A 288358-nucleotide genomic window follows, 5' to 3' on the forward strand; every position below is an offset into this window, starting at 1 on the left:
CAATTAGTTTATTATCGTGTCTGTCTAAGCTGTTCGAAAAATGCCTTCTAACTCGCATAACACCATATCTAGGAGCACACAATGTTATCCCTGCTCATCAATTTGGATTTCGTCAAAACCATGGAACTATCGAACAAGTTAACAGAATAAGATCAGAAATACGCACAGCCTTTGAGCATCGGGAATACTGCAGCGCAATATTCCTCGATGTATCTCAAGCCTTCGATCGAGTATGGCTAGATGGCCTCATGCACAAAATCAAAACACACTTGCCTGATTACACTCACAAGCTTCTTGAGTCGTATCTATACAACAGGACCTTCGCAGTAAGGTGCAATACAACAACATCCGACGACTACATTATCAAAGCCGGAGTCCCGCAAGGAAGCGCGCTAGGGCCTACTCTGTTCCTCCTATACACAGCGGATATTCCTACGAACGAGCAGCTAACAACATCTACGTTCGCTGACGACACCGCAATTTTAAGTCGCTCGAGGTGCCCAGGCCGAGCCACAACACAGCTAGCAAACCACCTCCTCGTAGTAGAGAGGTGGCTATCTGATTGGCGGATTAAAATAAATGAACAAAAATGTAAACACATAACGTTTACTCTCAACAGGCAAACATGCCCTCCACTATTATTGAATAATACGCAGATTCCCCAAGTCAACGATGTAACGTATCTCGGCGTCCACCTTGACAGACGACTAACCTGGAGAAGACACATCGAACGCAAGAAAGTACATCTAAAACTAAAGGCCAGCAGCTTCCACTGGATTCTTAACACTCGTTCGCCCCTGCGTCTAGACTACAAGGTTTTGCTCTACAACTCCACTCTCAAGCCTATCTGGACATACGGCTCCCAGCTATGGGGAAACGCTAGCAGAAGCAACATAGACATTATACAGCGCGTTCAATCGAAAATCCTGCGAACTATCACTGGGGCACCATGGTATATTCGCAACCAAAACATCCACAGGGACCTAAGCATTCCTACCGTAAAAGATTAAATAGACAAACAAAAAGCGTCCTACAACGAAAAACTCTCTGTGCACCCCAATCGCCTCGCAAGAGGCTTGACTTGGGTTTCCAGCCGATCCCGTCTACAACGCAACGACCTGCCAAGCCAGCTATAACTTTCGGGCCCCTTTAGCACAACAGCAGTCATATGACTGAGAGATAGATTAAGTAGTCTAAGATTTGATACACTTATTGTTAGTATCCAAAGGGAGAAGATTCAATAAATAAATAGCAAAGCATTAAAAAAAAAAAAAAAAAAATATATATATCGCGTAGAAATTACTTCCAAGTCACTTCTGGACGATAGAAAGGCGATAGTACACATTTTACAAAAACAAAAAGGGTCGGGATCGCGAAGAAGTAACTTCTGAGACACTTCTGCGCGATAGAAAGGCGATCGTACAGATTTTACAAAAACAAAATATACATGTATCGCGAAGAAGTAACTTCTGAGTCACTTCTGGACGATAGAAAGACGATAGTAAACATTTTACAAAAGCAAAATTAGTGGAAAAAACACGAGATAAAAAGAGGTCGCAGTTATTTTCCGTTACCCCTTTTTTTCTGAAAATTTTTTGGGTCTTCCTTTTAACCCACGCCGTTATTTTTCGCCCGAGCGTCATTTCGTTGCGTGATTTGTCTGTGGACAGTGCGGTTTTGTATCAAATTTGTGCGTTTTAAAAATATAGCTTTGTTTTTTTCTAAATGTGTTTAATTGCTTAACATATTTAAATGTACCCCCAACAAAGCGTGCGAAATTACGTGCTTATCGTGAGCTGTGCGATTATTCAAACCTTTTTACGGACAAGCTAGCTGTGGACATTACTTGGTGTGCAACTGCGGAGAAACCCAGCATCCAACGATTCTCAACATATTTCATTGTAAAAGGTAATGTATTCTACTTTATTTTTGCTTTGACTGTACAAAAAACAATTTTTGTTTCTGTTTCTTTTAGAAATGGTTATTAATAAATTTCTTATGTCGACGGAGCTGGACCTAAATAACATTGTTCAGCAACATTTCCTACATGCCATGGACCGTGTATACAAGCGGACAAAGCACGTATACAAAAAATAAATGCAAAATATTAAAAGTAAAAAAAATATGTTTTTATTCAAGATTTTCCAATTGGGAAAGACTCTTCTAGGTATCTTCTACAAGCATATGTAAAGTCACTTTTGAGTGACTTCCATAAGTGACTTCGGCGACACTTCCAGAAGTGACTTCGGCGATATCGCATTCGGATCGCGGGAGTGACTCCCGTCGGGAAGAAATGTGCCACTTCGGCGACACTTCTAGGAGTCACTTCGGCGACACTTCCAGAAGTGACTTCGGCTATATCGCATTCGGATCGCGGAAGTGACTCCCGTCGGGAAGAAATGTGCCACTTCGGCGACACTTCTAGGAGTGACTTTGGCGACACTTCCAGAAGTAACGCAGAAGTGACTTCGAGAAGTGTCGCCGAAGTGGCACATTTCTTCCCGACGGGAGTCACTTCAGCGATCCGAATGCGATATCGCGGACGATCGTTTTCATCTTCTAGAAGTCACTTAATAGTGCCTTCCGCGATAGAAAATGCTTGCAGGGGACCTGCGAACTATTCACACATACATATGCATCAATTTATTGCGTCTTAACTTGGTGGTTTTTAGGGTAATTATACCCGTTACTCGTAGAGTAAAAGGGTATACTAGATTCGTCGGAAAGTATGTAACAGGCAGAAGGAAGCGTTTCCGACCCCATAAAGTATATATATTCTTGATCGGGATCACTAGCCGAGTCGATCTAGCCATGTCCGTCTGTCCGTCTGTCCGTCTGTCCGTCTGTCCGTCTGTCTGTGCGTCCGGATGAACGCTGAGATCTTGGAAACTATAAGAGCTAGGCTATTGAGATTAGGCGTGCAGATTCCTGAGCTTCTTACGCAGCGCAAGTTTGTTTCAGCAGAGTGCCACGCCCACTCTAACGCCCACAAACCGCCCAAAACTGAGGCTCCTACAGTTTTCATGCTAGAATAAAAATTTTAATTGAAATGTATTGTTCTCATCAATACCTATCGATTGACCCAAAAAAAAGTTTACCACGCCCACTTGAACGCCCACAAACCGCCCACAAACTTCAAAAAATCGTAAATATGAACGCAGATATCTCGGAAAATATCAAAGATAGAAAAATGGGAATTCAGATTTAGATTCCGTAGGCTTGAGCGCAGCGCAAGTTTGTCACGCGAATATGCCACGCCCACTCTAACGCCCAGAAACCGCCCAAGCCTGTGGCGCCCACAATTTTTATGCTAGATAAAAAATTTTAACTGAAATGTATTGGTCTTGTCAATACCTATCGATTGATCCAAAAAAAACTTTGCCACGCCCACTCTAACGCCCACAACGCTTAAATCTGTCTACCGCCGGTAGGTGGCGCATTTCAACCTCGCTTTGCTGCATATCTCTATTTTCCTTTGGTCATTTTAGCTGAGTAACGGGTATCTGATAGTCGAGGTACTCGACTATAGCGTTCTTCCTTGTTTTTCTTAAATTCAGAAAATTGTTTGTGTATTTTTGTTCTACTTTTTAGGGCGATTTCGCCCTTAAAGTTAGAAAATACTTTCAGCGTCGACTCGGAAAAAATCGCCCTATATAATAGAAAAATTTGGCATTTTAGAAAAACCAACCCTAAAAATTATTTTCTATGGCGATTTTCCCCATATTTGGGGCTAGCCTTTCTTGAAATATGAAAATTTTTCTAAATTCAAGGGCGATTTCAGTTTTAGGGCGATTTTTCTAGTATTTAGAAAAAACATTTTATGAGTGTATAATCTGCCTGCACTCCGTTCGCAGAGAAAAATTTCGGCCGGTCCGATTTTTTTTCGTCTTGTTCAGCTAGCATTTCGGCGGAAAAATTTTCGTGGAGCAGCGACATGTGAATGCCCTAATATTTTAGGAACTTTATTTTATTTCGAAAAAAACAACTAATATTGTTTTATATAGTAAATTATTTGATTATAGGGGTGAACTTTCGTTTGCTACAACGCCCGATTTCGTTCAAACTTTCAATATCCACGTTATTTGGGGTCCTGATTACGGGAAAAGTAGTCAAAGTTGGCGCAAATAACGGCGTCATGGAAAATACGAGAAAAACAATTTTTCGTAAATATCTTCGAATATATTAACCTAATCAAAAAGTTTGCCAAGGAGAAGTGAAAGCTATTACAGAAATGAGTAATTTATGTTTTACACATTTTTTCTGTAAAACTAGTAGTTTTCGTTAAAAACGCTAAATATGATTACATTTTCACTATGTTTGAAAGAAAAAAACCGTTGGAGCACACTTGCGTCATTTTGCCCGGTATATCGCACGAAAGCTTGTTGTTATATCGGCGTGTCGATATTGATATCGATGTAACTCGATGTTTTAGTGATGGTACGACCAAGACACGAGAACGGCATTAAAATTTTTAGGAACACGAAATTAAAATAAAAAAGTTTAAATGAAAAGTAAAAGCAAAATAGAAATGTTGGAAAGAGAATTTCAGTTGCCGTAGTTAAAAATAAGGTAAGAAAAAAAATCAAATTCAAATTATAAAACGGAAATTAAATGTATTAACCAAAAAAAAATATAAAAAGCATTTCCAATGTCGCAGGCAAACATATTTGGTAACATAAATCGCCCCGATTTTTGTTAAAAAAAATTTTAGCCGGCGGCGCTTTACTTCCTCGGCTCCTTGCACTTCAGAATGTTTGGGTGTACCTGACTTTTCTTTCGCTTTTTATAAATTTTTTTTTTTTTTTGACATATTGTAAATTTTGTTTTTTTTTTGGCGTTTTTTCATTTTTAAATAGCAAAACAATTATATTAGTAATGATAACGGGTCAAGCTTATTGATTTATGATCTAACAAAATCATGCTCTGCTTATGTTTATGGCAATAGCTTTCTTTGGGTACTAACCCGACATCCCGCAGCCATTGCAAAGTACTCTCCCGGGTGCTCAGAATGGGGACCAATTTGAACAAATTAAGTTAAGTTAAGGTCTTCTCAGTTCAAGCTCTGAATGCATAGTGATTGTATAATTCGCTATATGGGAAAAAGAAACATGAGTACGATATATCGTACAAAAAATTCGAAAATGGTCCATCACCTAAAATGCTGTTATCGATTAATCGTAACTCTCTGACCCCATTTTTATGGCGGGATAATGCAATATTTTTAAATGTTCACCTCCTATTTAAAATATTTCTTTTCCGTTTTTTTCGAAAACCATTAAGTTTTCGGAAAAAATTATTATAACAAAAAATATCTGTTTTATAAATATCTTTTGTTTTTGTCTGAGACATTTTTTTGATTTTCCTTATACTTTCGGAAAAAACAGCAAAAAACAAAAAAAATTTACGGTTTTTACAGTTATTTTCCAAGATCCCGTTATTTGCGCCAACTTTGACTATTTTTCTCGTAATCAGGACCCAAAACACGTTGATATGGAAAGCTTGAAAAAAATCGGGCGTTGGAGATAACCGGAAGTTTATCCGCAAGCCATTTCAAAGGCGTGTTTAATGGGGTGCCGTCAGCGAAAGTGGATGATAAAATGTTTTGTGCCAAAAAAAATCCCGCAAAGGGTTATACACAGCTCTAAAAGGTAAATATACAAATGAGCTAGTAAAACGTATTTTTAAACATGCACATACACATTTTCAGGTGCGTTGGCCAAGGACTCCAAGAACCCAGACAAATGTTTAAGTAAGGCGATGACCAACGTCAAAAACAAATTATCAAAACAGAAAATTGGCTCACTAAAAGTAATTGTCCCTTAACGAAAAACTTTAATAACACAATTTAATTAAAATGAACTTAAAAGTAAATAAAAATGTATGTATTTTAAATTCTATATATTCTTAAGTGAAAATTCATGGGAAATATTCTGAATTTCACAAGTGATTTCACGTGGGACGTGTCACTTGCTGGTGATTTCATAAGTAAAAGCTCATTGGAAATATTCTGAATTTCACAAGTGATTTCATGTGGGACGTACCACCTGCAGGTGACAGGATACGACAAATGAGTATAAGAGACAAGTGACGTCCCAAGTGACTTCGAAAAGTTTTGATTAGAATTTTCACTTGTGAAAAAGCGTACATCCCATACAATTGTCTATATTTATAATTTTGAAAGTGGACAGAAATAGTGATGCGTAAAAATGTTGTGTGACTAAACATACACCATTAGCTAGTCAGAGCTATCGAAAGATACCCAACAGTCTATTGAATGTGGCCATGAGTAAAATAATATTATTATTTAAAAAATACTAATAATTTCAGTTCGAAAACAAATAAAGGGACAGATTTCCAGACAGGGGATGTTTTAATTTTTTCCCGCTGAGGCAGCTTAAAAAGGTCAGAACGGCAGCACTGATGTGGGTGCAGACAGACTTTAGCGTTATAGGCGTTTCTGGGCGTTACAGAGGGACATGGCGATATCGACTCGGCTAGTGATCCTAATAAGAATATATATACTTTAAAGGGTTGAAAACCCTTTCTTCTCCTTTGACGAATAAGCCCCGTTTACTCTACGGGTATTGGGTACAATAAAATTCATAAAATCATGGTGGATTTGTATTAATTGACCAAAATGGAGCTCATTGGTGCCTAGAGTTTTTGTAAGACTTATCAAAAAAAAATCATTTTTTGTCAGGAAAATCTAAAATAATCTATATTTTCGGCCCCTGGTTGCGTACGTTCGGAAACAAGTGACATAAATATTAAAGTAAAAGGTATCAATGACCATTTCAGTTAAACTTTGGTTTTGGGAAAAGAATAGTTTAGCTATTAATACGTCGTAAAAAAAATTTGGTTCTCAAAACTGTGACGTGATGGCAAGGTTCCAAGTGTTAATTCTTAAGAATTTTTCGATTTGACACCTCCGGACACGACGAAAAGTTCAAAACAACTGTATAGAAATGCAAAAAAAAAAAAATGCGAAAACCGAAACATTTTCTCCACAAAAAAATTATCCAAAGAAAACATTGTTTAATTCCTTTTAATGATCTAGCGGTCATAGTCTACCAGGTGTGTTTTCAAAAAAATTCGTTTTGAGTGGATAAAATAAATTATTACTTGTGGTATCTAAACAATCTATTTTCTTAAGAAACTCAATTAGGGTGTTCAATTGCGTTGCAAACGTTTGAAAAGTGTAAAAGTGTAAGCAGTTCCAAAAACAATTTCCATACAAAATAGTTTTCAAGGCCTACAACACCCCAGCCTATGTATACAAATCTGTTGTACTTGTGTAGAAATAGGGGGTTAATAATGGGTAGGAATTTTATCTAAAATACTACAAATATACTGAAAAGTTGGGTTTAAATCCATGATAATGACAGTGAAAGGAAAGAATCAAATTTGAATTTTAAATGCAAAAGACAAAAATTTGTCTTCTATAAAACAAAATCATGGAAGAACAATTTCAATGGAAGAAAAACCCTCAAGAAAGCTAGCCAGGGAGGTCGAAACTAAGCGATGCTCTGAGAGCGAGGTTAATAAAGTCCTAGATTATATGTATGTTGGAGCAATACAAAAATTTAAAAGTTATCTTTCTTTTGTACGTCAATTTCCTGCAACGATGTTTTAAAATAGAGGGCGTTCACAATTCTCGTCTGGCAATCTTACAAAGTTTACACTTTTGCAACGCAATTGAATACCCTAAATGTAATCAGTTTTGATAAAGCTTTTTTGCAGAAAGTCCTTGCAGAGAAGCTGGTATAAGCACAACTATAGCGGAACTCTTCTGTCGTCTGAAATACAAATAGAGGATGTTAGAGAAGTAACACACTATTGTTTTGTTAAAGCTTCCTCGAATTCAGTGTGGTTCTCTTAAAAGCTCCAAAATCAATTTAACTTTTCTACATCTCTTGGAAAGCATTCGTTGTGCCGACGAGTGGAGTGCCGTTAGTCAGTCCAGCTTCTTACGGTTCTCTTTGAAGAGCTCATATTCAGTCCCCGGCTGCTCTCTGCTCGCTCTCTTTTCGGAGAGCAGTCTTGCATCTCCCTTTTTTACTGACACTTACGGTGGCTTACGTTTTGCGACACTTACGTTCCAGCAGCCCGAGCCAAAGGTTCTGAGTTCTGAAAAAGTGAAGTGAAACTTAAGCTGAGAAATTGTGTCGAGCGACTTATTCGATTTTAGATGAAAAGCATTTAACATTTAAATCACGGTTATCTTACTTATCAATCAAAACCACGATTAATAATCATTTTCAAAAGAAATGACCAGCAAAATCGTACTAATTGCAAAAGTGCATTAGCAAAAATATAACAGTGTGGTGAAAAAATAAAGCGTGTAAGAGCAATAAATGCTTTCGATTAAAAACATAAAATGGTTATCAAGCTTGGTAAAATCAAGCCAAGCTTTGGTGTCAATAACACTTTAATGAAAGCACATAACAATTTTCTTTTAGAAACAGTGATGGCTTAAGATAATTATTTGCCAAAGATAAGTTTACAAGTAAATAAAAATATTGATCGAAAATCGGATTCTGATACTACCAAGGGATTTCAAAATCGCGCTATTCCACCAACTGTGAATAATAAAAACCTATTTTTACGGGCATAAATCAATCTTAAAAGGTAATTAACTGTTCTTTAAAAATCAATTTATTAAAGTCCAGTGAAAATCAGCCAATTGATTTTTTTTACTAATATATCGCTCAGGGTATACGGATACTGATACAACCAAGAGATTTAAAATTCGTCGTAATCCACCAACTGTAAATGGCAGTGAACACATAGCCAAGTATTAAATTGGATTTGGATATAATAAACCAATCTTAATAGGTACTTAATTATTCTTAAAGAAATAGCATTAAATCCATATGTAGTTAAATCAGCAATACATTTTTGCTCAAGATTTTCGATCTCATTAAAAGCGAAAAAATATCTAATTAACACGATTTTTAGGGGATACAGAATAATTTACTTTAAATTGAAAAACAATTAAAATAAAAAAAACAAAATCACTTTAGCACCATTAAAAAATATTTTACCCAGGAAAATATTTTGGTGGTAGCGTGTTTATGCGCATTAGAGTGGTGCTTGCACTTATTGTTTTAAAGAGCACTGCGTTCAACGGACAGACTGATAGGCGAACAGCCAGACAGAAGGACAGGTCTATATGAAACGCTTCCTTGTTTTTGATTTTTAAACGAACACAAAATATTTTGTAAGTTTATAAAGAATAATCAATCAATCAATCAGCATTAGAATGGTGCAAGTACTATAAATATTTTAAAAATATATATTTGTGTAAACCTTTAAAAAAAGTTATAGTTTTTGGTGAATTAAAAACCGTTAGGGTGTTACTTAGGTATTTGCGTATATAGCCTCGGCACACATCTGCTTAAAGTCGCTGTTGCAATTTCGAGCGGATTCTTGCTGAAGTATGATCGGAGTAATTAAACTGTATCCGAAGCGAGACGACGTGCAAATTGAGTTTTTCTGAAAAAATTGGAAACAACGAAAATTAAATACAACTTGGATGCTAGCAAGTGGAACCGTTTGGACCGTTTTAAGAATTTATAACATCTTCCTCGGATGCATTTCTTTGACAATTTCAATTTTTTAAGCAACAATTTTGGGAGATGAATGCTCCTTTAAACCCCTTTTTTTTGCCAGGTCTTGAAAAGAAGGACTTAAGCTGGAATTTGGCCATCTCTTTAAAAAGAAGCATAGCAATATGTCTTTTCACGATAAAATCATAGGAGAGAAAATTTGAAAGTTAATTTATCGCTTGAAGCGTTTTCGTTACAAGAAATGATGTCAGAACTGTATGTTGAAGGTGCGCGTCTCTAATTATAACAGTTATTCGTCTGAAAGTGTGTACGTAAAGTGTATACATTTTTGATCAGGATCACTAGCCAAGTCGATCTAGCCAAGTCTGTCTGTCCGCATGAACGCAGAGTTCTCGGAAACTGCAAGAGCTAGAATGTTGGGACTTGGCATATTAGTCTCGTCAATACCTATCGATTGACCCAAAAAAAGTTTGCAACGCCCACTCTAACGCCCATAACGCTTAAATCTGTCTGCCGCCCACATAACCATATATTGAGATCGCGGGTAGGTGGCGCATTACAATCTCGGTTTGCTGATATTCGATAGTCGAGGTACTCGATTATATTGTTCTTCCTTGTTCAAAAATGTGTTTAGGCATTTTAGTTGCATTTGTGCATACCTATGTAACTTGGAAGTGCAATCGGTGTAAGAGATATGGCAATATAAATAAAATTTGTCTTCTAAGTTTAAGTCGATAGAAAAGACCCAAACGCGATATAAGCCAGAGAAACCTTAATGGGCTTCGGCTTATTTTCTGTGCTTACCGCTCGTAAAGTCCAAATTATGGTTACATTTCAATACCCAAAACATTTTTCACAGTATTATTTGGTGTTATTTTAATTCTTCTATTGTTCTAAAAAATGTATAATCTTCTGCAAACCTGAGGAGTTATTTGCTCTGAACTAAGTTCTAGGTTTTGACGCCCAATAACTTATAATCTTATACTTATAAATAAATAAACCTGTATTTTCTCGATAATGTGTAATACGTCGAAAGATGAGGAATCTCAAGAGTTTGAAAGTTCAGAGAGTGTTTTTAAAATCGACTGTCTAGTTTTAAAGAAAATACCGAAGAACCTGAACTCAAAAATTTAACTTAGCTATAATTTTGCAGGGACTTAAGTTGGAACAGTTATGACATACAACTATCTAATGACATATAAATCATGTCTTTAGCACAAGGCGTCTATGAGCCTTTTGAATTTTAGCAAAATCTATCTTTTGTCCCGCTAAACTAGCAAGTTTTTTAAAAAGTTGTAGAACAAATGTCTTTGAGGTCAATCGTATCAAATAATAACAATCTTAACGAGGTAATAATCTAGTGACTACCGCACCTTCAAAACACAAAAGTTCGAATGTCAAATTTTGTGACGAAAATGTATTAAACGATCAACTAAACTTTCCAAATTTTTCTCATTCGATGCGCTTTGTCAAAATCGTACAGCTAAACACAGGCATATTGAATTGGAGTGTGCCGATATATACCATTTACTCAGCTAAGTGTACTGAGTGCAATCAGGAAAGAGGCTATAAAGATATATAAGTAGCAAGGCGCCTGTTCCTAAGAAAAATGTTTGGCATATAGTTGAATATTGAATTTCAAAACAAAATCTCAAAAATATTCAAAAATGTGGGTGCTAGAAGGGTTTTAGCGTTATGGGCGTTTGTGGGCGTTAGAGTGCGCGTGGCACTCTATTTTCTCTGCGCAAGAACCTCAAGAGTTTACAAACCAAATTCCAACTTTCTAGCTTTTATAGTTTTCGAGATCTCCGCGGCCAGTCGGACTGACAGGCATGGCTAGTTCGACTCGGCTAGTAATCCTGATCAAGAATATACATACTTTATAGGATCGGAAACGCTTCCTTCTACCCTTTTACTCTACGAACAATGGGAATAATTAAACTGTGACGACAAAATCGCAACCATTTTGGGACTTTGAACACCACCTTTATTGTTCAGAAATATGTATTTTTTTCGAGAACATATGTATAAGCATAGGTTTGCTTTTCGTGGCTGAATCAACCGGCTCTCATATGGGCCGTCCTTTTACAAAACAAACGGAATTCACCAAAAATAATTTTTCACACGCCTAATATTAAAACTTTATATCCAGCTGTAGCAATTCGATTGAGTTATTTTCTTTTATATATATTTCTCTAAAACCTTTTTTTCAAAAATTTTTAAATACAATATTTAAATAACAATTAAATAACCTTTAAAAATGTTTGGCGTGCACTCCGATAAAACAAATTTGCGCTGCGCAGGAATGCCAAGAATGCTTAATCCCAACATTCTAGCTTTTTAAGGGTTTATCTCAGCTTTCATACGGACAGACGGATATGGCTACATCTGTGTTCATTAAAATAGCAGTGCAACAGAAGCGAAACTATATAACGGTATACGGTTAGTTAATCGCTAGTACACTTTTTTTGTAGAATGGATCATAGATATACAAAACAAGCTAAACCCCCATTAGATTTGGTCTGTTTGTGGGTTATTTTCTTATTTTTGCACATGGGCACAACATTTTGGCTGTTCACTGAAATAGCAGTTTTTGATTTTCTTCCAGGAAAAGTCCCGAAAATGTTTGTTATTTGGTGAGAATTGGGTTTAATGAAGACCATTATTATAAATTGAACCATAATACACTATAACTATTGAAAAAAATTAGCTTTAGTGGGTAGAGGACCTCATTGCATCAAGGGAAAAAGGAAAAAATGATTGAGTGTCCCCTAAAATGTCTAGCCAATATGGTTTACAATGACATAAATTATGAACCGAAGCCCGAAAAACGTTATGCGATACGGAAAACCACAACTGTAGAGGACGTACGCAACGTGCGCTTCAGCAAAGCTTATCCTTTTGCATCCTGTAGGACTATAAAAGCGGATCTGAGCTTGGGAATCTGTGATGGCACTATTCTCCGAGGTCTGTAAGATGAAAATTTGAATGCAAGAAGTCCACGAAATTAGCCATTACTTGGTAAAAGACACCCCAATGATAGGTTGAAGTTTGCCAAGAGCCACTTGAACTAGCCACTTTCAAAAGGTCGATTTATCCTTTGGGCAGATGAGTCTTAGCTGGTGTTTTTTGGTGGAACAGGTTCAAAATAGTATTTTCGTCGACCACCAAACACCGAGTACCACCCAAACCTTACGCTCAAGACCTTTAGGCAGGTGGCCTTAAAATCATGGTATGGGCATGTTTCTCATACAGCGGTGTGGGCCCCGTAGGTTATTTGGATGGATCATGAACCAACATGATTACGTAAATATACTGAGAAACGTCATTCTGTCATATACTAATGATGAAATGTCCTTAATATGGACATTTTAGCAGGACAATGATCCTAAACACACCCGCAAATTGGCCAAGGAGTGGTTCAGTTACAAACAAATTTTTCGTAATGCCGTGTCCAGCACAGTCCCCGGATTTAAATCCGATTGAGAACTTATTGGGGGACATAAGCGTTATGTTGCCAAGAAATCCGCGACTTCTAAGCCGCAGCTTTGGTAAGTTGTGCAGGAGGGATGGGGTCAGATTTCCCGCAAAAGTTGCGAGGACTTGGTGGACTCCATGCCACGTAGGTGTTAGCCTGTAATAGCCAATAAAGGCTGTACAACAAAATATTAGGTCGTAATCAAATCGATTTTTAGTAGGATTAAGTTATTTATGAGCCATATTGAATTTTATCATATTTTTCTTTTAAGACTGCTATTTCAATGAACACCATAATTCAGTCTTTATTTTTTGTTATTATCCATATTTGCTAAAATATTAAAGTACCCAACAGGAAAAAACAGCTAAATTATTTTAAAATGAATAATTAAAACTGTTGTATCTAAGTTTTGTCTCAATGTTGCGTTTATATTAGTGTTTTTCCATTTTACACGTGCTGGTCGTATGCACTGCTATTTCAATGAACACAGCTGTATATCGACTGGGCTTGTGATCCTGATCAAGAAAATGTGTATTATAAGTCTTTTTACTCTGCGGGATCGACTTGTCGAGTGATGCTAATCAAAAATACAAATAGGGTCGAAAAAGTTGCAATCTTCTGACTGAAATCATTATACTGCCTGCACGGGTATGTCTAACCGTTGTCCTATTGGGTGTTAGTCCGTACTGTAAAAATTATCTAGTTAGATCAAACGATTAGAAAGATGTTTTTTCGATGTAACAAAATGTGGGAACTCAGAAGGGTATTATAATGATGACTAGTCTAACGAACTATTCGACTTGGATATGTATTATAGCGAGTGCAAAGTCCAACATATTTAATACCATACAATGTCTTTAAGATGGACAGCAACCAACAAATGTTGACTTGCAATGAAGTAATAGCGAATGTAAAAATTATACTGTCATACAGCACAGACAAAAGCCAAAACATTTTGGGACAGCCGAATCAAACAAATTTCGGCAAGCCGAAGCTAACTTCCTTTCTTGATTTTATATATTTATTTCTACATAACATGTTTTTTCAAAATTTTTTAAATACAATATTTAAATAACATTAAAATAACCTTTAAAAATGTGGGCGCTACAAATGTTTTAGCGTTATGGGCGTTAGAGTTGGCGTTAGATTGGGCGTGCAGTCCGATAAAACAAATTTGCGCTGCGCAGGAATGCCAAGAATGCTTAGTCCCAACATTCTAGCTTTTTAAGGTTTTATCTCAGCGTTCATACGGACAGACGGATATGGCTATATCGACTGGGCTTGTGATCCTGATCAAGAAAATGTATATTATAAGTCTTTTTACTCTGCGGGATCGACTTGTGGAGTGATGCTGATCAAAAATACAAATAGGGTCGTAAGAGTTGCAATCTTCTGACTGAAATAATTATTCTGCCTGCAAGGGTATGTCTAACCGTTAGCCTATTGGGTGTTAGTCTGTACTGTAAAAATTATCTAGTTAGAGCGAACGATTAGAAAGATGTTTTTTCGATGTAACAAAATGTGGGATTTCAGAAGGGTATTACAATGATGACTAGTCTAACGAACTATTCGACTTGGATTTGTATTATAGCGAGGGCAAAGTCCAACATATTTAATATCATACAATGCCTGTAAGATGGACAGCAACCAACAAATGTTGACTTGCAATGAAGTACTAGCGAATGTAAAAATTATACTGTCATATAGCACAGACAAAAACCCAAACATCTTGGGACTCGAAACAGTTATACAACACGAACTAAGGCACAGCCGAATCGAACAAATTTCATATCCAACTGTCTAAAGCATGGACTGCAACCAAGAAATGTAATAACTTCAAATAAACTGTACTTCAGGACCAACAAAAACCAAGGGCTGCGGTCTGACATTCAAATTATCAACAACAAACCCTACGAAGCTAGTATCGGCATCATACAAACGCGAATAAAAAATAGTTTTTTTTAAGGAAAAGATCATAGCAGACACTAAATCCTAATAAAAATTGTAAGCAGAACCAGAGAAAACGCACCTAGCCTATAGCCCCACCTAGCCTATAGCTCGAGCTTGAGAATCGGCAAGCCAAATCCCAAAATTTGAGCTCTTTCAGTTTCATTAGGAAAGGCGGACAAACGGGCATGGCTGGATCGACTCGGCTAGTGAACCCGATCAACAAAATATATACTTAATAGGTCGTAAGCGCTGGCTTTTACCTGTTACATACTTTTTGATGATTCTAGTATTCCCTTCTACTCTACGAGTAACGGGTATAAAAATAGGGGTTTCAAACTCTGTAATAACAAGAAAGGAAGTTAGCTTCGGCAAGCCGAAGCTTATATACCCTTGCAGCTATAATTATTAAATTTAAAAACACAAAAAATGATATTCCCAATAGTATAAGATAATATGTCAAAAAACACCGAAGCTATAATTTGGTTCATATTATTTTCGTATCAATTTTCCGATCGTTCCTATGGCAGCTATATGATATAGTCGTCCGATTTTGATAAAATTAAATTTGAAATTCAGAACTAATTAAAAAATGTTATTTCCAAGCGTAGGAGGTTATATGTTAAAAAACACCGAAGCTATAATTTGTTTCATATTATTTTCCTACCAATTTTGCGATCGTTCCTATGGCAGCTATATGACATAGTCGTCCGATTTTGATAAAATTTAATTCGAAATTCAGAACTAATTAAAAAATGTTATTTCCAAGCGTTGGAGGTTATATGTTGAAAAACACCGAAGCTATAATTTTTTCATATTATTTTTCCACAAATTTTCCGATCGTTCCTATGGCAGCTATATGATATAGTCGTCCGATTTCGATAAAATTTAATTCAAAATTCAAAATTATTTAAAAATTGTTATTTCCAAGCTTAGGAGTTTTTATGCTAAAAAACACCAAAGATATAATTTTTTTTCATTTTTTTGTCCGATTATTCCTATGGGAGCTATAAGATATAGTTGTCCGATCCGGCTGGTTCCGACTTATATACTACCTGCAAAAGATATAAGACTTTTGGGAAAGTTTCAGCCCGATAGCTTTAAAACTGAGAGACTAGTTTGCGTAGAAACGGACGGACAGACGGACAGACGGACAGACGGACATGGCTAGATCGACTCGTCTAGTCATGCTGATCAAGAATATATATACTTTATGGGGTCGGAAACGTCTCCTTCACTGCGTTGCAAACTTCTGACTGAAATCAATATACCCTCTGCAAGGGTATAAAAATGTGCAGGCTATTATGATAATTTTCTCCCCAAAAAACGGTGGACATTAGAGTGGGCGTGACACATTGGCGTGACAATCTTGCGCTGCGTACGAAGCTTTGGAATCTAAATCTGAAATCTCTACTCTCTAGCCTTTTTAGTTTCCGAGATCACGGCGTTCACACGGGCTGACGGACATGGAGGTCAATTTTTCCAGTTTGTTTATTTATAAATATTTACTGTACCACTTTAAATCCTTTTTAATTTCCATAAGAGGAATCATCGTTCTGCTCTCCTCGATAACTGTCATGGCACTCTCCCTATGTTTTTCAGTATGCCGTCCAGACACACTATTTAACAGCTGTAAGCATCGTTCAGTTCCTTGACTGCGGTACAATATTTTTGGACTTTTCAGAGGATCCTTTCCGTTTCAGAATTCCTTGAAGTCTAGAAAGTCGTATGGAATATGACTGGTTAGCGGTGGCTCTGCACAATTGCTTAAGATCTATCATTGTGGTATAGCTGATGCAATAGAAATTGAGCACTAAACATTTATGAATAAACAGACTTGACAAAGTGACCTTTCAAAAAAATAAAATAGGGTGTTTTAAATTCAGTAATATAAATGTGTTTACTACTCTGAAATTTTTCCCGAAAAAAAAGTATTTTTCTTTCGCGTTTTGGGGGTCAATCACCATTTTAGACTATAAGATCGTTCCGCAATATTGCTTAGAGCCCTTTAAAGATTACGTTCCCCCATGCGATTTGTCACTGTTTTCGGCCATTTACAATTCGTCCCAGCCTAATATGTATATATACCTTATGGGGTCGGGAACACTTCCGTCTATCTGTTACATACTTTTCCCCGAATACATTATACCCTTTTACTTTATGAGTAAGGGGAATAATAAGTTTTGATTTTTAAAAAAATAGTTAAGTTCTGTTTTATTAAGGAACAAAGTTTCGTTAAACTAAATTAACTTTCGAATCGCAATCAAACATTTTTTCTGTTTATAAACACACACAAACACTCACGCAAATTTGTTGGCGACGCCGATAGCAACAAGTAACCAAATTCTTATTGCTCTTAACAGGTAGTTTCCCCACTCAGCGACAATAGAAATTAGTTTCAGTGTTTTATTTCAACGATTGTCGTTTATGAAATGCTAACGGTTTCAGCAGACGTCTTAAAATCAGTCACCCTTCTGGCAACTCTATCAGCTGAGAATAATTAAATGCATAAATTCCAGGGACCGTAATCATTATAAGTTTTATACAGAAAACTCGCCTTCGCACACTCTCCAAGTGAGCGTTCGACACTGCGTAGACTGCCGTTCACAGTGATAACTGATTTGTATTTTTGTGTTCAAAAATAATGATTATTTTTTAAGTCAGACAATAATCGTTATCAATAAGTAGAAAAAATAAAAATTACTATCTATGATTATTCGTGAGGCTTATTTCATAAAACTCAAAATAAAACTTAAAACGCGAGAGCGGCCATTGTAAAAGAATTTTAACAATATTTAATATAGTTTTTGTTGGTATGGCCATGTTGTTTGAATATATATGATACAAAAGTTTATAAAATGGATTAAAGGTAATGGGTAATTTTATAGGGGCTATTGAGGCTTTTTTATTCGTGGTAAGGGTACTTTTTTTTTTAGAAGTTTTTAACTCTCGATAGAGATGCGAAAGTTCAAAAGCTAAATCCTAAAACCAAATGAACCCAAAAAAAACGTTGGTCTAGGTGGAAAATATGTTGAGGTTTTTATGGGTAGAAGGGGAGAGTGGGGTAAGGATAGTCAAAAGGCAAGGATAGTTTGTGGCCCTAGCAAGTAAACGTCTTGTATAAAGTGTGCGCCATATTTAAAGAATATACCTTAGAGCACTAGAGAAGGATACCAAAAATGTAAGCTTTAAACGCCATCGACAATGTCAGATTTGATAAAATATTTTCATTCTGTTCGAGACAGTTTATTGGACATTGGTCGCTCGTGAGATTTTTTAATGTAGTGTTTTTTCTACCGTACCTGATTTTCATTTTGTTGTGCTCTTTATTCTTGGTGTTATTAGGCAACAACTCAAAACACTAATATTTGATAATACGGATTGTTTTTAAGTAAATATATAGTTCTCATGGTGCCAGTAATGCTGCCAGTAGTGGTCAAAGTGGTGATTGCACCTGTCAACGAGAGCCCGATGACCCAAGATATAGTAATTCTAAACCATGCGGTCCAAAACCGTTGAGCCGTTGGGGTGACGTTGTTGAAGGCGCCCTCTATGTCTAAAAACGCTGCCAGAGAGTATTCCTTATTGCGGCAACCTCTCTCTATACTAAATACTAGAGAGTGAAGGGCGGTATCTGTTGATCAGCCTTTACGGTACGCGTGTTGTGCGTCGGAGAGTAGGCTTGGGTTGATGGTTAGCCTGATATGGATGTCAATTAGCCTTTCCAGGTTCTTCACCAAGAAGGAAGAGATACTTATCGGGCGGAAATCGTTTGGGTTGGTGTGGGAGGGTTTGCCGGCTTTCGGTATAAAAATTACTTTGAGGTCGAGCCACCTTGTTGGAATGTGGTTTAGAACAAGGCAGCCGTGGAAGATGGCTGTCAGCCAGGGTAGGGACATATCTAGTGTCCGTTGTAGCTGGGCCGCGAAAAACCCATCTGGGCCGGGTGATTTGAAGGGCTTAAAAGAGTTAACAGGCCACTGAATGCGGCCGCGGTTCGAAATGTTGTCAATACTCTGGTCGTCTAATTTCTCCTCTATGCAGAGGTCCTCCACTACATGGGTGTTCTTAGGGAAGTGGGTGTCTAACAGTAGTTCAAGGGTTTCCTGACTGTTTTCCGTCCAGCTGTCAGCATTAGTTTTTAGATAGCCAATGGTTGCTGAAGCTTTAGCTAGAATTCTTCTATGTCTGGATGCCTCCGCAGTAGATTCTATGCTACTGCAGAAGTTAGCCCAAGCTCTTCGTTTTGATATTCTAATTTCCTTTTTGTATAGGCTTAGTTTTGTATGATATAAATTCCAGGAGGATTCGCTATTGTTGTATTTAGCTTTATTGAAGTAAGTTCTACACTCTCTTTTAAGGTTCGCCAGGGTTGTGGCGGTTTGTGCTTTTCCTTGACTGTTCTGCTTGGGCAAGCTCTTTTTATGGCCTCACCGCAGATGTCAGTGAAAGTATTAACTAGGTTTGCTAATTCTTGACCGTTGAGTACGTGCGTCGGTGGAGCGCATCAGTTTCTATTGAGGATATTTTTGTAGTATCCCCAGTTGGTTAATTTTAGATTAGTAATGTTCTCGGCGGGAGGGCAGTCTAGAGTTATTGTAAATTCTATGTATCGGTGGTCTGAGAATGAGTGCTCGCTCCCCACCTTGCACGCTTGTAGCTGGTTGAGTAGGAGCTCAGATATTAGTGTAATGTCTAAGACTTCCCTCCTATGTCTAGTCATGAAAGTTGGATCATTACCTTTGTTGCAAATGAATAGATTTGATTGAAGGAGATAGTAGTAGAGTAACTCACCCCAGGCAGATGAGGAGGGCAGCGGATGCTGCCTTGCTGTGGTGCATATTCATCTGCAGGAACTGCACCATCTTTAGGACCGTGGTCGGGCTGGGTACCCTCCGCTTCTTCCGCTATGTCTTGGAGAACAGTGCTCCCTGGTCGGGCTGTGTCCTGAGTGCACAGCTGCTTCAGGCTTTCGGTTAGCTCTGAGTCGGTTGACACGTACCCTGTATGGGTGGCCTCCTCGTGCTCCATTTTGTCGTCACTCGGGGGCTCATACGACGCACAGGCAGCCAGGTTGTCTGCCGCTAGCTTGTCAGTGTCGTAGATGCGAAGTAACACCTTGTCGAACCCGTAATTCAACCGATTCTGTTGCGCTGCGAGGGGTTCCATGCAGGCCTGATTCAGGAGGATTATCACGTTCATGGTGACGCGCTCGTTTTTCTCCACCTTAACCACCTTCCAGCCATTTGTCGGAAGCTTCGGGTTGAACCTAGTCAGCAGGCTGAGGATAGCCCCTGGCTCCGAGGGTTCAGACGGCAGCCACACCCTCGCTTTCGGTAGAGACGGGATGTCTGCAGCCTCGCAAACTGCCAGCTTGGCCCCGGGTAGACCTCGCCGACCTTGTTGATGGCAGCCTTGTAAAGTGCTGCCGATCTTTCGTCCTCATAGGCGATCAACTTTACGTTGCCCTGGTACCACCCTGCATCTGTGCAATCAGGTGGCAGACCTGTGTTCTCGTCCAGCACTTTTAAGCCCACTGACGCAACGGCCCGTCTAACCAGACCCCATTGGTTCCTAGGGATCCTACCGCCTTCTTCGCTCTGATCGATGACGCCAATGATCTTCCGATCCTTTACTACTTCCGCAAAGGATCTCGACCATGTGCCGCTGTTGGTTGTCTTGGGCCTCTTGCTCGCTGGTTGCGCTGCTTCCATCGACCTCCCTCGCTTGTTGCTGTTGCTGGTGGTCATAGCGATGCCAACGTCTGGGATTACCGCCTTTGCCCTGGCTATGTCTTCTTGAATTTTTTGGTAATCCAATTTCGACGTTTGATCCTCACGTATGGGGTTGGTGGGCAGCCGTTTGAGGATACGGAATGCTATCTTGCGTTCCAGAGGTCCTGCCTGGTTAGGTGGTGTCCTCTTGAACTCCTTGGCCCTGGTGCTCACCGCAAGACCGGCTTTGGCGCTCCCCTCAGGTTGGAGGAGCTGGTTAGCCACTCCTACGCTGGTGGGAGGCTTGGGCTGGTCTTTTTGGTGTATTGGGCTTATAGTTGAAGTCACATGGACTTGGGCCTTCGGAGCAGTGTTCTTGCTCGTCTTATCGTCGCTGGTTGCGACTTCCGACTTTTTAAGAGTGTAGGGCTCTTGTTTGGTGTTGTGGTTGGTTTTCTTTTTAAATTTATCCATACTTAAATCCCACGAGCTGCGGAGAAGGGACAGGTCCACCCGGGCAGAGATCCGCTGTACCCGGGTAAGGCTGACTTAGAACAGGCGGTCGCCACTTGCATGAGATAACCGTTTGAGACTGAGTTATTTGTTGACTCGGGCTCCCAACCAGATTGACTCTCGGCACGGTACGAGTAACACCTTAGTCCAGCCCATGGTGAGATGAGTGTTGTGCGGGTAGGGAAGAGGTAGGATTAAACGTGTGGGAAGGTGAGCTATTTGTCGGAGGCGGCAGCACAAGCGCGACGTTAATACTGCTACGGCACAGATACCCGGGGCAAGGATAGTTAAAAAAGTAAAATAAAAGAAGTATAAATTTCAGGATCGTAACACAAACAAGGGAGAACGGTATAGTCGATGCCATTGACTATCAGATACCTGTTACTCAGCTAAGCATACTAGGAGCACTCAGGGAATGCGGGGGAAATAGAGATGTACAAGTAGCAAAGCGTATGTTCCCAAGATTGCACACTTTATTTGCTTATGACTTTTTAAGGACCAAATTTAACATTTTTTGGCATGTAGTTGGACTTTGATAGTCAAAACAAAATCTTTTGAAAATATTAAAAACAAGAAAGGAAGTTAACTTCTTCAAGGCGAAGTTTGTATACCCTTGCAGTTATAATCCGTCCGTTTCGACGCAAAATAGTCTCTTAGAGCTAGTCTTTTAAAGCTATCGGGCTGAAACTTTCCCAAAAGCCTTCTTTCTTTTGCAGGTATTATATAAGTCGGAACCAGCCGTATCGGACAACTAGATCTTATAGCTCCCATAGGAATAATCAGTAAAAAAAAATTCTAAATGATATCTTTGGTGTTTTTTAACATATAGGAGGCTTGAAAATTACATTTTTTAATTAGTTCTGAATTTCGAATTTAATTTTAACAAAATCGGACGACTATAACATATAGCTGCCATAGAAACGGTCAAAACATTGGTAGGAAAATAATATGAAACAAATTATAGCTTCGGTGTTTTTTGACATATTATCTTATACTATTGGGAATATCATATTTTGTATATTTAAGAATTTCGAATTAAATTTAATAATTTAACTGCAAGGGTATACAAACTTCGGCTTGCCGAAGTTAACTTCCTTTCTTGTTTTTTATATTTATTTCTCTAAAACCTTTTTTTTCAACATTTTTTAAATACAATATTTAAATAACATTAAAATAGCCTTTAAAAATGTGGGCGCTAGAAAGGTTTTAGCGTTATGGGCGTTTATGGGCGTTAGAATGGGCGTGCACTCCGATAAAACAAACTCAGAAGGGTATTACAATGATGACTAGTCTAACGAACTATTCGACTTGGATTTGTATTACAGCGAGTGCAAGGTCGAACATATTTAATATCATACAATGTCTTTAAGATGGACAGCAACCAACAAAAGTTGACATGCGATGAAGTACTAGCGAATGTAAAAATTATACTGTCATACAGCACAGACAAAAGCCAAAACATTTTGGGACTCGAAACAGTTATACAAAACAAACTATGGCACAGCCGAATCGAACAAATTTCGACAAGCCGAAGCTAACTTCCTTTCTTGATTTTATATATATTTATTTCTCCATAACATGTTTTTTCAAAATTTTTTAAATACAATATTTAAATAACATTAAAATAACCTTTAAAAATGTGGGCGCTAGAAATGTTTTAGCGTTATGGGCGTTAGAGTTGGCGTTAGATTGGGCGTGCAGTCCGATAAAACAAATTTGCGCTGCGCAGGAATGCCAAGAATGCTTAGTCTCAACATTCTAGCTTTTTAAGGTTTTATCTCAGCGTTCATACGGACAGACGGATATGGCTATATCGACTGGGCTTGTGATCCTGATCAAGAAAATGTATATTATAAGTCTTTTTACTCTGCGGGATCGACTTGTGGAGTGATGCTGATCAAAAATACAAATAGGGTCGTAAGAGTTGCAATCTTCTGACTGAAATCATTATTCTGCCTGCAAGGGTATGTCTAACCGTTAGCCTATTGGGTGTTAGTCTGTACTGTAAAAATTATCTAGTTAGAGCGAACGATTAGAAAGATGTTTTTTCGATGTAACAAAATGTGGGATTTCAGAAGGGTATTACAATGATGACTAGTCTAACGAACTATTCGACTTGGATTTGTATTATAGCGAGGGCAAAGTCCAACATATTTAATATCATACAATGCCTGTAAGATGGACAGCAACCAACAAATGTTGACTTGCAATGAAGTACTAGCGAATGTAAAAATTATACTGTCATATAGCACAGACAAAAACCCAAACATCTTGGGACTCGAAACAGTTATACAACACGAACTAAGGCACAGCCGAATCGAACAAATTTCATATCCAACTGTCTAAAGCATGGACTGCAACCAAGAAATGTAATAACTTCAAATAAACTGTACTTCAGGACCAACAAAAACCAAGGGCTGCGGTCTGACATTCAAATTATCAACAACAAACCCTACGAAGCTAGTATCGGCATCATACAAACGCGAATAAAAAATAGTTTTTTTTAAGGAAAAGATCATAGCAGACACTAAATCCTAATAAAAATTGTAAGCAGAACCAGAGAAAACGCACCTAGCCTATAGCCCCACCTAGCCTATAGCTCGAGCTTGAGAATCGGCAAGCCAAATCCCAAAATTTGAGCTCTTTCAGTTTCATTCGGAAAGGCGGACAAACGGGCATGGCTGGATCGACTCGGCTAGTGAACCCGATCAACAAAATATATACTTAATAGGTCGTAAGCGCTGGCTTTTACCTGTTACATACTTTCTTATGATTCTAGTTTTCCCTTCTACTCTACGAGTAACGGGTATAAAAATAGGGGTTTCAAACTCTGTAATAAAAATGTGCAGGCTATTATGATAATTTTCTCCCCAAAAAACGGTGGACATTAGAGTGGGCGTGACAAACTTGCGCTGCGTACGAAGCTTTGGAATCTAAATCTGAAATCTCTACTCTCTAGCCTTTTTAGTTTCCGAGACCACGGCGTTCACACGGGCTGACGGACATGGAGGTCAATTTTTCCAGTTTGTTTATTTATAAATATTTACTGTACCACTTTAAATCCTTTTTAATTTCCATAAGAGGAATCATCGTTCTGCTCTCCTCGATAACTGTCATGGCACTCTCCCTATGTTTTTCAGTATGCTGTCCAGACACACTATTTAACAGCTGTAAGCATCGTTCAGTTCCTTGACTGCGGTACAATATTTTTGGACTTTTCAGAGGATCCTTTCCGTTTCAGAATTCCTTGAAGTCTAGAAAGTCGTATGGAATATGACTGGTTAGCGGTGGCTCTGCACAATTGCTTAAGATCTATCATTGTGGTATAGCTGATGCAATTGAAATTGAACACTAAACATTTATGAATAAACAGACTTGACAAAGTGACCTTTCAACAAACAAAATAGGGTGTTTTAAATTCAGTAATATAAATGTGTTTACTACTCTGAAATTATTCCCGAAAAAAAAGTATTTTTCTTTCGCGTTTTGGGGGTCAATCACCATTTCGGGTCGGAAACGCTTCCGTCTATCTGTTACATACTTTTCCCCGAATACATTATACCCTTTTACTTTATGAGTAAGGGGAATAATAAGTTTTGATTTTTAAAAAAATAGTTAAGTTCTGTTTTATTAACGAACAAAGTTTCGTTAAACTAAATTAACTTTCGAATCGCAATCAAACATTTTTTCTGTTTATAAACACACACAAACACTCACGCAAATTTGTTGGCGACGCCGATAGCAACAAGTAACCAAATTCTTATTGCTCTTAACAGGTAGTTTCCCCACTCAGCGACAATAGAAATTAGTTTCAGTGTTTTATTTCAACGACTGTCGTTTATGAAATGCTAACGGTTTCAGCAGACGTCTTAAAATCAGTCACCCTTCTGGCAACTCTATCAGCTGAGAATAATTAAATGCATAAATTCCAGGGACCGTAATCATTATAAGTTTTATACATAAAACTCGCCTTCGCACACTCTCCAAGTGAGCGTTCGACACTGCGTAGACAGCCGTTCACAGTGATAACTGATTTGTATTTTTGTGTTAAAAAATAATGATTATTTTTTAAGTCAGACAATAATCGTTATCAATAAGTAGAAAAAATAAAAATTACTATTTATGATTATTCGTGAGGCTTATTTCATAAAACTCAAAATAAAACTTAAAACGCGAGAGCGGCCATTGTAAAAGAATTTTAACAATATTTAATATAGTTTTTGTTGGTATGGCCATGTTGTTTGAATATATATGATACAAAAGTTTATAAAATGGATTAAAGGTAATGGGTAATTTTATAGGGGCTATTGGGGCTAGGCTTTTTTATTCGTGGTAAGGGTACTTTTTTTTAGAAGTTTTTAACTCTCGATAGAGATGCGAAAGTTCAAAAGCTAAATCCTAAAACCAAATGAACCCAAAAAAAACGTTGGTCTAGGTGGAAAATATGTTGAGGTTTATATGGGTAGAAGGGGAGAGTGGGGTAAGGATAGTTAAAAGGCAAGGATAGTTTGTGGCCCTAGCAAGTAAACGTCTTGTATAAAGTGTGGGCCATATTTAAAGAATATACCTTAGAGCACTAGAGAAGGATACCAAAAATGTAAGCTTTAAACGCCATCGACAATGTCAGATTTGATAAAATATTTTCATTCTGTTCGAGACAGTTTATTGGACATTGGTCGCTCGTGAGATTTTTTAATGTAGTGTTTTTTCTACCGTACCTGTTTTTCATTTTGTTGTGCTCTTTATTCTTGGTGTTATTAGGCAAGAACTCAAAACACTAATATTTGATAATACGGATTGTTTTTAAGTAAATATATAGTTCTCATGGTGCCAGTAATGCTGCCAGTAGTGGTCAAAGTGGTGATTGCACCTGTCAACGAGAGCCCGATGACCCAAGATATAGTAATTCTAAACCATGCGGTCCAAAACCGTTCAGCCGTTGGGGTGACGTTGTTGATGGCGCCCTCTATGTCTAAAAACGCTGCCAGAGAGTATTCCTTATTGCGGCAACCTCTCTCTATACTAAATACTAGAGAGTGGAGGGCGGTATCTGTTGATCAGCCTTTACGGTACGCGTGTTGTGCGTCGGAGAGTAGGCTTGGGTTGATGGTTAGCCTGATATGGATGTCAATTAGCCTTTCCAGGTTCTTCACCAAGAAGGAAGAGATACTTATCGGGCGGAAGTCGTTTGGGTTGGTGTGGGAGGGTTTGCCGGCTTTCGGTATAAAAATTACTTTGACGTCGAGCCACCTTGTTGGAATGTGGTTTAGAACAAGGCAGCCGTGGAAGATGGCTGTCAGCCAGGGTAGGGACATATCTAGTGTCCGTTGTAGCTGGGCCGCGAAAAACCCATCTGGGCCGGGTGATTTGAAGGGCTTAAAAGAGTTGACAGGCCACTGAATGCGGCCGCGGTTCGAAATGTTGTCAATACTCTGGTCGTCTAATTTCTCCTCTATGTAGAGGTCCTCCACTACATGGGTGTTCTTAGGGAAGTGGGTGTCTAACAGTAGTTCAAGGGTTTCCTGACTGTTTTCCGTCCAGCTGTCAGCATTAGTTTTTAGATAGCCAATGGTTGCTGGAGCTTTAGCTAGAATTCTTCTATGTCTGGATGCCTCCGCAGTAGATTCTATGCTACTGCAGAAGTTAGCCCAAGCTCTTCGTTTTGATATTCTAATTTCCTTTTTGTATAGGCTTAGTTTTGTATGATATAAATTCCAGGAGGATTCGCTATTGTTGTATTTAGCTTTATTGAAGTAAGTTCTACACTCTCTTTTAAGGTTCGCCAGGGTTGTGTTCCACCATGGCGGTTTGTGCTTTTCCTTGACTGTTCTGCTTGGGCAAGCTCTTTTTATGGCCTCACCGCAGATGTCAGTGAAAGTATTAACTAGGTTTGCTAATTCTTGACCGTTGAGTACGTGCGTCGGTGGAGCGCATAAGTTTCTATTGAGGAGATTTTTGTAGTATCCCCAGTTGGTTAATTTTAGATTAGTAATGTTCTCGGCGGGAGGGCAGTCTAGAGTTATTGTAAATTCTATGTATCGGTGGTCTGAGAATAGGTGCTCGCTCCCCACCTTGCACGCTTGTAGCTGGTTGAGTAGGAGCTCAGATATTAGTGTAATGTCTAAGACTTCCCTCCTATGTCTAGTCATGAAAGTTGGATCATTACCTTTGTTGCAAATGAATAGATTTGATTGAAGGAGATAGTAGTAGAGTAACTCATCCCAGGCAGATGAGGAGGGCAGCGGATGCTGCCTTGCTGTGGTGCATATTCATCTGCAGGAACTGCACCATCTTTAGGACCGTGGTCGGGCTGGGTACCCTCCGCTTCTTCCGCTATGTCTTGGAGAACAGTGCTCCCTGGTCGGGCTGTGTCCTGAGTGCACAGCTGCTTCAGGCTTTCGGTTAGCTCTGAGTCGGTTGACACGTACCCTGTATGGGTGGCCTCCTCGTGCTCCATTTTGTCGTCACTCGGGGGCTCATACGACGCACAGGCAGCCAGGTTGTCTGCCGCTAGCTTGTCAGTGTCGTAGATGCGAAGTAACACCTTGTCGAACCCGTAATTCAACCGATTCTGTTGCGCTGCGAGGGGTTCCATGCAGGCCTGATTCAGGAGGATTATCACGTTCATGGTGACGCGCTCGATTTTCTCCACCTTAACCACCTTCCAGCCATTTGTCGGAAGCTTCGGGTTGAACCTAGTCAGCAGGCTGAGGATAGCCCCTGGCTCCGAGGGTTCAGACGGCAGCCACACCCTCGCTTTCGGTAGAGACGGGATGTCTGCAGCCTCGCAAACTGCCAGCTTGGCCCCGGGTAGACCTCGCCGACCTTGTTGATGGCAGCCTTGTAAAGTGCTGCCGATCTTTCGTCCTCATAGGCGATCAACTTTACGTTGCCCTGGTACCACCCTGCATCTGTGCAATCAGGTGGCAGTCCTGGGTTCTCGTCCAGCACTTTTAAGCCCACTGACGCAAGGGCCCGTCTAACCAGACCCCATTGGTTCCTAGGGATCCTACCGCCTTCTTCGCTCTGATCGATGACGCCAATGATCTTCCGATCCTTTACTACTTCCGCAAAGGATCTCGACCATGTGCCGCTGTTGGTTGTCTTGGGCCTCTTGCTCGCTGGTTGCGCTGCTTCCATCGACCTCCCTCGCTTGTTGCTGTTGCTGGTGGTCATAGCGATGCCAACGTCTGGGATTACCGCCTTTGCCCTGGCTATGTCTTCTTGAATTTTTTGGTAATCCAATTTCGACGTTTGATCCTCACGTATGGGGTTGGTGGGCAGCCGTTTGAGGATACGGAATGCTATCTTGCGTTCCAGAGGTCCTGCCTGGTTAGGTGGTGTCCTCTTGAACTCCTTGGCCCTGGTGCTCACCGCAAGACCGGCTTTGGCGCTGGTCTTTTTGGTGTATTGGGCTTATAGTTGAAGTCACATGGACTTGGGCCTTCGGAGCAGTGTTCTTGCTCGTCTTATCGTCGCTGGTTGCGACTTCCGACTTTTTAAGAGTGTAGGGCTCTTGTTTGGTGTTGTGGTTGGTTTTCTTTTTAAATTTATCCATACTTAAATCCCACGAGCTGCGGAGAAGGGACAGGTCCACCCGGGCAGAGATCCGCTGTACCCGGGTAAGGCTGACTTAGAACAGGCGGTCGCCACTTGCATGAGATAACCGTTTGAGACTGAGTTATTTGTTGACTCGGGCTCCCAACCAGATTGACTCTCGGCACGGTACGAGTAACACCTTAGTCCAGCCCATGGTGAGATGAGTGTTGTGCGGGTAGGGAAGAGGTAGGATTAAACGTGTGGGAAGGTGAGCTATTTGTCGGAGGCGGCAGCACAAGCGCGACGTTAATACTGCTACGGCACAGATACCCGGGGCAAGGATAGTTAAAAAAGTAAAATAAAAGAAGTATAAATTTCAGGATCGTAACACAAACAAGGGAGAACGCTATAGTCGATGCCATTGACTATCAGATACCTGTTACTCAGCTAAGCATACTAGGAGCACTCAGGGAATGCGGGGGAAATAGAGATGTACAAGTAGCAAAGCGTATGTTCCCAAGATTGCACACTTTATTTGCTTATGACTTTTTAAGGACCAAATTTAACATTTTTTGGCATGTAGTTGGACTTTGATAGTCAAAACAAAATCTTTTGAAAATATTAAAAACAAGAAAGGAAGTTAACTTCTTCAAGGCGAAGTTTGTATACCCTTGCAGTTATAATCCGTCCGTTTCGACGCAAAATAGTCTCTTAGAGCTAGTCTTTTAAAGCTATCGGGCTGAAACTTTCCCAAAAGCCTTCTTTCTTTTGCAGGTATTATATAAGTCGGAACCAGCCGTATCGGACAACTAGATCTTATAGCTCCCATAGGAATAATCAGTAAAAAAAAATTCTAAATGATATCTTTGGTGTTTTTTAACATATAGGAGGCTTGAAAATTACATTTTTTAATTAGTTCTGAATTTCGAATTTAATTTTAACAAAATCGGACGACTATAACATATAGCTGCCATAGAAACGGTCAAAACATTGGTAGGAAAACAATATTAAACAAATTATAGCTTCGGTGTTTTTTGACATATTATCTTATACTATTGGGAATATCATATTTTGTATATTTAAGAATTTCGAATTAAATTTCATAATTTAACTGCAAGGGTATACAAACTTCGGCTTGCCGAAGTTAACTTCCTTTCTTGTTTTTTATATTTATTTCTCTAAAACCTTTTTTTTCAATATTTTTTATATACAATATTTAAATAACATTAAAATAGCCTTTAAAAATGTGGGCGCTAGAAAGGTTTTAGCGTTATGGGCGTTAGAATGGGCGTGCACTCCGATAAAACAAACTCAGAAGGGTATTACAATGATGACTAGTCTAACGAACTATTCGACTTGGATTTGTATTACAGCGAGTGCAAGGTCGAACATATTTAATATCATACAATGTCTTTAAGATGGACAGCAACCAACAAAAGTTGACATGCGATGAAGTACTAGCGAATGTAAAAATTATACTGTCATACAGCACAGACGAAAGCCCAAACATTTTGGGACTCGAAACAGTTATACAAAACAAACTAAGGCACAGCCGAAGCGAACAAATTTCGGCAGGCCAAAGTTAACTTCCTTGCTTGTTTTTTATATTTATTTCTTTAAAACCTTTTTTTTCAAAATTTTTTAGATACAATATTTAAATAACATTAAAATAACCTTTAAAAATGTGGGCGCTAGAAATGTTATAGCGTTATGGGCGTTTATGGGCGTTAGAGTTGGCGTTAGAGTGGGCACTCCGATAAATCAAATTGGCGCTGCGCAGGAACGCCAAGAATGCTTAGTCCCAACATTCTAGCTTTTTAAGGTTTTATCTCAGCGTTCATACGGACAGACGGATATGGCTATATCGACTGGGCTTGTGATCCTGATCAAGAAAATGTATATTATAAGTCTTTTTACTCTGCGGGATCGACTTGTGGAGTGATGCTGATCAAAAATACAAATAGGGTCGTAAGAGTTGCAATCTTCTGACTGAAATCATTATACTGCCTGCAAGGGTACGTCTAACCGTTAGCCTATTGGGTGTTAGTCTGTACTGTAAAAATTATCTAGTTAGAGCGAACGATTAGAAAGATGTTTTTTCGATGTAACAAAATGTGGGAACTCAGAAGTGTATTACAATGATGACTAGTCTAACGAACTATTCGACTTGGATTTGTATTATAGCGAGGGCAAAGTCCAACATATTTAATATCATACAATGTCTGTAAGATGGACAGCAACCAACAAATGTTGACTTGCAATGAAGTACTAGCGAATGTAAAAATTATACTGTCATACAGCACAGACAAAAACCCAAACATCTTGGGACTCGAAACAGTTATACAAAACGAACTAAGGCACAGCCGAATCGAACAAATTTCATATCCAACTGTCTAAAGCATGGACTGCAACCAAGAAATGTAATAACTTCAAATAAAATGTACTTCAGGACCAACAAAAACCAAGGGCTGCGGTCTGACATTCAAATTATCAACAACAAACCCTACGAAGCTAGTATCGGCATCATACAAACGCGAATAAAAAATAGTTTTTTTTAAGGAAAAGATCATAGCAGACACTAAATCCTAATAAAAATTGTAAGCAGAACCAGAGAAAACGCACCTAGCCTATAGCCCCACCTAGCCTATAGCTCGAGCTTGAGAATCGGCAAGCCAAATCCCAAAATTTGAGCTCTTTCAGTTTCATTCGGAAAGGCGGACAAACGGGCATGGCTGGATCGACTCGGTTAGTGAACCCGATCAACAAAATATATACTTAATGGGTCGTAAGCGCTGGCTTTTACCTGTTACACACTTTTTGATGATTCTAGTATTCCCTTCTACTCTACGAGTAACGGGTATAAAAATAGGGGTTTCAAACTCTGTAATAAAAATGTGCAGGCTATTATGATAATTTTCTCCCCAAAAAACGGCGGACATTAGAGTGGGCGTGACACATTGGCGTGACAAACTTGCGCTGCGTACGAAGCTTTGGAATCTAAATCTGAAATCTCTACTCTCTAGCCTTTTTAGTTTCCGAGATCACGGCGTTCACACGGGCTGACGGACATGGAGGTCAATTTTTCCAGTTTGTTTATTTATAAATATTTACCGTACCACTTTAAATCCTTTTTAATTTCCATAAGAGGAATCATCGTTCTGCTCTCCTCGATAACTGTCATGGCACTCTCCCTATGTTTTTCAGTATGCCGTCCAGACACACTATTTAACAGCTGTAAGCATCGTTCAGTTCCTTGACTGCGGTACAATATTTTTGGACTTTTCAGAGGATCCTTTCCGTTTCAGAATTCCTTGAAGTCTAGAAAGTCGTATGGAATATGACTGGTTAGCGGTGGCTCTGCACAATTGCTTAAGATCTATCATTGTGGTATAGCTGATGCAATAGAAATTGAACACTAAACATTTATGAATAAACAGACATGACAAAGTGACCTTTCAACAAAAAAAATAGGGTGTTTTAAATTCAGTAATATAAATGTGTTTACTACTCTGAAATTTTTCCCGAAAAAAAAGTATTTTTCTTTCGCGTTTTGGGGGTCAATCACCATTTTAGACTATAAGATCGTTCCGCAATATTGCTTAGAGCCCTTTAAAGATTACGTTCCCCCATGCGATTTGTCACTGTTTTCGGCCCCTTACAATTCGTCCCAGCCTAATATGTATATATACCTTATGGGGTCGGGAACACTTCCGTCTATCTGTTACATACTTTTCCCCGAATACATTATACCCTTTTACTTTATGAGTAAGGGGAATAATAAGTTTTGATTTTTAAAAAAATAGTTAAGTTCTGTTTTATTAAGGAACAAAGTTTCGTTAAACTAAATTAACTTTCGAATCGCAATAAAACATTTTTTCTGTTTATAAACACACACAAACACTCACGCAAATTTGTTGGCGACGCCGATAGCAACAAGTAACCAAATTCTTATTGCTCTTAACAGGTAGTTTCCCCACTCAGCGACAATAGAAATTAGTTTCAGTGTTTTATTTCAACGATTGTCGTTTATGAAATGCTAATGGTTTCAGCAGACGTCTTAAAATCAGTCACCCTTCTGGCAACTCTATCAGCTGAGAATAATTAAATGCATAAATTCCAGGGACCGTAATCATTATAAGTTTTATACATAAAACTCGCCTTCGCACACTCTCCAAGTGAGCGTTCGACACTGCGTAGACTGCCGTTCACAGTGATAACTGATTTGTATTTTTGTGTTAAAAAATAATGATTATTTTTTAAGTCAGACAATAATCGTTATCAATAAGTAGAAAAAATAAAAATTACTATTTATGATTATTCGTGAGGCTTATTTCATAAAACTCAAAATAAAACGCGAGAGCGGCCATTGTAAAAGAATTTTAACAATATTTAATATAGTTTTTGTTGGTATGGCCATGTTTTTTGAATATATATGATACAAAAGTTTATAAAATGGATTAAAGGTAATGGGTAATTTTATAGGGGCTATTGGGGCTAGGCTTTTTTATTCGTGGTAAGGGTACTTTTTTTTTAGAAGTTTTTAACTCTCGATAGAGATGCGAAAGTTCAAAAGCTAAATCCTAAAACCAAATGAACCCAAAAAAAACGTTGGTCTAGGTGGAAAATATGTTGAGGTTTTTATGGGTAGAAGGGGAGAGTGGGGTAAGGATAGTTAAAAGGCAAGGATAGTTTGTGGCCCTAGCAAGTAAACGTCTTGTATAAAATGTGCGCCGTATTTAAAGAATATACCTTAGAGCACTAGAGGGGGATACCAAAAATGTACGCTATAAAAAATTTGATAAGATATTTTCATTCTGTTCGAGTGAGTTTATTGCTTATTTTCTAAATCGAAATTTTGTGCCAAACGCGTGCGGTTTTTATTTTTATTTGCCCTTCGTTCTTGGTGCTATTAATAAAAAGCACTCCATGTGAGGCAAGGATAGTTAAAGGTAATGTTTGATAATACGGATTGTGTTGAAGTAAATATATAGTTCTCATGGTGCCAGTAATTCTGCCAGTAATACTGTCAACGAGAGATCGATGACCAAATATGCGGTCTGGGATGGCCAAAAAAAATGTTGACACTGTAGAATTTACAGGGAATAATCATATTCAATAAAGAAATCAATTAAATTTACATAAATGGGCTCCCTTCAGTTCCAAAAAAAAGTTTCACTTGTGAATCACCTTGGGAATCACCTGGGACATGTCCTCGTGCACAAGTGAAGAACAAGTGACGCTCCCCTTCAGTTCTGCAGTAGGGACGCGGTGACATGGCTCAAGGCAAAAAGCTTTTTTGTTTTTTTGTGCCTTAAACGCTGTGCCGCTGTTGACGTCAGCAGAGCAGTCGGCGCAGCTTAGAAGACTGCCCACGAAAACGATCGTGCAACAAAGAGAGGCAGATATTCGGATATTTCCCTCTCTTTCTTGTCTTATAATCTGCCTGCACTCCGCGCTCGCAGAGACAAATTTCGGCCGGTCCGTTATTATACCCGTTACTCGTAGAGTAAAAGGGTATACTAGATTCGTCGGAAAGTATGTAACAGGCAGAAGGAAGCGTTTCCGACCCCATAAAGTATATATATTCTTGATCAGGATCACTAGCCGAGTCGATCTAGCCATGTCCGTCTGTCCGTCTGTCCGTCTGTCCGTCTGTCCGTCTGTCTGTCCGTCCGGATGAACGCTGAGATCTTGGAAACTATAAGAGCTAGGCTATTGAGATTAGGCGTGCAGATTCCTGAGCTTCTTACGCAGCGCAAGTTTGTTTCAGCAGAGTGCCACGCCCACTATAACGCCCACAAACCGCCCAAAACTGTGGCTCCTTCAGTTTTCATGCTAGAATAAAAATTTAAACTGAAATGTATTGTTCTCATCAATACCTATCGATTGACCCAAAAAAAGTTTGCCACGCCCACTTGAACGCCCACAAACCGCCCACAAACTTCAAAAAATCGTAAATATGAACGCAGATATCTCGGAAAATATCAAAGATAGAGAAATGGGATTTCAGATTTAGATTCCGTAGGCTTGAGCGCAGCGCAAGTTTGTCACGCGAATATGCCACGCCCACTCTAACGCCCACAAACCGCCCAAGCCTGTGGCGCCCACAATATTCATGCTAGATAAAAAATTTTAACTGAAATGTATTGGTCTTGTCAATACCTATCGATTGATCCAAAAAAAACTTTGCCACGCCCATTCTAACGCCCACAACGCTTAAATCTGTCTACCGCCGGTAGGTGGCGCATTTCAACCTCGCTTTGCTGCATATCTCCATTTTCCTTTGGTCCTTTTAGCTGAGTAACGGGTATCTGATAGTCGAGGTACTCGACTATAGCGTTCTTCCTTGTTTTTTTTTTGCGTCTCTCCGTTATGTTCGGCTAGCGACTAATATTTCGGCGAAAAAATGTTCGTAGAGCAGCGACATGTGAATGCCGTAATATTTTAGGAGCATTATTGTGTATCGAAAATATACAACTTATATTGTTTTATAAAAGTAAATTATTTGATTATAGTAAAATTAAGTAATTTGGATTTACTTATAATGTTATGTTTACTTATTATACATTTTTATTGCAATATATTTTTTTTGGTGTAAATATAGAAAATTAGTCCCTTAAAATTGATTTCAATAATTAAAACATTAGTAGTATTAGTATTAACATTTTTTAAAAATTCGTATTGTATTTCTTACTCAAGAAGTACAAATTATATAGTCGGATATATTTCGCCTTAGAAAGGGTATAAGTGCAGTGGCACGCGCCAACAGCGAAGAGAAAACAAAAGAAATCAAGTAAAGGGGTGAGAAGACATGGTGCATTCTGTTTGAGTGATTGAAAGGGAAGCATCCATTTTAATGGTGCGCAGCAGAGTTACTTTAATCGTTTAGTTAATATAATAAAGTCAGGTAAGTGCTACATTAAGTTTAAGATGTTGTGCATTGATCTTAGTTTAAAGTACGTAAATTTTGAAGGTATTCGATGGGTTCCGTTAGCCGAAAGTGGATGACGAAATGTTTTGGGCCAATAAAAATCCTGCAAAGTAACCCTTTGCACACAGCTATAAAAGGTAAATATACAATTAAACAAATAAAACGCATTTTTTAAACATATGTTTTTTCAGGAGCGTTGGCCAAGGATTCAGAGGACCCGGACAAAGGTTTAAGAACGGCGATGACTAACGTTAAAAATAAGCTTACGAAGCAAAAAAACAGAAACAATAATTGTACAATTTTTGAAAATCTAAATAATACCGTATAATTAAATATGTATGTATTTTAAATTCTTTATTTTTATAATTGAAAACTCAAGGAAAAATTTTGATTTTCACAAGTGATTCACTTGGGACGTGTCCCTTGAAGTGATTTCACAAGTGAAAACTCAAGGAAAATTTCTGATTTTCCCAAGTGATTCACTTGGGACGAGTCACCGGCACGTGTCAGGCCATACGAAAAATGAGTATAAGGAACAAGTGAAATCCGTCACTTGTTCTTCACTTGTGCACGAGGACATGTCCCAGGTGATTCCCAAGGTGATTCACAAGTGAAACTTTTTTTTGGAACTGAAGGGTCCCCTTCAGTTCTGCAGTAGGGAGGCGGTGACATGGCTCAAGGCAAAAAGCTTTTTTGTTTTTTTTGTGCCAAAAACGCTGTGCCGCTGTTGACGTTAGCAGAGCAGTCGGTGCAGCGTAAAAGACTGCCTACGAAAACGATAGTGCAACAAAGAGAGACAGATATTCGGAAGTTCCCTCTCTTTCTTTGTCTTATAATCTGCCTGCACTCGGCACTCTCAGGAACAAATTTCGTTCGTTATTTTCTCTGCGTCCCTCCATTATGTTCGGCCAGCGAATAATATTTCGGCGGAAAAATTTTGTGGAGCAGCGAGATGTGAATGCCCTAATATATTAGAAGCATTATTGTATATCGAAAAAAAACAACTAATATTGTTTTATAATAGTAAACTATTTGGTTATAGTAAAATTTAGTAAATTGAATTTACTTATAATGTTATGTTTACTTATTATACATTTTTATTACAATATAAGTTTTTAGTTAAGTTATAGAAATTTAGTCCGTTAAAATTGATTTAAATACTTAAAACATTTTAGTATTAACATTTTAAAAAAAATCGTATTGTATTTTTTACTCAAGAAGTAAAAAATAGTCGGATATTTTCGCTTTAAAAAGGGTATAGGTGCAGTGGCACGCGCCAACAGCGAAGAGAAACAGAAGAGAAACAAAAGAAAGAAGAAGACTTGGTGCATTCTGTTTGAGTGATTGAAAAGGAAGCATCCATTTTAATTGTGCGCAGCAGGGTTACTTTAATCGTTTAGTTAATATAATAAAGTCAGGTAAGTGCTACATTAAGTTTAATATGTTGTGCATTGATCTTAGTTTAAAGTAGCCGAAAGTTAGCCGAAAGTGGATGATGAAATGTTTTGTGCCAAAAAAAAGCGTTGGCCAAGGACTCCGAGGACCCGGACACATGTTTGAGAAAGGCGATGACGATCGTGAAAAACAAACTAACAAAACAAAAAACAGAAATACTAACAATAATTGTCCCGTAATTGAAAATCTGAATAATACGATGTAATTAAAATGAATTTAAATGTAATTAAAAATTTATGTATTTAAAATTCTATATTTTCATAAGTGAAAACTCATGGGAAAAATTCTGAATTTCACAAGTGATTTCACTTGGGACGTGTCACATGCAAGTGATTTCATAAGTGAAAACTCATTGGAAAAATTCTGATCTTAACAAGTGATTTCACTTGGGACGTGTCACCGGCACGTGACAGGCCATACGAAAAATGAGTATAAGGAACAAGTGAAGTCCCGTGGGACTTCGAAAAACTTTTGTTCGTACCCAAAGGTACTCAACATGACCACACCCAACAAATCAAGCAGTAGCCAAATTGGGAACAGTACCAGGCGCTCAGTAGCACTCACTGCAGATGAGAATTGCTGGTCAGCATATTATATCATATGTCTCACTAACTCACCATCTCACCGTCACAACAATACGCTGACCCGCCAATGCAGTCAGCACATTTGCGGTGTCAGCCGAGCCAACTACGCAACTGCTACCGTAATCATAATTCCCTGACCTACTTTAGAATATAGCTTCTTTCACTAACCATTACACTAAGCTTCCGTTATCTAAGTAGAATATAAGCAGGTATCAAATGAAGAATAAATCAGTTATCAACACACCTCATAACTCCGCGGTTCTACTTCCTACCTCTGGGAATAGGGCTCGTAATACACTATCTCAACTAGCAGCTAACCACGTTAGCTCACCCTCAGCGCAGTTCAGCATCGCCTGTGGTCCGGCATTGCAGTAACCATAGTTACCATTGCTGCGACGCGATCGTCCTGCAGGTGTCTACTTCGGTTAGGCACAAACAACTTTCATTTGAATTTTCACTTGTGAAAATGCGGACATCCCATACAATTTTCTATATGGAGCGTATCTTGTTCTTCACTTGTGCAAGAGGACATGTCCCACGGGATTCACAAGGTGATTCACAAGTGGAACTTTTTTTTTTGGAACTGAAGGGTCCATATAGAAAATTGTATGGGATGTCCGCATTTTCACAAGTGAAAATTCAAATGAAAATTTTCCAAAGTCCTGCGGGATTTCACTTGTTCCTTATACTCATTTTTCGTATGGCCTGTCACGTGCCAGTGACTCGTCCCAAGTGAATCACTTGGGAAAATCAGAATTTTTCCTTGAGTTTTCACTTGTGAAATCACTTGCAAGGGACACGTCCCAAGTGAATCACTTGGGAAAATCATAATTTTTCCTTGAGTTTTCACTTGTGAAATCACTTGCAAGAGACACGTCCCAAGTTAATCACTTGTGAAAATCAAAATTTTTCCTTGAGTTTTCAATTATAAAAATATAGAATTTAAAATACATACATATTTAATTTCATTTTAATTCATTTTAATATATGGTATTATTTAGATTTTCAAAAATTGTACGATTATTGTTTCTGTTTTTTTGCTTCGTAAGCTTATTTTTAACGTTGGTCATCGCCGTTCTTAAACCTTTGTCCGGGTCCTCTGAGTCCTTGGCCAACGCTCCTGAAAAAACATATGTTTAAAAAATGCGTTTTATTTGTTTAATTGTATATTTACCTTTTATAGGTTTGTTTAACCCTTTACAGGATTTTTATTGGCACAAAACATTTCGTCATCCACTTTCGGCTAACGGAACCCATTGAATACCTTCAAAATTTACGTACTTTAGACTAAGATCAATGCCAACATCTTAAACTTAATGTAGCACTTACCTGACTTTATTATATTAACTTAAAGAAACAATTAAAGTAACTCTGCTGCGCACAATTAAAATTGATGCTTCCCTTTCAATCACTCAAAAAGAATGCACCAAGTCTTCTTCTCACCCCTTTACTAGATTTCTTTTGTTTTTTCTTCGCTGTTGGCGCGTGCCACTGCACTTATACCCTCTCTAAGGCGAAATATATCCGACTATATAATTTGTACTTCTTAAGTAAAAAATACAATACGAATTTTTTAAAAATGTTAATACTAATACTATTAATGTTTTAAATATTGAAATCAATTTTAACGGAATAATTTTCTATAATTACACTAAAAACAAGGAAGAACGCTATAGTCGAGTACCTCGACTATCAGATACCCGTTACTCAGCTAAAGGGACCAAAGGAAAATGGAGATATGCAAGCAGCAAATGCGCCACCTACCGGCGGTAGACAGATTTAAGCGTTGTGGGCGTTAGAGTGAGCGTGGCAAAGTTTTTTTTAAATCAATCGATAGGTATTGACAAGACCAATACATTTCAGTTAAAATTTTTTATCTAGCATGAAAATTGTGGGCGCCACAGGCTTGGGCGGTTTGTGGGCGTTAGAGTGGGCGTGGCATATTCGCGTGACAAATTTGCGCTGCGCTCAAGCCTACGGAATCTAAATCTGAAATCCCATTTCTCTATCTTTGATATTTTCCGAGATATCCGCGATCATATTTACGATTTTTTGAAGTTTGTGGGCGGTTTGTGGGCGTTCAAGTGGGCGTGGCAACAGGAACTTCTCGTTCCACTGGTAGGCATCAACCACTTTGTTGACACGATCGATGAACTGGTTGACTGAAATGGCTTTATCGGCGCTGGGATCAAATTCTGGCAAGGTGTTGGCAATTTCCTTGACCGAAGCTTGCCTCACGTTGTTAGTAGCCTGTACAGGAATGCTCTCGTTGTTGATTTCGTTGATATCCAAATCAATTATTTGGTGCTGTTGCTGATTTCCTGCAAGTGCTGGTGCTGCGTTTCCCATTTGAACGGTAACTAATTGAGCTAGCATGTCCATTAGTTCCTTCATCTCGTTTTGCAATTGTGAAATTGCTGCTGACTGTGCTGACATCGTTTCTTCTTGCTGCATGGTGATCCCCACTGCTGCTGGCAGTTCTACGTCACCGATTGTTCAAACTCTATGAGTCTTTGAATCAATTCGGCTCTGGTGCCCGAAACTGACACGTTTCTAGATCTCAGCAGGAATCTTAACAAGTCGCCTTTAAGTTTTGCTATCTTCGACATTTTTCACAATTCTTGGAGTGTTGTTTTTGACTACTAGGTTGGTAGTCCTCTTTTCGATCGAGACAACTACATATATGTACCTCACAAAGTTATGCATCTGCTTTCTCACTTGACCAATACACACAAGCTCCTTGTATGCATGTATGTGTTCTAGAGAATTCTGACTTGCATCGACTTGTGAAATTCACCAATACTCAAAACCGCTTTGTGTGTATGTGCTTTGGCTCCTCTTGAGACTTCTGCTGCTCCTTAGACTTCTGCGGCCACAGGCTCACTAAGAATCCTGATCTTACTGGTATGCTTGACTCCACGGGTTCACTAAGACTCCCGATCTGTTTTGCTTGAATCTCATCTCATTGCAAAATGTTAAAATACGTTTTTAACTATCCTTGCCCCAGTATAGGAGTAAAAGTAGTTATAAATATATCTTTTTTACTCTTTGGACACCAATCTTTTCATGTCAAATGGAATACGTTATTTTTTTAAACCCTTCTTTTTGATATAAAATTGGGGCTATAGCTTTTTGACGCTTAGTAGCCCTTCAGTTCTGCAGTAGGGACGCGGTGACATGGCTCAAGGCAAAAAGCTTTTTTTGTGCCTAAAACGCTGTGCCGCTGTTGACGTCAGCAGAGCAGTCGGCGCAGCCGTAGAAGACTGCCGACGAAAACGATCGTGCAACAAGGATAGGCAGATATTCGGATATTTCCCTCTCTTTCTTGTGTTATAATCTGCCTGCACTCCGCGCTCGCAGAGACAAATTTCGGCCGGTCCGCTATTTTTTTTTTGCGTCTCTCCGTTATGTTCGGCTAGCGACTAATTTTCGGCGGAAAAATTTTCGTGGAGCAGCGACATGTAAATGCCCTAATATTTTAGGAGCATTATTGTGAATCGAAAATATACAACTTATATTGTTTTATAAAAGTAAATTATTTGATTATAGTAAAATAAAGTAATTTGGATTTACTTATAATGTTATGTTTACATATTATACATTTTTATTGCAATATATTTATACCCGTTACTCGTAGAGTAAAAGGGTATACTAGATTCGTCGGAAAGTATGTAACAGGCAGAAGGAAGCGTTTCCGACCCCATAAAGTATATATATTCTTGATCAGGATCACTAGCCGAGTCGATCTAGCCATGTCCGTCTGTCCGTCTGTCCGTCTGTTCGTCTGTCCGTCTGTCTGTCCGTCCGGATGAACGCTGAGATCTTGGAAACTATAAGAGCTAGGCTACTGAGATTTGGCGTGCAGATTCCTGAGCTTCTTACGCAGCGCAAGTTTGTTTCAGCAGAGTGCCACGCCCACTTTAACGCCCACAAACCGCCCAAAACGGTGGCTCCTACAGTTTTCATGCTAGAATAAAAATTTTAACTGAAATGTATTGTTCTTATCAATACCTATCGATTGACCCAAAAAAAAGTTCCAGCCAAGATGTGACTAGATTCATCACCCATTTTACACACAACGTGGAAAAACTTCGAGTTCGGAGCAAATCCAGACGAAGCAGAAGTGCATTTCAACATGGCCAATGCAACCAGGCGATCAAAGGGGACGGTAAAGGAGTACTGTTTCAGGATGTCAGCCCTTGGGGTGCGCTACAAGCTCAGCGAGGCAGCGATCATCAGATATGTTCGCTCAGATCTACAGCATCGATAATTTCAAAATTATTTATTATTATTATTAATATTAGTATTGCAGCAATTCATTTCGCCACAATGAAACACCTTCGTGATGCAGCCGAATCGTATTTCGTTAATCGAGGTTGGTCAAGTACAAGCAAGGAAGAGTATTTACCGAAACCCAGCCACTTCGAGCAGAAGCAGGACATCGGTGTTAAACCATCAAGGTCAAAAGAATCCGAAATACGTTACATCTGCGGAGAGAGGGGAAACTTTGCTAATTCGTGTCAAAAGGAGAAGAAAAAGTTACGCTGTACCAAATGCAACAAGTTCCACGAGCCAAATGGAAGTTGTCAAGCCACGAATGTCATGCGTTTAGGAGCCGCAAATCAGGACAAACAAAATCTGCGTACTCTCGCACGACTACAGCGCCTTAATCGACACAGCTAGTCAAGCCAGTCTCATCCGACAATCAGTTGCCGAGCAAATTAACGCCAAGCGCCACAAGTGCCCTATGAAGATTAGAGGCATTTGCGGAGGTTCATGTATCCTCACAGAAGCGATGACTGTGGATATAGAAATCGATGGGAAGACGATTACAGCGAAAGTGTATATAGCAGACAACGATCTATCGCAGGAGGACTTTCTGTTGGGACTGGACGTCATCATCTCTGCTCATCTCGAGCTCAACTTTGAGTCAGGCGATTTTAAAATCAAGCGACCAATCCATCAGCCGACAACCCCTGTAGGCACCAATATCGCAAAGCTCCTGCAAAATTTTCAGAGCGACAAAGAACGTAAGCAAATGCGCAGCTTACTGGAGAAGTTCGCCCATGTTTTCTCGACAGGATTGGAAGGCATAGGAAAGACAAGCGTGGTCAAAGCAGATATCACGGTCGAAAGCAGTCAGGTAGTAGCACAAGCCCCGTACCGAGTTTCCGAGCCAAAGAAGGAAATTGTTAGCAGAATGGTCGACGAGCTGCTAAAGCAGAACATCATCACGTTGTCAACATCAGAGTGTGCCAGCCCGCCCAAATAAGCTGATCAAGAAGGAGAATCTTCCAGTGCCGAACATCGAAGAACTTCTGCAGCAGGCAAAAAGATTTAAGTACTTCTCATCCCTCGACCTGAACAGTGGATACTGTCAGATAGAGATAGCCCCAGAGAGCCGAAAATTTACTGCATTCATCACCACAGATGGATTATACGAATTCATGCGACTTCCGTTCGGATTGAAAAACGCACCTGCGATTTTCAATCGACTCATGGAGTTACAAAAGAGAGTACAGAAGGCGACATGATACACTACATGGACGACATCCTTATTGACAGTCAAAAATTTGATGAGATGTACGAGAAGCTTGAGAGGAACCTGAAAATTTTAAAGGAGTGCGGATTAACGTAAACCTGGACAAATGTAAGTTATATAAGCAATCAATAACGTTCCTTGGTCACCAGATACACGCAGAAGGAATTGGTCCTGGAGAAATTAAAACGAACGCCATCAGAATAAAAGTTATCACAGACTGCAATGCCTTAAAGACGTCGATGGAGAAACGAGAAATGATACCCCGGATTGCAAGATTTTGGTTCCGCATTCAAGAATTCGACATAGACATCGTTCATCGAGCAGGAACACAGATGAACCACGTAGACGCACTCTTCTCTACACTCGAGAGATGGATACCGCAAGTCTGAGAATATCAAAAACCATAGTCGACGAAGAGGATTGGCTATTTTCTATACAGCTACAGGACGAGAAAATACAGAAAATTGTCGCAGACATGAAATTGAAAAAGAAATCTGAGACCGACGAGTATGTGATTGAGGAAGATCGCTTGTTTCGAAAACATGACAACAATTTGTTATGGGTTGTGCTAAAGCAGTTGAGATTCCACATTTTACATGAATGTCACGATAAGGCCGGACATATGAGCACGGATAAGACTATGGCACGGATTCTAAACTTATTTTGGTTTCCCCGATTGCGAAACTATGTCAAAAGCTACATCAAATCCTGTGTGGGCTGTGCGTTTTATAAAACACCAGGTGGACGTCAGAAAGGTCAGTACCACTACGATGACATCAAGCCGATTCCCTTTTCCACGATACACATGGACCACCTGGGGCCATTTCCAAAGAGTTCCAAGAAAAACGAGCATGTTCTGGTAATAATCGATTCATTCACCAAATTCACCATTGTACGAGCGGTGAAAAGAACAGCAACTAAACACGTCCTGGATGTCCTGCAAGATGTAACCAGCTACCTGGGAATGACAGATCGAATTGTAACAGATCGTGGTACAGCATTTACATCAAAAGATTTCGAAAAGTACTGCAAGTCAAACAATGTAAAGCACATTTTAAATGCTGTAAGAACACCCAGAGCCAATGGTCACGCAGAGCGGACAAATCGAATCATTTTGTCAATGTTGTTGCCTTCCATTGCCATCGATAAGCGTTGGGATGACAAAATCCGATCAATCCAGTGGAGCATTAATACCATGGTAAATAGTGCTACTAAATGCTCCCCATTTCAGCTCCTGTATGAGTATGAACCTCGAGATATCCTGAAGAACGCGATAACTAACAACATTCAAAGTCAGGACCAAAAGATGCTAACCGATGCGGAATTGGATCAACTTAGAGCAGATGCTGCGACAACTGTCAACGATCACCGAGCTGCTGCCAAGAAACGCTACGGTGCCAAACATGCGAAGCCAACTGTTTACCGGCTTGGAGACCTTGTGTTGGTCGAGAATGAGCAATTCAGCACGGGCACATTACTCAAATTGGAGCCTCGCTACAAAGGTCCTTTTATAATAAACAAGGTCCTGCCAAACGACAGATATCTTGTAGAAGATATCCCTCAAGCACAACGAAAGCAGAGACACTACAAGTCGGTGTATTCGTCCGACAAGATGAAACGCTGGTGTGAGCTGCCACCGGAGGAGCCCGATGAAGATGACGATTTGGAAGATGATCCACACCATGAATCCTGCGAGGACGCAGAGATTTGTCAGGAAAGGCCGACTGTGGACAGCGCCTAATGTAGTGTATACCAAATCTTCCTATATTAGTGTAGAATAATTCCCTTTTAATAATGTTACCAGAGTCTGAAAATGTGAAGTAGTCGAGGTATAGTCGTTCTCCAGAGCAGAACATATGCAGAACACTTTTAGTTATAATTTCTATATGTAACCATGTATCCAACACAACTATCCTGAATAAAACCTACACCAATCAAAGCTACCCTTCTCAATACTATAAATAAATAAATTTTATAGCTGCTATGTCCAACCAAACTTTTCTTATTATCCTTACCCCACTCTCCTCTAAATCAAACTTCAGTACTAGCACTTGAGAAGACTTTTGGCTTAAGATTTAAATTTGTTTAAGACCTTTTTACACAAGCAATCCGCAAATTCTGTAGGTCAAATAGTGCATACCACTAATCATAACTTTAACCAAGAACTGATTTAATTATGTCTCGAATCGCGAAATTGGTCAAGTAACTGAAACAGTGCTTGATACTAAAGTTGGTTTTGATTATCACCATGATACGTTGTTATTATAATTTTACCCAAGAAGGGAACAAATTCAATACAATTCTTCTGGTTTAACCTGGTATTGCGAAACGACTTCTAAGATGTCGCAACGCCATTAAAAGCTATCAGATCCATAAAAAAAAACGATTTTTCCTTCTTACACAAAAAAGTTGTAAGTAATTGCACATTTTTCACATAAAATCCTTATAGAAAATAGCTTTATGTAAAAATAAACCTTTTTTAATTCATTAATATACTTAAACTACATGGACAAACAAAAAAGAACCAATTTAAATCATATTACATTCCTAGTGCAATGGTGCGTTGCGTGTTGAGTTTTTTTTTTCTTTTTTGTCATTGATTTATAAAAATAAAACTCACAAAATAAAAACCATGGTGAATTTGCATACATTGGCCAATTTGGAGCTCATTGGTGTTCTTTCTTAGTGAATGTTTTTAGTCAGTAAAATCTGAAAAAATGATTGTTTTCGGTTCCTGATAAATGGAATTTCGAGCTTATACATATAAGTTCATTAAAATTTTTGGTAGTTTTTTGAATTTTTATAACAAATAACTTATTCAGTTTCACAAAAAAATCACCGTGGACGACACCACGTAGTGACGAAGAGCACCAGAAGAGTGTGCGAAAGCGACTTCTATATATACACGGAGAAATTAAAATCTACTGTGATCGTCTGATCGAAAGGTTTCGCAAAAACTAAAACGGTTGCATTTAATATAAAAATATCATCTCTTGGGGCCGTTGGAGATAAATGCACAAGATCATTAGTCTATTTGTATTCACCTCAAGTATGCGTCGAATGACACCTCACTCATTAAAATCCGATTCTCCGATCAAAAGTTATACGCAAAATAAAAATTTTAATTTCTCTGTTAGTTTGTCACAAAACGTAATTTTAGGCTCCTAAAAAATTATAATCGATGTTAAACAGGTTAATATAAGAAACTTTAAGAAAACAGGTATAAATAGCTAAATTACGTACACCCGTTACTTGTGAACTACTAAAGGAGACTTGTGCTATATGTAGTTAGAAAGGTATTTTAAACAAGGAAGAACGCTATAGTCGAGTACCTCGACTATCAGATACCCGTTACTCAGCAAAAGGGACCCAAGGAAAATGGAGATATGCAAGCAGCAAAGCGAGATTGAAATGCGCTACCTACCGGCGGTAGACAGATTTAAGCGTTGTGGGCGTTAGAGAGGGCGTGGCGTTTTTAGATCAATCGATAGGTATTGACGACACTATAACATTTCAATTAAAATTATGCGGATTCCTGAGCTTCTTACGCAGCGCAAGTTAGTTTCAGCAGCGTGCCACGCCCACTCTAACGCCCACAACCCGCCCAAAACGGTGGCTCCTACAGTTTTGATGCTAGAATAAAAATTTTAACTGAAATGAATTTTTCCCATCAATACCTATCGATTGACCCAAAACGCCCACAAACCGCCCACAAACTTAAAAAAATCGTAAATATGAAGATTTAGATTCCGTAGCCTTGAGCGCAGCGCAAATATGCCACTCCCACTCTAGATAAAACATTTTAACTGAAATGTATTAAGCCTAGTACTCACATTGACGAAAACCGCGAGCTAACCATAGGAGTGAGCGAGAGGCAAATAGGCGGCTAAAGGTTTTCGTCGGGTCTGTTTTTCAGCGCGGTACTCAGATGAGCTAAGGAAATACCAGAAAAAATACCAGGTTTCGCGAGTGAATTTCCGATGTACGCCGTTAGCCGCGGCCCAAAGAATAAGAAATTTGATCTTTGGCGGTGTTCGTGCAGAAGCGGTGGGGAATTTAAAAATTAAAAATTGACGAAAAACGGCTAAAGGAGGTCAGTGCAGATAAAAAAGGACGCCTGAACCAAGCCGTTGCCCATTATGTTGGACTTGACCGACAGGAAGCAATACCACAACGGGGCAAATCAGCAGAATAGTTGAAGCGCTGGAGAAGATCCACTAGAGAATCCCAGTGGGAAGGAACATGGGACATCGCTCGATCTCCGACGAGCTCTCCATTGAGAACTCCTCCTTCACCAGCTACTTGGCAGCTGGTGATGGAGGCGGAGATAGAGGATGCGCCGGCTTCTATAGTGAGGAGGAAATAAGGTCGCCCGCTAAGGGACAGCTGGAGGAGCCATTACCAGCCATTATTGGCCAGCTCGGAGCTGGACTACAGATGGCGCGGGAAAGATGGCGTGGGGCGAGAAGGAAGCCTAAAGCTTCTAATTTACCTAAATAAAAACATTCGTTGAAAATTTCATTTATTTTAATTTTAATTTCTTTGTGCACCAGCAGACTCTTCTTTTTTAAATTGCTCCAATTGATTTGTATTCCGTTTGTCAACAAACCCAGCTGCTTGACAGTAAGACCATGCCACATGCATGGCGGGTGAACTTTGAAAACTTCGGTCACACTAGAAAGAATAAGATTTTTCGACTAGTGAAACTCTTAGCCGATCTGAGTACTAGGCTTTAGTCTGAAATGAATTTTTCTCATCAATACCTATCGATTGACCCCAAAAACATGTTTGCCACGCTCACTCTTACGCCCATAACGCTGAAATCTGTCTATTGCCCACATAACCATATATTGAGGTCAGGGGTAGGTGGCGCATTTCAGTATCGCTTTGCTGTTTGCATATCTCCATTTCCCTTTTGTCCCTTTAGCTGAGTAACGGGTATCTGATAGTCGAGGTACTCGACTATAGCGTTCTTCCTTGTTTCAAATGAGTTCGAGGTGAAACGATACGAACTAAGGTATTTCGTAAGCGCTGTTTTTACTGAATAACCGTCCTTTATGTTTTTGCCGACAGAAGTTTTAAAAGTTTGGACGAAGCCCTTAGCACGTTTATTTAATGCTGGGTGAAAAGGAGCTGTTGTTAGGTGGTTAATTCCAAGTTGAAGGCAAAATTCCTTAAAGGTTTCTGCAGTGAGTTGCGGTCCATTATCACTGACAATTGTTTTGGGGTAACCCTCAATTGCAAATATAGCTGTGAGCGCTGATATAGTATTTGCAGTTGTAGTCGACGACATTTGGGTTATGAACGGGAACTGAGAATAAGCATCGACGCATATTAACCACAGTGAGTCAAATGTGATGAAGTATAAGAATTTTACTTCGAAGCTTCCGAGGAATAATAATTCTGTTGAAATCAGAATGGAGACATAGCACCTTGTTGTTAATCGTCGAGGCAAATCTGCGGCTGAAGTAAGGTTGTATTTCGGGATCATCCTGTTGTTCTGGCCAACCAGTTGATACGAAGTTCTATACTCTCTGCAAAATGTTATCGATTCTCAGACTTTCATTGATGATTTCGGCATTTATTGGACATGATGTATCGACGATGTTATAGCATTCCTCTTCCTTATCGAAAAGGAAGCTTATAGGAAGTCGTGAGAGTGCGTCTGCGTTTCCATGAGCTGTGGTTGAGCGAGATTTAATATCAAAATTGTAAGCCATTAATATTATAGCTGGAGTCTGTTTGAAGTCATTGTTGACAAATGCTTGCTAGGATTAAAGATTGTGACCAACGGCTTGTGATCAGTTATAAGAATAAATTTCCTGCCATATAAATACTAATGAAACTTCTTTACCCCAAATATGATTGAAAGGGATTCCAACTTGGTGAACGTCAAGGGGTTTCAATGCGAAGGCTATTGGCTTTTCCTTGCCATCTGGATGTATGTGTGACAATTTAACACCAATGCCGAATGAGGATGCATCTGTGGCTAAAACAAGCGGAAGATTCTCGTTGAAATGTGCAAGCTCAGTAGCGTCGAGGATATGCTTCTTCAAAGCTGAGAAAGCTTGCTGTTGCTCTGATCCAAACTTGAAGGGTGTGTTCTTTCTACGCAATTGATTTAGGGGTGAAGCTAACTGGGAGTTATTTGAAATGGAATTGCAGTAATAGTTCAGTTTTCTCATTAACGCATCTAGCTGTTGTAGATTACAGGACGGCTTTGATTCCTTAACGGCTTCTAGTCCTGACGAATCCGGAAGGATGCCCTTAACACTGACCCTTCTCACAAGGTACTCAATTTTATCCCTTAGAAAGAAACATTTCTCTTTCTTAAATTTATGCCATTCGCCTGTAAAATGCATAAAATTTGTTCAAGTCTGGCTATGTGTTGATCCACTGTAGAAGCCGAAATAATTATGTCGTCAAGATAATTTCCACAACCTATTTCGCTTAGAAGTTGCTCAAGGTGACGCTGGAATACAGCTGGTGCGCTAGCTATTCCATACGACAAACGTTGGTACTGAAAGAGACCCGACGGCATGTTGAAAACCATAATTTCTTTCGCGTAAGTAAGCGTCTTAGAGGTCAATTTTGGAGAATTGCGTGCCGTGACGAGTTTTGTGTAACAAAAACTCACGTGTCGGCAATGGATATTGCTTGATGTCCAATTGACGCCTTGCTTGAAATCGCCGCATACTCGTAGTGCTCCACCTGGTTTCGGTGCTAGTACTATTGGCGATGCCCAGTTGCTAAATCTTATGGGTTTCCAAATACCTGCTTGTATGAGACGCTTCGCTTCTTCCTTGAACTGATCCAATTGGCAAACGGAATATGCCTGCTTTTGTAGAACTTTGGTACGGAACTCGATTTAAGGTAAATGCATGCATTAAATTTTTTTACCGTACCAATAGCCGGCTCAAATACCTCCTTATACCTGTGGCAAATATCTGTCATTTGAGTCCCCTGCTTTTCAGTGACGTTTGCGTTATGCTGAATTTCAAAATTGAATTGTATTAAACAAATCCAAGCCGAACAGATTATTGGAGTTCTCAACATTAGCCACAATTATAGCCACATTTGCCAAATTGTTGCCACACTTTGCTACAGTGTGTATCTCACCCAGTACAGGAATTTGTTGTTGGCCAAATGCGTGCAAGATTCGATTGCACTTCTGCAGTCTCGGGCTGTTTAGCTTTTTGTATGTATTGACATTCAATACTGATACCGTTGCACCAGAATCCTTTTGGAAGGACACGATTGTATTGAAGAGCTCCACTTCAATCACAGTTTTGTTTCCTTCAAACTTGACCAAGGTGGATAAGTTGTAAATTGTTTGAATTCTCTGCGTTTTTTTTCGGTTTTTTTGTTGATCGGTGTCTTCTTTGTCTTTGCACTGCTTGGATAAGCAAACGACAGCTATGTGTCTCTTCCTGGCACATTAGTGGCAAATTGCCTCCCGAAATTTGCAATTTTCGAGAGAATGAGAGTGACCGCAGCCAAAGCACGATTTTAAAGCAGTCGTGTCTTTACTATAAGAAATATTGCGTTTTTGCTGATTTGCCTTTTGTTTGTATACTGCGTTTGTATCAAGAGCTCTCTTCTAACTCTCTTTGATTACTGCCACTGTCTTTGTTGTTGCCTCGTAAGCTTCGTCAATTGATAGAACGTCTTCGAGCGACGGCTGCAACTTCTGGAAAGCGGCTTCCCACGATAGAAAACACACTTTTTTTTCTATCTGCTGATTGCACCGAGTAGGCGGAAAAGTGCTGTGTTAATTGTTGGACATACGTTTTCCAATTTTCATTGTCTTTATTAAAGTTTGGAATCTGGATCTGGATATGTTAACAAAACTTTTTGTGAAAGTATGGATTCCATCTATTTTTGTTGTTGTTGCATCAACTTTTGCGCAAATTCTTGCTGATAAGCCAATAATGTTGGATGTAATTTTGCGTTCGATCACTATTGTTTTAGTCCACCGACTCTTTTTCTCTTTTTTCACTTGTCGCCAGAAAATGTTGTGTTCCGATTGAAAGGTGACGACAGATCGAGATGAGATTAAATGTCCAACTGACTTTATACGGCTCTGTATAGCTGTGATATTTTTGGTACACCCAAAAAAAAAACCAAAAGTACACACTTAATAAGCGTTGTGTTAAAAGTATACTAAAGTTAGTATAAAAATGTAAGTACTAACTCAACACTAATTAGTTTCAACTGTATACTTTGTAGTGTAAGTGCTCTACCAAAGAGTATAAAGCGTAAACCTATAGTGTTATTTTTAAACTAGTCATATTTGACTACTTAGTTTATTATTTATACTTTTGGTTTCAACAAAAACTTGATGTAGTATAAAGAAAATGTAGTTTCAAGTTATTACAAAATAGTTTCATGCCAACACTTTATAGTATTAAGCTTATACTAATTATTATGTGAGTGAGACTCAGTAGCATACATAGTATACTGAACATAAAATAGTTTTTCATGGTGTGAAACTAGGACAATAGCGATTATTCGAACATATATTTTGGTTTGAAACCAGGAGAATAGCGAGTATACGAACACAGAAAATGCTACTGGATTTTGAGTTTTTTGACGCGTTAATGATTATTGTGACGATTTATCTCGGTGAGTTTGGTCCCGCATTTTTGTGAAATTTGTGCCGAGTCAACATGTAAGTAAAATATTTGTTCTAAAATTAAAAAAAATCAATATTATATTGTCCCTGTTGGTAAATATTGTGTGTATTGTGTATTTTCAGATGCAAGTGCTTTACGCACGCGTACAGATGCATACCGCGAAGGAGCTAACGAGCTCGACGTACCGCCTTTGTGCTGTCAGAACAGCGAGTGCCTTTCGGACGATCTCGGACGACGAAGCGCTCGTCATTGCAGGCCAAGTTCCCCTATGTGAACTGGTGCGGGAGGCCAAGGACTTACAAGCGGCTCTAGCAGGCGAACAGGCGGGCCACAGAACCAAGACCGAGGTGAAGAGGAGAGCCAGGATGCAGAGCGTCGACAACTGGCAGGCAGCCTGGGACAACTCCAGCAAGGGACGCTGGACGCAAGGGTAAATAGGAAGCACGGCCAGGTAGAATTCTACCTCACGCAGGCGCTGAGTGCACTGGTTGCTTCCGAAGCTTCCTTAAGCGCTTCGGACACGACACGGAGAACGGTTGTCCAGAGTGCGGCAGTGGGATTGTTGAGGACGATCAGCATGTCCTATTTTAATGTCGCCGCTTCGGGTCTGATCGCCAAATGCTGATGAAGACCACCGGGGCAAGAGTTCGGCCAGCGACGGCAGCCTACGCAGCGAGTGTCCTGCGAACGCTGCGTCGCATCGAGAAGGAGAGGAGAGAAGCTACAGCCTAGGTGGCTACCATTGCGCTAAGCAATACCTTGCGGTGATACCGCGGAATCACGGCCTTCTGTTGTTGCTTGTACTTATTTTAGTCTGTATATACGTGTTAGGTAAAGGAATATAAAAAAAAACACGAAGGAGCTAAAAACATGTTATGTGTGTTGCGCAAAGTATGAATATTTATGACATAATATATGAAATAGTAATAAAAGAAAAACAACATACAACGTGATTATTGGATTTGGGATTATTGGGATACCACGAAAAACAAAATAATATAAATTTTATACTACAGGCAACAGGGAAATCGTATAAGTCTTATACGAAATAGTATAAAATGTATACTAACGATTTCGATAAATAGCTTAAAAAGTATACTACGGCTCTCTAGATTAGTATAATATGTATGCGAAATAGTATAAAACGGAGACTACATAGCATAGTTATACCCGTTACTCGTAGAGTAAAAGGGTATACTAGATTCGTCGGAAAGTATGTAACAGGCAGAAGGAAGCGTTTCCGACCCCATAAAGTATATATATTCTTGATCAGGATCACTAGCCGAGTCGATCTAGCCATGTCCGTCTGTCCGTCTGTCCGTCTGTCTGTCCGTCCGGATGAACGCTGAGATCTTGGAAACTATAAGAGCTAGGCTATTGAGATTAGGCGTGCAGATTCCTGAGCTTCTTACGCAGCGCAAGTTTGTTTCAGCAGAGTGCCACGCCCACTCTAACGCCCACAAACCGCCCAAAACTGTGGCTCCTTCAGTTTTCATGCTAGAATAAAAATTTAAACTGAAATGTATTGTTCTCATCAATACCTATCGATTGACCCAAAAAAAGTTTGCCACGCCCACTTGAACGCCCACAAACCGCCCACAAACTTCAAAAAATCGTAAATATGAACGCAGATATCTCGGAAAATATCAAAGATAGAGAAATGGGATTTCAGATTTAGATTCCGTAGGCTTGAGCGCAGCGCAAGTTTGTCACGCGAATATGCCACGCCCACTCTAACGCCCACAAACCGCCCAAGCCTGTGGCGCCCACAATATTCATGCTAGATAAAAAATTTTAACTGAAATGTATTGGTCTTGTCAATACCTATCGATTGATCCAAAAAAAACTTTGCCACGCCCATTCTAACGCCCACAACGCTTAAATCTGTCTACCGCCGGTAGGTGGCGCATTTCAACCTCGCTTTGCTGCATATCTCCAATTTCCTTTGGTCCTTTTAGCTGAGTAACGGGTATCTGATAGTCGAGGTACTCGACTATAGCGTTCTTCCTTGTTTTTATACTAAATAGTATAAAAAGTAAACTATCAGCAAACATTTCAGTACACGGAGTGAGTATAAATTTTATACTCGTTAGTTTAACTTTGATAACTTCGAAAGTTTCAGTTTAATACTTTCGGTGTCATAAGGTTAATACGCATCTTATCAAGATATTTTTGACACTCAATAGTTTAGTTTTAATGTACGAATAGTTTTGTTTCTATGATCATTTTTTTTTTTGGGTGTATGTTAGAGTGCACATAATAACAAAGAATATCGATAAAGTAAACGGTTCTGGCCAAGATTTCGTGATTATGATACATATCACTCACAATAGAAGCATAAGTAAAACAAGGGACAACGCTATAGTCGAGTACCTCGACTATCAGATACCCGTTACACAGCTTAAGGAACCAAAGGGAAATGGAGATATGCAAGCAGCAAATCGAGATTTAAATGCGCCACCTACCGGCGGAAGACAGATTTAAGCGTTGTGGGCGTTAGGGTAGGTGCTTTTTTCTTTGCCGCTAAGTTCGGCCGGCAACTATTTACATACACACACATACACGCGTAAAAACATTTCGCATTGTCTGGCTCTGACGTCATGGCTTTTTTTCTTGGGAGGTTTGTGGGCGTTAGAGTGGGCGTAGCAAAATTTTTTAAGTCAATCTATAGGTATTGACAAGACTAATACATTTCAGTTAAAATTTTCTATCTAGCATCAAAACTGTAGGAGCCACAGTTTTGGGCGGTTTGTGGGCATTAGAGTGGGCGTGGCAGTTTACTGAAACAAACTTGCGCTGCGTAAGAAGCTCAGGAATCTGCACGCCAAACAGACGGACAGACGGACATGGCTAGATCGACTCGGCTAGTAATCCTGATCAAGAATATATATACTTTATGGGGTCGGAAACGCTTCCTTCTGCCTGTTACATACTTTCCGACGAATCTAGTATACCCTTTTACTCTACGAGTAACGGGTATAACAAATCAAAACCGTCACTTCCTTTTCTAGACAGTGGCATCACTACAGCAAAAACCGAAGTCAAATCCGATTCGTGTTTGGTTGTTATCGCTCTCGCTTTCTTAACTTCTATATTGGATCAAAGCGCGACGCAATAACGCATAAAAACGAAATAAAAATCAAAGCAAGAGAGAACGTGTCTCGACTATCAAAAAACCGTTACTTAGCTCTAACCAATTTGAAAATAAATACTGCTCAGGGCAAATAGTGCATTTTTTCGTAAAATAAAAAAACCTTTTTTTAATCTTCTAAATCAATATCATCCCCCTTAAAGTAATGCCCTCCCGATCAAATACACCATTGATTTTTCCGATCCTCGAAACATGCCAAATAGTCCCTTTTCCCATCAGCGCCTTCTTTGACTTTATTTATCTTCTCAATCGACTTAAAAAGCGTTCCCCGAAGTGGTCTCTTGAGATTTGGGAATGGGTAGAAGTCACTCGGAACCAAATCAGGCGAATACGATGGTTGCGGAACGATATGCGTCGAATTTTCGCAGTAATGGTTACGAAGAACGAGTAAAGTGAGCCGGTGCATTATCGTTATTCAAAAACCAAGAGTTGTTGTTGCCCATAGTTCTGAATTTTTTAGTCAAATTGCTTCATGCAAACGACGCATAACTCTTAAATAGTATTCATTATTAACAGTTTGGCCGGGTGGACGGAATTCATAGTGCACCACACCACGAAAAAAGAAACAAACAAATTCACCTCACTTTATCTACCTTACATTTTGCACTTTTCATTATTATCTACTCGCTGTGGTGCCATTGACGATGTTCTTGCTAAATACGGCGTAAGATTATTACTTATTTACTAATGGACTGAATCTAACAATTTCGGGCGTGGTACGTAGACGAGCGACAAAAATAAAATGTATTTTGAATTGTTATATTTGAAAGTGTGGGCGCCACATTTAACATGCTTAATACCCAATTTCTAGCTTTAATAGTTTCCGATTTGGGCGGTTCGTGGTTTGTTCAGGTATTGACGGAAGCACTTCATTTTAGAATTTAAATAACTATTTGAACAAATTCATAGAATAACATACTCATTCTTCCTTACAGATATCACCTTCGGAATATTTTAAAACATGGATTTTTAAAATTCAAAATTCACACATATATTGGATTTGGAATTAAGAAGGTTCTCTCTCAAGAATTCCGACTTATCGAATTTACCTTAATATATGTTGAATTCCGAATAGAACGTTTGCTGCTGTGGACTAATATTTCGTAGCCGGAAGTAAAAAAACTTTTTGCTAAGAAGCATGGAGTAATACATGACTCTTAGGGGAAGTTCGCAGCAAAAGCGGCTACTGCTTAATGTGCAGACAGACTAAAAAATCGGTGAATCCCAGTAACAACATAGATTAATACAAAATTTGTAAATAAACGAGTGAATTAATACAATTTATACCTGCGAATTTATGATGGAGTCTCGCCCGGAGTGGAGGATACACCGCTTTAACTACCGACACCTTCATCTTCGTGTGGTTTTCTTTGGCTGGGCCTTAATATGGACCCAGTACATCAACTGTGTCTTCTGTGGTGAAAAATTGGGTAAGGTGCTATAATAATCTTTTATTTTCAGCTCGACTTCATCACACTATTTACCCTTATAATTACAAAGGTCGACATAATACACAGCTATACCTAAAAGGCATTCAGCTGTATATTACCAAACAAGGCTTGGAAGCTTTGCCTCACGTCACAGCTTTAACAAAATAGTTGTCAAATTCCAAATTTTCAATTTGTATGCACTTATTACGAACTAATAACAGCAAAATCATTCGAAGCCTAGATGAACTCGAAGTGGTAGGGAAGTGTAGGACATAGCGTAGAACGATTCGTTCGGAATGTCACTTGTAGCGTGTTGCATGATGATGTTGAAAGACAACGAGTCGACAATTTTGGGACAATCAGCGGCAGCGGGACCCTTAAAACGGTAGCTCATTCTGGGTGGGGTAGGTTCTTGCTGATGCCTAAACTCGACACTACGAATTTTATTACATAGAGTCCCTTAAACCAACAAAACCTTCTTTAAGGTGAAATGCCAAGGCAAAAATCAAACTAATTAGTTTATAGATACGATCTTCAAAGTATTGCAAGGGGGTAGCGTTGATGCTAGCGGCCACAGGTTTTCTTAACCCACCCGACCATGTTTCTCTCGGAAAAATAAGAGCAAACCCAAATGTTAATGTCCCCTTTTATTATCGTTTATACCCCCATGTCTAATAAAAACTTAGAAATTCATCGTGATATGCATCTCTGTATAATTCTTAATATAAATTGTAAAAGGAATTGACTGATATTACTTTAAGGGCTGTTTCCAGTAATTTCTGGTAGTTACATAAGTTGTAGAGTTCTTTTAAACTGGGGAATTAGGTATTCATATTTGTATAAGTATTTCTATTTAAGTGTTTTTCATTACTTTTTGGATTCTGTTTTAATTTAACTTTACTTTGCGTTCAAATAACAATAAAAATCATTTTCCCACAACAATACCAGTTGGAACAAATTAGGGTTAGCTTAAAATATTTGAGAAAAACAATTTGCAAAATCAATAGTCGTTATCAGCCAAACGAAAGGTAACCCGGTGCAGAAAGATCATGAGAATCAAAACAAAAAACCAAATACAATAGCTGTACAGGTTGTCAGGCAATACCCGTAGGCAGTCTGGCGATCTAAGATTACATTTACGTATCTCCTTTATCTATCTGCATGGTTTCGGAAACGTCACAATGAATATTATTGTTATGGTTCTATTACTTTTTATGTCAGTACACCCAGAAAAATTGAGAACGGAAAAAAACGAGATCGGTTCTTCTCGGTTTTAGTATTGTGTTAGTAATATATATAATTACAGAATATATTTTCCGCAACAACATTGTTGTTCAAACCGCAGATTTTTCGAAGTTGTTCCCCGAGATTATAAGCATTTTCTTTGCGAAGCGCAAGGCCGGGTAATACTTAAACCACAATCAAAAACGATTTTAATTTTATTTTTAAACATTCTGCTTTTATCTTAACGATTATTATATTATTCCTCGGGGAAAAAAACATAGAAACCTCAGTGGAAAATTATATTCTAAGTATAAGAACAGACGTCGCAAAGTTTTATCTAGTAAAGAAGATGATGAAAATATTCCACACGATTTTGATGACTACGACAAGGGACTATCACTGTCATTAAAATTGCATTTGAAGAGAGACTCATCGGATTGGAGCGAAGTCTGTAGACTCTGGGAAAAAACATGTAAAATTCGCCAAGAAGATGTAAAATCGCTATGCAATTTAGAATTCATGCAAGACTGGCCAAAATTAGGACATTCTAAAGTTTCTTCTTTGGAAATATTACATACAAAAGGAAGAGGAAGAACAAACAAATTTATGTTTTGAAGCCCATAGCATACAATCAATAAAAATCCATTAAGAAACTACATTTTTAATTTGACAGACTTTGTAACGCCCCCCTCCATGTATATACCCTTAATAATGACATTAAAGCGGTAAGGCTAAAATATATATAAATTTAAAAAATTTAGCATTTTTATTGAGAATGGGTTCTGGAAGCGAGATCGATGCGATGTTGAAACCGAGAACGGTTCTTCTGGAAAACGAGATCGATTCGATGTTGAAACCGAGAACGGTTATTCTCGAAATCGAGGTCGATTCGATGTTGAAACCGAGAACGGTTATTCTCGAAATCGAGGTCGATTCGATGTTGAAATCGGGAACGATTCATACTGAAATCAAGATCGACCATTCTCAAAGGCGAGAACGCTGAGAACGTTTTTTTCCCTGAGTGTATTTAATTTTTAATTTGCTGTTGCTTCCGTTGGCTTTTATTTAAACGAAGTTTTTTGGAGAAAAGCTTACCCACTTAATGAAGGCCTTCATGTTGCTGCAGAGTTGATGTTGTGATTGGTGGGTGCTTAGGGAGTTGTAAGTAACATTATTGTTTTGTCCATTGATCTCTATTCAATAACCCATCGGCTGGCTTGTTGTTATGGGAAGTGTTTTGTTTTAATTAAATTTACAGTTGTAACTTGTTCAAGGCTCTGAATTGCTTGTTAAACTTTGTTTGTTGGTTTTTAAACTTTTACATGGTTGTATTTATGGTTTTATTTTTATGGTTTTATATCCCTCGGTGTAAATTTGATCTACATGTCTGCCAACGATATGAGCCTCTGATTTTTTACGAGTTTAGCGGGATCACTATGTTTTACACTTCGCCTTTTGCCTTTTTGTGGGGAGAGTACTGCTTGCCCTTAGGCAGAATTTTAGATGGGGAGAAGAGGAGAATTTTAGATGGCTCAACCAATAAACGGGACAGTTAGAGGTCACTGGGGCCCACCACGTGTCTGTGAGGTTAAAACCTGGCTGCCAAGTTGAGGTCTTTTAGCAAAAGCAGAACTCCGGGGGTATATTGACGGGGCTTGCGATTCACTAATTAAAGAGGGTAGTGTCAACGTCATATGTGCAGGTTACGTTATGCAACTACTTACGATATTCTTGGTCGGCCTCGACTCTCAATATGATGTAGGGGTGCTTTTTGAAGAACCACTATTTATCATTCACAGGGGGTTGTCGAAAAATGTGAATATCTGGTACTCCTGTGGCGGGCTCTATCTAGTTAAAATAAGTTAAATAAATAAATAGTTTTAAAAGAATTACTTGACCAATAACATTTTTCTTTCCAAAACAATAGTATGGGAATGAAAACTACTTCTTGCCAAACAAGACGACCATTACACTCTTTCCCAAAAAAAAAATTTTTTTTTGTTCAAATGGAGAGATTTTTTGACATCTTATCTCAAAAGTTGTAGGTGACTACAAAACAAATAGAAGTATAAAAAATTTTTTTTTTTAATTTCTTCGCAAATATTTTCTATGATTTTTTGAAAATGTTTAATAAAAATTACTAGAGCCACATTTTTTACACCCGTTACTCGTAGAGTAAAAGGGTATACTAGATTCGTCGGAAAGTATGTAACAGGCAGAAGGAAGCGTTTCCGACCCCATAAAGTATATATATTCTTGATCAGGATCACTAGCCGAGTCGATCTAGCCATGTCCGTCTGTCCGTCTGTCCGTCTGTCCGTCTGTCTGTCCGTCCGGATGAACGCTGAGATCTTGGAAACTATAAGAGCTAGGCTATTGAGATTAGGCGTGCAGATTCCTGAGCTTCTTACGCAGCGCAAGTTTGTTTCAGCAGAGTGCCACGCCCACTCCAACGCCTACAAACCGCCCAAAACTGTGGCTCCTTCAGTTTTCATGCTAGAATAAAAATTTAAACTGAAATGTATTGTTCTTATCAATACCTATCGATTGACCCAAAAAAAGTTTGCCACGCCCACTTGAACGCCCACAAACCGCCCACAAACTTCAAAAAATCGTAAATATGAACGCAGATATCTCGGAAAATATCAAAGATAGAGAAATGGGATTTCAGATTTAGATTCCGTAGGCTTGAGCGCAGCGCAAGTTTGTCACGCGAATATGCCACGCCCACTCTAACGCCCACAAACCGCCCAAGCCTGTGGCGCCCACAATATTCATGCTAGATAAAAAATTTTAACTGAAATGTATTGGTCTTGTCAATACCTATCGATTGATCCAAAAAAAACTTTGCCACGCCCATTCTAACGCCCACAACGCTTAAATCTGTCTACCGCCGGTAGGTGGCGCATTTCAACCTCGCTTTGCTGCATATCTCCATTTTCCTTTGGTCCTTTTAGCTGAGTAACGGGTATCTGATAGTCGAGGTACTCGACTATAGCGTTCTTCCTTGTTTTTGACTGAGATCGTCCCATTTAAAAACAATAAAAAAATACAAAAAATGCGAATTTTAAAAATTATTTTTGCAGCTACTATAAATTTTGTTTCGGAATACTAATAACACCTGTTTACAAAAAAAAATTGATGAAATACGCCTTCAAGGAAACCTTTGTTTTCCGGTAAGGTACATCTCCCTGATTAAGAAACAAAACATTTTTTTTTTCAGCCGAGGAACAAAGTTCAAAAAGTAGACTTTTTCAAAAATTCGACATTCTTAATAAGTGCTAAATGGGTTAAGAAAAGTTTTGTATCATTTGCTAAAGTGTACATAAAGTAAATTGTATATTAAGTTTTAGGTATATATTTCTTTTGATTCGTCTAAATACTTATGCTGACTAGTGTAAATAACTAGTAGTAGGAAGCTTTTTGAACCCCATAACGAATATATATTGATAAGGATCAATAGCCGAGTCGATCCATGTCTGTCCATTCGTACGCTGTGATCTAGGAAACTAAAAAAACTAGAATTGGATAGTGCCTCGACTGTTAGATACCCGTTACCCAGCTAACCAAACACAGCCGTAAGGTGTGACAGCATACTTTGTTTAACCATTTTTCAATACTGGTAATGGTTGCTTTTTATTGAACAAAGAAAATGTGCGAATAAATCGAAGCCAGGTGGAAAACTAATGAAAATAATAATACGGATAACAAGATATCCGTGTGTGTGTGTTGATATGCATTTGTAGCTGACGGGGGAATTGAGATTCGTTTAAAAACAACATCTTTATAATACCTGCTGACACCTTTAACACATTTTTTTCAACGGGCAAAACTATTTTCAAATTACAAGCTAATTGTGTTATTCTCGAGTTGAAATTGCTTTTTTATATTTACGCCAATACATATAAATGTTTTATACAAATAGATTCACGGCCTTCCCTCACACCATTCCGCTAAATTATCTATACTACGTTTATATAAGGACCCCTAAAAAAATGGAATTTAGCTCCTGAAGCAAAAACCGCATGACATAAAAATAAAAAAAAATATAAATTCGGATGTAACTTGAAGACGCATGCTAAGTATAAATTGGTACAGTAGGCGACCACGAACTGCCCCAAAAGTCAATTAGTTTTTTTAAAAAATTTTTCTTTTTCCTTTTCTCTGTTATAAATTTTGACAAAGTGGTTTTAAAATGTGCTGTTTGTTTAACCATTTTTCAATACTGGTAATGGTTGCTTTTTATTTAAGTAAGTGTAATAAATGGAAAATTTAAAAGGTGTTTCATTGAACCTAGAAAATGTGCGATTAAATCAAAATCCGAATCTATTTCTAATGAAAATAAGAAAAATGAAAAAAAGATATGCGTGCATCTGTGTGTGTATACGTGCACTTATAGCTGACGCACAGTGGGCCCAAAGAGTTAAAATCTTGCCTTAAATCAGCGGAGCCTTATGGCGACAATTTTTTGATTGGATATTGTTAAAGGCAATAAAAAATGTAAAATAACATAATTAGGTAATTAGTGTAGTTTTTCATTCAATTAATAAAAAAAAAGGTTTTTATATAAAACAAGAAAGGAAGTTAACTTCGGCAAGCCGAAGCTTATATACCCTTGCAGCTATAATTATTAAATTTAAAAACACAAAAAATGATATTCCCAATAGTATAAGATAATATGTCAAAAAACACCGAAGCTATAATTTGTATTGCGAATTTCATTTTATCAAAATCGGACGACTATATCATATAGCTGCCATAGGAACGATCGGAAAATTAGTAGGAAAATACTATGAAACAAATTATAGCTTCGGTGTTTTTTATCATATAACCTCCTATGCTTGAAAATAAAATTTTTTAATTAATTCTGAATTTCGATTTAAATTTTATCAAAATCGAACGACTATATCATATGGCTGCCATAGGAACGATCGGCTTGCCGAAGTTAACTTCCTTTCTTGTTTTAAATTGATTTAAAAAAAAAAATTAATATCATCAAATTATCATCATCATCATTCATCTTCATCACAACTGTCAGATCATTAAAAAAAATTTTGAATACACCCTCTGAGAATTAGGTGTACTTTTTAAAAATTTTAAATTTGGCATTTGTTGTATTTTTTGAGGAGTTTTGAAATTGGTAGAAATCAAAGGATCCGAGCTGATAAGCAATACATAAAAGACATCCTGATTCATTTCGCGACTGGATTTTCTGGAGTTGTGTTCTTGAAAATGCTTCAAGTCCTTATTTATTTCATCCATTGCTTCCTCGGATAATTGACCAATAGGTAGCAATGCATGAATAAAAAACTTGTACAGAGTTAGTGGCAAATTATACCACGGATAAAGCGTCACAAAACGACAAGCCGTTTTGAAGCGTATTCTATTTCCATTTATACCCGTTACTCGTAGAGTAAAAAGTTATACTTCATTCGTCAGAAATTATGTAACAGGTAGAAGGAAGCGCTTCCGACCCTGTTCACGTCAAAAGGGCGTTTAATTTCAGGAGGCAGTGTCGAGCGGCAGTTTTATCCAGATGTCTACATCTCGCGCGCTCGCACTGCCGGCCGCTCTCCCTCTCCATCTCTCCCCTAAGTCTCCGCTCTGCTCTGGAGCGCTTAAGTTAAGTTAGGCTTAGGCAGTTCATGTTTCAAAGTGTACTAATAAACACCTACGCTCGTCGCGAAAAAACCCCAAAAGTACTCCCGTGTTTTTTGGGTACCATTCAGTCTTGGGGCTTCAACTATTTCCATCGATCAAGCCGCACCGCCCCAACAGACCCTATGAAGTACATACGTTCCTGAACAGGATCACTAGCCGAGTCGATCTAACCGTGTCGGTCTAGCCATGTCCGTCTGTCCGTCTGTCCGGATGAACGCTGAGATCTTGGAACCTATGAGAGCTACGCTATTGAGATTTGGCGTGCAGATTCCTGAGCTTCTTACGCAGCGCAAGTTTGTTTCAGTAGAGTGCCACGCCCACTTTTACGCCCACAAACCGCCCAAAACTGTGGCTCCTACAGTTTTGGTGCTAGAATAAAAATTTTAACTGAAATGTATTGTTCTCATCAATACCTATCAATTGACCCAAAAAGTTTGCCACGCCCACTTTTACGCCCACAAGCCGCCCCCAAACTTCAAAAAATCGTAAATATGAACGTGGATATCTCGGAAACTATAAAAGATAGAGAATCGGGATCTCAGACTTAGATTCCGTAGCTTTGTACGCAGCGCAATTTTGTCACGCGAATATGCCACGCCCACTATAACGCCTACAAACCGCCCAAGCCTGTGGCGCCCACAATTTTCATGCTAGATAAAAATTTTTAACTGAAATGAATTGGTCTCGTCAATACCTATCGATTGATACAAAAAAAATTTGCCACGCCTACCCTAACGCCCACAACGCTTAAATCTGTCTTCCGCCGGTAGGTGGCGCATTTAAATCTCGCTTTGCTGCTTGCATATCTCCATTTCCCTTTGGTCCCTTAAGCTGAGTAACGGGTATCTGATAGTCGAGGTACTCGACTATAGCGTTCTCCCTTGTTTTAAATTTAATAATTATAGCTGCAAGGGTATACAAACTTCGGCTTGGCGAAGTTAACCTCCTTTCTTGTTTTATAATATTTATATTTTTGTGTATTTGTTTTGCTTACAAATTTTTGTTGTGTGTTATTTAATTTTTTATTTATTTATTTTTTTTAATTTTTTTGCTATTGTTTTTTCCTCCTGGCTTATATTAGTTTTTAGTGTGTTTATAATATAAGGGGAAATATGTGTATCGTTTTTTAAAAACAAAAAATGTAAATTATAAGTTAGTGGTAGTGGTAAAATTGTTCCCTCAATTATTATACCCGTTACTCGTAGAGTAAAAGGGTATACTAGATTCGTCGGAAAGTATGTAACAGGCAGAAGGAAGCGTTTCCGACCCCATAAAGTATATATATTCTTGATCAGGATCACTAGCCGAGTCGATCTAGCCATGTCCGTCTGTCCGTCTGTCCGTCTGTCCGTCTGTCTGTCCGTCCGGATGAACGCTGAGATCTTGGAAACTATAAGAGCTAGGCTATTGAGATTAGGCGTGCAGATTCCTGAGCTTCTTACGCAGCGGAAGTTTGTTTCAGCAGAGTGCCACGCCCACTCCAACGCCCACAAACCGCCCAAAACTGTGGCTCCTTCAGTTTTCATGCTAGAATAAAAATTTAAACTGAAATGTATTGTTCTCATCAATACCTATGGATTGACCCAAAAAAAGTTTGCCACGCCCACTTGAACGCCCACAAACCGCCCACAAACTTCAAAAAATCGTAAATATGAACGCAGATATCTCGGAAAATATCAAAGATAGAGAAATGGGATTTCAGATTTAGATTCCGTAGGCTTGAGCGCAGCGCAAACCGCCCAAGCCTGTGGCGCCCACAATATTAATGCTAGATAAAAAATTTTAACTGAAATGTATTGGTCTTGTCAATACCTATCGATTGATCCAAAAAAAACTTTGCCACGCCCATTCTAACGCCCACAACGCTTAAATCTGTCTACCGCCGGTAGGTGGCGCATTTCAACCTCGTTTTGCTGCATATCTCCAATTTCCTTTGGTCCTTTTAGCTGAGTAACGGGTATCTGATAGTCGAGGTACTCGACTATAGCGTTCTTCCTTGTTTTTAATTTTATTTTACTATTGCTCCATTTTTAAGGCCCCAAATCCAGTGCTTTCTAAGTAGCTCTAACAAAAGAAAATCAAGAATTTTATTCTATGATCTGCACAGTCCTTAGCGAAGTACTCTGGCGTAGACCTTTTACATGCTTCTGTTATGTCTTTATTTGTATACTCTCCGGCTAACTCTCTAAAATGTTAAGAAGTTAGGTATAAAAAAATGTTCCCTCAATTATTTTTAATTTTATTTTACTATTGCTCAATTTTTAAGGCCCCAAGTACAGTGCTTTCTAAGCAGCTCTAACAAAAGAAAATCAAGAATTTTATTCTATGATCTGCACAGTCCTTAGCGAAGTACTCTGGCGTAGACCTTTTACATGCTTCTGTTATGTCTTTATTTGTATACTCTCCGGCTAACTCTCTAAAATGTTATAGAAGATAGATATGTGCTTCGAAAGGCTTACATAAAAACTTGCAATGGAGTAGCTTCATAGCTTCCAAAACCGGTATCGGAGTGAAAGTTTTTTTAAAAAAAAAAATTCACTTTGAGCTATGACAATATGATTTCAATAAACTTTTTTTTTACAATCCAATAGAGGAAGTATTTTTAATGCAAACATATCCTATAAAATATCTTTCTGATACTAATTGCAAAATAAAAGTACAAGAATTAAAAAATCTTCTGCCATAGTATTAATATCCCTTTTTCACAAATTAGAGCTTTTTCTTCTGAGGCTTTTTATATCATTTCCCCCTTCAAGGTCCTAATTCGATAGAGTCACTCACCGAGTAGGATCGAAAATTTCAGTAGCTTCGCAGTTGAAAATTAGCTAGATTTAATAATTTTACAAGTCATTATTCTTGCTATCGTCAGCTTAAGCACTTAAGTCTACAAACTTGACATTTTTGAGAAAACTAAGAAAATACTTGAGAAAGGGAAATTGTTTGCTGTTAAGCTGTATAGCAGAGCGATTGTTGCTTTGCCTAATAAATTAAGTTGCATACTTAACCCTCAATTTTTCAAAAGAATTTGGAAAAATGTGTTTTCTTTCTAGTTTTGGACACATTTTTGTTTCTTATGTTTTTTTCCCATGCGCGTCACCGCGCGAATGCTCGAAGAGCATTGGAGCGGCATTTCCGCGAGTTGCCGCGCCGACATTTTCTATTCTCGGAATCTTTCGGCTGTTATCGACAATCGTCGGAGCATCGGCGGCTTTCTTATCAATATACATAGGTATGTATAGTGCATCGTTATTTTATAAGAACAATCCTCATAAAATGGAAAAAAGCTAGAGGAGAATATCATTCTAGTGAACGTAACTGTTTGTTACTGTAATTGAAAACTTAAACGAATTCCACTTATAGTGCGTGTATTTTCCAACTAAGAAATAAGAATTTAATAATAATAATAATTTATCTAAGACCGGAGGACTTCGCTTGAGTGTGCGTTCCTCATGCCGCAGAGCGCCGCCCTGCCGCAGTGTGCCCACACCTTAATTGTTTTCGAAGAGCCATTTCATCCTTTAAAGTAACCACATCTGTGTCATTATACCCGTTACTCGTAGAGTCAGTCTCCATCATGGTTTCGTGGAGTGCAGATGCGTTTTTTCATTGCTGCGAAATTCTTTGTGAAGATTCTATGGACAAGTCCACCTTCGTGGCAAATCAATTTGTTTTTGTAAATCCGGCAGCTAAAGCTGCAGTGACAGTGCTCAGACTCTCCGTTAGCTCTGGTGAATCGCGAAAACAAGTGAAACAGAGATCAAAAGGCAACAGTTGCAATTTGTTGATCTGGCAAATCACCGCTATTTCGAATTCAAATTCGAATTCAAATTTAATCATAAACTTAATTAAATAAATTTTTAAAAAATACAGGCATCCGTTCCCCGTATTGAACCCGGTGCCTCCCGGCTGCAAGGTGCTCACCTTGATCACTTGGCTACGACTGCTTTCGTGGAACCTACTCTAAGTGTGTACTGGAAGTCGGTAAAGCAGTACAAAGTAGTGCACAGCTTCCAATATGCCTACAATGTGGGACTCCGAATCCGAATTCGACATCCATTCAAAGGTGGTTAAAGCGCAACAGACTATGACTAATACTCTAAATTCCTCATAACAAAGATTTAGCAGCATTTATAAAGCCAGTTCCATCAACGCCCAGCCTTTACCATCTCATGTTATTGAACCCGAGCTAGAAGCCATAGCCGGCGACGATGAAGACTGGTGGACCCCAAGGAACAACAAACGCCGTCCAGAATCCAGATCTCCCAATTCTGCTAATAAAGTGCACTGAAATTCCACTAGTCCCAAAACATCTGAATCCGCCAACCGATTTGCTGAGCTTTCGGACATGGACACAACCGAAGAATATTTACAATCCTACCAAACAGTCAGCCAGTTGGTTAACAACCCTGATCAGGCCAGTACCAGCACAGGCTTAAGCCACGGCAGCTCCGGTAACAACGACAACGTCGAACGCAACAGATGTCAATCCAACAACAACAGTATTGACAGTGCTACTAAAAAACACCCACCCAATCACAAGCCACCGCCGATTGTAATCAATAACTGCGAGAATCTGAACGGGCTTATTCGATCCATAGATAAAATCGTACATCCGTCTAAATACTCCGTAAAATGTCATTCCAACAATTCCGTATCGATCCTTTCTGCAGATTCAGACGCGTATAGAGCAATCAGTAAATATTTGATTGCAAAAAAGGTCCCGTTCCAATCCTGGCAGCTTAAAGAGGACAGATCTTATCGCGTGGTTATCCGAGGTGTTCATCACCCCACTCCGGACGAACGGATCAAAGAAAGCCTTACCTTGCTTGGCCATAATGTTCCTTTCATCAATAGACCAAAAAGCCGTTTCGACAAAACAAAGTTCATCAACCTAGTGTTTGTTGAACTAGAGCCATCTCCAATCAACAAGGAAATCCACGAAGTTAAGACTCTATGTCGCCAGCGTGCTCAAGTGGAATTACCATACAAAAAGGATGATGTCGTACAATGCCATCGTTGCCAGGACTTCCACCATACAAAAAACAACTGCTTTCTGGATCATAACTGTGTGAGATGTGGTCAGAAACATGGTATAGAGGCCTGCGAACGTGATATTCATCCTGTTAAATGTGTTAATTGTGGTGAAAATCACACAGCAAACTGCAAGGGCTGTGTTATCTACCAGCAGACAGTAAGACGCCAAAAAAATACTTTCATCCCAGGTTAACGCTCTTCCCCAAAAAACCTCCACAAAAAGGACGACTGTTCGATCTGATGTCGTGGGAGCTCTGTCGTACGCAAATGTCACCAATGGTCATTCTCGTCACCAAAACCAACAGGGTGGCCGATCCCAGTTGCAGCAACCTGCGAACCTGCACCAGAACCAATTCCCTCCACTGGGAACCAGCAATAGGAGGCCTAACCAGCAACATAAACCAAATGACCCCCCTCGGTTACGGACACACACCATACAGACGACAGACCAACAACAATACCCAGAGACCCGCCATTAGCAGCAGCAGTCCTTCCAGCAACAACATCAACGAAATCGCGAGCAATTCCAAAACGATCAGCAATGGAAACGACAAGAGCAAATGTACCTACGATCTGAAGAACAACTGTCTGACCTTGTTGCTCGGTTTGACAAAATGCTTCAGATGATGATGTCAATGATGTCCCTTATCACCAACCTCTTACCCCAAATAGCGCCAGGATCTGCTCAAGCAGCCGCTGGTCTCCACTCTACATTTACAGCCCAACTATGAGTCAAATTGGACTCAAAATCGGTGTGTGGAACGCCGACTGCTTGACCAACAAGTCACTCGAGATGGAGCTTTTTGTAAAACAACATCATATCGACGTTATGTTGGTCAGCGAAACTCATTTCTGCTCTAGATCATACTACCAGCTAAGGGGATATGACGTACATGTTTCAAACCATCCTGCTGATCGCCATCGCGGAGGATCCGGAATTATCATCAAATCGTGCCTTAAATACTACCAATTTTTATGTATAGAACACCAAACGGCTCAGTGTGTTGCGATCTAAGTCAAAACTGACCAAGGGGAAATAGTCATTGCATCTATATATTGTCCTCCAAATTCGCCTCTCACAGCTAACCACTACGAAGAGCTTCTTAGTGAGCTTGGGCCATATTTTATAATTGCAGGGGACTGGAATGCGCATCATCGTCTCTGGGGATCACGTAACTCTACAATTCGGGGCAGAACTCTAGCGGATATTATACTCGCATCTCATATGCAGGTTCTTGCTACCGGAGGGCCTACACATTACTCGTACAGCCAATGCATGCCATCAGCCATAGACTTTGCCATTTACAAAGGAATTCGTTCTGATTTACTAAGCATCTCTGAAATTTTTGAACTAAGTTCGGACCACATCCCATTAATAATACACTACAGAGTTTCCGGTTGTAAGCTTTCCCGCAAGACCTGCGTCCTGCCCCAGAATGCAAATATCCCACAGTTTCAGGAAGCGATTAACGGTTTAGTTAACCTTAACAGGCAGCTGAACACTCCTGATGACATTGATGATGCAACTGAACTGTTTGTGCGAAATATTCACATCGCTGCCGAATCATCAACCTGCGGCCAAAGACCAAACAGCCCATCTGATCCACCTCATGCCCTTTTAAAACCTGAGGTCCTGGATTTGGTGAGGCTTAAAAGGACGTTGCGTCGCAGATTTATGCATTCTCGAGACCCTGCTGACAAAAGGGAGTATCGTCGTGCTGAGGACGATCTTAAGAAACTTTTGCTTAGAACGACGAGTGAATACTTTGCTGACATGCTCCGCAATGCTGATCCCACAAAGCCGTATGGATTCAATCTCTGGAGGGCAACAAGGAATATTAAACGACAGCCCCCTCGCCGAATTCCAATAAAGCGTGCCGACAACACGTGGAGCAGATCAGACAGCGATATTTCGATGGCCTTTGCTGAGGAATTGGAAGGGCGCTTTCAGCCATTCAATCTTGCTAGGCCTGAAGACGTGGATAATACCCTAGCATTCCTAAATGCCCCCTCCTCGGCGATCGAACCTATCCCACATGTGAGTCCGGAAGAGGTTTGCCTTCAAATTCGCAAGCTACAACGCAGTAAGGCTCCCGGTTTCGACGGGATCGACAGCAGAATTGCCAAGGCGTTACCTAGGAAGGGTATACTTTTTCTAGTTCTCCTTTTCAACTCCATGCTACGTATCCACCATTTTCCCACACAGTGGAAGTGTGCTGTGATATCGATGATACCCTACCGACCAATAAGTCTACTGCCCACCTTCTCTAAAATATTCGAAAGAATATTCCTAAGTATAATGATGGCAGTTAGAAGTGTGCAGGACGCCATTCCAGACCACCAGTTCGGCTTTAGAAGTCACCATGGAACCCCAGAGCAAGCACATCGGGTAACGCAGCACATCCTTGGAGCGTTCGAGAACAAGCAGTACAGTTCAGCAGTCTCTCTTGACGTCAAAGAAGCTTTTGACTGCGTTTGGCACGATGGCTTGCTGTTTAAGCTAAAAACTCTCCTGCCTACTGCCCAATATCTTCTCCTGGAATCGTATCTCTTAGAACGAAATTTTATGGTAGATGTGAGAGGCGAAAGATCGTCTATCAGATGCATTCGAGCTGGCGTACCTCAGGGTAGCGTTCTTGGTCGGGTTCTATACACTCTGTTTACCGCTGACCTGCCATACCCTAGAGAACTGGGTACCCTCCTGGCTACATATGCTGATGACACAGCCTTTATTGCCAAATCCACGTGTCGAATTGAAGCAACTCAAATCACAGAAAACTTTTTGGATTTGTATGGCGAATGGACGAATCGATGCAATATCTCGATAAACGGAAATAAGTCTCAGCACTGCAATTTCTCTCTTACAAGTAAAATTCTCCCCAGAGTGAAATTCCAGGACACAGTCATACCGCAATCAGCCCAGGCTCAGTACTTGGGCTTGATTTTGGACAAACGTCTTACGTGGGGCAGCACATAACGAAAATTACAGCAACATGTCGCGCTAAACTTCGGAAACTAAATTGGATGCTTAAAGGTACAAGTGAGCTCAGCCTTAGCAACAAGATGTTGCTGTACAGGTCGATAGTGGTTCCCTTATTCACTTATTGCATTCAAATATGGGGTACCGCTTCTGACTCAAATGTCATGAGGGTCCAAAGAAAGAAAAATCGGGCGCTACGTACGATTGCGGATGCGCCTTGGTACGTAAGGAACGATGTCCTAGCCTGCGATCTTCACATCCCCATGGTGCGAGAGCAGATAAACATGCACTCAAGCCGTTACAACGACCGTCTACTAGCCCACACCAACCATCTAGCAGCATCCCTGGCAAACCCAACTACAACGAGAAGAAGACTGAAGCGTCGGCACCCTGGCTATCTCTGGGCACGAGGACGTCATCGTACCCGTGTCCTAGAACAATAATGTTGAACTGACACTGTTATAAATTTCTTAACTTCCTTATTTCTGTTATGTTTCATGTTATTATACCCGTTACTCGTAGAGTAAAAGGGTATACTAGATTCGTCGGAAAGTATGTAACAGGCAGAAGGAAGCGTTTCCGACCCCATAAAGTATATATATTCTTGATCAGGATCACTAGCCGAGTCGATCTAGCCATGTCCGTCTGTCCGTCTGTCCGGATGAACGCTGAGATCTCGGAAACTATAAGAGCTAGGCTATTGAGATTTGGCGTGCAGATTCCTGAGCTTCTAACGCAGCGCAAGTTTGTTTCAGTAGACTGCCACGCCCACTCTAACGCCCACAAACCGCCCAAAACTGTGGCTCCTACAGTTTTGATGCTAGAATAAAAATTTTAACTGAAATGCATTGTTCTCATCAATACCTATCGATTGACCCAAAAAAAAGTTTGCCACGCCCACTTTAACGCCCAAAAACTGCCCACAAACTTCAAAAAATCGTTAATATGAACGTGGACATCTCGGAAACTATCAAAGATAGAGAATCGGAATATCAGATTTAGATTCCGTAGCTTTGTATAACGCCCACAAACCGCCCAAATCTGTGGCGCCCACAATTTTTATGCTAGATGAAAAATTCTAACTGAAATGTATTGGTCTCGTCAATACCTATCGATCCAAGAAAAAAATTGAAACGCCCACTCTAACGCCCATAACGCTTAAATATGTCTACCGCCGGTAGGTGGCGCATTTAAATCTCGCTTTGCTGCTTGCATATCTCCATTTCCCTTTGGTCCCTTAAGCTGAGTAACGGGTATCTGATAGTCGAGGTACTCGACTATAGCGTTCTCCCTTGTTTTTCCTTTTTTATTTCAATGCGTTTTATAGCCATTAGGTTGGCTGATCAACGCTTGAATAAATATTAGCACAAAAAAAAACTCGTAGAGTAAAAGGGTATATTAGACTCATCGGAAAGTATGTAAAGACAGAAGGAAGCGTTTCCGACCCCATAAAGTATATATATTCTTGATCAGGATCACTAGCCGAGTCGATCTAGCCATGTCCGTCTGTCCGTATGAAAGCTGAGATCTCGGAAACTTTAAGAGCTACAATACTGGGATTGGGAATGCAGATTCCTGAGATTCCTGCGCAGCGCAAGTTTGTTTCAACAGAGTGCCACGCCCACTCTAACAACAGCCCACAAACCGCCCAAAAATGTGGCTCCTACAGTTTTGATGCTAGAATAAAATTGTAATCTGAAATGTATTATTCTCATCAATACCTATCGATTGACCTAAAAAAAGTTTGCCACGCCCACTTTAACGCCCACAAACCGCCCACAAACTTCAAAAAAACGTAGATATGAACGAGGATATCTCGGAAAGTATCAAAGATAGAGAATTGGGATCTCAGATTTATATTCCGTTGTCTTGAGCGCAGCGTAAGTTTTTTACGCGAATATGCCACGCCCACTCTAACGTCCACAAGCCGCCCAAGAAAGTGGCGCCGAAAATTTTTATTATAGATAAAAAAGTTTAACTGAAATGCATTAGTTTCGTCAGTACCTGTCGATTGATTAAAAAAAAGTTTGCCACGCCTACTCTAACGCCCACAAACCGCCCAAACCTGTGGCGCCCACAATTTTCATGCTAGAAACAAATTTTTAACTGAAATGTATTAGTCTCGTCAATACCTTTCGATTGACCCAATAAAAAAGTTTGCCACGCCCACTCTAACACCCATAACGCTAAAATCTGTCTACCGCCCAACCATATATTGTGATCAGCGGTAGGTGGCGCATTTCAGTCTCGTTTTGCTGCTTGCATGTCTCCATTTCCCTTTTGTCCCTTTAGCTGAGTAAAGGGTATCTGATAGTCGAGGTACTCGACTATAGCGTTCTTCCTTGTTTTTGCTTTTTAGATCTAAGCACATTTTTTTGTTAACTCATAAGAGATATTTTTCCATCCAGACTTAGGAAACTTTAGTGAAACCCATCGATTCACGATTTCAATATGAGGTAAATGTTATTTTAATTTTTTAACATTTTACATCGGCGGTATATTAACATATAAGAAATTTGCTAAAGGTTTTTAATCGTTACTTAAGTTTTTAACCACGTTAATGGCATCAACCAATAGCTTATGGTCTTTTACACTAAAGTTTTGATTTAAGAAAATGTACTTTTCTTAGCATCATAGAGTACCTTTTCTGATTAAAAGTTTTTTATGGCCGTTACTCCTAGAGTAAAAAGGTATACTAGATTCGTCGGAAAGTATGTAACAGGCAGAAGGAAGCGTTTTCTTGATCAGGATTACTAGCCGAGTCTACCTAGCCATGTCCGTCTGTCCATCTATCCGTCCGTCCGTCCGTCCGGTTGAACGCTGAGATCTCTATACGAGCTAGGCTATTGGGAGTTGGCATGCAGATTCCTGAGCTTCTTGTGCAGCGCAAGTATGTTTCAGCAGGGTGCCACGCCCACTCTAACGCCCACTAACCGCCCAAAACTGTGGCTCCTACAGTTTTAATGCTAGAATAAACATTTTAACTGAAATGTATTTTTCTCATCAATACCTATCGATTGACCCAAAAAAGTTTTCCACCCCCACTTTAACGCCCACAAACTTGAAAAAAACGTACATATGAACGCGGATATCTCAGAAACTATTAAAGACAGAGAGAGTAGAGTATTTCAGAACTAGATTCCGTAGCCTTGTACGCAGTGCAAGTTTGCTACGCGAATATGCCACGCCCACTCTAATGCCCACAAACCGCCCAAACCTGTAGGGCCCACAATTTTCATGCTAGAAAAAAAATTAAACTGAAATGTGTTAGTCTCGTCAATACCAATCGATTGACCCTCAAAAATTTTTGCCACGCCCACTATAACGCCCAGAAGCCGCATAAACCTGTGGTGCCCACAATTTTCATACTTGAGAAAAATTTTAACTGAAAGGTATTAGTCTCGTCAAAACTTATCGCCTTGGGAATCACGTGGGACATGTCCTCTTGCACAAGTGAAGAACAAGTGACGCTCCATATAGAAAATTGTATGGGATGTCCGCATTTTCACAAGTGAAAATTCAAATGAAAATGTTTCAAAGTCCCACCGGACTTCACTTGTTCCTTATACTCATTTTTCGTATGGCTTGTCACGTGCCGGTGACACGTCCCAAGTGAAATCACTTGTGAAAATCAGAATTTTTACCATGAGTTTTCACTTATGAAAATATAGAATTTTTAATACATACAATTTTAATTACATTTTAATTCATTTTAATAGAATCGTATTATTCAGATTTTCATCAAGGGGACAATTAGTGTTAGTATTTTTGTTTTTTTTGTTTTGTTAGTTTATTTTTCACGTTCGTCATCGCCTTTCTCAAACATGTGTCCGGGTTCTCTGAGTCCTTGGCCAACGCTCCGGAAAAAATGTATGGGCATATGATTAAAACATGCGTTTTACTTTTCAATTTGTATATTTACCTTTTAGAGATGTGTATAAACCCTTTGCGGGATATTTTTTGCCACAAAACATTTCGTCATCCACTTTCGGCTAACGGAACCTATTGAATACCTTCAAAATTTACGTACTTTAAACTAAGATCAATGCACAACATCTTAAACTTAACGTAGCACTTACCTGACTTTATTATATTAACTTAAAGAAACAATTAAAGTAACTCTGCTGCGCACAATTAAAATTGATGCTTCCCTTTCAATCACTCAAACAGAATGCACCAAGTCTTCTTTTCACCCCTTTACTTGATTTCTTTTGTTTTCTCTTCGTTGTTGGCGCGTGCTACTGCACCTATACCCTTTCTAAAGCGAAAATATCCGACCAAATAATTTTTACTTCTTGAGTAAAAACACAATATGAAATTTTTTTTAAAATGTTAATTTTAAAATGTTTTAAACATTTAAATCATTTTATCGGACTAAATTTCTATAACTAAACTAAAAAATTATATTGTAATAAAAATGTATAATAAATGAACATAACATTATAAGTAAATTCAATTTACTTAATTTTACTATAATCAAATAATTTACTTTTATAAAACAATGATGTTGTTTATTTTTGATAATGGTAATAATGCTCATAAAATATTATGGCATTCACATGTCTCTGCTCTACGAAAATTTTTTCCCCGAAATATTAGTCGCTAGCCGAACACAAAGGAGAGACGCAAAAAAAAATAACGGACCGGCCGAAATTTGTCTCTGCGAGCGCGGAGTGCGGGCAGACTATAAGACAAGAAAGAGAGGGAAATCTCCGAATATCTGCCTCTCTTTGTTGCACGATCGTTTTCGTAGGCAGTCTTCTACGCTGCGCCGACTGCTCTGCTGACGTCAACAGCGGAACAGCGTTTTAGGCACAAAAAAAAACGAAAAAGCTTTTTGCCTTGAGCCATGTCACCGCGTCCCTACTGCAGAACTGAAGGGTTTGCATATATGTGCTTTCTACATATGGAATTTCTAATTTGTGGTTCATCCAGGGGTTCATTAAAATGTTAAGGTTCATCTTGTGGTAAATCTTCTAATTTTATGGTTATAAAAGGTTATTTTTTTAAGTGTTTCCCAATAAAGTAGATAAACAAATGGTTTTCGAAAAGTCTTTAGGCCTTGTCGTTATTCGCATGCCTAATATCACATATCCTCCTTATCTGTCCCAAAATAAATTCAGAAGGGGGAAATTAAAAAAAAAAATTTGGAGCGAAATGACTCCTAGATTTTATCCACTTGATAGTGCAACATTGTATGCCGCATTTGGACAAATCCTTTCTTACTGAGCACTAATTATAATAGAAATATATGTATTCCATTTTAGTGTTACCAGTTTTTCTTCGATATATGATACTAAATTTAGTGAATGAATTATCGATCTACAAAACAAGAGAGAACTCTATAGTCGATGCCATCAACCATCTAATACTTGGGGATGCTGAAACCAAGATTTCGCACTTTATTTGCTTATAACCCATGCCAAATCCCAACTTCTCAGCTTTAATAGTTTCCGAGATCTCAGCGTTCATACGGACAGAGAGCCAGACGGACATAGCTAGACCGACTCGGCTAGTGATCCTGGTCAAGAATATAAATACTTTATAGGGTCGGAAACGCTTCCTTCTAACTGTTACATACACAGAGAAAATATGATTTATACTAAGATTTCTATATATGTCTTTTAAAAATGTCATTGTACAACAACAACTTTTAAAAAAATAATTAGACATACTGTTTGTGCCTAACCGAAGTAGACACCTGCAGGACGATCGCGTCGCGGCAATGGTAACGATGGTTACTGCAATGCCGGACCACAGGCGATGCTGAACTGCGCTGAGGTTGAGCTAACGTGGTTAGCTGCTAGTTGAGATAGTGTATTACGAGCCCTATTCCTAGAGGTAGGAAGTAGAACCGCGGAGTTATGAGGTGTGTTGATAACTGATTTATTCTTCATTTGATACCTGCTTATATTCTACTTAGAACACGGAAGCTTAGTGTAATGGTTAGTGAAAGAAGCTATATTCTAAAGTAGGTCAGGGAATTATGATTACGGTAGCAGTTGCGTAGTTGGCTCGGCTGACACCGCAAATGTGCTGACTGCATTGGCGGGTCAGCGTATCGTTGTGACGGTGAGATGGTGAGATGGTGAGATGGTGAGTTAGTGAGACATATAATATGCTGACCAGCAATTCTCATCTGCAGTGAGTGCTACTGAGCGCCTGGTACTGTTCCTAACTTGGCTACTGCTTGATTTGTTTGGGTGTGGTCATGTTGAGTACCTTTGGGTACGAACATTCTCCCCCCCATCGAGGGGTACCCTCAATTAAAGGCGTGATGTCGGTCAGCCCTTGGCCGCATTGTATAGAAAGTACCTAACAAATCATTGACCACGGGGGATCTTTCCTTCAACTGCGGCGGTTCCTGTTTGTGATTCAGGTCCTTCACATCTTCTTGATGCTGCTGAACACTCCCCTTTGCGATAAAATTTACATTACCGTGGGGACTAAAATTGTGCCCTCGTAGAATTTGATCATTTGGCACGTCTATGGTATGTGGACGTTCTGCAACAAAACTAAGATCTTTCCTGGTTAAGTTTAGAAATGTTGAACCAAAGTCAGCCTTCTTGTAGGTTTTGAATTGATGAGACGTCGGTTCTATATTCATCGGATTTTTATCTTTCGTTGGCTCATAAGCAGCGTTCGGTCCTGCAAAATCATCTCTGTTTTCTAATAGATTGGGGTTGATTTCCGTATCAGAAAAGGTTTCTTTATTGAGATAACCTGTGATTACATAACCAAGCCTTGTGCCTTGTGCCAAAGGTTTATTAGGTCCTAGTTCAAGAAGTTCACCGGTAATTACACGAGAAAATACTTCAACACCTAAAGTTAGGTCAATGGGTCCTGGTTGCCGAAAGTCAGGATCTGCTAACGGCAGTCCCTCGGGAATATTAAGATCGGTTGTAATCGGTACTGACGGTTGGTCTGTAATGACTGTGGGCATAATAAATACCTCTAATAGTTTTTCAAACCCTGATGTACAGGATGAGAGCTTTAGTGTTGATCTAATTGCTGTTGATATCTTTCCTCCGATTCCAGATATTTCAATCGGTGACCTTTGTTTAAGAGATAGCAGATCTGCCATTCTCCTTGAAATAAGATTCACCTGTGATCCACCATCTATTACCGCGCGACATGTTTGTAATTGACCGTTTGGCCCTTGTAATGAGACCTTGGCGGTCGCGAGCAAAGTATATCCTCCTACATGGTCGTAGCCTGCAACGGTTACGGCGCCGGCCACTGGATTGCTAGTCGGTCCTTGGTGTAACAGTGAATGATGCCGTTGCTGGCAGACTCGACAAGTGGTCGGTGATCCACAGTTTTCAACCTTATGAGCTGTAGACAAACAATTTGTGCATGCTCCTACTTGAATAATGGCTTGGCGCCGTGCTTTGGGGTCCATTTGCTGGATACGGCTACATGCTCTGAGATTATGTTGTCCTAGGTGACAAATCTTACAGCTTTCTTCGTTGTGAACTGACTGATGGCGGAGTGTTGCTGTAGGTTGAGCGCTTATTGTCTCCAGCATGCAAGCGCGCCGCTCAATAAACGTCAGTACACTCCATAACGTTGGAATTTCCGTTGGTGCATCCGCTGAATTTTCGAGAGCAGCTAGAGACTGCTGGTCTAGTTTTCTTCTGATAAGAAAACACAGGATTGGATCCCAGGATTTTGTGCTGATATCAAGGTTTTTAAGAGTACTCATTGAATTTTTTATAGTGTCATGCAAGGCCCTTAGTTGGCGCGAGGAGCCGTCTATAGGCTTATGGTCAATAATTTTTGCAATGGCGGCGAATACTAGTATTTTTCCGTTCTGGTACCTGGCCTTTAAACGCAACCAGGTGTCGTCATAGCCACCCTGTGAGAAAGCTGTGTCTGTCAAGACGTTTCTCGCTTCACCACGAAGCGAACTCTGTAGAATATGTAGTTTTTGACTGGCCGAATATGGTTTGTTATGTACCAATTCCACAAAGAGATCATGGAACCGTGGCCAGTCTAGATACTCGCCGTTGAACTCCGGAATGCTAATTGGCGGAAGTGCCAAGCTTAGGCTCATTGGCGCGTCGTTTTCTCGTAGCAGGTTCATTTCGTATTCCTCGTATAATGTGTGGAATTGGGCTAGCTCTGCTTCTGCCAGAGCTGCGGCCCCAGGTGTGCTATCCAATTCGTCGTGGGCTTGCCTTAGTAACGCCCAATGGAGATCCAGGTGCCTTTGTAGGGCTGGGGTGACAGTTGGGGCGTTCGAGGCTAATGTTAATGATGACTCCAATTCGTTGCATCTTCTCTGCAACTGTCGGATCACCGTGTCAATTGTGGAATCTCCTTTGACTTGATCTCTTGTTGCGAGCTTGATGTTGGTCGAAGTTCGTCTGGGGGCCTTCGGAAGCTCGCTTCCAGTCGGCATGTTGTCCAGAAAGATATTCTGATATTTTTCGACCAGCTCTTTAAGTGCTACTAGTCGTGAAGAGTACTCACTTCCAGTGGGTAGTGCCGCTTGCTGGACTTCTTCATCTAGGTCGCAAAACTGCTGCCAGAGATCGTTTAACTGAGTTAGCTTACCGGAATAATAGCCGTCTCGGTGGCGTCGGTCGGCAGAATCCTTGCCATAATTCTTAATGAGCTGTTGGATTTTCCCTTGCAGCTCGTTTTGGGTGTCTAGTAATCGATTGTGTAAATCGATTCTTGTGTGACTTGTTTCCTCAATGAATGAAGTAGACATATTGTGTGTCTTGGAAACAAAGAATCTTGTGAAGCTGGATGAAGCTGAGTATCCTGTGAAGCTGGATGAAGCTGAGTATCCTGTTAAGCTGGATGAAGCTGAAGTTCCTGTGACGCTGGAAGAAGAAGCGAATCCTGTGAAGCTGGATTAAGCTGAAGTTCCTGTGACGCTGGAAGAAGAAGCGTATCCTGTGAAGCTGGATGAAGCTGAAGTTCCTGTGACGCTGGAAGAAGAAGCGAATCCTGTGAAGCTGGATTAAGCTGAAGTTCCTGTGACGCTGGAAGAAGAAGCGTATCCTGTGAAGCTGGATGAAGCTGAAGTTCCTGTGACGCTGGAAGACGAAGCGTATCCTGTGAAGCTGGATTAAGCTGAAGTTCCTGTGACGCTGGAAGAAGAAGCGTATCCTGTGAAGCTGGATTAAGCTGAAGTTCCTGTGACGCTGGAAGAAGAAGCGAATCCTGTGAAGCTGGATTAAACTGAAGTTCCTGTGACGCTGGAAGACGAAGCGTATCCTGTGAAGCTGGATGAAGCTGAAGTTCCTTTAGTGGGAAGGGGGTTGCTTGAGTGTGATCCTTTGTTGTTAAAGGATCACGTCGGGGTCACCAATGTTTGTGCCTAACCGAAGTAGACACCTGCAGGACGATCGCGTCGCGGCAATGGTAACGATGGTTACTGCAATGCCGGACCACAGGCGATGCTGAACTGCGCTGAGGTTGAGCTAACGTGGTTAGCTGCTAGTTGAGATAGTGTATTACGAGCCCTATTCCTAGAGGTAGGAAGTAGAACCGCGGAGTTATGAGGTGTGTTGATAACTGATTTATTCTTCATTTGATACCTGCTTATATTCTACTTAGAACACGGAAGCTTAGTGTAATGGTTAGTGAAAGAAGCTATATTCTAAAGTAGGTCAGGGAATTATGATTACGGTAGCAGTTGCGTAGTTGGCTCGGCTGACACCGCAAATGTGCTGACTGCATTGGCGGGTCAGCGTATCGTTGTGACGGTGAGATGGTGAGTTAGTGAGACATATAATATGCTGACCAGCAATTCTCATCTGCAGTGAGTGCTACTGAGCGCCTGGTACAGTTCCTAACTTGGCTACTGCTTGATTTGTTTGGGTGTGGTCATGTTGAGTACCTTTGGGTACGAACACATACAAATTTTAAAACGTGGAATTTTGATATTTTATGTGTATACAAAGGTTTTACAGAATTGAGCAATAATTTTAAAATGCCTAGAAACAATGCTAAAGCTTTAAAATATTGTGGGTAATTTAACATTAAAAAACAAGGAAGAACGCTATAGTCAAGTACATCAACTATCAGATACCCGTTACTCAATGGGCGTGGCAAACTTTTTTTTGGGTCAATCGATAGGTATTGACGAGACTAATAGGTTAGGTTAGGTTAACCCGGTCAGCCCTCACGGCACCACGCATAGGCCAATATGGCCATTAGTTGTCCGGTTGATTTGTATGAACCCTGAGATGAGTTAAGAGGTTTTTATGTCCACAAGGATCGAGGTGTTTTTGGCGAAGGCAAGAAGTTGGCCTGGTTTTCTGCTGGAGGCGTCTCCTAGTGATGCCAGTACTGGGGCACCGAGGTATCTTCTTCTTGCTCGTGAGAGTGCCGGGAAATTGCAGATAAGGTGTTCCAGGGTTGCGTGTGATGCGGCCAGAAAGTGGCCTGTGAGGATTCCCACTAACAGTCTGCAGTCTTTCCGTGGTAGATGCAGTACATAGTGGCTGAGTTTATCGTTGCGCACTTTGCACATAATTCTTGAGATTCGGCAAGTCTTGGTATTCCTCCACTTGCTATTTGCTCGCGTGTCCGCCTGTTTTTCCAGGGCGCTTTGTAGCGTTCGAAGGGAGATAAGCACGTTCTCTGTTCTGTCGATCGTCAACTCTACGCCCTCCTTTGTTTTGATAGTTTCCGAGATATCCGCGTTCATACTTGCGATTTTTTGAAGTTTGTGGGCGGTTTGTGGGCGTTATAGAGAGCGTGTCAAACTTTTTCAATCAATAGGTACTGATGAGAACAATGCATTTCAGTTAAAATTTTTATTCTAGCATCAAAACTGTAGGAGCCACAGTTTTGGGCGGTTAGTTGGCGTTAGAGTGGGCGTGGCACCCTGCTGAAACATACTTGCGCTGCACAAGAAGCTCAGGAATCTGCTTGCCAAATCCCAACAGCCTAGCTCTTATAGTTTCCGAGATCTCAGCGTTCATCCGGACGGTCGGACAGACGGACATGGCTAGATCGACTCGGCTAGTGATCCTGATCAAGAATATATATACTTTATGGGGTCGGAAATGCTTCCTTCTGCCTGTTACATACTTTCCGACGAATCTTTTGTACCTTTTTACTCTACGAGTAACGGGTATATAATGTATATTGAAAATAAGATTGGAAACAACACATTGCTAACGGTCACTTAAGAAGGACGATATGAGTTTGATAGGGGTGTCTGAAAATTGCACAGGATATCACGGTTAACTGTGTCGTAAGCTTTGCTAAAATCAAGGAGTGTCAGTAATGTAGTCTGGTTGTTGTTGATTTCTTTATGTCCTCGGATGTTTTAATTATTGCCGTTGAACAGCTTCCGAAAGGACGAGACCCGGATTGATAATTAAACATCAAATTGTTATCAAGAACGAATTGTTTTATCTGAAATGCCATTATTTGTTCCAGGGCTTTCGAAAGGAATGGAAGTATGGCTGTAGGCCTGTATTCGTCGTTGCCCTTGGTTATATGTAGGTTTTAATGTCGTTTAGGCCAGTCGCGTTTGATTTTACTTTTAGGATAGCTTAAAGGACATTACATTGGCTTACACACATGAAACTAAATCTATTATCACAGCTAAACAACGGAATTGTATTTAGGTACGAAATTGAGACTATTTCGGATACTGGAACATTAACGAAGATATTCCTGAGGTAATCAACATCAAGGTGTAATTGCTGTTGAGACTATTTACCTATTCCTAGGGTTTTTAAAACTGACCAAGTCTGCTTTGAGTTAATGACATTGTCAAATTTTTTACGGTAGTATAAGCCTTTGGCTTGAGATATTGATCTGTGGCCATTCCTTCGCAGCTTTCTAAATTTTTCTTACAAGTCATTCGTCTTATATCTTTGCCATTTTTTGTACGCCAGATTTCTCAAGCTCTTTAATCCTTATGTCAAACCATGGTTGTTGACTTGTTTTAATGACTTTTTGCATAAGGGGACTATATTGATGTACATCAGAAAAATACTGGATTGAAATTTATCAAGCTGAGAGTCAACTGACGTCATTGAATAAATGGAGTCCCATTTGTAATGTTGGTGTATGCTTAGGTTTTTGAAGTCTCCATATTCTACGGTGATTTTGTTAAACTATGAAGTATGTTGCATTGTCTCGGACGTTTTCAAGTTTTACGAGGATTACAGGATCTACCAATGAATCTTGAATTTGGTTTTAACTCTAAATATGGGCTTGGTTCTCAGGGCTGGCGTGATACCGAGTGAGAATCAAAGCGCGTTTAGAACGGTTTTCAGATTCTAAAGCCTAATACTCACATCGACGAAAACCGCGATCTAACCATAGGAGTAAGCGAGAGGCAAACAGGCGGCTAAAGCTTTTCGTCGGGTCTGTTTTTCAGCGCGGTACTCAGATGAGCTTAGGAAATACCAGAAAAAATACCAGATTTCGGGAGTGAATTTTTGATGAACGCCGTTAGCCGCGGCCCAAAGAATAAGAAATTTAATCTTTGGCGGTGTTTGTACAGAGGCGGTGGGGAATTTAAAAATTTTAAATGGAAGAAAAACCCCAAAAACGGTTAAAGGAGGTCAGTGCAGATGAAAAAGGACGCCTAATCCAAGCTTTTGCCCTTTATTGTGGGACTTGACCGACAGGAAGCAATACCACAACAGAGGCAAATCCGCAGAATAGTTGAAGTGCTGGAGGAGATCCTCTAGAGAATACCAGTGGGAAGGAACATGCCGAGTTGGACTTCGCTCTCTACATGGACATCTGCCAAGCGTGTCCTCGCAAAGAAAGTAAGATCTGGCCAAAATAATTTGGTTGCGTTGTACTAATAGAAGGATCTTTTTAGCAGAACCACCAGTAATATGATCTCCGAAGTCCTCTCCATTAGGACTCCGTAACCTCCATAACCACCAGCTCCTTGGCAGCTTAAGCGGAGCTGGAGGACGCGCTGCCTTCTACAGGGAGGAGGAAAATAGGGCGCCCGCTAAGGAACAGTTGGAGGAGCCATGTCCAGCCACTGCCAGGATGCTGGGCGACTTCCTGCAGCATCAGCGGATCAACCCCGTTCCCAATCCGGCTCCCACTTCCTCAAGGTCCAATATGCCCATGGGGACTCGGAGCTGGACTGCGGTGGCGCGGGAAAGATGGCGAAGCATTCGTGGGACGTTAAGGAAGCTTTAAACTACAAGTTTACATAAATAAATACATTCGTTGAACATTCCATTTATTTTTATTTTACTTTCTTTGTGTACCAGCAGACTCCTCCTTTTTAAATTTCTCCAATTGATTTGTTTTCCGTTTGGCAAAAAGCCCAGCCGCTTGACAGTAAGACCATGCTACATGCATTGCGGGTGAACTTTGAAAACTTCGGTCACACTACAAAGAATACGATTTTTCGACTAGTGAAACTCTTAGCCGATCTGAGTACTAGGCTTAAGTCTGTACGAATGGGACGCCATGCATCCGCAGATAGCTCGCTTTATATCATTATTGGTCGGCACCTCTAGACTGTTTGTTACCTTATTTGACATTTTTTTTTTAGTGGAGTTCCTTAGATGACTTCTACTCTATGTACTCACTTTCTATTCTCATCCTATCCTATTCTTATAGAATTTGACATTTAGATGGGTATTTTTCAGAGCGAGAAGCATACACACAGTATTCACTAAGAACGGCAACTGTAAAAAGGCCCTTCAGTTTTGGCGTTACGTGGGGTGATATGTCTTCATGCAAAAACACTCTGCCGCTGTCGACGTCAGCAGAGAAGTGGTCGCAGCTTCGAAGACTACTAACGAAAACGGTCGGTAACGAAAAAGAAGCATGTATTTTGTAGATTTTCCTCTCTTTCATTGTCTTGAAATCCAGTGCTTTTTGCCTTTAATCGGCGCTTGAAAAATCGGAATTCGGTGTTTCCGCTATTCTCTCTTCTTGCTTATACGCCTCGGAAAAAAAAACTGCATCTCATTCTTTCGGCGTTAGTCGACAAGCGTTTTTTATCAGTGCGTCGGCAATTTTAAGTTTACAAGAGCGTTGACAAGATTAAGATAGGTGATAATTAATTAAAAGCAATTAAGTTATGTACATTTAAAAATTATATTTATTTTCAGTATTGTGTATTGACAGCCCGAACGACCCTGAACATTGTTTTTCATTAGAAAATAAATAAGTTATAAAAAACCCAAAAAAATAAATAAATTTTTTAAAAATGTATACAAATAAAAAATGAATTTTATTTTAAAAATCTATTTTTAACAATTATTATCAATGACCTTTTATATAATTTCACTTAAGAAATGCCCAAGGACATGTCAAGGTGTGAAATCGCGATTGACTTCGAAAAAATTTACTATGAAGCTGATATGTTGTGAAGAAGCGGACTTCCTGAACAAATGTCTATATGGCCCGTCTACGGGAGGGTCGATTTGCATAGGGCCGAACAAAAAGTGTTTTGAGCGGCTTATGGGTGTTAGTAGTAATGGCGAATTCAATATATTTCGGTTTAAACTTGTATCTCAGAACTTTAACTGAATGAACCACAGTTTGGGCGGATTGTGGGCGTTAGAGTGGGCGTGACACATAAGGGCAACAAACTTGCGATACACACGAAGCTAATGAATCTAAAGCCTAGTACTCACATCGACGAAAACCGCGAGCTAAACATAGGAGTGAGCGACAGGCAAACATGCGGATAACGCTTTTCGTCGGGTCTGTTTTTCAGCGCGATACTCAGATGAGCTAAGGAAATACCATAAAAAATACCAGATCTAACGAGTGAATTTCGATGAACGCCGTTAGCCGCGGCCCAATAAATAAGAAATTTAATCTTTGGCGCTTTGTGCAAAAGCGGGGGGGAATTTAGAAATTAACAAGGAAGAACGATATAGTCGAGTACCTCGACTATCAGACACCCGTTACTTAGCTAAAGGGCCAAAGGGAAATGGAGATATGCAAGCAGCAAAGCGACCACCTACCACCTACCGGCGGTAGACAGATTTAAGCGTTATGGGCGTTAGAGTGGGCGTGGCAAATTTTTTTTTGGATCAATCGATAGTTATTGACGAGACCAATACACTTTAGTTAAAATTTTGTATCTAGCATGAAAATTGTGGGCGCCACAGTCTTAGGCGGTTTGTGGGCGTGGCATATTCGCGTAACAAACTTTCGCTGCGCTCAAGACTACGGAATCTTAATCTGAAATCCCCATTCTCTATCTTTTTTGAAGTTTGTGGGCGTTAAAGTGAGCGTGGCAAACTTTTTGGAGTCAATCGATAGGTATTGATAAGAACAATACATTTCAGTTAAAATTTGTATTCTATCATCAAAACTGTAGGAGCCAGTTTTGGGCGGCTTGTGGGCGTTACAGTGGGCGTGGCACTCTGCTGAAACAAACTTGCGCTGCGTAAGAAGCTCAGGAATCTGCACGCCAAATCTCAATAGCCTAGCTCTAATAGTTTCCGGGATCTCAGCGTTCATCCGGACGGACAGACGGACATGGCTAGATCGACTCGACTCCATGCAGGACTCCAGATACTTGGTAGCTAAAGCGGAGATGTAAGACGCGCCGGCTTCTATAGGAAGAGGAAAATAAGGTCGGCCGCTAAGGGACAGCTGTAGTAGCCATTACCAGTCATTGCCAGGATTCTGGGCGACTTCCCGCAGCATTAGGCGAATCAACCCCGTTCTCGATCGGCTTCCACTTCCCCAAGGTCCAATATACCTATTGGGATACGGAGCGGGCCTACAGAAGGCGCAGGGAAGATCGAAGCAGCCGTGGGACGAGAACAAAGCTTTAAGCTACTAATTCACATAAATAAAAGCATTCATTGAACATTCTTTTTATTTGTATTTTAATTTTTTTGTGCACCAGAACTCTTCTTTTTTAAATTGCTCCAATTGATTTGTTTTCCGTTGGACAACAAGCCCAGCTGCTTGACCATGCTCATGCACCATTCCTCATGCACCGCGGGTGAACTTTGAAAACTTCGGTCACACTACAACGAATAAGATTTTTCGACTAGTAAAACTCTTAGCCGATTTGAGTACTAGGCTTAAATCTGAAATCTCAACTCTCTAGCTCTTATAGTTTTCGAGATCACAGCGTTCACACGGACAGACGGACACGGTTAGATCAACTCGTCTAGTGATTCTTATCAAGAATATATATTTTGTGATCGAAAAAGTTTCCTTATACCTGATACATACTTTTTCCAGAATACGATATACCCTTTTACTCTACGAGTAACGGGTATAATTAGTTTTGTCCTTTTAAGGAAACTTTCAATTTTGTTTTAATAACGAAATTAACTTTCGAATTTAATGAATCATTTTTTTCGATTGAATAGCGGCATTAGAAATTAGTAGGCTTTTACATTGGATCAAAATGCAACACAATAACGCACAAAAACGAAGTAAAAATCAAAGATAGAGAGAACGTGTCTCGACTATCAAAAACCCGTTACTCAGCCTCTAACCAATTTCAATTTATTCTTTTAAATAAATATCATCCCCTCTAAAGTAATCCCCCCGATAAAATACACCTTTTCCAACGTTTTTATACCCGTTACTCGTAGAGTAAAAGGGTGTACTAGATTCGTCGGAAGGTATGTAACAGGCAGAAAGAAGTTTCCGATCACTAGCCGAGTCGATCTAGCCATGTCCGTCCGTCCGCCCGTGTGAACGCTGAGATCTCGGAAACTACAAAAGCTAGAAAGTTGGGACTTGGTAAATAGATTTCTCAGCTCCTTGCGCAGCGCAAGTTTGTTTCAGCAGGGTGCCATGCCCACCCTAACGCCCACAAACCGACCAAGTCACTGGCGCCCACAAGTTTCATGATAGAAAACAAATGTTAGCTGAAATGTATGTCTCGTCAATACCTATAGATTGACCCACAATTTTGATGCTAGAAAAAAAATGTTAACTAATGTATTAGTCTCGTCAATACCTATCGATTGACCCAAAAAAAGTTTTCCACTCCCACTATAACGCCCACAACGCTTAAATCTGTCAGCCGCCCACATAATTAACATTGCATAATTACGCATTACAATCTCGCTTTGCTGCTTGCATATCTCCATTTCCCTATGGTCCCTTTAGCTAAGTTACGGGTATATGATAGTCTAGGTACTCCACTATAGCGTGGCGGTACTCCACTATAACCAAATAGTTCCTTTTCGGTATAGCCATCAGCGCCATCTTGGACTTTTTTTATCTTCTCAATCATTCCCCGGAGTGGTCTCTTTAGATTTGGGGATGGCAATAAGTCACACGGAACCAAATCAGGGGAAAACCAAGAGTTGTTGTAGCCCATAATTCTGATCTTTTTAGTCGAATTGCTTCATGCAAACGACGCATAACTCTCAAATAATATTCCTTATTAACAGTTTGGCCGGGTGGAAGAAATTCATAGTGCAACAAGCCACGAAAAAAGAAACAAACAAATTCACCTTACTTTTTAAAGTATAACTTCAAGTAGAAGCGAAGAAATGCTAACATTTTTATCTAGCAGTCCGGTAAGTACTTAGCCTCACCGCCCGATGGCATCACTATCGCAAGAGAAATTTACTATCGTGTAGTACATTCTCGTAGACGGCTACTGTCGAAATTTCAGCCGAATCGGACTCGTAGTTTTGTTTTAACTGCGTGTGGAATCGGACGTGTCCGCGGATTTTAGAAAAATGGAGAAAAAGCAATATCGGTCTGTCATTTCATTTTTTTTTTGGAAAGGAAATCGCGCAGCGATGTGTACGGTGACTCTTTTCCTTCGATGGCGACCGTCAAAAATTGGTTTAACGAGTTTCAACGTGGTCGCACGTCGGTTTTTGATGAGCCACGCCCAGGTGCCCCGAAAACGGCTACCACGGAGGATAACGTGACAAAAATCCACGATCTCGTATTTTCAGACCGCCGATTGAAGATAAGCAAGATAGCTGAGACAGTAGGCATGTCAAAAGACCGCGTGGGTCATATCCTGCATGAAATTTTATGCATGAAAAAGCTGTCGGCGCGATGGGTGCCGCGTTTGCTCACTCCGGACAACAAACGCAACCGTGAGACCACTTCAGAGCAGTGTTTAACGCTGTTTTAAGCGCAATCCGAAACATGGATCCACTGGTACACACCAGAAGAAGGCTAAGACTGTCTCATCGGCTGGAAAGGTGATGGCCACCGTTTTTTGGGATTCACGAGGCGTGGCAAACTTTTCTTTAACTATGGATAGGCATTGACGAGACTAATACATTTCAGTTACATTTTTTTTTCTAGCATGAAAATTGTGATCGCCACAGGTTATTTGCGTAGCAAACTTGCGCTGCACACAAAACCACGGAATCTAAATCTGAAATCCCAATTCTATATCTTTTTTAAGTTTCCGAGATATCCGCGTTCATACTTACGATTTTTTAAAGTTTGTAAGCGGTTTGTAGGCGATAAGGTGGACGTGGAACACTGACGAAACAAACTTGCGCTGCGCAGGAATCTGCATGCCTAATCTTAGTATGGCACCTTTAACAGTTTCCGAGATCACAGCGTTCATACGGACAGACGGACATGGCTAGATCGACTAGGCTTGTGATCCTGATCAAGAATATATTTACTTTATAAGGTCGGAAACGCTACCTTCTACCTGTTAGATACTTTCCGACGAATCTAGTATACCCTTTTACTACACGAGTAACGGTTATAACAAGAACATTGCCTAACAGGTGAGCTGTCGTGACGGACGCACCTGCAACATACAAAAGATCTGATATCGGACATTGTAATGAAAAATGTATCTTTACAAAATTGGTACACTTCTTTAAAATCATCGGTACGCTTCAAGCATTTGGCCTATAAAGCACTTCCAACATACAAAAGTTCTAATACTACATTTATTGGATAAATAAATTCACTTTAATAAATTCTAAATAAAAAAAATAAATAATTTGCGCCTCTATTTTCATTCAAACTTAGCGTTGTTATCGGCTACTTTGCGCACATATCAGAAAGCGGCTTGTGATTCGGATCAGGTGGTTATAGGCTGCCCCCGCGGTACCAGCATTTCAATCGAGTTTGCTCAATACAACAACTTCGTGGCAAAGGGTAAGTTAACAATGCACTCACATTTTTAGCTGTCGATGCTTATTTACATCTACATGTAATTTTTCGGATTTGTTTTTAAAGATGGCTTCAGCATCGAAGAACTATGCCCTGGGTCTGGGAAAGCAAAACCTGAAATACGGAGTAGGACAAAGCACTTGCTTCGTGGGTCCATCTTTGGCACACCCTCACTCAAGATACCATCTAACAGATATATAAACGTTGGCTACGGCCTAGACATTCCAGCACAACCAGTCGCTGAAGATAGCAGCACCAGTGTTACTGGCTCTGAATCGGTATTTGGCACAACTCGCTCTGTTGACAAAGTAGAAAATACGGATTACAACAGTGAAAATGCTCTGGAAAACTGCATGTGGCCAAATGCATTACAGGTAAGAAAGTCAAAGTCAACTAAATGCTGGTTGTTTAAAACGTTAGGCCTGCCACTTTGCTTGACAATTTTTTTAAAAGGTAGAAGGAACCTATATTGTATATGTTGCAACAAAATTTGTCAGACCGAAAGCCACTTTTCCTAAATGCTTTCGATGTGTGGCCAAGTGACCACGATATAGGCTGCGCAACTTTTTCTACAACATTGGCTAGATCGACTCGTCTAGTCATGCTGATCAAGAATATATTTACTTTATGGGGTCGGAAACGTCTCCTTCACTGCGTTGCAAACTTCTGACTGAAATCAATATACCCTCTGCAAGGGTATAAAAATACAGAAATGTTGCGCCTCTTATTTTTGATCGAATTTGTTGCTTAACACCCATATTAGGTTCTGCACACACTCTTTTGTAACCATTTTGGTTGCACGCATTCAGTTGTTCTTTATGTCCAGCACGTTTTTTGAGGTTCTACCATCCTTTCGTAAATTGCGGTTAACTATTATCCAATATCTTTTAATTGGGCGAAGTTCAGGGCAATTTGGTGGGTTTTCCTCTTTTAATGTAATATTTATGCCTTTTGACTCAAGCAACGCTGTGGTGGAACTAGCATTGTTTTGTATGGAAATTGTTGTTGGAACTGCTTACACTTTTACACTTTTCAAACGTTTGCAACGCAATTGAATACCCCAATTATCTTTCTTATAAAATGATATCTGACGTTTTTTTAGGCACTCTCGTATAAACATCATTGTTCCTTTTGTGAAGAAAGAGCTGGTTCTTCAACCACAGGTGCAATTGGCCTGCCATATAGCCCTTTCTCGCCAAATTTTTCACGGTGTTTTTCGGATACCAAGTCGTTAACAGTCCCACCTTTAACTTTTGAGTAAAATTGTGGTACTCGTAATGTTTTTGAGTCCATTTTGACATAAGTTTCATTGTCCATAATAATTTGCACTGCATCAGTGAGCAACCGATCATAAAGCTTTCTCGCTCTCTTTTTGCCGACTTCCATTTGTCGCAGACTTTTTTTTGGAACTTTTTGTTTTTTATATGTTCTAAAGTTAATGCCGCCGCTTTATTCTTTGTATCATACTTATTCTTGTTTTGTGCTTTTTTGCCAAATCTCGAGCAGACATTTCATTATGTTTGTGGATTAAGGCCAATACTTTTTTATCAAGACTTTTAACTTTAGGACCCTTTTTTCGTCCAGCTTTTGGAAAATCATTAATAGAACACGTCTCCCCAAATTTTATTATAATGTTTTTAACACTTTTAACACTAACTTTATAGCGTTTACCTAATTGTCTGTACGACACACCTTTTCCGGTTCAGTAATTATGCGCAATTTTTTTGCGAACTTGCTCTTCGATTCGAGGCATTGTCGAAACTAAAGGATAGATAGTGAAAATAGAATATGTAAACAACGCAGAATTTATGAAGCTTTCAACGGTACTTTTCCCAGCACGATCGAAAGCTTGCTCTTCGGGAAATTGGAGCTAAAAAGTGTGCAGTTTCTTTTCGGTATATTCCTTACATGTATACGCCAACAAATTAAATGTATGAGCAAATATTTTTGTTTGGAAAGATCAGAGTTAAGTTTAAATGTTAACAGAATCCACAGCAATACATGAATGTAGTATTTTTACGCGTTTCGGTATTTCTGTAAACAAGAAAAGCTCTAACGCGTTTGCTTAAGTTTCCTCTCTCTTGCCTTCTACGATTCTACGCGAAACGAATCTGGAGGAAGAAACAGTTGAAGTCAGCAAATAAACATTATAACGTTTAAGAAATCCCGCAATTATTACTAATTGAGCTGGGCTTGAAGAACATAAATTTTAAGCTGCATATGAACGCAAAATTTGGTAACCGTGACAGGACCCACACATCAGTAAAGTTCGCGGTTAGTTAGCGGATATACATTTATTTCATAAAAGCCGGGGAACAATCCGACATTGGCCAGCCTGCAACCGCAGCATATTCAGTGTGATCGTCGTTGGAGTCATCATCAAGGCACCCACTAGGTTCCCGCAAATCAAAAGGTGCAACATCGTTAGTGGATAGGAACGACGCAGATCGCAATCTCTTGGAAAATCTCTACGGGCGGGATTACTACGGCCAAGACGATTCCCTCCCTCTACCCGACCAGTGAGATTTGCCGCAAAATAACCTGCAACATTCGCACATAACAACAAGCCACGCGGTAAATATAACATTGCGTGTCACGCACACAATAATCTGTGAGTATACTTGCAAATACATACAAACATAAATTTATTGCTGGTTGTGTGATCACTTTGCTGAAGGTGGTAATTTACGGACATAAACAAACCGTTGCCTTACGCATACCAACACGTGCTGATTTTGTGTCTGCTTTTTGCTCAAAAACATAACGCCGGGCTACACACGTGGTACAGTTTCGCCTTGAGGTTAGCTTTTCGTCTTTTCGTTGAACCGTAGTCCCTCAGCTCTCTACTCTGCCGCACTTTCCCACGACGGTTCAACATGAGCAATGGAAGCCAACATCGAAAACTTAGCTGCCAGAGTGGACAGGAAGTCCGATGCAACCGAGCTCACCCTCGAAGAGTGTGATTGTCACTTACAAATCTTAGAGTCTAACTTTCGCCAGTTGTGTCAATCGCAAAGAAAAATTGAAGAGCTGATTTATGCCGACGTCGGTGGAAACCCTGTTCATTACAGCCAAAAGCAAAACAAAATCTCTGATGAGTGTATGCAACCATTCAGCAGACGTCAGTATTTTGAATGCCTCTCATTCTTCCCGATTGCCAATCTTGAAGTTGCCGCACTTCGATGGTAAATATTCAGACTGCAAGCGATTTGAAGTTGATTTTACAAATCGCGTGCACAGTGACTCTGGAATCTCAGCTATCGACAGATTTATTTATCTGTTAAGTTGTCTATCAGGCGCAGTCTTGGAAGTAGTTCAAGCATTCCAGGTCACTTAGGAAAATTATTCAAAGCCATTCAACTTGCAATCCATATCCGATTCAGACGCTACGAGTTGCAACGCCTTGTGGACACATCATCAGCGATCCGAAGATCATTATTATCTTAATCAACGACGTCATGAACGCTATCATAAAAAACTTGCTCCTATCTGAGGTCGATGCCGAAACAAGGTTTAACTACGATGAGAAGCAATCATTTGAAAAGCTACATGACTTGGACGAGTGCTGCTAGTTTCTGACACACCGCTGTCAATATTTGGAAGGCCGATCATGCGCCATCACCAAAGGTCGAGCCATCGACACACAGCAACGGCAGAAGACAAACCAAATACATTTGTCCAAATCGTTCATCACAACAAATTCCAGTTGAACATACTGTGACTAGGGCAGTCACTACATCACACATTGCAAGTCGTTCTCTGCGCTTCAACTCACGCATCGGAAAGACTTCGTAAGAAATCACATGTTATTACTGATTTTCCAACCAAATCTCAGTGCAAGGTTTGTCAGGGCGCTCATCACACTCTTTTGCATGCGTATAGCCCAAGTCCAACTAAGGCAGATTCGATGACAAGCCAACCACAACAGAGCCTGGTTTCAGAACACGCTGATTATAACCAGCACAGCAGACCTACGGTATTTCTAATATCGCGCGCGGCCAAAAGAGACATCATACCTACAGCACTAGTGCAGATCAAGGATGGATATGGAGACTTCCAATTTGTTTTTTTTGCGTTTCTCAGGCCATAAGTGGGGCTTCTAACACTACTCAAAGTTTCTTAAGTTTCGACGTGATCAAAAGGATTGGCAACAACCAGCCCAGCTAACCAATTGACATCTTACAATGGGACATTCCGAATGGCTTAGTTTTAGTTTATCCAAACGTTGATCAATCCAACAAGGTCGACGTGCTCATCGGAATAGAAGGATTCTTCGAGGCCATCCGCAGCGGCAATTGCCATTTTGGCCCAGGAATGCCCGCATTCATCAACACAGCATTTGGCTGGATTTTCGATGGAAACGCATCACACTTCGTAAATCCATCAACCTACAAGTGCAATATCGTTCAGGAAAGGATGTGAAGGAATACAAAACCGCACCTCAGAGACTCAGTGAAGAGGAACAGCTTTGCGAGAAACATTATTACGACCGGGTAGCTCTCAGAAATGACGGCCGTAAGTAGGTGCGGCTCCCCTTTAAAATCGATCAAGAAAGGTTAGGGCAAGCGTATGATAGTGCATTCAAACGACTCATAATGCTGGAGCGCAGACTCAATCGCAATCCATCACCGAAGGAAGCCTATTTCCAATTCATGAGAGAATATATGGAGCTTGGACACATGTCTCGCACTGACACAGTGGACATAAGAAGGACACATTTATATATTCCCCCTCACTGCGTTTTGCTGACGGAGAGCCTAACAACCCCTCTTAGGGTTGTCTTCGACGCAAGCGCTAAAACGACGTATGGCCTAGCTCTCAACGAACTTTTAATGGTAGACCCAACCATACAACAGGATCTTATCACGACTCTTCTTTCATTTCGATTAAATCGGTATGCACTTTCTAGCGACATATCAAAAATGTATAGACAATTTTTAATGGATGAAAGAGATCGGCGATATCAACTCATTTTGTGGAGAGAGTCACACCTTGCACACTTACCAGTTGAACACTGTGACATACGGTGTATCAGCTGCTTCGTTTTTGCAATTCGCAGTCTTTTCCAAAACGATAATCTGTATGAACTTGGAACCTTTTAAAACTAGACCTTAAAAACATTTCGCAAATACAAGTTCCGCGCTTCGTATTCACATAACCCACAACAAAGGAAAAATTCACAAATATGGTGGATATGGGTGTTGTTTATACTTGCGCACAGAAGTCGACGGAGTTATCAGAATCCACTTTCTATTCGGCAAATCAAAGGTAGCACCCATCAAAACTCTGTCCATCCCGAAATTAGAACTCTGTGCAGCAGCTCTACTTAGTCGCACTTACCACAAGTTTCAACTGCAGCAGTACATATCAAAGGTGTACTTTTGGACTTACGCAAAGACTGTACTGCAATGGCTTCGCAAACACTCATCAGTTTTGCCAAACTTTGAATCCCATCGAGTTTCTGAACGTCAGCAACTAGACCAAAACATCGAGTGGCGTTATGTGCCCACTACCAAGAATCCCGCAGACATAGTGTCTCGTGGCTGTGGCGGTTCGGAGATACAAGGAAACATGTGGTTCGCCGGTCCAAACTTTCTCAATCTTTCAGAAGAGGACTGGCCGATTCTCAAGGAGTCTGCTGCTTCATGACAAGAGACAGATCCTCATTCAACGTTCAGCTAAGAACCTCGTTCATCAGCAATATTGATGTGAGCATCATTGATCAAGTGATCAATAATTCACCGTCTTACATGAAATCTTTGCGAACCCTTTCTTTTATCAATCGCGTTTTCAATAAAGCTTCACCAGCTTATAAACCGATTACTCAAGACCTTGTTCATGTGCCAACAACCGAGCTCACTGACACGTGTTTAACACTTAGAAATAGGTTTGTTACGCAAAAATAAAGTTCTTCAGCCAAGCATGCAGGCTCTGGCACCCTTTCTTCATGAAGTCAAGGCAAGAAATGCAACACTGGTCGTGGTTCGAGTCGGCGGAAGATTTGCAAATGCACACATGCCGTTTGACGCAAAGCACCCACCGATTCTACCTAAGGATCACAAATTCACAACACTTTTCGTAGAGTTTCTTCACAGGTCAAACTTGCACGCCAGACCAAAGGTGTTGCTATCCTTGCTGCGTGGAAAAATGTGGGTTATCAACGCTCGTGGCCTAACGAGGAAGGTGCCTGTACACGTTGTTTTCACTACCGGTCGCGTCATGGGAAGCCTCCCATCTGACCGTCTACTCGGAAAACGTCCATTCTTAGTCACCGGAGTTGACGTCCTACGACGACGTCCTTTCATGACGTCCTACAAAATAAGAAGCAAATCACCGTACAAGACATATGCGTCAATCTTCGTCTGCTTTGCCTCTAAAGCAATCCACATTAAGCTTGTGACTGACTCGACAACTAACTCATTTCTATCTTGTATCCGAAGGATCATCGCACGCCGTGGACTTCGCAGACGCATTGTATACGACAAATTTCGTCGGGGCAGCTACTAAACTAATGGAGTTCAAACGTGCAGTCTTGAGTTAGGAGAGCATCAGCTTGCTGGAATCCTACAGCGCCTGCAAGGGCTTCGAATTCAGCTTCGTACCTCCCCATGCGCCCCATTTTGGCGGCCTCTGGGAAACCGCAGCTAAGTCTGCCAAAACTCTCCTGGTCAAGAACGTCGCGGAAGCTCACCTGACCTATGAAGATCTTGTAACGTTGTTGACAGAGATCGAAGCGATCTTAAATTCGCGACCTATCGCTCCTCTGTCTGACGACCCGAACGATGCTTTCGCCTAACTCCAGCTCACCTACTCATTGGTGGTCCACTTCTATCAGCACCGGATGAGCACCTTCAAGTTTCATCTGCTAAGGACGACGCATCTTAACTCAGCTCTCTGACACGATGGCAACGAATAACATTCCTGGAGCAGCAATTCCGGCGCAAATGGCAGCGCGACTACATTCATACCCTGCAGAAACGAACTAAGTGGACTCAACCCCACATCAAAGATGGCCAGCTAGTGATCATTCACGAGGACACAGTGCCTCCACAGCACTTAGCACGAGTTACGGCTTTAATTTCTGGAAAGGACGACCGGGTTAGAGTCGTTGATCTTAAAACTAACAAAGACACTGTGCGAAGGCCAATACAAAAAATCGCCGCCTTGCCTTGATCAGAATAAAGTTTTAGTGTTAACAGAATCTGCAGCCAGGTATGAATGTAGTATTTTTGCTCGCTTCGGTATTTCTGTAAACGAGAGAAGCTCTAAAGCGTTCGCTAAAGTTTCTCGTGTGTTTTACCCTCTCTCTTTCGGCCAAAGAGCTAGTGGGATGGCTCGGAGGGCGCCGAGCTGAAGGCTACCGATCGGGTCGCTGGTTGCGGATAGCGAGCGCCCTGGTTCTCCAGGGTAGCTACGAATAAGCGTGGAAGTTGGACACGGCCCGGCTACCGCCAAGCCCCCAACACGAAGCGTAAATAAGTAGCCCCGGGCAGTACCGACGTCGCGCTTGTGCTGCCGCCTCCGACAAATAGCTCACACATACCCCCTTCCCACACTCTTAAAACCTACCTCTTCCCTACCCCACACAACTCATCTCACCCCGGGCTGGACTAAGGTGTCACTCGTACCGTGCCGAGAGTCAATCTGGCCGGGAGCCCGAGTTGTCAAAAAACCCAGTCTCAAACGGTGAGCTCAGGCAAGTGGCGACCGCCTGTTCTAAGTCAGCCTTAATCGGGTACAGCGGATCTCTGCCCGGGTGGACCTGTCCCTTCTCCGCAGCTCGTGGGAATAAATATGGAGAAATTAATAAGCAACGGCAACAAAAAAGATATTGACAACAAAAAAGAGCCCGACACTCTTAAAAAGTCGGAAGTCGCAACCAACGACGATAAGAAGAGCAAGACCATGGCACCGACAACTCCAGTCCATGTGACGTCTACCCCTGCCAAGGCCAGCGAACAACGCAGCCGGCTAAGCCCAACTCGCCACAGCGACAAGCACAAGCTTCCCACCAGCGTAGGTGTGGCTAACCAGCCACTCCAACCTGAGGGGAGCGCAAAAGCCGGTCTCGTGGTGAATACCAGGGCAAAGGAGTTCAAGAGGATACCACCTAATCAGGCAGGACCTCTTGAACGAAAGAAAGCTTTTCGGATCCTCAAATGGCTGGCCACCAATCCGATACGTGAGGATCAGACGTCAAAATTGGATTACCTAAAAATCCAAGAGGACATAGCCTGGGCAAAGGCGGTAATCCCAGACATCGACATCGCAATGACTACCAGCAACAACAACAAGCGAGAGAGGTCGATGGAGACAGCTCAACCAGCGAGCAAGAAGGCCAAAGTGATCAACCGCGGACCATGGTCGAGATCCTTTGCGGAAGTGGTAAAGGATCGGAAGATCATTGGTGTCATCGAGCGATGAAGGCGGTAGGATCCCGAGAAACCAATGGGGTCTGGTTAGACGGGCCCTTGCGTCAGTGGCCTTGAAAGTGCTGGACGAAAACCCAGGCCCGCCACCCGATTGCACAGATGCAGGGTGGTACCAGGGCAATGTAAAGTTGATCGCCTGCGAAGACGAGAGATCGGCAGCACTCTACAAGGCTGCAATTACCAAAGTTGGCAAGGTCTACCCCGGGGCAAAGCTGGCAGTTTGTGAGGCTGCAGACATCCCGTCTCGACCGAGAGCGAGGGTGTGGCTGCCATGGGAACCATCGGAACCAGAGGCTATACTCAGCCTGCTGACCAGGTTCAACCCGAAGCTTCCAACAGACGGTTGGAAGGTGGTCAAGGTGGAGAAAACCGAGCGCGTCACCATAAACGTGGTTATCCTCCTGAGCCTGGCCTGCTTGGAACCCCTCGCAGCCCAACAATACCAGGTGAGCTACGGGTTCGATAAGGTGCAGCTACGCATCTATGACACGGATAAGTTAGCGGCAGACAACCTGGCTGCCTGTGCGTCGTACGAACCCCCGAGCGACGACGAATTAGAACATGAGGAGGCCACCCTCACCGGCTACGTGTCAACCGACTCGGAGCTGACAGAGAGCCTTAAGCAGCTGTGCACTCAGGACATAACCCGACCAGGGCGCACTGTTCTCCAGGACATAGCGGAGAAGGCGGAGGGTACCCAGCCCGACCTCGGTCCCAAAGATGGTGCAGTTTCTGCAGATTAACCTGCACCACAGCAAGGCAGCATCCGCTGCCCTCCTCACCCGCCTGGCAACAGGCAACATAGACGTAGTCCTCATTCAAGAGCCATGGATTGTTGGTAACAACATCTGTGGCTTATCCACCCCTCTATACAAGCTATTTCACACCAAGGATAAGGGTAAAACCAGAACCTGCATTCTTACAAAGACACACTTTAACACATTTCCTATTCCACAGTTTAGCGAAGGCGACCTCACCACGGTCAGACTGGAGCTAAACGAACACACTCATCACACCATAGCATCATTCTATCTGGCTCACGACTACGAAGGACCACTACCAAACACCACTACACAACAACTCATACATACTCACTCATCTAAGGAACTCATCCTGGGTGGGGCCGCTAACTTACACCACACACAATGTGGAAGTACAAATACTAACGAAAGGGGTGAATTACTCTATGACTATCTCCTTCAATCAAATTTATTTATCTGCAACAAAGGTAATGACCAAACTTTCATCACTAGAAATAGGAGGGATGTACTAGACATTACACTAATATCTGATCCCCTACTTAACCAGCTAGAAGCGTGGAAGGTGGGGATCGAACACTCATTCTCAGACCACCGATACATAGAATTTACAATAACTCTAGACTGTCCTCCCACCGGGAACATCACTAATCTAAGATTAACCAACTGGGGATATTACAAAAATCTCCTCAACAGGAACCTACACGCTCCACCGACACACATACGCAACCGTCAAGAATAAGGTAACCTAGTTAACACTTTTACTGATATCTGCGGTGAGGCCTTAAAAAGGGCTTGCCCTAGCAGAACAGTCAAAGCAAAACGCAAACCCCCCTGGTGGAACGCAACCCTGTCGAACCTTAAAAGAGAGTGTAGAACTTACTTTAATAGAGCTAAATACAACAATAGCGAATCTTCCTGGAATTTATATGTACCATACAAAACTAAGCCTATACAAAAAGGAAATTAGAATATCAAAACGAAGAGCTTGGGCTAACTTCTGCAGTAGCATAGAATCTACTGCGGAGGCATCCAGACCCAGAAGAATTCTAGCAAAAGCTCCAGCAACCATTGCACAGTGGTTGGACCTGTATGGGAGCCGCGGCCAAAAATACTTCTAGTTGTTATATCGTTTCGAAATTTTCCTCAAAATTCTATAAAAATATTTTAATTATAGCATAAAAATATTGGACATATCGCCCGACTATATCCTATAGCTACCATACATCGGACCAAATTTCAAACGCGTTGCTATTTTCAGTTTCAAACTTTTTTATTTAAGTTTTATTACGTTTAAATAATATTTTAAGAGGAAGAGGCGTGGTTTATTATCCGCCCACCAATATTAATCCGTTAGTTTGGATTATTATGTGTAAGTAACATGAAAAAACAAGAAAGGAAGTTAGCTTCGGCAAGCCGATGCTTATATACCCTTGCAGCTATAATTATTATATTAAAAAAACACAAAAAATGATATTCCCAATAGTATAAGATAATATGTCAAAAAACACCGATGCTATAATTTGTTTCATATTATTTTCCTACCAATTTTCCGATCGTTCCTATGGCAGCTATATGATATAGTCGTCCGATTTTGATAAAATTAAATTCAAAATTCAGAACTAATTAAAAAATGTTATTTCCAAGCCTAGGAGGTTATATGTTAAAAAACACCGAAGCTATAATTTGTTTCATATTATTTTCCTACCAATTTTCCGATCGTTCCTATGGCAGCTATATGATATATTCGTCCGATTTTGATAAAATTAAGTTTGAAATTCAGAACTAATTAAAAAATGTTATTTCCAAGCGTTGGAGGTTATATGTTGAAAAACACCGAAGCTATAATTTATTTCATATTATTTTTCCACAAATTTTCCGATCGTTCCTATGGCAGCTATATGATATAGTCGTCCGATTTCGATAAAATTTAATTCAAAATTCAAAACTAATTAAAAAATGTTAGTTCCAAGCTTAGGAGGTTATATGCTAAAAAACACCAAAGATATACTTTTTTTAAATTTTTTTGTCCGATTATTCCTATGGGAGCTATAAGATATAGTTGTCCGATCCGGCTGGTTCCGACTTATATACTACCTGCAAAAGATATACGACTTTTGGGAAAGTTTCAGCCCGATAGCTTTAAAACTGAGAGACTAGTTTGCGTAGAAACGGACGGACAGACGGACAGACGGCCAGACGGACAGACGGACATGGCTAGATCGACTCGTCTAGTCATGCTGATCAAGAATATATATACTTTATGGGGTCGGAAACGTCTCCTTCACTGCGTTGCAAACTTCTGACTGAAATCAATATACCCTCTGCAAGGGTATAATAACAATAACAATAAACGAAAATACAAATTATAGCAAAAGAAAACAAAATTATAAAAAATAAATGATAACAGGATATATTTAATTTAAGTCATCGAGTAGTTCAAGTGCTGATGGTGATAAAACTGACTTTTTTGAATGTGGAAGGTTTCTTTGGCCAGTAACATAAGGATCTGAGCGATAGGACTTCATCGATGTTAGTATTGCTACACATTGCATTTGATTGAAAGTTGCACGATCGTAAGTCACAAGCTGCAAATTCATTAGTTATTAAAAGCTCAGCAATTCTTCGTCTCTTAGTTCTTTTTGATGACTCACTAAAGTCTACTTTCGGACGTCCACGTCTAGCAGTTTCGATCATTTCTTGAGGCTTACTTGGAGTGCGTTTCATTAAAATTGTTTCCTTTTCGTTAAGCACATTCGATTGGAATCCAGGAACTGATGCCATTTTGCGATTGTATTGTGTCCAAAACGAAGCAATTCTTTTTTGCATATGTATCCAATACATTTCATTAACACGCTCATCTCGGACACGTAGCCAATGTTTTCAATATTGCTGTTCACATGTTCGATCGCCATCCGTAATTTTTCTGCATTGGTGCCGATTACTGTACACCCATAATTGATTATGTACAAGCGAGTGAAGACACAATAAGAAGAGTCGCCTACCAAAATTAAATTAATAAAGAAAATAATAATATAAAAATTAAAATTTGAACCTAAAAAAACATAAAACACTAAAGACGAACACAAAGACACAGCACAACTACAATGCAAAACAGCTGCTTTGACCTTGAAGAAAAAAGAGACGATGTTAGTATATGGTTGATTATGCACATATCTGCAAATATCTGCAGTTAGCTTTAACTTTTTTTATACCTTAAGATATTGACAAATACACTGAATAAAAAATGAATCGGGGCATCTTGGGGGATCACAGCTAACACTTTTAGTAAACATAAAAAACACGAGTACAAAAGATACTAAAAATATAATAAAGTAAAGAATTAATTTCAAAGTAACGACTACACAAGAAAGCTTTTATTAATATTGAAACTTAAAAATAATACCTTTAACTTCAAAATCCATTTTATACAATTTAAATTGGGCAGCGTAATTAGTTGACTGAACACTTTCAAGCTCGCTTTTGTTGCTAAATATTCGCGATGCGTGCAGCTGCACTTTGCAAATGAACACGTGTTCACAGCTTCAATATCTAGAAAGAACCGGTTTGCTATGAAGAAGTTTGGTCAATTTAGAGGCAATTTGGTTACTTCTCGCAAATTTTTGTTGTTATGTTTTTTTGAGTTTTGTCCTATGGGCACAACCACTGTGCATCGTGCTCCGCTATCCTGCAGCGCACGATTGTGAGCATCTTGCCAACTGCGACCATTTTGGTGTGGTCCGATGAGAAGCGGTTTGACGTTAGAGCTTTGGTGGATCCTTGCTGCCCCTTGAGTCGCATTCACGCATCCTTGGCAAAGGCCCTCAACCTTTCCGTCACCCGCGTGGGCGAAGAACGGGTTTGCATCACCGAGATCCGCTCAAAGGCGTCAAATATGACCCGACAACTGCTAATGCTGGTTGATGACCAGATGCAGACCCAAAGTCCATCCAAGTCCCTGGATCCGTAGGTCCGGGATGGCTTTCCAGACATCACCCTGGCTGATGATAGGTGGTTCCACCCTTCATCAGTGTCGGCTGTTTTAGGAGCTGACATATACGCAGAGTTAATTCTGCCGGGTATCCGCCCGAATTAAAACGGATTGCCCATGGCGCAAAGCTCAGCCTTGGGGTGGCTCCTTTCGGGCACTTGCTCCCTCTCCTGATACGCCACTCTCCCCATTGCGAGGGGGGGGGGAAGAGTGCATAATCGCTATGTTGGCATCACTGGTCAATGTTTCCGAACCGGTTAAAGACCGCTCTATCTATTCCTAGTATACCCGATAGACTAAGCTCACGCCATGTTCGTTCAGTCGAGAATATAAAGTGAAATATTAAGCAAGTCAACGCAATCGCTCTGTTATGTTTCTTGGGGAAAAACTTGGTCGATTCTTAGCACGGACCCGCCCCAACAATCGCTCATACCCGGAATTAAGCCGTTCAGTGGACAATAGATACAAATAAAAATAAAAATTACTTCCACTCAACATATATTTATTTAAGTGCGGTTTTCCATCAGAAAAATTGTGCAAGACTAAGGAATTTCAACATTGTTGTCGAATTCCAAGGGCATGACCAATGGTTAAAGATAGCACTATTTTGTTTATCAATGCCGTTATTTATTTTACCCGTTACTAGTAGAGTATAAGGGTATACTAGATTCGTCGGAAAGTATGTAAGGAAGTAGGAAGATGGAAGCCACGCCCACTCTAACGCCCACAAACGACTATAACACTTAAGCCCGTCTAACGCCCACATATTTTAATCTGACCATTAATTAAAAAGATATAACCAAATAATAATAAATATTTTGCAATTCAATTGAGATTGCACACCACATGCAGCAAATAAGCTGTTTTCAATAATACGCCACCAAGCCGCTAGGGGGGCTAGTTGGCGCTGAAGGCCAAGAGGCACTATAGAAGAAGATAGGTAGCTCTAATGGCTAGGTGTGTTAGTAAAAAGCAGAGCTGCTTTAAGCATATCCCTTTCTCTTGCACTCCCTTAAACTGGGTAACGGGTATCTAATATTCGAGGCCATCGTCTATAACGTTTTCTCTGGTTGAGAATTGTATTTAGAGAAAATGTTTAAGATACGATCAATTATGTGGGTCACTTAATTCAATATGTCGGCAAACATTGTTTTTTTGTATTCTAATCTATATCGCGGAACCTGTTGGTGAAAGAAAATAAGTTTGTATGGGATTTTTACTCAGAAGCACCCAAATATCATGGAAAACTAGAAGTTTTTAGTTGAAATTTCACAAAGTTCTATTTTGTGTATCTGTGTAATTGATTGATCCAAAAAACACAATGATGAGAGATGAGGCAGGCACCGACAGAAGGATCAAGTTAAAACAAGGAAGAACGCTATAGTCGAGTACCTCGACTATCAGATACCCGTTACTCAGCTAAAGGGACAAAAGGGAAATGGAGATATGCAAGCAACAAAGCGAGACTTAAATGCGCCACCTACCCCTGATCTCAATATATGGTTATGTGGGCGGTAAACAGATTTAAACGTAATGAGCGTTAGAGTGGGCATGGCAAACTTTTTTTTGAATCAATCGATAGGTATTGGCGGGACTAGTACATTTCAGTTAAATTTTTTTATCTAGCATGAAATCTCTGGTCTGGTGTGCGGTTTGTGGGCGTTAGAGTGGGCGTGGCACATTGGCGTAACAAACATGCGCTGCGCTCAAGGCTACGGAATCTAAATCTGAAATCTCAGTTCTCTATCTTTGATAGTTTCCGAGATATCCGCGTTCATATTAACGATTTTTTGAAGCTTGTGGGCGTTAAAGTGGGCGTGGCAAACTTTTTTTGGGTCAATCGATAGGTATTGAGAAGAAAAATTCATTTCAGTTAAAATTTTTATTCTAGCATCAAAACTGTAGGAGCCACAGTTTAGGGCGGTTGCGGGCGTTAAAGTGGGCGTGGCACGCTGCTGAAACTAACTTGCGCTGCGTAAGAAGCTCAGGAATCTGCATGCCAAATCCTAATAGCCTAGCTTTTATAGTTTCCGAGATCTCAGCGTTCATCCGGACGGACAGACGGACATGGCTAGATCGACTCGGCTAGTGATCGTGATCAAGAATATATATACTTTATGGGGTCGGAAACGCTCCTTCTGCCTGTTACATACTTTCCGACGAATCTAGTATACCCTTTTACTCTACGAGTAACGGGTATAATCAACTGCCTCAAGGAAAAATGTTTCCAATAATTAAGGAGGATGTGCTACAGCTATACAATCTGATAAATTAAGAAGAAACGGTAATGAGGGAAAATGCAAGAGATCGCTATAGTCGCTATAGTCAGCTAAAGGAAGTGCAAGGGAGATAGAGATATGCTGTGGCAACCTTATATGGCAGCAGCGCCAACAGAAGCTTGCCATATGACTAAAAAGAATGGTGTGGCAACACTCGGAGATTTATCGGAAGAATCAGCGAGCGACACACGTGTCTTGATAATATTAATAAACTCTGTAGTTCTTAATCTCAATAAAACTTTAATGGCAAACATACTTCGCCATAGTGGTGACCCCGGAAAGTAAAATCATAGTAAAAGTTACTTATTGCACGAAATTGACACACACGTTCACAATTAAGAATTTGCGCACTGAATGAACAGACGCCAATACGATTTGCGAAAAATAAAAGGAAGGCGGCTAAATTTCGACGAAGAAAGCGATCGCTCCGATTTTCTATTCATCATGCCGGATTCAAATCCTGATTTAACTGCTCAAGTCCGAGATCTGCAGCAGCAACTCGAGGCACTTCGGACAAATGCACCTGGCAACCGGGATGAGACTACTCGCACACATACACGTGCGACTGTCCACTTGCCAAAATTCGCACATAGCAACCCTCAACTATGGTTTGCGCAAGTGGAGCGGTCATTTCGATTGCACCAGATTATCGACGACACCGACAAGTTCGACCTTGTGACCCTTCACCTGGAGGAGGATGTAGTTTTGGCAGTGGAAGACTTAGTCATTCGACCACCCAACGAAAACAAGTACGTAGCAATTAAAAATCGATTACTACAAAAATTTGCGGAATCTCCAGAGTCGAAACTGCGCCGACTTTTGCAGGGTGGAGGTACATCTGGTCTAAAACCATCTGAGATCCTGGCCAACATGCGACGACTAGCTCCGGACCCGGGCACCGAGAACATCATTCTAACTCTTTTCCTGGCAGAGATGCCGGCGTCAATTCGCCCCACTCTTACAGTCTGGGAAGAGACGGACTTGGATAAGCTCGCTAAGATCGCAGATAAGATGCTCGAAGCGGTAAACCACAACGCCACTTTTGCGATCAGCATGAATACCTCGACTGCAGCGGACCCACCTGTTTGCGCAACTTCCACCGAATACCCCTGGAAAAAGATCAACGACAACTTGCGTTCGCTATCACAGAAGTTTGACGTATTGCAAAAGGATGTCAAACGTCTCCAATTCCAGGGACGCTCACGCAGTTCATCGCGTGGCCACGTACAAACTAGAAATTCGAATCAACAGGCATCTGGGCCTCAAGAGAAGCTTTGCTTCTACCACGATCGATTTGGGGAAAACGCTCAAAAGTGCCGCCCTCCAAGTTCCCGCTCCTCGTCGTTAAACTAAAGGAGCTGTCGCCCGACACGCTGGTCGGCGGCAGCACGAATATAACCAGCGAGCCCACAGTTCAGCCAGCTGTTCCACAGGAGCAGCGCCTACACGTCACCGATCGCACATCTCACATCCGCTTCCTCGTTGATTCTGGATCTGTGGTTTCCGTCATACCACGAACGCTGGTTAGACAAAAAACTACTCTGAGCGATTTGACACTGTACGCAGCGAACCAGACAGTCATTCATACTTATGGAAAGTACGTCACTCAGCTGAACTTGGATCTTCGCCGAAACTTTACATGGCCGTTCATTATCGCTGACGTGCACACAGCTATTATTGGGGAAGACTTTTTAAGCAAATTCCAATTGCTTATTGATCTTAAAAACCAACGCTCGATCGACTCAGTTACTGGACTATCGACACCAGCATGTCTTGCACAAGCGAAACACATATCAGTTTCCACAGTGCAGTGTATGTCCAAATTTCAAAAACTCCTAAGTGAATTTGTCGACGTGACAAAGCCATCGATAAAAGCAGCTACGCAACACGACGTGCGTCGGTGGCTGGCGGGCATGTGGAGATTATCGAAAACTAAATTCAATTACCATACCAGATCGCTACCCAATCGCCCATATACACGACTTCACGGAGCAACTGCAAGGAAAGAAGATTTTTTCAACCCTCGATTTGGTTAAAGCATACTACCAAATTCCCATGGCAGAAAACGATATCCAAAAAACAGCGGTGTGCACTCCTTTTGGACTCATTGAGTTTCAATACATGCCGTTTGGGTTAAAAAACGCGACTCAAACATTTCAACGCTTTATGGACAACATCTTTCGCGGCATGGACTTCGTTTATTGCTACATAGACGACATACTTATAACGTCGCATTCCATCGCTGAACACGAAGAACATCTTCGGGCTGTCTTGCAAGTACTTCAGAAACATGGCCTAAGCATCAATCTGACCAAATGCCAGTTTGCGCAATCTCAAGTAAACTTTCTCAGCTATACCAGAATTAAACCACCCACCGAACGCATAGATGCCATTCTTAATTATGCAAGTCCTGAAACCATAAGCCAACTTGGTCGTTTCTTGGGCGTTATAAATTACTATCGCAGATGTTTGGCTCGATCATCGGTACTGTCTGACGATGATTGATAGACTTACGCGATGGCCAGAAGCTGTACCTCTCTCAAATATTACTGCTGAGACAATAGCTACGGCGTTCTGGACTCACTGGATATCTCGATTTGGTTCTCCAAAAACGATAACTACGGACCAAGGAACACAATTTGAGTCAGCAGTTTTCAAACACGACGGCCTACCATCCTCAGTCAAACGGACTCATAGAGAGGTGGCACAGATCCTTTAAGTCATCTTTGATGTGCAACAGAGGTACTCCTTGGCCGGAGTTACTGCCAACAGTTTTTCTTGGACTTCGTACCTGTTTCAAGGAGGACATCAAATCTTCAGCCTCAGAAATGGTATACGGAACACCTATTCGACTGCCAAATGAGTTTTTTACCGACTTGGACGATACGGTTGACCCCACCTCTTTTTTGAGTATCTTTCGAGAGCACATGCAAAAAGTGCGACCGACATCAACAGCACATCATATCAAGCAGAAGATGTTCGTATTGAAAGGGATCGATAAATGTACGCATGTATTTCTTCGCACTGACGCCGTAAAACAGCCTCTGGAAGCCCCTTACACTGGTCCTCATGAGATTGTCAGACGCGAAAGCGATCGTGTTTTCACTATCAGACTCAATGGCCATGAGACCGCAGTATCAGTTGATCGCCTCAAACCAGCATTTTTAGTAAAGGACGACCGCCAGTTGGATACAGAAGAAGTTACCCCTAGACCGACCAGGACATATGAGATAATTCATGGAGTTAAATTTTCAAACCAGGACTCGTGACGCATTCACTGGAGGGGGAGTAATGTTGCAACCTAATATGGCAGCAGCGCCAACAGAAGCTTGCCAGATGACTAAAAAGAATGGTGTGGCAACACTCGGAGATTTATCGGCAAGAATCAGCGAGCGACACACGTGTCTTGATATTATTAATAAACTTTGTAGTTCTTAATCTGAATAAAACTTTAATGGCAAACATACTTCGCCATAATGCCAACAGCAAGCGACACCTAGCGACGGCAGCCTTTAGGGCTCTTCAATTTTTAATGAATGGTCCGATGTGAACAATTCTTTTGGCGCGAGACCAGTTTTAGGGTTGTGTGGCCTGCAAAGGTGATGGTTTTTAATCTTTAGGTCTACACCTATAATAATCTTGAAGACATGAACATAAATTTTTTTAAATATGGACGCTGGACAGACTTTAGCGTTCTAAGCGTTTTTTGGCGTTAGAGTGGGCGAGAGAAGTGGGATGAAAAGATAACGGATCTTAATCAAAAATCACAACCCTCTTGATCTTATAATTTCCTAAGTCACAGCGTACAGTGAACGAATTACTTTGGTTATTTTTTCGATCATTTTTGTGGGATCAATAGGATATAGTTATCCGACCTGGTTCGGTACGACTAATATGCCTTTTTCAAAAGAATTCAAGATTCAAATGTTTTCACTTAGTTGCTTTAAAACTGATGGATTAGTTTGCGTGGAAACGGACAGACAAACTTGGACAGATTGAATCGGTGTTGATGCTGATCAATAATATATAAACAACAAGAGAAAACGCTATAGTCGATGACCTCGACTATTAGATACCCGTTACTCAGCGTTACAGCAAACTTGCTGCATATGGTGTGCAATTTCGATTGAATTGCAAAATATTGATTATTATTTGGCCATAACTTTTTAATGAATGGTCCGACAATCATTATTGGCATGTAGGTATTGATAATAAGAACAAACTCGCATTTAAATTTTGTGTGCTAGACGGGTGGGCGTTAGAGTGGGCGTGGCACCCTGCTAAATCAAACCTGAGCTGCGCAAGGAGCCCAGGAATCTGCATGCCTATTCCAAGCGTTCACTCTTATAGTTTAGTTTACATTTCTTTTTATATTTTTTCTTTTATTTTTATAAATGACATTTTTCTAGCTTCCTTCTTTATCCGGATGACCAAATAATCTATAGGACTGTCAATACCGTAAATGATTCGATATTGCTTCAATCTGACCTAGATAGTATCGGTAGTTGGTGTTCCAAGAATAGTTTGCCTTTAAACCTTAACAAATGCCACAACGTTCGTTATGCGAACGTTCTGTAACCATTCCATCCACTTAACACATCAATAACCACTCTCTCTCTGTTTTGAATGAAATAGTTCATCTGGGGGTATTATTTGATGACAAATTGTATGTTTAATGAGCACCTGAATTTTATATAACCAAAGGCTTATGCAATGTTCGGCTTTGTTAAGCGAAACTCTTTGTTATTCAAAGATCCGTATTCCAGATTGTCTGTATACTCTGCCTTTGTCCGTTCTAGTGTTGAATATGGTTCCTTTATTTGGAATCCCTCGGGAAGTGTCCAGATCAATAGGATTGAGAGGTTGCAGAAAAAGTTTTTGAAGCTTGCATTGCAATCCTTGCATTTTACTGAACCGGCTTCGCTCTATGGTAGTCAGTGTTCCTTGCTTCACACTTGTTCCTTCTCTTTCTGAATGATCTGCTAGTAGGAAATATTGATTGTTCTTGCCTGTTGGGATGCATAAATTTTAATGTTCCTGCCAAGAATCTCCGTACCATGGTTCCATTCCTGGACCGTGCTGTCAGGACTAATTATGCTCGCAATGAGCCACTACTAAGGGCTCTTAGAATGTGTAGATTCAGCTGGGGGACCGAGAAAGATATGCTAAGGCAAAACCTTAGGGAATATTTTTTAATTAATTTTCAATAATAGATTTAAGGTAATCATATGTAGCCAGATAAGGATTTATCCGTTGGCGATAAGTAAATAAATAAATAAATAAATACATTTTTTACCAGGTGGCAACCCTACAAAAATGTACCCAAAAGAAATAAAACACTGTGGACGGCAGTCCACGTAGTGACCAAGCGCACCAGGAGAGTGTGAAAAAATGAAAATCTACTGTGATAGTACGATTAGTAACGAGTGATATATCAATCGAAAGGTATCGCAAAAACTTAAAACATACCAAGACTTCAAAATACACCGATAAATACGACTTGAAATACGCGTCGAATGACACCTAATTTGTAAAAATACGATATATATTTGTAAAAATACGATATATTTATATAAGAATCTTTAGTTCCACCACTTGTTTGACGGGAAAACATCAATAAAAAGCTAAATTTCGTACGCCCGCGACTTGTGAATTTCTAAAGCTACATGCTTGTGCTGGAAAGGCGTCCTTGGAAAGGTGTTTTAAAATACTGTGTACGCCTTCCGACATGATTTGCCTTATTACCATCAACTAAAAATTATGGGCAAGCGTTTTTTTTCGATATTTGAGCTTTATTTTATTTCTGATAAACGATTTCGGTTATAACTTAAAACTGTATAACCTTTGAGGTTTCTCAACTTTTGACAACATTAAATTTTGTATGTGCGTATCCAAACGCTTTTTTAGGGTAATGGATTCATTTAAATTGCTATAAACAGTTCCATATAAGAAACTAGAATTCAACGGTTTTTGAGAAATTAGATGAATTATATAATTGACGTTTAAAACAAAAACTTCTGATATCAAACAAAAACCACTTTTAACGAGGTAAAAATGTAGTGATGAACTTTTCGTCATAAAAGTTCTGATATGAACTTTTGTGACGAAAATGTATTATACGATCTACTAAATAAAGACATTTTTACAGTTTTCTCATTCGAACCGCTTTATCAAAAGCGTACAGCTAAACACAAAACAAAAATTTATAAAGTGTGTTAATTTTCTTTACACTTTCACCGCTCTTTCTAACAAACTTATTGATTGTTTTAAGTCTTGTTATGCAATCCTTTTAGTTTTTACGATACCTTCCGATTGATGTATCACTCGTTACGATCAGACTATCACAGTGATACAAGTATATTCTTGATCAGGAGCACTAGCCAAGTCGATCTGTCTGTCCGTCCGTATGAACGCTGAGATCTCGGAAACTATAAAACCAAGAAAGTTGGGATTTGACACTCTAGAAATAATGATTATTGAATGAGTTTTACTTTCCGCTTGACCAAAACCGCTTACCCTTTATACCCGTTACTCGTAGAGTATATGGGAATTTTAGATTCGTCGCAAAGTATGTAACATGTATAGGAAAGTGTTTTCGATCCTGTAAAGTATATTTATTCTTTGTCAGGGTCACTACTCGAGTCGATCTAGCCATATCCGTCTGTCCGTATGAACGCTGAGGTCTCGCAATCTATAAGAGCTAGACAATTGGTGTTAAGCATGCAGATTCTTGGACTTCCTGCGCAGCGCAAGTTTGTATCAGCAGGGTGCCACGCACACTCATCATTTAAATGAGTTTTTGTTCTTAGTATCAATACCACTCTACATGCCAAAATCGAACAATAATTAGCAAATTCAATAAAGTGCGAGACTAATGGAGATATATTCTTGCAGCAAATCGGCTGCCTACGAGATTTTACTAACATGCCATCTTGTAAACAGCCGATAGGAATAAATGCTAGGTTCGTCGTTTTTGTGTGGTGTGCAATCTCGCTCTCCCTTTAGCTGAGTAAAGGCCGTCGACTATAGCGTTTTCTCTTGCTTGAAATATTAAATTCTACTTTTGTAAATATCATTCATTAAATACTTCAGAATAAAAGTCGGATGATTATACCCGTTACTCGTAGAGTAAAAGGGTATACTAGATTCGTCGAAAAGTATGTAACAGGCAGAAGGAAGCGTTTCCGACCCCATAAAGTATATATATTCTTGATCAGGATCACTAGCCGAGTCGATCTAGCCATGTCCGTCTGTCCGTCTGTCCGTCTGTCCGTATGAACGCTGAGATCTCGAAAACTATAAGAGCTACAATAGTGGGATTAGGCATGTAGATTCCTGAGATTCCTGCGCAGCGCAAGTTTGTTTCAGAAGAGTGCCACGCCCACTCTAACGCCCACAAACCGCCCAAGACTGTGGCTCCTACAGTTTTGATGCTAGAACAAAAATTTTAACTGAAATGTGTTGTTCTCATCAATACCTACCGATTGACCTAAAAAAAAGTTTGCCACGCCCACTTTAACGCCCACAAACAAACAAAATGTTGTCCTTACTGAACTTTGACTGCAAGTTGTAATAACTGCTATATAGCAGTCCACCTGGTTTCTTTCCATGGATTTTCATAAAATACGTTTGCATCAAAATATTTAAAGTTAGTTTTTAAAGTGTATACCGTTTAGTACTTTCCCACCTTGATTTCCTTGTCGAAAAGTAAAACTAGTTCCTCTGCTAAATCGGAAAATAAGTTCTGTTTCGGTGGAATTCCATTTAGGACTACGTATTCACAAACAATGGTGCTTAATATCCTTCTATATTTTTGGTTTAGTTCTTTATTTTCTTGTAAAAGCTTAAAACCACTTTCGACTTTTGGCATTCAGCTAATACTAATCTAATTATGTATAAAAAACAATTACATTAAAATGATCTTCATCTTTCTTCTCACCTCGGATTGATCCTTCTCTTCAGAAGCAGAACCCAATTGCTAATTTAAAATGATTAAAATGAATGAACCCCTCTTTAACTAAAAGGATCTCACTCGTACAATTGCGTTCTTGCGGATTCATGTCGGAATACTGTAGACAAACACAAACACACGCATACTAACTTGGATTTTCCACTTCTGCAAATTCGAGTAAAAAACAAGGAAGAACGCTATAGTCGAGTACCTCGACTATCAGATACCCGTTACTCAGGTAAAGGGACAAAAGGAAAATGGAGATATGCAAGCAGCAAATGCGCCACCTACCGGCGGTAGACAAATTTAAGCGTTGTGGGCGTTAGAGTGGGCGTGGCAAAGTTTTTTTAAATCAATTGATAGGTATTGACGAGACCAATACATTTAAGTTAAAATTTTTTATCTAGCACGAAAATTGTGGGCGCCACAGGCTTGGGCGGTTTGTGGGCGTTAGAGTGGGCGTGGCAAACTTCGTGGCATATTCGCGTAACAAACTTGCGCTGCGCTCAAGCCTACGGAATCTAAATCTGAAGTCCCGTTTCTCTATCTTTGATATTTTCCGAGATATCCGCGTTCATATTTACGAATTTTTGAAGTTTGTGGGCGGTTTGTGGGCGTTAAAGTGGGCGTGGCAAACTTTTTTTTAGGTCAATCGGTAGGTATTGATGAGAACAACACATTTCAGTTAAAATTTTTGTTCTAGCATCAAAACTGTAGGAGCCACAGTTTTGGGCGGTTTGTGGGCGTTAGAGTGGGCGTGGCACTCTTCTGAAACAAACTTGCGCTGCGCAGGAATCTCAGGGATCTACATGCCTACTCCCAGTATTGTAGCTCTTATAGTTTCCGAGATCTCAGCGTTCATACGGACAGACGGACAGACGGACATGGCTAGATCGACTCGGCTAGTGATCCTGATCAAGAATATATATACTTTATGGGGTCGGAAACGCTTCCTTCTGCCTGTTACATACTTTTCGACGAATCTAGTATACCCTTTTACTCTACGAGTAACGGGTATAACAATCCCTACTCCAAGCAGCTCCTTCGGAATTTCGGTTCAAGGTTTGTTCCCATGTTAGGTGCAACAAAGTAATTTGATCAAATTGTAAGTCTACATCAGTGGTCGGCACACACATACCATCACAAGTTTGCCTTGCATTAGTGTGAGTGTAAAAAACACGAAGTTGGCGCGCAGCGCTCTGACGCCTGACGTTTCTCTGTTTTGCACTGAAATTCTCTGCCGCAGCAGCAAAAAAGCGCGCCGAAGCTGAGAAAAAAAAGACCTGAAGACCCATGCCGAAGTCATACGAACATCTACGTTATACGTGAGCGAGCAGAGGATGGGCAGAACACTTCTCTATGCTCACTAGATAGGCCGCTGCCGACCCCTGGTCTACATAAATAAATGACCATTTAAGGCAAACAGTCACACAATTAACAAAGCATGTTATAATAAAACATACACACAATCATACATACATAGTCGTTTACTTTTTCTTTAACAAAAGAAGAAGACAAAGCTGATTAAATAAAATTGGTCCAGCTTCTTACGGGTATTTTCTAAGTACTATTACAACATGCTAACAGGAAATTTAATAGTTAATAACTTACCATTATAAAGTTGAACAAACTGCTGACCCTCCAATTAGCTATAGTGTGTCCATTTTGTTAAAACGTTAACTCACACAAACTTCACAAGAATTTTGCACGAATTTTACGGGAATTTCTCGAGAAATGAATGCAGGCGACGACTGTGTGGCCAGATTCTAACACATTGTATACACCGAAAACGACCTAATTTTATGGGTTGTATGGCGTTTCTCAAAAAAGGTATGGCACACGACATTTATCCTATTTTTTCCTAAAATTTAGGGTAAAAATTTGTAAGCTCACATTCTTATAGCACCTTTTTTCTAAAAGTCAAAGAAAATGTTCTGAAAAATATACAGAAAAAGAAGACCGAATTATCAGGGTAAAAATGTCTTATTTTAAGACAAATATTTCTGATAAATAGAAATTTTTTCTGAATTGTTACGCAATTTTCAAAGTATGGCGATTTTTTTTCTGAGTGTAGAAAACAAATTTTAACAGAAATGTATTGTTTATGTCAATACCCATAGATTGTCCCAAAAAAAATTTGTCACGCCCACTCTAACACCCACAAGCCGCCCACAAATTTCAAAAAATCGTCCATATGAACGCTGATATCTCGGAAACTATCAAAGATAAGTTGTTGGTACTTAAGGCTTAAATTCCTTAGCTTCGTACGCAGTGCAAGTTTCTTACGCTGATGTGCCACGCCCACAAGCGACTACATCTCTAAAACGCGTTATCTTTCTATTTCCAGTATTCCTTACTGCAAACTGTGGTCGAGGCCTGCCAAAAGAAGAAGCACTGCAAGTTTCACGGATCCCTGCAGTTCTACGGTCAGGGCGCCAGCGGTGTGGGCGATTCATCTGGAACAAGCAGTTATTACAGCAGCACGGCCAGCTCCAATGCAATAAACAGCGACCCGTGTCCCAAGCGCAGGAAAATTGTCGAAGTCGCCTACAAATGTCGTCCATGTAAGTCAATTTAACTTTAAAATTATATACTCAGATATCAATAATAGCTTCAGCTTTAATGGAAACTTAAATTGTTTCTGCTTAAAGGTTATATTGTATTTGCTTAAATGTATGTAGCATAGAGGAGGGTGTAGAGGAAAGAATGTATGTCTGCCTGTTTGACTTAATGCACTTTGGCGCACTTTCTTAAAAATTTGGCCTCTACCTCAACATTTATTAACCCCGTATTTTTGTTTGTTGCGATGCACACTGGGCCAGCCGATCCGGATTTTGGCCAAAAATACGTTTTTTTTTTTAAGAAAATGACCAGACCGAGTATGGAGTCCTTATTATAATACATTAAACTAATTTATGCCAAAGTTTCAAAGAATTCGGGCAAGTAGTTTTCTTTTATTGTATTTTTAAAGTAAACAATTCATCAAATATTGATGGAAATTAAAACAAATTTAGAAGTCAAAGATGCTGATGTAGCTGTTCGACTTTTTTACAAAACATTTAGAAGTCATTATATTCAGCAAGTAAAAAATTTTAAATAGCTCGTATGCCTTACTTGTTTTGTAAAAGAAGCTTTTTCGTTGATCTTTACTGCTTTTTTTAGCAAATGAGTTCTTTGCTTTTCGAGTGCTTTTGAGTGCCATCCCCAAATGGAGTCATTACATCAAAAATCAATTCTTTGATTAATTTACTAAAATCGCTCATCGCCGATTCGATGCGGTTTTGCCTTAGTTTTCAGTCATTTTAATTTTAATTGATGGCTTAATTTGAAGTCTAACCATTTTGATGAGCTTTACTAAGAATGCCCAAAAGTATGCCGTATTTTTCTTCTTCAGGTTTTAATGTACGTTTTGCGCACCAATATTTGATTATAGATTGCCTAACATCTAAAATCAACTTTTTTCATTCATTCCCGCTTATTTTATTTCTGAAACCAAACAATCGAATGAAATAACGATATTTCGAAAAGAGAAATATCAACTTTTTGGCTCGTCTCTAAAAAATGTTCACAATTTCTGTCATTCATAAGGGAGGACTTAAGTATGCATGAAGGTATGCTGCATTTCTTGCACTTCCGTCGTATGAAAACAAAAATATATTATACAAATATAAATGTAGCTTTAATAAATACGTAGTCGAAGGCCTCGTAGCTAGCACTACACCCCCTATGTTAGTATTGGTTTTGTAAACTTTACTGTGATGTTAAATAAATAAATAAATAACTGAAGCATACTTTTGTGTGACTTCAGAATATGTCAAATTAACGTTAAACAAACTAAAAAACAATATTTTACGAACATTTTTTTTTTATAATAAGAATCTAATGAGATAACAAGAAGAAAAAAACAAAAAATATTGTTAGGTTGATTATTAAATAAACGTTGAAGTGGGAGCCTCCGAAAGTATCAATTTTTAACGGTTCATAAATCTTTAACGACATAATATTTTATGGTGGTGGTAATTTTTTTTAATTGGTTTTCTCTCATACCTTATAGTGTATGAAAATGGATTGAGTGCGTCTTCTAGTTATTTTTTAAAAAATAAGAAACCGAAAAGTATGTAAAATTTTCCGATTTTGGCTTGGATTATCTATACCATATAAAATTCCCATAAAAATTACTTTTAGTTCGTTGAAAATGTCAGTCTTTTCAGAGAAAAAAGCAAAAAAATGCATTCTTCTAACTATCCCAGTAAAGAAATTACAGATTTTTGGCCAAAAAATTAACTTTCTGGCCCAGTGTGCGATGCAACCTTTGAAAACCCGTATGCAAATATCTTTAATTTACCCGATACTCGTAGAGTAAAAGGGTATACTAGATTCGTCGGAAAGTATGTAACAGGCAGAAGGAAGCGTTTCCGACTCCATAAAGTATATATATTCTTGATCAGGAATACTAGCCGAGTAGATCTAGCCATGTCCGTCTGTCCGGATACACGCTGAGATCTCGGAAACTATAAGAGCTAGGCTATTGAGATTTGGCGTGCAAGTTACAGTTTTGGTGCTAGAATAAAAATTTGAACTGAAATATATTGCTCTCGTCAATACCTATCGATTGCCATGCCCACTTTAACGCCCACAAACCGCCCACAAACTTCAAAAAATCGTAAATATGAACGTTGATATCTCGGAAACTATCAAAGATAGAGAATTGAATTCTCAGATTTAGATTCCGTAGCCTTGTACGCAGTGCAAGCTTTTTACGGGAATATGCCACGCCCACTCTAACGCCCACAAACCGACCAAGCCTGTGGCGCCCACAATTTTCATGCTAGATAAAAAATTTTAACTGAAATGTATTGGTCTCGTCAATACCTATCGATTGATTTAAAAAAAAAAACGGACACGCCCACTCTTACGTCCATAGCGCTTAAATCTGTCTACCACCGGTAGGTGGCGCATTTCAATCTCGCTTTGCTGCTTGCATATCTCCATTTCCCTTTGGTCCCTTAAGCTGAGTAACGGGTATCTGATAGTTGAGGTACTCGACTATAGCGTTCTTCCTTGTTTTTAAGTATTAATTGTTGAAAAATTATGTTACATGATCATTTCATTTACTTACCATTGTCAAAAAGGTTTATAATATTTTTGTCAGAAATTACAATAGTAATTAAAAACAAGAAAAAACGCTATAGTCGATGGCCTCGACTATTAGATACCCGTTACTCAGCTTAAGGGAGTGCGAGAGGGAGATATGCTTAAAACAACTCTTTTTTTTCACTAACACACCTAGCCTATAGCGCCACCTAGTGCCTTCTATGTTCTTGTTCTATAGCGCCACCTAGCCTAAAGCGTCAACTAGCCTATAGCGGCCCTAGCGGCTTGGTGGCGTGTTAGTGAAAGCAGCTGATTTCCTGAATGTGGTGTGCATTCTCTATTGAATTGCAAGATTTTTGTTATTATTTGGTTATAACTTTTAAATGACTGCTCCGATTTCAAAATTTTTTTTTGCATTTTGATTAAAATTAATAGTAAGAACCAAATCTCTTTTAAATTTTGACAAAATACTAAAAAATGTGCGCGTTAGACGCGTTTGAGAGTTGTATTCGCTTGTGGGCGCGTTAGCGACGTGTTTATTCGGACAGACGGGCACGGCTAGATCCACTCGACTAGTGTCCTGATCAAGAATATATTTACTCTATGGGGTCGGTAACCCGTCCTTCTATTCTTTCATTTAACCATTATAACTAAATAATAGTAAATAAAATTTAATAGAGTGCAAGAGGGATAGAGAACATTTATGCAGCAAATCGGCTGTTTACGAGATTTCACTAGTACGCCACCTATATAGGTGTGAAAGCTAGGTTGCGTGTTATTGAAATAGGAATGGTGGCGCTCGGGAATCCGAGCCCTTTAGCTGAGTAACGGGTATCTAGTAGTCGCACACCACACAAAAGCACCACAAAAGCGACTTTTAGATACCCGTTACTCAGCTAAAGGGCTCGGATTCCGAGGGTATCTAAAAGTCGCTTTTGTGGTGCTTTTGTGTGGTGTCCGAGCCCTTTAGCTGAGTAACGGGTATCTAATAGTTGAGAGTGTCGACTATGGCGCCTTCTCTTGTTTTATTAAAAAAATTATGTTAAAAATGTTGGTATTTCATGTGAACAATAATCAGCCATCGGTAAAAATAGAAACATATATAAGCTCATCTAATTTTACTCTCTTATTTTAAGAACTAGTTCTTTATTTGCTTATGATTATCTTACTGTATTGTAATGTTAAGTTGTTGTGCGCTTCAAAACTCAATTTCATTTCTTTTAAATCAAGAAAATCCAAAGCAAGGCACTGTGCTACTCTTAGAACTTCCTGTAGTCGTTGCTATGACTTGCATAGCTGCCATATAAAAGCTAAAAGCTTGATCAAGAAAATGGATAATATAGCTTGCTATTTGTAAACTCCAATGTTGATGTTATTTTTGATTCCAATACTTGGAAGGCTATAATATCTTTCGTTCTGATCGCGAAAGGCTTGCTGGTGGAGCGGAAATTTTGCAAAAAAAAAGTCTGCAGTGAAAACTAGAATGTTTTATTGAGTTTGATAGTAGAAGAGCTAAAAAACTTTTTATTGCCTGTTTATACTACTGAGAACAGACTACTTAAAATACAGTCAACTCTGACTTGACTGAACTTACCACCCAGCCACCACACGATAAAGATAGCGGGTTCTGGGCAATTAGCATAATCCATAAATTAACCACGCATCCTATATTCTCAAATATATATAAATATATATTCAACATGCGTTGTTATATACATTAGGAAGGTCACACACCCAAAATATCGAAGACAGTTATCTTACAAGTACATGGCCAATCGTGTTAGGGCAAGATGTGTCCAGTGTATGTGAAAGTAATTAAGAATTCAAAACAACCCCAATAGTATAAATCTCACACTTTAATGATTTTCAGATGTGGAAATATTTTCAAACGCTCCTTCTCCGTCCCAGAATTTTTAACCGCTAAGTTGACAAGGATTCTCTCCTTTCCATAAATGTCAAATAAGGTCAAATAAGCTCACCATCTGAGGCTTTCGTTTTATGTACATAATAAATGTATGCGAAAACAAAAATTTTGATTTTAAAGCTTAGGCGGTGCGCAAAGGCCTTACACATTTTTTCATACAACACATAAAAAATGTTCTTCCTTTTCTTAGTTTGTCATCTCTTGGCCCCGATAGAACAAGGAGGAATAAATAAAGAGAGCCTTATTGCATAATTTAAGTCAGTATTAGGTTGTCAAAAAAGTCTTGCGGTATTTCCGCTAGTCGCAAACATGGATACGGCATATTTTACAGTACTACTATGATAATGGTAAAAATGCATCTCAAGCCGCCAATAAAATTTGTGCAGTTTATGGACCCTTCACAGTTTCCATTTCCACCGCACAACGATAGTTTTTTTTACGTTTTTGTTCTGGTTTAGAGGTGGTCAAAGATGGGCCACGCTCCGGAAGGCCTGTCGTCGAAAATTGCGATAAAATCGCTGAATTGATCGAAAGAGACCGGCATAGTTGCAGCCGTAGTATCGGTCAAGAGATGGGCATGAGTCCGTTCAAGACGCTTGGAGTCACTAAGGAGCTCGATGTATGGGTGCCACCCGAATTGACGCACAAAAAAACATCTTTGACCGTATCGACGCATGCGAATCGCTTCTGAATCGCTTCTGAATAGCAACAAAATCGATCCGTTTTTGAAGCGTATGGTGACTGGCGATGAAAAGTGGGTCACTTACGACAACGTAAGGCGCAAACGGTCGTGGTCGAAAAGCGGTGAAGCGGCCCAGACGGTGGCCAAGCCTGGATTGACGGCCAGGAAAGGTCTTCTGTGTGTTTGGTGGTATTGGCAGGGAATCATCCACCATGAGCTGCTCCCCTATGGCCAATCGCTCAATTCGGACCTGTACTGCCAACAACTGTACCGCTTGAAGGCAGCACTCATACAGAAGAGGCCATCTTTGATCAACAGAGGCCGAATTGTCTTTCATCAGGACAACGCCAGGCCACACTCATAGTAATTTTACTGTACAATCGCCCCAAGAACAAGGAAAATCGCCCTTGAATGGGGGTCAATGGCGACTTACATTTAGGACGATTTTTCCTAGATCTAGGGTGAATTTTCTTAAATCTAGGACTAGTTTTCTGTTTTCAAAGGCAAATACCCTTAACATATGAAAAAATCAACGGCGGTGTTTCTTGAATGTATGGTGTTTTTCTAGTTTTAAAGGTAAAGCGCCTTAAAAACATGAGGAAGTGCCCTAAAAGTTAAAACAAATTTTTATAAAAAAATCGTGTTTGGACATGTTGCTGGTTCTCGGCAAACATTATCTGCGCTACTTTTTCCAGGAATTTTTTCAGGATTATTTGACATAGTGTCCTTTTTTTACAATAATTTGAGAGGGTAGAAGGCAAGGTTATTATTCGGACGCTCATCGCATGTTGGTAAACTGCTCATAAGAGTCATAAGAACTGAAAGTAGTCATTTGCAAACAGCTTACGTTCTTAGTTTTTAGAAGCCACTAGGATGGGCTTCTTTTTATTTTATTTAGTTTTTTTTTTCTTTCCAAAAACGTGTTCTTCCCACCAAAAGCAGGCCTAAAGTGACCGTCCCCTGGTTCTCTTAAATCCTAACTTACATTTATGTGTGACCATCTATCAGTTCACATCATTTATCGATTATTATATATGTACAATTCACACTTAAAGCTAATAGTTCGTCATGATATTGACTAGATGTTTACATTCGGGCAACCTGACATTTGATCGGCCTCGATCATCACACGCACAATCCTATAGTCTTATTACACACTTGCATCCACGGCTTTAACCTTGCAGCTTCAATTATTCCTCTATAAGGCAGTTGTGTTAGCTGACAATCTTCTATATCGGTTACCTCGTAGCGATCGTTGGGAAGTACTCGACTAATTTTGTATGGCCCATTTAGGTGCGAATTTCTTACAATGTCCAGGCCTAACATCAACATTGCGAATAGCAACAAAGTCATTATTATAATACTTCATGGGTGCTTTGTGTCTTAGGGCATATATGGATTCATTACGAGCTTAATATTCTCACTAGCTTTTATTCTCCTCAAGATATTCGGATAACTCGTCTACAACGGGTTCCCGCTGGTTGCTACCAAAAAGCAAAATACTAGGAGTTTTTCCAGTACTCTTCTAAACGGTATTATTAATTGCAAATTCAACTCGGTTGACAAACTTGTACCAATCGGATTGGTTCAACGGCTCGGATAGTTTACCTAACATCGGGGTTAACACTCGGTTTATGCGTTCCACCTGACCGTTCGCCTGAGGGGCTGCGGTAGCAACTTTAACGTGCCCTATATTTCGCTCACTTAGGAAACTAGAAAACTCAAATGATGTAAAACAGGTACCACGATCCGAAATAATTCGTCGCGGTCGGCTATAGTACTCAAAGTATTTTGAAAGACTGGCATTAACTTCTTTGGTACTGGTAGAATTAACTGGGTACAATTTCACGAATTTGATAAAAGCGTCGATAGTAACTAACAGGTGTTTTCTTTTTGAATTAATACAAGGCAACGGACCCAAATGGTCAATGTGAATGGTATCAAACGGAATTGGGACCTTCGGAATACTATGTACGGTCATGGACACTTTTAAGTACTGAATGATGGATGCATGGCAAACAATTTCGGATAAAGAATTCAACTTTGCTTCTCAACAACGGAAACCAATACTTATTTTTCAGGTCATAAACACATTTATCAACTCCAAGGTGACTCAACTATTCATGACTTAATCTGATCAACTGTTCTTGCGTTTCATTCTTTCTATAAATTATTCCATCAATTAAAATAAACCGTTCTATCTCGCCTTTCTCCAATTTCTGTCGCAAGGTACGCACTTCGTCATCCCTCATCTGCTCCGTCTGCAAAAGCAAATCAATGTCGCATGGGTCTGCTCCAACAATTCCAACAAGTTTACTAACTTCGGGGAATACTTTCACAGATTCAATCGAATTTTCAGGCTTACAAGGTACTTTAGGTTCAACCGAATTTTCAGGTTTACAAGGTATTTTAGGTTCAACCGGGTTTTCAGGTTCACAAGGTATTTTAGGTTCAACCGGGTTTTCAGGTTTACAAGGTATATCAGGTACACATGGATTTTTAATTATAGACGGTGTCACACACGGATCGGAAACTCCTTCAACCACGTCATCAGCTAACAACTCCGTTTGCCTACTTAGTGCATCGACATGAGCCTTACTTGAATATCGAATAATTAAATCTTTCCAACTCAAGGGACCAACGGGCAATACGAGGATTGATGGATTTTTTACTCAAGGTTTGAACCAAGGAACTGCAATCTGTTACAATAAGGAAAGGCTTGTGTTCCAAATATATACGGAAACGACGTAAAGCGTATATAATTGCCAAGGTTTCAAGTTCGAAACTGTGGTAACGAGACTCGGCTGCGGTAGTTTTTCTTGAGTAAAAGAAAACGGGATGAAGCTTCTTATCTAACTGTTTTTGCAATAGTACTGCACCAAAGCCATGAGAGCTCGCATCAGTATGCAATTCCGTTTCGTAATGGGGGTTGAAAATTGACAGGTCTGGCGGGTTCGACAATGCTATTCTTAACTCCACAAAGGCAGTTCTTTCGGAATCTGGCATTGGAAAGGGCCCTCCTTTTTTTAATAGGTCGGTTAAGGGCTTTGCCACGCGTGAAAAATTAGGGACAAACTTTCGAAAATATGAGAGTAAACCGAGACAAGAATGCATCGCTTTACTGTTGAGTGGTTCCGGATATCGTTTGATCGCTCCCAAGTGAGGATCGTTAGGCAAAATTCCCTGAGCACTAACATCGTGACCTAAGTAATCAATACGTTTTTGCAAGAAGCTACTTTTTTTGAAATTTATTTCGAGACTAAACTTAAAAAGAATATTCAGCAACGTAGCTAATACCTTTTGATGCTCATCTACAGTATTAGATGCCAGAATTATATCATCCATATACATAACAATTTGACGATTTCTAACAAGCTCGCTTAATACGTGAGATATAAACCTTTGGAATACATCCGGTCCATTTTTAAGCCCGAAAGGCATCCTTAAATACTCAAACTGCCCGTCCGGAGTCACAAAGGAAGTATATTTCACGGATTCTTCTTCAACACCTATGTGATGGAAACCACTCTTAAGATCTATAACAGAAAAAACGGATTTACCTTCAAGGTATTCTAAGCAATCTTCTATAAGCGGTAATTGAAAATTGTCACGTACTGTCTTCTTACCACCGCAATATTATTGTTAAGTGAGTAATTATTTTCATAATTTGGTACAGTTTTACGTATTACTAACTTAAGTGACAATACTTTCAATACATCTCTGCATAATAACAATGGCGTCGGTAATATAAGACTGGGAATAACAAAAGCTTCCATTCTATAGTTTTTTTCTTTAAACACAAGTATCAGTTTAACTTTTCCAATTGTCAAAATGTTTTGTCCACTGAGGACACGGAAACGACGATTTTCTAGGTTTTCATAATTAACAGCTTGCGGAATGATTTCTTTACTTATAAAACTCACGGGGCTTCCGGTATCTAATAACGCAAAAATGCTATCAATATCAATGCATCCCTGTTTACTGTTCCGCCAACAGAATCGTCTTCCTCTTCCTTCTCGTCACTGGTACACAACGCAGCTGTCCGTATACGCTTCGGGCACTTCCGGTACTGGTGCCCAGTCTCAAAGCAATGGAAGCATCCTCCCACTGGGCGCCTCGGTTTCTAGCATTGATTGCTGTAATGTCCCATTGAGCGGCAAATAAAGCACCTTATGTTGGCGTCTTCATTACGAGCATCCGAAATGTTTGCGGAAGATGACTGTCGCAAAGGTACAGCCGTGCGTGGAGCTTGTGGCTTTCGTTTAAACTAGGCCTGTACGGTCTGATAACGCATCATTTTCTCACGCAGCTCATCGAGAGAAACACAGTAATACAACGGTGCTGCGCATTCGGTGTGATCCTGAAAGCCATCCACAATGTATTTTATAACGTCCGTGTCCTCGAACGTCCCTTGTCTAGCAATATTACGCATAACTATAAAATATTGTAGCAGCGATTCGCCTTTAAGGAGTGAGCGACTCTGCAACTGCTTTGCAACCTCATGGTTCGTCATTTGGAACCCAAAGACTTTGAGTAGACACTCGCTCAGTTCCTTCCAGGTGGTGGTTTTTTCGAGCATCGTGTATGAACGGGCTGACCCCTGTAGCTTGCGATTACCCAGTAGCCAACGCTGGGGATCGCTCAAACCGTGTGTATCACCAGCCAAGTCCACCTCACGGATCCATGCATGAACACCAACGTGATCGTCTCCAGAGAAATTTCGCAAGGTTGATTCTATGTCCTTAATGTCAATGGTAGGTTTGCGGTCCACAGTGCCGCTCTCCAAAGCGGCCACTTGAACTTTCAACTCGGCAAGATCCTTACAGGCTCTGTACAGGGTCAGCTGGTTCAAAATTTCGGCCAGTTCGTCGGAATTGTGGCCGTCCTCTCCTGGCACACTCTCAGCTACATCATCGACATCGCCATCCGATTTTTCAGTAATATTGTCCAACTCCATGGTAGCTGTTGACAGTACGGCTTTTGCCATCGCTCGCAGTTGTTGTATGGTCTCTTTGCCGTCCACTGGTACATCTTTTGCGATTAGCAGGCTCGCTAGTTCATCCTTTGTCAGGATTAATATATCAGAGTATTTCGTCCCGAGAAGATCTGGGGCAAGCCCCACACCTGATTTGCAAACAGCTTGCGTTCTTAGTTTTTAGAAGCCACTAAGATGGGCTTCGTTTTATTTTATTTAGTTTTTTTTTGCTTTCAAAAAACGTATTCTTCTCACCAAAAGCCGGTCTAAAGTGACCGTCCCCTGGTTCTCTTAAATCCTAATTTACATTTATGTGTGACCATCTATCAGTTCACATCACTTATCGATTATTATATATGTACAATTCACACTTAAAGCTATGTGCGTCAAATTAGCGTCGGCCTGTTAGCAACGAAAACGGGAACGGTGGAATATGGAACATGGGGGCTCTTTTTATTATTAAATTTTCTCGCTATTTGGGGACCAAATCGAAAAATCTGTTAAGAAAGAAAAGATCTATTGATCTAGGTAGGTTTGGGACCCATCCGAGGCCTATTAATGTTTCAAAAATGCATTTGAAAAATCGTGTCCCCACAATTTTGTTAACTGCTCCGCTCACAGAGGTTGTGCCAATATGCACGATAAACCAAGCTATTAAGGGTTAATTCAAGCTCGTTGTCTGAAAGTTTCACCAAAATCAAACCCACAGTTTTCGAGAAAATAGCCTAACAGTGACGCAACCTCGGATTTTCCCCATACAAAAAAGGGGGGCAAAAATGAAATTACCTACTGCTCCACTCCTAGAGGTTGTGCCAACATGCACGGTATATGGGTAGATAGGGGATAATCTAAGGAGTGTTCTGTGAAAGTTTTATTAAAATCAAACCCACAGATTTTGAAAAAATTGCTTTACAGTTGGGGGTGTTAAAAAGGTTAATAAAAGGCCGTTTAATCCAGAAACGGAACCATTGGATACTAAGACATGAGCCACAATGTATATAGCTTAGCCATGACAATCATTCGACGCTAACTTTCCATAACTTTATACAACTCTCACAGAGGTTGTGCCAACTTGCACGGTATCGCATTCGAAGGGGCATCATTATAGCTAATTTCTAAATAAATTACAGGCAATTCAAACCCACAGTTTTCAAGAAATTCAAGTATTTTCAATTACGGCTTTTGCCACGCGGCCACACTGTCAAGACCAGCGATAAAGCGAATTCAGCCAAGACATTCACCACAAAAAGGTATTTATCGATATATCGCCAAGCGCCAGGCTACGACCTACAACACTTAATTGAGCCAATCGAATACTTTTGGCCGCCAAATATTCAAAAATATATATTTTTTATATCAAATCTTCGTTGTGATATGTATGCACACCCTAATTGGTATTTATTTCCTGATTATTTTAATGTATAATTCATCGAAATCGAGCCAGTGGTTTTGTAGAATTTAACATTTTATTGATTTTAGAAAAATATAAAAATTCCCTGGTAGCTATTGTGGAGTTGCCATACTGCCGAATAGAATCCCCGTTATTTCAGCTTATGTTTTCCTTTCACTTTACTTCTCTGCACGAGCTGATATGCCTAAAAACCTTAAGAGCCCTTTCACACCGTCTGAAACCAATTTTTATACCCGTTACTCGTAGAGTTAAAGGGTATACTAGGTTTGTCGGAAAGAATGTAACAGGTAGAAGGAAGCGTTTCCGACCCCATAAAGTATACATATTTCAGATCGGGATCACTAGCCGAGTCGAACTAGCCATGTCCGTCTATTCGTCTGTCCGTGTGATCGCTGTGATAGCGGAAACTAACAAAGCTGCAATGATTGGATTCAGATTCTACACTCAGAATAAAAAATCAAGTACAGAACCCGAGAAAAAAATACTCCTTTCAAGCACGAATTTTGAAGTCCACGAAATCTTGGTTTCAGTACGACTTAAGAACGCTAAGTATTAAAATCAAGTATGGATCTTTCTCAAAACAATAATAAAGTATTCTTAAGTCTGGACATATATATACTTGCAATAAGTACGATTGATTAAAAAATTAAGAAAATTGTAGGCTTGATTTAAGAACAAACAATTGATAAGCCAAGTAAATTATATTCTTGAAGCTAGAGTAGAAATACTAAGTTCAAGAACATTTCATTTTTAAATTAAGACAATATCAATTTTAAATTAAGCAGAAATAATTATTATATCAAGATCACATCATGCCAGACCTAAGAACTGTTACTGTTAGTTCTTAAAACCGTTCCCCCATTTCTTAAAACAAGGTATGGTAAAACTCAATTTTAGAAACGTTTATATGCCTATTAAGTTATTGTTTTGGTTTACATTTTATTTTACATGTTTATTTTACAGTTGCTACATACGCTTAGGAAGCTATGGTTTTGATTTCCATTTTATTTTACATTTTCTATATACGCTTTAGAAGCTATTGTTTTGGCTTACATATATACTTAAATTTAAGATACTATTTTCCATTGTTTATTGTATATAAGTGCAAAGGAAGAGTAGTTATTTCATTAAAGTTTCAAATAAAAAATGTGTCGGATGGATAACCGATTTCATAAGAATGAAAATGTTTGTTAAATCGAATTAAATCTACGAATTAAATGCACTTTCAAGACTCATTAACTGCTGTTACGTGGGCATATTAGTGCCCGAGTCCTGACAGGGACTTGGGCCGAGGGAGAGGCGTCCGATGTTCAGGCACCATTTGCCGGCATAAGCTACGTCGTATTTGGGTCGTGGGATCTTGGCAAGCCTCTCTCCTCTTCAACATAACGAGAATAAATATTTAAAGTGTCTGGAAAATAATATTAGCCCATAAAGTTCGTCAGTCGTCAGTCCACACTGCCCCACAAGCTTAGCTGTCGCTTGATCGCAATACGATCGGGCTGTGTTTTGGCCATATTCCCTCCCCTTCACACATTCGTGTGCCAATGGTTCGTCGCGGGCCGCGCAATACGATCCCCTATTGTCAAGGTTGTCCGTCGAAATTTATATCATTGTTCTTGACCTACCCAGCTTCTCGCTTCAGCACACCCCCACTTGTTAAAGTTCTAGCACTTCATGGTATTGATTTCTTTTTAGATTGTAAATTTATTAGGTAATATATATCGGCGTCCGCCGTGGATGAGTAATATAACGTTGGCTAGTGCATATGGAAATTAATTAATTGACGATTATTTTGTTAGCGGAGAGTATCGAATTTACCAGCAGTGAAGGTGCATACATCAGCAAAATACTGACTATTCACGACTACAAACGTCGTTCAGAGGGCTCTTGCAATTGTACATTCAACAACAAGGCTGATACTCTCCGCTGAAAAGGTTTATAGTAGTCTATAAAACTGTAGGATACTGCACGAATATTTATATATGTATGTTTGTAAGAAAGGAACCGTGTTCCGACAAACTAACCCCCTCTTTAAATCCTGGGCGATGAGCGATGATCCTGGGCTTTGGAAAATATTATATTGGATATATATATATATATATATAAATATACTTGCACCAAAATACGGCTGTTCTTAAGTATACCAATTCACTTAAACACATTGTATATAGATGTATTATGCCAGAGGCATGCGACTTCTTCAACGGCTGGTGGAGAGACTCGCCTTCTCTAAATGTTTATCATAACTCGCACTTTTACTATCGATTCGGTTAGTTGAAATGTATTTTATCTCATTTTGAATGCTTCCAATGTTTTTTGACTTTCACTTGTTCTCCAATTGTATTACTTAAGGATATTGGTCTTTGGTTACGCATAGGTTCATTTTAGTTTTAATTGGCACATTTATATTGCATCGCTACTTTCTCCGAAGTATGTTATTGGTCACTTTTGAACGGATGGCTCCAACAGCTGAACAATTTTCAATTTACTGCGGCTACAAACATCACAGTATGTCAGATGTCGTCCTTATTGTTGATTCTCTCCACGTTCTATGATGACAATGGCGACGCTGGTCCGACACATAAGATTCTTTCGAACTGCGATTTGTAACCTCCTCAAGGACTGTTGGATATGGTGGCTGGTCCTGGTGGCATAAGACTTCGTGGACGACTACCCCAGGGAAAGTCTCCTTCCCTTGGAGCTACCGGCTTCCGTCAGCAAGACACCGAAATGGATTCTTCCCTCTTTCTCTAATTGTCGAAGGACTTTTATACCAGACTAGAGCTTTTACTTGGCTGCCAGTATGGATCGGATAAACTAGGTGTTCCCTCCTAGCATTAATGTTTCTTGATATCTGCTATTTTGGGAGTCAATGGCCGGCTGTTGCCCTTTGCCAGCTGCCGAAGTATGGTTACCAGTAGGTCGATCGTGGCCGTTGTTCTGGCCACTCGACACCCGAGAATTGCCGAATGGCATTTTCTTCTGCCTTTACCAGTATGAGCCTGGTTAGTCAAATGCACCCCTCCCCCTAACTGAAGATTCGTCGTTGTTTCTCTATGTGAATCTTTCAATGTGGAGGGCGTACGTAACAGAGTGCAAAGTTTTATTCAAAATGAACTTTAGGGGAGTCTTGACGTCTGGTTTGATATTGCAGTGTCGAAATTTGGTCTTCATCTCCAACCTATAAATTTAAAATACTTTAAACCCTATTCATGTACTATTTAGCTAATAACGTACCTCAGACTCCCTCCATCTGAAGAGTTTTTGTCCTAACTCTATGCGTAATGGAGGTACTGCCTCCTTAATGTCATCGGCGTTCATGTATTTTAGGTGTTAGATGTTTTCTTTTGCAGCAAAGTTGATGCGCATGAATATTTAAATTTATGTAAATATGTAAGTAAAGTAAAAATATACGTTTAATTGATGATATTGACAAGGGAATTAAGTTTGTGAACATACACATATTACACCAGCTTACAAAATAGGAAGGGAAACAGGAAACCTTTGTTTTTCGGTAAGATAAATCTCCCTGATTAAGAAAAAGGCACTTAAAATTTTTTCTATGGTACCAATTTTTTTTAAGTGTAAAAAACGTTATTCGCGCTTTTTTATTTTCTAACTCGAGTTGTGATAAACCGAAATCGGTCATCAAAGACTCATTTTACAGGTAATAGAATGCCCTTTAACTTTCTTATACATCTATCTACGGGTTCACCGAAATGGCGCCAGAAAATTAATTTTATACAAATGTATATAAAATATATTTAATTATATATATATTGAAAAATTTTCACAAAAATATAATAAACGAAGAAATATTATAATTATGCGCCAGACCTTTTAATTGTTATTAAAATAAGAGAAAATAGAAAATAGAGATATGCTTTCTTGTGGCTAACGACACCTAGCGCCACCTAGCTCATAACACGAACTAGTCCATATCGGCTTTGTGGCGTATTACACACTACAGCTGTTTTGCTGCTTGTGGTGTGCGATATCGACTGAATTGACTATTATTCGTCTATAACTTTTACATAAATGCTTCGATTTCAATAATTTTTGGCATGTAGATGGGTATTGATAATTAGAACAAAACTCATTAAATAATTATTAAATATTAAGAAACGTGAGCGTGGAAGCTTGGCACCCTGCTGAAACAAACTTGGGCTGCGCGGGAAGCCCAAGAATGTGCATGCCAAGGCGCAACATTCTAGTTTCTTCTACCTGTTTCATACTCTCCGACGAATCTAGTAAGCCCTTTTACTTTTACTCTACGATTAACGGGTATAACTACTGGTACGAAGAATGGAAAGTATTTCTTTGATTGAGGTATTTCGCCTCCTTCTGAGATTCTCATAACAACACCTGTTGAATATTAACTGCTCTTAATGAGAAAAAGATCTTCTGATCAGTATTGTTACATGGGGGTGTGGGGAAAGTGTGCGATCATTCTTACGTACACAGCAAGACCTGTAGAATATTAATTGATTATAATGAGGGAAAAGATACATGATCAATATTCTCAAGTATGTGTGTTGTGTTGTTAACACACCTCTGATAATGAGACAGAAGGATACGTGATAACATCTTTCCTCAACATGATCGGAAATGTTCCTCTAAGATAGCAATCTTGGGATATTTTGGGTGTGCGACCTTTCTCACGTACACAGCAACACCTGTTGAATATTATTTGTAATGAGAGAAAAGGATACATGATAAATATTTTCACACGGAGATGTGGGGAAATTGTGCGACTTTTCTTACGTACAAAACAACACCTGTTGAATTTTATCAATTTAATCAGTATTGTCACATCGGGGTGTGGAGGTGGAGGCAATTAGGTATTTTCTTTATGGACATTATCGTGACTTTTATTGACATCTAAGCCCATGAAAATCAGTTAATTTATGGATTATGATAATTTTCGTTAAACCCGCATACATTAATGAGGGAGGCGGATGCCCTTAATATGGTAATTATTAATGATTATTATGATTACACAAAAAGGATAATGTCAGATCCTAGTAGAGTTGGGCCACTAAATCAAAAAAAGAAGTTTAAAAATTTGTTAGGGTGACTTTTTTAAAATTTTTTTTGAGAAAATTTTGTTGGTATCTGCAAGCTTGAATTTATATTTGGAGTAGCACCTAACCAATTTAGGTGATGTATATTTTGTTTACAGCTATAATGTCATCCTTCAATTTTTCCGAATGAATGAATAAGATACATTGAGCTACAACTCGGCCAACTTTGAATATGTGGAATTTTTTCTTACAATTTAGTGAATGTAAAGCGTCTGATGATATCGCAAAAACTGAAAAAAAACGATAAGGACTGAGGCATGTATAATTTTAAAGTTAAAAACAAGCCATATTTTGACAAAATCTATGGTGAAATAGATTTAATTATACGGATAAACTTCCGTTTAGCTCCAACGCCCGATTTTGTTCAAATTTTCCATATCGACGTGTTTTCGGGTCCTGATTACGTGAAAAAATAGTTGGCCCAAATAACGGGATCTTGGAAAATAACGGTAAAATCCGTAAAGTTTTTGGTTTTTTGCTGGTTTTTCCGAAAATATAAGGAAAATCATAAAAATGACGTCAGATAGTTACGATTAATCGATAACAGAATTTTAGGTGATGGACCTTTTTCGGCTTTTTCTCCGATATATCGTGTTTATGTTCCTTTTTCCCATTTAGCGAAATATACAACTAAAAAAAAATCAGGTACAGACATACATACCGAAGATAGTACTAAGACCCGAGAAAGAAAAGCACCGCAGGCAAAAAATATTTTAAACAAAAATCGCGGCGATTTTAAAACTTTATTATTATTTTAATTTCGTGTTCTTACAAATTTTAATGTCGTTCTCTATTTTAGTCTCACCATCACTTAAACAACGAGTGACATCGATATCGATATCGACACGCCGATATAACAACAAGCTTTCGTGCGATATATCGGGCAAAATGATGCAAGTGTGCTCCAACGGTTTATTATTTTCAAACCTTGTGAAAATGTAATCTTATTAAACAGTTTTTACCGTTATTTTCCATGATCCCGTTATTTGCGCCAACTTTGACTATTTTTCGCGTAATAAGGACCCCAAATAACGTAAATATTGAAAGTTTGGACGAAATCGGGCGTTGGAGCTAACGGAAGTTCACCCAATTACTCGTAGAGTAAAAGGGTATACTAGATCCGTCGTAAAGTATGTAAGGAAGGAAGCGTATCCGACCCCCGGATAGGGTAGGTTGCGCATTACAATCTCGCTTTGCTGCTTGCATATCTCTTTCTTCCATTGGTCCCTTTACCTAAGTAACGTGTATCTGATGGTCGAGGTATTCAACTATAGCGTTCTTCCTTGTTTTACTTATGGTAGCTTTGCATTGTTAGTCCGGTACCGAATCGCTGCTGAAAAATTGAATTTCAGTATTAACCAACGTACGGAGGTTAATTTTATTTTCTTAGGCAGTGCAGTGCAGATAAAGGAGATGTACTCGTGATCGCTACCATTGAAGATGTCCAGAGATTTCCAGTCTGATATCTGATACTGTGCCTAGGTGTCTGATTCGCTGAAAAGTTATGGTTGTGCCCACATAAGACACTAACAGGCACGACCTGGCTGACAATTTTTTTCCAGCCCCTGCACTTTGGGGTTTCTGGCCACTTTATTTGCAGACAAAGAAAAACTGATATGATATGATGGTCAATTTGATGAAATCCAGAATCAATTTCGGTAGTATAATTTTTACATTATAGCCGTATCAATTTTTGTAAATATTGTTGTTGTAAATTGGATATATTAAATATAATACAATATTAAATATAAAATTTAGGTTGTTGTAGATAGAAATCTAGGAGTATCAAATTGATATTATTCTTAAATTGATATTATACTGTCAAATTTACATTGTTATAGGTTGAATGTTAAGAATATCAAATTGATATTATTGTTAATTTGATATTAAAATTGCAAATGTACGTTGTACATACCAAATTCATATTATTGTTAATTTAACGCCCACAAACCGCCCAAAACGGTGGCTCCTACAGTTTTGATGCTAGAATAAAAATGTTAACTGAAATGTATTGTTCTCATCAATACCTATCGATTGACTCAAAAAAAAGTTTGCAACGCCCACTTTAACGCCCACAAACCGCCCACAAACTTCAAAAAATCGTAAGTATGAACGTGGATATCTCGGAAACTATCAAAGATAGAGATTCGGGATCTCAAATTTAGATTCCGTAGCTTTGTACGCAGCGCAAGTTTGTTACGCGAATATGCCACGCCCACATACCGCCCAAGCCTGTGGCGCCCACAATTTCCATGCTAGATACAAAATTTGAACTGAAATGTATTGGTCTCGTCAACACCTAGCATGATAATTGTGGGCGCCACAGGCTTGGGCGGTTTGTGGGCGTTAGAGTGGGCGTGGCATATTCGCGTAACAAACTTGCGCTGCGTACAAGGCTACGGAATCTAAATTTGAGATCCCAATTCACTATCTTTGATAGTATCGACGTTCATATGTACGATTTTTTGAAGTTTGTGGGCGTTTAAGTGGGCAAACCTTTTTTTAGGTCAATGGATAGGTATTAATGAGAACAATACATTTCAGGTAAAATTTATATTCTAGCCACTGTTTTGGGCGGCCTGTGGGCGTTAGAGTGGGCGTTGTACTTTGCTGAAACAAACTTGCGCTGCGTAAGAAGCTCAGGAATCTGCACGCCAAGTCCCAATAGCTCTTATAGTTTCCGAGATCTCAGCGTTCATTCGGACGGACGGACAGACGGACGTGGCTAGATCGACTCGGCTAGTGATCCTGATCAAGAATATATATACGTTATGGGGTCGGAACGCTTCCTTCTGCCTGTTACATACTTTCCGACGAACCTAGTATACCCTTTTACTCTACGAGTAACGGGTATAAAAACTAAAACAGGTACGCATTTACCACAAAATTTCGATTCAGAAAAAATTGACGTTAAAAATACCCCTCGAGCGACCAATGTGCTATAAAGTGTCTCAAACAGAACAAAAATATTTTAGTTATTTATTTATATTATTATATTTATTTATAACTTCTACATCTGATGGCGTTTTAAGCTCAAATTAGTGTCCCCCTCTAGTGCTCAAAAGTATCTTCATTTAAAACGGATCTCATTTTAAAAGAATCGTTTAGCCGCTAGGGCCAAAAACTATCCTTGCCCCTTAACTATCACTACCTACCTCCCCCAATTTTTTGAAATATATGTTGCGGTATCAACTTTATACCACCGAAAACCGTAGCCAGCGGATGTCTTTATGCGAAGGCTCCGCAAAAATTAAAAAAAAATTATAAATGCTAGAGTAATCCAATATTAGGGAAAAAACGCTTAATCTGTTTTAGTGCCGTTTAAAGCTATTTAAATGTTTTATAAAAACAAATGAATTCTTTAAATAAATTTAATGGAATTTAGAAAACTTTCAACACAAATACTTATTAACCCCCGATATAGTAGTTGAAAAAATTCCGGCAAAGAGCATAGCAGCTCCACTGACCACCGAAAGCCAGAGAGCACGATCTTGCTCTCCCGCCCTGCTCACGCTTATTCCTACGTCATGGAGCAAGCAGGCTAAGAAACCCCTTTCGCCATCGACCTCTGGAGCACAAACCTACAATCAGAAAAAAAATCGCCTGAAACTTTAGAAAATATCCATTCTTTAAAAGTCACCTTACAATAAAAAACAACTAATATTGTTTTATAAAAGTAAATTATTTGATTATAAAAACCGCCTCCGGCATCGACCCCTGTTGCACAAACCAACAATCAGAAAAAAAATCGCCCGAAACTTTAGAAAATAGCCATACTTCCAAAATCGTCTTACAATAAAAAAAACAACTAGTTTTTTATAAAAGTAAAATATTTGATTATGGTATATTTAAATAAATTGAATTTACTTATAATGTTATGTTTACGTATTATACATCATTATTACAATGTCTGTTTGCTCAGGAAGCAGGAGTAAATATGCAACTTCGCGAACCCACTGGTTTTATTTAAAACATTGCTTAGCCGTCATCTATGTAAATTGTGCGTTTATTTCAAGAGCTTTTCTATTCAACAATGTTACCAACTCCCTTTTTTCAGATCTTCCCCATTACATTGGTATCTAGAGTTAGAACTTTATGGTAATCTAGTATTATTTTTAATCTAGTATTTTGTTGTATGATCGTTGCTTGCCGACCTGTAGGGGGTAATTTATTAGCGATTATCAGCTGTGCTACGCCCCTGCTCGCAGCTTTCGATAGTCGGCATCGCAACGATTATAGAAAACAAAACAAACAGTGAGATGACCAAACATCACCCGCGTTGAAGCGCCTTTAATTAATGGGAAGAGGTGCCAGATGATGTACTGATCGTTTGTATACGCCTTGCTTGGTTTTTACTAGACTTCGGTGACTCTGCCGAGCAGCCACTTCTGGGGCGGTAAATTGTCCTCTTTGATGACGACGATGGTTCCTGGTAGAAGGTTGGCCGATTCCTTTGTCCACTTAACTCTTTGCTGCAGCCCCGCTATGTAGTCACGGGACCAGTCTCGCCAAAACCGTCGCTTGATGGCTGATATAAGCTGTCAACGTTGTAGATGAGTTAGGTCGTCGTCCGGACGAGGAGGTGCCGATCCTGGGGGTAGAGCAGCGAGCGTGGTGCCTACCAGAAAATGGGCTGGAGTAATAGCCTCTCCGTCGTTAGGGTTGCTGCTGTCAACTACTAGCGGACGCGAGTTAAGCACGGCTTCCACTTCAACCAGGATCGTCTGGACTTCGTCCTCCTTCAGCAAGGCGTTTCCGACGGCCCTCAAAAAGAGGTGTTTGGCGGACTTGACGGCGGCCTCCCATAGGCCCCCGAAATGAGGCGACCGGGGCGGAATGAAGACGAACTCAACCTGGTGATGGACGCCGTACGTTCCCAGTGTGCTGCGGACATCGGAGGCCATCTTCTGAAGCAGCCGTGAGGAACCAACAAAATTGGTTGCATTGTCGCAGTACAGTCGATCGAGCGGGCCGCGCCGCCCAACAAATCTGCTGAGACAGAGGATAAATGAGTTAGAAGTGAGATCCTTCAATAGTTCTAGGTGAACCGCTTTCGTTGAAAAACATATGAATACTGCGACATACATTTTTAAAGCTGCCTTGCCACGCACTCCTAGCGACCCTCGGATTGGACCTAAGAGATCGACTCCGCTTATTCTACAGGGTCGACTAATTCTAACACGGTCAAGAGGCAGGTTTCCCATTACTTGCGACATTAACCGCGGCTTATACCGGAAAAAGTGCGTGCATCGGCGCACAACAGCACAACAGTCGTGCATTGATCAACCAAATTGTCTGCTGAAGCAGGCCGACTAGTGCTCGTGGTCCTGCATGGCAATTAGCATAGTGCAGGTGCTCGATGTACAATTTGACAAAACGATTCCCTTTAGGCATTAATATTGGAAATTTGGCACTGGGTTTTAGATCCGCGTACGCTAGTCGACCGCCCACTCGCACCAATGTTAAAGTACGGGTTCCGAAAGTTTCGTTGCTGATAAATGGGCTAAGTTTTTGGTAAGAACTGGGTAATGGCAAAATTTCTTTAATTTATTGAATTCGTCTGCAAACGATTCACGTTGAACAGCCTGCGCAATATAAGAGAACGAAAAACTAAGCTCGGTGGCTGATAGGACGTGGTCGTTCCACAATTTCCAGGCCCTGCCGTAAACAAAACGAAAGATTAATGTTGTAATTCTCACAACCTTCACATAGGAAGAAGAATTTTCAACTACTTGTAGCAGCGGATGATTTGAGACAACAGCAACCGTATGGGCGATTACTGGCGTTTTCATTTCGAGTTGGCTTTCGAGGGGCGTGTCAGCCAAGTGCTGATTAACTGGCCAATGAGTCGAGTCCGTGGACAAAAACGAAGGGCCTTCAAACCATAGCGTCGTATCGAGATCTTTGACCGTAGTCCCTCGAGGAGGTAGGTCCGCTGGATTGAAGTTAGTCGGGACGTGTCGCCAGACTGCAGTTGGAGCCAGTTCGTGAATAGCCGAAACCCTATTTGCGACGAATGTTTTAAGTTTTGACAGATGAGTGCGCAACCAAAAGAGAACAACTTCAGAATCCGACCACATAGTAACCCGCTCGACGCGGTAAAGATTAAGCGTTTGCACATCACTCCATAACTTCGCTAAGAGGTGAGCCGCACAGAGTTCTAGTCGTGGAATACTAAGTCTATTGATCGGTGCTACCCTGGATTTGGCTGTTAGCAACCTAACTTTTATCCCCTCTGAGGTCACTGACCTTACGTACAGACAACAACCGTAAGCATCTTCTGACGCGTCCGCAAATCCGTGGATTTGATAAGTGCCGCCAAACTGAGTTCCGACATGCCGAGGGATGTTTAATGTTTCTAAATCTGTAAAGCAAGATGACACCGTCTTCCAACGATGCAGTACGTCGGCGGGTATTTCGTCGTCCCATCCAATTTGTAGCGACCAGAGTTTTTGAATTAATATCTTTGCAAGGGTAACGATAGGGCAAATGAGTCCTAACGGATCGAACAGCCGCGCTGCAAATGAAAGCATGGATCGCTTTGTGGGTGGGTCTTCAAGCTGTAGATTCTGGGCGTTGAATTTGAACGTATCCTGTTTTGGACTCCAAGTGAGACCCAAAGTTTTCGTATCGGCGTCTTCTCCAATAAGGACTTCTGACTCGGCGACCTGTCGTTCGTTGGGGGTACAATTCGACGCCCACTTAGCCAAGACGAACTCTGCGGAATCTAAAATCTCTGTGATTTCCCCTTGCAATTTCCTTAACTCACGGATGGAATCGGCCCCTGTTAACAAGTCATCGACGTAAAAATCATTTGCTAGAGCCTGTGAAGCTAAGGGAAGAGAATCGGAGTAGATCTCGATAAGCTGCTTCAAACACCGTATTGCAAGGAAAAGAGCACTTGCCGTACCATACGTAACGGTGTTAAGCGATAAATTTGTAGAGGGTCTTGCGGGGTCTCGCGCCATATAATTAACTGGAACTTTCTATGGGCCTCATCTAATACCACTTGTCTGTACATTTTAGTAATGTCTGCCGACATAGCAAACTTATGGAACCGGAATTTAAGCAGCGTGGCATACAGGCAAGGCTGAATTGTTGGCCCTACCAAGAGAATTTCATTCAATGAAATTTGGGAAGTGGTTTTGCACGACGCGTCGAATACGACTCTTAATTTAGTCAAAGAGCTTTCAGGTCGGAGAATGCACTGATACGGTATAAAATAATGAGGCTCGTTGGGTATCCTATTATCTGTAGCCTCCATGTGACCGAGAGCTAAATATTCCTTCATAAACTGGATATACAACGAATGATTTGTTGGGTTTCCTTTCATACGCCGTTCTAAGGACAGAAACCGTCGTCGTCGTCGTGGACCTGAGTGCTTGTGACGTATTTGTCCTTCCCTAAGCAAGTCGAAAAACTTTTCAGCGCCGATCAGCATGTCGACGCTTTTGGGCTTGTAAAAGTAAGGGTCTGCTAAGGAGATATCATTACGAATCCAATCGGAAGATATTGCTGTTGCTTCTGGACGATACCCTGAGATCGACGGTAAAATTATGCATTCAACTGCCGCTTCGAAGGAGTTTAATCGCGACCCAATTGTCGTCTGGACTGCGAAGCTAGCTGAACACGCGGAATTCCCAATGCCTGAGAATTTTGCCTCATGCCGGTACCGTTTTAATTGCAGATTATTTACTAATTCCTCCGTAATAAAATAACCTGTGACCCTGAGTCTAGCAAAATCCTAGCGCACAGCTTGGCTCCTGACTGACTTTGAACCTCGACAAGGGCCGTTGCAAGTAAGACGTGATCTACTTTTTGGGGCATAGGCTGACTAACCGAGGCACTTAGTGACTGTTGGGCTACCTGATTGTCAATAGGCGATGACAATTGATTGCCCGACGGTAATTGGGAGGTTGAGGTATACCGATGCAGAAGTGTGTGATGAGCCTTCGTACAAATTCGACATCGAGATGACTGGCATGTTGCGACACTATGTCCTCTGCGTAGACAATTGATGCAAAGTGGTGCATTCTTAGAGAACTTGAACCGAGCTTCTACCGAGATGTTAGCGTAAGATGTACAACTCTGAATGAAATGGTTGTCTGACTTGCAGAAGCAACATTTCGACTTAAGTTCTTCGACAGGTCGGGAAACTGCTAATGCCGCTTTGCAATATCTGGGCTTGTTCCCTAGCTGCCCCTGTTTGGGAGCTTTTCTGCCTGTCGTGGATTCCTCAGCCGCTAAGTGTTGATATCGTTTATTAAGCGCCTCTGAGCAATCTTTCCATAACGGAATAGAATCGTAACTAAGTTGCTCTTCCCATCGCGACCGCGTTTTGGGATCTACTCTAGACATGACGATGTGAATTATCATTGCGTTGGCGAGAATTTTCTTGTTGCCGAGTGGGAGAAGAGATTCATATATAGCAGTTACAGTGTCGATAAGGGATCGTAACGCCGAGGCGGATGGCGCTTACATTGTTGGGATTTCAAACAATCGAGAGATACTTTTAAAGTATATTAGGCACGGATTATCATAAACCCTGAACTCGGCATAGTTGCCGTCGAATTTTGGGAGATTCATTTGTGGTAGTATTCTGCTGTGACTTGCTGAAGAATTTAAACTACTATTATTTGCGAAAGAAGAATGATTTCTTTCTCCTTCGGGCCGGTTACAATTTGACATTAATAATGCCTTTGCGGATACACATAATTCTTCTAACTCCTCTCTACATGCTAATTCATTATTAATTTCCTCTAAATGTTGTTGTAACTCGAACGCCTTTTCGATGTATCCATTTAAAATACCTAAACGACATTCCATTTCGCACGCATTAGGGGGAGGTACTTGACCACGAACTGTGGCCTCAATTCGAATTATATGATTCTTATTCCGCTCAAGCTGTTCCAGCAATTCGTTTGTGTCGTCCTCCGCTGAGGGAGTTCTGCCAAAACGTTTCCGACTTCCACCCATTGTGACTAGCAACTTCCCGTTTTTAGATTATTTCTAACAAGCAAATGCCAATGCAATGCTGCTGGTAGCGATAGAATGTCGGCTATGCGCGATTGGAGCAAGGAAGGCGAAAATACCGACACAACCAAAGAGCGCGCGAAGAACGGGGCAAGGCAGATTAAGCAAGACCGAATGTGTGTGTGTATGTGTTGGGTATGGGCCTTTGTGTGTGTATGTGACTGAAAGCCAAGTGAATTATGATATGTGTTTGTGCAAGTGATGGAAATAAAGTTTGCATATATTTACGTAGGCCACTGTACCATATACAATGTGGATCGCTGTACAGGCGCTCCTGTGATGAGATTGCGATTGGGATGTACTTCTCGGTGTTTCCGACGAGGTTAGGTTGAAGCCCGCTGATACTCTCCTGTGACGAAATGGAGGTTAGGGACGCAGCCGATATGCGCTCCCTCTACGATGATGTATGTGGGGCTCACCACTCTCCGGGTGCCCCAGCGACGAAAGACGACCTTCTATTGCACCTCTCTATGGGTGCCGACGAGATTGTGGCGAGGAGATGGACGCAGCTCCGTCTACGCCGAGATGTAAGTGGGTACTGCGCTCCGGCTGTGCGGGCGCTCCAACGACGAAAGATGAAATTAAAGTTGCACGGGCGCGTAAATGGGTCTCCAAATCTTGGACCATGCACCCAATGTGCGATGCCGATGCATTTGTTGCGCAACGCAAATTGGCCGCGTGCACTTGTTATATAACTCTTGGTGATTTGCCAACTTATAACAATACGCAAATCCGAAGTTTAGAAGACGGCCAAGAACCAGTGTGTCCACCCGGGGGCGACAATGTTTCCTCAGGAATCAGGAGTAAATATGCAACTTCGCGAACCCACTGGTTTTATTTAAAACATTGCTTAGCCGTCATCTATGTAAATTGTGCGTTTATTTCAAGAGCTTTTCTATTCAACAATGTTACCAACTCCCTTTTTTCAGATCTTCCCTATTACATTGGTATCTAGAGTTAGTATTTTATGGTAATCTAGTATTATTTTTAATCTAGTATTTTGTTGTATGATCGTTGCTTGCCGACCTGTAGGGGGTAATTTATTAGCGATTATCAGCTGTGCTACGCCCCTGCTCGCAGCTTTCGATAGTCGGCATCGCAACGACCATAGAAAACAAAACAAACAGTGAGATGACCAAACAATATCATTTTTTAATTAGGGTATTAAAATTTACTCCGTTAAAAATGATTTAAGTATTTATAACATTTTGCTATTAACATTTAAAAAAAATTCGTATTGTATTTTTTACTCAAGAAGTAAAAATTATATAGTCGGATATTTTTCGCTTTAGAAAGGGTATAGGTGCAGTGGCACGCGCCAACAGCGAGGAAAAAACAAGAGAAATCAAGTAAAGGGGTGAGAGGAAGACTTGGTGCATTCTGTTTGAGTGATTGAAAGGGAAGCATCCATTTAAAATGTGCGCAGCAGATTTACTTTAATCGTTTCTTTAAGTTAAAATAATAAAGTCAGGTAAGTGTTACATTAAGTTTAAGATGTTGTGCATTGATCTTAATTTAAAGTACGTACATTTTGAAAGTATTTAATGAGTTCCGTTAGCCGAAAGTGGATGATGAAATGTTTTGTGCCAATAAAAATCCCGCAAAGGGTTATACGTAGCTTTAAAAGGTAAATATACAATTAAACAAATAAAACGAATTTTTTAAACATATGCCCATACATTTTTTTAGGAGCGTTGGCCAAGGATTTGGAGTACCCAGACAAATGACCAGACAAAATGACTAATGTAAAAAGCCAATAACGTATCATAAAACTAGGCTTACTATAATAATTGTCCTTTAACAGATAATCTAAATAACACTATTTAATTAAAATGAATTTAAAAGTAAATAAAAATGTATGTACATATTTTAAATTCTATATTTTCATAAGTGAAAACTCATTGGAAATATTCTGAATTTCACAATTGATTTCACACACACAATTTAAATGGATGCTTCCCTTTCAATCGCTCAATCAGAATGCACAAAGTCTTCCTCTCACCCCTTTACTTGATTTCTTTTGTTTTCCCTTCGCTTTTGGCGCGTGCCACTGCACCTATACCCTTTCTAGAGCGAAAAATATCCGACTAAATAATTTTTACTTCTTGAGTAAAAAATACAATACAAAATTTTTTAAATGGTTAATATTAAAATGTTTTAACTATTTAAATCCGTTTTAACGGACTAAATTTCTATAACTAAGCAAAACAATGTATTCTTATAAAAATGTATAATAAGTAAACATATACTATATAATTTACTATAATCAAATAATTTATTTCTATAAAACAATATTAGTTTTTTTTTTTCGATATACAATATGCTCCTAAAATATTAGGGCATTACCATGTCGCTGCTCCACGAAAATTTTTCCGCCAAAATTTTAGACGCCAAAGAAATAATGGGTCGGCCGAAATTTGTCTCTAAGAGCGCCGAGTGCAGGCAGATTATAAGAAATTATAAGAAAGAGAGGGAACCTCCGAATATCTGCCTCTCTTTGTTGCACGATCGTTTATGTTGGCAGCAGTGTTGCCATATTAGCTAATTTTAAGCTAGATTTAGCTTATTTAAAATCAAATAGCTTACAAAATAGTTGAAATGCTTATGGCTTGAAACCTGGCTTATTTTAAATTTATTTTCGCTTATTTTCGCTTAAAAAAATTAGAGCAAAACAACCCTGCAGTACCATTCGGCGCCGATTAGGCACTCAATCACTGCAAAAAGTTCATCACTCAGCGCCTAATTTATATGGGATTAGGTGCTCAAATTAACATGGGCATGTCCTAGGGTTCATCAGTGCCTAAAAACTAGCACCCATTCGGCGCATTTTTGAGCACCCCTTTGGGCGCTCGATTAGGCAGTAGAAAAGGCACACATTCGGCACCCATTGAGCGCTCGATTAGGCAGTAGAAAAGGCACACATTCGGCACCCATTGAGCGCTCGATTAGGCAGTAGAAAAGGCACACATTCGGCACACGTTGAGCGCTTGATTAGGCAGTAGAAAAGGCACACATTCGGCACACGTTGAGCGCTTGATTAGGCAGTAGAAAAGGCACACATTCGGCACCCATTGAGCGCTTAGCAGCAAATATAATTTCAATTGTAATTTTTATTTTTATTTATTTTTATTTAAAATTTCAGCTCGGGGGTTCCCGGTGTTATCGGAGTCGTCGGTTCTTCAGCATCTGGGGCCGGCGTTGACTTTTTTTTTGCCCAACATAGGTTTTTCACGCACCTCATTGCTTTTTGCAGTGCCTTTTCGGGAGGCTCCGAGGGCTCCACCAGAGCGATTGCATCTAGTATTAGAAGAAAAATTAGTTTTGAAAATAGAACGAGACGAAAATAAAAACGAGTGATCGAAAGTAATCATTATTTGTAAGTTTTATTTATAATAAAAGATGTGTTATCTTTGGTATTCAATGTAAAAATCCCAGAAGTCATTTAAAAATTAAACTTACAAACAATAGTTACTTTCGGCCCCAATAAAAACTTACTTAACAAGGCGCGGACGAAATTTGGGTAGACTTTGAGCTTCTTCTTGTTTTGGCCCCCTCCAAGTTGTGGGACAGAACAAGTTCAGCCTTGTCTAAAAATATAAGAAGATTAAAAAAATATCGAGAAGAAATTTGCAAACTTTTGTTTTCGGTCACTTGATTTATTTTATTTTGTTGTAAAAAATTATTAAGAAAAATATAGCACACACTATTTATGTATTTATTATTATTTATTAAAACATTCATTGGTTTTGCAGATGCGGAAAAAAAATAACACTTTTCCAGGGACTGAAAATAAGAGATGTTTGAGATTTTTATTTAAATAGCCACGTTTGTTTACGTACACAAAAGTAAGAATTGTGGTTTAATGTTATTAATATTAATTTTTAACGAATTTTAACCACAAACATAAGTTTCAAAAACAAACATCTCTTATTTTTTGTCCCTAGAAACTTTGCACTCAATAAGATTTTTAAATGCTTTCACAGATTTGTTTATTTGTTTATTATATGCACCATTTGTTGCTTTTCACATCAAAAATTAATATTTTTCACAGATATTTTTTTTCCGCCACGTGTTTTTTTGGGAATCTTGTATTTCCCTTATTTTAAGTATAGATTATCTTGTTTTTTAGTCTCACTGTTTTCAGACTGTTGGACTGCGAACGACTTACCTGGGAATTGTTTCTATTTCAATTTTAAGACACTATTTAATTTGACAAAGTTAATTGCTCGTAGATTTCTGTCACTTCTAACTCCTTCACTTAAGTAAACGCAAGTGAAAAGACGAAAAAAGGCGCGTGCCTTCCAGAAAAACAACAAGCAACAACAACAACGGTTCCGCTAATCCGTTGTTGTTCTGTTTTTTTGGCATGTCCCGTTTGGTCTATGCATCTTGCACTTAGAAGCAGGGTATTTATAGACATATCCGACTATGCAAATCGTTGTAAAAAAATATATTTTTAAAACTTCACATATTAATAAATAATATTAATAAACATATACATTTTTTTAAGAAATACAAATAGTTTAAAACCCAAACATATTATTTTAATTGGTTGCTTTAACATTTACGAAAAAATGTCGCGTTATTCAAAAGGAAAGGGTGCACAAAAGTCTACCTATTTTAATTGCTGGGCCTCCTTGCCCTCACACGCATTTCTTCAGCTGAGACATTGCGAGAGAGGGAGAGCCCAAAAGTACTTTTTGTGCGTTCTCTTTGCGGACGCGCGTCTCTTTGCCGCCGTTGCGCTCAGCTCTGCCGGCGTCGCTGGCTGCTCTGCCGACGTCGCAGTCGGCTTCGTGCCGATTAGGCGCCTAACTCAATTGTGGAACTGCAGGGAAGTTTTGTTTTATGATTGTATTGCCAGTTTTTTAATTTTATCGATTAATCGTACAAAAGTCATATTTGTTGTTCGTATTTTGGTAGTTTTACGGTTATAAGTTTTGGTCACACTGAAATTTTGCACAAATTAGAAATAATGCCGAACTAAACTTACCAGCAAAATTTCCGCGATTTGTGGTGAAATTTTGATGAATTTAAGGCGTGGCTACGTAATACTTTAATATATAAATACAAATAAAATTCTAAAAGCATTTATTTTTATGTTTTTATGATTGGCTTATTTTTAAGCTTTTTTATTTTTATTTTTAGCTTACTCTAGCTTTTTTTTCTTTCAATCTAGCTTATGGTGTCTCCCAAAATCTGGCAACACTGGTAGGCAGTCTTCTACGCTGCGTCGATTTCTCTGCTGACGGCAACAGCGGGGCACAGCGTTTTAGGCACAACAAAAAACTAAAAATGCTTTTTGCCTTGAGCCTTGTCACCGCATCCCTACTGCAGAACTGAAGTGTAGTTTTTTTAAACTTGGTCACCAATTTGTGCTTAGAGTTTAGAATCCTAGAATCTTTCTTTTCCCCTTCTGCCCCCAAAATTATAAAAAAACAAGGAAGAACGCTATAGTCGAGTACCTCGACTATCAGATACCCGTTACTCAGCTAAAGGGACCAAAGGAAAATGGAGATATGCAAGCAGCAAAGCGAGATTGAAATGCGCCACCTACCGGCGGTAGACAGATTTAAGCGTTGTGGGCGTTAGAGTGGGCGTGGCAAAGTTTTTTTTGGATTAATCGAAAGGTATTGACAAGACCAATACATTTCAGTTAAAATTTTTGATCTAGCGTGAAAATTGTGGGCGCCACAGGTTTGGGCGGTTTGTAGGCGTTCTAGTGGGCGTGGCATATTCGCGTGACAAAATTGCGCTGCGCTTAAGCCTAAGGAATCTAAATCTGAAATCCCATTTCTCAATCTTTGATTCCAAGATATCCGCGTTCATATTTATGATTTTTTGAAGTTTGTGGGCGGTTTGTGGGCGTTCAAGTGGGCGTGGCAAACTTTTTTTTGGGTCAATCGATAGGTATTGATGAGAACAAGACATTTCAGTTAAAATTTTTATTCTAGCATGAAAACTGTAGGAGCCACAGTTTTGGGCGGCTTGTGGGCGTTAGAGTGGGCGTGGCACTCTGCTGAAACAAACTTGCGCTGCGTAAGAAGCTCAGGAATCTGCACGCCTAATCTCAATAGCCTAGCTCTTATAGTTTCCGAGATCTCAGCGTTCATCCGGACGGACAGACAGACGGACAGACGGACAGACGGACATGGCTAGATCGACTCGGCTAGTGATCCTGATCAAGAATATATATACTTTATGGGGTCGGAAACGCTTCTTTCTGCCTGTTACATACTTTCCGACGAATCTAGTATACCCTTTTACTCTACGAGTAACGGGTATAAAAAGAATATTGTGAGAAATTTTTATGTTGATAGGAAAAGTTAATTATTATATTAATTATTTATCATTTTCGTTTTCTACTTCAATGCTGTAAAAAAATAGACTGGAGCTTCAAATTCGTCTTCTTCAGCATTATCATATTCGTATTTACATGATACAAAGTGTTTTACTTCAATATGAAGTGAAATGCTTTTGTGTTTTTATATGCGCCTCAACAAGTTTATGGACAAAAATATTAGATCTGATGTATCCATAGCACTGTTTAACACATCAGCCAACGAATGAAGTCTGCTGTGTTTTCTGGAGTGGTGATGTCTGTCATATTTATAAACGTTGTTGCGGGACTCAGAGACTTCTTCGCCAAAACAGCCGACTGAAAGCACCTTATTTTATATGATCTGCCTAGAGTGCTCGATTATATTTTAGACTGTTGGTGTTATCTGGCACCACAGATATTTATACACAATCAATGCACCAGTTCGATGACAATACATATCAAATTCGTCTAAGTTGATTGGCAACTGACAAGACAAACATATTAAAAAATACTAAAATTGTAGATATTTTGTTGATTAAGCCCAGTTATTTCAGAAAAAGTCCCAACATGTCAAAGTCTGCAAATGCGTGACGTGGATGAGGCCCCTGGAGCTACTATAACTATGGTTTCAATGTCGTCGACTTTGCTGCCAAAGACATCTATGCTATCACTCGCAGTAAGATAGCAACTAACAGAATTCTTCTACGTATTAGCTACCTCTGCCATCGCTCAGATTGCGTACCCCCCTTTGTGCTAGGATCTAAATAGTTGATGTTTTATCTTCATACCTTTAACTCGTAAACTAAATTTATCGTAAAGTATGTTACAGGTAGAAGGTAGCGTTTTCGACCCCAAAAAGTATAATATTATTATTTTTCAGGATCATTATTCTTGCTTAGTCACTTGCCGATTCGATCTCCGTGTGAACGCTGAGATCTCGGAAACTAAAAGAGATTGATTGTTTGGATTGCCGCGTCGATAAAGCCTTAAATGACTGAAATAATTTGTAACGCCTTGCTGAACGGAAAGTGCAATGGAAGAATCAATATGGTAGAACTAAGAACAAAACTCACCCACTGCAATCACTATGTTGTCAGCAAACAGCGTGTTACAACCTCATAATAGTACCAGGCGGCCAGGACTATTGGACCTTAAACTGCTAAGTCAGCATATTAATCGTACTTGATGTTTCGACCAGTCGAATCATAAATAGGACACATCGGCAGAAACGCATTATCAATGTTACACTGAATAATATTATTCGTTACCGCATTTAACTTGTATATACGCTGTTATAGGGATGAATAAATTTAGTTTACAATTCTATCATAACTCCGTGTGTTTATGTCTTACTACAACTTAATAGTAATCAGCAAAACATAAGAGCAAGTACCGAAACAAAGACATCATGTTGCGACCATTGTAGGCGAACATATTTTAAGATACCACCATCAATAACTCTTTCTGAATTATCATACTTAAAAAAAACGATTTTATATGTGATATATCATATGAAAAGTATTTATTCAAACACTGAAAAAGCGTTTTCCATTTTTCCTCGTTGTTTTAAAGAAGTTTGGATGTAATTCTTATTATACCCGTTACTCGTAGAGTAAAAAGGGATACTAGATTCGTCGGAAAGTATGTAACAGGTAGAAGGAAGCGTTTCCGACTCCATAAAGTGTATATATTCTTGATCAGGATCACTAGTCGAGTCGATCTAGCCATGTCCGTCTGTCCTTTAAGACCTAGTTTTGGGACTTTCTTTGTAGCGCTAGTTTCATCAGGGTGCCACTCCCACTCTAACGACCACAAACGACTATAAGTGGCTCTTTAGAAGAACCCAGTCGTAAGTACAGGAACGTATTAAAAAAAAAATAAACAAGGAAGAACGCTATAGTCGAGTACCTCGACTATCAGATACCCGGTACTCAGCTAAAGGGACCAAAGGGAAATGGAGCTTTGCAAGCAGCAAAGCGAGATTGAAATGCGCCACCTACCGGCGGTAGACAGATTTAAGCGTTATGGGCGTTAGAGTGGGCGTGTCAAATTTTTTTTTGGATCAATCGATAGGTTCGTCAATACCTACCAATACCGACCAATACATTTTTGATAAAATTTTTAATCTAGCATGAAAATTGTGGGCGCCACAGGCTTATGCGGTTTGTGGGCGTGGCATATTCGCGTAACAAACTTGCGCTGCGTACAAGGCTACGGAATCTAAATCTGAGATCCCAATTCTCTATCTTTAATAGTTTCAGAAATATCCACGTTCATACTTACGATTTTTTGAAGCTTGTGGGCGGTTTGTGGGCGTGGCAAATTTTTTTTGGGTCAATCGATAGGTATTGATGAGAAGAATACATTTCTGTTAAAAGCTTTATTCTAGCATCAAAACTGTAGAAGCCACAGTTTTGGGCGGTTTGTGGGCGTTAGAGTGGGCGTGGCACTCTGCTGAAACAAACTTAAGCTGCGTAAGAAGCTCAGGAATCTGCACGCCTAATCTCAATAGCCTAGTTTTTATAGTTTCCGAGAACTCAGCGTTCATCCGGACAGACGGACAGACGGACAGACGGACATGGCTAGATCGACTCGGCTAGTGATCCTGATCAAGAATATATATATGCGACGAATCTAGTATACCCTTTTACTCTACGAGTAACGGGTATTATAGTATTGATGGACGTTGATGCACTACGAGCAGTACAAACAAGTGGCCCAACGACACCAAGCACGTGCTTGTTACGCGCGGGGCCCTTTTATCAATTTGGGCAAAAAATACGAGTTCGCGAGGAAGATACAAAAAACAAATAGAGACGGGACACAAATGAAAATAAAAGAAGCATCTAAGAAAGAAGCAAATGAGTTAAAATATTAGTTTTTAATACCGGGATAGAAGTTGAAGTGCAAATTAAATGATAAAGGTTGTTATAATTATTACATAGAACGCGAAAGGGCTCGTGCAGACAAAAATTAGATGTACATCGTGGCAAATTTAGGGGATAATAATTTCGTGTAAGTCTAACAGGAACATTGAAAGTTAGGCGGTTTACAAGTTCTACAGAATCAATATCACCTCTTATAAGATTTTGCATAAAAATAGTACCAAGCACTGTTCTACGATTTGCAAGGGTAGGTAAATTAAGCAATAGTAATCTGCTCTGATAGGAAGGTAGCCTTATGTTTTGATCCCAGTTCAAACTACGAAGGGCAAAAAGAAGAAATTTTTTTTGTACCGACTCAATACGGTCAATATGCACTTGATATTGTGGACTCCAAACTGAAGAACAATATTCCAAAATAGGACGGACAAGGGAGGTAAATAATAATTTGGTTGTATAAGGGTCATCAAATTCTTTTGACCAACGCTTTATAAACCCAAGAACACTCATGGCCTTGGTGACAGTGGACATTATGTGGCAGTCAAATTTAAGTTTTGGGTCCAGAAGAACGCCTAAGTCATTAACTGAATATATACGGTCGAGTGGCGTATTTTGAAGAGAGTAACTAACAAAAGTAGGAGTACCCCTATGAAAAGTCATAACGTTGCATTTAAGGCAGTTCAAATTTAAAAGGTTATACTCACACCATCCCTGAAAACAATCAATATCTGACGGTAAGTTGAAACCCGACGCTATATCATTATGTGATAAACAAAGCTTAACATCATCAGCATACATTAGTACACGAAAGTGTGTTATGGTAGAGGGAAGATCGTTAATAAACAAAGTAAACAGCAAAGGGCCCAAATGAGGCACTCCAGATGTCACATAGATCAGTTTTGAGGCAGCGTTCTTGAATATAACCCTCTGAGTCCTACCATTTAAATAACTTGAAATCCAAGTTAATAGATTACATGGAAACCCAAGCTAATTTAATTTGAATAAGAGAAGAGAGTGGTTGACAGAGTCAAAGGCCTTACTAAAATCTGTGTATATAACGTCAGTCTGCATTTTATTCTTAAATCCATTTATTACAATAGATGAAAATTCCAAATGACAAAGTTATAAAACTGCTTCGGATCATTTGAAAATTCAAATTTACATCGACTTAAATACATAGAATAGCAATGACTATTGAGAACATTAAAATCCGATCGAGCCACCACATATTTCGAAAAATCAGATGGCTTACCCGATTTCTTATACTTTTTATAAGTGTTTGTCCTAAGGTTTTTAAGTCTTTGAAGCGCATTGGTAAACCAAGGTGACCTGTTTGTCTTTGAAGGAAACCTATCAGGAACGCATTCATTAAAAAAGGTATTTAACACTATATAGAAGTGTTCAGTGGCACTTTCAATATCCATACAATTGTACAATTCTGTCCAATTATATTGAGAAATCATGTCGTTAAGTTTTTTATAGTTACATTTTCGGAAACATCTCACTTTAGTTTGAGAAACTAAAGGAGAGAGGGTATCAACGCATGGGAGGCAGATTGTCAATTCCATTGTTGGATGATATCGGTCTTCAGGTACAACAAGAGCGTCAATTCTAGATACCGTGACTTCAGACGGGTCTGAAACAAACACGAGATCTAGTTGTCTATTTAATGAATTCCGTATAAAGCTTACTTGCTGTAACGATAATTCTAGAAGACCATCTACAAAATCATGGGCGGATAGAGGTATAGCGACTAGTGAGTCAGTAGGAGGAGACCAAGAAATATCAGGGAGATTAAAGTCACCCAAAACAATCAAAAGGTCACTGTTAGAAAGAAGGGATAGAACGGATTTTATCGCAGACAGGTGGTGCTCATAAATTATTAAATCAGAGCCAGGTGGAATATAGGAACATGTAACAAATATTGAGAATGATTGCAAGGAAACTTTCACACTAACAAATTCAATTTCATTAGGAGTATCAGAGTGAATTCTCTCGGATGTTAGGCTAGTGCTAACGGCAATCAGCACACCGCCTCCCCTACGTGAGGAGCGATCGGTCCTATAGGCATTAAAATTGTTTGACAGAACTTCATTGTCAGATATCTCTGGTTTCAGCCAAGTTTCCGTAAAAGCCAAAATATCAGCAGTAAATGCAGAGGAGTCAGCATAAAGCTTGGGTAGCTTCATATTTAGTCCCCTAACATTTTGATAAGCCAAAAATAAACTTTTTAGTTTTTTGGCGCAGTGGAAGGTCTGTTATTTGTTCTCGGTTTATTGGGAACAAATTCTTTTACTACTAAATTATCATTAAACACATCAGGCGGAGCAAATATTTTATAAGACGATATACTACGAGCATATGAAAATCTAAAATGTTCAACTGAAATATTCTCGGATGTGAATTTTTCACGAATAAATTCCAAAACATCCTCAGATGTGGTATCTGGGGTGAATCTCGAAACAAATAATTGTTTTTTATGTGGAACAACTGATAATTTCTTACGTCCCCCAGCAACAGATTGCACCTCACTAAGCTGAGAGCCAGAAACGGTAACTTCTGTACCTATAGGTACGGTCGGCACCGTAGCCGGCACTGAAGGTTTTTTTACCACCCGACTTCGAGAAGCAGTGACTTCATCTGCAACAGCTGTATCCATAGGCGCAGTAGGTTCACTTAACAGAGACTGCTGCAGCCACCAAGTTCGGATTTGGGGTGGATACCGTGACCGTATTAACTGCCGCTAAGCTGGTTTTTTTACGTTTAGGCGACTCAGTTAGTAATTTTTTATTATTAAATTGGGCACAAACGGAATTGAACCCCTCATTGAGCTGTTTAAAAGCACCAGAGAGATTCAAAAGGCTGTCTCGAGTCTGCTTCATAAAGCCGCTCATCTCAACAACCATTTCCTTGCAGGATCCACATGACCACATGAGTCCAGAATTCTGATCAATGAAGTCTTTGACTCTACCAGTAAATCCTGCGCATTTAACGTGCATCGTCGATTCGCAGAGCCAGCAGAAAATAAAAGGGTCTTTAGTTGAAGACGAAAGAGTACAATTTTTCTTAGAGCAAGCAAGAGCTATTTAAGGGGGGAAATACAATTAAAAGGCCTAAAATGAGGCCTATCTTTGGGAGTGGATTGCAAGTAGGGAATTAAATGAATCTTAGCGATTCTTTTTGCAATTTATTAGGACATTATTGGGCAATGAAAATCAGTCAAGTTTTTTAAAAAATATTGTAATTAGGCCCATTTATGATCAATAATGTGGAGTCGTGTTTTGAGGGATGAACTTTGCGCCGTGCAGTCTTCAGGCCCAGGATCACGTCTAAAACAAAAAACAGCAACTGGGCATTAATCTTAGAGGTACAGCGCACAACATGAATTATTTTATATGTAAAAAAATGGTTTTTCCATGAAAAAATGTGAAGTTGTAAAAATTTTTTTCAAAAAACACACTTTTTTTTCGACTTTGCTCGTAAAAAAAACATGTTATAACAAACAAATATGAAAAATCCTTTTATTCATGTTGTGGAAAATTTCATTTCAAACATAAAGCAAGAAACCGCATTCGATTAAAATGAAATCTCTGACCTGTACATTGCACGGCGACTTTGAAAACACGACTTTTCAGTAGAAGCGCTTAAAGTTTACCGGAACATGGTAAGCGCGCCTCACGCGCATTTCAGCTTTGACACGCACTCACTAAATTGCGTATTACTTTGAAAATAAGTACCGGACGGCTTTATGCTTTTAAAGGCTTATTCCCAGACATATTTAGAGTACATTAAGACAAAAAAAATTTTTTCGAAAAAAATTAATTTTCAATTGTATTTCCCCCTTAAAGGAAATGAAATAAAATAAAATAATATATGAAAAATACCTCAAGTAAATTTGGCACTGGGATCAAATTCCAAAACCACAAAGGCACAAAACACGAAAAAAATAAGAGCGCGAGATCGCGTATTAATTTAAATGTAAGAGAGCACGAGAGAATAAATCTTCTATCGACTGAGCGTTGCCTGTGGGACACTGACAACTTTACGCACGAACAGTTACAATGTAAAGCAAGCAAGAGAGAGAGAATAAGAGAATAGCACACAAGAAATTCGGCAGGTTCCGAGAGCGTTTAAATTACAGTTGTTATATAGAGCGGGAGAGAGAGTGGAAATAAAAGAGTTTTAGCAAGATTAGTGAGTGTAAAATTACACTAACAAAGCAAAGAGATTAAACAATACTAATAGAAATGTTAAAATAACTATAATCATTGGGAGATCTAGTAAAAAACACTAAACACACTAACCCAGCGGTTAGACTAAGCTTTGTTAATAAACAAACACAAAACACTCGCAAAAAATCACAGAATAGACAAAAATTCAGAGCACAAGAGTAAACACAACCGTTCACAAGCGACGCTAAATCGACGCTAAATATGAAATTGAAATCCAGTTTTAAGAATTCCTTGGGATGGCTTACAGATATTTGATTTTTGAAAGCATCTAAGTGCAGTAATAAAGAGTACGTCCATAATGTGTCAAGTTTGTTGCATCTAGGTGCATTCAAAATATATGCATCTAGATGCATGCAACGCGTGCATTCATTTTTGTCCTGCACCCGTGTAAAAGGAATGGACAGACTCAACACTTTCGGCACAGGCTTTTGGTGCCATTTTATAATGAAAGAACAGGTGCTGGAATGCAGTCATTTACGACTGGGAAGAAGATAGTTGGCGCTATAGGCTAGGTGTGTTAGTGAAAAAATCAGAGTAGCTTAAAGCATACCTCCATCCTTCTCGCACTCCCTTAAGCTGATTAACGAGTATCTATCCCCCATTTGAACACATCTCCTCCTTGAAAAGCTTTACAATACGCTCGGTTGGTTCATTGTTCAATTTTACACCGAACATAAGCTCAAATGGTGATTTATCGGTCGAAGTATGTACATGTGAAGTTACAGCTCTCTGCACTTCTTCAGTGTGTCCTTACAGCTTATGGTCCTCGTACGATAATTTTTGTGATGCATTCCTACCATCGCAAATATGTACATATACGGCTTTCCAGTAGAACCCATGGGACCCAAAAGAAGTACGTTCAAGGTAAGTTGTGGCTGCTCAGTGAGCAGTGCTTACCCTTGTCGATGCAGTCTAGGAGTCCTTCTATCCTGCCAAGCTTCTTATTGAAAAGGATTCATTCATTTCACAATTTGCTGAACGTTTTGCTGGAGATGAGGGATCCGATAAAACTGTTGTACAACGCGTACAGTTTCTTAGAGAGCAAAATAACCAGCATTGTGGGCGTCGACAATAACTTCCTTCTTCATAGCTTTCGGCACTACCAAAAGATCATTTCCATTACCCTCCATTAAAAACTAATCCTCCTTTAATATTGTACCCTTCATATGGTCGATCGGCTAGGAGTTCCATAATCGCCTTCAGCATCTCGTCTTTTCTTTGAGCATTTTTTATGTGCGCTGAAATTTTCAAAAATACAAACAATACACGGTTGGGGTATCGACTTAGGCAGTCAACGTGTTTCAATCGTTTGCTAGGTCGATGCTGGACTTCAAATTCGTACTCCTGTATATAAATTATCCACTGTGTGACTGTTCTTGGTACATCTGACTTCTTTAAAGTTAGCTTAAGCGCGATGCAACCTGTGACTAACTTGAAGGCCGAACCCAACAAATAGTGTCTGAATCTCTTGATGGCGAGATATACGACTTTCGCTTCCAAGATGTAACTGTCTTCGGCGAGTCTATGCATCGGTTGTTTTTTTACTCCAATATTGGATAGGGTGTAGTCTCCCATCGGACCACTGTATTAGCACCCCCACCTAATCTTCAGTCCAAATTTCCATCTGTGTCCAAGGCGAGAACCATTTTCTCCAAACAATTATCCGCGGTATCAGCGTGAATTAGCTAATAAAAGCTGCTGACGAATTCCTTAATCCAAATGGGGCTTGTTAAATTCGTCGAGTCCTGATTTGGTTACGAAGGCTGTGTTTTTCTTGCTCTCCTCTTCTACCCATTCTACAAGTCAATGACGCTAAAGTACATTGCTTGTCGAGCTTCTCGAGCACATCGTCCATTACGGGGACAGGAAAGCAGTCCTGCAACACCATCGAATTTAATTTCCGGAAATCAACACAAATACGGCCATCCTTGCCATCTTTTTTGTTTACTAGAAGTATTCGACTGGCAAAGTTTTATGTAGATGGGCGTATGATTCCAGCAGCTAACCACTCGTCGATCTGTTCTCTTACACCCTTCTCCTCGGAAATTGCAAATCGGCTGGCTGACTGCCGAAAATAAACTATCAGACCATCCGGAACGATCTTAAGCTTTATTGGAACCTCTGCCACAGGGTTTACTTCCTTATAGGTTTCAATCAGCGTCACTTCTTTTGAGTAGTGGGAAGGAACATCGATTTCGTCAATTGCATTACTAATATTATAAGTACTCATTTGATTTAATCCCTCACATGCTTTCTCCCTGGGAATCTAACAAGGATCGTAACTGTTATAAGTTTTATTTTTAAAATCACTTTATATTAGTTATGTCATGATTTGTATTTTAAACTCATGAAATAATCGTTATTCTGTCAGTTTTATATTAAACTTGACAAATATAACTTATTCTCCGAGTTTTATTTTCCGCTTGAAAAATAACAGTTATTCTTTGAGTTTTATATAAAAGTCAAGTAATAAAACTTATTTTCTAAGTTTTATTATTTAGATCAAACATAAAACTTAAAATCACATTGTGGCGGTTCTGTGGTTCATAGAAATGTGATTAAAACTTTTAAATACTAAATGCGCAGTTGGCTATTTTTTAAAAATTTTTTCAGATACTATAGACCACCGTTAGTATGTTTATTTTTATTAATTTATGTCGCACATGGAAAAAATCAATGTTTTAATAGTAGGCAGACTTTACAGTCATACATATTCGACTAGGTTTATATAAGAGTACACTTTCGGTTAACAAAATAAATTGCCTATACTGGCCTAGTGCATCAGTGTTAGTTCCAAAAACGGGGAAACGGGTAAGAATCGACATAAATTAGTAAAAATAAGCATACTAACGGTGGTCTATAGTATCTGAAAAAAATTTTAAAAAATAGCGCATTTAGAATTTTTAAATTTTTAATCACATTTCTTTGAAACACACAGAACCGCCACAATATGATTTTGAGAGATACTCGATGTCTTCATCCCGGACCACTAGGAACTTGTATCGAGTTATTTCCTTATCTACTGCAACGTCAGCCGAAAAGCAACCGACTGGTTGAGCATTTTTCCACAATCCGCGCAGCTTTGACGAACATCTCCCTAGAGTGAGTTGCTCAATATGGAGACGTCGTTTCCGGTATCCTCCAGGCATTCCACCTCTTGTCATTCAGCGTAACCATCTTCATTCTTCAATAAAAGCAGCGACTCTTTCATTCGTTGATTTCGAGCTGTCCCTTCTAACTAGGCGTCCAGTTATCATCTCTTGATTGAATCGAATTCTGGCGCTTCGCGGCGACGCGTTCGAAATCCTCATACTGTTCCTGCAACTCTCTGAAGGACTAGGAACTGTAGAGCGTGTACTTAAAGTCACTTCTAAGCTTTAAGCCATCCACGATGCAATTTTTTTTTTTTGCAGCCGTAGTTGTGCAACTTTTAATACTTTGCCCGTCGACTTTTATTTTTAAAGAAAGCAGCTGAACAAGTTTTGGAAGAGTTCTTGTACTTTCAGCGATCGATTGGGTTTCAATAATTGGCGAAATCTTTTCAATTTCCCATCCACTTACCTCTTCCATCTACAGCATGTCATTTTCTTGATTGCTCATTTTATGAACTTGCACTGATTCTGCGATTGACCTTGTATGGTGTTGCCTTCTCTCTCATCTGTGACTTCAACTTTTATTTGTGAGACACCTTGGGATAGCTTGGGCCACTTTTAGTGATCAATTTTTTTAGCTCGGTTTTATTGAAATATTTGGATTAAACTTGATCAACAATGCAAAAGTCAGATTATTCTGCTGCTTTTCTTCTTCGTTTCACTTATTCTCCTACTTTTTTCAACTGCCGCCTTTTCTGCTTCTTTATTGCAGTTATCTTGACCTCTTTCCATATCTTTCTCACGCTTTCTTTTTTGACCTTTTCACTGATTCTGCTGGTATTTTCTGCTGATAGGTATAATGCTGTCTTCTGTAGTGGTAACTCTTAAACTATTAACCAATCTTACATTTATAATCAAAACAAAGTCTCCTTCTCTTTTCGAAAATCTTTAAAAATGTAGGCACTAGACAGGTTTTAGCGTTATGGGGGTTTGTAGGCGTGGCAACCTGCTAAAATTAACACGGTCCTCGCAAGAAGCTGAAGAATCTACATGTGAAATCCCAACTTTCTACAAGGACATGCCCATATATACACTTTAAAGGGTGGAAACGTTTCCTCCTTTTACTCTACGAGTAACGGGATTAAAGGATCTGTATTTAATTTTATTCTTAATCCGATACAATATACTTTTGATGGGAAGAACACCGACCTGAATGTTACTAGTCTCAAACTGAACTCTCTCCCTAACTCTTACATCATTTATGATTTAACTTCGGTCATGAGCTTTAGAGCTTTCGATAAGTGATTTTTTTATTTACTGAGAGTCTTTCTGAATTGGACTTCGTATTCCAGACTTGCGTCCCGAAGTCGGAGTAACTTGAAGTGTGGGAACGCGCCGATAGACAGAGATGGTTTGTCGTTCTTATTGTTTAGTCTATAGTCTGCATGGTAATTTTTTGTTTTGACTATCAATACCCACTAGAAATCTCCATGAATGGCAAAAAATACCGCAATCAAAGGTACAATGCTCAAAATGAGTTAAGAGAATTTGAATGAGAAGCATCTCGAGTTTGAGTGAGTGAGTGCGCTCACTCTTAACAGACACGACGAAACCCGACAGAAAACGAAATAAGTGAGTGAGAACGCGACGAAATAATACGACGCGATTACATTATTAAATTTCTTAAGCAAAACAAAACAACAAAATCTATATAAAACATATATACAAAATCCTTCGCTTCTATCCCGTCCATATTCGCCCATTCGCTTCAATCGATAGAAACAAAAAGATCAACACAATTCGAATTACTCGAATAACTCGAATGCTTTCAGCTGTGCCAAAGTTTCATTCCGTTTCACGCTTCATTCATTGTCACTCATTTCACCCAATGTCTTGTTCTGCGAGATTCAACAATCACTCATTTAAATACAACTTTATTTCATGCGCGCACGGAAGTCACTCAACGCAACTCAATGCGATTAGTTTAAAGTATGTTTTAAGTGTTGCCATGTCCAAATCGGACCATTCATTTTAAAGTTATAAGTAAATAAAGGAATACACGCTGGTGGTGTATTAGGTAAGGTGTTCAATCTCGGAAACAGGTGATTTATTGCATGCATATCTCTTTCTCCTTAGCACACCCCTTAGACGAGTAACAGTTATCTCAAAGTTGAGTTCTTCGGCAATAGCTTTCTTTTTCGTTAAAGCAAGGGAGTGAATAATTTGATTTCAAGTTCTAACAGTGCCTATAACGACCATGTTTGCTTCAGGCGAGTGCCACACCAATTCAAACGCCCACAAAGCGCTGCTTGTATATCTTGATCTTCATAGCACTCCTTTCAGCTGAGAAACGGTTATCTGATAGTCAAGGCACTATCGACTTCCAATGTTTTATTGTAATGTTTAACTTGCAATTTGTATTTTTATTAAATGAACAATACAATTGAAAAAAATATACGCCTCACCCCAGGATTTTACATTTTACATAACAATATTTAAGAAAAAGCCAAAAGAAAATGAATAAAGTTAGATGCAGAATAAAGTTCTACCATTAGTATCATTTATACAGAAGTACTAATACTGAATACTAAAAATTCCAAATCATTTTTACGACATATCAATCTTGCATAATTTTTCTTTGCCTTTCAAATCACTGAATGTAGGCCAATGGTTTGGTCTTTTCATTATATTTTTGATGTATTCGTTGTTCGTTACAGTGTCTGACTAAAGATATCTGTGACGCTAACATATTAGCTCCAACAATTCGGCAAAGCAATATCAATTTAATATAACGATCATAATAAGATACTACGAAAATACTAGTATAAGAAATCTCTGAAAGTACCGAAAGAATTATGAATATAAGATTATCTGAAAGAAATACTTTTGGAAATAAACGATAAAAAACGGATGACGGCAATTTTTTTTTTATTTAGTCAGTTGCATATTTATTTGTTGCTTCTTAAGCAAGCATATGGGTGCCAACGAGCATCACTATTTCATAAGTAAATTAAGAGTCGTATTTGACGCGTCGTGAAGAAGCACGAACAAATCTCGTTAAATAATATTCTCTTGATAGGGGCAACTTTACAGCTTTGCACCGTACATTCGCAATGTCGGCAGACATTACTAAAATGTGTCAACAAATGGTATTAAATAAAGCACATAGACCCTCTAAAAATGTATCGTCCTAGCACCGTAACGTATGGTACGGCAGGTGCTCCTTTCCTTACGGTGTTTGAAGCCGCTTGGTGAGATCTACTTCGATTCTCTTCTCCAAGCTTCACAGGCTCTTGCGAATGACTTATATGTCCATGACTTATTAAAAGGTGCTGATTCTATCCTGAAGACAAGGAAGTTATGATTAAAAATAACATATATTTTATATTCCGCATGGCTTGTCTTTATTAAAAGTCGAATTGCACTATCTACTAACAAAAGGTCGGCGAGTAAGAAGTCCTCACCCTTCACGTTGTTGTTTATACGTAGGGTCAGAGAGGAATGAAGTTTGGTTGCTAACAGCCAAATCTAGGGTCGGACCAATCAGTCGGCTTAGTGTCCCGACCCTAAAACTTTACGCGGCATACCTGTTAGCAAGGCTGTGGAATTGTCTGCACATCACTTCACAACCTTGCTAAAGGTGTGCGTCGTCAAAGCTTAAATCACACTGTGCAACATTTTTTACTCATCGAATCGAGTCAGACCTCATTTGGCGCGATTGCATATTAAGCATGGTAAAGATTTCAAGTACAAATTGGCTATATCTTAAGGGTTGATTGAAATTTTCTATTCATGTCTTCAAGATTATTATAGGTAGATACATAAAGACTCAAAATACAAATCAAAGAACAAATTGTTTTTTATAATTGCGACAATCAGGATATAGGCCCTAAAAACTCAGAAACAAACCATGTTGTACTTAATATATTTTAATAACTTTTATATTTTCATTCCATTTTGAATCACTGTTTTGAAACAAATTTTGTATATTTATATTACTTTATGTTTTATCATTGAGGACTGTACCTTAAATTTGAATTCAGTTTTACACCAAATCTTTAAGTCGCTGCAACATCTGAACGACAGTAAGGCTAGACGATCGACAAATGGGGTTTTACTAGTTTGGATGATTACTTTAAGATTTTGAAAACCAAAGTGCGGTTACAATTTTAGTGTTGCGAACTGGCTCCGGCTGCAGTAAGACGACAAGTTTTGACTAAATCTAAATCTGGTGGATCAACTCTTTCGAGGAACTGCGGCACAAGATCTTAATAATCAGGGGCGTCACAGAAACCGGCGACGGATTTGGGGACAGTTGGTTTGGAAACCAACCCATCAAAATTCGAGCGATTTCCTTTTTTCGGAAAAATTACCGAAAAATGACCAGGGCTTGATACATACACTAAATATCGAATATTGAATAATTATCGAATGTTATTTGACTTATTTTGACCATTTTCCAATAAGTTTTAAACTTTATTTATGCTTTTTTTGCAAAATTACAAAAATAATACTTCCATAAAGCGCATATCGTACAAAATAAAAGAAAAAATTAAGAATTTGAATTACCCGCCAGGCTACATACTGCAGCCCTGAACAGCTGCTTGCTGAAATGGTTTATTTACATTTGTAAATTATCAAGAATGAATGAATGAATCGCACGAATATGGCGTCTTGGGCTGCTGACCTATATTTACCCCTGAAAATTAGGGATAAACTTCCGATTAGCTCCAACGCCCGATTTTTTTCAAACTTTCCATATCATCGTGTTTTTGGGTCCTGATTACGGGAAAAATAGTCTAAGTTGGCGCAAATAACGGGATCTTGGAAAATAACGGTAAAAACCGTAAACATTTTTGTTTCTTGCTGTTTTTTCGAAAATATAAGGAAAAAAAATATAAACATAAGAAAAAAATGTCTCAGACAAAAACAAAATATATTTATAAAACGGATCTTTTTTGTAATAATCATTTATTCCGAAAACTTAATGGTTTTCGAAGAAACGGAAAAGAAATATTTAAAATAGGAGGTGAACATTTAAAAATATTGCATTATCCCGCCATAAAAATGGCGTCAGATAGTTTCGATTAATCGATAATAGCATTTTAGGTGATGGACCTCTTTTGACTTTTTTTACGATATATCGTGCTTATGTTTCTTTTTCCCATTTAGCGAAATATACAATCACTATGCATTCAGAGCTTGAACTGAGAAGACCTGAAAATGGAACAACTTAATTTGTTCAAATTGGTCCCCAATCTGAGCACCCGGGAGAGTACTTTGCAATGGCTGCGGGATGTCGTGTTAATACCCCAAGACCGCTATTGCCATAAACATAAGCAGAACATGATTTTGTTAGATCATAAATCAATATGCGGGGAATTTAGATGTGTTAAAAGCGGAAAGCAGGACTATTCCAAGAGTGTTGCGTAGAACACGTGGATGGAAAGGTGTCATATATCGCCAGCATCATGCATCATTATAACCTATTGCTTTGCAAATTCTTTTACGTTTGCCTAAACTATACGGGAATGTAGCGTAAAAGAAGATCAAACTGTTTCCTCAGAAACTGTGGCAGACAGATTTTCTTTTTGCCGCGAAGTTTGTATGGCAGCTTTGGATACAGATTTTAGGGAGGTCTAGGCAAAGTTGTAGAAATAGACGAATGTAAAATTGGCAGATAGAAGTTCGAAAGAGGTCGCGTTGTTGAAGGTTCGTGGATTTTGTGACTTATAGAGCGAGGATGTCCCGAAAATTATAGATTAGAAATCTGTCCCGACAATAAAAGGGACAAGGACACCCTGTTATCCTTAATAAAAAAACATGTTAAACCAGGGACCGAAATTCATACAGATTGCTGGAAGGGGTATATTGGATTGGAAACCCAGGGATATATTCACAAGACCGTCAACCACTCGGAACAATTTGTGGATTCGGTAACCGGTGCTTATACCCAAAATATTGAGTCTTCCTGGCGGTCGATGCGGCGTAAATTGTCTCGTGGGGGCGTTCACAAAGCCAAGTTGGACGAGCATCTTTGCGAATTTTTGTGGCGACGACGAGCTACAAAGCTTAATCTTGACCCGTTTTCATTACTATTGAAAGACATTAGGAAAGTATATCCCGGAAACTAATTTAATTGTTTTGCTAGTTAAAAATGAAAAAAGGCCAAAAAAAGTCAGGTACATACAAACATAGTGTAGTGGAAGGAGCCGAGGAAGTAAAGAGCCGCAGGGAAATTTTTTTTGTTAAAAAAAATTTTTGCTTGCGACAATGGAAATGCTATTTATATTTTTTTGGTTTATACATTTTATTTCCGTTTTATAATTTGAATTTGATTTTGTTTTCTTATCTTATTTTTAACTACGACAACTGAAATGGTCCTTCCAACATTTCTATTTTGCTTTTTCTTTTCATTTAGACTTTAATATTTTAATTTCGTGTTCCTAAAAATTTTAATGCCGTTCTCGTGTCTTGGTCGTTCCATCACTAAAACATCGAGTGACATCGATATCAATATCGACACGCCGATATAACAACAAGCTTTCGTGCGATATACCGGTCAAAAGGACGTAAGTGTGCTCCAACGGTTTTTTTCTTTCAAACCTTGTGAAAATGTAATCTTGTTCAGCGTTTTTAACGAAAACTATTAGTTTTACAGAAAAAATGTATAAAACATAAATAACTCATTTCTGTAATAGGTTTCACATCTCCTTGGCAAACTTTTTGATTAGGTTAATATATTCGAAGATATTCACCAAAAACTTTTTTTACCGTTATTTTCCATGATCCCCTTATTTGCGCCAACTTTGACTATTTTTCCCGTAATCAGGACCCCAAATAACGTGGATACTGAAAGTTTGAACGAAATCGGGCGTTGGAGCTAAACGGAAGTTCACCCAAAATTAGCATCGTTTATTAGTTTAAATTAATAATAAACAAAAATTGTTTACTTTTACTTACATGTTTTCGTCTTCTTCATAGCCGGCTTCGTATCCGGCAAAAAATATGACATAGGTCAACCAAGTTGGCCTGGCGAATTTTTTTTGTTGAGGACGAGACTGACAGCTTCAAAAGTCCTGTGCGGTCCGTTCAAAGGATTACAATTACTGGCCCAATGTCTGGCGTGATTGTTTCCCTGGGCCAACAGCATATATTTGTTGGTTAATTGTCGTCGTGGAGGACCGACACTCCTTCCAAGTGGCGGCAACGAGAGCCTTTAGGCTTCAGTCAATTTTTGTTTATTAGTTTAAGTACATTTAAATTATTTTATTTTGTCTTGTTCGTCTTATTTATTCTTTTATTTTTTCGTTTACTTATTCCATTTATTTAATTATTCACCAACCCATGTTTTTTTGAAAATTTTCTTATATTATATACAAGTATATCTTATCTACATTCTTATTTACACACCGAATAATGTGCACTATAAAAGTCGTTTATGTCAGCAATTTTTTTATAAGAGAAATCTCTGATCCAGTGCCAGCGACATTACCCTGAATTTTTTAGGAGTAAATATATTCGTTCAAAGAAGTGTCCGCCTTGAAAGCTCTCACGGTAGGATTAGGATAGAACTGAGAAGTCATTAAGAAAGGAGAGCGAATGGGTTACACAGATCGGCCCTAAAAAAATAAATAAATAAATAATTTAATGTGCAATTAGCGTAAAATTATGTTGGTGAACATGGAGTAGAGTAAATTGAATGGGAGAAGGGACCACGTAAGAATGGGTGTGTAAGTGAGTACGAGGGGAAGAAGGTCGCAAGGTCGGGGGGATGAGCATGTGACCTTCAGTCCAGCAGGATGGTCCAGGCCATGCCAAATACCGGTAGCCAATTTGTTAGTTGAGTGTTAGATTTGAATTCAAAAGTTACGGTGCAGGTGATAGTTTTGTCAAACGTCGGTTGTAGGTGTAGGTGTGAGTCCGGCGTTAAATTCTGTGAGTGTGCGATCGGACAGGGTTCGGGGACCCACGGCCCTGGAAAGGGAGCTATCCTGGGAAAACCCGAAACATCACGCTGGATCAACCAGGTTCATAACATTTTTCTCAATAACAACAACTTGTTTTCACATGAAACTTTTACCAGAAATAGGTTTTATTTATTACTACATTACTAAGTTACATTACGTTACATTTCGATAACTACTCCGAAATTTGGTATTTTAAAGTTCGCGCAAATTGGTACCACTGTCAGGCATGCGAAATCCCAGTATTGTAGCTCTTATTATACCCGTTACTCGTAGAGTAAAAGGGTATACTAGATTCGTCGGAAAGTATGTAACAGGCAGAAGGAAGCGTTTCCGACCCCATAAAGTATAAATATTCTTGATCAGGATCACTAGCCGAGTCGATCTAGCCATGTCCGTCTGTCCGTCTGACCGTCTGTCCGTTTGTCCGGATGAACGCTGAGACCTCGGAAACTATGAGAGCTAGGCTATTGAGATTTGGCGGGCAGATTCCTGAGCTTCTTACGCAGCGCAAGTTTGTTTCAGCAGAGTGCCACGCCCATTCTTACGCCCACAAACCGCCCAAGACTGTGGCTCCTACAGTTTTGATGCTAGAATAAAAATTTTAACTGAAATGTGTTGTTCTCATCCATACCTATCGATTGACCCAAAAAGCCACGCCCACTTTAACGACCACAAACTTCAAAAAATCGTAAGTATAAACGTGGATATCTCGGAAACTATCAAATATAGAGAATCGGGATTTCAGATTTAGATTCCGTAGCTTTCTTTTGTCACGCGAATATGCCACGCCCACTATAACGCCCACAAACCGCCCAAACCTGTGGCGCCCACAATTTGTATGCTAGATGAAAAATTTTAACTGATATGTATTGATCTCGTCAAATTGTCCACGCCCACTATAACGCCAATAACGCTTAAATCTGTCTACCGCCGGTAGGTGGCGTATTTAAATCTCGCTTTGCTGCTTGCATATCTCCATTTCCCTTTGGTCCCTTAAGCTGAGTAACGGGTATCTGATAGTCGAGGTACTCGACTATAGCGTTCTCCCTTGTTTTAAACTAAACTCCTGGAGCAAATAGCAACATAATACATTAGCTTGGAAAATCGTGTCTTTTTAAAACGATATGTAAAATAAAAAATGTGACGAATAGTAAATTCTTTGTTTCACTTTGTAATTTACAACTCTCCACTGTTCTCGTGCTCAACTAACTCACAGCTTTCAAGCCACTCTCACTTTTTTCTCTTGAGAGAATAGGAGTCTTTATTTATAGTAGTACGATTCCATGGCACAGTGTTTTTATGCCTTAAGTCTTTTTGGCTATCCTGACACTGACACGCAGGCAGCTCTTAAACCACTTTCACTTCCTTTCACTTGCTAATATGATTCTATGACACACATGAGTTTTTTTTCGACTTAAGCCTTCTCGGCTATACTGACACTGGAGATCTTCTAATCACGTTTAATAGGAACTATGATTCTAAAAAAAGTCTCTTCTCAGCCAATGTCTTTTATTAACTTTCTCCTTACTTCCACTCTAGTGTCAAAATTCTTTACCATCCAGGTATAAGGAAGTGTTTACGGCCCTATAAAATACGTGTTTTCTTGATAAGAATCACAAGCCGAGTAGATCTAGCTATGTCAGCCGTCAGTCCGTCTCTCAACAAAAGTATATATTCTCAAATTTTGAACTTACTTCTTGTAAACTTTGGCATATTGCCGTTTGAATTATTAAAAATTTCGAATTTGTGTGAAAATCTACTTTTTGAACTTTTTTCCTCGTCCTGAAAACTTAAATTTTTTGATGCAAAAAGTTTCTCCAAACAAAAATAATACTAACTGCAAAAAATTTTTTTCAAAAACCATTTTGCTTATATTTTTTATGATTTTTTGAAGGTAACAATGTCGGAAAAAATTTGTATGAAAAAGAGAAAAATATGACTCATATTCATATTTCTAAACATTTTCAAAAAATCGTAAAAAATATAAGCACTCTAATACTTTTATTTTTTTTTGGATAAACTATTTGCATAAAAAAGTTTAAGTTTTAAGACTAGGAAAAAAGTTTTAAAAGTAGATTTTCACAAAATTTTGTCCTTTTCAATAAGTACTGAATGGGTTAAGAAAAGTACTGCATCATTCAAACTGCCTTTAAATTACCTTTCCATTGATGCCAAAGTTTACAAGAAGTAAGTTCAAATTATGAGTATGTTTAACTTTTGTTTCGTCAAAATACTTATGTAGACCAGTGTATTTTCTTGATCAGGATCACTAGCCGAGTCGATCTAGCCATGTCCGTCTGTCCGTATGAACGCTGAGATCTCGGAAACTCTAAGAGATAGGCTATTTGGATTTGGCATACAGATTACTGGAAGGAAGAAGGAAGCGTTTCCGACCCTACAAAGTATCAAACAAAAACATATCGAGGTAAAAAACTAGTGACGACCGCACCCTCAACATAAAAAATTTCTGATATCAACTTTTGTGACGAAAATTAATTCTACGATCTACGAAATAAATACACCTTCTAAATGTTTCTCATTCGGCACGCCGCAATACAATATGCCTGTGTAGGCAATTATCTGTACGGTTTTGATAAACCATGCCGAATGAGAAAAAAGTTAGAAAGTGTAAGAAAACGAAAAAAAGACAAAAAATAGGGCAAGCCGACAAAGGTTACAATTAGGAAATTGTCTAAATTTTATTTAAATTTTATTATTTTGGGACCAGTTGGCGCGTATTTTGGTAAAGAATGTGATACAATTAAAAGGTCAGTACTTTTAGCTTCTCCGGTGTTCCTAGCTTAAATCATCTACATTAATACTTTCATCTGAACCAATCGACTTAATAATATTTATTAAAATCACAATACCTTTCTATCGGTGTAAACTCGTTGTGATCGGACCATCTCTGAAGATTTTCAATTCTGTGTCTACAAGGTGAGTTCCAAAGTAAACAGGACTTTTTGAATCTAGCGCCCTCTAGTGGCGCCATCTATATGTCAACTGATGCGTTAGAATCTGCTATCGTTTATCGACTTCCAGTAAAAATTTCATGACATTTCATCTAGGTTATTGCGTTTTAAGTGTCAGTATGTTTTTGTCATCGGTGCGAAAATGAGCTTCGAACAAAGAGCCAACATTAAATTTTGTTTTAAAATTGGTAAAACTTTTACCGAAACGTTTCAATTGAAGAAACAAGTTTATGGCGATGATTGCCTATCCCGTAGCAGAGTGCACGAGTGGTTTCAACGTTTTCAAAGTGGTCGTGAGGACATAAATGACGGACGAGCCGAAACCCAAAAATTCGCGCCTGGAGAAGTGAAAGGTGAAGACAATGCTGATTTGTTTTTATGATTCCAAGGGTATTGTCCACAAAGAATTTGTTCCACCCGGCCAAAACGTTAATGCGGTATTCTACCTTGGAGTTTTGAAGCGTTTGGTGCGCCGTATTCGACATGTTCGGCCCGAATATCGCAAAGATGGAAGTCATGCTTTTGGACCGTGAAAAACGGTGTATTAAAGCAGAAGGAGACTATTTTGAATAAAACAAATTGATTTTGCCGAAAAAACTATTTGTTCTGTCTTTTTTTTAAAAGTCGTGTTTACTTTGGAACTCACCTTGTATATATAGTAGTCGCGTTCGCACACTCTCCTGGTGCGCTTCGTCACTACGTGTACTGCCGTCCACAGTGATATATATTCTTGATCAGGGTCACTAGCCTAGTCGAACTAGCCATGTCTTTTGGTTCGTCCGTATGAACGCTGAGAAACTATAAAAGCTAGAAAAATAGAACTTTGCAGCGCAAGCTTGTTTCATCGTAGTGCCACGCCCACTCTAACGCCCACGAACGCCCATAACGCTGTTTCCTTTCTAGCGCTCCAAAGAGAAAACTTAATTATATGAAACACAGGGTAAAAAAATGTTGAGAATCTTGTTGTTAACGTTTTTATACCCGTTAATAGGTAGAATAAGCGTTTCTGACCCTATAAAGTATACACATTCTTTATCAGGATCACTAGCCGAGTCGATCTAGCCATGTCCATCTGTCAGTCTGTCTGTAGTTAAGCTGAGATCTCGCGATCTTTAAAAGCTAGGAAGTTGGTATTGAGGAAAGGGATTCTAGGTATTACTAAGCGGCGTCGGGTGCCCACTCTTAAACTGATGACGCTAAAGCCTAGTTTTAAATTTTTTGTAGAAGTGTAAATGTAATTTTCTGTCTTTTATCAATAGCACTCCACAAAGTAAAGAGCAATGTTGCATGTAGATTCTAGTTGTGCCCGTGTTGGTTTTATCCTAGTGACACGCCCACATTTTGAAGCTAGAGGGTTCAAATTTGCATTCAGATTCTGCTAGTGCAGGTTATGTTTGCTTCAACCGAGTGCCAACCACACATTTTAGAAAATTGTTTCAGTGTACTTTTTGTTTTATTTTATTTGTCAAAATCTATCGACGTTCCATCTGACAATTAAGTAATATGTTTAATTGGTAAACTGAGTTACGCATATATGATAGTCAAGGCACTCGACTATATCTTCTATCTTGTTTTGAAATTAATAAATGTTACCGTTTGAATTTTTTAATATATTTTAGATGAGTTCCGGAGTAAAGTTGCGTGCCACAATGATGTAGCTCAACTGGAGTGCAATCCGTACTCCCGGATAGCCGTATATAGTGCCAGCTTTGGAAGAACCGAGTACGAGAGCATTCAGTGCCCCCAGCCGCAAGGAGTTCGCGAAGAAAGTAAGTTCGGGGTGCAAAAGTATAACAGAGCCAATCACCTGCTATTTTGTTAAAATGTATCTCGTAATAACACATTTTTACGGAATTAAATTGATGATCTGCAAAAGCTATTATAAAATATATAAGTAATTACATTTGATTTAGGCGCAGGAGAAATTAGGGTAAGGGTAAAAAGAGAAAATTTACTAAAAAACGAGTCGAACGGCATCAACCCTCCCAACTGCCCATCCGTTAAGATGTATGAAATTTTTAATATATTTGGATAGTGTTCAAAATGTGAGCTGAATGTATGTTTGTCGGATTTTGGTTCCGCGGCTTATCCGGTCAATTCTACCCATAAAGTAAAGGGGTACATTATATTCATCGGATAGTACATATGTAACAAGTAGAAGATAGGGTTTCCAACGATATAAAGTATGTATATTCTTGATGAGGATTATTAGCCGAGTGGATCTATTAACGCTGTGATCTCGGAAACTATAAGAGCGTTTAGCAACGGAAATTTGTTTCAGTGGAGTGCCACGCCTACTATAACACGCACAAAAGTCCACAACGCTAAGGTCTGCCTAGCTATCACACTTTTATACCCTTGCAGAGGGTATTATGATTTCAGTCAGAAGTTTGCAGCGCAGTGAAGGAGACGTCTCCGACCCCATAAAGTATATAAAATAATTATTTGAGACGAGTTTGGTTTCGCGCGGCGATGACCGTCACGATTTATTTCCAAAATTCAACTAACTCATAAGTACACAAATTCTTAAAATGTAAGCTAGCCCTATGCTCTGAAACTGCTGACCCGGCGACTCGTGCATTGGGTTGGGCAACCGCTGCTTCCGTCGCAGTGCATTGCCCGCTGATTGTGCTGACCGTAGCACCGTCGTTGTGCAATGTCCGCAGGTGACGCTGGCCTTGCATTATTCCCGTCTGGTTATGCGGAATTAGCCTGGGAAGTTTCTTGTTGCTGGGCGACCGTGTTAACTCCTCCCTCACTTAGATGAATGACGTCCTCGGACTTTTTGAAATCGTCAATAATAACTTGAAGGTCATGCTGGCGACGGACCCGCTGGCGTCTCTGATAGAGCTTGGAAATAGTAAAGCATATGGCCAAAAAGGCGATCGCGGCCAATCCAGATACTATCGGCTTTTTTACCAGTCCCTTTTCCATTTCACCAATGTATCGTAAGTTTTCCATATTTAATTTTTGCAAGTATGGTAAGCTCAATAATTCTTTGTGACCCGTAATGTTAATGACCGTTGATGCGGCTGGCGCTGGGTATTTCTTTACGTAGCTCTTTAGGTTGCGGTATATGGTGTTGTTTACTTTTGCTTCTTCGTCGAATGTAACGAGAAATGTTCCAGTTACCAGTTGTCCGTTGATCGTAGCTGTTCCGTCGTTGAGAATAATAACGCCGTCATCGATCATTGTTAGCGGCTCGAGGTGGCTCGTGCGAGTCGAACAGTGTGCGTTGCCCCCTGAGTGGAGTTGTTGTGCGCATGTTGTGTAGGGCATTTCTCTGCAGAATGTTGTTGTAAGGGCAGCGGTGCAGTTTCCAATCGGCAAAATTTTGTTACCGCAGTCAGCTATAGTATCGCCTTCAGCAAAATTAAGAATAGTGCCGTTGTGCTCAACGGGGTGCAAGATTACTTTTTTACATGCTATGTATGGTTTAGGGTATTTTAATATAAATTGTAAAAAATTATTATCTAATAGAACTTTTATTTTAATAGTAATGTTTGTAGAATGTTCATTGATTAAATTTTGTAAATCGTTTGAGTCTAAAATCGCGGGGTTAATTATTCCAATTTTCGCAAGTGTAACTGACAGCATCAAGGCTTCGAGTTCGGAAATAATTATTCTATTTCTTGATAGCAAATTTTCATATAAATGTTATGTATTTATTTGTTTTGTTTTTGCATTTTTTACCAAAATGTTTACCGCGTTTGTTATGCTGTTTATTTGTTCTTGTTTGTTGCCTGTTTTCTGATTTGTATGTTCTCGAAGTCATCGAAATCTGGAGTACCGGCTACAATTTTTAATGCAGTACCTAATAAATTAATGCTTCTTGCGTGTCTATGATGAATATTTACTGTACCTATGAGAGTCCTAATGTGTCGTAAATCTGAATCTAATATTTGTCTCATATGTGACTGAAGGAAATGGTTTCTCATTTCTTCTGTTTCCTTTACTAATTCCGAGAACAGGGTTAGGTTACTTGAGTGCTTAAGGTATTGGAAGTCTTTCCAAATAGTTACATCCCCGTCCATGATTGGTATGTAATTTGAAGTCGTGTAGTCGGTCATTTTTGCTGTTATGGATACGGCGAGAAGTACTATTGTCCAAAACCTAGTGCGTTGGAGATAAAAAGGAAAATAAGATTTATTTAATTTACCTCAAGTTATTCTTATGGACCACCCTCCCTTTTATTAAGACTGTGGTCCCCAAGTCTGCTTCTATAATTTCTTCAGAATATAAATTTGAGAGTTTGTTCCCCAATCTCTTGATTGATTTTACAAGGACCCTGTCTCCTACCTGAAAATTTCTGTCTTGTCTTGTTTTATTTATATTTTGTGCATTTAAAACTTTATCCCTGATTTCTGTGTTAAGCTCTATGGTCGACGAGTGTATTACGTCGATGGGTCGTTTATTTGTTACTGAGTGAATGGTTTTATTATATTCTATAGTCGCGAGAAGTATTAGTTCAACCGTGTCTTTAATTCCTCTTTCGATTTTTAAGCACCGTGCCATTTCTGCAGGGTACTGTAGAATCTTTCCACTTGTCCCTTCGACGTACTATGATGTGGCGGTGCATTAACAATTTGTATGTTAAACTGGTTACTAAGAAGGGTCTTAATTGTTTCGGATTTAATAGAAGGCTCATTGTCGCAATATATTGTTTTTGTTCGTCGATAGAAATTAATAAGCTGTAAAATCGCGGTTTGTACGTCTGCAATGGTTCTGGAAACGATTGGTTGGACAATTGAAAATTTTGATAATTTGTCTACACAAGTAAGAAAGTATTTTTTATCTGTAGAAAATATGTCAATATGTAATAATTCGCCAGTATATGAGGGAATCGGTGTTTCTCCGAGAATCTGTTTCTGAGGGTGTCGATCATATTTTGCCTTTTGGCAGGTTTTACAATTATCGACGACCTCATTTGCCATATGAGTCATTTTGGGGAAAAAATAGTCTTGCATAATCTGCTTCACGTTTTCCTGAGCGGCTCTATGAGCCCTGTTATGTTCTGACACCGTAATTTCTTTTTGTTCATTTTTGTCTAAGATGTCAGTCACCATGCGGTTCGTGTAACGGAATATGGTTGTCGGGAATGTTTCTACTAATTTATGCTGAATAAATGCCAGTACTGGAAGTTCGCATAAAATTGCATTGACTACGTCTTTCTTGACCACATCGCATACTCTCTGTATAAGTGTTTCTCTATCCGAGAAATACAAGAGATGTCGAGTCTTTTCACCGAACATAATGACCGTTCTAACTGAAGCAGTTCCGCTTTCCTCTATTATTATTTGGTTCCGAAAGCAGTTGACCGGCTTGTCTGTTTTTTCGATAGTGTAGGTGAGTGATAACTCGCTATGTTTTGTGGCAATATCTGACTGCGCATCCTCTTCTAGTGAGTGGATGTGCTGAAGGGACAGCCCGTCAACGACGTAGTTCTCTTTTCCTGGCTTTTAAAAAATTTGGGCGTTATGCTCGTCAATAAAAGCTGTCCACCGCTTAATTTTGGCGTTTGGATTGCGATCCGAGACGGCAAAAGTGAGTGATTGATGGTCAGTAAAAATGTTCAAATTTTTCTCGCCGTATAGGTAGTTCCTGAGGCTCTTTAGGGCCCATACTAGTAACTCCCTTTCATTCGTTGCAAAGTTTAGTTCCCTGTCTTTTAAAGTTCGTGATATCATGGTTATGGGTTTTCCGTCCTGTGATAGGACTGCTCCCAAACCGAAAGACGAAGCATCTGTCGTTAAGTCGAACGCTCTTTTGTAATTTGGGTATAATAACATTACATTTTCAGATGCGAGAACATTCTTAAGCTTCTCGAAAGCCTGGCGCTGATTCTCATCAAAGTTAATTGGTATTTTCTTTGATTGTCCAGCACCCACTTTGCCGTTATCACCTTTTAGGATGTCACTTATAGGTTTTGCAATAGACGCGAAGTCTTTAATAAAACACCTATAGTAACTTGCTAGTCCAAGGAATGATCTGACATTGAAAAGTGTGGTTGGTTGCTCGTAGTTACGAATTGCATCTACTTTGTTTGGGCATGTTCTTATACCTCCTCGTGAAACTACGAAACCTAAATACTCTACGCTTTCTTTAAAAAAATTTGATTTCTCACGCGCAACCCTCATATTGGCCTCATATAGCTTGTCCAAGACCCATGCTATGTGTTTCACATGTTCATGCATATTTTCTGAAAAAAAAATTACGTCATCGACGTAGACATAGCATGATTTCCCTATTTGTTCTCTGAGCACATCGTCGATGGCTCTCTGAAAAATGCTAAAGTCTATTACAAGGCTTTTTTTGTGTTTCCCTGTTCATCAGTCCCTTTCTTATCTACAACCCAAACCGGGTTGTTATATGGAGACCGAGATGGTCGAATTATGCCGTCCCGTAACATAGCCTGTGTTTCTGTATTTACAAAGATGGACACACCCATCGGGTATGGGTACCATTTTGAATATATTGGGTCTTCATTCTCCGTCCGGATAGTACCGATGATATTAGTGTTGTAAGGCAGCGCCTCATTCGGCTCTGCAAATACACCCGTGCGGTTTTCTAACATTGACTGGAATTTTTCCATAATTTCGTGGGGTACCTCGACGTCATTAACTTTTGTAAAATTAACGTTTTCACATTTCAAAAACTTAATTTCTTCCGAATTGCTGTTAGTTATTAACTTTCTGTATTTTAGGTCAAGTACGACGTCGGTTTTTTTTAACAAGTCCAGACCAATTCCGTCAAACGTTGTTAAGTTCGGTAATAAGAAGAATGTTGTAGTTGTGTTAAATAGGTTTAAGATGCATTTTTTGTTTACAGAGTTGTACCCATGGATTGATTTCACAGAAAATGGCTTACTTACGAAAATAACGAAAGCCCCCGTGTCTATCAAAAGTTTGATTTTTCTCCCTGCGATATCCCTTTCTATGAACGGGAGCAGGGAGTCATGCCTAAAAAATTAATTTCGTCATAATCTACGAGGTCATCATCTATGTCTTCTACTTCCTCTTCGGCTACTGTAGGGTATTCGTCATTGTTTTCGATAGGTTGGTCATTGTTTAACGCCAAATGGTTTATTCTTTGATGTTTCGGTCCCGTGTACCTCGCGCTACTATTATTGGGTCTTTTATGCTCCAGTCCATGGTTACTGTAAGCGTTGGGTTGATTATTTTGTTGATTGGTCTGCCACTGATTGTTTTGGGTTTGTCTATGAAACGGATTACTTTGTTGATTTTGAGTTGGTTGTCTAAAACGAGATGAAATATCGACGTCCATTGGCTGGACTGGATCCTGTCTGAGTGGCTGTCTTGGTTTTTTATTAAAATGGGGATTTTTACCCTCCAGGTTAGGTCTAGAGTCTGTTATTGTATTTCTTTCTCTGTCCTGTTGTCTCTGTTCGGACCTTTGGAGTTTTTCCTCCGTGCTACGGGCAAAACTACTTGCGAACATATATCGCTCGTGATTAGCCTCTACTTCTTGTGCTAAGGCTAGAGCGGAAGGAAGATCGGATGGTCTAGCCGAAAAAAGAACATCGCTTAGGGATTTTTTTGTTCCCGAAATAAATACGCGAAGCGCATCTGCTCTATATTTTTCGTTCATTGACGCTGCTACGGTATTGTCGTAGGTCATAATTGTCTTGTTTATTAACAGAGTCAGCTTTTTCTCCACTTCGTCGTAGTATTGCAAGAGAGTCATGTTTCCTTGGCGAAGCGTTGACATCTCCTGTTCTACTAAGTATACCGGTCGTTTGTCAGCGTATGTAAAATCTAGTCGGTTTATTATGGCTTTAAAGTTAAGAGGTGTGTCGAAAGACAAAAGAACCATATCGGCTGAACCTTTTATTTTATTTCTTAATATCCCTAATGCCTGGTAGTGTTTGGAACTACCGTCGTATTTTTCGTACACTTTATATGCTGTGTGCGCCGCATTTCTCCATGAGACGTACGTTTCATTTTTTCCCTCAAAGTCCGGCAAGGACTTCATAATATCTAAGGTCTCACTACACGAAACACTTATTCTGATTTCAGCATCCCTATATGTTTCTACTTCTGGTGTGCTGATATTTACACCACCTAAGCGCTCCTGAACGTCTAGTAACTTTTGTTCAAAACTTCTTTCCTGCAAGGCGAGGCCACTTGCAACTGCGCCTTCTACAATGGCTTTTAACTGCTCGTTAGTCATTGCCATATTTGAATTTTTTGGTTTTTCCAGACAACCTTCCGCGCTTCTGAGTTTTCGGAATTCGTTTAACAAATCTTCTATTTCACTATCACTCATATGTTTTAACACAAAGAACAAAGACTTATTGTTCCATTTGTATTTAATTTTTTCTCGAAAATTTTTCAAAATTTTGTCTGAACTTGCGCCTTTTTTTTGTCAGAGTCTCTTGGAATAAGTTATGAAAATTTTTGATTTATTTTAAAATCTTTGAATCACTTTTTATTTGGGCCAGATAAGGGAAAAAATATCAATGAACATTCTACTTACATGATCTTAAAAAATTTTTTTTTTTTTAAATTAAAATGTTGTGGCCGCTGCTTGTGCTTCCTGTTGTAGCTTCTTCCTTCTTCCTGGCGTATTTAATTATGTTATGTTATTAATGCTGCCGCTGCTGTTGATTCAGGGTTTGTTGGTACTGTTTTTATTTATTTATAACAAATTTTATTTTATAACTGTTCGAGGGTCTTACGAACGCGTTTTAAATTTTTTAGCTAAACGACGGATCGAGGGTCTTACGAACGCGTTGGGTGCCAATTAATTATTTGAGACGAGTTTGGTTTCGCGCGGCGATGACCGTCACGATTTATTTCCAAAATTCAACTAACTCATAAGTACACAAATTCTTAAAATGTAAGCTAGCCCTATGCTCTGAAACTGCTGACCCGGCGACTCGTGCATTGGGTTGGGCAACCGCTGCTTCCGTCGCAGTGCATTGCCCGCTGATTGTGCTGACCGTAGCACCGTCGTTGTGCAATGTCCGCAGGTGACGCTGGCCTTGCATTATTCCCGTCTGGTTATGCGGAATTAGCCTGGGAAGTTTCTTGTTGCTGGGCGACCGTGTTAACTTATACATATATTCTAGATCAGCATCACTAGACGAGTCGATCTAGCCAAGTCCGTCTGTCCGTCCGTTTCTTCGCAAACTAGTCTCTCAGTTTTAAAGCTATCGGGCTGAAACTTTCCCAAAAGTCTTCTTTCTTTTGCAGGTAGTAAACTAATACGAAACCAGCCGGATCGGACAACTATATCTTATAGCTCCTATAGGAATAACCGGAAAAAAAATTAAAATAAATTATTTCATTGGTGTTTTTTAACATATCAACTCCAACGCTTGGAAATAACATTTTGTAATTAGTTCTGAATTTCGGATTTAATTTTATTAAAATCGGTCGACTGTATCATATAGGTGCCATAGGAGCGATCGGAAAATTGGTGGGAAAATAATATGAAATAAATTATAGCTTCGGTGTTTTATAACATATAACCTCATACGCTTGGAAATAACATTTTTTAATAAGCTCTGAAATTATAATTTTATTTTATCAAAATCGGACGACTATATTATATAGCTGCCATAGGAACGATCGGAAAATTGTAGGAAAATAATATGAAACAAATTAAAGCTTCGGTGTTTTTTGACATATTATCTTATACTATTGGGAATATCATTTTTTGTATTTTTATACCCGTTACTCGTAGAGTAAAAGGGTATACTAGATTCGTCGGAAAGTGTGTAACAGGCAGAAGGAAGCGTTTCCGACCCCATAAAGTATATACAAGTATATTCTTTATATGGATTACTAGCCGAGTCGATCTAGCCATGTCCGTCTGCCCGTCTGCCCGTCTGTCCGGGTGATCTCGGGAACTATAGGAGCTAGGCTATTAAGATTTGGCGTGCAGATTCCTGAGCTTCTTACGCAGCGCAAGTTTGTTTTAGCAGCGTGCCACTCTAACGCCCATAACACTTAAATCTGTCTACCGCCGGTAGGTGGCGCATTTCAATCTCGCCTTGCTGCTTGCATATTTCCATTTCCCTTTGGTCCCTTTAGCTGAGTAACGGTTATCTGATAGTCGAGGTACTGGACTATAGCGTTCTTCCTTGTTAAATTTAATAATTATAACTGCAAGGGTATACAAACTTCGGCTTTACGAAGTTAACTTCCTTTCTTGTTTAATGTCTTGTAAATTAGATTTTGTGTTGCATAATATTACCCATCTAGATCACAAAAATTAAAACAATCGGTCCATCCAATATAAGAAAAAAAGGGAATCCACGCTAGATGTCGTGGTGTATAATCTCGGGAACAGTCACTTTGCTGCCATATCAATCACACTCAAGGCAATCGACCATATCGTTCTCTTTTATGTGATTTAGGATTCTGGAACATTTTTTTCGTATAAATAACTTTCTTTTTGGTGTTAAGTGTTAAGTTGGTGTTAAGCAGCTAAGAAAATTTTTTGGCCTCCTCGTCTAAAAACGTCGTCTCCTATGTGTGCGGTGAAAAACGTTTGTAGGCAATGAATATTAAAAAGTGTTTGTCTGAAAAGTTATGACAAGTTTGTCTGAATGGTGACATTATAATTTAAAATTCACAGTACGTACAAAGTTAGTAATATGTCTGTATGATTCGATAGTTTCTTTTGAAAGATATTGCGTGTCAGTTAAAAGTCAGGTGAGATGGATATTCTGGAACGTTACAAGTAGGGCAATTATTTGATAAAACCGTTTCTAAACGATTGAGGTCACATATTTCTTAAAAAACCAATTCTTCGCAATTAAATACGGTAAAAACGAGAAAAACATATCCCATCCGCTGCAGTATAGTTTATATTCTTTTTCCCATTCCATAAGAATTTTACATATGGCCAGCAAGCACAAAAAAAACACCATTGTCTTTGGCATTTTTACAAGTCCGTCTGTCTCTCCGTCCGTATGAACGCTGAGATCTAGTAAACTAGTAAAAGCTAGATAGTTGGGATTTGGCATGTAGATTCGCGAGCATCGTGCGCAGCGCAAGTTTGTTTCAGCAGGTTGCCACGCTCACTCTAACGCCCATAACGTTAGAACCCGTCTACCACCAACAATTCGTAATATTTTTGAATAATTTAAATGAGGTTTTATTCTTATTTTCAATACCCATCCACATTTTAAAAATAATTAAATCTACCAGATTACTTGTAATCTTCTCCCTGGTTGCCTCGGTGCTCTCATAGCATAACTCGCATAATAAATCGGCATAGCTCGCGAAATAGCACCCATAGTTGTGCCTGTCCTGCCACTATCGCACACTATATGTTCTTTAAATGTTCATTGAGTCGAGCCATGAGCTTGCTCGACTACTTGCTTCATCGTAGGTTCTGTCTGTATCTGTAAGATGCTTGGCTACCTCGTCCGCAAAGAAATATGTCGTGCCCCTCAGGCATCTTGATCCTTTGGATCCCATCGTACTTGGGCTTCCATATGCCCCACTGACTCTGTTGAATGCGATTTCAACATTCAAGGATTCCGCTATGCAGTACTCCTTAGTGCTGTAAAGCAGTTGCGTTAAGTAAAAGTCCACATGTCCATGCTTCCGTCCCAGCCATCTCTGCAGTTCTGGGATAATCTAATACGTCCATCGTCCTTTGCTACTATTTACCCACCTCTCTTGCCACTGAGCAAGTTCTCTGCACCTTTTCCGTAGAGATTCATCAGTTGCGACCCCAGTACTGCCTGCGCGGATATCAGCTGATTCCACTGCTAGCAGGTCAATCGGTATGACTCCCGATATTACGAACGCCGCGTCATGGGATACCGTGCGGAACGCACAGCATACCCGCAAGGCACACAATCTCTGCACGGAGTCGCCGTCTTACATATAACTTCCATTTTATGTGGCTCGAGCCCATATGGGAGCAGCGCACATTAGCGTCGATGTGACAACGGTAACCATTAATCTACGTCCTGGTTACCTTGGTCCTCGAGTGTTTGCCATAATTCGCGAAACTGCGGCCGCGCTCCTACCTGCCTTGCCACTAGCGTACGCTAGATGTTCTTTGAAAGAAAGCCGGTGGTCGATCATGACACCCAAGTATTCTAGGCTTGGGCGAGATTTTATTGTGGCTTCTCCAATTTCTTCAGTCTTCTTCAGTCTTGTGCGCTACCAAGGCGAGTCCCTTGGAGTCGAGCCATGCGCTTGCTCGATTCCCAGCTTCGTTGCCGTAACTACGATGGCTACGTCATCCGCGAGGCCAATGAGTCGTGCCCCTTCGGCCATCATTATCCTAAGGATCCCATCGTAAATGGCACTCCACAACAAAGGGCCTAGGACTGATCCTTGGGGGACTCCCCCGCTGACCCTGTGGGTCGATTGCCCGGAATCAGTTTGGTACAGGAGCATGCGGCCTTCGAAGCAGCTCGCTATTAATCTCTGTATACACACTGGGACATTTAGGTTGCTCAGTGCATTTAGTGTGTGGTACCAGCTGGCGGAGTTCAATTCGCTTTTAACATCCAACATCGCCGCTATGCAGTACTGCTTATTGCCGTACAACCACCTTTTCCCCTCAATGGCCTTGTCTGCGATTTCACACAGTTCGGTGACGGCATCGATGGTAGAAAGACCTTTCCAAAAGCCATACTACATCTCTAAGTGACCTTTCGTTTCGGCAAGGCCACCTTAGACCCATGAGTGGATTATTTTTTTAAACATTTTTCAAAAAGAATTTTTCAAAAATCATTTTGCTTATATTTTTTATGATTTTTTAAAGGTGACACTGTCGGAAAAAATTTGTATGAAAAAGAGAAAAATATGGCTAAAATGCATGTTTCTAAGCATTTTCAAAAAATCATAAAAAATATAAGCAAAATGATGTTTGAAAAATTCTTTTTGCAGTTACTATTATTTTTGTTTAAAGAAACTTTTTGCATCAAAAAATTTAAGTTTTCAAGTCGAGCAAAAAAGTTCAAAAAGGACATTTTCACACAAATTCGTCCTTTTCAATAAGTACTGAATGTGTTAAGAAATGTATTGTATCATTCAAACGGCATTTAAATTACCTTTCCATTGATGCCAAAGTTAACAAGATGTAAGTTCAAATTATGAATATATTTAACTTTTTTTTGTGAAAATACTTTTGACCACCCTTGTATATAGTAGATTAATCGCTCACACTCCAGGCGATTCGTCACTACGTGGACTGCCGTCCACAAAATCGTGTACCATAAAAATCTATTGATTCGTTTAAAGTTGTACTTTCTCAAAGATTTTTGGAAAAAAAACTTCAACTATTTGTAGGGTAGTAACACTACATGCGAAACGCCCAAATCACACTTTTTGTGTTTGCTGTGACGTACACTACCGCGTAACAAATTACGAAACATATAGCATCAAAATTTAGTTTTCATCGGATATCCAAACAACGCCCCATATACAATTTTGAGAGTTTAAGTATGAAGCTTTTGTATCGTGGTTTTTAAGGGAGTATGGCCAAAGTGTGTTTTTGGATTGATTCCGATTCTTAAGTCTGGGCAGTTTTTTAGTAATGTCAGATGGCAAATATGATCGTCACAAATTGTTTCTTCTGATGATTGAATGTTGTTTTGCATGTGAAAATTTCCAATAACTTATTTTTGCAAAGGATGCTAAGAAAGTGCTGTATAGTCTAAAGAATCAACTTCAACTGATTAAATTTTTCCAAAGCGATATCTAGCTTTTATTTCGGTTCGAGATCAATTTTCTACCGTCATACATTTTTGAATGCAAGTGCAGGCTGTCTTTCTGAAACAATTGAACATTGACAAAAAGAAACTAATTGAGATGTAGATACTTTAGTATATAGTAAAGTTATTTCAAAAGCAATTTGATTGCCTCTAGATATGACTTTAACTTTGTCGGTTGGAACTTACAGTTTACTATTATTTTTATACCCTTGCAGAGGGTATAATGATTTCATTCAGAAGTGAAGGAGACGTTTCCGACCCCATAAAGTACATATATTCTTGACTAGCAAACACGGCGAGCTCCGTTTCGCCACCAGATGGCTTCGTTTTATGTAACATTTCGTGCATGTGGCGTGGGCTTCCTATATAAAATGATGGGAGAATCGTCAGACGTCCAATATTCTGAACATCACCATCTGAATGAATGGTATCACGCAAGTGTATGTATTCCTCAGATCGTAGCTTTGCCTGATTGAATCGGATGAACGCTAAACGTTCGGTCTCGACCTTGACATACATGTCGACAGCGAATTGCTGGAATAGCCGACGGCACTACAGAATGACATTCTCCTCATGTGTACGAGTTATCATACGATACGTAAGTATTTCATTGTGCTAAGATTTTTATTCGTTGATACGCCTGAAAATGCAAAACTAAATGAATTGATAATGGAAACCAATAATAGCAATAATAGCGATAGCTAGTGTGTGAATATTGTACCTGTAATTGGATCGACCATCTTCAACGTGATGTCGTATCCGTCTTGCCCTTGCCAATAAATGATTGGATATTTTAACGCATCGTACAAACGATGTGTCGCGTTAGCACGATGCATGATATTGCTTCTTCGCTGAACGACAATGTCTCGCGATTTAGTTGGATCGCAAGCAATAATTGCAGCAACCTCATTATCGGTGGGTGCATTGAATCTTCGCACATGTTCACCTGTTGGGGTATAATCCGCTCTTATGACAAATTTGTGCGTATCCGATGGCATTCGTTCCAATGCTGTTTTGAACATATTAACCACAGCATTATTAGCGTGAAAAATTGCTTGCAATTGTTCAACAATTTGTCTCTTTAACTGTTGTGTATCCTGTATATTGCACCGCACACTCAGCTGATACACCATCAACGAAATGAAATATATTTGCTGAAATTGATGCGGTTCATCTGGTGTTGATATTGCAAATTGCAAACATTAATTTGTTGAAGAATACGGTGTAACTTCTGATTGTGTGATGGTGTAGTGTGTGGTGTATATGTAGTTGTTATGTGTTGCAGTTCATTGTGTTGGTGTGAGTGATTGGTTATGTGTGTTGTATCTTTTACCTTGCAAGTCGGCATAAAGCCGCCTTCTCGAATGATATTAGCTCCAAAGGAAGTCATGCGAAAGCAGTTATTGTATTCAAGGATGTGTTGAAGAAAATGGCTGGAACCGGGATCATTTCCATCGAACAATGGTGTCAGTGGCTGTGGTGGTGTTAGTAATGGATACAGTTTGACTTTTCCACTTGCGCAGCACAATCCAGTCGTTTCTCTTTTGAACTTTAACGCATTGCAATATCGGCATATAGTCGTCATTGGTCCAATATCTAAATTTTCATCATCCCTGTAGTTCACAGTGGAATCATGTTGGAATGCCAAGCGATTGTATAATGCCAATGATCTTCGTGTGCTCACGCGTTGTCTCAATTATATATTTTGTCTTTCTTCGCGTAAGTTCTGTGAATACACTTGTTGTTGGCTTGCATGTCTTGTGCGGCGGCCGTGGTGAATTTAACCTCAATTGCACGATCCACATAATTTACACAGTTCAACTTACCACCTTAAAGACAAATGCCTGCTGTTGAAATTGAATACAAATTTGCACAATACACTTGATTGATTTGATGGTTTGCAATTGAAATGTTAGGAAACGAATAACTTATTTTTTTTTCTTTTTTTTACAACTTCACAGTGAAAACAATACCGCTTTGTCACATAAAATTAACTGAGCAGAGAACAATGAGTAGTTTTCAAACAATGTATCACGCACCAGCGCCATCTACTTAAAAGATTGGCTTGTAGTTCATGCTATGTATCAGAGATGGCGCTGTATGTAAAAAATGATTTTCCCGCTTTTCTGTTGAAATTTTTCCTGAATTTTCTTTGCTATAAACCTCACGGAGCCCGAGACCTTTCCAACGAATGCCGTGGAAATCGGTTCGTGCGTTCTGGAGTTATAGCCTCAGGAAGGAAAACCCGACTTATTTTTATATAGTAGATTAGCATCACTAGACGAGTTGATCTAGCAATGTCCGCCTGTCTGTCTCTTCGTTTCTAAGCAAACTAGTGTCTTAGTTTTGAAGCTACCTGGATGAAACCTCCCCAACAGTCTTATTTATATTGCAGGCAGTATATAAGTCGGAATGACAAAAAAACTATTTTTGAAAAAATTTAAAAAAAATTGTAACTTTGGTGTTTTATGACATATCAACTTTTACCTTGGGAATATTATTTTTTTAATATTTCAGAATTTCGAATACAGTTTTAGAAATATCGGACATCTAAGTTATTTCGGACCGTTTGTATTAGTTGTTTGGATTACTTTATTATTATTTATTTATTTATCCAAGTTAAAGTTATAATTACAATTGCATTTATTTATTTCACTTAAGCCTGTTAAGGCAAAGGGCAATAAAAAGGTAAATTACAATGTTTCTTCAATATTTATATAAACACAGCTATGGCTGCGGTGTATTATTCTTAACTAACTGAAGGGTCTGATCCGGCCACAGCTTGAGGCCTTTGCCTGGTCGAAGCGCTGCCGTCAAAATGCAGGGTCAGCACTTGGTATCCGGCGATCATTCGCTGAGCGAGTGTTCCCAGCGCTGCCGCTTAAGCGCCGGGTCAGCACCTAGCACCTGGCCAGCGACGATCACTTGCTGCGTGAGTGTTTTTGGCCGGACTCCGGGCGATGGCGCCCAGAGTGTGGATTCGGCAGTTTCCTTACTGCGCGTGTTGGCCACCGGATATGGCCTGCAACTCGACAATTTCTCCTCACTGTGTTAACTGCTATATCCTTGGGCTTTTTCGGTAAATAGCATTTCTTTAATATCTCAAAATTGCGAATCGGACGACTATATCATATAGCAGCCATAGTAAGTATGGGAATATTAATGGGATAGCTTCGTTATTTTTAAATTAAAGTATTTTTTTCAAAATGCAAAATGATATTATTATAACTTCGTTGTTTTTTGTTATATTAACTTCCACTTTTGTGAATATCATTCTTTTAGTTTTTCAGAATTCGAATAATATTTAAATGAAATCGGATGACTTTATCATATAGCTGCCATAAGAACAATCGGATAATTAATGTCAAATTAATACATAGACCGTTATATTTCGTATTCAGTAAACATACACGGTAGTTAATTGAAATGGAACATGATCTAAAATGTTAAGTTTAGTTTTCTCAAAATAGGAAAGCTCTGTACATACAACGTTCCCTCGGGAACGCCTGCAAGGGTATATAAACTTCGGAGTCGCAATTTGTTGTGGGTGAAGGTTTCGGTTTTGCAAGCTACTGCATCCGACTCCTGGGCAAGGATGACATATTCTGTTATATGACTTTCAGTACTGAAGCCTTTTTAAAGCACTCCAAACAAAAAAGGCAAATTTCAAGTTGTTCAATCAGCACTGGTCAAAAAATGTGTAATCACTACAATAAAGCACATATATTCGCCACGAGGGGACAAGGTAACTGTGTTAGGTAACCTAAACTACAAACATTAAAAAGAGATAGTTTTCCAATTTTGGGACCGCTGTGGTTAATTGTCCACAGTTTTTTAGTCTTCGTGTATTCTTATGAAAATCACGCGACGAATGACACATTGTAAAATGCGACATTCCGTTCAAAAGTTAAATGCAAAACAAGAATTTTCGGGACTTTTCAAAATTAAACTTTTATTTTGCTTGTCACTTTGTTCCAAGACGTTATTTTATGGTCCTGGAAATTTTCTATAATGTTGAGAATCTTAATATAAGAATTTTTGGTTCTTGGTGGGAAAACAGCTACAAATAGCTACATTTCGCACGCCCGTATCTTGTAAACTACTAAAACTGCAGACTTGAGCCATATGTCGCTAGAAAGGTATTTATATTTTGGAAATTATCTTTACCTTACAATATAAAATTGACTCAAGATCTAAAGCCGCGATGGAAATTCCAGCAGTATCGGCCAATTTATGCTTGAAAACCATCGAAAATTGGGTATAGCGTCTGGACTTCTGGGAGCGTGCATCTAATGTACTTTCACAGAAATTAAAAATATCATTGATAACCAAAAACAGTTTTTGTTTTATTTGAAAAAGCTTTTTGGTCCTCTTAAAATAAAAAAAAGTATAATGAAAAAATCTTTGAAAATATGGGTACACAAAGTTTTGCGGTTTCTGGCCGTTAGAGTGGGAGTGGTACTCGGCAGAAACAAACTTGAGCTGCGCAGGAACCCCCTGGACATGGTTAGATCAACTCTGAAATGCATAATTTAGAATATAACCACTTTAAAAAGTCGGAAACGATTTCATCCTCGTGTTAAATACATTACTCTTTCACTGCGTTACAAACTTCTGACCATAATGCCTCTGTAACTAGCTTTCACTTCCACGCCCTTATGCGTTAGAGAGATTTTCGCGTTGTGGATGTGACGCTCGAAACTCACGGAATCTGAATGCGAAATCCTAAGCTAGACAAGCTTTTATAGTTTACACTCTCGAGGAAAGAAAGACACCGAATTTCTCGGTATATAACTATCCATTCCGGATAGTTCTTTATTTATAGCATGTATGTTACCTGGCCGCTATCCAGACTTGTTCAAATAAACTTTCAGAAAAGGAACTGTAGAGCTAATAAGCTTTTTTATAAGCTGTCGTAAAATTGAATAAATACGAGTGTTCAGAGATGCAGCTGATACGGACGTTAATCCCCCCGTGGGAAGTCTGGGTTTCAACATCATCCTTAAGAGTCAGCTGACACAGCTTGTTTACTGCTCTTTATGTCACCCCTGATGCTGTCTTCAGTACGCCAACTCGAGCAACGCTGTCTCCACCGCCCAGAAGATCTGCTGTAAGTTAGCCACGCGTTGCCATCCATCTAGGCGATTGAAGTTAAGGCTGGTCACATTAGGCTCGACGTATGAGGAAGGCGGGCCACCATTTAGAAAGGGAGCTGGGGTTAACACATGCAGATCAGCAGGGTTCTGTGAAATTAAAACTAAGGGTCGACAATTAACTACTGCAGAAATAAGGCACACAAGGGTTCGCAACTCATCAAAGGCTACACCTGAAGCGCCAAGAGCTCGATAGAAATGGTGCTTAGCAATCTTCACAGCAGCTCCCCAAAGACCACCAAAGTGGGGTGACCTAAAAAGGATTAAAACATAGGCGAAAATCCAGTGTAGCTTTCTGGTGAGGAAAAGGCGTATTAGTTTAAGCAGCTCATTGCGAGCGCCAACGAAGTTGGTTGCATTGTCAGACCAAATTGGCCAGGTCCTCTTTCGATATTAGTCGCTTAAGACCATGAAGAAACGACGGCTTGCTTAGGACTTCCGAATTATAGAGGAATAACCCGCTGAAATCAATGCCAGTGACTTCAAATGCATACAATCCATTAAGTCGCTCTCAGATAATATGGGCTTCGTTCGAAAGCATCTAACGTATTTGGTAACTTCCTAATTTATCGTCTTCCTCCCACTAATTGGCCAATTTTGGGATCGAATTACGCCAAATAGTTCTGTTGGTTTCGTTCCATAAGTAACGGAACACCTGCAATTGGTCCTGAGGGGAATCCCTACACAGAATGCATAGCAAATAGATGTCCTCCTTGCAAACCCTAACACAACGGAACGTTTTGCAAACGTCTCCTGTGATTGCTACTGTGTGTGAACGAAACCGAAGAGAAATCTGGAACTGTTTATGCTGAATTACGGGCCCCGCCGTAAGCACATCGCTGAGAGAATAGCCAGATGAACTGCCCGCAGATCCATCGAAAGCTACCCGAAGTTTTGTGGTTCAGCTATATCAGTACAAACAAGTGGCAATGCGACACCAAGCACTGCTTGTTACGCGCGGAGCCCTATTCCCTTCTGGGCGTAAGAAATGAAAAATTGCCAACCATAGACGATTTCAATACATGCACGATAAAATACAATTAGTCAAGACACAAATAATAATACTAATTGGTTGCTAGGTAGGATAATATTATTGATTTTGAAAATAGGCTGTGAGTCTGTAGTAGAAATTAGGTAATATAACCTATAATTGTCATTACAAAGTACTCTAAAAGGTTTGACTTAAACATGGCATATGGGTAAGACTGATCTGAGAGAGAAGGAGCTGAGTAAGTCGTTTGAAAAAATTGCGCATAAAGAGCGGGTATTGCCAGATCTGTATTCGGGGCAACATTTTTAATTTGAGCGATGACGGGTAACTGTGCGAAAATGTCTCTAAGGAAACTGGCTAATTAATCGAAGAGGAGCAGCAGCGAAGAACTGGCGGAAGATGCGACGAAATAAATGCACAGGTCGAGGTGGAGGTCATGTAGTATGCATATATCGTTGTAGCGAGTACCCACTGTACCAATGCCAATATTCTGTTACAAAGCAATTGCGAAAACATAAAGACCCGGTCGTTAAACTCAAGTGCCGGTCCGAAATACGATCACCCAAAATGCGCTTCAGAGCCCAACATATGAAAGTACAAGTGTCAGCATATTCTTACCTGACCGCACAAACAGCCGATACATGCAAGTTATATGACACAATATTTAGGGGCTCTTAACCAATTTATAAACAACTTTGAGCTGAAAGCTAATTTCCAAATAACTCTGACAGACCTGAGATAAATCCGTGGTCAGCTATTTCTGTCAACCATGCCTCCACGTCATTCCCACCCAGATCAATTTCACGCAGCCCGAATCAAACGGATGCTGTAAACATCCAAACCGATATTGTAAACATCGAAGTCCCAAGCGAGCCCTCAGTCTGCTAACGTAAGCAAAAGATCCCCAAAGCGAGCCCCGAGTCCGCTAACGTAAACGTAAAAAACGTAAAAAATATCCCCAAAGCGGTCCCCAATCTCCGCTAATGTAAACACCAATTTCCGGCCAAGATTGGACTTCAAATTTAATTGGCAAATTGCATCATCCTATTTTCCGACTCTCTTGAGTCATTCTCTTTATCCATTTTTGGGGATAAAATCTCTTAAGCCGAGGTTTGATTATTGATCATTGAACTAGAGATCAGTCAGTCCGTATTTGAGATCCCTATCGAGCAGTAGAACAAATCGAGAATAAGTAAACGAGCAGTGAAAAAAATAAGTTCGACCTATTAAAAAATAGTAATAGTGAATAAGTGATTAAAACATAAAAATAAATTTTTTTTATTAATTCACAAGTGAGAATCTTAATTTGCATGTACAATTCTCTTGCGCTCTCGCTGTTACCAGCTGTACAGGGGTGGTCAAAAGTATTTTCACAAAAAAAAGATAAATATACTTATTATTTAAACTTACTTGTTGTTAACTTTGGCATCAATGGAAAGGTAATTTAAATGCCGTTTGAGTGATGTAATACATTTCTTAAACCATTCAGTACTTATTGAAAAGGACGAATTTGTGTAAACATCTACTTTTTAAACTTTTATCCTCGACTTGAAAACTTAAATTTTTTGATGCAAAAAGTTTTTTCAAACAAAATTAATAGTAACTGCAAAAAGAATTTTTCAAAAATCATTTTGCTTATATTTTTTATGATTTTTTGAAAATGGCAATGTCGGAAAAAAATTTCAAAAAATCATACAAAATATAAGCAACAGGAGCTAAATCAACAACAAAAGAATCAACTGAGACTACAAAAAATCAACTGGAAAAGACGACGGCACGGATGGAAAACCAACGAAAAAAAAAGTCTGAGTGAGTAGAGTGTGAGTCATGAGTAGACGCGGAGGTTTCAAACATAAGATAACGAAAAGAGTGATAAGAGATAACCTAGAGTGGCTGCTTTATGTAAACATCGCACCTCCCGCGTGGGCAACAGCCAAAAATTAAAAGTTGAGCTTGATATAAATGAAAAAATTATAACAAAGCCTCCATTCCCAAAGTTAGTGCTCAACATAAAAAACACTGCTCTGCCGATTGTGCCTGTGTTGCCAGCACCGGTGCCCCAACAGAGGAGCAGACACTTAAAAGTAGCAGCCTGTGCAGAGAGCGCCGACCCCGATTAGCGCAATCAAGCTAGTCCCGGAGTAGCGAGCCCTCAGCGCTACTAAGAGCGCACATCAAACCACACGATATATTTATTATTTTATTAATGCTCTGCGACGCATATCACTTAGATTTAATAAGAAAATTGTAGAATTGAGCGCTGTTCTTATCTGCCCGACTAGAAGTACAGCCCGTAAAGCTTTTCAAAACCTTAGGCAGGAAATTGTAAAAAAAATTAATACCTAAAATCAAAATCAAAATTTTAACATTTTTAATTATTAATGAATAAAATAAATGGTATGAGTACGAATTCTTAACAAAAGATAAACAAGAAAGGAAGTAAACTTCGGCAAGCCGAAGTTTGTATACCCTTGCAGTTATACATATTAAATTTAATTCGAAGTTCTTAGAAATACAAAAAAGTATATTCCCAATAATATAAGATAATATGTCAAAACACACCGAAGCTATAATTTGCTTCATATTTGTTCGTACCGAAGGGTGCTCAACACCCAAGTTGGAAACAGTACCAGGCGCTTAGTAGCACCCACTGCAGATAAGAATTGCTGATCAGCAATTATATATCTCACTAACTCACCCTCTTACCGTCTCAACGGTACACTGACCCGCCAATGCAGTCAGCACATTTTGCAGTGTCAGCCGAGCCAACTACGCAACTGCTACCATAATCAAAATTCCCTGACCTACTTTAGAATATAGCTTACTTCACTAATCATTACACTAAACTTCCGTGTTCCAAGTAGTATATAAACATGTACCAAATGTACTTCCTACCTCTGGGAATAGGGCTCGAAATACACTATCTCAACTAGCAGCTAATCGCCTGTGGTCCGGCATTACAGTAACCATCGTTACCATTGCCACGACGCGATCGTCCTGCAAGTGTCTTCTTCGGTTAGGCACAAACATTGGTGACCCCGACGTGATCCTTTACCAACAATGGATCACACTCCAGCAACCCCCTTCCCACCAAAAGCTGAACCTCTGACTGGTGAGAAGACCCGTTAAGTTCACTACATCCACCTGCCCTGGAAACTCAGCTTCATCCAGCTTCACATGGTACGCTTCTTCATCCAGCTTCAGAGGATACTCAGCTTCATCCAGCTTCACGAACACGTTTCTTCATCCAGCGTCACAGGATCGTCAGCTTAATCCAGCTTCACAGGGTTCACAGCTTCATCCAGTCTCACAGGATACTCAGCTTCACAGGATCGTCAGCATCATCCAGCTTCACAGGATCTTAAGCTTCATCCGGCTTCACAGGATACTCAGCTTCATCCAGCTTTACAGGATCGTCAGCCTCATCTGGCTTCACAGGATTATTTGTTTCCACGACATACAATATGTCTACTTAATTCATATAGGAAACAAGTCACACAAGAATCGATTTAAACAATCGATTACTAGACAACCAAAATGAGCCAACGAAAGATCCGATGAATGAAACCAAATTAATACAGAACCGACTTCTCATCAACTTAAAACCTACAAGAAGTCTGACCTTTGTTCAACATTTCTAAATTTAACCAAGATATATCTAAGTTTTATTGCAGAAGGTCCACATACCATAGACGTGCCAAATGACAAGGCCACAGTTTCAGTCCCCACGGTAACGTCAATTTTATCGGAAAGGGGAGTGTTAAGCAGCATCAGGAAGATATGAAGGACCTTAATCACAAACATGAACCTCCGCAGCTGAAGGAAAGATACTCCATGGCTAATTATTTGTTAGGTGCTTTCTATACAATTCGGCCAAGGGCTGACCGACATTACGCCTTAATTGAGGTTACCCCTCAATGGGTGGAGAATGTTCGTACCCAAGGGTGCTCAACATGACCAGCACCCAACAAATCAAGCAGAAGCCAAGTTGGAAACAGTACCAGGTGCTCAGTAGCACCCACTGCAGATGAGAATTGCTGATCAGTATATTATATGTCTCACTAACTCACCGTCTTACCGTCTCAACGGTACACTGACCCGCCAATGCAGTCGGCACATTTTGCAGTGTCATGCGAGCCAACTACGCAACTGCTACCTTAATCAAAATTCCCTGACCTACTTTAGAATATAGCTTACTTCACTAATCATTACACTAAACTTCCGTGTTAAATCAGTTATCAACGCACCTCATAACTCCGCGGTTCTACTTCCTGGCTCTGGGAATAGGGCTCATAATACACTATCTCAACTAGCAGCTAACCAAGTTAGCTCAACCTTATTGCAGTTCTCGCATCGCCTGTGGTCCGGCATTACAGTAACCATCGTTACCATTGCCGCGACGCGTTTCGTCCTGCAAGTGTCTACTTCGGTTAGGCACAATCAATATTATTTTCCCACCAATTTTCCGATCGTTCCTTTAGCAGCTATATGATATGGTCGTCCGATTTTGATAAAATTAAATTTGAAACTCAGAACTAATTTAAAAGGTTATTTCCAAGCGTAGGAGGTTATATGTTAAACAAGGAAGAACGCTATTGTACCTCGACTATCAGACACCCGTTACTCAGCTAAAGGGACCAAAGGGAAATGGAGATATGCAAGCAGCAAAGTGAGATTGAAATGCGCCACCTACCGGCGGTAGACAGATTTAAGCGTTATGGAAGTTAGAGCGGGCGTGGCGATATTGACGATACCAATACAATTCAGTTAAAATTTTTTATCTAGCATGCAAATTGTGGGCGCCACAGGTTTGGGCGGTTTGTGGGCGCTAGAGTATGCGTGGCATATTCGCGTAACAAACTTGCGCTACGTTTAAGGATAAGAAATCTAAATCTGAGATCCCAATTCTCAATCTTTGATAGTTTCCGAGATATCCACTTTCATACTTTCGATTTTTTGAAGTTTACGGGCGGTTTGTGGGCGTTAAAGTGGGCGTGGCAAACTTTTTTTTTGGATCAATCGATAGGTATTGATAAGATTAATGCATTTCAGTTGAAATTTTTATTCTAGCATCAAAACTGTATGAGCCACAGTTTTGGGCGGTTTGTGGGCGTAAAAGTGGGCGTGGCACGCTGTTGAAATAAACTTGCGCTGCGTAAAGAGTTCAGCAATCTGCACGCCAAATCTCAATAGCCAAGCTCTTATAGTTTCCGAGATCTCAGCGTTCATCCGGACGGACGGACAGACGGACAGACGGACAGACGGACGGACTGACAGACGGACAGACGGACATGGCTAGATCGACTCGGCTAGTGATCATGATCAAGAATATATATACTTTATAGAAATATATAAATAGATATATGTATTCAAAATAAAATACGAGACATTTTAAATAAGGTAGTCATGATCACCACAGTAATATTGAGAAAGGTTTATGAAAGGGATGCATATCTTGCAGAACATACATATGCATTTATGGAAACATTTAATTGGCAGAATTCACCCTTAATACATTGCTCTAAAACACAAAAAGCAATTGTATTGAGCACCCCTCCAGGTGCACAAGTAAGATAGGTTATTGACGATCATGAAATACTAGGTAGGACTACCGATATGGTAGTCTTTAAAAAAAAAAAATAATTCATAAAATAATGGAATGGCATGAAAGATCGATTAGACAATAGTAATTGGTCTCAGATATCAACATTTTTGATGAGACTACGATCAAATTAATTAACTATAAAGGAGCGGTACAATTTAACTATTTCGGTACCAACTAGAGACAAATCGGAATCATTAGATTCACCACCTGTCGACCCAGATACCCGCTGTCCTTATTTAATCTGAACTATCAGATCAGGATTTAGCAGGTACTCATAATGGCAGATGAAAACGTTGCCCAACGGGCATACATAAAATATATATGTATATGTATGTATGTATGTAAATTCATCACCAAATAAGCAATTAACACAATGCTTAAAAACTGCAAGCATGGACGACTGAAAACTATCCTAGAAGCATGAAATTTCTCAACTAGTAATGAAGCACTCACAATGTACATTCAAAGTAGTACTAAAATGACGGGCAGCTTAAATTCAATAATGTACTCCGAAGAGGACAACCCTATCACGGTAATAATTACAGTGGTAATTATCGCGGTCGAGGATATGACAGAGTTTACTACCAAAACAATGGTTATTACCGAATCAATGGTTGCAACCAAAGTTATAGCAACCAAAATTATAATAACCAAAATAATAATAACCACACCAATAACAATAACAAAGGACGTGGAAATTATAGTGGTAATAATCAGCGGAGCCAACAACAACAATAACAGCCACAAAAATCTAAATTGTACAACATAAGTCTAGGTCTCAACATCTATATACAAATAAACAATTACCACACAATTTTAATAAATGCAGGCGCTGATTTAAGCCTTTTAAAAATAAATTCTGACAACTCCGATGACATAGACACAACGAAAACAATAACCATGTCTGGAATAGGTGAACGTTTTTTTTTAAATCAATAGGTTAAACATTTATGGAAATACAAACAAGAAAATTTATAATCCCTTTTAACTTTCAAAAAGTATATAATGACTATCCAATACTTTCCAATATTAGAAATGGACTTTCTGAAAACATTTAATTGCCAACTTGACTTTAAAACAGATCATGATTGGTTAATAGCTAGACCCGAAAACTTCAATCAAGAGATCACCATTCCAATTACACATTCAATAGACAATAATATAATAATCCCAGATCGATCGGAAGTCAAATTGCCAACTTTATATGAACACTTTCCACAAAGAAATTCTCATAAAAAAACAGTATTTAGCCGATGGTATAATTGTAGCAAGCAATATATCCCATTCTAATAAAACGTTTGTCCGTATACTAAAGTTATAAATATTAACAAAATCGATTATGATCCATTAGATAATTATCAAACACCACAAAGTACAGATTGTTACTCCAGAAAAAAAGAAGTCTTTTCCAAATTAACAAAAATTTTTTGGAATGTTTAAAAGTACCCTCACCAAATTATGCACCTAAATCGGATTAGAAAGGAACCCATATCCTCGAAAAATTTTATGATCAAAAATTAAGATTGAAGGATGACGTTCCAGTCCATATGAAAAACTACAGAACACCCCATAGCCAAAAAGAAGAAACAGATAAAAAAGTCAAAAAACTAATTAAAGATGTCATAGTAAAACCCTCAGTACCAGAATACAATAGCCCATTACTCTTAGGTTAGGTTAGGTAGGAGTGGAGGAGATTAGATACTAATCCCCTCACTTAGGCCACATTGGGCCCCTTGTGATACCACATGATCTCTGAACAGATCCGTTTCCCTAGCTCATGGGTTATCTGCTTTCGCGAAGTATTCTGTTCTTCTTAAGAAACATAGAGTTTTTGGATGCTTATGGTTTTGGTTATGCGCTGGGCAGAAGCATACTCTTAGTACCCAAAAAACCACTTCCTTTCGGTTACCACTGAATGGTGATATACTCGATTAACTTTTTAGAGAAAAGTTCTTTTTATTTCTTGATTTAATGTCCGGCTTCCGTCAGATAACTTTAGAAAAAGACTCCAGAGACATAAATTCATTTTCAACGAGCACTGACTTATACCGCTTCAAACGATTACCCTATGTAATAAAATTATCCCCTAGTTCACTTCAAAGAAAGATGAAAAATGCTGATAATAAAAAAATAGATGCCCTGTTCCTTCCGATGCAGACAAGATTTGTCGCTTTTTGCAACTATTACAGACAAAGTTTCTCCCATTATTGAAGACATATAACTCACCTTTACAAGAAAATATAACATTTAAATGGACTTCTCAATGTCAAGAAGCTTTTGAATATCCTAAAAGCGCAGTAAGCAGTCTTAACCCAATCACATGATGGGGTAGACCTTCCAGTAGCAAACGCCTCTCGAAAATTTACAAAAGGCGAATTTACAACCGAACAGGAATTAGCAGCAATACATTGGGCTGTAAATTATTTTTGAAAATATGCATATGGCAAAACAGACCATAAACTATTAACATATTTATTCCAAATTAACAAGAATGAGACTAGATTAGGAAGAATTTCAATTTACAGTAGAATACCTTAAGGGAAAAAACAATTTCGTGGCTGATGCCTTATCAAGAATAAGCGTTGAAGAATTAAAAGACCTAAACAGACAAATACTTTAAGTCACTACGAGATTTTAAGGTATACAGAAAAAAACTCCGCAGACTTACAAACAAGATCGGGCTTGCAAAAGCAAACGACAGCTTTTAAACCCAAAAAATTTGACTTTATTCGCAATGAAGATGTTAAAAAAGTAGTGACCTTGCTTTTAACAATATCGACAAGTTTCTCTTAAGAGAAGAAAAAGATATATGCAAGAATAAATGTTGATGATCTATATTCGATTTAGATCAATTTTCCAAAGGCTTAAGAAAACAGCCAGTTTAAAAAAGATAAGCCAACTTAAAATGGCACCGAGCGAAAAAATCTTTGAATACATTTCAATAGGTTAGGTTAGGTTAGAACGGCTGCCGGACTATAGTCTGACACATTTAGACCTCTGTGGGTCTATTGTGATACCGCATTATCTCGTTTTCCCTTTTGGGTCCCCTATCTTATATGTTTCAGCCCGTGTTAGGTTGATCAGCATGTCTTCCACCCAGAAGATTTCATAAAAGCTCTTATGTTTTTTAAGGTTAATCTCCGATATTTCGGTAAGATCGTTGATAAAGGGGTTTCCTAAGTGTTTCAGTCTAAGTCTGCATAGGGCTGGGCAGAAGCAGAGAAGGTGTTCTACCGTTTCTTCCTCAGCCCAAGGTCGCAGCTATCTTAGAGAGTATTTTCCTGAGGCTTGCGGCATCAGTCGTTTTGTCTATGTCAGAGCAGAAGGTCTGCCATGCAGTTCGTTTTGCTCTTCTAATGGCCTTTTTGGAAGAGGCTATTTCATGTTTGTAGTTCTGCCAATTAGTGTCCTCGCTTCCCGCTTTTGCTCTGTTAAACAGGACTCTGCAGTTGGTTCTGAGGATGGATAATTCTTAGGTCCAGCAGGGGTGTTTTTTCCTCCCCCTTGGTTTCTCTATGGGGAATGCAACATTGAAGGCAGTGTTGCATGCTTCTGTGAATTTATCTACTTTTCTATCCAGCTCCTGTGGGTCTGTTTAGCTTTCTGGCGGTTCCATGGGGAGGATATTTGTCAGAACTTCTTTGTATCTGTGCCCGTCTGGGGTTAGCGAGACTGGCCGGCAAGGGCGAATCAAGAGAGAATATTATTTCTATGAATCTATGATCTGAAAAAGAGTGCTCGTCGGAGACTGCCCAGTTTTTGACTGCCTACGAGTGAATCTGAATTTAGCGTTAGATCTATGATCGTTTGGCAGGTTTTGGTTATAAAGGTAGGGACATTGCCCCTATTGCGTAAGAATAGGTTCGAATTTAGAATAAAATCATATAAACCCTCACTTCTGTCGTTATTGTTTGGGCAACCCCACTAAGTGTGATGCGTGTTGGCGTCACAGTCTATTACCAAACCTTTCTTGAGCTTTTCGCTTTCCTCTGCCAGTCCTCTGACCATCTCCGTTGCTGTAATTGCGAAGCAGAAATATACTAAGATGCCTTTTGGCCCAAATGCAGGTTCGAATTTTACCTTCTTTAAGGCTAAGCACAAGCTTGTATTCTTTTGTCCAGGTCCACGTCCTCGATTGCCGGTCCAAGCGCTCGCATTTCTCTGCTCAGCGAAGAGTCGGTGAGGTAGCCGTCCTCCGGCCCATTAGGTTCCTCCAACTTCTCAGCAAGCACCTGCTCGGCACCAGCGGCATTGAAGTCACCCTTATATATTTTAATATGGATGGCACTAAATCCGAAGTTTAGCACTCCTCCTTGGTCCTTGTTAAGGACCATGATAGCCTGGTTAACATCCCCGTCATGTTCCTCCACCTTGACGACTTTCCAGTCCTTCGTGGGGAGGTGCGGGTTGCATTCCTGCAGCATGTAGAGGATGTCCTCCGGCGCCTTTATTGCAGCTGGGAGCCAAATCCGAGCTCGGGGCCAACTGGGGACGTCACACCAGTCTAGTGCGACAATGTTCGCTCCTTCGTAGACCTCGCCGAGCTTGCTCGTCGCCTGCTTGTATCCCGCTGACTATCACAGGCCGCCACTTTACATGATGATCCAATACAAGGCGGACATACAGGCATAACTAAAACGCTAGCAAAAATAAAAAGATATTATTATTGGAAAAATATGACACGTGACGTTACAAACCACGTAAAGAAATGTCCTAAATGCGAAAAAGTTAAAACTACCATTATACAAAAACTCCCTTGACAATAACAGAAACACCTTTAAATGCATTTGATAGAGTGTTAGTGGATACGATCGGTTCATTACCTATATCAGATCAAGGCAACGAATATGCAGTTACTCTAATCAGTGATTTAACGAACTACCTCGTTACCATTCCCATACCAGACCGAAGTGCAAGTACAGGAGCAAAAGCTGTATTTGAATCTTTCACTCTAAAATACGGTAAAATGAAGACGTTCATTACGGACATGGGCACTGAATAAAAACATTCAATTATTAACGACATGTAAATATTTATAAATAGAAAACATAACAAAATAATAGAAAGAAGCCACAGAACATTTAACGAATTCGTTATATCATACATCCCATCTGACAAAACAGATTGGTACGTTTGGCTCGTATACTTCAGATATTGTTTCAGCACAACATCCTCTATGGCACACATGATTATTGTCCATATGAATAAGTTTTCGGTAGAACTTCAAATTCGCCAAAAAAATTTAATAGTTAAGACTAATTAGAACAACAATATAATATAGAAGATTACGCTAAGGAATCTAAATTTAGACTAAACCAGGCATATTAAAGTGTCAGATTAATGTAAGGGACAAATAAACATAAAAGAAAAACTTAACTATGACAAAAATAGCATAAACTTTGAACTTAAAATTGGAGTTCAGGTTTTAATAAAAAATTACGAAGGACATATATTAGACTTTAAATATACCGGACCATATAAGGTTAAAGGTGTAAGAGAATACGGTAACAACAATGTATAATAAAAAAATACAAAGCAAATAGTGCATAAGGATAGATAACAAATATTTTATTCATAATCTTTAGTGTGGCCATACATATGTTAAAAAATTTGTTTTTTTTTTTACTATTTTTCTGATTTGATAAAAAAACAAGAAAGGAAGTAAACTTCGGTAAGCCGAAGTTTGTTTACCCTTGCAGTTATAAATCTTAAATTTAGGAATACAAAAAATGATATTCCCAATAGTATAAGATAATATGTCAAAAAACACCGAAGCTATAATTTGTTTAATATTATTTTCCCACCAATTCTCCGATCGTTCCTATGGCAGCTATATTGTATAGTCGTCCGATTTTTATAAAATTAAGTTCGAAATTCAGAACTAATTAAAAAATGGGTTTTCCAAGCGAAGGAGGTTATATGTTAAAAAACACCGAAGCTATAATTTGTTTCATATTATTTTCCCACCAATTTTCCGATCGGTTCTATGGCAGCTATATGATATAGTCGTCCGATTTTGATAAAATTCGAAATTCAGACTATATCAAATAACTGCCATTGGAACGATCGGAAAATTGGTGGGATTTGTGCCAGACTTTTCAAGAATTGTCAAACTCCTGAATGACTTGCTACGCTAAGGCAATAAATGGGCGATTTCGAGATACAGAAAGGGTCAGCTAAACGTAGTGGTGGATGCCTTGTCAATACAGCCACTACATTTGGCTTCAGGAGGTTGCAGCTGGATCAAGGACATGTGCAAAAAGATAAGGACCCAGTCGCAGAAGTACCCGGACTATGTGGACTATAATAGAAGGCCCAAGTGGGCGATACCCTTAAAAGATACCCCAAGAGAATACCGCACAAGGATACCCGAAGGATGTCTTCCAGGGATACACACCAAGTATACCCCACGACGGTTAAAATAAGAGTTTACAAGCAAGGTCCCAAACACAAGATATTTAAGAACTCGGAGGTGCTACAGACCGCAGCGTCTTAAGAATCACTAAGGTCAGACGGCACAGCAAAGAGAGCTGTGCTGTAAAAGAGCAAGCGGCCCAGGAAGGACATAACGGCAACAAGAAAAGAAGACGGTTCACAACCGAGGTTTCATTTAAGGGGAGCCCAACGACAGTCCGACATTCAAAAATTTCGCCAATATGAGCGCACGAGTTACCAGACCGGAGGCACGCAGGAGAATGGCTGCCCATCAGCCATACGAAGAATCCAGACCGGGGCAAGGCTGGACGGCAACCCGGCCTACCTGAACTCCGACGAGGACTCCGCGCTGGAGATGCAGGAGCGGAGGGAGTGGCGGCTCCGAAAGGCTGCGGGTCCCACGGCGACCGCACACCACCCGGGTCGGTGGGGATCAGGAAGACGATGCCGAAAGAACGAGACGCAACCGACGGTGGAACGATTCGACCGATGGAGAGCCGGAGGAGATACCCGGAGCGAGAGGCGACGGAGGAGGAGCAACGGCGGCAGGAGGTGGAAGCGACGCGGTGGCAGGCCAAGGTGCGCAGGGCCCACGAGTAGGAGGGCGCACGCTGGCATGCCTAGCTGCGAGAGGACGAGAAGAAGGAGTGGCGACAGTGGTAAGAACCAGTGGAGGACGCATGGGAGATCCCACCGACCCCCCGGTACGCGCCCGAGAGGCGCAGCCCGGTCACGGAGGAGGTGGAGGCGGCATAGTCGCCGTCTCCTCCGCGGTGGTTGCCGGAGGTGCCAATCACTACCCGCTTCGAGAGGGAAGAGGTCGCCTCGATTAGTAGGCGGTCGATTGGAACTGGCCGATAGTGTCGATCGATGGGCACAAGAAAATACTGCAAATTCCGGCAAATGGTGAACATCGCAACCTGAATGAGAAACGACAATAAGGTAAAGAACGCATTAACGAACATTGAGCTGGGGCATCGACATTCCAGTGGGAACATATGGAGGAGCAACGCGGGAGAATTTAAATTATTCGATTTAGGAACACAGGGAAGGAATACAGACCTGATCGATAGCCGGCGCTGTGGAAAACAAATTAGAGCTGTGAGCGTCGAGGGAGCAGCGAGAGATTCATCGAGAGCAAGGGTAAAGCGGCTACTTTATACATGAGGATTAAAGCCGGAGAGGAGGAACGGTATTATTTGTTTCCCGAAGAAAGGCCCGCCGGTTACCTTATACGCGGAAAATTAACGCGTAGTATCGGAAAGGCGAAGAGAGTTTGGAGATCAAGGATGTGGAGAACGGGAAGTTGGAAGATGAGAGTTTGGGGAGAGAGAATTTACAGAAAGAGAAAGTAGAGATTGAGAGATTGGAGAATGAAAGTTTGGAGAGAGAGAGAGTGAAGACGTCGAGGGCAGAGCTAAGGTGCCGGGTTCAAAGGGAAAAAACGCAACACATCGGACTTTCGACTCTGCCTTGAACTTTGGATAACGAGAAGTGTCACATCTCAGCAACGGGACGGCGCTCCTGCGTGCCACATGCTACAGGAGAATTGGCAGGATGGCACCAAGACGTAGGACTTAAGTTGGAAGTCGTGGGCAGAGGACAAAGGGGTCAAAATCAGTCAATCACGAGGAGTCAAGCAATAAAGATCAGTCAGTTATCAAAGTCAAAGAACCAGTCAACCAGCAGCAAGTAAACAACAAGTCAACAGTCAAGTCAGATGTCTAATCCCAGTGTGCCTTTCCCAACTGAGCAGGTCCTGGCGTGAAGAACGAGCGGTCGATCGTTTTGTTGTTTCAAGAGACGTTGTTCTGGAGAGCCTAGCGGTTACCGGCGAAGTCCCAGAACAGCAAATGACCGAGACCCCTAGTGCCAGAGAACATACTACCAGCAGTCGACCGATTGAGGCATTTAAGAGGCGTTGTCTTGGAGAAGCCCGGCGGCTTAGCAAGTCAAGACCCAGAACCTCGAACCTCAAGAGCCTGATATCACCACACATTCAGCCTCACAGCAAGCACGACCAGGAGCAGAGCAGGGGACAATGGTGGCAGCAAGCATCATCAGCAGCCACATCAAGACAGCTGCGGAGAACTCATCGAGTAGCGCAGAAGCGCCGCGGACGACAAGCAATAGGGTGAGGCAAGGATGGAACGTTCGTCTGCACTAGGCGAAAAGCGCAGTGAACTGCCAGTCAACTTTCTGGCGTAATTCTTAACTGTCAGCGCGAGCTGAGCGATACCCTAGTGGGACCGTCCGGTAAAGAGCAAGGGGCAGGCGGTCGTTGTTTCGAATGGCGTTGCCCTGGAGACCGAGGCACCTGTTCACCCTAGTTTCGGCCCGCGCGGCCGATCTCTCTGCGGCGAGACAAGCAACTTCGAGTCAACATGTCGGCGAGCGAACTGAGGCGAGGGACAATGGAAGCATTTCAAGCCATAGGAAGGTGCACAGAGTCAGCGGCCAACCGAGCACCACCCGCTATAATAAGTCAACCCAAAATAAACCCACTGTTAACCTTTAAATTCTGTGCTTTATCACTGATCTACGGGGCAGTCACGTCATATTACTTCGGTGGCACGAACACACAATCTATTGAGCTAGGCGAACTAATCTCGTAGAGAGCACACCAATAAAATCAGTTCGTTACAGTAATAATTATAGGTTAGCTTATCCGAGCATATCATTTGAAACCTCCATAGATTATACACCTTCTTGAAGCCATAAATATATATGTTTGTTAAAAAAGATCAATAATGCCGTCTTAAAATATGCATCCTTATTATATTGTTGTGTATTGTTTTTACGTCCATAAGTTACTGCCCATAGTTAGCTATAAGCAAAATAAATAAATATTCTCATTTACTCTGCGCTATAGCGTAACAATTTTTTAAAAAGTCAGACAATTGTATCATATAGCTGTCACAGGAATATATATGTATACCCGTTACTCGTAGAGTAAAAGGATATACTAGATTCGTCAGAGAGTATGTAACAGGTAGAAGTAAGCGTTTTCGACCCCATAAAGTATATATATTCTTGATCAAGATCACTAGCCGAGTCGATTTAGCAATGTCCGTCTGTCTGTCCGTCCGGATGAACGCTAAGATCTCGGAAACTAGCCGAGTCGATCTAGCCATGTCCGTATGTCCGTATGAACGCAGAGATCTCAGACTAACTTTGGAAACTTTGGAATGCAGATTTCTGAGCTTCTTGCGCAGCGCATGTTTGTTTCAGCAGGTTGCCACGCCCACTTTTACGCCCACAAGCCTCACAGAACTGTGGCTCCAACAGTTTTGATGATAGAATAAAATTTTTACTGAAATGTATTGTTGTCATCAATACCTATCGATTGACCCAAAAAAAAAAGGTTGCCACTCTACTGCCCACATAACCATATATTGAGATCGCGGATAGGTGGCGCATTTCAATCTCGCTTTGCTGCTTGCATATCTCCATTTCCCTTTGGTCCCTTAAGCTGAGTAACTGTTTTCTGATAGTCGAGGTACTCGACTATAGCGTTGTACCTTGTTTTATACTAAGATTCCGAATATACTGTTTTTGAACGTATAATGTATGATTTTAATTGCATGATATCATTTAAGCTGCAACGGTATATCATCATTGGCTTGCCGAAGCTAGCTTCTCTTTTGCTTTACTAAATGCCCAGAGGGACATTCTTGATTTACACGCCACACAAAAATGGTTATAGTTTTTTGTGTTTGATATACCCTGAATTTCACATCTTGTTTATACAGCGTGTCTCGCCTCATATGCCACGGAGACCGTGATGCAAATTTGCCATGGAAGACGGCGATGCAACCTGGCTGCAGACGCGAACACATTTGGAAGCCCTTGCCAACCAAATTCTCGAATGTACTTAAAGGTTGTTTATACATGCGGTAAGTTAGAAACAAATGTCAAGCTTCATATCTACATACTTAATTAAACTTGGGCAGTCAGATGCCGATTAATATTCAATTTATATCCGTAATTTCAACTGCGGTCCCTCTCTTTGTTGCTCCTGTACAGTGCCAAAACAAGTTCTTAAAGATAGCAAGGAATCGGAAGTAGAGCCTGACGAAGCTGACGACTTAGACGGCGAAATGAATGATCTCTACGACGATGAGCTGATCTACAAGGAGTCAGAAGCTATTCCAAAGCTTTACAGCAATACAACAACGGCAAGACGCGGTAATGGCACCAGCTCGCCCGGGTCGGGATCCAGTGCTAACTTGTCGAGCAACCAGACCATAATGAACAGCTCCCAGGTTATAGATGGCGATAAAAGTGGCGTGAATCCTGTCATGACTCACAGTGCTGACCTGAGTCTGGAAGGTATGTCATTTAAAACAACAAAAAGTTCGTACACAAACAGTAGACCTATTTAACGGTTAAACAAAAGAGAACGTTATAGTCCAGTGCCTCGACTATCAGATACCCGTTTATCAGCTAGACAGCTTTAAATTAAGTTAGTCTAATCTATTTGAAACTCTTGAAGTCTCCAGCTTTCAAGCTCTACAAAGCGATAGATTTCGGTTTCCACAACTGGCACCACCTACCGAGTATAACTTTTAGATGCTTATGCGTTTTAATGAGTGGCCCGACTTGAAAATTTTTTGGATCCGTATTTTGGATGGATATTTTACAAACTATTATTTTATTTTTATTGAAATTTTAAACATACCAACGGGTATCTGATGGTCGTGGCACTTGACTAAAGCATTTCTTTTTGTTTTTGGTAAATTTAACAAATTCTTTTTTGTTTGCTCATTGTTTCCGTGAGAACTATAATCACAAACAAGGCAAAATAGTACTTCTGCTTAGGGAACAATGCCTCTAATTTCAAATATTGTTCCTTATATTTTTTCCAAGCCTAATATCGATCCACTTTTATTCGATGTTTTATTTTAACAGAGGACCAGGAACGTTTGTATTTATATCTTATTGTCTTGGGCTCACTGGGAGTGGTTTTCTCCATAATAATTTTCGTAACTAGGGTAGTGCTTCAAAAGCGCGATCTTACTACTGATGCGCACTTAAACTCCTTGACCAAAGGAAGGGATAGAGCACTTGAGGAGACAACTATCCAGAGCGGTTTAAACGATACAATCTCAGAAATAGACGCCAACAATGACATTAAAACTCCACTGCCTTTACCCAGTGTGTTTAAAAATGAGGTAGGTAGTATTGAACAACCGTCACCGTCCACCCACTTACCTTCCCCCACTTAGAACTACCTGACGTACGCTCCAGCTAGTAGCCTTTACGCTGGTTTGTCTCCCAACCAGTTACCTCCGGTGAGTAGCCAAGGACCTGGCGCCGAGCTTATGCCTAATTCCCTTCTAATGGCGACTCGTCAGTCACCTGACCTCATCGGCGTAGCCCAGGGACCTTTTGTCACCACGAGTGTTGGCAGTGCAGGCGGTCAGGGTCCGGTAGCGGGCGTTCTGACCTCGGCTGTCGTGATTGGAACCAGCGCCCCCAGTAACAGTCCAATAAGTAAGTTATCTCACCGGTGCACTCCGATTGTTATTCCAATGTCGTTTTCTCTTGCAAGGTCCAATGGTACCCATTACCTCGCTGGAAACGTATACGACAGCACCATCAATCAGAGGCGGGTATATCATTAACACCGACAGCATAAGTGTGCATCAACGGCAGAAGAGTACCGCAACACCGCCGACCTTGTTGAATGGAAGCAAGCCAGCGCACCAACCGCAACCAAATACGATATCCTCGCCGCTAGCCGTTAATGTCAGTTCACAAAATAATGTGTCCATGCCTGGTCAGGGCACATCGACTTTGCGACGCGCAAAGCCAAGCATTTTGCAGCCGCATCTTTCATATGACGGCACCGCCCCACGCACTCTCTCAACCGGCGTGGCCGTTGGCTCACAGTTCTACTACGGATGACAAAGTACATTGGACTGCGATCCCTATGTGTACACCACACCTTTGGGAGTGGGAATACGCGTGGCTCCCTCGATTTGCAGCACACAGAAGTTAGCTGAGGTGGCAGATCGTTCAAGCGCAATAGAGAACTTCTCCGCATCTTAGCCATTGACGACGGCAATGCCAAGCTCCTCAAGATTATTGGACAATTTCAAATGAGGCGAAGGGGACAATTCAAAGAAAATTACTGCTGGCTTTTCAGCTATAAGCTAAGATGGCTGTAATCTAATCACTGCCCCTAGATTGGTACGGATGCAGTTTTAAACATGGAAAAATACCGGAAAATTCATAAAGCTAAGAAGTTAATTTAATTCCCACATTCTCTGAAAAATTTTAAGACAACGTCGATGGCACTAAATACGGAATATATCTTGACAAAATGTTCAGGTTGTCTTTAAAAAGTATTACTTATACTCGCGATAGAGAGAATCAATTAACCGGAACAGGTTTGCACTGATTAAGTAAAAATAAATGCCGCTATAAATAATAATAAGTAAAGTAAAAGCGATTTGTGGGAACGTAGTCACAATTGCTCAGTCCATTTATAAGGCACTACTGGCCTTATCCCGAGCACGGCTTGGCCAAAAGCTAAAGCATTGTGCACGCGAGCCAGAGTCTGGGGTCCTTAACATCATTCATAACAAAGCGTATTATTAAATTAATGCATTCTATGATCTTAGATTTTATATAATTTTTTTAAAAATCTATAACATTTTTTATTTAGCTATGCTTGGTCGGAGGTTTTCTTCAAACTGTCAAGTGCCTTCCTAATTAGCATTTAAGAGTGTAGTTTTCGTTTACTTAAAATTGAGAGTCATCGGAGGGGACTGTAGAGAAGTTAGATAAAAGAAGCCAACCCAATGGATATAAAATTAGTTTATAACAAATTGTAAGTAAATAGCTTTGTTAAAATAACTTCCTGGCATTAAAAAAGGGGAGTGTAGGGTTAGGTGCAGAGTAATGAAGGACGACGAACTCGTGAAATCTCACATGTGACGTAACGTAAAAAAACCAAGCAATTGTAGTCGATTTCTCGTATTGTTTCGATTATGTAATTACACTAATATAACAAAGATCATGAGATGTTTTTAACCATAGAAGGTGAGCAAAAATTAAACAAGGAAGAACGCTTTAGTCGAGTATCTCGACTATCAGATACCCGTTACTCAGCTAAAGGGTCAAAAGGGAAATTCAGATATGCAAGAAATGAGTCAATCTGGTCAATCGATAGGTATTGATAAGAACCATTCATTTCAGTTAAAAAATTTACTCTAGCATCAAAAACTTAGGAGCCACAGTTTTGGGCGGCTTGTTAAAGTGGGCGGGGCACGCTGCTGAACCAAACTTTCGCTGCGTAAGAAGCTCAGGAATCTGCATGCCAAATCTCAATAGCCTAGCTCTTATAGTTTCCGAGATCTCAGCGTTCATCCAGACGGACGGACAGACAGACATGTCTAAATCGACTCGGCTAGTTATCCTGATCAAGAACATATATCATACTTTACATACATACATTCTTTATGGGGTCGGAAACGCTTCCGTCTACCTGTTACATACTTTCCGACGAATCTATTATACCCTTTTACTCTACGAGTACCGGGTACAAAAAGAGAACAAGAAAGGAAGTTAACTTCGACAAGCCGAAGTTTTTATACCCTTGCAGTTAAGGATTGTGCTCGCTTCAGTGATATTTGTGTAAAACTAAATTCGTAATGCTAAAAAGTTAAAGTATTCTATATCCCAGAGTAAAAGCAAATACGATCAAAATCAACAAAACAACATTTTTTTAAAAACAATTATTTCATTATTTCTCTGACCGTTTCTTTGACAGCTATATGTTAGAGTCGTCGGATTTTTATTAAATTTAATTCGAAATTCCTAAAAGTACAAAAATGATATTCCCAATAATATAATATGTCAAAATACACCGAAGCTATAATTTGTTTCATATTATTTTCCCACCACTTTTCCGATTGTTCCTATGGCAGCTATATGATATAGTCGTCCGATTTTTATCAAATTAAATTCCAAATTCAGAACTAATTAAAAAATGTTATTTCCAAGCGTAGGAGCTTATAAGCTAAAAACACCAAAGATATAATTTTTGTTAAATTTGTTTCCGATTATTCCTATGGGAGCTATAAGATATAGTTGTCCGATCCTGGCTACTACCTGCAAAAGAAATAAGACTTTTGGGAAAGTTTCAGCCCGATAGCAATAAAACTAAGAGACTAGTTTGCGTAGAAACGGACGGACAGACGGGCATGGCTTTAGTGAGGCTGATCAAGAATATATATACTTTATAGGTTCGGAAACGTCTCCTTCACTGCGTTGCAAACTTCTGACTGAAATCATAATACCCTCTGCAAGGGTATTACTTACACATATTTAAAAAATTATAAAAAAAATTTGAATAGAAATTTATGAAAAAACAATTTGCAGTTACTATTAGTTTTGTTTTGTTTTCAATTAGTGGAAATAGGTTTAAAAATCCGATTTTAAGAAATTTTCACATTTTCAATAATTGCTTAATTAGTTATTATTCAAACGGAAAAATTACCTTTCCATTGATGCCAAAATTTTCATTAAGTAAGTTTAAATTATGAGTATATTTAAATTTAGTTTCGTCAAATTACTTATGCCGACCAGTTTGTATACAAGTATTAATAAGATCTTTAGCAACAGTTCTTATTACTTTGTGTTTTTCTCTTTTGCGCCTTATGGAAGTGACACCATCATATTAGCAACAGTATCTGGTAGGGTCTCATGACAAACATTTTGTAAAGTATAAAGATTTAATTCCTACCGTATTTGTTGACATTATATCGTTATTTTTACACCCTTGCAGAGGGTATATTGATTTCAGTCAGAAGTTTGCAACGCAGTGAAGGAGACGTTTCCGACCCCATAAAGTATATATATTCTTGATCAGCATGACTAGACGAGTCGATCTAGCCATGTCCGTCTGTCCGTCTGTCCGTCTGTCCGTCTGTCCGTCCGTTTCTACGCAAACTAGTCTCTCAGTTTTAAAGCTATCGGGCTGAAACTTTCCCAAAAGTCTTATATCTTTTGCAGGTAGTATATAAGTCGGAACCAGCCGGATCGGACAACTATATCTTATAGCTCCCATAGGAATAATCGGACAAAAAAATGAAAAATAATTATATCTTTGGTGTTTTTTAGCATATAAACTCCTAAGCTTGGAAATAACAATTTTTAAATAATTTTGAATTTTGAATTAAATTTTATCGAAATCGGACGACTATATCATATAGCTGCCATAGGAACGATCGGAAAATTTGTGGAAAAATAATATGATAAAAATTATAGCTTCGGTGTTTTTCAACATATAACCTCCAACGCTTGGAAATAACATTTTTAAATTAGTTCTGAATTTCGAATTAAATTTTATCAAAATCGGACGACTATGTCATATAGCTGCCAAAGGAACGATCGCAAAATTGGTAGGAAAATAATATGAAACAAATTATAGCTTCGGTGTTTTTTGACATATTATCTTATACTATTGGGAATATCATTTTTTGTGTTTTTAAATTTAATAATTATAGCTGCAAGGGTATATAAGCTTCGGCTTGCCGAAGCTAACTTCCTTTCTTGTTATCTTTTCTAAAGCCAATAATTACAAAAAAATTATATTTTGTAGATTTTTGTGATTTCGAAATCTACCAACTGAATTTGTTCAATTTAAACTCAGAGCTAAAGTAGACATTTTTTTAAGAGTACATCTAAATCTGTATTTCATTTCAACCTTTTTTGAAAAAATGGACTTATCAAAGCTTGAATTTTACCATCGAACTTCAACAGGAATATTCTCAATAGATGTCAGCACTTTCTGCTTTTAAACTTTAAAAAAATATTGATTTTTGAAAAAGTGGCAATTAAAAAAACGAATCGTTCGTCACCATACTCTACACACCCCTACAAAAAATTCTAGATGTTTAAAGTTCTTAAATATCGTAATTATTAAAGGGTATGTACATAAAATAATTATTGTAGGTCGGATTTAAGGTGTGAGATAATTCACAAATCATAACTGGTATTGTATAAAATCATACCAATCTTATAAAGGCACGTTAACCCAACTAATTAAATTCCCTTACAGCTATGCCAAATCTGTAATCATGAAACATTGTTATTTTTTAAAACAAAAATGAACTTAGCTGGAAAGTCAAAAAGTAATGTATTAAATAATTAATTACATTGTGGGTGAATTGTTAAATAGTTTTTTTGTTGTCCACTTTTCTCATATGTATATGTATTGTAAATTTTATACGATTCATTTAAAAAAAATCAATATACTATATATAGAAATAAAATTTAAATAAATTGTAAATTCACCTGCTGATATCTTTACATATTTCTTCTATTTATATTTATTAATTGGTAAGTACTCAACTTCGAATATCTCTGAAATTTGGTAGCAACAATAAGAAGTTTTCCACTCAATGTCAAATTACAAAATATATCCTCTTTTTGAACATCTATAATTCCGGATTAAGTTATCTAATTGACTTCGTTTCTTTTTTTTTTATTTTAAAACCACTTCTTTGCAATTTTGTTTTGAATCATCGATTTTTTATAACAAGCCCCCTGATTTCTTCTATGAACGACTGTTGCATGAAGTAAATATATCACTGTGGACGGCAGTACACGTAGTGGCGAAGCGCGCAAAAGAGCGTGCGAAGACAACTACTATATATAGCCGCAGAATTGAAAATCTGCCATTATGGTCTGATCGTAACGAGTGATACACCAATCGAAAGGTATCGCAAAAACTAAGAATATTGCATAACAAGACTTTCGAAATATAGATTTGTTTGGGAGAATTTAGAAAATTGAAGCTGCTGGATACGGTGGGGATAAAAGCCCCCGTCTGTTTAGCTAGTTTTATTCTTACTGAGAATACGCGTCGAATGACACGTCATTTGTTTAAATCCGATGTCCCCTTCAAAGGTAATGAAAAAAACAAGATTTTCTTCTTCTTCCCAAAATTAAAATGGTTGTCCCTTTGTTTGTGGGTTTGTATGCATCCCATTTTAGTTTAGGGTTTTGGAAACTCTATGGGTGTATAAATTAGCTTGAAGTAGAAAACGTTTGTTCTACGACTTTTGGAAAAATCCGCTAGTTTAGCGGAAAATAAAAAAATAAACAGATTTAAAATACTTATAGTATCTAAACAACTAATGCTACAGAAACGTGCTATATATCTCTGAAAAGATAATTTAATTTGCTAAATATAGTAAAATTGTCTGAATATAATAGATTTAGAGTTATGACAAAAAGTTATTTTTTAAAACCACTTTTTGACTTTTTTCTCAAAATTGAGTCGAACGATTTCTTTTTAAATTTCAAATCATATAGCCCTTGAGATTCCTCAACTTTTGATGTATAACACTTTTTGCCCTAAAAATTACCGTTTGGAAGATATTAAGCGATAAAAAGTGCAACTCGTTTCAGCTCCGTATACGAAATATTTCATACTTATTGGAATAAACAAGATAAAAACCAATTTGATTAAAAATATTCTTATTAAATTTTTTCAAACGGAAAATCTGTTATGGTTTTAGGGTCCTTTACTTGCATGAAGCTAATCGAAATAGGAAACTTGATCTATTTGTTCTACCACTTTGGAAAAACCCGCTAGTTCGGCGGGAAATGTAAGAAACGACAGATTTCTCTTGGAATCTGAAACTTACAGCCCTTGAGATTCCAAACTTGTGCTATTAAAATAGGTTATTGAAGCGATAAAACTTGTTGTGCCTAATTTAAGGTGCGTTCAGCTAAGAATAGCCAAGCCATAAGGGGACGACTCCTAGTCATGGTATTGGGGTTCTTAAACTCATGTGCAAAAAAACTTCTGATATCAAACAAAAACACGTCTTAGCGAGGTAAAAAGTAGTAGCGAACGCGCCTTTAACAAAAAGATCTGATATCAACAATTTGGACAAAAAATGATATTACATTCGATAAAACAAATAAACTATATTAAATTTATGTATTCGGCACGCTACAACAGAACATTTACGTGTAGGTAAGTAAATATTTACTGTTGCGGGCCGAAATCATAAATTTAATAAAGTTTATTTATTTTACCGCATTTCGTCACATTTGTTGATATCAGAAATTTTTGTTAAAGGCGCGTTCGCCACTACTTTTTACCTCGTTAAGAGGTGTTTTTGCTTGATATCTTATTAAACTCTTGGAGTATGTGGCTGAAAGTCAAAAAGTTAAAGTATTTACATGAGTCGTTCTTCTCCCGAATAAAAAATCAGGAGTTTTTTTATATTTGTTGGTTATCGCAGTGCAGATACGTCACTCACCCATCACTTAGACAAAATCATATGGTTATTAATGTGATTTTGGGGAATAGTTTTGGTATTTCTTGTAACTCTTGTGAGTTTTGTAACTCTTGTGTTTCTATTGTTGGGTCGTCACCTTTTGTGTTATTGTAATTAATAAGAATTCATTTAGGTATTTTTTTAAATTTATAAGGTAGGTACAGTGATATACTTAATATTAAGAGACCCAGTGTTACAATTACAATTATTTTGTAAATCTGGTTTTCTTTCTTTTGTTCAAAAATATTTCTTTTGCTTGTATGTATGATATTGGGTCTAATATGGTGACATTATTTCTTGTGTATATGCTTTGTGTGTAGTCAGAATTATAATTGCTTATGGATAAATCGTTAATTGCAATTGAGCGATTGTGTATTTGGATCATATTGTTTCCTTCAATTACAATTTCATTTTTAATACAATTTTGATTTAGTTAGTTTTTGACAAATTCCATGTAACTATGATATTTGGTTCGACATAATTAATTTGGGTAATTAAGAGCGTTGTTGTGTACCTTCAACTACTATCTGTTTGATTAACGCGACATAAAAGACATGTGTTGGTAACAGGTTTTTTGTTTCTTTGTTATACAAACTATTTCTGTATACGTAATATTTGTTTTGGGTGTTATCTTGTAATATTTTATTATTTTCATCTGGATAGGGTAATATTTCGTATACGGGAAGTTTCTTTATTTCTCTGGGTATGTGGGATATAATTAAAATTTCGTTTGAATCTGACCTAAGTCAAGTTGAGGTTTTTATGTTCAGAAGTATCTCAGAATTAGTATTTGTCAAGAAGTCGTTTTTTAATAACTTTGGATTGAATATTCCTAATCTTGCTAACTGCATTCCCATTTCCAGGTCTTTAATGTATTCTGCGAAATGCTCTAAATTAAAAACCAATAATTTAAGAATTTTTTCGTTTTTGTTGTATTCGAGATGCTTGTTTATTTTATCGATGTCTTTGTTAACTGTTTCGAATATATTATTTAGTTCGTTTACCTGTACACTGTTTTCAGCTATTACATTGATTTCTTCTTCTAATTCTTCTTTATCATTATTATCTAATGTTCCAAAAAGATATTTGTAAGCTGTTCCTACAAAATTGGCTAATCCTCTTTTGTTTCTCCTAACAATTTTTAACCCATTCATTTCTCTTTGTAGTTTTTCCGTTAAATATTTAATCTGCATTATTTCCTTATTGTCAAACGCTTGTGATAGCAAATTTTTGTAAGTTTCTTCCGTTTTTGTAATATTAATTGTGAGGCAATGGTATTCAAAACTATCTGGGATGTTGATTGTGTCGGTTATAAATAACAAATAGCCATTGTATGATTTTATAGGGTTAATTTCTATAAATTGGTTGTTACCCATTGGCATAATTATTATTAACGTTGATGTCAGAAAGATGAAAGTCAAAGCGCTGGGTCTTGACCTGGGTCCTCCTGCAAATATTTACTTTTATTAACTTTCTTTTGTCTCTGGAAGTCTGTTTTGTAATGATTTATTTTTCGACCTCTGTTAGTTTCCTCAAAATGATCATTACCTATTTGTTCTATATTTCCTGTCTTTTTATAAGGACTGTGTAATTTCCCGTGAATTATGGGAGCCTTTCTAAATTTGGTATTTTCCTCAAAATGTTGTCGTTTTTTATTAAGTTGTAATATTTTAGCTTCTTTTATAATTTGGCTATTATATGCAGGAGTACCTGCATAATTAAAAATATCAGCTGGGGTTCTACCTGTTGCATTGTGTTTTATTTTATGATTGTAAGTATACAGTATTACTTCCATTTTCATAAGTTTATTTTCCGGATTGTCGCTGGTCTCGATCACACGTATTTTTTTGTTAATTGTTTTGTGTAATCTTTCTACATCTGATACTCCATTTTTACTTGTTGTTATCTGAATATTTACGTTTTCTGTGTCCAGCCAATTTTTAAGCGCTATACTCAAAACAGCACTATCCCTATCTGCTTTCAAGGTTCTTGGTTTTCCCATTGAATTAAATATTCGAAAAAGTCCTCTTTTAACTTCCATCCATTCCTTTCCGTTTAATTCAATCGCGCTTCCAAATTTGGAGTATAAATCAATACAAGTTAGGTAATTTTGATTTTTGAACGTGTAAATATCTGCGAAGTAAATTTCCCTACAAAATTCTGTTTCTGGATTTGTTTTTAATAAAAGCGATGTTTTTCTATGTTCGGTTTTTGCTTGGTTACAAACATTACACTCATTAATTAAATTCTGGTAGTCGGGATAATAATAGGTTTCTTTGAAAAGCCTTACCATTTTTTCAATTCCTGGGTGCAATAGTTTTTCGTGGTTGCTAACAATAATTTCTTGAAATTCAGCGTAAGTTTTTATGTCCTGTAATTTAATTACTGCTCTTACAATTTTTGTATTAGTGTTCATGGCCTGTTTAAAAGCTTGTTGAATGATTTCAAAATCAGAGTCGTGTTCGATATAAAGTGCACTTGACTTGGTACAAAAGTGTTTTAGTAATATTTGCTTAGCTTTTTCGATGTTTAATTCATTAAACAATATTTTATTCTTGACTTTCTTAAAATACTTTTCACTTTCTTCACATTCTGTATTGCTTCGAATCATTTCTACCTGTCTTGAGAAATGATTGATTGGTTTTTCAGTAATTGTTATTAAATTTTCATTATCTTCTTCAGCGCTATGTGCTGTTGCTTTGTTACTGCCATAGTATACTTCGTTAATTTTGATTCTTGACAATGCATCGGCGACGTGATTTTGCCTTCCTTCTAAATATTTTATTTCGAAGTCATATTCGCCTAACCTTTTCTTCCATCTTTGCAGTTTCATATTAGGTTCTTTGATATTGTTTAGCCAGACTAACGGCTTATGGTCACTTAATATCTCAAATCTTCTTTCGAATAAAAATGGTCTTAAGGTTTTTGTTGCCCATACTATAGCTAATAATTCTTTTTCAATTGTACTATAGTTTTCTTCATGTGCATTTAGAGTCCTACTAAAGTAACTGATTGGTTTGTTATCCTGAGAAAGAACTGCTCCTAATGCAAAGTTGCTAGCATCAGTAGTTAATTGAAACCTTTTTCCAAAATCTGGACAAATCAGTATGGGATCGTTTTTGATAAGTTGTTTTAATTTATTGAATGCTGCAATAAATTAATCATCTTTGAATGTCACTTTAGAACCAGCTTTTAAACATTTAGTTAAAAGCTTTGAAATGTCTGCGAAGCTTGGAATGAATTTTCTGTAATAACCGCAAAGACCAATAAATGATTTTATTTCTTTTTGAGTTTTGGGAATTGGAAATTTATTGATTGCCTTAACCTTTTCTGGATTTGGCATTACACCGTTTGGTTCAACTATGTGTCCCAAAAATTCTGTTCCTTTTTTCAAAAATTCGTTTTTTAGTTTTTCAAAAACAGTTTTTAATGAAGTAAGGTGTTCGTCAAGGGACGTAGAGAAAACAATTATATCGTCCTAGTATACAAGGCAATGCTTGTTTATTAATTCACGAAGGACATTGTCCATGCATCGCTGAAAAGTTGCAGGTGCATTTTTTAATCCAAATGGCATTCGTGTATAATCGTAGTGTCCGTACTTTGTGGAAAACGCTTTTTTGTTTATGGAATTTTGGTCCATTTCGATCTGGTGGAAACCTTTAGACAATTCAATGGTGGTAAAGTATTGACACCGTCCTAGCTTGCCTAGTATTTCGTCCATATTGGGAATGGGAAATTTATCACTAATAGTGATCTCATTTAAGCCCCTATAATCTACTTCAAGTCTAAATTTTTGTTTACCTGAAGCATCTTTCTTTTTTGGTACTATCCACAATGGACTGCAATAAGGTGATTGGCTGTGCTTAATTATTCCTTGCTTTAACATATCCTGTATGTGAGACTCAACTTCTTTTTCAAATGAAAAAGGATACCCATACGGTTTTTTATAAATTGGATTTTTATGATGAGTTTTTATTTTATGCTTAACAACATTCGTAAAGGTCAAATTTTCACCATCATGATATTAAATGCATTTATATTGGTTAATTAATTTTAATAATATAACTTTTTCTTCTTCATTTAAGTGTTCTAAACGATAATTTTTTCCCTCTGCTAATTCATTTTGAACAGCATAATTTATTTCATCAGTATAATTTTTAGATTTTAGCAATGCATCAAAGTCATTTATTTGTGTTGGATTATTCAAACTAATGTTTTTCTGTAAAAAAATGGAAAATTTTCATTTTCATTATAAACATCTTCTTTGTACTCCTTATTTTGTTGATAATTTTCGTCTACTTGCATTCTTGATTGTCCACTATTACTTTCTCTGACTCTCTTTTGTGATTGGTTGGGTACTGAGCCCGATCGTCCACTTGGCTGTTGGCTTTGATTCATTGTATTATTTTGCTGTCCCTGAATTAAATTTCTTTGAAACTCTTGGTAACTTCCCCTATTTTGGTCAAAAGTATTACTTCTGTTATTCGATTGGAACCTATAATTTTAAGGAACCATTCTTTGGGGTTGATTGGGGTGTGGTTGAATTGAAAGAGCTGGGCCAGGATTAAATTGTTGGGTGTTGTACAAATTAGTGAAAGGGCAGGGGTTACGTGTATAATTTGTTTCTTGTTGCTTTTGAATTTTGTTAACATTAATGTTATAATGTTTTTAATTTTCATTTTCTTCGTATAGCCCTTCTTGCTGAGCCGCTTGTTTCAGTTTAAGTACTGTTGAAATATAGCTTCTTGCTAATGTCAAAAAAATTCTGACAGGTAATTTTCGTTGTATTAGGTTTTCGATCTCGTTACAAAATTTTCTTAGATTATCTACAAATTATTATTGTATAATCGCCTTAATAGTTCCTCCACAGGGGTTTGCGTTTTGTACTCGTCGATTAGGGCTGCTCTAAGATCTGGCCAGTTGTTGACTTGTAGAACTTGCAGAATCCTCTGGGCATCACCGGTGATTTGAAGTTCAATTGCTCCAAATATAACGCTCGTCTGTCGATCATTGGTTGTAGGATACAGACGCAAAAGGTAGTTAACTCTTCTGACAAAGGTTCCTAGGGTAGATGGATTTCCTTCAAACGTTGGAATATTCCGGATCTGGGACAAAAGTTGATTTAAGTTTTGCTCCGTCAATGGGTTGGGTGCCACACCAATTTGTGGTTGCCCTTGAGCTGGTGGTTGTTGGTCCATTTTGTTGTGTTTAATTAAATTCCACTCAACTTTATTACTGACCGAATTCGATTTATTCAGTAGTCGATTGAAATTTAATTTATTATAATATTTTTTCAGTGCCTTTAATTTGCACTTAGGTTCTTTTGCGGGTCTCTTAGTTGCACTTCCGAGCTAGTCTATTAAATTGCTTACTTGTGGGCAATTCCACGCGCTGATCTGGATATCCTAGTAGTTTAGAAATATACTTTTAATTGATCAGTAAGCTCCCGACTTTGTTTTTTCGCAAGGATATTTTTTAAAGAGATCCTACCGACTGCGCCATTTACATGAGTCGTTCTTCGCCCAAATAAAAAATCAGGAGATTTTTTATATTTGTTGGTTATTCTTTTTAGAACGTTGGAAAAAGACTATTTGTATGTTATACAATTGGTTAGAATGAAACCTCGGTTTGCGTCTTAGAATGTACTGTTAGTGCATTAGGTGACGCAATCGCAATTATGTTTACATAATTCGGTCGTATTAGATTTGGCGATCTTATTGGATTATTACGTTTATGGAATTACGTCATTGTTGACGTTCGGACTTAATCAATTTTCTTTGTTTGTTTGCACTGCGGGATCTCGAGCTTCTGTATCGTTTTTAATCAAAGACGAAATTGGCGATTCTGTTTATTTGTGAACGTTTTCGTTCTTTGAACTGGTGGCCGTTGAGAAATCGCAGTGTAGATACGTTAATATATAAATGTTTATCATTTAAAAACATTTTTGGCCAGCGCTCAAACAATCGCTCACAGGATTATTGGGGTCTTCTCGTCTCCGCAACCCATTTCATTAATGAGTCGATGCATCCATATGGCCTCTTTGCAAGCTGATGATAGCGCCATATACCCCGCCTCGTTACTGCTAAGGGCGAAACTTCGCTGCTTTTCAGAACGCCAATAAATTTGACCTCCAATTTTCGAAATATTGAAAAATCGCCGTACAAAAATGCGCCATTAAACTGCTACAAAGTTCTTAAATTCACGAAAAAATCGCCCTAAAACCATTCGAAATCATAATAAAACAAATTTTGAATTCATTATTTTAATATTTAGTGTGATTTTATCAGAACTTGCCTCGTCTAACCTTTTCTAAATCTATTGCCCAATAGCCCTAAATTGGATGCTTCTACTTTTCTAAACGCACGGACGATCGTTCTAAAAATCGCAAAAAAAGTTCGAGAATGGGTTACCTAGCGGTACTTCGCATGGCATTTTGCACTTTTATCTATACGGATTGAGTTCGAATCCGCAAGCAGCCCTCTTTTCCGTAAGTTTTATAAACAAAATTTCTTAGTTTGGAATTATTTAATAAATAAAATTTGAAAATTTAATTTTAAACTTATTTTTTTTAATGTTTGTGCCTTAAAGCCTGCTTTGTTTGTCTTTAGTTAAAGATTAAATGTTAACCCCAATAAAATAAGATATAAACTAATTTTGTGCATCGCCTAGCTCTGCTGTACAGGGGTAGTGATCTCGTCTTCCAATCGAGCGTTACTGGGTTCGAGTTGTATATTATAAGGGCAACATCTCTTAAGGCCATTCGATTTTAAGGTAGAGTCGTCAATGACTTTTTAGCCTAAAACATAGAGAAGTATAAAACATAATTAATTTTTTTTAGAACAGTGAATATCAAACGGTAGACGCAAATATGCAATGGAAGTATAGGAGTTGGTATTTAAATATAAAATCCAATATGGTATATTTTCCAAATTATAAATCCTGTTACCCGATAGGAGAATTTTATAAAAAACTTTGTTTTGCATTTTTAGTCTTTATGTCTATACCTAAAATAATCTTAAAGACATGAACAGAAAATTGCAATCGGCTTATAAGATTTAGCCAAATTACTTGCAATCCTTACATTGCACTATGGTCCAGATGTCGTTTTTTTTGGCATAAAGTCGATTTTTTGATGTTAATATATCGTTGTTTTCTTATTTTAATCTTAAAAAAATTTAATGAAAAGCTTTAAAAGTGCCACCAAAGCTTTTTGAGAGCTTTTAAAAGTGAGCTAGTGATCAGCTGATTTCCGAACAGAAATTTGCTCCAAAATATTTAGTTGCTTTATGTTGTGCCACACGCGTTAAATTGGTCCAGAAAATTCAACTAAATTATGGAAAGCAATCTTCACTATTTAGTGTATATTGCTATTTTATGTATAGTTCTAGGTATTTAGTGTTGTGTAATGTCCAATTTATGTGTATTTTTTTAGAAAACTAACATGCGTGATTCGTGTTTCGTGGAATATAAGTTATATTAAATAACTAATAAGATGTTCCATGCTTAAAGCAACTAATTGGTCCAGATTGTACTTGTGAGTGTTGTCTTTAACCACAAACCAAAAACTCATCCCCGTTCGTTCCCCTTTTCTCACATTTTGGTAATATATAGGCATGTTTGAGTTTACTCACAGCGAACTTTTCGAATTATGGCGCAGCAACAATCGAAAAATTCAATGTGTATCGGATTGGATATACACCAAAATTATTAAAAACGCTGTGGAATCCATGACAATAAAGGAAATTGACAAAAAAATCAGTAATTTTAATAGTTACATTCATAATTATTAGAGCAGGAAATAATATATATTTATTCTAAATCTACTATCAATCAGTTTGCAGGGGCGGCAAGCGTGGGCGTGGTCGCACTGGCCCAATTTTTTTTCACAAATTATTAATGCCATAACAATAAAATGTGTGAAGTTTGAACTATGTAATTCAATTTTTCGACTTTATGCCAAAAAAAACGGCTTCTTGACCGTAGTGCATTGGTTTAATTTCTAATCGCGAGATAACGTAGAGGAACGCTAAATGAGGTCTGACTCGATTCGATGAGAACTTTTAGAACTTGAAAACCAAACTGCAGTTGCTCTCCTAATCCCTGAGAATGTTGCACAGTGTTATAAACGATAATTTTTAAGATTTAAACAATCTAAAAACAGTTCAGGCAGTTCATAAAAAAAATTAGGTATTCCGCGTTAGCGTTAGCGTTTCCGACCCTATAGAGTGTTTATATTCTTGATCAGCCATGTCCGTCTGTCCGTCCGTATGAACGCAGAGATTTCGGAAACTATAAGAGCTATAATGTTGAGACTTGACAAGCAGATTCTTGGGACTCCCAGCGCAAATTTCTTTCTGTAGGGTGCCACGCCCACTGCAATGTCCACAAACGCCCATAACTCTAAAACCTAGCCCCCAAGCTTATGAATATTTTGTAAAAACTAAAATAAGATTTTGTTCTTATTTTCAAAGTATCGGACTTTGGACTCTGCCTTGACCTTTGGACCAATAGAAGAACTTTCACGTCTCAGCAGCGGGATGGCGCTCCTGCATGCCACATGCTACAGGCGAATCGGCAAGATGGCACCAAGACGTAGGACTTAAGTTGAAAGTCGTGGGCAGAGGACAAAGGGGTCAAACAGGATTCACGAACTTTGGAGCTGGCCATGCGCAAAAGGGAAGTAACGGTTACAGGTGGCCATATATAAGGCCGCAGAGCGCTGGCAGCTGGATCAGTCAATCACGAGGAGTCAAGCCATCAGGATCAGTCAGTTATCAAAGTCAAAGAACCAATCAACCAGACCAATTAATTTGTTGTGTTCTCATTGTTTCCGTGGGAACTATAATCACAACGAAGGCAAAGTAGTACTTGTCCTTAGGGAACAATGCCTCTAATTATACCCGTTACTTGTAGAGTAAAAGGGTATACTAGTTTCGTCGGAAAGTATGTAACAGGCAGAAGGAAGCGTTTCCGACCCCATAAAGTATATATATTCTTAATCAGGATCACTAGCCGAGTCGATCTAGCCATGTCCGTCTGTCCGTCTGTCCGTATGAACGCTGAGATCTCGGAAACTATGAGAGCAACAATACTGGGATTAGGCATGCAGATTCCTGAGATTCCTGCGCAGCGCAAGTTTGTTTCAGTAGAGTGCCACGCCTTTTCTAACGCCCACAAACCGCCCAAAACTGTGGCTCCTACAGTTTTGATTCTAGAATACAAATTTTAACTAAAATGTATTGTTCTCATCAATACCTATACGATTGATAAAAAAAAAAGTTTGCCACGCCCACTTTTACGCCCACAAACTGCCCACAAACTTCATGCCACGCCCACTCTAACGCCCACAAACCGCCCAGGCCTGTGGCGCCCACAATTTTCATGCTAGATACAAAATTTTAACTGAACTGTATTGGTCTCATCAATACCTATCGATTGACCGAAAAAAATTTGCCACGCCCACTCCAACGCCCATAACGCTTAAATCTGTCTACCGCCGATATGTGGCGCATTTCAATCTCGCTTTGCTGCTTGCATATCTCCATTTCCCTTTGGTCCCTTTAGCTGAGTAACGGGTATCTGATAGTCGAGGTACTCGACTATAGCGTTTTTCCATGTTTTCATATATTAATATCGATCCACTTTTATTCGATGTTTTATTTTAACAGATGACCAGGAACGTTTATATTTATATCTTATTGTCTTGGGCTCACTGGGAGTGGTTTTCTCCATAATAATTTTCGTAACTAGGGTAGTGCTTCTACCTGACGTACGCTCCAGCTAGTAGCCTTTACGCTGGTTTGTCTCCCAACCAGTTACCTCCGGTGAGTAGCCAAGGACCTGGCGCCGAGCTTATGCCTAACCCTTCTAATGGCGACTCGTCAGTCACCTGACCTCATCGGCGTAGCCCAGGGACCTTTTGTCACCACGAGTGTTGGCAGTGCAGGCGGTCAGGGTCCGGTAGCGGGCGTTCTGACATCGGCTGTCGTAATTGGAATCAGCTGATTTCCGAACAGAAATTTGCTCCAAAATATTTAGTTGCTTTATGTTGTGCCACACGCGTTAAATTGGTCCAGAAAATTCAACTAAATTATGGAAAGCAATCTTCACTATTTAGTGTATATTGCTATTTTATGTATAGTTCTAGGTATTTAGTGTTGTGTAATGTCCAATTTATGTGTATTTTTTTAGAAAACTAACATGCGTGATTCGTGTTTCGTGGAATATAAGTTATATTAAATAACTAATAAGATGTTCCATGCTTAAAGCAACTAATTGGTCCAGATTGTACTTGTGAGTGTTGTCTTTAACCACAAACCAAAAACTCATCCCCGTTCGTTCCCCTTTTCTCACATTTTGGTAATATATAGGCACGTTTGAGTTTACTCACAGCGAACTTTTCGAATTATGGCGCAGCAACAATCGAAAAATTCAATGTGTATCGGATTGGATATACACCAAAATTAATAAAAACGCTGTGGAATCCATGACAATAAAGGAAATTGACAAAAAAATCAGTAATTTTAATAGTTACATTCATAATTATTAGAGCAGGAAATAATATATATTTATTCTAAATCTACTATCAATCAGTTTGCAGGGGCGGCAAGCGTGGGCGTGGTCGCACTGGCCCAATTTTTTTTCACAAATTATTAATGCCATAACAATAAAATGTGTGAAGTTTGAACTATGTAATTCAATTTTTCGACTTTATGCCAAAAAAAACGGCTTCTTGACCGTAGTGCATTGGTTTAATTTCTAATCGCGAGATAACGTAGAGGAACGCTAAATGAGGTCTGACTCGATTCGATGAGAACTTTTAGAACTTGAAAACCAAACTGCAGTTGCTCTCCTAATCCCTGAGAATGTTGCACAGTGTTATAAACGATAATTTTTAAGATTTAAACAATCTAAAAACAGTTCAGGCAGTTCATAAAAAAAATTAGGTATTCCGCGTTAGCGTTAGCGTTTCCGACCCTATAGAGTGTTTATATTCTTGATCAGCCATGTCCGTCTGTCCGTCCGTATGAACGCAGAGATTTCGGAAACTATAAGAGCTATAATGTTGAGACTTGACAAGCAGATTCTTGGGACTCCCAGCGCAAATTTCTTTCTGTAGGGTGCCACGCCCACTGCAATGTCCACAAACGCCCATAACTCTAAAACCTAGCCCCCAAGCTTATGAATATTTTGTAAAAACTAAAATAAGATTTTGTTCTTATTTTCAAAGTATCGGACTTTGGACTCTGCCTTGACCTTTGGACCAATAGAAGAACTTTCACGTCTCAGCAGCGGGATGGCGCTCCTGCATGCCACATGCTACAGGCGAATCGGCAAGATGGCACCAAGACGTAGGACTTAAGTTGAAAGTCGTGGGCAGAGGACAAAGGGGTCAAACAGGATTCACGAACTTTGGAGCTGGCCATGCGCAAAAGGGAAGTAACGGTTACAGGTGGCCATATATAAGGCCGCAGAGCGCTGGCAGCTGGATCAGTCAATCACGAGGAGTCAAGCCATCAGGATCAGTCAGTTATCAAAGTCAAAGAACCAATCAACCAGACCAATTAATTTGTTGTGTTCTCATTGTTTCCGTGGGAACTATAATCACAACGAAGGCAAAGTAGTACTTGTCCTTAGGGAACAATGCCTCTAATTATACCCGTTACTTGTAGAGTAAAAGGGTATACTAGTTTCGTCGGAAAGTATGTAACAGGCAGAAGGAAGCGTTTCCGACCCCATAAAGTATATATATTCTTAATCAGGATCACTAGCCGAGTCGATCTAGCCATGTCCGTCTGTCCGTCTGTCCGTATGAACGCTGAGATCTCGGAAACTATGAGAGCTACAATACTGGGATTAGGCATGCAGATTCCTGAGATTCCTGCGCAGCGCAAGTTTGTTTCAGTAGAGTGCCACGCCTTTTCTAACGCCCACAAACCGCCCAAAACTGTGGCTCCTACAGTTTTGATTCTAGAAAACAAATTTTAACTAAAATGTATTGTTCTCATCAATACCTATACGATTGATAAAAAAAAAAGTTTGCCACGCCCACTTTTACGCCCACAAACTGCCCACAAACTTCATGCCACGCCCACTCTAACGCCCACAAACCGCCCAGGCCTGTGGCGCCCACAATTTTCATGCTAGATACAAAATTTTAACTGAACTGTATTGGTCTCATCAATACCTATCGATTGACCGAAAAAAATTTGCCACGCCCACTCCAACGCCCATAACGCTTAAATCTGTCTACCGCCGATATGTGGCGCATTTCAATCTCGCTTTGCTGCTTGCATATCTCCATTTCCCTTTGGTCCCTTTAGCTGAGTAACGGGTATCTGATAGTCGAGGTACTCGACTATAGCGTTTTTCCATGTTTTCATATATTAATATCGATCCACTTTTATTCGATGTTTTATTTTAACAGATGACCAGGAACGTTTATATTTATATCTTATTGTCTTGGGCTCACTGGGAGTGGTTTTCTCCATAATAATTTTCGTAACTAGGGTAGTGCTTCTACCTGACGTACGCTCCAGCTAGTAGCCTTTACGCTGGTTTGTCTCCCAACCAGTTACCTCCGGTGAGTAGCCAAGGACCTGGCGCCGAGCTTATGCCTAATTCCCTTCTAATGGCGACTCGTCAGTCACCTGACCTCATCGGCGTAGCCCAGGGACCTTTTGTCACCACGAGTGTTGGCAGTGCAGGCGGTCAGGGTCCGGTAGCGGGCGTTCTGACATCGGCTGTCGTAATTGGAACCAGCGCCACCAGTAACAGTCCAATAAGTAAGTTATCTCACCGGTGCACTTCGATTGTTATTCCAATGTCGTTTTCTCTTGCAAGGTCCAACGGTACCCATTACCTCGCTGGGAACGTATACGACAGCACCATCAATCAGAGGCGGGTATATCATTAACACCGACAGCATAAGTGTGCATCAACGGCAGAAGAGTACCGCAACACCGCCGACCTTGTTGAATGGAAGCAAGCCAGCGCACCAACCGCAACCAAATACGATATCCTCGCCGCTAGCCGTTGATGTCAGTTCACAAAATAATGTGTCCATGCCTGGTCAGGGCACATCGACTTTGCGACGCGCAAAGCCAAGCATTTTGCAGCCGCATCCTTCATATGACGGCACCGCCCCACGCACTCTCTCAACCGGCGTGGCCGTTGGCTCACAGTTCTACTACGGATGACAAAGTACATTGGACTGCGATCCCTATGTGTACACCACACCTTTGGGTGTGGGAATACGCGTGGCTCCCTCAATTTGCAGCACGCAGAAGTTAGCTGAGATGGCAGATCGTTCAAGCGCAATAGAGAACTTCTCCGCATCTTAGCCATTGACGACGGCAATGCCAAGCTGCAATTTCAAATGAAGCGAAGGGGACAATTCAAAGAAAATTACTGCTGGCTTTTCAGCTATAAGCTAAGATGGCTGTTATCTAATCACTGCCCCTAGATTGGTACGGATGCAGTTTTAAACATGGAAAACTACCGGAAAATTCATAAAGCTAATAAGTTAATTTAATTCCCACATTCTCCGAAAAATTTTAAGACAATGTCGATGGCACTAAAAACGGAATATTTCTTGACAAAATGTTCAGGTTGTCTTCAAAAAGTATTACTTATACTCGCGATAGAGAGAATCAATTAACCGGAAAAGGTTTGCACTGATTAAGTAAAAATCAATGTGGTGAAGAATAAAAACGTTTTATTTCCCGATTTGAGTGGACTGTATTTCAATTATTAAGTTTATCACATTTTTCTTGTGTCCGATGCTTTCAGTTGTAGTCTTAACACTAAGTCCTAAAAAATCTCTAAAGTGTGACGCAGCACCAAAATATATTAAAAGGGCAAAGTTAGTATTTCATATACCAAAAAGAGAATAAGATTCAAAATTAAATATCGGATGTAATTCGTTCATCAACAGCCCGGGCTTCGCTGAAGCAATGTTTCAGAATTAGGCAGTACAGCTAACTTGGTGATGGGTCGGGTCATCTCTCCAGTACACGTCTTAAGTTTTACAGCGCGAACAAGTCCATCTGGTCCAGGATGTGCTCCCACTACACGGGCTAGTATCCAAGCTGCTGGAGGGAGATTTGAGACCTTGACGGGTCTACATTGTTTACAGCGATGTTGCGTTCCTTGTTGCTCCACTTTTGACGTTGATGCAGGGATGTTAAATACTCTTGGTGCCAGCGTTTCCAAAACCCTTGATACATCGATTGCAAAAGCTGCCAATAACCCAGACGATTGATCGGCAAATGAGTCAGATCTCCCTCTGGAACAGTTGTGAATGGGCGCCCAATTAAAAAATAGGCTGGAGACAAGTAGTTAAGGTCAGTGTCAGGTGTATAGTATAACGGTCGCGAGTTCACCACTGCACTGATCTGAGCAATCAGAGTTTGCAGTTGTTCAAAGGACAGAACAGTTTTTCCCACAACTCGACGCAGATGTAGTTTGACGGAACGTACTGATGACTCCCACTTTCCTCCCCAATGTGGCGAATGGGGAGGTATAAAGCTCCACTTAATTCCATAATTGGCCAGCGATTGTGTTAGATTGAGTTGATGCTCCTGCGAAGATAAAAATTGCTGCATCTCATCTAATGCCCGTTTGGCACCAACAAAATTCGTCCCGTTGTCGCTGAAGATCTGTGAGCATTTTCCTCGAAGGGACATGAAACGCCGAAGACATGCCAGGAATGTGTCTGTACTTAGATCGGTGGCCAGTTCCAAATGTATGGCTGATGTTACAAGGCAAACAAAGAGGCATGAAGAAGGTCTGAAGCAAGCATTCCTCGAGTGGCACAGTCCGCCGGATTCTCCTTTGTGTTTACATGATGCCATGCGTTGCGCGGTAAGGTTTCGAGTATTTCTGAGGTTCTGTTAGCTACAAATGTTTTAAGCTTAGATGGTGGATGTGAAAGCCAAGCCAAGACTATGGTTGAGTTACACCATGCATGAACTTTAATGTCCTTGTGTTGTAGCGCAGCCTTGACTGATAAGAACAGTCGGCTCAGTAGCAAAGCGCTACACAGTTCAAGACGCGGTAGAGACTGCTGCTTCAGCGGAGCAACTCTGGTTTTTCCTGCTATGAGTGAAGCAGATACGGTGCCATCTGCTCGCACCACTCTGCTATAGATGACTGCGGAATATGCCTTGATGGAGGCATCTGAAAATCCATGCAGTTCGATGTGATCTTTATTGTTTTGGACAAACCGTGGCACTTGGCGTTTGGTGTTGTCCGGATTTGTTGTAAGGCAAACTTTGTAGTATAACATATCCTCTTCTGGATCCCAATGAATACCAAGAACTTTTGCTGTAGAATTGGATCCTTTGCCTTGTACTTCGGCTGTTGCGAGATATCTGTCAGCGACACGTGATGAATTGGAAACCCATTTACCAAGTTCCATGCCTGCACATTTCATCAACTGGATCAACTCATTTTGATTGCGAATGAGCTCCTCCTCGGTATGTGCTCCCGTCAGTACGTCGTCCACATAAAACTGCTCCTTCAAGATCCGTGCAGCGGTAGGAAAATCGTGTTGATGGTCGTGAGCTAACTGATCCAGGACCCTCACTGCCAAAAATGGTGCGCAGGATGGGCCGTATTTTACCGTGGACAGTTCATAGTGTTTAATAGGAGTTGTTTCATCTTCTCTACAAACAATACGCTGATAGCCACAATGGTTGGCAGCCACCAAGATTTGTCGGTATATTTTGACAATATCTGCCGAGAAGACGAACTTAAACATTCTGAAACGCATACAAATCGAGAAAAGGTTTCGTAGAATGCTGGGTCCAATGTGCAGAGCTTCGTTTAAGGACCGTCCATTCGTGTCCTTGAATGAACCGCCAAATACGACCCGTAATTTTTTGGTAATTACAGGATGATGTGGCAAGTAAAAGCTCGGCTATTTTCAATGTTTTCTGGCGATAGTTCTCGCATGTGGCCCAACTGAAGATACTCACGCATAAATTGCACGTACTGTGAATGCAGATTGGGGTCATTCTTTAGGCGGCGTTCTACACCCCTGAATCTTGTTAGCGCTCCTTGTAATGTATCCGAAAACTGTTCCTTTGAGTTTTTGAAGGGAAGTTCGACGATTTAACGCCCCTTAGAGTCCCGAGTGTGCGTCTTTACAAAGTGCTGTTCAACTTCATGTGTGCTGTAGTATGCACTTATATCGAATATCTACTGTACCAAGAGTACTTGAAACAAACACACTGTAACACTTTGTTGCATTGTTTTTATAAAATAAATGGCTCGGTCAAAAGCCCAAAGTGGCCGAGACATGAGTCGATCGGCGCGCATGAAGAAAGTGCAAGTGTCAGCATTCTGTTGCACACGCCGGCCGCTCAGCCAAACTCAAGTACATACACATGCCCTCGCGCTCCAGTCAAAGAGAGCATAATTAAATACACTTTATATACATAAGATATACATAGCCGTCTCTCTGCCGCCCAACTGTAAGCAGCGCAGCTACGAGAATTAGGCTTACTTAGATCCTAAGGCAAATTGTAAAATCAGAGACAACTTGACGTTGGAAGCGGCATTAACGCTGCTCCTGGATACAAAAACTAACTAAATAAAGAATCTTAAAAAACTACCAAAATATGTGTTCTCACTAAGTGGGTACGGAATAATAAAACTACCAACACAAGGAGTTTCTCATAACAGTGCATTGTTGTTGTAGATGAAGACCCGGTAGTAACGATAGATGTTATGACCCATCCAAAAATGGTCGAAATGGCGATGATGTTGCCCTGGTTGTCGAACATCTTTTGACCGGTGAACATGGTCCAAACGTAGTCGCTGCCCAAGAGTATATCAACTGGCGTCAACGACTGATAGTCAGAATCCGCAAGCTTCAAGCCAGCGAATGCCTTGAGTGCTGAGGTGGCGATATCGTGTCTTGCCAACGTGGAGGTAATTTTGCTGAGTACTTTGGCACGTACCTTCATTGTGTGATCTGAGATCCTTGACTGCAAGTCCAGTGTGCTGCAGCCTCTAGTTGTCTCAGCCTTGATTGACGAGATTCCGGCCACCAAAATTCGTGACGGAGAGCGTGCCAGTCCGAGTGCCTGTACGCACCGCTCGGAGATGTACGACAGTTCCGAACCACTGTCCAAAAGCACCCGGCAAGTAGTGTGCGATCCTGTTGCGTTTTTGACAAACCCTAGAGCTGTTGGCAATGCACTTTTTCGTAGCCCTTGTGGCTGTGTTGCTGTTGTTGAACCGTGGCACAAGGATTCAGCTGTGGGAGCCACTTGTGCCCGTGCGATATGGCTGATGGTGACCGTAGCATCTTCGGGAGCGTTTGGAATGTGTGTGTGGAATGTGCTTGCGAATTGAGAATATCAGCATGTAGCAAAGAGTGGTGACGATTATGGCAAAACTTGATCTCGATCTTGGCTAGGATGAAGTGTATAATCCAGCAGTCCCTATTCGTTTGCCCCGCTGCATCCACGCCGCGTACAATTTCGGTGGCTCCGTCCGTCACCTTGCGCAGAACTGTTACATCTGCTCTGGCGGTCGAAGGTATGTTAACAAATGTCTCCAGCAGAGTGTTAACAATGTGACGTGGTCTATTGTACCGATCAGTCTAGGCAGCCTCGTAAGCTGCATCCGTTATTGGCATATGTCGTATCAAGTCAGCTGCTTCTCCAGTGATGTACGTTTTCAAGTAGTGCAACTTTTGTATTGCTGTCAAATGCTGCTTGCTATGGATCGTACTCTCGAAGATGTTTTTAAAGGCTGGCCACTCCTTGTAGTCGCCAGTGAATAGCTTGATGTGGATTTTTGGCAGTTCATTATGCATTACATTTGCTGCCGAGTTTGCCCTTAAAAGCGTTGCTTGTTGCTCAGCCAAACGCTCATTGTGCTGCTGTTGTTGTTCCAGAAAACGAACTAGGTTTTCGTTTCCCACTCCTGATCCCAGTGATGCGTCCTCGTCAGAGTTGCCAGGTTGTCTGATCTTGTTGCCTTCTCTTTCATTCTCCTGACATTCTTCACAGGTGCGTATGAGGTTGCGAAATAATGTGCTCGCTTGTAAGTACTTGTCCCCGTAACTTTCGTTGTCGATGGCTGGATCGACTTACCCTTCCTCTTCGTCAAAAAGGGCCATTCGGTCGCAAATGGATTCGAACTCTTTCCATACGATGTTGAGCCTTTCCAATGAAACTTGTATTTCATCAAGCTCCCATTTTGATCCCGCACGTGGATCTTGAGACTTCTAGCTGCCTTCAAAAGTTTAAACTGATCCATGTTTATCAGTAACTAAATTTGGCTAGAAGGACCAAAGATATGGTGAAGAATAAGTACGTTTTATTTCCCAATTTGAGTGAACTGTTTTTCAATTATTAAGTTTATCACATTTTTCTTATGTCCGGTGCTTTCAGTTGTAGTCCCAACACTGAGTCCTAAAAAATCTCTAAAGTGTGACGCAGCACCAAAATATATTAAAAGGGCAAGTATTAGTATTTCATATACCAACAAGAAAGGAAGTTAGCTTCGGCAAGCCGAAGCTTATATACCCTTGCAGCTATAATTATTAAATTTAAAAACACAAAAAATGATATTCCCAATAGTATAAGATAATATGTCAAAAAACACCGAAGCTATAATTTGTTTCATATTATTTTCCTACCAATTTTGCGATCGTTCCTATGGCAGCTATATGACATAATCGTCCGATTTTGATAAAATTTAATTCGAAATTCAGAACTAATTAAAAAATGTTATTTCCAAGCGTTGGAGGTTATATGTTGAAAAACACCGAAGCTATAATTTTTATCATATTATTTTTCCACAAATTTTCCGATCGTTCCTATGGCAGCTATATGATATAGTCGTCCGATTTCGATAAAATTTAATTCAAAATTCAAAATTATTTAAAAATTGTTATTTCCAAGCTTAGGAGTTTATATGCTAAAAAACACCAAAGATATAATTATTTTTCATTTTTTTGTCCGATTATTCCTATGGGAGCTATAAGATATAGTTGTCCGATCCGGCTGGTTCCGACTTATATACTACCTGCAAAAGATATAAGACTTTTGGGAAAGTTTCAGCCCGATAGCTTTAAAACTGAGAGACTAGTTTGCGTAGAAACGGACGGACAGACGGACAGACGGACAGACGGACAGACGGACATGGCTAGATCGACTCGTCTAGTCATGCTGATCAAGAATATATATACTTTATGGGGTCGGAAACGTCTCCTTCACTGCGTTGCAAACTTCTGACTGAAATCAATATACCCTCTGCAAGGGTATAAAAAGAGAATACGATTCAAAATTAAATAACGGATGTAATGCGTTCATCAACACAATGCCTCTTTAAACAATAATAAGTAAAGCAAAAGCGATTTGTGGGCACGTAGTCACAATTGCTCAGTCCAATTTATATAGTTATGTCGATCCTAGGGCCCAGTTTAGAAGAAGTCCCAGACGCGACAGATCCTCTTCGATCTCCGTGTCTTTTAGGATTAGGGGCTATTTCAGCCGGGTCCGAAGTCGATTGTAAAAGAGTTGATGTTTAGATGGATCAATTGCTAATTGAGTTTCACGTTTTTAGACAAAGAGAAGGTTGCTAGACTCTCAGTATGACTTTATTGTTACGTCCGAGATCTTGAACTCTTGTTGTAATTTCCATCTTGATGGTAGTTTTGAGGTAGTTTATACTTAGGATTAGACATACCAACTTTATTATTTTTTACAAAGTCGTTCATAAAATTATCCTTATCAGTATTGTTATTCTGTACATTTAATTGTCCTTATGGTGCTTAAAAATTACTGAAAGATCCTCAAGTTGTTCTGAATTGAGTAAATTGTTTTAAAAATCTATTGGTCTATAATTTGTGGTAGAGTGAATAGTATTATTATAGTGGAGAATTGCCTGATTTGTTTTGAATTGTATCTTTATTTGTATCATCATAATAATTATGATTGTTACCAGGGTTATCCTCTTCCCGTGGTAATTCTGATATTCATTTTGAATTTGGTTATTTCGATTATAATTATCATTACTGAAGTTTGTCCTAAAGGGAGTTTTATTATACAACTGTTTTCGAATGGGCCAATAGAGTATATCATTTTGGTAGCGAACGTCTTTAATAATTTTGATGCGTCATCTAATGACTGCGGATTCCTAGAAAAAATCATTGTTTTGGTAGGTTCGGGAAGATTGTACCTAAAAAATCCAACTGAAATCCTATTAAATTCCTCTGTTCTAAATGGCTCGTTAGAGTGTGTTAATATTCGGTTATGTATTCTAGTAGCAATTTCAAAATTTTTTTGTAATATTGCTCTACTGTGGATTCTATTCCACATAATTTTAGGGTATCCATCAATACATCGCTACTCTCTTTTTCCCCAAAATGTTTTGTCAAAATCTCTTTGAATTGGTTCCAGGATCTAATGTTTCCGTATCTATGCAAAACGGGTCTTACTAACGCAATGCATTTGTTTTTTATGTAATTAGGTAAAAGGTTTTTTGATTGTTCATCAAAACTTTTAAAGGTTGGAATTAAGTCATTAATTGGATTTATGAAATCTGGAAGCTGGTTTTAATCTGATCCATCGAAATCTTTAATATTTGTTATACAATTTAAATATAGATCAAACGACGCAATTATTTCGGTATTCATTATACCCTTGCAGAGGGTATATTGATTTCAGTCAGAAGTTTGCAACGCAGTAAAGGAGACGTTTCCAACCCCATAAAGTATAGATATTCTTGATCAGCATCACTAGACAAGTCAATCTAGCCATGTCCGTCTGTCCGTCTGTCCGTCCGTTTCTACGCATAGTAGTCTCTCAGTTTTAAAGCTATCGGGCTGATAAGTCGGAACCAGCCGGATCGGACAACTATATCATATAGCTCCCATAGGAATAATCGAAAAAAAATGTAAAAATAATTATATCTTTGGTGTTTTTTAACATAAAACCTTCTAAGCTTGGAAATAACATTTTTTAATTAGTTTTGAATTTCGTATTAAATTGTATCAAAATCGGACGACTATATCATAAAGCTGCCATATGAACGGAATATTGGTGGGAAAATAATATGAAACAAATGATAGCTTCGATCACTAGCCGAGTCGATCTAGCCATGTCCGTCTGTCTGTCCGTCCGGATGAACGCTGAGATCTCTAACTATAAGAGCTAGGCTGTTGAGATTTGGCGTGGAGATTCCTAATCTTCTTACGCAGCGCAAGTTTGTTTCATCAGAGTGCCACGCCCACTCTACCGCCCACAAACCGCCCAAAACTGTGGCTCCCACAGTTTTGATGCTAGAATACAAGTTTTAACTGAAATGTATTCTTCTCATCAATACCTGTCGATTGACCCACTTTAACGCCCACAAACCGCCCACAAACTTCAAAATATCGTAAATATGAACGCGGATATCTAGGAAAATATAAAAGATAGCGAAATGGGACTTCAGATTTAGATTCCGTCGGCTTGAGCGCAGCGCAAGTTTGTTACGCGAATATGAAACGCCCACTCTAACGCCCACAAGCCCACAATTTTCATGCTAGATAAAAAACGTTAACTGAAATGTGTTGGTCTCGTCAATACCCATCGATTGATCCAAAAAAAAACTTTGCCACGCCCACTCTAACGCCCAAAACGCTTAAATCTGTCTACCGCCGGTAGGTGGCGCATTTAAATCTCACTTTGCTGCTTGCATATCTCCATTTTCCTTTGGTCCCTTTGGCTGAGTAACGGATATCTGATAGTCGAGGTACTCGACTATAGCGTTCTTCCTTGTTATACCCTTGCAGAGGGTATATTGATTTCAGTCAGAAGTTTGCAACGCAGTGAAGGAGACGTTTCCGACCCCATAAAGTATATATATTCTTGATCAGCATGACTAGACGAGTCGATCTAGCCATGTCCGTCTGTCCGTCTGTCCGTCCGTTTCTACGCAAACTAGTCTCTCAGTTTTAAAGCTATCGGACTGAAACTTTCCCAAAAGTCTTATATCTGTTGCAGGTAGTATATAAGTCGGAACCAGCCGGATCGGACAACTATATCTTATAGCTCCCATAGGAATAATCGGACAAAAAAATGAAAAAAAATTATATCTTTGGTGTTTTTTAGCATATAAACTCCTAAGCTTGGAAATAACAATTTTTAAATAATTTTGAATTTTTAATTAAATTTTATCGAAATTGGACGACTATATCATATAGCTGCCATAGGAACAATCGGAAAATTTGTGGAAAAATAATATGAAAAAAATTATAGCTTCGGTGTTTTTCAACATATAACCTCCAACGCTTGGAAATAACATTTTTTAATTAGTTCTGAATTTCGAATTTAATTTTATCAAAATCGGACGACTATGTCGTATAGCTGCCATAGGAACGATCGGAAAATTGGTAGGAAAATAATATGAAACAAATTATAGCTTCGGTGTTTTGTAACATATAACCTCCTACGCTTGGAAATAACATTTCTTAATTAGTTCTGAATTTCGAATTTAATTTTATCAAAATCGGACGACTATATCATATAGCTGCCATAGGAACGATCGGAAAATTGGTAGGAAAATAATATGAAACAAATTATAGCTTCGGTGTTTTTTGACATATTATCTTATACTATTGGGAATATCATTTTTTGTGTTTTTAAATTTAATAATTATAGCTGCAAGGGTATATAAGCTTCGGCTTGCCGAAGCTAACTTCCTTTCTTGTTTTTTATTAATTTTGGGAATTGGGAATATAATTTTTAGTATTTTTAGGAATTTCGAATTAAATTTAATGTGGCGTAAGTATTTTGACATTTGTTTTTTTCGATTTAATTAACTATAATGTATTATAAATTTATTATAAACTGGAAATTAAAAAAAAACAAGGAAGAACGCATTAGTCGAGTACCTTGACTATCAGCTAAGGGACCAAAGGGAAATGGAGATATGCAAGCAGCAAAGCGAGATTGAAATGCGCCACCTACCGGCGGTAGACAGATTTAAGCGTTGTGGGCGTTAGAGTGGGCGTGGCATACGTTTTTTTGATCAATCGATAGGTATTCACGAGACCAATATATTTCATATTATTTTTTATCTAGCATGGAAATGGTGGGCGCCATAGGCTTGGGCGGTTTGTGGGCGTTAGAGTGGGCGTGGCATATTCGCGTAACAAATTGGCGCTGCGCTCAAGTCTACGGAATCTAAATCTGAAGTCCCATTTCTCTATCTTTGATATTTTCCAAGATATCCGCGTTCATACTTACGATTTTTTGAAGTTTGTGGGCGTTGAAGTGGCGTGGCAAACTTTTTTTTGAGTCAATCGATAGGTATTAATGAGAACAATAAATTTCAGTTACAATTTTTATTCTAGCATCAAAACTTCAGGAGCCACAGTTTTGGGGGGTTTGTGGGCGTTAGAGTGGGCGTGGCACTCTGCTGAAACAAACTTGCGCTGCGTAAGAAGCTCAGGAATCTGCACGCCAAATCTCAATAGCCTAGCTCTTATAGTTTCCGAGATATCAGCGTTCATCCGGACGGACAGACAGACGGACAGACGGTCAGACGGACAGACGGACATGGCTAGATCGACTCGGCTAGTGATCCTGATCAAGAATATATATACTTTATGGGGTCGGAAACGCTTTCTTCTGCCTGTTACATATATTCCGACGAAACTAGTATACCCTTTTACTCTACGAGTAACGGGTATAAGTATCCTAAGCCATACATAGCATGTAAAAAAATAATCTTGCAGCCCGTTGAACACAACGGAACTATTCTCAATTTTTCCGAAGGCGATATTATAGCAGACTGCGGTTACAAAATTATGCCGATTCGAAACTGCAGCGCTGCTGTTGCAACAACATTCTGCAGAGAATTGCCCTACACAACATGCTCACAACAACTCCACGCAGGGGGCAACGCACACTGTTCGACTCGCACGAGCCACCTCGAACCGCTAACAATCATCGATGACGGCGTTATTATTCTCAATGACGGAACAGCTACGATCAACGGACAACTTGTAACTTGAACATTTCTTGTAATGGGCGAAAATTATGTATAAGTTCGTCAGCAATCAGCATGCGACAGTTAGCAATATTGGAACAGACTTCCAATATCGGAACGCAACTCTTCGACCTGCGTACCAGACTTGCCAACTTGCTAAAAAGCTAACACCACGCGACTGCGAGAATACTTTTCACTTTCCAACGATCAGTGAACAGAACAGACATTCTAGATTTTTCTGCAGCAAAAACCCAAAAGTTTTTTATACGCGTTTAAAAGCGTAATTTCAGGTACACATCCGTCCGAATGGCACCCCAAGGCCTGATGCTGATAAACGTATTAGAGTTGTTAGTGATCAGATTTTTTTTGTAGAAACCCTTGAAGAACAGTGGATAGCTTTTGTGTATACAGCAACGAGTTCGTTAGTTAAAAGGTTGTTTGATACGACATTCGATTTATTTTGGCTCACGACCGAAATATCGACCGCAAACAGCAGTTTACTAGTGTAATCAGCTTACTTAAAACATAAAGATGCATCAGCATGCGATAACACCTGCATGTACAATAAGAATAGCAGAAATTATACCTTTTTACAAAACAATAGAGTAAATACAACTAAATACATCGAATTTTCTTTCGGTTTGGACTCGTAAATGAGGTAGGCAATAACTACAAGACTTTATTTGGAATACATGACTGAAGTGATCGTTGTTACTTCACATTTCTGCTTGTTTCCGTAATCCTTTGTACGAATCAACAAGCGTAGCCAAACTCGATCATGAACTAAAGTTTCAATAAAGTTTAGTAGAAGAGAGGATGATAGTTGGTGGAATTAAATTTCGTAGGTATAGTGTCGACCAAAAAATTGCCCTAGCTAAAATTCTATCATATCAGAAAAACCTTAGGAAAAAGTTATACAAGAATCAAAAACGCAATTTTTTTTAAAAGTTAGTCTTTATTAATACCGTATCAAAACTCAGAGCTTACCGCTGAACAAAAAAATTAATTGGTGAAGAACTTTATTAGAATACAGTAAGATGCCTGAGAGACATTCTCCACAGAAAGATGCGGACGGTAACGCCCGTGACAACGACAACCAGTGTAGTTTATGTAACACGGTGATGAATTCGGAAACTCCTTGTATTACAACAAGATGCAAGCATGCTTTCCACCAAAGTTGTTTAACCACATGGTTAACAGATAAACAGGAATGTCCAACATGTCATATTCCATGTCAGCCACAGGAGTTACATTTTGCGAATCGAGGTCAAACGTTAGAAAGAGAATTACTGGCAGCTGAAAATCCGGAAGGTATATCCGTAAAAAGACCCCTAACTAGGAGAATTATGCAACAGCACCCATAAATAGGTACTAACGCTACAAATCAATTAGAACCAGCAGGTCCATCTAACGCTAGAACAAATAGACGACCGAGAAGATGACGTCCAGCTAGATCTTCGATACCAGCAGGAATAGACTATGAACGCATAAATCATATGATTAGCGAATCGGTGTCTCAAATGTTAGATGACGTACATTTCAGCCACAACAGTAACGTACCACCAGCAAACACAGCTGCTGATCGGCCGGAAAGTAGGAGGTCTTTTAGCTCTAGAAGTTCATATGTTAGTTCTCGTAGAGGTACATGTAATATTTCGTCGATTAGTACTGAGAAGGTGACGACTATTATACAAAACTGGAATATTAAATTTGACGGATCGAATCAAGGATTATGTGTAGATGAATTTATTTATCGAATCCGGTCATTAGCGAAGGAAAGTCTACAAGAAGATTTAGGTCTCGTGTGTAAGAATTTACCAGTTCTCCTTAAAGGAAACGCGTTAGATTGGTATTGGCGATTTCATAAAAGGGCAGGTAGAATCACGTGGGAGTCTTTTTGTATGGAATTGAAACGGGAATATAAAGATCAACGTTTACAGACGGATCTTAAGGAAGAAATTCGGAGTAGACGACAAAAACCGAGGGAATCGTTTGAAGCTTTCTACGAGTCAATTATGATGAAGGTAGATAGACTTCCAGTTCCTATTTCAAATGATGATTTGCTTGAAATACTAAAATGCAATGTTCTGCGAGAAGTTAAAAAAGACTTGTTGTATGTCAGCGTTCATTCCACAGCTCATTTGCGTTCGCTTTGTGCGAAACGAGAAAGATTTCTTGCAGAAGAAGTATCTCCAGCGATGTCGAGATACCAAAACAAAATGAAGGGAAATATCGCGTCAGTAGAGGAAGAGGAATTCGTAGAAGAAAGTGATTCTGAATCTATGGCAGCATTTAAATTAATGAAATGCAATAACTGTAATGGCGAAGGACACTTTTGGAAAAATTGTGTTCAGCCAAGAACCGTCTTCTGCTACGGTTGCGGTGAACCAAATGTTTATAGGCCCAACTGTAGTCGATGTTTTCCAAATAACTCGGAAAACCGGAAGATACCAACAATACCAGAATACAACCGCAGACAATAAGTCGTTAGAAAACCAGCCAACTGATGTGCTTACCACAGGCGAGTCATCAAAAATCGTTAAAGAAGAAACAACGATGTTTAAAAAAAAATAGAACATAATTTTGTACCATACCATTTACGTCTACAAAGATATAATAAAGTAAGAAATAGCATATTTCAGGATATATAGGGTGGCCCACGAAAGATTTGCGTTTTATAATCGCTATAAAAAAAAAGCAACTAGCTTATATTAAAAAAATTTTTTTTTTATTTGATAGCCTTAACAATATGGTTTATGTATGAAACACCACTTCGTTCATATGGCTGCCTCGGCTGGCTTTACAGTAGCCCATTCGGTCGACCCAAATTTTAAACACATTTTCGATGGTATGGCCCTCAATGGCCCTGATGGCGACTTCAATCTCTGGCTTTAGGTCGTCAATCGTCTCTGGGTGGTTGGCACCCCACAAAAAATAGTCCAACGGGGTCAAATCGCAGCTGCGAGACGGCCAGTTGACATCGCCGTTTCGGCTGATTATGCGATTTTCGAACGTACCGCGCAAAATATCGATTGTGGCGATGGCTGTGTGGCACGTAGCCCCGTCCTGCTGGAACCATATGTCGTCTATGTCTTCCTCTTCCATTCGGGGCTTCTCCAAGACGACGTGCGGATTTTCTGAACCCCAAATGCGACAGTTTTGCTTATTAACATAACCACCGAGGTGGAAATGGGCCTCATCACAAAATACGATTTTTCGTTTAAAAATTGGGTCGACCGAATGGGCTACTATAAAGCCAGCCGAGGCAGCCATATGAACGAAGTGGTGTTTCATACATAAACCGCACGGTTGAGGCTATCCAATAAAAAAAAAATTTTGAAATATATAAACTCGTTGTTTTTTATAGCGATTTTAAAACGCAAATCTTCCGTGGTCCACCCTGTGGAATCAGTTAGATTTAATGTACGTAGTAAAAGAAGCACTATAAGGATAAGAAAATTTTTCAAGAACATAAAAGAGACTCGGAAATTATTTGTAGATTCAGTAGTAGCAAATCACTCGGACATTCGAATCTACGCAGATGTACAGTTTCTTGGATATCAAGTACAAGGCTTATTAGATACCGGGGCTAGTATAAGCTATATCGGGTCTAACCTAGCTAAAGAAAACTTTTCACAGTGGAAACACTTTAAAAGAATTTCCAGTCGTGTAAATACAGCTGATGGTAAATCGCATGAAGTAGTAGGATGGATATTCGTTGATATTATATATAAATCTGAGACGCGACCAATAAAGCTATACATTATCCCAGCCATTTCGCAAAGATTGATCCTATCGATTGATTTTTGGAAGACGTTTAACCTAGCACCAAACATTATTCCATCCATTAGTACGCTTGAAAGTTCACCAAACGAGTCCGAAAGTACAGACTATCCTTTAACAAATGTACCTCTTACACCGGCAGTAGAGAAAATTCTTTATAAGGAGGTTGATAGGATGCTTTCTTTAGTTGTGATCGAGCCATCGACAAATGCATGGAGCTCCCCCATGAGACTTGTTCTTAAGCCAAACAAAGTTCGACTGTGTCTCGATGCCCGTAAATTAAACAACGTAACGCACAAGGATGCATACCCGTTGGCAAGCATCGAAGGCATTCTTTCTCGACTTCCTAAAGCAGAAGTGATTTCCAAAATTAATCTGAAAGATGCTTACTGGCAAATCGGATTAACGGAAAGTGCAAAAGCATTGACGGCTTTTAATGTACCGGGAAGGCCATTATATCAAATTGTAGTAATGCCCTTTAGGTTATGTAATGCGCCGCAAACCATGAGTAGATTAATGGATGCTATAATCCCTGATGATCTACGGTATTGAGTCTTCGGATATCTAGACGATCTCTGCGTCGTTTCAGATAGTTTCGAAAATCACGTGGAAGTATTAGTGCGAGTCGCAAATCAATTCAAGCTAGCAAATCTGACCCTTAATATAAACAAAGAGCAAGTTTAATGTTCGACAAGTTAACTACTTGGGTTATATTATTAGAAACGAAGGCATCGCTACTGACCCACAAAAGATCGAATTTATTCGCAATTGGCCAGCACCAAAGAATATTCGTCAGGTCAGAGGATTTTTAAGTCTCGCAGGTTGGTAGATGCGATTTATTGCATATTCTCGGAATTGACTTTTCATATCACTGAAACTCTTAAAGGTAAAAAAAAGTTTGTATGGACTACCGAAGCTCAAGGATCCTTTGATAAGCTGAAAGAAGCGTTAGCTTCTCCACCTGTGCTTGTAAGTCCAGACTTCTCCAGAAAGTTCTATGTCCACTGCGATGCGAGTGACTTCGAAATAGAAGCTGTCCTTGTACAATTATCAGCTGAAGGGGAGGAGCTACCCATATACTTTTTCTCTAAAAAACTTTCATCCGCATAGCGAAATTGGTCTGTAACAGAGCGTGAATGCTATGCTGTGTTGGATGCATTGGAAAAATTTCGTTGCTATACTGAAATGCAAGATTTCGAGGTGATAACAGATCACTCGAGTATTGTCTGGTTAAGAGAACAACCCAACTTGAAGGGACGACTCGCTCGATGGGCTATGAAACTTCAGCATTATAAATTCCCAGTTCGTCACAGAAAAGGTAAAGATCATGTAGTACCAGATGCACTGTCGCGCATACCAGAAAGCGATATTGCAGAAATAGTAGATGCAGGACCTGAAATCAACTTAGAGTCAGCTCATTTATTCAGATGAAGACTATCAGTTACTTAAAAAGGGAGTAAGGTCTAACCAAAACTGCTTACCCGATCTCAAAATAGTGGATGAATTTGTATATTCAAGGCGGGAACATGCTTTAGGTAATACAGAACAAAACAAGGAAGAACGCTTTTGTCGAGTACCTCGACTATCAGATACCCGTTACTCAGCTAAAGGGACCAAAGGGAAATGGAGATATGCAAGCAGCAAGGCGAGATTGAAATGCGCCACCTACCGGCGGTAGACAGATTTAAGCGTTATGGGCGTTAGAGTGGGCGGGGCAAATTTTGGATCAATTGGATCAATCGATAGGTATTGACGAGACCAATACATTTCAGTTAAAATTTTTTATCTAGCATGAAAATTGTGGGCGCCACAGGCTTGGGCGGCTTGTGGGCGTTAGAGTGGGCGTGGCATATTCGCATAGCAAACTTGCGCTGCGTACAAGGCTACGAAATCTTAATCTAAAATCCCAGTTCTCTATCCTTGATAGTTTCCGAGATATCCACGTTCAAATTTACGATTTTTTGAAGTTTGTGGGCGGTTTGTGGGCGTTAAAGTGGGCGTGGCAATCTTTTTTTGGGTCAGTCGATATGTATTGACGAGAGCAATACATTTCAGTTAAAATTTTTTATCTAGCATGAAAATTGTGGGCGCCAAAGGCTTGGGCGGCTTGTGGGCGTTAGAGTGGGCGTGGCATATTCGCATAACAAACTTGCGCTGCGTACAAGGCTACGAAATCTTAATCTAAGATCCCAGTTCTCTATCCTTGATAGTTCCCGAGATATCCACGTTCAAATTTACGATTTCTTGAAGTTTGTGGGCGGTTTGTGGGCGTTAAAGTGGGCGTTGCAATCTTTTTTTGGGTCAATCGACAGGTATTGACGAGAGCAATACATTTCAGTTAAAATTTTTTCTCTAGCATCAAAACTGTAGGAGCCACAGTTTTGGGCGGTTTGTGGGCGTTGGAGTGGGCGTGGCATTCTACTGAAACAAACTTGCGCTGCGTAAGAAGCTCAGAAATCTGCACGTCAAATCTCAGTAGCTTTTATAGTTTCCGAGATCTCAACGTTCATCCGGACAGACGGACATGGCTAGATCGACTCGGCTAGTTATCCTGATCAAGAATATATATACTTTATGGGGTCGGAAACGCTTCCTTCTGCCTGTTACATACTTTCCGACGAATCTAGTGTACCCTTTTACTCTACGAGTAACGGGTATAAAAATACATCCTGGAAGTTATGGGTTTCTCAACAGTTACGTTCAGAATTGATAGGTAGAGCACATAATCCACAAGTAGCAGCTCATGGAAGCATTGGAAGAACTGTCGAGTTCATTCGCAGAAATTTTTTCTGGCCTGGACTCGTCAAAGATGTTCGTTCCTATATAAGACAATGTGACATTTGTTAAGCTACCAAATCTCCAAATATGATTCTTCGAGCTCCTATGGGACAATTAGTAGAAACGGAAAGACCCTTACAAAGGCTTTATATTGACCTACTTGGACCATACCCACGCAACAAGAGAGGACATATAGGACTCTTGATTGTTTTGGACCACCTGTCAAAATTTCACTGGCTGTCCTTTGAAAAAATTTACAGCGAATCTCATTCAAGACTTCTTATGCCAGGGCATATTCCCATGTTACGGTGTACCAGAAGTTCTTGTAAGCGATAACGGATCACAATTTAAGTGTTCAGAGTTCAATGCATTTCTAACTAGACTAGGTACGTCATGTCTATACAGCTTTATACACACCTCAGTCTAACGCTAGTAAGCGTGTAAGTCGATCATTGATTGCAGGAATTCGGGCTTACTTAAAGAATGATCATACTCAATGGGATATAAATCTGACAAGTATTAGTTGTGCACTCAGAAACAGTATTCACACATCGATAGGAAAGTCCCCTTATCATGCTCCGTTTGGTGTACACATGGTTACCCATGGATCAAGATACCAGCTATTGCGCAATTCAAAGGCTTTAGACGAGTCAACTTTATGTTTAGATTTAGATGATTATCTTACACTTATGCGTGGATACCTAAAGTTTCATATTAAGAAAACACATGAAGTTAATACCCGGCAGTACAATTTACGAGCAAAACCTGTTAACTTTAAAGTTGGACAGGAAGTTTTTCGGCGAAACTTTGCCCAAAGCAATTTTAGTAACAATTTTAATGCGAAACTAGGACCTGTCTTTATAAAATCTCGAGTTAGAGAGAAAGTTGGATCAAGCATGTATATTCTTGAAGATTTGCAAGGCAAGCTAGCAGGCACCTATTCGGCTAAAGACATTCGAGTCTGAACGCCTTTTTTCCGTCTAACTTTCTTATTTGTTGGAGCTTTCATCCGTCCGCCTACGGTACAAGTGCACGTGGTGTTGCTACGAATACGCGTTTAAAAGCATAATTCCAGTTATACATCCGTCCGCCTACGGTAAAAGAGCCTGTGTATTTCGCATACGAATACGCGCTCAAAGTGCATATTGAAAACGTCCGCTTACGGTAAAAGTGCTTGTACGTTTGTGTATTTCGCGCAAGCATTGCAATCCATACGGATCCGCAAGAAAAGGCAAACAACAGTTCCTGAGAGTTTTCTGGTCTCTGTGAGTATTTCATACCGCGCACCCCGCGCCCCTCTCAAGAAAGTTTGCTGATTTAGTTTTATTGTTCCACATTAGCGTCAAAACAGACCGTGTTGGGAAACCCGAGTGGTGACTCTAGGCGTAAAGCAGCGAACATGGGAGAGCTGTAAAACATATACGTAGAGAGTAAAGCGATCGGAAAATTACATGGCCGGCGTCCCGGAGCACACTAGAAGCCACAGTGAGGTTAGATTCGACATGTGCCGCAGACCCGAGTAAGGTTAAACTGGACGTGTGGACGTTAGATAGCGCTCACACGAGTAAATCAATTGTAATTGCGAAAGGAATTCGTATTCAATTTAATGTAATATTAAACCTTTGTTTTACAACAAACGCAGTCCTGCGATGGCTGATCAATTTGTAGAATAATGTACTTAGTTTAGCAAGTATAATTCTTAAGCAACGTAACGTTACCGATTTAAAGACATAAGAACCATGAAGTAAAGAACTAGATTTCGACCGGTAATGAAGTTAGTCTAACCCAGAAAGTCACGCACAAATGAATGCAATAATTTAAACTCCCTACAGCATCGTGAAAAGGCCTTTCAACACTGAAAAAAGTAATGGGTGAGTGAAACCAAATCTTAAATATTGTTATTCCCATATTGTGCGTATATTTTTGTAAAAGAACTTTTCATACTCAGTCAGCATAGACTCGTAGTAAAGTCTATGCTTATAAAGTAAATTTAATTTGAAACCAGTCCCTCCATCCGAATGTGAGTTTGACACTGAAACTAGATTTATAATCGTATGTTTACAACAAGGTTCGGTAGTATTGTATCCTGTTAAGGAAATCAGATTGACTGATTACACTTTCTCAGAAATGAATTCTGCAAAGTACGTTAGTGCGTAATAAAATTTTGTAATGAACATGGAAGTATATGAGTATTATTATTTCAATTGTTAAGATTTTGGACATGATTTCGTAAACTTGGATTCCACAGCGGGTTATTCGATAGCATTAATATACGGGGTTGCACACATCTCGGCGATGGCAACCATGGTAGGGAGGGTAAAGAGCCAGCCTCTCAACAACATCAGAGAGTGCTTTTAAAGAATGTAGACATACACCACACCCTAGTAACCCATTTGATAGTTGAACAATAGTTAGAATCAAAGGTAAAAGTTTATGATGGAGGGACTGTGTAATATATTAGTGTAATGCACGTCCAGAGATTGATTGCCAAGAACTCACCCCGTCCCGACTGACTGCTAGCCCTAAGACGGGTCCCGCCGGCTTTCAAATTTTGGATAGAGCGGAAGTGCAAGGTACAAGTACAACGAATTCTAATAGGATTCGCGATCAAGAATAGAAGCTGCCCGTTGCCTACACTACTACCTTTTCGGAAAATACCCGCTAGAACGCAACACCCACGCCCACCATTACATTCTCGTTACATTCGACGAAGATGCAAAAGTAAACAACACCATATACCGAAACCTAAAGAGCTACTAAAATTATACCCAGCGCCAGCTACATCAACGGTCATTAACATTACGGGTCATCAAGATTGTTGAGTTTACCATACTTGCAAAAATTAAATATGGAAAACTTACGATACATTGGTGAAATGGAAAAGGGACTGGTAAAACGGCCTATAGTATCTAGACTGGCCGCGATCACTTTTTTGGCCATCTGCTTTACTATTTCCAAGCTCTGTCAGAGACGCCAGCGGGTCCGTCGCCAGCATGATCTTCAAGTTATTATTCACGGTTTCAAAAAGTCCGAGGACCATGGTCACCCAGCAACATAAAAGTTGCCAGGCTGATCCCGCATAACCGTATGGGAATAATGCAAGGCCAGCGTCACCTGCGGATATTGCACAACGACGGTGCTATGGTCAGCATAATCAGCGGGCAATGCACTGCGACGGAAGCAGCACACAATCGGCGGGCAATGAACTGTAACGCAAGCAGCGGCTGCCCAACTCCATGCGCGGGCGCCGGGTCATCAGTTTTAGAGCATAGGGCTAGCTTTCATTTTAAGAATTTATGTACTTAGCAGTTAGTTGAATTTTGAAAATAAATCGTGACGGTCATCGCCCAGCGAAATCAAAGTCTTCTCAATTTAATTTATATTTATTAGTTCGATTATTTATTACCTCACACTACATCTTAAAAAGGTTAAAATAAATGAATTTATCAAAGCTTGAATTTCACCAATAACTTTCTGCTTTAAAACTTTAAATAATATTAATTCCTAAAAAAGTGTCAATTAAAACAAACAAATCGTATATGCCAAATCTGCAATCATGGAACATTGTTATTTTTTAAAACAAAAATACATTTCGCCCTTAAATCAATCGTAATCACAATAAAACATTTTTTGTATTCATGTTTTAGTGTGATTTTATCAGAACTTGCCTCGTCTAACCTTTTCTAAATCTATTGACCAATCGCCCTAAATTTGATGCTTCTATTTTTCTAAACGCACGGGCGATCGTCCTAAAAATCGTAACAAAAGTTGGAAAATGGGTATCCTAGCGGTACTCGCATTGCATTTTGCACTTTTATCTGAACGGCTTGAGTTCGAACCTGCAAGGAGCCTTCTTTTGCGTAAGTTTTATAAACAAAATTTCGTGGTTTGGAATTATTTAATAAATAAAATTTGAAAGATTAATTTTAAATTAATATTTTTAATGTTTGTGCTTTAAAGCCTATTTTGTTTGTCTTTAGTTAAAGATTAAATGTTAGCCCCAATAAAATAAGATATAAACTAATTTTGGTCATCGCCTAGCTCTGTGGTTCGAGTGATATATTATAAGGGCAACATCTCTTAAGGCCATTCGATTTTAAGGTAGAGTTGTCAATGACTTTTTAGCCAAAAACATAGAGAAGAATAAAACATAACTAATTTGTTTTAGAACAGTGAATATCAAACGGTAGACGTGATTATGCAATGGATGTATAGGAGTTGGTATTTAAATACATGAAATCCAACATGGTATATTTCCTAAATTATAAATCGTATTTCCCAATGCATTTTTAATCTTTATGTCTATACCTAAAATAATCTTAAAGACATGAACAGTGTAGTATGCACATATATTGAATATCTACTGTACCAAGAGTACTTGAAGCAAACACACTGTAACACTTTGTTGCAGTGTTTACATAAACAAAGGCCCGGTCAAAAACCTAAGTGGCCGAAAACTAAGTCGATCGGCGCGCTCACAGAAAGTGCAAGTGTCAGCATTCTGTTACACACGCAGGCCGCTTAACCGAACTCAAGTACAACCAAAGACCATAGAATAACAAGATGCGTAACAGCCATACAACGGAATGTACGGCAAAATTTTTGGTTTGGATTTTCGATGTGGATTTTCGATTTTGCTAGTGTGCGGTTCCGTGTAAAGCTCTTTGGTTGTGTTGGTGAATCATTTCGTGTGGTCTGCTGCAATAAGGGCTCAATTTCGCATTTAACTAACATGAGGTGTCAATGGCCTGTAGGCCAGGGGTCTAGTCGCTCAACCGCGGGAATTGCAGGTCGGAGTTCAACCCCGACTGGGAACAATTTTTTTCTTTTATGCAATCGTTTTTTTTTTTTTTAAATTAATGCAAGTCATGATTGCCATTCACATAAAATGCTAATGTTAGATAAATTGATTAGAGTTTTGCTGTACAAACATTGTTAGTGGCTAGACTCCCCAGACAAATGTAAAAGTAGCAATAAGCTAAATATACTTCGTCAAAAATAAATAAATATCTGGGGGTCCTTGAACAGTAAAGCTTTAATCTATTTATCAAAAATTTGCATTTTGCACTCACCATGTTCAACAAAATATAACGAAAAATCGTTTTCTCGAGTACACATTACGCTTTTATTCAAAGTGAATTACTTATTGTGTTCATGTTTATATTGTTATTAGATATTTTTCTAAAGCCTTTGATATGTAATTTACACAAAAAAAGATATATCTATAAGAGCGATTAATTGTTAAAGTCTCAATTGGTACATCTAAAACAAATTTCGGCTAGAAAACCATAATTTAAAATAATAAACAAACTAAAAAAAAAAAAATGTATCTATTAAAAAAAAATAGTCAAAAAAGTACAGCTAAAAAAATATAAAAATACAAAAAAAACTATAAAAAAATTAAGTTGGATCCAGCCTCTGAGTGGACTCGAACATGCCCTTCTGCAGTAGGGACGCGGTGACATGGCTCAAGACAAAAAGCTTTTTTTGTTTTTTTTTTTGTGCCTAAAACGCTGTGCCGCTGTTGACGTCAGCAGAGCAGTCGGCGCAGCGTAGAAGACTGCCTACAAAAACGATCGTGCAACAAAGAGAGGCAGACATTCTGAGATTTCTCTCTCTTTCTTGTCTTATAATCTGCCTGCACTCCGCGCTCGCAGAGACAAATTTCGGCCGGTCCGTTATTTTTTTTGCGTCTCTCCGTTATGTTCGGCTAGCGACTAATATTTCGGCGGAAAAATTTTCGTGGAGCAGCGACATGTGAATGCCCTAATATTTTATGAGCATTATTGTGTATCGAAAATAAACAACTTATTATGTTTTATAAAAGTAAATTAATTGATTATAGTAAAATTAAGTAATTTGGATTTACTTATAATGTTATGTTTACATATTGTACATTTTTATTACAATATATTTATACCCTTGCAGAGGGTATATTGATTTCAGTCAGAAGTTTGCAACGCAGTGAAGGAGACGTTTCCGACCCCATAAAGTATATATATTCTTGATCAGCATGACTAGACGAGTCGATCTAGCCATGTCCGTCTGTCCGTCTGTCCGTCTGTCCGTCTGTCCGTCCGTTTCTACGCAAACTAGTCTCTCAGTTTTAAAGCTATCGGACTGAAACTTTCCCAAAAGTCTTATATCTGTTGCAGGTAGTATATAAGTCGGAACCAGCCGGATCGGACAACTATATCTTATAGCTCCCATAGGAATAATCGGACAAAAAAATGAAAAAAAATTATATCTTTGGTGTTTTTTAGCATATAAACTCCTAAGCTTGGAAATAACAATTTTTAAATAATTTTGAATTTTTAATTAAATTTTATCGAAATCGGACGACTATATCATATAGCTGCCATAGGAACGATCGGAAAATTTGTGGAAAAATAATATGAAAAAAATTATAGCTTCGGTGTTTTTCAACATATAACCTCCAACGCTTGGAAATAACATTTTTTAATTAGTTCTGAATTTCGAATTTAATTTTATCAAAATCGGACGACTATATCATATAGCTGCCATAGGAACGATCGGAAAATTGGTAGGAAAATAATATGAAACAAATTATAGCTTCGGTGTTTTTTGACATATTATCTTATACTATTGGGAATATCATTTTTTGTGTTTTTAAATTTAATAATTATAGCTGCAAGGGTATATAAGCTTCGGCTTGCCGAAGCTAACTTCCTTTCTTGTTATACCCTTGCAGAGGGTATATTGATTTCAGTCAGAAGTTTGCAACGCAGTGAAGGAGACGTTTCCGACCCCATAAAGTATATATATTCTTGATCAGCATGACTAGACGAGTCGATCTAGCCATGTCCGTCTGTCCGTCTGTCCGTCTGTCCGTCTGTCCGTCTGTCCGTCCGTTTCTACGCAAACTAGTCTCTCAGTTTTAAAGCTATCGGACTGAAACTTTCCCAAAAGTCTTATATCTGTTGCAGGTAGTATATAAGTCGGAACCAGCCGGATCGGACAACTATATCTTATAGCTCCCATAGGAATAATCGGACAAAAAAATGAAAAAAAATTATATCTTTGGTGTTTTTTAGCATATAAACTCCTAAGCTTGGAAATAACAATTTTTAAATAATTTTGAATTTTTAATTAAATTTTATCGAAATCGGACGACTATATCATATAGCTGCCATAGGAACAATCGGAAAATTTGTGGAAAAATAATATGAAAAAAATTATAGCTTCGGTGTTTTTCAACATATAACCTCCAACGCTTGGAAATAACATTTTTTAATTAGTTCTGAATTTCGAATTTAATTTTATCAAAATCGGACGACTGTGTCATATAGCTGCCATAGGAACGATCGGAAAATTGGTAGGAAAATAATATGAAACAAATTATAGCTTCGGTGTTTTGTAACATATAACCTCCTACGCTTGGAAATAACATTTCTTTATTAGTTCTGAATTTCGAATTTAATTTTATCAAAATCGGACGACTATATCATATAGCTGCCATAGGAACGATCGGAAAATTGGTAGGAAAATAATATGAAACAAATTATAGCTTCGGTGTTTTTTGACATATTATCTTATACTATTGGGAATATCATTTTTTGTGTTTTTAAATTTAATAATTATAGCTGCAAGGGTATATAAGCTTCGGCTTGCCGAAGCTAACTTCCTTTCTTGTTATACCCTTGCAGAGGGTATATTGATTTCAGTCAGAAGTTTGCAACGCAGTGAAGGAGACGTTTCCGACCCCATAAAGTATATATATTCTTGATCAGCATGACTAGACGAGTCGATCTAGCCATGTCCGTCTGTCCGTCTGTCCGTCTGTCCGTCCGTTTCTACGCAAACTAGTCTCTCAGTTTTAAAGCTATCGGACTGAAACTTTCCCAAAAGTCTTATATCTGTTGCAGGTAGTATAAAAGTCGGAACCAGCCGGATCGGACAACTATATCTTATAGCTCCCATAGGAATAATCGGACAAAAAAATGAAAAAAAATTATATCTTTGGTGTTTTTTAGCATATAAACTCCTAAGCTTGGAAATAACAATTTTTAAATAATTTTGAATTTTTAATTAAATTTTATCGAAATCGGACGACTATATCATATAGCTGCCATAGGAACAATCGGAAAATTTGTGGAAAAATAATATGAAAAAAATTATAGCTTCGGTGTTTTTCAACATATAACCTCCAACGCTTGGAAATAACATTTTTTAATTAGTTCTGAATTTCGAATTTAATTTTATCAAAATCGGACGACTGTGTCATATAGCTGCCATAGGAACGATCGGAAAATTGGTAGGAAAATAATATGAAACAAATTATAGCTTCGGTGTTTTGTAACATATAACCTCCTACGCTTGGAAATAACATTTCTTTATTAGTTCTGAATTTCGAATTTAATTTTATCAAAATCGGACGACTATATCATATAGCTGCCATAGGAACGATCGGAAAATTGGTAGGAAAATAATATGAAACAAATTATAGCTTCGGTGTTTTTTGACATATTATCTTATACTATTGGGAATATCATTTTTTGTGTTTTTAAATTTAATAATTATAGCTGCAAGGGTATATAAGCTTCGGCTTGCCGAAGCTAACTTCCTTTCTTGTTTTTTATTGTAATTATAGAAAATTAGTCCGTTGAAATTGATTTCAATATTTAAAACATTAGTAGTATTAGTATTAACATTTTTAAAAAATTCGTATTGTATTTTTTACTTAAGAAGTACAAATTATATAGTCGGATATTTTTCGCTTTAGAAAGGGTATATGTAGGTGCAGTGGCACGCGCCAACAGCGAAGAGAAAACAAAAGAAATCAAGCAAAGGGGTGAGAGGAAGACCTGGTGCATTTACATTTTAATTTGAGTGATTGGAAAAGAAGCATCGATTTAAATTTTGCGCATCAGGTTACTTGAAACGTGTCTTAAAGTTAAAATTATAAAGTCAGGTAAGTTTTACGTTAAGTCTAATACTTTCTGCATTAAACTAACTTTAAAGGTACGTTAGTTTAAAAACTGTTTTATGCGTTTGACAAAAAACCCAAAAAATCGGATACCGCTAGCCGAAAGTGGATTGATAAAATAAATTACATAACGGACATAAATTACATAACAAGAAAAAATCATTTGTGCACGTTTTTAATACTAATAAACTTCGCTAAACAACTCTCTTTTTCTGGGCAAATCGAAATGTTTATTTGTGAAATATACAGCTACGCCCAAAAACATAGTGATTTTGCAATGCGCATTATTTAAAAAATTTTAAACAGACATAAAAATTGATTTATTTAACAAAAATCTAAATCTAATATATTTGAAAAAATAATAATTGTTTTGAATAGCAAAATCACTTTCATTTTGGACACAGATGAATATATCATAATTAATAAATAATAAAGATTATAAAATAAAAATGTTTGGTATGTTTATCTCAAAAATTTATTGGTAATTTTCAGCTTTGATAGTATTATATAATTTAAAAGATTTTATAAAATTGTTGTTAAAAATATGTAAATAAATATGAAAAAATGAGACATTTACAACAATTATTTAAAATGAAATGGATTTATCTATAATAATTATTTATTGAATTTAAATAAATTGATAAATAAATAATTATCAATAAATTAATTATTTTCCAAAAAAATTATTATAATGTGTAATTATTGTTTATTATAAATAATTATTAAAGTGTATTATTATTATTTATTACACGTTATAATAGTTATATAAATAATTATTATAATTATATAAATAAAAAAATTATATATAAAAAATAAATAAATTATATAAATAATTATTATAATTATATAAATAAATAAATTATAAATAAATAATTATTCATTCATCAATTTATTTAAATTGAATAAATAATAAATAAATAATTATTCATTCATCAATTTATTTAAATTTAATAAATAATTATTATAGATAAATCCATTTCATTTCGAATAATTGTTGTAAATGTCTCATTTGTTCACATTTATTTACATTTTTTTAACAACAATTTGATAAAATCTTTTAAATTATATAATAATATATATAATATATATATAATATATATAATATGTATAATATATATAATATATATAATATATATAATATATATAATATATATATGGGCAAATCCGGAAAATGGTCAACCAGGCCCGAAACAAGAAAAATCTTCAAAATCATCGAATTTTTTACGTATTTTCGCAAATTAATGGCCATATTTTCTTAACACAGTGGAAGCAAAGCATATTTCATTTGTTTTGTTGAAACAATTTCCCTGAAAACTGAAAAAATGCACTTTTTTTCATATTTAGCTACTTTTAAGGGCATTCTTATGATTAATTATTTCGCAAGGAAAACATATGATTTGTTTGAACTTTTTCTACCAAATCTTTTTATTGCAATCTAATAAGAAGTAAAAAATCCAAGGAGGGCTAACAAATTTTCAATTAACTGTTAATAAATCAACATGGAAAAATCGTACGTTCGCGACCCGTACGTTCGCGGCCGGTACTTAATTCAATAAAATAAAAACAAATGAAGATATTTCCTTGGGGACAGACTCGAATAAAAGCTACATGAATCCATTTTAAAAGTAAAGTTATTTCTTTAGAATATTCCGTCCCAATTCGCAGATATTTGCATATTACTAGATTAAGCGAAAGTCGACTTCCATTTTGTGTACGTTCGCGACCGCATGTTTTTTGCCAATATTCTGAAAATGACAGCACAATAAATCCCATCATTTACACTAAGCTAAGAGCTAACAAAATGCTATAAAATGCTATAAAAATTCAGAAAAGATTTTTTTCTATTTTTCATTTGCACTAATTGCGTACGAACGTACGTTCGCGACCCCTGGAAATGCCCATATATAATATATATAATTGTGAGGATGCGTGAAACACACCCTGCACATTTCGCCACTTCTATTCTTTCCGCCACGAAGGCATACAATTGGAGATAACGCCACGAAGGCCATTTATTTATAAGTTATAATATATAATATAATTATAATATAAGTCGTTACGCCACGAAGGCAATTTATTTAAGTTTAAACTAGAAGCTAAGCTTATCCGATTTAAATATTGCGCGCACCAGGGCTGGAAAACCACCCAGTGTTGGTCAACCGAGGGCCAACAGCTGATAGTGCCGATAGCGATAGGCGGGAGGTTCGATAAGAAACTGTGTTGGGAAAAGAAGAAACCCGGCAAGCCGGGCTTACATGCGGCCGCAAGGGCGGAAGCTCGCTCTCATTCTCGAATGGCATCCAAGGCGATCAGACCTAGGAGCGGACTTCAACCCGGAGTGGTACAGCGGCACGAGCGCCGGCATGCCGGATCCAAGGAGTAAGTGGGACAGACAATAGCGATCAGACTGAGTGCGAGTAGGGGTAGTAGTAGTAGTACTAGCGAATAATAAAGACAAGAGGGAATGAAGAAGTATCTGTCCGTGTGAATTTGTGTATTTTTCGGGAACCCACGTGCAGTGATTTGTGCCGGTCGGGAATCGTGTTGCGCCAGAGCTGCTTACTCAGTGCAAACGACCACCCGATCGCCCACAAGGAGCATAGGAAAGGATCGCCTCTGGCCACCCTCTCCTGGGAACCCAGCCCCAATTACGGTTTAGGTAGGCGCGAGCCACGTGCAGTGATTTGTGCCGGTCGGGAATCGTGTTGCGCCAGAGCTGCTTACTCAGTGCAAACGACCACCCGATCGCCCACAAGGAGCACAGGAAAGGATCGCCTCTGGCCACCCTCTCCTGGGAACCCCGCCCCAAATACGGTTTAGGTAGTCGCGAGCCACGTGCAGTGATCTGTGCCGGTCGGGAATCGTGTTGCGCCAGAGAAGCTTACTCAGTGCAAACGACCACTCGATCGACCACAGGGAGCACAGGGAAGGGTCGCCTCCGGCCATCCTCCCCTCGGATCCCTACCCCCTACCCCAGTAGCTTGTGAGTCGCACATCCAGGGGGGAACGGCCACGCCGTCCAGTTTTGTTGGTATTTTCTCAGGGATCGGCTACGCCACTCGTTTCGTTAGTATTTTCGCCGGGAGCAGCCCCGCCCTCCACTATACCTTTCGGGTGCCGTGTTGCGCTAGAGCTGCTTACTCGGTGCAACGCGGATACTCTGGCCTCCTTTCCCCACAAATCCCCGCGGCAACTCCCCGTCCAGTTTCGTCCCAATACTTTTCTACAAATTTAACTGTAGAGGACCCTGGCCGGACTGAGTTTTATCCCAGCCCATGAAAAAGGTCCTTACAGTTTGGCGCCCGAACAGGGACTCATAAGGACGACTAGATATCCTTCAGGAGAGTTGGGTTTTTACCACCAACCGCATTGCCTAAAGACCCATGTCCAGTAGACGAGATTTAGAGAAAGATAGGAGACCGCAGGAATAGTTAGAGTAGGGGATCCCGTAACGCTGCGCCCGCCAACGCCAACCCACTCCCGGAGCGCCACATAGCCACGTGGCCTCCCACGAAGCCGTCAAGTGCATACCGCGTCCCGAGCAGCGCCCACAGAGCGCCCAGTGAGCGGCGTCAGTGCACCACCAGCGGCACCCACCCAGCGCTCCCACCAGGAGCACGCACAGCGCGGCAACCACGCCCTCAGCAGCGTCACCCGCGCCGCTAGCCGCGTTATCAGCAGCGCAGACCCAGCAGCGTCCCGCGCCGTGCAGTGCCACCCACGTGGCCATCAGGTGCCCACAGAGCGCCACCAGCAGCGCCAACAACAGCGCCGGACACGTGGTCACCAGCCACACAACGAGCGTCACCAGGAGCACGCAACGAGCGGCCCCGCGCCCTCAGCAGCGTTCAGCGCCCATCGGGCGGCGTCTTTTGCACCATCAGCAGCACCCACCGAGCGCCACCAGCAGCGCCCACAGCAGCGCCCACAGCAGCGCCCATAGCAGCGCCCATCAGCAGCGCCCAGCCGCGCCCTCAGCAGCGCCAACCGCGCCGGATACGTGGTCACCCGCCACGCTACGAGCGCCACCAGGAGCGCCCAACGATCAGCACCGCCGCTCACCAGCCGCACTCACCAAGCGCCAACGGGAGCGCCAGCCGCAACCACATCGGTCAGCCAGTGCCGCACGTCAGCAGCACCTGCCGTGCGCCCAGCGCCCAGTCACGCCACTAGGAGCGCTCACCGAGTGATCCCCAGCAGAGCCATCGGCAGCGCCACCGCGCGTATGCCCAGTGTCTCGGGAAAGAAAACGTTAGAGGACGCAGAATCAAAGCCAGATCCGGCAGCTGCCGGACTGGAAGAGGACAGGTTTTTCACCGCATCCGGGGTGATTCCACGACCGCAAACATGGGGGTCAGGTGGATCGCCTACCGCCGGAAGGACGAGCTGCAGGCGCTGCTAAATAGTTTGGACTTGACCCGAACGGCCAAGTAGACGAACTACGACCACGATTGGCATCCTTCATCGGCGGAGGAGACCACAGCCCGGCTCTACGAGAGCGCTTTGCCGCACTGGAGGCAATATACCCGGAAGCACCCACCCAGAGGAAGTCCACCAGTCGGGCCACCTCACCGATGCCCGGAATTGAGGATCACACGCTTCCCGTGCCCTGCTTAGGGAACCTACGGAAAAGCCCTGGACGGGAGATACCGGCCGCCAACCCAGCCGCCCATCTTCCGCACAGCCCTATAGCCGCGGCCGTGTTCGCCGAGAAACTGCGAGGATGGGGCGTACTTTTTGACGGACAGTCAGACCCCGTTCATTTTATAGAACGCATCGAGGAAGGTGCCACTGCCTACAATGTGAGAACGAGTGACATACCGAGGGCCGTCATTGGACTTCTCTCAGGCCGCGCCGAAGGCTGGTACCGGGCATACCAAATGCACACCGAGCCATGGGAAACTTTCCGGAGAGAGTTTCTGGAGTTTTTCTTGCCTCCGCGGTACTACCAGAGCCTAGAAGATGCCATCCGGACCAGGCAACAACAAGTGGGCGAGCCCTTCAAAATATACGTAGTGGAATTACGCCTGATGATGCAACGCGCCAAGTACTCACTAGACCAGGAGCTCGAGCGGATCTACGAGAATTTGATGCCGGAGTACCAGCTTTTCATACGGCGACATGAGTTCTCCTCACTAGAGGGGCTTACCCAACTGGCAACTGCGTTCGAAATCGCACGGGACCGAGACCCCGTTCGACATGCAGCCCTAATTCCAACCGCAAGCTGGAATTCCGGCAGGGAGAGCAGCGGAAAACCCGCACCTAGACCCCAGAACTTTCTCGCTCCAACGCCCTCTGGACCCAGGAGGCCGGCGATATCCAACGGGATGATCGCCCAGGCAGCGGAACCACCGGTTGACATCGGCCGAGCTTGTCACCGCTGCGGAGAAATTGGACACTTCACACGAGAATGCCGAAACCCACCGCTGATGCACTGCTGGGACTGTGGGAAACGAAACATCCGTACCATCGACTGCTGCCGCCGGACGGAAAACGGCCAGGGTCGCCGCCCACGCCGGGAGCCTGCGGTGACCCACTCGGTGCTCCCCCATCACTAGATTCCCCACTCCGCCTGGCGGGGGGGCGGATTATTGCCAATGTTACCATCGAGGGACAACCTTTCTCGGCAACAATTGACACAGGAGCCTCGCGAAGCTTTGTTAGCGAAGCGATCGCCAAGCGCTTAGACTCAGGAAGAAACAGCAGAGAAGACCGCTCCCGCATCTCTCTGGCGGATGGATCCCAGAAAGAGGTGACCAAGGCCCTCCAGGCGCAAGTCGGCTTAAACGACCGACCGATCGGGCTGACGCTACTGGTCCTGCCAACGATCCTGGACGAAGTGATCAGCGCAACTCTAATCTGCGGGCAAATCTGCTTGCAACTAGCCCCACCGGCCACCCGGAAGGTAGAACCAACCCCAGATACGCGGGCGACTCCTACGGCCGCAACCGCGCAATCCCCAAGCACACCCGGTACGCCGCAATCATCGCAAGGCACCGAGGGGGGAACCAAAACAGTTCCAAGACCTGCTCCGAGGACTCACATAAAGCCAAACGCGCCAGTGCGGAAGACAAGTCCTGACCCCTCGGGACCCCCGTTGTCGAGGAACCCGTCAGGCGACACCGCGGGAACCTGCATCACCACGGAGAACAGCTACGGCCTACAGCCGCAGGCGGACGCCGCCACGGCAAAGGGAAAGAACCCGTTTCGACGCCTCTCCACGAGCGCCATGTTGGCCACCACAACGGTGGAAATTCACACGCGCAAACCAGCCACGTCACCTGGGCCGCGGGAACCACAACGGAAAATCGGTGTATATCAGCTGCCAGCCCAGTCGGACGCAGCCAGCGCACGGAAGCACAACCCGTTCCGGAGCCACTGTCCCCACGGACACCTGGCCACTGTAGCGGAGGACCCAACCAGGCTACAGGTGACCGAAGAACCTCACGCCGAGGAAACCGCCCACTTTCTACAGGAGGAGCTACAGCTTTTCGACGAGCTAAGCGGGCCAACGGAGATCGCCGAGCATACCATCACTCTCCGGGATAATAAGCCACTAAAGCAGCGGTGTTATCCAAAGAACCCCGCCATGCAGAGCATAATCAATCAGCAGTTGGACGAGCTATTACGAGACGACCGAATCGAGCCCTCTCGTAGCCCGCACAGCGCCCCGCTGGTGCTCGTGCGGAAGAAGACAGGGGATATGCGGATGTGCGTCGACTATCGACAACTCAACGCACATTCCCTACCCGATGCGTACCCACTCCCACGAATCAACCACATATTGGAGCGGCTACGGAACGCCCGGTTCATCTCAACGCTGGATCTTAAGAATGGATACTGGCATATCCCTATGACGGAAGGAAGCCGCGAATGCACGGCTTTCACCGTCCCTGGGCGTGGACTCTTCCACTGGAAAGTCATGCCCTTTGGACTGCATTCTGCCCCAGCAACGTTCCAGCGAGCCCTTGACAGCGTCATCGGGCCGGATATGTAACCCCACGCCTTCGCCTACTTGGATGACATCATCGTCATCGGGGCGACATGGGAGGAACATGCCAGGAATCTCAGGGAAGTCTTCCGACGACTGCGGGAAGCAAAGTTTCGGCTGAATCAAGGCAAGTGCAAGTTTTTCCAGAAAAGGCTGGTATACCTAGGCCACTTGATCAGCGAAGAAGGCATCAGGACGGACCCAGATAAGATAGCTGCTATCCAGGGACTACGCCCGCCAACCAACGTCAAGGAACTCCGTCGCCATTTGGGCATCGCATCTTGGTATCGACGCTTCGTCCAGGATTTCGCCTCCATCGTTCAGCCCATGTCCCGACTCCTCAGGAAGGGGGTCAAGTGGAGCTGGGAGGAGCCCCAACAGCAGGCGTTTGAGACACTCAAAGCTAGACTAACGGCCGCACCGGTACTGGCCTGCCCAAATTTTGAATACAAGTTCCAGCTTCAGACGGATGCAAGTGATGCAGGACTTGGAGCAGTCCTCACTCAGTCCTCACAGAGGAAAAGGTCATCGCCTACGTAAGTCGACGCCTCGAGCGAGCCGAGGAAAACTACTCCACTACCGAAAAGGAGTGCCTCGCCATAGTTTGGGCCACGCGGAAGCTACGCTGCTACTTGGAGGGCTACCAGTTCGACGTGATTACGGATCACCTCGCTCTCAAGTGGTTGAACTCGATTGACAACCCCACGGGCCGCATAGCCCGGTGGGCTCTGGAGCTGCAACAATACCAGTTTCGCCGTCCTCTATCGGAAGGGCAAATACAACGTTGTCGCCGACGCCCTCTCCCGACAACCCCTAGGGATGCTTCAGCTGATCGCGGAACACGGAACTCAGTGCAAATGGATCCAGAGGATGCAAGAAGAAGTCCAGAGGCGCCCCGAAAAGTTTCCGGATTACACTCTGGATCACGGACAGCTGTATCGACACATCGGACACACCTCAGACGTGGGAAACAGCAACCCATGGAAGCTTTGCGTGCTTCGGGAGCAGAGACAACGAGTGCTGGAGGAATGCCACGACCACCCTTCTGCTGGTCACCTGGGCATCCGGAAGACTCGCAGACGGATTGCCCAACGATATTTTTGGCCGGGATTACATCGAGACGTTGTGCGGTACGTCACCAGCTGCTTGGTTTGCCAACAATACAAGGTGAGTCAACACAAACCGGCGGGCAAAATGCTCACCCGCCATCCCACGGAGCCATTCGCGCTCGTCGGAGCCGACTTCGTTGGACCTCTTCCTCGGACCCGACGAGGGAATACCATGCTGCTCGTATTTATAGATGTCTTTTCCAAATGGGTCGAGATCATACCCCTTAAGAAGGCCACAGCCGCCCAACTGGAGTTTGGATTTCGGGAAAGGATAATATCCCGCTTTGGAGCCCCCAGGACTTTGATTTGCGACAACGGCACGCAGTTCACCAGCCGCGGTTTCAAGACATTCTGTCGCACTAACGGCATCAAACTGGAATACACAGCCCCCAATTCCCCGCAGCAGAACCCCACCGAACGGGCAAACCGGACCATCAAGACAATGATAGCCCAGTACGTGGACCAGGATCACAGGACATGGGATCAGCTACTGCCAGAGATCTCGCTAGCCATAAACACGAGCATCTCAGATAGCACCGGTTTCAGCCCCGCCTATCTGGTGCAGGGTAGGGAACCCAGATTGCCAGGGGCCCTCTTTGATGTGGTCACGCCTGGTCTACACTCGTCGCCGTTGGACCCCACTGAGCGAGCTAAACGACTTCAGGAAGCTTTCCGCACTGCGCTGGAAACCAACCAGATGGCTTCTCAGGAACAAGGCCGCCACTACAATTTGCGACGTCGCGAGTGGAGACCTCAGCTCGGATCACAGGTTATGGTCCGCCTCCACCACCTGTCAAAGGCCAGCGAAGGCTTTAACGCAAAGCTTGCTCCTAAGTACTCGGGGCCATTTAAGGTGCTGAAGTTCCTCTCCCCGAATATCGTCAGGATACAACATATGGAAAACAGGAAGAGGCGAACAGCAGGAGTAGGCGACCTGAAAGAGTACCACCAACGCAGTGACCAACTAGGGGACCCGGAAGAAGCCACCGGAGAGAGCGCGTGCCCAACATAAGGGAGTCGACGAATGTAGGTTAAGCTGAGAGTTGTACCCACTAGATAAGTCGATCCTCGCACTCAGGCAGGGCCAGTAAGGAACGTAGGCCTAGGCTAATATTCTAGCAATTTACAGATCGGAACTACAACAACAGGATGGAGCCTTTCTACCCAAACTTCGTCGCAGGGGTCTACCAACCGGTCGACCACCGTGACTCGGACACGGATACCAACGACGGCGCACCCCCCAGCCGGGACTCGGTCCTGTCAGACCGGAGCCCCACACCACCCAGCTTCAGCCCAATCCTCAGCCTCCAGTCACGCGAAGCTCGTAACGGCGACTCCATCTCCACCGTGCCGTGGTCGCCGGACGCAAGCATCGCAGTTAGCGGCGAGCCACCTGCGGCGTTTGCAGTTGGAGCATCGGGGGACGAGGACGACGACTCGACAGCACCCACGGTGGCCCGTTTGGCACGGCTGCAGGTCTTCGAATCCGGCGAACCGGGGACGGCAACAGTTCACCGTTCGGTGGATGCTTGGATCCAGAGCCAGGATCACCACGCGTTCGCACCCGGCTACCTTGGGCAATGCCGACGGGAAGCCGAACGATGCCCCTCGGGAAGCCCGATGTCTTCCGATGACTCCTCCGTGGCGATGGACGGTCGCTTTGGAGCCGGGCAACTTCGCGCGCCTCAACAGCCGGTCATCGACGAAGCCAACCGGGCCTTGGAGGACTACGGCGGCTACGTCAACCCAGAGCCTGGGGAAGCCGACGTCGGGAGAAGACTCAGCTCAGGGCACGGTTCCGACGAAGCCAACGAGGAGGAGAACGAGGCCAACGAGGAGGAGGACGAAGCCAACGAGGAGGAGGACGAAGCCAACGAGGAGGAGGACGACGCCAACGAGAAGGACGCAGGACCCGCTGCTGGCCCGGACCCAGGAGTCAAAGGAAACGCTCCCCAGGGTTTCGTAGACCCGCCACCGCCGGCCCTACCAGAGGCATCGCCCGGACCACCACCAGAGCGGCCCCCGAGGGCATCTCCCAGAACGCCGCGACAGACGTCACCCCCAGGAGGTGGAAGCCACTATACCAGTCCGCTACCACGAACGCCCGGACGTTTGCAAAGCTCCCCACGAACCCCGGAAGGGATGTTTCGACCGCACAGCCAGCGATCGCCGCACCCAATATCGCCGGGCCTGGGCACCTCTGCGCGCGCCGTACCGCAAACTCCCGGCCGCACGATCGCACCAAGCGAGCTGGGCTGGGAACCGGACCTGAAATTGTTCCTCAGCAGGGAAGAGGAGGATGAGGTCCTGCAAGCCCTCCGGGAGTGTCCGGACGCTGGACAAGTTATGGAGGAGGCCCAGTGGATCGTCGCCCCAGTCGGCTGGAGGGTAGACACCCACCAGCGACGACTGCCTACAGCCCTAGTCGCATCCTTCCAGGAGCAGGATCGAAGGAGGGTGCGCTACCTGCGCCAGATCGAGGGTCATCGGTTCCGAGTCACCATCACCGCCGGGCGGGAGGTGATCGTTTCCCTCCGCCATAATCACGCCGAAGAAAGGGGGGGGTGTGAGGATGCGTGAAACACACCCTCCACATTTCGCCACTTCTATTCTTTCCGCCACGAAGGCATACAATTGGAGATTACGCCACGAAGGCCATTTATTTATAAGTTATAATATATAATATAATTATAATATAAGTCGTTACGCCACGAAGGCAATTTATTTAAGTTCAAACTAGAAGCTAAGCTTATCCGATTTAAATATTGCGCGCACCAGGGCTGGAAAACCACCCAGTGTTGGTCAACCGAGGGCCAACAGCTGATAGTGCCGATAGCGATAGGCGGGAGGTTCGATAAGAAACTGTGTTGGGAAACGAAGAAACCCGGCAAGCCGGGCTTACATGCGGCCGCAAGGGCGGAAGCTCGCTCTCATTCTCGAATGGCAGCCAAGGCGATCAGACCTAGGAGCGGACTTCAACCCGGAGTGGTACAGCGGCACGAGCGTCGGCACGCCGGATCCAAGGAGTAAGTGGGACAGACAATAGCGATCAGACTGAGTGCGAGTAGGGGTAGTAGTAGTAGTACTAGCGAATAATAAAGACAAGAGAGAATGAAGAAGTATGTGTCCGTGTGAATTTGTGTATTTTTCGGGAACCCACGTGCAGTGATTTGTGCCGGTCGGGAATCGTGTTGCGCCAGAGCTGCTTACTCAGTGCAAACGACCACCCGATCGCCCACAAGGAGCATAGGAAAGGATCGCCTCTGGCCACCCTCTCCTGGGAACCCAGCCCCAATTACGGTTTAGGTAGGCGCGAGCCAAGTGCAGTGATTTGTGCCGGTCGGGAATCGTGTTGCGCCAGAGCTGCTTACTCAGTGCAAACGACCACCCGATCGCCCACAAGGAGCACAGGAAAGGATCGCCTCTGGCCACCCTCTCCTGGGAACCCCGCCCCAAATACGGTTTAGGTAGTCGCGAGCCACGTGCAGTGATCTGTGCCGGTCGGGAATCGTGTTGCGCCAGAGAAGCTTACTCAGTGCAAACGACCACTCGATCGACCACAGGGAGCACAGGGAAGGGTCGCCTCCGGCCATCCTCCCCTCGGATCCCTACCCCCTACCCCAGTAGCTTGTGAGTCGCACATCCAGGGGGGAACGGCCACGCCGTCCAGTTTTGTTGGTATTTTCTCAGGGATCGGCTACGCTACTCGTTTCGTTAGTATTTTCGCCGGGAGCAGCCCCGCCCTCCACTATACCTTTCGGGTGCCGTGTTGCGCTAGAGCTGCTTACTCGGTGCAACGCGGATACTCTGGCCTCCTTTCCCCACAAATCCCCGCGGCAACTCCCCGTCCAGTTTCGTCCCAATACTTTTCTACAAATTTAACTGTAGAGGACCCTGGCCGGACTGAGTTTTATCCCAGCCCATGAAAAAGGTCCTTACAGTTTGGCGCCCGAACAGGGACTCATAAGGACGACTAGATATCCTTCAGGAGAGTTGGGTTTTTACCACCAACCGCATTGCCTAAAGACCCATGTCCAGTAGACGAGATTTAGAGAAAGATAGGAGACCGCAGGAATAGTTAGAGTAGGGGATCCCGTAACGCTGCGCCCGCCAACGCCAACCCACTCCCGGAGCGCCACATAGCCACGTGGCCTCCCACGAAGCCGTCAAGTGCATACCGCGTCCCGAGCAGCGCCCACAGAGCGCCCAGTGAGCGGCGTCAGTGCACCACCAGCGGCACCCACCCAGCGCTCCCACCAGGAGCACGCACAGCGCGGCAACCACGCCCTCAGCAGCGTCACCCGCGCCGCTAGCCGCGTTATCAGCAGCGCAGACCCAGCAGCGTCCCGCGCCGTGCAGTGCCACCCACGTGGCCATCAGGTGCCCACAGAGCGCCACCAGCAGCGCCAACAACAGCGCCGGACACGTGGTCACCAGCCACACAACGAGCGTCACCAGGAGCACGCAACGAGCGGCCCCGCGCCCTCAGCAGCGTTCAGCGCCCATCGGGCGGCGTCTTTTGCACCATCAGCAGCACCCACCGAGCGCCACCAGCAGCGCCCACAGCAGCGCCCACAGCAGCGCCCATAGCAGCGCCCATCAGCAGCGCCCAGCCGCGCCCTCAGCAGCGCCAACCGCGCCGGATACGTGGTCACCCGCCACGCTACGAGCGCCACCAGGAGCGCCCAACGATCAGCACCGCCGCTCACCAGCCGCACTCACCAAGCGCCAACGGGAGCGCCAGCCGCAACCACATCGGTCAGCCAGTGCCGCACGTCAGCAGCACCTGCCGTGCGCCCAGCGCCCAGTCACGCCACTAGGAGCGCTCACCGAGTGATCCCCAGCAGAGCCATCGGCAGCGCCACCGCGCGTATGCCCAGTGTCTCGGGAAAGAAAACGTTAGAGGACGCAGAATCAAAGCCAGATCCGGCAGCTGCCGGACTGGAAGAGGACAGGTTTTTCACCGCATCCGGGGTGATTCCACGACCGCAAACATGGGGGTCAGGTGGATCGCCTACCGCCGGAAGGACGAGCTGCAGGCGCTGCTAAATAGTTTGGACTTGACCCGAACGGCCAAGTAGACGAACTACGACCACGATTGGCATCCTTCATCGGCGGAGGAGACCACAGCCCGGCTCTACGAGAGCGCTTTGCCGCACTGGAGGCAATATACCCGGAAGCACCCACCCAGAGGAAGTCCACCAGTCGGGCCACCTCACCGATGCCCGGAATTGAGGATCACACGCTTCCCGTGCCCTGCTTAGGGAACCTACGGAAAAGCCCTGGACGGGAGATACCGGCCGCCAACCCAGCCGCCCATCTTCCGCACAGCCCTATAGCCGCGGCCGTGTTCGCCGAGAAACTGCGAGGATGGGGCGTACTTTTTGACGGACAGTCAGACCCCGTTCATTTTATAGAACGCATCGAGGAAGGTGCCACTGCCTACAATGTGAGAACGAGTGACATACCGAGGGCCGTCATTGGACTTCTCTCAGGCCGCGCCGAAGGCTGGTACCGGGCATACCAAATGCACACCGAGCCATGGGAAACTTTCCGGAGAGAGTTTCTGGAGTTTTTCTTGCCTCCGCGGTACTACCAGAGCCTAGAAGATGCCATCCGGACCAGGCAACAACAAGTGGGCGAGCCCTTCAAAATATACGTAGTGGAATTACGCCTGATGATGCAACGCGCCAAGTACTCACTAGACCAGGAGCTCGAGCGGATCTACGAGAATTTGATGCCGGAGTACCAGCTTTTCATACGGCGACATGAGTTCTCCTCACTAGAGGGGCTTACCCAACTGGCAACTGCGTTCGAAATCGCACGGGACCGAGACCCCGTTCGACATGCAGCCCTAATTCCAACCGCAAGCTGGAATTCCGGCAGGGAGAGCAGCGGAAAACCCGCACCTAGACCCCAGAACTTTCTCGCTCCAACGCCCTCTGGACCCAGGAGGCCGGCGATATCCAACGGGATGATCGCCCAGGCAGCGGAACCACCGGTTGACATCGGCCGAGCTTGTCACCGCTGCGGAGAAATTGGACACTTCACACGAGAATGCCGAAACCCACCGCTGATGCACTGCTGGGACTGTGGGAAACGAAACATCCGTACCATCGACTGCTGCCGCCGGACGGAAAACGGCCAGGGTCGCCGCCCACGCCGGGAGCCTGCGGTGACCCACTCGGTGCTCCCCCATCACTAGATTCCCCACTCCGCCTGGCGGGGGGGCGGATTATTGCCAATGTTACCATCGAGGGACAACCTTTCTCGGCAACAATTGACACAGGAGCCTCGCGAAGCTTTGTTAGCGAAGCGATCGCCAAGCGCTTAGACTCAGGAAGAAACAGCAGAGAAGACCGCTCCCGCATCTCTCTGGCGGATGGATCCCAGAAAGAGGTGACCAAGGCCCTCCAGGCGCAAGTCGGCTTAAACGACCGACCGATCGGGCTGACGCTACTGGTCCTGCCAACGATCCTGGACGAAGTGATCAGCGCAACTCTAATCTGCGGGCAAATCTGCTTGCAACTAGCCCCACCGGCCACCCGGAAGGTAGAACCAACCCCAGATACGCGGGCGACTCCTACGGCCGCAACCGCGCAATCCCCAAGCACACCCGGTACGCCGCAATCATCGCAAGGCACCGAGGGGGGAACCAAAACAGTTCCAAGACCTGCTCCGAGGACTCACATAAAGCCAAACGCGCCAGTGCGGAAGACAAGTCCTGACCCCTCGGGACCCCCGTTGTCGAGGAACCCGTCAGGCGACACCGCGGGAACCTGCATCACCACGGAGAACAGCTACGGCCTACAGCCGCAGGCGGACGCCGCCACGGCAAAGGGGAAGAACCCGTTTCGACGCCTCTCCACGAGCGCCATGTTGGCCACCACAACGGTGGAAATTCACACGCGCAAACCAGCCACGTCACCTGGGCCGCGGGAACCACAACGGAAAATCGGTGTATATCAGCTGCCAGCCCAGTCGGACGCAGCCAGCGCACGGAAGCACAACCCGTTCCGGAGCCACTGTCCCCACGGACACCTGGCCACTGTAGCGGAGGACCCAACCAGGCTACAGGTGACCGAAGAACCTCACGCCGAGGAAACCGCCCACTTTCTACAGGAGGAGCTACAGCTTTTCGACGAGCTAAGCGGGCCAACGGAGATCGCCGAGCATACCATCACTCTCCGGGATAATAAGCCACTAAAGCAGCGGTATTATCCAAAGAACCCCGCCATGCAGAGCATAATCAATCAGCAGTTGGACGAGCTATTACGAGACGACCGAATCGAGCCCTCTCGTAGCCCGCACAGCGCCCCGCTGGTGCTCGTGCGGAAGAAGACAGGGGATATGCGGATGTGCGTCGACTATCGACAACTCAACGCACATTCCCTACCCGATGCGTACCCACTCCCACGAATCAACCACATATTGGAGCGGCTACGGAACGCCCGGTTCATCTCAACGCTGGATCTTAAGAATGGATACTGGCATATCCCTATGACGGAAGGAAGCCGCGAATGCACGGCTTTCACCGTCCCTGGGCGTGGACTCTTCCACTGGAAAGTCATGCCCTTTGGACTGCATTCTGCCCCAGCAACGTTCCAGCGAGCCCTTGACAGCGTCATCGGGCCGGATATGGAACCCCACGCCTTCGCCTACTTGGATGACATCATCGTCATCGGGGCGACATGGGAGGAACATGCCAGGAATCTCAGGGAAGTCTTCCGACGACTGCGGGAAGCAAAGTTTCGGCTGAATCAAGGCAAGTGCAAGTTTTTCCAGAAAAGGCTGGTATACCTAGGCCACTTGATCAGCGAAGAAGGCATCAGGACGGACCCAGATAAGATAGCTGCTATCCAGGGACTACGCCCGCCAACCAACGTCAAGGAACTCCGTCGCCATTTGGGCATCGCATCTTGGTATCGACGCTTCGTCCAGGATTTCGCCTCCATCGTTCAGCCCATGTCCCGACTCCTCAGGAAGGGGGTCAAGTGGAGCTGGGAGGAGCCCCAACAGCAGGCGTTTGAGACACTCAAAGCTAGACTAACGGCCGCACCGGTACTGGCCTGCCCAAATTTTGAATACAAGTTCCAGCTTCAGACGGATGCAAGTGATGCAGGACTTGGAGCAGTCCTCACTCAGTCCTCACAGAGGAAAAGGTCATCGCCTACGTAAGTCGACGCCTCGAGCGAGCCGAGGAAAACTACTCCACTACCGAAAAGGAGTGCCTCGCCATAGTTTGGGCCACGCGGAAGCTACGCTGCTACTTGGAGGGCTACCAGTTCGACGTGATTACGGATCACCTCGCTCTCAAGTGGTTGAACTCGATTGACAACCCCACGGGCCGCATAGCCCGGTGGGCTCTGGAGCTGCAACAATACCAGTTTCGCCGTCCTCTATCGGAAGGGCAAATACAACGTTGTCGCCGACGCCCTCTCCCGACAACCCCTAGGGATGCTTCAGCTGATCGCGGAACACGGAACTCAGTGCAAATGGATCCAGAGGATGCAAGAAGAAGTCCAGAGGCGCCCCGAAAAGTTTCCGGATTACACTCTGGATCACGGACAGCTGTATCGACACATCGGACACACCTCAGACGTGGGAAACAGCAACCCATGGAAGCTTTGCGTGCTTCGGGAGCAGAGACAACGAGTGCTGGAGGAATGCCACGACCACCCTTCTGCTGGTCACCTGGGCATCCGGAAGACTCGCAGACGGATTGCCCAACGATATTTTTGGCCGGGATTACATCGAGACGTTGTGCGGTACGTCACCAGCTGCTTGGTTTGCCAACAATACAAGGTGAGTCAACACAAACCGGCGGGCAAAATGCTCACCCGCCATCCCACGGAGCCATTCGCGCTCGTCGGAGCCGACTTCGTTGGACCTCTTCCTCGGACCCGACGAGGGAATACCATGCTGCTCGTATTTATAGATGTCTTTTCCAAATGGGTCGAGATCATACCCCTTAAGAAGGCCACAGCCGCCCAACTGGAGTTTGGATTTCGGGAAAGGATAATATCCCGCTTTGGAGCCCCCAGGACTTTGATTTGCGACAACGGCACGCAGTTCACCAGCCGCGGTTTCAAGACATTCTGTCGCACTAACGGCATCAAACTGGAATACACAGCCCCCAATTCCCCGCAGCAGAACCCCACCGAACGGGCAAACCGGACCATCAAGACAATGATAGCCCAGTACGTGGACCAGGATCACAGGACATGGGATCAGCTACTGCCAGAGATCTCGCTAGCCATAAACACGAGCATCTCAGATAGCACCGGTTTCAGCCCCGCCTATCTGGTGCAGGGTAGGGAACCCAGATTGCCAGGGGCCCTCTTTGATGTGGTCACGCCTGGTCTACACTCGTCGCCGTTGGACCCCACTGAGCGAGCTAAACGACTTCAGGAAGCTTTCCGCACTGCGCTGGAAACCAACCAGATGGCTTCTCAGGAACAAGGCCGCCACTACAATTTGCGACGTCGCGAGTGGAGACCTCAGCTCGGATCACAGGTTATGGTCCGCCTCCACCACCTGTCAAAGGCCAGCGAAGGCTTTAACGCAAAGCTTGCTCCTAAGTACTCGGGGCCATTTAAGGTGCTGAAGTTCCTCTCCCCGAATATCGTCAGGATACAACATATGGAAAACAGGAAGAGGCGAACAGCAGGAGTAGGCGACCTGAAAGAGTACCACCAACGCAGTGACCAACTAGGGGACCCGGAAGAAGCCACCGGAGAGAGCGCGTGCCCAACATAAGGGAGTCGACGAATGTAGGTTAAGCTGAGAGTTGTACCCACTAGATAAGTCGATCCTCGCACTCAGGCAGGGCCAGTAAGGAACGTAGGCCTAGGCTAATATTCTAGCAATTTACAGATCGGAACTACAACAACAGGATGGAGCCTTTCTACCCAAACTTCGTCGCAGGGGTCTACCAACCGGTCGACCACCGTGACTCGGACACGGATACCAACGACGGCGCACCCCCCAGCCGGGACTCGGTCCTGTCAGACCGGAGCCCCACACCACCCAGCTTCAGCCCAATCCTCAGCCTCCAGTCACGCGAAGCTCGTAACGGCGACTCCATCTCCACCGTGCCGTGGTCGCCGGACGCAAGCATCGCAGTTAGCGGCGAGCCACCTGCGGCGTTTGCAGTTGGAGCATCGGGGGACGAGGACGACGACTCGACAGCACCCACGGTGGCCCGTTTGGCACGGCTGCAGGTCTTCGAATCCGGCGAACCGGGGACGGCAACAGTTCACCGTTCGGTGGATGCTTGGATCCAGAGCCAGGATCACCACGCGTTCGCACCCGGCTACCTTGGGCAATGCCGACGGGAAGCCGAACGATGCCCCTCGGGAAGCCCGATGTCTTCCGATGACTCCTCCGTGGCGATGGACGGTCGCTTTGGAGCCGGGCAACTTCGCGCGCCTCAACAGCCGGTCATCGACGAAGCCAACCGGGCCTGGGAGGACTACGGCGGCTACGTCAACCCAGAGCCTGGGGAAGCCGACGTCGGGAGAAGACTCAGCTCAGGGCACGGTTCCGACGAAGCCAACGAGGAGGAGAACGAGGCCAACGAGGAGGAGGACGAAGCCAACGAGGAGGAGGACGAAGCCAACGAGGAGGAGGACGACGCCAACGAGAAGGACGCAGGACCCGCTGCTGGCCCGGACCCAGGAGTCAAAGGAAACGCTCCCCAGGGTTTCGTAGACCCGCCACCGCCGGCCCTACCAGAGGCATCGCCCGGACCACCACCAGAGCGGCCCCCGAGGGCATCTCCCAGAACGCCGCGACAGACGTCACCCCCAGGAGGTGGAAGCCACTATACCAGTCCGCTACCACGAACGCCCGGACGTTTGCAAAGCTCCCCACGAACCCCGGAAGGGATGTTTCGACCGCACAGCCAGCGATCGCCGCACCCAATATCGCCGGGCCTGGGCACCTCTGCGCGCGCCGTACCGCAAACTCCCGGCCGCACGATCGCACCAAGCGAGCTGGGCTGGGAACCGGACCTGAAATTGTTCCTCAGCAGGGAAGAGGAGGATGAGGTCCTGCAAGCCCTCCGGGAGTGTCCGGACGCTGGACAAGTTATGGAGGAGGCCCAGTGGATCGTCGCCCCAGTCGGCTGGAGGGTAGACACCCACCAGCGACGACTGCCTACAGCCCTAGTCGCATCCTTCCAGGAGCAGGATCGAAGGAGGGTGCGCTACCTGCGCCAGATCGAGGGTCATCGGTTCCGAGTCACCATCACCGCCGGGCGGGAGGTGATCGTTTCCCTCCGCCATAATCACGCCGAAGAAAGGGTGGGGTGTGAGGATGCGTGAAACACACCCTCCACATTTCGCCACTTCTATTCTTTCCGCCACGAAGGCATACAATTGGAGATTACGCCACGAAGGCCATTTATTTATAAGTTATAATATATAATATAATTATAATATAAGTCGTTACGCCACGAAGGCAATTTATTTAAGTTCAAACTAGAAGCTAAGCTTATCCGATTTAAATATTGCGCGCACCAGGGCTGGAAAACCACCCAGTGTTGGTCAACCGAGGGCCAACAGCTGATAGTGCCGATAGCGATAGGCGGGAGGTTCGATAAGAAACTGTGTTGGGAAACGAAGAAACCCGGCAAGCCGGGCTTACATGCGGCCGCAAGGGCGGAAGCTCGCTCTCATTCTCGAATGGCAGCCAAGGCGATCAGACCTAGGAGCGGACTTCAACCCGGAGTGGTACAGCGGCACGAGCGTCGGCACGCCGGATCCAAGGAGTAAGTGGGACAGACAATAGCGATCAGACTGAGTGCGAGTAGGGGTAGTAGTAGTAGTACTAGCGAATAATAAAGACAAGAGAGAATGAAGAAGTATGTGTCCGTGTGAATTTGTGTATTTTTCGGGAACCCACGTGCAGTGATTTGTGCCGGTCGGGAATCGTGTTGCGCCAGAGCTGCTTACTCAGTGCAAACGACCACCCGATCGCCCACAAGGAGCATAGGAAAGGATCGCCTCTGGCCACCCTCTCCTGGGAACCCAGCCCCAATTACGGTTTAGGTAGGCGCGAGCCAAGTGCAGTGATTTGTGCCGGTCGGGAATCGTGTTGCGCCAGAGCTGCTTACTCAGTGCAAACGACCACCCGATCGCCCACAAGGAGCACAGGAAAGGATCGCCTCTGGCCACCCTCTCCTGGGAACCCCGCCCCAAATACGGTTTAGGTAGTCGCGAGCCACGTGCAGTGATCTGTGCCGGTCGGGAATCGTGTTGCGCCAGAGAAGCTTACTCAGTGCAAACGACCACTCGATCGACCACAGGGAGCACAGGGAAGGGTCGCCTCCGGCCATCCTCCCCTCGGATCCCTACCCCCTACCCCAGTAGCTTGTGAGTCGCACATCCAGGGGGGAACGGCCACGCCGTCCAGTTTTGTTGGTATTTTCTCAGGGATCGGCTACGCTACTCGTTTCGTTAGTATTTTCGCCGGGAGCAGCCCCGCCCTCCACTATACCTTTCGGGTGCCGTGTTGCGCTAGAGCTGCTTACTCGGTGCAACGCGGATACTCTGGCCTCCTTTCCCCACAAATCCCCGCGGCAACTCCCCGTCCAGTTTCGTCCCAATACTTTTCTACAAATTTAACTGTAGAGGACCCTGGCCGGACTGAGTTTTATCCCAGCCCATGAAAAAGGTCCTTACATAATATATATATGTAATATATATACATATATATATAATAATTTAATTATATCAATTTGTTATTTATGTAATAAAAAAACAAGAAAGGAAGTTAGCTTCGGCAAGCCGAGGTTTGTATACCCTTGCAGTTGTAATTATTGAATGTAATTCGAAATTCTTTAAAATACAAATAATAATTATTATAGTATAAGATAATATGTCAAAAATCATCGAATCTATAATTTGTTTCATATTATTTTTCCACCAATTTTCCGATCGTTCCTATGGCAGCTATATGACAGTCGTCCAATTTCGATAAAATTTAATTCAAAATTCAAAACTAATTAAAAAATGTTATTTCCAAGCTTAGGAGGTTATATGCTAAAAAACACCAAAGATATAATTTTTAAAAATTTTTTTTCCTTTAATTCCTATGGAAGCTGTAAGATATAGTTGTCCGATCCAGCTGGTTCCGACTTATATACTACCTGCAAAAGATATAAGACTTTTGGGAAAGTTTCAGCCCGACAGCTTTAAAACTGAGAGTTTGCGTAGAAACGGACGGACAGACGGGCAGACGGACATGGCTAGATCGACTCGTCTAGTGATCCTGATCAAGAATATTTATTCTTTATGGGTTCGGAAACGTCTCCTTAACTGCGTTGCAAACTTCTGACTGAAATCAATATACCCTCTGCAAGGGTATACCAATTATTGTTTTAAATTGTTTTATATTAAAACAAAAGTGTAATGCCAAATTTTGATTTTCAGGTCTCTCTCTAACAAATAACTTTGTTTTTTATCAAAATGCCAGGTTCTCGTCAGGTTAGAAGATTAATTAAAAGAGAAAGGGATCAGTTACGTGAAAGATTTAGTGTAGTTGAAGAGAATTCGAACATACATATTGACGAAATTAGGGATCACGAGGAAATTGAAGCTGATCAGGAAAACTTAGAAGTAGCTCAGGTTAATCTAGAGTTAGGGGCGGAAAATTTAAAGGTAGGTCAGGATAATCTAGAGTTTGGGGAGGAAAAATTTAGAAGTTCATGAAAATTTAGATGTAGATCAGGAAAATGTATTAGGAGGTCAGGATAATGTAGAAGTTAATCAGGAAGATATAGAAAACATTGAGTCCGATCAGGGAAGCTTAAATTTTAAATTAAAGATGTGGTTTATAAAGCACAAGCCAACTCGTAGTTGCGCCATAGATTTAATTAAAATTTTAAATGAAGAAAATTTAAATGTTAGGCCTTTTTATAAATTTAAATGCAGGAATACTCCAGATATTACGGAAATACGGGGTTCATATTTGCAGATAGGCTTATCGAAGCAATTAGAAAAATTATCAGTGGTAGCAGAATTACCAGAAGTTTTAAGCATTGACGTTAATATTGACGGTCTCCCCTCACTAAAAGCTCTCGGGTTCATATTTGCAGATAGGCTTATCGAAGCAATTAGAAAAATTATCAGTGGTAGCAGAATTTCCAGAAGTTTTAAGCATTGACGTTAATATTGACGGTCTCCCCTCACTAAAAGCTCTCGTGCACAATTGTGGCCTATTTTAGTTCGAGTTAATAATATTAATAAATGCCCCGTCTTTCGAGTAGGAGTTTTTTCATCTAAAAATAAGCCATCTAATTGTGTACAATATATGTCAAAATTTACTAGTGAATTGTCCGATCTTTTTATAAACGGACTTACAATTTGTAACAAAAAAGTAAATTTAGAACTTAGGGCGGTGGTTTGTGATGCACCTCCAAGGGCATTTGTTACAGGAACCCCTGGACATACATCCAGTCACGGCTGTACCAAATGTCTTCAGGTTGGTCGCAAAATAGATGGTACATTAACTTACAGTACTGTTGCTAGTGAGTTAATTACTGATGAAGACTTTGCAAATAGAATTTATCCAAACCACCACAGTAAAGGTTATTTAAATAGTCCGTACGCTTTTGAAACGCTTGGTGTTCGTATAATAACCCAAGTTCCTTTAGATTGTATGCATCTTATTGAGTTGGGGGTAATGCGCAAATTTTTAGAAAGAATTTATTATAATAAAGTTATAAATAAAGTTTCAAAACAAAACCAAAACGGTGTTTCCGCAAAATTAATGTCAATGCGAACTTTTATACCTAGGGAATTTGCAAGGAAGCCGAGGACATTGTTAGAGCTTCCTAACTGGAAAGCACTGAGTTTAGGCAGTTCTTATTATACACTGGTATTGTAGCTCTTAAAGATTCAATATTTGATGACCAGTATTATTTGTTTTTATTACTGCACTGCGCATATAGACTGCTCTGTTCGCAAAAGCAACGGGGAAATAATATTGAAAATGCTCAACAAATATTAAATCTATTTGTTGAAAATTTCCCCATTGTTTTTGGAGCAAACAGTGTGACTTACAATGTTCACGGCTTACTCCATGTAAGAGATACTATCAATCAAGTTGGAAATCCGGTTTCAGGATCTTCTTACGCCTTCGAAAATTACTTGCAGCTCCTTAAAAAATGTGTTAGAAAAAAATCTTTTATCTTAAAACAAATATTTAGGAAGATAGTTGAAGAAAAATACGTAGCCCCAGCAGAAGAACAAATAAAATTAGTAGGCAGAAATCTTAAAATGAAAGACTGCACACTTAGTGATAGGAAACCAGATAACTTTTGTTTTGTAGGGGATGAGGTTCCAATTCAAATAGAATCTTTTGAAGAGGTAGAAGGGGAAATTTTTATTAATGGAAGGGAATTGGAAGATAGGGACAGTTTTTTTATTGAGCCAATGAATTCTTCTGGCCTAGGTATATATTTAGTTAATTTAGAAGTGCCTTCTAGAATAAAAAGATTTTCAGTGATGGAATTTAGGAGAAAAGCGGTAGCCATTCCTTATTTAGAAAAAATAGTAGTAGTTCCATTTTTGCGTTTTTTTTTAAATAGGATTTTTAGTTTTTTTTTAAAGGAGGTGTTTAGTCCGTAGGCGTAATTTTATTATGAATCGGGCATATTTATTGCGACGGCGCTTTAAATATCTTTTGAAGATTCACCTACCTTGGTTCGAGTACCAAAAAAAAAAAACGGTAGTTGTATTATTTGTATTATTTGATTTATTTTTTTTTTTTATTTTATTATTGTTTATTTACTGTTTATTTTTGTTTATTTTTTATAATTTCATTTTTTTCTAACTATTTACTAATATTTTCTTTATTTACAATTATTGTTTATTTACTGTTTATTATTATTTTCATTTATATTTCTTTATTTTTTATAATTTGGTTAATTTATAATTTTTTACTAATATTTGATTAAAATATTTTTTGTTATTTTAAACATTTTTAAATTAGTATGTCTCAACCTGAATCGAAAATTCGTCGTGTCCAGTTTGATGTGGAGGGTAAGTGTAACTACAAGAAATTGATTTTCTTGTTTCAATATCCATAGTGATTGCATTAATACAATATATTTTTTTTTACAGAAACCCCATCGGTCTCTAGTGAGTTAATAAATCTGTGTTATTGTGTACGCTTTTGAAACGCTTGGTGTTCGTATAATAACCCAAGTTCCTTTAGATTGTATGCATCTTATTGAGTTGGGGGTAATGCGCAAATTTTTAGAAAGAATTTATTATAATAAAGTTATAAATAAAGTTTCAAAACAAAACCAAAACGGTGTTTCCGCAAAATTAATGTCAATGCGAACTTTTATACCTAGGGAATTTGCAAGGAAGCCGAGGACATTGTTAGAGCTTCCTAACTGGAAAGCACTGAGTTTAGGCAGTTCTTATTATACACTGGTATTGTAGCTCTTAAAGATTCAATATTTGATGACCAGTATTATTTGTTTTTATTACTGCACTGCGCATATAGACTGCTCTGTTCGCAAAAGCAACGGGGAAATAATATTGAAAATGCTCAACAAATATTAAATCTATTTGTTGAAAATTTCCCCATTGTTTTTGGAGCAAACAGTGTGACTTACAATGTTCACGGCTTACTCCATGTAAGAGATACTATCAATCAAGTTGGAAATCCGGTTTCAGGATCTTCTTACGCCTTCGAAAATTACTTGCAGCTCCTTAAAAAATGTGTTAGAAAAAAATCTTTTATCTTAAAACAAATATTTAGGAAGATAGTTGAAGAAAAATACGTAGCCCCAGCAGAAGAACAAATAAAATTAGTAGGCAGAAATCTTAAAATGAAAGACTGCACACTTAGTGATAGGAAACCAGATAACTTTTGTTTTGTAGGGGATGAGGTTCCAATTCAAATAGAATCTTTTGAAGAGGTAGAAGGGGAAATTTTTATTAATGGAAGGGAATTGGAAGATAGGGACAGTTTTTTTATTGAGCCAATGAATTCTTCTGGCCTAGGTATATATTTAGTTAATTTAGAAGTGCCTTCTAGAATAAAAAGATTTTCAGTGATGGAATTTAGGAGAAAAGCGGTAGCCATTCCTTATTTAGAAAAAATAGTAGTAGTTCCATTTTTGCGTTTTTTTTTAAATAGGATTTTTAGTTTTTTTTTAAAGGAGGTGTTTAGTCCGTAGGCGTAATTTTATTATGAATCGGGCATATTTATTGCGACGGCGCTTTAAATATCTTTTGAAGATTCACCTACCTTGGTTCGAGTACCAAAAAAAAAAAAACGGTAGTTGTATTATTTGTATTATTTGATTTATTTTTTTTTTTTATTTTATTATTGTTTATTTACTGTTTATTTTTGTTTATTTTTTATAATTTCATTTTTTTCTAACTATTTACTAATATTTTCTTTATTTACAATTATTGTTTATTTACTGTTTATTATTATTTTCATTTATATTTCTTTATTTTTTATAATTTGGTTAATTTATAATTTTTTACTAATATTTGATTAAAATATTTTTTGTTATTTTAAACATTTTTAAATTAGTATGTCTCAACCTGAATCGAAAATTCGTCGTGTCCAGTTTGATGTGGAGGGTAAGTGTAACTACAAGAAATTGATTTTCTTGTTTCAATATCCATAGTGATTGCATTAATACAATATATTTTTTTTTACAGAAACCCCATCGGTCTCTAGTGAGTTAATAAATCTGTGTTATTGTGTAATTTTGTAATTTTTCTTCTTATTTTAAAGATTCAACTGAATGACAAATGGCAGAGTTGAAAGGTATGTTTTATAACCCTACACTGAAAATAGTAATCGCCCTGATTTTTAGAAATTTGTCGTTAATGGCGATTTATTTTATAAATTTAGAGTACGATAAATACGAATACTATTTAATATTAATACTGTTACTTACATAAAAATAGTATTCGGCCGTTTTGTTTGAAAATTTATCGTACTCTAAATTTATAATATAAATCGCCATTAACGACAAATTTCTAAAAATCAGGGCGATTACTATTTTCAGTCTATTTTGATGTTTCATTTATTTTTTGTAATAAACATAAATTAAAATTTCAGAAGAGGTTCTCCAAATCCGCAGGGAGATCTCTATTGTAACTCAGAAGTTGGACATTTTGGCGGACAAACTGGCGGAAAACACCGCACTTTTAAAAGTATCATTTGATCCTGAGAAAAAGATTTCGGGCGCGGTACCATTTCCGCTAAAAACAGAAGAGGAACTAGATGAGTTCGAAAATTCCTTGACCCCGGAGCTTATCGGTTTTTACGAAAGTATCGAGCAAGGCCGACTTGTTTTTGCATTTTTATGTTTCTTTTTTATATCTATTTGCACACAAAGAAAATATCAAAAATTATTGGGAGCGAACCGCTGTCAAAGCGGATCAAACTTATTATAGCAGAAGATATTATCAATGACTACAATTTGGACGGGTCCAACGGGAAAAAGTCCCTCAGATGCCGTATAGGGTTATACGGAGTTCTTAAAGGTAAATACACAAATAAAAAAGTAAAACGCATTTCTAAACATATGCATTACATTTTTAGGAGCGTTGGCCAAGGACTCCGAGGACCCGGACAAATCTTTAAGAAAGGCAATGACTAATGTTAAAAATTAACTTACGAAGCAAAAACACAGAAATAATAACTGTACAATTTTTGAAAATCTAAATAATACTGTATAATTAAAATGAATTAAAATGAAATTAAATATGTATGTATTTTAAATTCTATTTTTTTATAATTGAAAACTCAAGGAAAAATTCTGATTTTTCCAAGTGATTCACTTGGGACGTGTCCCTTGCAAGTGATTTCACAAGTGAAAACTCAAGGAAAAATTCTGATTTTCCCAAGTGATTCACTTGGGACGTGTCCGTTGCAAGTGATTTCACAAGTGAAAACTCAAGGAAAAATTCTGATTTTCTTAAGTGATTCACTTGGGACGTGTCCCTTGCAAGTGATTTCACAAGTGAAAACTCAAGGAAAAATTCTGATTTTCCCAAGTGATTCACTTGGGACGAGTCACCGGCACGTGACAGGCCATACGAAAAATGAGTATAAGGAACAAGTGAAATCCCGTAGGACTTCGAAAAATTTTCATTTGAATTTTCACTTGTGAAAATGCGGACATCCCAGACAATTTTCTATATGGAGCGTCACTTGTTCCTCACTTGTGCACGAGGACATGTCCCAGGTGATTCCCAAGGTGATTCACAAGTGAAACTTTTTTTTTGGAACTGAAGGGTGGAAACTCAAATCCATTATCCACGGGTCACCAACATACGGAGAGCGCCACAGCCCGATTATAATTTGCATGAGCAATGCGTCTTTTAGATCGATTCCTTTTCGTCAACATAATTCAAGAATCGACAATTGAGACAAAAATTGAATTTTGACTTTTTCACAGCGCGAAGTGTCGCGAGCGATATAGCAAGAGAGATGGAGAGAGAAGGAAGCAAAGCAACGGCATTCTAAAAATAGATTCCTATACGTGTAAGGGTTGCTTTGCAAAAATTAGCCCGCCTGTGTACATTTTCTTACTCCTAGTTACGCATCTTGTTATTCTATGGTCTTTGGTACAACTGTAGTCAGCGCAGCTACGAGACTTAGGCTTACTTAGAACCTAAGGAAAATTGTTAAATCAAGAAACAACTTGACGTTGGAAGCGGCATTAATGCTGCTCCTGAATACAAATAAAGAATACAAATAAAGAATATTAAAACTACCAAAAGATGCGTTCTCACTACAATACAAATAAAGAATATTAAAACTACCAAAAGATGCGTTCTCACTACATGGCGACCGTGACTTTGGTCCGAAAGAATCTGGACCTGGATATGGACCTCACAGAATAAGAAGACAACAGCAACAAACAGAAACAACGGCAACAACGACAGCATACACTACAATAACAAGAACAAAAAGAAGAAACGCAGTGAGTAGAGTGTGATGTGTGCCAAACGAAGTGGCGTGGTAAGAAGATTAAAAGCCAGAAATGCTGAACTACTGAAGCTGCTCAACAGCGGCAATGCAATAAGTTGGAACAACTCGGTAAAAATACATGCCGAAGTAGAACACTTAAGAAATTTGCTAACAGTACGTAAAAATCAGACCACATCCCCACACACATCCACGTACCCTGTAATCCCAAATATTGCCAAAATTATAAGCACATTGCCTCCTCCAGAAAAAGTTTCCATTCCAAAGCTGAAGAAGACGTGCTCGGATGACTGCGAGAGACCACTGTACTCCCCCCATTGCGAGTACACCTGTGCAGCCAGCACCGGTGCCCCACCATAGAAGACAGCCTGTGCAGCCAGCACTGGTACCGTCGGGCGCATCAAGCCAGACCAAGGAAGAGTGAACCGACAGCGCTACCAAGAGCGCATAATTTTTTTTTCTATGCACCGCGTTGCAAAATTTTTTTAATTGCACTGCGATGCATATTTTTTCATCTATTTCATAAAAGCAAATGTTAAAATTGAGCGACATAAAAGTTGCCCGATTAGAGTGTGGCCTTAAAACCATACACAAAAATAGGTAGAAAACTTGTAAAAGTAGATGCAAAGTAATGCAATAAGTAAATTTTCTACAGAAACAGATTATTATAATTTAAAAGTATATACGCCAAAAATGTCTATAGTAAATGTTAAGTCAGTGGACTCCACTGCAAATGTTACCAATAAAGTCGAGTCGGATAACATTGACTTAGAATTAATTCATACATTGTTAATAATAATTGTTGTTATAATGTGCGCAAAATGTTTCTATAAACTTTATAAATTGCATAATAAATGTCTTAAGAATGTTTGGCACAAACAAGATTAATAGAAAAATAATGCTGTAATCAAATTTTAAAATTAAAGAAAATGGAATAAAATAAAAATAAATAAATAAAAATAAATTAACTAAAAATGGCTACTCTAAAAGCAGTCAGAGACACATATGATAGGGACATTCATTTTAAAGAAAGAATTCTGCAATTAGTTGCACCAACTTCAGTAAGCATTTATGAATTAGAAAAATTATATATTGAAACATTTAACTTAGATGCCTCTCCACTAATTCATTGCACAAGCACCCAAAAGGGAATTGTCCTATCCACCATTCCAGGGGTACAAGTTAGATCAGTAGTAGACGAACACCCAATACTAGGTAGAGCAATAGTAATGATGGTCCTTAAGAAATAAGTCATCTCCACAATATAATGGAATGGAATGAATTATATAAGCAAATAAATAACATAAAAGTTGACTTTGATAAATCATATAAGTCACTTAATCAAAACAGGCCAATTCAAAAAAATACCATTAAAAAACACGTGGAAATTCTAGTAAAATGCTTTAATGAAGCACGAATACTAATACATGGCCAGAGGGAAAAATTAAATCAAGATCATTGGTCCCAGGTATCTAAATTTTTGATCAGACTACGATCTAATTTTATATCAATTAAACAAAAGTTTAAGTTGGACATATCACTACCGACTATACTTAACACTTCCCTAGCAGTTGAAACTGGTAATGAACCGGAATCAACAAAACAAACTGACATTGACCAAATAGAATCAGAAGACCTTACAGAAACAAATCCTTAAATAGAAGAGCAAGATTTAAATAATCTTACTATTCCAGCTGTTTTAATGTCAGATCTGGATAATTCTACAGATTATGATGATAGTTCAAGCATAATAGAAAATAAAATAAGAAACAATATCACAATGGCACAATCTAATATTGATTTTATTAATACAGCATCCAAGCTTATACCAGTTTTCGATGGTAAAGCTGAAAACTTAACAAGTTTTATTGATGCATTACAAATAATAGAATCAATAACAGGCGAGCACGAACAATTAGCAGTTTCCGTAATAAAAACAAAGCTAAAAGGTGTCGCCAGAAATTTAATCGGAAATGAAACAACAATAACTGAAGTAATTTCCAGATTAAAAAGCAACGTCAAAGGTGAAACTGTAGAAGTGTTGTCAGCAAAACTGATGAACCTACAGCAACGCAATAAAACTGCCAACCAGTACACACAAGAGGTTGAGCAGATGACAAATTCTTTAAAAGGTGCATATATAACAGATGGCTTACCCCTAGAGTTAGCCAGAAGTTATTCCACTCAGCATACAGTCAAAGCAATGACTAAAAATTGTACAATCGATAAGGTAAAACTTATCGTGCAAGCTGGTACCTTCAATACTATGAATGATGCCATATCAAAATTTGTAAACAGTTGCACAGAATCAACCGGACAGCCTAACACTGTCCTATATTACAAAAATTACCCGCAGCGCGGCGGAAACCGCGGATGAGGAAATTACAGAGGTAACTTTCGTAGTCGTTATAATAATTACAACAACAATAGTACACAAAACAATACTGGACGAAACCAATATAGAGGAAACTATAGAGGCCGTGGCAACTCGAGTCGAGGCCACAACAATAATAACCAAAATAATATCCGAGTAACCAATAGTACATCGGGAAACTCACAAAACCCTTTAGATATTCAACAGTAGAAATTGCAAAGGTTCATGCCGTTAATCTCAGTCAGAACATATTTGTATCATTCAATCATGCGGCTACAGGAAAATAACTTGTCTTTTTAGTAGACACAGGTGCAGACATTTCAGTAGTTAAAGAAAATGATGATGTCTTTCATGACATACAAGATAATTATATTATAGACATAAGAGGAATAAATCAAGAGGTAACCAAATCCAAGGGGTTAACTTCTATTGAGATACAGACCACTAAGTACATAATCCAAAACGATTTTCATATCGTGGATTTACATTTCGCTATCCCTTGTGATGGCATTTTAGGAATCGATTTTATAAGAAAATACAACTGTCAATTAGACTTCAAGTCATCTGAAGATTGGCTTATATTCAGACCTAATAACTTAAAATTTCCTATTTATGTTCCAATAACATACAGTTCTGGCAACAACTCAATACTCCTGCCAGCAAGATCCCAAGTTATTAGAAAAATTCAACTAAATTCAAAAGAAGACAGTGTATTGATTCCAAATTAAGAAATTAAGCATGGTATTTATATAGCAAGTACCATAGAAATCTAAAAACGCTTTCATAAGACTACTCAATATCACAAATAAAGATCAAGTAGTCAGTATAAATAATTTAGCTTATGAATCACTTTCGAACTACGATGTGGTCAAAACTAATCTCGAAAATAGAGAAAAAATCTGTATTATCTCAACTTTCAAAAAACTTTCCTCCACAATTCAAATCACAGCTTTCAAGTCTATGCACTCAATATAATGATATATTCGGATTGGAAACCGAACCAATAAGCACAAATAATTTGTATAAACAAAAACTGAGATTAAAGGATGATGAACCAGTGTACCGTCGAGTACCTCGACTATCAGATACCCGTTACTCAGCTAAAGGGACCAAAGGAAAATGGAGATATGCAAGCAGCAAATGCGCCACCTACCGGCGGTAGACAGATTAAAGCGTTGTGGGCGTTAGAGTGGGAGTGGCAAACTTTTTTTAGATCAATCGATAGGTATTGACGAGACCAATACATTTCAATTAAAATTTTTTATCTAGCATGAAAATTGTGGGCACCACAGACTTGGGCGGCTTGTGGGCGTGGCATATTTGCGTAGCAAACTTGCGCTGCGCTCAAGCTTACGGAATCTAAATCTGAAATCCCGTTTCTCTATCTTTGATATTTTCCGCGTTCTTATTTACGATTTTTTGAAGTTTGTGGGCGGTTTGTGGGCGTTAAAGTGGGCGTGGCAAACTTTTTTTTTAGGTCAATCGGTAGGTATTGATGAGAACAATACATTTCAGTTAAAATTTTTGTTCTAGCATCAAAACTGTAGGAGCCACAGTTTTGGGCGGTTTGTGGGCGTTAGAGTGGGCGTGGGACTCTTCTGCGCTGCGCAGGAATCTCATCTGCATGCCTAATTCCAGTATTGTAGCTCTTATAGTTTCCGAGATCTCAGCGTTCATACAGACAAACGGACAGACGGACATGGCTAGATCGACTCGGCTAGTGATCCTGATCAAGAATATATATACTTTATGGGGTCGGAAACGCTTCCTTCTGCCTGTTACATACTTTCCGACGAATCTAGTATACCCTTTTACTCTACGAGTAACGGGTATAATTACAGAAGCCCACATAGTCAAGTGAACAAAATACAGATACAAGTCGGAAAATTGATCACCGACGGGATTGTTGAACCATCTGTATCTGAATATAATAGCCCATTGTTACTTGTTCCTGAAAAACCATCGCCAGGTTCAGAACAAAAGAAATGGCGATTAGTGATTGACTATCGTCAAATTAATAAAAAATTTCTGTCCGATAAATTCCCACTCCCAAGAATTGATGATATTTTGGATCAACTGGGACGAGCAAAATATTTTTCATTCCTTGACTTAATGTTAGGATTTCATCAAATTGAATTCGAAAAAAGTTCAAGGGATATAACGTCATTTTCAACGAGCAATGGCTCGTATCGCTTCACGCGATTACCTTTCGGATTAAAAATAGCCCCTAATTAATTTCAAAGAATGATGACTATTGCATTGTCTGGATTAGAACCTTCACAAGCATTCGTTTATATGGATGACTTAATAGTTATAGGTTGTTCCGAGGAACATATGCTTAAAAACGTTTTTGAGAAATGCAGGAAATACAATCTAAAGTTACATCCAGAAAAATGTTAATTTTTTATGCATGAAGTGACTTTTCTCGGTCATAAATGCACAGATAAAGGAATACTTCCAGACGACAAGAAATAAGACGTCATTATGAATTACCCTGCGCCGCACAATGCGGACAGCGCTAGACGTTTCATATCATTTTGCAATTATTATAGGCGTTTCATAAAAAATTTCGCCGAATTTTCACGGCACATAACAAGATTATGTAAAAGAAATGTTCCTTTTAAGTGAACAGATGAATGCCAAGACGCATTCCAATATTTAAAAAGAAAACTCATAGAACCTACTTTGCTACAATATCCCGATTTTAACAAAGAATTTTGTATAATTACTGATGCAAGTAAACAAGCGTGTGGAGCGGTTTTAACTCAAAACCATAACGGACTCCAACTTCCCATTGCACATGCATCAAGAGCTTTCACTAAGGGAGAAAGTAATAAGTGTACAACAGAGCAGGAATTAGCTGCAATTCACTGGGGAATATTACATTTTCGACCATATATTTATGGAAATCACTTTACAATCAAAACAGATCACAGACCATTAATATATCTATTTTCAATGATAAATCCGAGTTCCAAACTGACACGTATGAGGCTAGAGTTAGAAGAGTATGATTTCACAATTGAATAGCTGATACGTTATCAAGAATAACCATTAAAGATCTACAAAACATTACTGGAAATATAAAGAAAGTCACTACTAGATATCAAAATAGACAGAAATTCCGCGCGGAAAACAAACAAATAGAATTGCCTACGCAATCTATAGAGAAAGCTTCTAAGCCCAACGTATATGAAGTCATAAACAATGATGACCTTGCATGTAAAAGATATGCTATGTTTATTTAAACATGGTAGGAAAATTACTGCCAGATATGATGTTAGCGATTTATATACCAATGGAATCCTAGACTTAGGTCAATTTTTCCAAGGGCTTGAAATGCAAGCCGGTATAAACAAAATCAGCCAACTCAAAATGGCACCATGGGAAAATATCTTTAAACATGTATCAATAGATAATTTTAAACAAATGGCCAACAAGATATTGAATACCTTAAGAGTAGCGCTACTCAGCCCGGTGACCCTTATAGAAAAACAAAACGAGAAAGAAGCAATACTGTCTAAATTACATGATGATCCAATACAAGGAGGTCATACTGGCATTACAAAAACCTTGGCCAAGGTCAAAAGGCATTATTTTTGGAAAGGTATGACTCGAGATATTACTGAATACATACGAAAATATCAGAAATGCCAAAAAGCTAAAATAACTAAGCACAATAAGACTCCATTGATAATAACTGATACGCCTATAAATGCTTTCGACAGAGTGATAGTGGACACTATTGGTCCACTACCAAAATCAGAAAATGGCAATGAGTATGCAGTCACTCTAGTATGTGACCTGACTAAATATTTAGTTGCCATACCAGTTCCAAATAAAAACGCAAACACTGTCGCTAAAGCAATTTTTGAATCATTTATTCTGAAGTACGGTCGAATGAAGACGTTCATTACGGACGTGTTTCAACACGACCCCTTCAATGGCACATAATTATTGTCCATACGAGCTAGTATTTGGTAATTTAATAGTATAGAAAATATAGAACCCATATATAATATTGATGACTATGCTAAGGAAAGTAAATATAGATTAGAAGTAGCATACAAAAGAGCTAGAATAATGATAGAAAAAAATAAGTAAAATAATAAGATACTGTATGATCAGAAAATAAACAACATTGATATATCAGTAGGTGATCAAGTCCTTTTAAGAAATGAAACAGGTCATAAGTTAGATTATCAATATACCGGTCCGTATGAAGTAACGGAAATAGGAGAAAGAAATAACATTATAATAACGAATAATAAGAACAAAAAACAAAAAGTTCATAAGGATAGATTAAAAACGTTTATTTCATAATTGCATTTAGCATGGCATGCTTTAGAACACTTGTAGCGTGCCGAATACATAAATTTAATATAGTTTATTTATTTTCGAATGTAATATCATTTTTCGTCACAATTGTTGATATCAGAAATATTTGTTAAAGGCGCGTTCGCCACTACTTTTTACCTCCTTAAGAGGTGTTTTTGTTTGATATCAGCAGTTTTTTTTTGCACAAGAGTTTAAGTACCTTAATATCATGACTAGGAGTCGTCCCCATATGGCTTGGCTATTGAAAAACCAAGCACACTGATTTTTGTTTGTTTTACAATATATGTAAAATGTTATTTTTTGCCAAATCCGTTTGGT

General features: G+C 40.2%; 5 protein-coding genes across 8 annotated transcripts; 4 read left to right on the forward strand and 1 right to left on the reverse strand.

Moving 5' to 3' along the window:
* Positions 1-8107: 8107 nt before the first annotated feature.
* On the forward strand, positions 8108-208715 carry LOC119562331. Of its 3 annotated transcripts, XM_037875492.1 has the most exons (13): positions 8108-8628; positions 8713-8835; positions 55995-56489; positions 90307-90435; positions 90517-90824; positions 116209-116425; positions 171157-171306; positions 205185-205328; positions 205459-205764; positions 206344-206606; positions 206661-206726; positions 206790-206928; positions 206987-208715. In XM_037875492.1, the coding sequence occupies exons 3-13, from the start codon at positions 56357-56359 to the stop codon at positions 207340-207342; spliced, it is 2211 nt and encodes a 736-aa protein (XP_037731420.1). In that variant the 5' UTR covers positions 8108-8628; positions 8713-8835; positions 55995-56356; the 3' UTR covers positions 207343-208715. The 3 variants fall into 3 exon arrangements, with proteins under 3 accessions (XP_037731420.1, XP_037731419.1, XP_037731418.1); XM_037875491.1 differs by having other exon boundaries at positions 206661-206928; XM_037875490.1 differs by lacking the exon at positions 8713-8835 and having other exon boundaries at positions 206661-206928; positions 206987-207342.
* Positions 136924-142957, reverse strand: LOC119562332. Of its 2 annotated transcripts, none has more exons than XM_037875493.1 (2): positions 142310-142957; positions 136924-138023 (listed from the first exon to the last, which is right to left on the reverse strand). In XM_037875493.1, the coding sequence occupies exon 2, from the start codon at positions 137936-137938 to the stop codon at positions 137576-137578; it is 363 nt and encodes a 120-aa protein (XP_037731421.1). In that variant the 5' UTR covers positions 137939-138023; positions 142310-142957; the 3' UTR covers positions 136924-137575. The 2 variants fall into 2 exon arrangements, with proteins under 2 accessions (XP_037731421.1, XP_037731422.1); XM_037875494.1 differs by having other exon boundaries at positions 136924-138026.
* Positions 208716-226035: 17320 nt separating the features above from the next.
* Positions 226036-227485, forward strand: LOC119562338. The gene is made up of 2 exons (XM_037875505.1): positions 226036-226525; positions 226584-227485. The coding sequence occupies exons 1-2, from the start codon at positions 226354-226356 to the stop codon at positions 226937-226939; spliced, it is 528 nt and encodes a 175-aa protein (XP_037731433.1). The 5' UTR covers positions 226036-226353; the 3' UTR covers positions 226940-227485.
* Positions 227486-255541: 28056 nt separating this feature from the next.
* On the forward strand, positions 255542-257438 carry LOC119562346 (flocculation protein FLO11-like). The gene is made up of 2 exons (XM_037875509.1): positions 255542-255627; positions 256862-257438. Exons 1-2 carry the CDS (start codon positions 255542-255544, stop codon positions 257436-257438), a joined length of 663 nt encoding a protein of 220 aa, XP_037731437.1.
* Positions 257439-265378: 7940 nt separating this feature from the next.
* LOC119562347 (flocculation protein FLO11-like) lies at positions 265379-266185 on the forward strand. The gene is made up of 3 exons (XM_037875510.1): positions 265379-265385; positions 265482-265557; positions 265609-266185. Exons 1-3 carry the CDS (start codon positions 265379-265381, stop codon positions 266183-266185), a joined length of 660 nt encoding a protein of 219 aa, XP_037731438.1.
* The last annotated feature ends 22173 nt before the right edge of the window (positions 266186-288358 follow it).

This window comes from Drosophila subpulchrella, unplaced genomic scaffold, assembly GCF_014743375.2.
Source record: "Drosophila subpulchrella strain 33 F10 #4 breed RU33 unplaced genomic scaffold, RU_Dsub_v1.1 Primary Assembly Seq422, whole genome shotgun sequence".
In the NCBI taxonomy this organism is placed as follows: Eukaryota; Metazoa; Arthropoda; class Insecta; order Diptera; family Drosophilidae; genus Drosophila; species Drosophila subpulchrella.

Bases quoted from the DNA above. Each gene is read 5' to 3' on its own strand.
- LOC119562338 (XM_037875505.1), top strand. From the start codon at position 226,354: ATGCCTAATTCCCTTCTAATGGCGACTCGTCAGTCACCTGACCTCATC. The intron at 226,526-226,583 runs GTAAGTTATCTC...TTCTCTTGCAAG, and splicing joins CACCAGTAACAGTCCAATAA to GTCCAACGGTACCCATTACC.
- LOC119562331 (XM_037875491.1), top strand. From the start codon at position 56,357: ATGATGGAGTCTCGCCCGGAGTGGAGGATACACCGCTTTAACTACCGA. The intron at 116,426-171,156 runs GTAAGTCAATTT...AATATATTTTAG, and splicing joins CGCCTACAAATGTCGTCCAT to ATGAGTTCCGGAGTAAAGTT. The intron at 205,765-206,343 runs GTATGTCATTTA...TTATTTTAACAG, and splicing joins TGCTGACCTGAGTCTGGAAG to AGGACCAGGAACGTTTGTAT.
- LOC119562332 (XM_037875493.1), bottom strand. From the start codon at position 137,938: ATGGCCTCCGATGTCCGCAGCACACTGGGAACGTACGGCGTCCATCAC.
- LOC119562346 (XM_037875509.1), top strand. From the start codon at position 255,542: ATGGCATCCAAGGCGATCAGACCTAGGAGCGGACTTCAACCCGGAGTG. The intron at 255,628-256,861 runs GTAAGTGGGACA...CGCTCCCACCAG, and splicing joins CGGCATGCCGGATCCAAGGA to GAGCACGCACAGCGCGGCAA.
- LOC119562347 (XM_037875510.1), top strand. The intron at 265,558-265,608 runs GTGAGCGGCGTC...CGCTCCCACCAG, and splicing joins CAGCGCCCACAGAGCGCCCA to GAGCACGCACAGCGCGGCAA.